The sequence below is a fragment of the Uloborus diversus genome, chromosome 10 (assembly GCF_026930045.1).
Source record: "Uloborus diversus isolate 005 chromosome 10, Udiv.v.3.1, whole genome shotgun sequence".
Classification (NCBI taxonomy): domain Eukaryota; kingdom Metazoa; phylum Arthropoda; class Arachnida; order Araneae; family Uloboridae; genus Uloborus; species Uloborus diversus.
The window spans coordinates 4,712,738-5,001,095 of record NC_072740.1 but is presented as its reverse complement, the minus strand read 5'-3'; the positions used below and the strand labels follow the sequence as shown (position 1 = coordinate 5,001,095).

Here is a 288,358-nt window from a genome sequence, read left to right as displayed (position 1 = left end):
TTTTGCAAACAAATTAATAAAAATAAAAAAAAAAAACACTTATGGTTTTGAAACTGTGTTTGCATTAATAGATAAGTAGTGCATACTTTTACAAAATTTTGTTCTTTTATGCTAAAAACTGTGATTTCTGGAAGCTTGCAAACCTTAAGATCCCGGTTTTATCCGACTTTCCCTTACGTCACAGTTTATGTTAACGGGAAAGAAGTAAATTGAACTTGATTCTGGATCGCAGATTTTCGTGTGCGAGTCTAACATAGTTTCTGACAATTATTAGGAGGAATTTGGGACTTCTTTTGAGTTCGGCATTCGGAGAAAAAGCAGAGGCTAAATTAATAAAATCAGTTGTCACTCTTACTAAGGATTTTTTTTTTTAATCATCCCACGGGGGAATGCATAATTGCGACAACAGATAAACTAAACATTCAAGCGCTAATGCCACCTTCATTATATGAGTCATTATGTTCCTTGAATAAGGAATCTAAATTCTATGAGAGAAACATTCTTTCTGGGGAAACGAAAGGCCTACCAGATGCATTCCGCAGAGAAAGAAATGGGTGCAGCTCTGAGGGAAGGAGAAGAAATTAGTGATACATTTTGTGCTTAGAGGGACTCAGATGATGTTAACTTGTCCTCCGATAGAAATAAATTGAAGAATAAACAGAATAAGTGTAGTTCTCTTATAAAGATTCGCGATGAGGTAAAGCTCAATAAAGGTAATTTCGTCTTAATGGAGGACTTAATTTACCATAAAGATAAAATTCGTGGTGAAACAGTATTACAATTAGTGTTACCGCGATGTAGAGTAGATATGGTTTTGAAATTGGTATATGAGTCAGTTTTTGGGGGTCATATGGGGGTTAAGAAAACCAAAGAAAGCATAAGATACAAGTTCTATTGGACAAACATGTTTAATGAAATTGCTGGTTTTGTCCAAGCATGCAATGGGTGCCAGCTTCGGGAAACAGAAAAAATTGTAGAAAGAGCTCCGATAGCCTCGGTTGGTCGTATTGAGCTGCCTTTAGAAGAAGCGAACTTTGATATCATTGGAATGATTAGACGACAAAAGTATATTGTGAGTAGGATGGTTCAACATACTCGGTGGCCTGAAGTAGGTCCGCTCCGCACCCTTGTAGCCAAATCTGCGTGAAACGCATTATGACAAATATTCTCAAGGACTGAAATCAATCCCAAATATAATCGCCAGTATCAAGCCACGAATTTCAAATCCGCATTTACCCAAGAATTCATGAAAGGAATTGGATCTAGTCGGTCTAGTCCTAGAGTTGCAGGTCCAGGCTAGCCAGCCAGTTACGGATCAGTTGGATGGTGGAATAGAGTGCTGAAAGATATGCTTCATCATATCATCTGTGAAGATCGTAGAAATTTGGTTCAGCAGCTGCCTTATCTGTTATTTGCCTACGATAAAGTTCTAAATGCTACTACAGACGTAAAAGCTGATTATCACCAAGAAATGAGAACTAAAAGGGAGAAAGCCTTAGAAAGTGTATCATTGACTGTTGCTCAGAGGCATAAAGCCTATGCAAGTTTTTTTTTTTTTTTTTTTAAAGCAAAACGTCATCTGTGAGACATTTCAAGTTGTTAGAGAAAGTTATTTTGCTCACGCCTGGGAGTAGTAATAAGATCTACGCCCGTTGGGCCGGACCAGGGGAAATAGTTGAGCACCACCCTCCTCCTCCTTAGAAAGTTAAATTACCGGACGGAAGTGTGAGGCACGTTCATGTCAATGAAATACGGAAATCTAATCCTCGTGCTCTTGCAGTTGGAATCAGCTTTGAAGAATTCAAATTCGGAGAACTACACACAACACCTAGTTTTACGACTAAAGAAATTATAGACAAAACAGATTCGAATTATTTGAATAGTAGGAAGAAAGAACAGTTGTTAAATCTCCTCGTAAGGTATAAGTCTGGCTCCACTGGCAAAGTAAAGATAGTCAAAGCAGGTGTACATAAGATTCGTTTGAAGTCAAATACCGAAAAAAGATACCTATTTGTCTATCCCATTCCAGAAACACTGAAAGTAATAGTAGAGGAGCAAACTGAAGCAACTAAAACCTATATTTTATTTACTGAAAGCCGTTTAGAGTTAATGTTTTTGAAATTATATTGTGCGATGATATTTATGTATTGTTCATGTGAAAAATCAGATTGAGTTTCAGAACTGATACATCAATCTTAAATGTGGGGGATGTAGAGTTTTGTCTTTTCCGGAGTTACTAGTAAATGGATTGAGTAAAGCCTTTTTATGTTTCTGCATCAGATCTCTTTATTTTATGTCACGCACTCTGATGCCTGCGTGTTATTAGTTCTTAAAAATGAAAAGAAAGACAAAAATATTTGGAGTTAATAAGAAAAATGGTGCTTATTTGATGTGTGCAGTTTTCTTAGATGACATAAATTTACTGCACATTTTTCTTCTCAATTTGATCATCCATTCATCAAATTTAATCGTACCGCATGTTTTCTTTGCCGTAACGGATATTATACGGATGATGGATTAATGAAATTTAACAGATAAATAAAAATGATTTAAATTTCATTGCAAATATCAATGGTATACGTAATTCTGCTGCTGGGATTCGAAGTAATTAACTGTTTAGAATAATGCTACAAATTAGTTCATTCGGCTAAAAATGTGTATCGTTAAGTTGATACATTTTTATGTCTCTGAAAAATTGAGAGACCACATTTTGAGAAACCAGTGTTTTGTTAAAACGATATTTTTTAATGTATCCGAATAGCAATTTAAACGGGACTGAACACTTATTCAATTATAACGGATATTTCATTGTAACTGGTATTCACTGTAATGAGATTTTACTGCATTTTCAAACCAAATAGAATTTAAGGAGAATAAAAATACTTACAATGCAAATGTTGTTAAAGCATGAAAGTTTTTTATTTTAACAATAAAATGAGAAAAAAATGCGAACATTTTTACAGCATTTTAAAATATGTAGTACTGGCAATACGTATGAATACTGCATTGGGTGTATTAATGAAACTGTACTAAGCATGAGTTTAAGATATATTTGAAGATACGATTTCAAACAAACATCTAAAAAATATTGAAACTTGTAAGTAGCCACTTGTAAAAAGGAATGCTTTATGTTGAGTGGAAAACCAAGTAACATTGTTTGTATCATGAAACTGAAGAAAGGTAGACGACAAAGAATTTAAAATAAATAAATAAATGTAACTAAATAATAAAAATAAAAAAAACTATACTTTACATTTTTCGAGTGAAAAAAAAACATTTTTGGGTGAAAGTAAAATAAATCGCAATTTTCTTTCTCTATCTATCTTTCTTTTTATTTTTTGCTCTTTCACTGTTTTGTTTGCTGTTGTTTGGTTATGTGTAACTACAATTTTGACAAGTCGCTGGCACGAAAGTTTCAGAAATTTCTCATTGGATTAATTTCTGTCAGTGAGAAAAAAAAAAAAAAAAAACTTTTTTTTTCTTCTTCTTTCTTTCTTTTATTTTTCTTTTATTTATTTATTTATTTATTTATTTATTTATTTTTTTGAGTTAAAACCAAACCTCCTTAACTGCTGTCTTAAAACGGTAACATTCTATAAAAATAAATAAATTTATAAACAGAGCTGTTAGTATAACGGGTGTAAAATTTTACTTTTGAAAAGCTTTAGGCAAGCTAAACTCTAGATAGTTATTAAGAAAATGAATGAAAACATTGAGCGTGCATGTAGCTATGAAAAAGACATTCAGATCCTTTTATATATTTGCACATGATATTAAAAATACGAATAAAGTTACTAAAAAATCGTGCTTTCTGTTTTAGAGCTGTAAAGCGTAATTAAAAAATTACATTTTTGTAGCTGTTATTCGTTCCTATGAGCCATCATCGTTTCGTAAAAATCCGCTGCACAAAAATACAAAATTGAATATTATACTTCAGCACTATATTTAAATTTATTAGGTTTCCAAGCGTATGTAGGGTTTTTGATTTGATGATTTAAACATTTATCGAAACAGTTCAAAATAAGTAGAGGAATGTGGGAAATTTGAAATAGCGAGGCACTGTGAAATGGTAAAATATTTACTCTGCTTTTCGCGCCACTTATCTGGTGACATTTTAACCATGCAGTAACACATGTTGTCTATTCCAGTCAGGGAAACGTTCTCTCATGATCGAAACATGTGATAATTCAAGCAATTTTCAAAAATTAATACTCAGAATGTAATATTTTGTAGTAAGTCTAACATTATTCTTGTAGTTATATATTGATAAAGTTCTTATTACTAACTTTTCAAATAATTATTTATATCTACAAATATTCGGTACTGTAATTATTTATTTATTAAGTCGCCTGGAGCGAACAGCTGGTTCGCCTTTTTACGCCAAGGTTGCCACCTTCGCCGGCTGCTTAAATAAATTTGGCGATGGTATTAATCAATCTATATCTCTTTATATCAATATTATCATTTGCCTTTTAACGCCAATGTTGCCGACTTCGCTCAAAGTCGGTTGGGAGGGAAGGGGCTTCCCCATTGAAGTTTCTTAAATGGTAGGCCTGTCTATTTCTTACTGTTCATCTGCTACATCGACATCTGTATTTATCTATCTATCTATGTATACGATCTATGCATATCTACCCCTGATGGCAATCAACAATCTTTTTCTATACATATAAGTATTAATTCGAAAAAAATATTTTTTGTCCTCTCAATATCTATATACCTCCCTTTCTACCTAACCTAACCGCCAATCCCTAACAAAAACAAAGATCATGCAAAAACCGCGATTTTTATTTATTTAGTTGAAACTAGCCGCCTGCGGCGACCAGCTGGTTCTCCTTTTTGTGCCATTCGTCTTTCTATGCAAAAGTCACCAACGGAGCCTGTTTGGCTAACATATTATTCACATTTTTACGTCAAGTTTGCCGCCTTCGGCTGCTGTATAAATAAATTTGGCAGTGGTATTAATCAATCCATCTCAAACATTTTCAATAGAAATTTGAATAAAATATTTCCTTTTCCTATCTCCAGTTCCGTTTTGAGCCATGTACCTTTTTACGCCAAGATTGCCGCCTTCAGCGACTGTCTACCTATACAATCTATCAAAAATTTTCTTATCTATCTTTATTTATTTTAACCTCCCCGCCCATTCCCTGAAAAAAACTAAGATAACTCAAAAAACCGCTTTTTTTTAATTCAAGTAGCGCAAAAAGAAAAAAAAAGTTATCTCCTATCTTCCCCGTAATGTGCAAAAAGTAGCGTTTTCAAAAGATAAAAAAAAATTCGATGTTTTAATTGAATTAAATGCGCACAGCTATGAAACATAACGTAATATAGACACAGCAAAACGTCCAGATGGGGAGGGGGGGGGTAGGTCAAGAAAACAAATTAATAAATACAATCCCTAAATAAACCAAAAAAGGGAAAGAAAAAAGCAAACGCTGCCGGAAGAACACGTATTGATGACGTCATAAATTATAGAAAGTAAGCAATAGTAAAAGAAAAAGATAAACATTGAGCGATTAAGATTTAATCTATCAATATCGCATCGAAACCCTGGGTGTGACGTCAGCAGATAAGAGAAGAATATAAGAGAAGAAGGTTTTCTTCTACCGATTCGACCGATGCGTGAAGATATGATGATGTTGTTCTGGATTAAAAAAAATTCTGTAAAAAAAAAATATTGCATATTTTCTAAAACTATTTTCTTTTGAAGAATGCAAAATGATTTTACTTTTTCCAGCATACATTTTAGAATAGAGACTGAAACTTTTCGAGGGATGAGTTTAGAAAAAAATTAAATCCAGGAAAAAATGCAAAACGTAGGTTTTTTCAAAAATTCTTTAAAAAAATGCAAAAACCGCGCTCTCTTCAAAATTTTTTGTTCCTCATATTTAAAATTAAATTTCCTACACTGTAGTACAAAAAATATTTGTTTGGTGCGATTGGTTCGGGGTCTGTGAGGTAAAAAGTACCAAAAAGTGCTAAACGTCACATAAAACATTAAATAACTGTTTTTCTAATTAAAATGTCAAAAATCGAAGCCCGAGGTGCACATCGTCGGTAAAAGTGACACCTATATACCAAATTTCATCTTTCTAGGCCTTACTGTTTTTCCGGGATGCACACCCACACACACACACACACACACACACACACACACAAACAAACATCTTATTCTATTACGTGTATAAATAGCACGCAAAAAAAGGCTCTACGTTCCCCGCAGTGTGCAAAAAGTAGTGTGATTGACCAAAAATAAACATTAGCAAAACGTCCAGGAAAAAATAAAGTTGGAAAAATAAAGGAATGAAATCCTGAAACGTAAAAAAAAAAGTAAGCAATTTTCAGTTAGATCACGTGATGATGTAAGTTCGAAACTCAGCCGGCAAAGCGTACAGCTTGCGTCGTGTTCTTCATTAAAAGAAATTGTTAAAAAAAACTATTGCGTAATTTTTGAAAACTTTTTTTCTTCTGAAGAGGGCAAAATGTTTTTACTATAACCAACTTAAATTTTAGATCAGAAACTTTCATACTTTTCGAGGGATGAGTTAAGAAAAAATTAAGCCCAGGGAAAGATGCAAATTAAGGGTTTTTCAAAAATTCAGAAAAAATACAAAAACTGCTCTATCTTAATTTTTTTTTCATTTATCACATTTAAAATTAAATTTTCTACATTAGAGTACAAAAAAACATTTATCTGGCTCAATTGGTTCGGCGTCTGTGAGGTAAAAAGTACTAAAAATAAAAATCACATAAAACATTAAATAACATTTTAAAATTAAAATATTAAAAATCGGAGCCCGAGGTGCACATCATCGGCAACAATTGCATCTGTATGCCAAATTTCATCTTTCAAGGCCTTACCGTTTTCCCGGGATGCACGCCACACACACACAAACAAACAAACAAACATCTTATTTTATTATATGTATAGAAGGTAGATAGATTAATCTTATTTGTATTTTGAAAACTTGTAGAGTTTTATTCAAGTGCATATGGGGCACGGTCGATGGGGCAATGGGAAATAGTTCATTTCGTTTACTTATTCAATAATTTATTAAATCACTTATGTATTCCTTTATTAATTCATTTAATAATTCCCTTATGTATGGTAGACCAGGGCACGTTTATACAGTGCTTTTTTTTTTTTTCAAAAACGAATTATAACTGGACAGCCAACAGTCATAACAGATTGATGCTGCTCCCTAGCAAATATTCTTCCAAGTTTTTCAGCATAGGTCGAGCTTCGGTCTAGCACGCAGAAATAATAATCTGTTTTCTACCAAGTTGAGTAAATTTTGTGTTGAACGTTTTGAAGCTTATTGTGAATAAATAACACTTAGTTAAAAACGAACAAATACATAAAAATTAGCAGAATTTTATCTTTTTTTGAGAAATGTACTTCTATGAACTGAAATAGATTATTAAATTTTTTGAACGTTAAAAATAAATCGAAACTTGGTGACGGGGCAAGTTTATGCGTTGACGTCGAAGCACCATCAAATATGCTCTTACAGTGTCGAACTTCTAAACGCCCCTGACGCTTTTTTCGCTCCAAACCGTTTCAAACTTTTTTAGTATTTTCAGACTATTTAGTTTTGAAAATCAGCATTTAATGTTAAATTGAGTTACAAACTCGCATCTTATAGCTTACAATCATATAATGATATGCATAAAGTAAAAGCGAGTGATAAAGTAAAAGCTTCATGCCCGTTCAGTTTTTACTTTATACACTACTCAGTATGTAATAAACTTGCTTCATTTTAACGATGGTAAGACATTATGTTCAAAGCACTAACAGAACCACTTCAGATGTAAAAATTAATATGCGTAAACGTACTCCGGTCTATCATATTTATTCATATATTTTCTGGTCACTGAATTATTTTCTCTCTCATATATATATATATATATATATATATATATATATATATATATATATTTGTTTATTTATTTATTTATTTATTTATTTGCTCGTTTATTGTGTCATTTTCTTGATTTATGCAGTTATTATTTTAACGCAAATTAATCAAAAACATTTTTGATAATCGAATTTAAAATATTTTATTATAAAAATCCGTTATTTTCACTTTGCTCTATGAAAAATAAAATGAAAAATTTGCCCTTTTTTTAAGGTACAAATTTTTACTGCTCAAAATTAAAAATAATGTTTCAACGAAAATTTTATTATAAATAATTTACTCTTTTCTTATGTGATGTAATTTTCAAAACAGATTTCCCATTTGTTCATTTTAAAAAAGTTTAGTTAACTGTGCAACAAGAACTTCTTTAAAAGAAAATCAAAATAAGCATTGCTATGTGAACTACCAAGACTCAACTTACAATAATTTAAAACTGTTTAGTGCCATAATTTTTTTTTTATTACACCAAAACTTTCTATAATTGACATTTTAGTGGATCATTGGGAGAAAATTTGCTTTTTTTATCCACAATTCGGCATGCACACAAATATATGTAGTGCCCCCCCATACAGTTAATCTTGAGTTTTTTCTCTCATCTAAATAAATTTTAATAGGTTACAATCGATATTTGTAATCTTGTAAAATAACTGAAGCAAATGTCTAACACTATTCCCCGAATGTCGAGTACAAATCAATACGTACTAGAGTTTCCAATATAGTTTATTTTATGAGGAAATATTGATAATTAGAATACGTAAAAAGGAGTTTGATTAACCTACAAAATGTAACTTCTTGTTTTTTTTTTTTTTTTCAAATCGAAAAGGGAACTTGATAAAAGCATTATATATACTGATAAAAGTAATTAAGTAAGAAAAACGTGTTAGTTAATGCTTTAGTATTAATGTAACGAAATATCGTTTTATATTAAAATGGATACATCCAATGCTGTTTTGGTTATGACTGGATGTGAGTTCAACCGTGGAAAAAACTAGGACCAAAATTGACTCGGACAAGGATTCATTCTATAATATTAATTTCTAGGGGGAACTAGGGTAATGACGCTGAGCTGACAATCCCAGTCACCTAAATATCTCTACATAGAAGAGAATTAAAAATTTGCAAATGGGGTACTGCCATATAGCTAACATCATTGTGAATTCGGAGTGAGGACACTGCCTATCTCGGAAGAAAGGGGTTTTTATGTCCTCACGTAATTAGTTTGTAGTTACAAAAGGGAAACATGATAAAAATATTATAATCACTGATAAAGTACTTTAAAAAAAAGTAAATAGGTATATAAGTTTTTAAGTATTTCTGCCTTAGCCCTGGCTTTAGGGCGGTAACTTACTACAAAACACTGATAAAGTAACTAAGAAAAATGTATAAGTTTAATTCTTTGATATTAAGATAACGAAATATTGGTTTTTATTAAATCCAATGCTGTTTTGGTTTTGGCTGGATGTGGTTTCAATCTTCCCAATTGGTACTGCCATATAGCTGACATCATTGTGAATTCATAGTAAGGATGTAGTCGATCTCGAAAGGAAGGGGTTTTTATGAGCTCGCGTAATTAGTTTGGAGTTGTTTTGTTATAAAACTCAACAACATCTAACTTGCAGGTAAGTGCAATTTCTTAATTTCAAATGTTGATTTATTCATTGTGGATATTAAATACATAAGTTTAGCTCTGCGTTCATGCTTCTATTTATTTTTGAAGTGCTTTGTTTTGACAATTTTTATGCATTTATGTTCAACATGGCGATGAAGGATAATTACATGCATCTTTCAAAACATCGTACTGAAGCAAACTGAAATGATCGCAAATTTAGTATGCGATACCTCATGGAAAGAGAAAAAAAAATAACTTCATTCACAGATGCAAATTTAGTGTAGCATACTCGATTTGAATGATACAACCTCTGCCTTTACTGAAGATGACCTTGAAAATAATATGTTACACGTAGAACCTCATTGTTGTGCTTTTTTTGTTTTCAATTTTATGATTTTACGAACTTTTGCCGCTGTGTTCGTAAAATCAGCTGGAACTAGCTATCCCCGATTCATTAGTAGCAGTCCTTTTGTGCTCGGATCAGAGGGCAGTTTTGGATGGTGACCTTTTTGCACAAAGTTCTTCTTCCCTTCGGCCCTTTCCATTTCCTAATAACATGTCAATCCCGCGTCTCTAATTAGCGTTTGTTAGGAGTTTCTTCTGGATTGTGTCCCGTACCGTTCCAGTGGCCCTTTCCTCATCCTAGCTTTTATAAGCTTGTTAAATAACTTTATCATTAAGCTGTCTCTTAAGAATTCGGCTTTTATGAGCAATAAAAAAAGGTTAATAGAGAAAAAAACACACCAGTGCGGTTTCATCTTCGACTCCTGAGAAAAATAGCCAAGGTATCATTGTCGGCGAGTAATGCAGCAGGGATTAAGATCAATATTTAGGTGTTCTTTTTAGAGCTTCTTATTTGGACGCATAAGTTTTCTTAAATCAGGCCCTCAAATGTTACATTTTGATCGGAATGTTACTTAATCAGCAGCTTAATCATATGAATGCAACATTTTACGAAATGCTTCTAATGCCGTTCCCAGTATTTCCTTTTCAAATTTGCTTTAGTGTTGTTTTAAATTAGCTATCGTTTTTAGACAAAAAGTGCTTTTTTCGATGAACACTTATATGGTGAGGTGGGGTGAACGTAACCCCAGCATCATTCTTCTTATGCACTTTACAAAATTTAGCAAATTATAGCAGGAAAATATCCATTGACTTTTCTGTTTTTAGGTATATAATAAATGCAACTGAAATAATACCTGCATATGAAAACATTACAAAACTTTTGAATGCACCAGTCCAATTCTGGGTCTACCACTTTTCTGGGGTGTATTTGGCTCTAAAAAGTTAAACTACGACGTTAGCAATGTTTACTTCTTTTTGGGGAGTTCATTGAAAAAGGGATGGGTTATTGGCGTGATTTTGAGCTGGAATACTTTTGGAAAACTACTACTAAAGTAACCGAAATTAACTTGACGGGAATCACCCTTCCTTCTTGCTCCAAAAAGAAATAAACGTTGTTATGATCATGGCTACACTTATCAGAGTTTAATACAACCCACTTCATAAATTAAAGGTAAAAATAGACTGAAAAACACTTAATGTTAGCTATTGATACAGATTTTGGGTGAAATTTTGAATTGAAAATACAGTATAACGAAGTTTACAAAATGAAGTAGGGTTTGAAAAAAAATAATGATAACATTTTTTTTTTTTTTTTTTTGAAAAAGAGCAGTCTACTTGGGTTTTTGTCAATTTTTCAAGTTTTTGATGAAAAATTCGGGTTTTTTCGGGTCTTTTCAAGAAGCATTTTAATCTCAATATTTACTCAAACATTTTACCATGTTAAAATAAATGTTTCATTATCAGATTTTAGTGCAACGACGAAAATGTGATTCAAAATCGTGCAAAGAGTTTACTTACGAAAATTTGAATCAGAACTCTACTGTAGAATTAAAGTTATTCAAATGCGACATTTTTCTCTCTTTACTTTTTTTGTTCGTTTTTCAATATGTTGCTAGTTATCCTATTTTGGATTGAACCTAAGAGGGGGAATAATATCAAAAAGTGATGCAGGGTTCCCGTTTGAGTGCGGGTATAAGATATCCCCAATTGTTCGGGCTTTCTCCCCCGGAGGAAATTTTGAAAAATAGATATGACAATTTGTTTTGAAGCCTCATGAAGTGTAATTGGAACTGCAAATATGTAAGGAAAAAATTAGATAAACAAAACTTTTTAAAAATGTACTCTTTTGCAAATTAAGATAATATACAATAAAAATTGTTTTGGGGTCGAAAACAAATGACATCAATCGACAGAGAGAAAGAGCGAGGAAGGAGAAAAGATCATTAGTTTTTGATCAACCCTAGAACCCACCGACAAATACAGCAATGAAGTTTAAATATTAAAAAAATAGCAATATAAAATAGCAAAAAAATGCTTTCAAAGAAACATTGTACAGATTTAGAAAATAGATAACAATAGAGTAACATTCTGCTAATTTGGACAACTCATAATTTATGCACTTCATTAAAAATAAAACTGAAGAACGCTTTTCTTTGGAGAGCTAGAATTTTATATAAGTATTTTCAAGGACTCTAGAACAATTAAAATTAATTAAGGCACTTCATTTGCACTTTCCAGTCTCTGAAATTTTCGTACTTGGTTGTATAGTTTTATAGTATTCTGTCGTGCTAAGCACAAAAGTCGTATTTGCACTTTTTATCAAAATTGAGTTATTTATTATCACGAGGTGCTTCTTTGTAGCGTATTTTACCAGGGGCGTGCGCAGAGCTTCAGTAATGAGGGTATCACTTCAGGGGTGCCCACCTAGGAGGGGTCATGGCGCAGACTGCGCCATTGAAATTTTTAGGGGGGTGTTTTGAGGGGTATTTTTTTTCCTTTGTGGGGAGGGGGTCTTCTTGATATTTAGGGGGATGCGCCCTTGCTCTAAGAGGAGCACCCTTGACTATACCAGGGAGCCTGGGGATTCAGATAATTACCGAAAAAGGGGTGCAGGGTCGTGGCGAGGTCAAAAAACTAGGTGAGTGTATGAAATTGGTGGCATCTTAATTTTTTCAAAAATCATCTTAAATATAGAATGAAGTTTTAGCTTCTGGTTTTAAACGGAGACAGGGAATTAAAACTAGATCTAAATATTAGAAATATGAACCTAATTGTAAGAATAAAATTCCCTCAAAATGGGGGGGGGGGGGGTTCTCCCTCGAGAAATTTTCGAAATTGAAGTCTTAAAAATGTATTTTAGAGCTTGAAATTTTAGCTGAAACAGTGCAATTTCAGATAAACTTTGTTGTGGTGAAGAGAAATTCGGTGGCCCTCCTTCGAAAACTTTTCAAAATTGATCGAAGAACTTAAAACTATGTTTTTGGCGATATTCAACGATGTTAAAGAGAGAGGGACGCTCTTGTGAAAATTTTCCGAAGTTAGCTTTTAAAATCAGTTTTAAGAGAATCTTTGGTAATGTTAGTGGTGGAAGCGTTCGGTGTTTTCCGAAATTTAAATTCCACAAATGGAATTGTAAATGATCTTATCCAGTGATGTTAACCAAGGAGTTTGGGGGCGCTCCCTCGGAGAATTTTTCGAAACTGAAGCTCTAAAACAGAAATTTTAGTCTTTTTTGATAAAGTTAAGTTGAGGAATAGTTTTGAGATCTCCGGAAAATTTTACAAATTGAGGTCCTAAAAAACGAAGTTTTAGACAGTCATTAATGATGAAGAGGGTGCTTATATCGGGAAATATAGTGGGGGAGCAAATTTGAAGCTTTTAGGAATTGACGTTTCCTAAATATGTAATTGTAAGCTATTTCTGATGAAGACGGTGGAAAGGATGGGGCTTGGGAACTCTCTCACAGTTTTCTTTCAGGATCAAAGCATCAAAACAGCTTTCTAGAGTGCCTTTGGTAACGTAAAATATATGGATAAGTTTCGAGAACTTCCCTCACTTCCTTTTTTTTGTTATGTCCTTATCTTAATTTTTTTTCGTTTTTTAATTATTGATAAAAATTATTGTGTAGACCTCTTTCCGAGTTTTTCTTTTCTAAAATTATTTTTGTGCTTTGGATTTAAATAGTTACAGTTTCAATTTCCAGCTCCATATATTATACGTTTGAAATTCGAGCGTTTATGGTCTCAGTAAAAAGACTTTTTACATTTTAGATTGATGTGACACCGTGATACATGAGTGGCTCTCGCCATGAGTGCAACAGGAAGAGGGGCAGTAATTTACCAAGATCATTTCAAAAAAAATTATGAGTTTAAAGTTGATTATTTCAATGATTTTTTCGAAGATTAGCAACAATAGAGCTGAAGGAAAAGAAGTCAATCCGTAATGCTCTCCCCCCTCGTCAAAAACATATTTAAAAATGTATACGGGGTTTATCAGTACAGCGTTTACAGACTTTCAGGACACCTAGACGATGGGAAACCACATGGCAATGCATGGTCAGAAACGCTTTTCTGACGCAGGAGGGACGACACAAATCACCAAAAAGAAAAGGCACGAATGAAAGAAGAAAACATGTTTATTATCCTTAGTACAGCAAAAAAAAAGAAGAAGAAAAAAGAACATGAGGGGCCGTGATAGCCTGATCGGTAAGGCATTGGACTCGGGACCGGAGGGTCTCGGGTTCGATCCTCACTGGTCGAAGACCCACCGTCGTCATTAATGGTGACTGGGCGACGTTAAATATGCTTGTGGTCACAATGTTCTCCAAATGAAACGATACCTCTGGGGGTGCCAGACTAGGAAGTTATTCAGCTCCTGGCCTGGTTCTAAATTGTCTCTCGAACTGTCCATAGATGGCACCACCATCTATTGTGTTGTATTTGTACTGTCCTGGGAAAACAAAATCCTGGAAACATTGTGGATTAATAGAGGTATAAGCTTCCTTAGTGGAATAGCAGAAACCTCAACCTGTGTGTGTGAACGAAAGAAAGAACATGAAGGAGCCAGCGATCGTCATCAAAGTAGGCGCATTGAAGATCGAACGTCAAAGCGAGCACGGCAACAAAACTGCGTGTGGGCATGCATCGTCATCTGATGCTTCAGTTTACGTAACGACATCTATCGTGCACACCATACAAAAACTTACCTGTATTAAAAATAATAAACATGTTTTCTCCTCTTATTCGTGTCTTGTCTTTCTTGTGCTTTGTGTCGCCACTATCGCGTCAGGAAAGCGTTTCCGACCATGCATTGCTGTGTGATTTCCCACCGTCTAGACGTACTCTATCTGCTCTGAAAGCCTGTAAACGCTGTACTGATACACCCTTCATAAGGTGCATTTTCTGGGTTGCCTCAATGCTTCTGCACTGCAGTGGCGCAGCTGGGACGGGTTAGGGACTGTTTGGCATTTTAACTCTCAAATGGAAAAATAATATTTTGAAACATTTTTTTAAAAGGATGCAATATATGTTACAAATTAAAAGGGGAGCAAATTCCTCCCAAAAATTTTACAGAAGGTTGACTAAACCTGCGTTCTTGAAGCGACAACATGAAAAATTTTCCTGGTAACGTCTCTCCTCTCTTGCCAAAACCATTCCAGGTCGTCTTAAACTTTGGTTTCAATTTCGTAAATGTTAATAAGTAGTTAATTTATGACACACCACGCATCTAAAAATGATCACATGTGAGAAAATTATAGAATTATGGCAGAGAAATACGGCGAAAACAAAATTTTTACTATTTTAGAATTTTTATTGAAAACGTTAAAAAAACTGTGAAAATTGACAAAATTTCTACTCATTTGTAGCAAAGGAAAGAGATATACCACACACCCTAAAATTTTTATGGGAGTTTAGTGCCTCCAATTGTACCTTTTCCGCATGACTCATCATCGAAAATAAAAACATACTATTTTTACCAATTTTGGCTAAAAACATGAAAAAACAGCATTTTTTCGAAACCTTAACCCAGTTGCTGCAGATCAAGGAATTGTCAAAAAAAATTCAATTTTTTTATGTGCACTTAGCTCCACCAATGGCACCTTTTCCGCACTACCCATCAGCGAAATAAAAAAAAAAAGTTGTTTTTCGGCCTACCCTAATATGGAGTTATAACCCTATAGGAACAACCCTGATTGGATGATATAAAAATGTTTTTCAATGCAATGAGAATGAGCTTATGGATAAAAAGACATCCGACAAAGCTTTTGTCGGATATATTTTCATCCATAAGCTCATTCTTTTTGCATCGAAAAAGGCATTCCTTGTAACGGCAAAACACGTGTCTGCATTAATCTGCAATTTGTGCTTTTCGGCGTTGTTATTTCTTACTTTACTATTGAGTATTGCTTTAAGTTAAAAAAACTATGTCGTGGTTTCAGTGGGCGTGGAATGACACATTATTGAAAAAGTCATGGCGTTTCCAAACACACACACACACACACACACACACACACAGTTGAGAAAAAATATATACGATAATTTCGTTCTTTAAATAATGTAACATTTATTCATTGTTCAAAAAATGGTTTCTTTTTTTATTTGTTTCGATTGTTTTTCTGTTGTTTCTTTGATTTTATGACTGCAATTTTGATTCATAATACTGAAATTTTTAATAATCCTTTAACAATTTTTAAATAGTTACAATATTTCTTCAGTTACAAAAGTATAAATTCTCACAAACGTGACTAAGCATAGCAAACCCAAGAGAAATACACCACAGTAAAGAAAATGGAAATATTTTAATGTTCCCTGAGCGGCTAGGTACCATTTGATCCAAAGATCGGTATCGGTGTGTACCCGGGTACTCCGGGGATTGGGGACCACTGCCGTATTTAGTTGAAGTTTATTCTGAAAATAATAATGAAAATATCCTAGAGGCTCAGCAGCTGCATCAGGGATCACAATTAATCTAATAAATGTGTGTTCGGCAGATTTTAGAAAAAACGTTTTTTTACTTCCGCTACAACAGAATGCTGCGTAGTATAACTGTACATTTTCATGAAATTGTTAAATACTTCCATAGTATTTTGCAACCCTATTTTTTTATTAAAATGGAATTCCTCAAGCTATACCAGAGTAAATATCATCATATGCTGTGTCCCCATTTGGGAACGTCTCAAAAACATACATACTCATTTATTTATTTCTTGTCAAAATGTTTCTGTTAAGTTATTATAAGAGATCTAAATAATATGCATTAGCTTTATAATTCGGGTTTTAAACTGAAACGTCATATTTTTCCTCCAGGTATAGTTAGATAAGGTAAGTTATCTAACTATAGGTAAGTTATTATAAGAGATCTAAGTAATATACATTAGCTTTATAATTCGGGTTTTAAACTGAAACGTCATATTTTTCCTCCAGGTGTAGTTTTATGTTCTATTCTACAGCTTCGAGTTTTTTCGAGACTTTCATACTACTAGGAAGTACCGTTACAACGGGCATCAAGGGACGAGAAGTTTTGATCGTTGTAATGGACATTTCGTTGTAATGAAAGTCGAGCTATGTAATGGCATTGAAACGGGACTGATAATTTATTTCTTTTAAATTTATTTCTTTCGTATGTTTCGTTTTATTATATACGCTATAATGAGGTTTTACAGTCGGACCTCCATATATCGAAGTAGCAAATTGCTGGGGAAAAATTCGATATATAGAAATTTCGATATATAGAAACAATCTAATTTTCTCATAAAAATCTCCTAAAACATTAAAATTAAAGCTAATTTTCGTGCTTGAAACCCAATTTCTAATTTATACGAGCATTGGATTAAACGAAAGTTAATAATTGAAAAATTAACAGAAATTACATTTTTGTGCCTTCATACATCTTCATTCTTGGCAGTTTAACTTGATCCGCAACATTAGGGGGATTTTCGTTTTGACAATGTAATCCGAGAGAAAAGTAAAAAATCAATCTACTTAACTTGAATTATTTTTACTGAAGCTAAAAAGACTAGGAATGATAATCAACAGACAAAAAGGATAACTTGAAACTAATTTTACAGTGTTAGTGGTTACAACTAAAATTTGAAATAAACTCGAGTGAATTTAAGAACTCCAGAACGGAACAACGACTTATCTACACCCCTCAAACCCAAATTTCTTATGAGTTTGTTAGCAACCGTTGGTAAACATGATTTTCTCCCGTAACCTTCATTTTTCATGAGACTAACAGTCTAAAGTAGGGGGAAAAAAAAACTACGAATGTCTCGAAAAAAATTTCAATATATAGAGATTTTTTCGATATATAGAAACAATTTTTCTATGTAATGAACATTGAAATTTGCTGGGATTTCGATATATAGAAAATTTCGATATGTGGAAGTTCGATATATGGAGGCTCGACTATTTGCTTAGACATTTCGACCTCAGGCCCACGTTTAATCCCATCCAGGAAGAAAGTGAGTGACAATTTCGGCTCCGGAGTCTAAGAATTGATACGATTCTTCTGAAGTAGGTAGCCCTTTATTGTAGTTCTGGGCGTGAGAGCGAACATTTTAAAACCTGGTCACGCTACCTTCTCGGGCTTCACACTTGCTTTAACCGATTAATTGTGCTTGGACAATTCTGTTTTCCGCCCACTAAGCGCGCATTGTTTCTTAATTTTACAGATCAATGCTTTGACAATACCAATTGCTACTTTTTAACCGACTTCAAAAAGGAGGCGGTTATCAATTCATACCGTATGTATGTTTTTTTTTTTGTTTGTCCACTCATAGCGTCTCACCTAGTGAACCGATTTTGATTATTCTTTTTTTAATGGATAGGGGATGGCTCAACTTAGGTCCCATTATTTCGTTTGACCATATTTGTTCTTTAGAAAAAAAGTTATGGGCAAAAAACAGTAAATTTTATGCAATTTCCCTATTAAATGATTTTGTAGCGAAGTTCGCACTTTTCATCCGTGGACAACGGTGGCTCAGTGGTAGAATTCTCGCCTCCCACACGAGCAAACCGGGTTCAAATCCCGACTAGGACAAAGTGTATTTTACTAAAATTTCGTTTCTACTGTTTCCCGTATTTTCTCGAATCTTCTATTAATTTCTGTATCTTTCCAAGTCTGGAAAGTTCCAGCACTTTCTCAAGTTGTATATAAGGAGATGTAACGTTCATTCGTGGTTCTGAATAAAGATCTCGAGTTGAGACTAACGAGTATTCGCTTCATTTGGCTTTCACATTGTCTTCGCTTTCTTCATCTACGCGACAATAGGAAACTCATTGTTATAAAACTTTGGTGCCCTATAACATTAATAGTAATTGTAATGATAATTTTGAATGAAGGCTTCTCTGGAGCAAGCATCAAATTTCTTCAAGGGATATTTCGATAATGGGGAATCTGACGCTGTCGTCTCATTTTTGGCGTAAATAATTTTATTTTAGTAACCCTGCTGATTTATAGTACCCTATGTGAATTATCAAAATCTTCCTTTCTTCAGTGCTATTGCTCCATAGTAGGGGTAAACCTAACCTGGAAGCGAGGTGATGCAGTAATTAGGATCTGCTTAGCCTTCACAATGCAAGCATTAGGTTTGACTCAACTACTCTGTAGTATTTTTATCGTTATCATCTAGGCCGATAACAGATGATCGGGGCTAAGTAAGAAAATACAGAATTGCATCATGAGCAACTTAGATGCTGTGGAATGTAAATTAGTTAGGAAAAACGTAATTCCTTAATGGTTATAATTAAATTAACTACGCATGATTTCCAGAGAGGAGCAAAGATAAGTTTTTAGTGCCAATCGCTTAAAGTTTAACGCGTGTCAATAGTTTTTTTTTTTTTTTTTAGTATGGAGCATTTTTAAGAAAAAATGTGAATTATCGTGATGGTAACTTCTTATTATTTCTAAAATACCTACATTTACACTAAAAAGAATGAAATAAAAAAATTTTGAAAAAAAAAATAGAACCGACTTCAAAATTGCTCTAAAAAGTGAAAAATAATTTTATTCTTTAAACACCATCGATAATGCTTTTAAACATAATTTTTGAAGTTGGCGCAAAAACGATAGATAAAATCATTCACAGCCATAACTCAAATACAACTATAAATTTAACCAGGACTAGTTTCTTCACTATCACATACATTATGCATTGATGACAGCATATTTGAATAGCGATATAAATGTTTCGTTCGTAACTTTCGATGCTTTTCTAAAAAAAAAATATGAACGAAGCATGGTTACACTGGATTTTACGTTTTGTTTTTGCGCCAACTTCAAAAATTATGTTTAAAAGCATTATCGATGGTGTTTAAAGAATAAAATTATTTTTCACTTTTTAGAGCAATTTTGAAGTCGGTTCTATTTTTTTTTTTTTCAAAATTTTTTTTGGCAACTTACTATTTTGCAAACTTTTTTTTTTTTTCTCTCTCATTCATCTGGTTGAAGGAATTGTCAACACGTCAGCGCTGCATTGACGGGATTGCATCTCACCTAGACCTTTCGATGCTTATTAGTAAAAAGTTAAACCCTAGGAATGTATTCAATATTGTAAAAACAAAAGTAAAATGTTTTTAAAAATTTGCTTTTTTCAAGTAGTAACTGATTCTCTTGGCTTCTTTAGAAAAAGACATAAACTAAGAAGTAGTTCTTTTTCTTAAAAAAAAAGCAAATAAAACTTTTGAAAAGTGTTAATTTCATTTTTTTATTTTACCGTAATAACTATGTTTTGTTTATATTATTATTATTATTATTACTTGCTTATATTATTTTTAGTATTATTTGTCTATGTTGTGTTATTATTATTATTTATTTATTTTGGATAATAACACTACTGTACAAGCATCGTCCTTTACTCTACAACAATAAAATGAAGAGTATGGCGGCAAAATTTTGTGTATCCAAAAGAAACAAATTCAAGAAAATTCATGTATCTGTCGCGGCAAAAAATGATGTCAGTTACAATACCGTTTTCTGTTGTGTTTGAGACAATTAAGGGACCTTTTTGAAACTCTTTGAATATCTTAGATTTTTCATCTAACTAATTATTGAAATATCTGTGGGGAAAAAAACATACATAGGAAGAATTGAAGAAAACAAACTTCTGCAGCTCTTCGCTTAAAATGCAAACATTTTCAAACTAAGAAGTGACCGTAGGAAGCACAAACATAGTATAGTTCAAGTCGTGATTGGTTGCATGCGACTTCGGATGAATTTACTTCAAATACCAGGGTTGCTAAATTCAAGCATTGTCGAAACGAATATTATTTGTGAAGCAACGTTGTCCATTTGCAATTTTGGTAGGCGCATGTTGGGTAGACGGACTAGTAAATGACGAATCAAACAGTAAACACTTTATCAAATTTTCACTTTCAAAAACTTTTAGCATCGTTAAAAGTATTTTCCACATGACAGTAAAACTGCATTAAATGATGTATATGTTAGTTATTTTTGAAAAAAAATGTGAGCATTTTTATGATTTTGCATCAAGGTTTTTTGGGGGGTTGAAATGAAAAAAAAAATGCTCCGACCCAGTGAATGAACATCCCAACCAGTGTACAAACACAGCATTGTCTAGTTGTTTTCTTTCTGAAGATGGGTAGAAAGGAATTACTACTGCCAATTCATCTAATAAAAGTTTTAAATCTTATTTTTTCACAAAAACATGCGAGGTGGTCATTCATTGGGTGGTGTTCACTCACTGGTTGATCCTATTAGTAGTTTTCCGTGTGCCAACATTTGGCACTTGAACTCTTGATACTTTAATAGAAAAAAAAACAATCTTTACTTTATCCAGGGTACTTAGAGTATTACATGCAATAATATCACGTAACTTTTCTACATTTAGAGACTATGTTTTTTTTAATTTGCCTATGAAACAACGGCTGAATCAAAATAACCAAATTTGGTTTGTGAAGGTAACTTTAGATGCTAATTACAAATCATCTGTGAAAAAAAAATAGGGGAGGGAAGGATAGTCATTGAAAATGTTGAAGTTCATGCACGTCTTAAAAAGATTTAATAATGTAAGTTTATATAATACATTGTTCCCGAAATGATGTATAGACTTCATGTGTCTGTAGTGTAATTAGTGTTCAAATGCTTAAGAGTTTTTTTTTTTTTTAATGACTGTAAAATTATTCTATATTATTTCGAAAAAGTATCACATATACTCAAATAGATATGGGTAATTCTTCAAAAAGTGTAACTTTTCTATCCCAAGGATTTTACTGTAAAAACTTTAAGGAATAATTCATTTAGCAATGCTTTTTAATTTCATAAAAAATATATCTATTTAAACCTGCCAAAAATTTTTAAATTATAATTTTTATTTTTTTTTAAATATATTTTTGGTTCACAACATGCGAATTCTCACCTCCGTGGAATGTCACACACCTGGTGACTGTCTATGTTGCTTGATAATTTGTTTAGTTAAAAGTATATACTTATTTATTTATTATTCCTTTCGCAAGTGTCTCAAATATTGTCCGTTTTTCAGCAGTTGGCATCTGACTCCTCCCCCAACACGTGGTATCGGACGATTCTATATCCGTGTTTTGGGGATGAGGATTCAACCAACACTGAGAAAGGTTGCCAGTTGGCCATCGTTATCGCGCTGGAGGAAGACGAGTGTTCTATAATTTTCTAAGAAATCCTCTCCAACCTTCCTTCTCGAAAAAAAGTGTGATACAAAGACATTTGTTCGACTTAAAAGTATTTTAAGATTTGCAGTGTATTTCTATACGTTTAAGGTTAATTTATCACTGATTTTGCGAAGGAAATCCTAAACTTTTTGTTTTTTACACTAAATAAACATTTTCTGAAAATAAGGTGAAAAATTACAGGTAAAATTGAAAGGAAAATTTTTCATTCTATTCTGCTGAAACTTTCACTGCACTCAAACGTGGGGGCTTTAACAGATTTTCTAATTATAAATCTCTAATCGCATTTTGTTAACTTTGATGATCAACCATTTTTCACTTTATTTTCGATCCAATTTTCTTCTTTAAAGCGTTTTTTAAATATTACACAGTGCTAGGGCATAAATGAACTACTTTTGCAATACTTCGAACTGATTTACTTTGAATATAATGAAGAATTAATACATTTTCGAATTGTGTTTATTGTTACTTTGCGAATACGAGTGATTTCTAAAATAATGCGTAGAATTTGTGAAGTAAACAAGCAAAAATTAATGCCAAACGATTTTTCAACTATCACCGCATTGAAAAAATAATAAAAAAAAGAAGACGACAGACGATAACTTTAATTTCGAATTTTTCTGACAATTCTTTCTTTTTGACACATTTCAAACAACAGTGAATATTTTGTAAAAAATGTTTTGTTAATGTACTTAGAAACACGTAGAGGCATTTCGAAAAAGTATTGAACTAGTTCAAGTCCAAAGTACTTAATTTTTACCTCACACATTTAAAGCGCATACGAACAATTTTGGGAGCCACGGTAAGTAAGTTGCTCTCTGTGTGACACATTTCCGCCCCCCCCCCCCATACTTTAATACTATTTTTTTTAAATACGGCTTTTATTCTTTAGAAATGCAATAAGGAACAACACAAAAGTTAAAGCTTTTTACACGCCAATATGGTTATCTTCAGAATAATTGAATAAGTGACTGACACAACGTTGTATAATACTGTTTTGACCTATTAATTTTTGTGAATACGAAAAAATATATGTACTTTTTTTAATAATTTTTTTTCTATTGCTTCAAAAGTAATTCTTTCCGAAAAGTACCTTTTCGGAACAGCGTTACATGTGGGGATCATGAAAATGGCAAAAGTTTGTTGCCCGCATTTAAATACAACTCTGAATGTAAAATACGTAATTTGTAACAAGAAACGTTGCTCCAGTCACCTATTCAGTTTTTCAACATACCGCACATAGGCAAGGAAAATGACACAACTCAAAAAAATAGCAATGGAGGAAATTAAGATTTAACGCAATAGTAATTTCAAGCGATTTAGTCTCAATTATTACAATATGCGCAATCAACTTTATTATGTGATATTTGCTAATTAGTTTTTGTTGTATGGATACTCAATGCATACTTAAATCTCGAAAAATGTTCTTCTAAATTATAAATATTTAATGATGTGTCACTATTGATGATATCGTTTCTACGCCTCCACAAGCCATTTAGTTTAACCTTGTGCGATTTTTGTGTCGAGAAAGAGCATTAAATTTAGATTTCAAATCAATAGCCTGTACGTTTTCCCCAAATTTTGAATCGTGTCACTTTCCTTGCCGGCGTGCGATATGATTTTTTTTATGATCATGTATGTTTTTAACAAAGCATGAAAACTGCTATCCAGGAGGGGGGGGGGGGGGCTTTTCCCTTACAACAATTGTATGCGCGATTTTGGTAACTTAGAGCAGCCCTAAGAAGCCTTTCACAAATGATGTCACGCTTGAAATGGGTAGGGAGGGGTAGGGATTCATGAATGTGTGACAGTTTATCTCAAGGGGAAAGGATGGGATTACAAGAAATGTGACTTCACACATTTTGGTCGAAATAAGAGCGTTCGTATGTTCATCTAAAACTGAGGGTTAGGTGAAGTGTGACACCTTTATGGACAACCGCGGTGAATGTTAAGCTACTGTGTATTGAAGTGTTATAACCAACTTCGTTTCTGCCCCCTCCCCCCAGAAACGAAGTTAGTGAGCACAAAAGGGGGGAAGGATAATAATAATAATAAGGATGTGATATAGCACATTTTGGTTAGATTCGAAAAACATTTATATCAGCAGGTGAAATTTTATCATATGACTCATTTCAATATTCTACTTCATTTTTTTTTTTTTTATCTCTTACGTTTAATTTTAGAAGATAAAAACGCCGTTTTCATCTGATGATCGTATTCTCGTTAGAATTTAACCTCACTGATTTTGTTTTGCGTCAAAAATCACCGATTCCGATAGAGGTTTAAACATACCTGACATTTAAGGGCTCAGTAGATTGCCTTCCTCCTCCTGACTTTGAGAACTTACTTACATACCCTTTGTCCCCCCCCCCCCCCCACCGCTGGAAAAATTTAAAAGAACGAGGCAGGGTTTAAATTTAGACCAATATAAAAATTTCAATTCAGCAGGATATCTTCTTGGGAATTTTCATTAAGATATTGGAAAGCGGGACATTTTCTTGAAAATCAAGCTATCATAAAAGAAATGAAAATAACTGCCAAGGAAAATTATACGACAACAACACTAAAATTACAAATGACAAAATAAGAAAAAAAAATTACAATAGTAAATATGATCTCATTTTCGACTTCCTCTCAACCTTATTTTGATCATATCAAACTGACGAAAACATGCTCAGAGAATGTAGTTATTATTGTTCTGCTAATTGATGTCACTACAAAACACAAATCAATATCCTAAAACATTAACGAGAATAATTTAAGTACAAAAATAAAATTTAGAATATGATCTAAAAGGAGTGTTTTGTCATTGAGCTGTAAGTATGTGCTCATGTTATTTTTGCAGACTTGTGACAAGGGGAGAGGGGGTATGATGTACATGGGTAATATATGGCATATCAAATATCCTAAAACTTTAACTAGAATAACTAGAAGAATTTAAAAACAAAAATTAAATTTTTAATATTATCAACAACTGTTTCTTTCAAGCACTTCTCGTGGAGGAGGGGGGGGGCATTGCCGGCCAGCTGCCCCCCCCCCCCGGAGAAAAATTCGTTTTTTACTACCATGAGAAGTTTACTTTTTTTTAATAAAAAAGTTATGGAAATAATTAATGTTAGATGGCTTAGCAAGCAAGAAGGGATTGTTTCCTCCCCCCCTCCTCTTTTTTATGTTGACTGTTTATTGCTGCTGTGATAGAGTTATGGTGGTTGGAACTATGGTATCTATCTAGTTGTAAACTCAGATTTTGGTGTGGTCCGGTTCTTGATCTTTGGATATGAACTCTGTGTGCAGTCATGCTACAATCTGCTTGGAAATCAAAAGTATCCTGTATAACAATCATTGTATTCAGGGGGAGGGAATAGTGAACTATGATGAGTCATCTTTGGCGGGCTGCAATAGAAATGCCTATAGCCCAATGTTAATTTATCTTTTGTTTGAAGGTATAAAATTAATCAGAGTCTTTTTTAGAGGGGGTGTACGATGTACGTGTCCCACTCCTTAAATACTCCCTTGTCCCCTCCGAGCTCTTAAAGTGACCTGCCCCTTTAAGTATGCGCTTGCCCCTCCCCCCCCCCCCTTGAACTTTTAAAGACCCCCCCCCCCCCCGATCAAAAGTTCTGAAAGAAACACTGATCTGTAAAACAGCGTTTTGTCTCGTAACTGAAAGTATGTGCTTATGATATTTTTGCATGACATGTGACAAGGGTATGGTGAAGTGTGAGAAAAGGCGTGGTGGGGAGGGGGAGGGAGAGGGTTGAAAGAAGTGTGACATGATTTATCGACGGCGCCGAAGTTTTTTTTTTTTTTTTTTTTTTTGAGCAATCACGATTGCTTATTGCTTTCATTTGACTGTTTTTGGCGTGCTATCATTTTTCCCACCGGCACGGCGCCACCCTCTGCCAGCACCACCCGTCGCGTCGGCCGGCCTCACGATGCTGCTCCTCTAGCGAAAACCGTCTCCAGGTTGCGTCCATATCCTACACACACACGCATACATACACGCTCCAACACACACGCTCCAACACACACGCACACACAAACACATACACACACATACACAAACACCACCATACACACACATACCCCTACACATATACACACACGCATGCATACAGACACCTACACATACGCACAAATACACACAACTGCCCACACATTCATGCCTGCACACAGACACAAACACATATGCTTACACACACATACACATACCCCGCCCCCACGCACACAAACACTCATACAAACAACTACCCACACACTCATGACTGCACACAGACACAAACACACATGCCTCCACACATACACGTACCCCCCCCCCCCCACACACACACATACAAACACAAACTCGTGATTGCGAAAAACATAATTTGAATTCAAGATGACAAAATTCAAATTTTTTTTTTTTTTTTTTAAATTTTTTCTAGTACTTTCAAATTGTAAAACTAATGTCCAAATAGCTTGACAGATTTGGATGAGTGAAAAAACAGAGGTTTAAATATATGATTTCTAATCACAGCAGAGGGGTACAAAGCAACAAGGATGTGCTTCCGTAACCTTTACCGGAAGAGGAAACGGGTGGAGAGTAGAGCGTGTTGCTCGGCTTACGTACATCGCAATCTTTATTGCAAAATCAAGTGTTTTGTAAAACACGGTTGGTGAGAAGAGGCCACAAAATTTAAGCATAAAAATTTAAAAAGTAAGCAAATATGAAATTCCGAGAGATTTCTTCAGAGGGAAAGAAATGACATGAAAACAGTAATATTCCATCTGAAAATATTTTGAAAATAAGGAAAAACTATTTAAAAATAAAATACGGAATGCACAAATGATACTCATATTTGTAATTAAAGCAAAATTCATAATCATAATACGAGTTATATATTGGCTGTACGAAAATATGCTATTGTCTTTTTCATTTTACTTTACATTTGTACTTTAGTTATGGACACTTAAGCATGAACCCAGTTTTTTGAGAAATAGTCTTTAGTGAAGATAAAAAAAAATAATAATGGGATAGTTAATACGAAGAAGAAACTAACTATTTTCACTTTAAAACCAAATTTGTAGTCAGGGAAGCCCCGATGGAAGGTCATGGGAGGTAACTGTTACTTCTCAAAAATATCCGTATTGTCAGACGATTCGGCGAAATTATCATCATTCGACAAAGTTATCATCATTTGACAAATTTTGTCTGACGATTCGGCAAAATTATTATCTTTTTAAAAAACTTGGAGTTTCATTCGGCAAATTGAGGCCCCTCCAAAAAATTTAACTTTGGAGCAGTTTACACTAGATTATAACAGGAATGCCGGCTTATTTCAGAAAGCAGGGAATTCCGATGTTAAATCGTTTTCATTACAGCTTGCCGATGACCAATAGTGTTGGAACTGAAAATAGAGAATTTGAATTTTAGAATATTCTCAATGTTTTGTGTCCGTGTTTAATTACCAGTGTTGTTTATTTAATGTTTATGCAAACTAACCTTGTTCTATTTTTCTTATGGCTTTACTTTTGGTGTGGCAACAGTATTGTCTAATGTATAAAACTGCCAGTGTTGTGGTAGTCAGGATTTGTTTTTTTTTCATTTTTCTTCACGCGTGTGTAAACTAACCATGATTTTAATTTGTTTTCAATAAATAATTTTGTTGAATTCTAGTGCTGTCTCTCGACTTTAAATTCAGTAAAATAATGATGAAGTAAGAATCTAGGACATTGAATCAAATGTCCCGTACCTGCAACAAGTTAAATATGTTTAGATTTAACAAACAGTCTGACAAATATTTAGATCTAACCCCCAAATAGTCAATAACTGCCTTAGTGAGAAGTTGGTCAAATATTCTCTCTGCAATGATCGATCCGTTTTTTTCCCTACGTAGATAGTTGTCTTATTGCTGTTTAAAAATATCTTCAATATAGCACATTTTCGGCAATGTAAACGGGCTCTCATTGTTACAAATGATTAGTCTCTTTATACGTGACATACACCGCCAGCTCAGTCATTTCCAGCCGAGGACTGCAGTTTCGTGCTTATTAGCACTCATCAGCCCGGCATAGGAAAGTGACTGAGCTGGAGATGGAAAACCTCTTAAGGAAGCCAAGAGTGCGAAACAAACTGGTAGCTAATATAGAATTAGCAGACCAGACGAGTGACCGAAGCATACTTGACGAGTTATCCTGAAGCCTAAGACGTGAAGAACGTGCATTTCAATCAGAATTTTGTCTCGAAGGTAAGTTAGAAACAGCGAAAAATACACAAGAAAATTAAATGTTTGTATAAAATGTAATGCTTGAGTCGCATTTTTGCTGCAGCCTATGGATCAATAATTTTTTAGAATATCGTCGAAAATAAAATCTGTACCTTATTCACTATCAAGCATCCCACCACAGCAAATCACAGTGTTTATATAAAGTCTTTATTATTAAAAATAATATGCTTTATTTTTGAAACACTTTTTAAGAATTATTAATTATTATTTTTTATACTTTGATCCTTATCTCATCGAAATGTAGTTGTATATTTGTCAAAAAAATATAGTTGTTTTACATTACATGAATCAAAAACACGTTGCACTAAATTTTACGATGGAAATAATGATTTAAATATTTTAAAGATATTTCTTTTTTTTTTTTCTTATTTGTAACCTGGGATATAGGGTAAAGTAGTCATTGTTAAGAAAATAGAAAATAAATGTAAAACAGTCATAAATAACAATTTTTTAAATGCTCAATACGCCTGGTTATTTTAAATAAATTGCTTTGTAATGGTCAACTATGGTCAAAAGTTGATTAATCATATTCGACTCCTTTATTTCACCAGTATCATCAGGGAAAGTGTAATAATTTCCATTTCACTTCCTTAGAAAGATATTATATATAGCACACATGAGTAGTGTATACATAAAATTATGTAATAAGGTAATACAGTCGGACCCCGATTATACGAATTCCCAGGACCGAAACTTTTATACGTTAAATCGGGGCTATTCGTAATATCGGGGTGAGAAAAAAATGCATTCGCCTTAGATAAATGCCCTAATAAGCAACAGCACAAAAATATTCAAGATTAAAATGTGTTCACTTTTTATTCAGCATTTCGCGACTTATTACATACTAGTTAATTTGAAATTTTGAAGTACAGTCGAGCCCGCTTATTAGAATATCGGTTATAAGAATATCCCGCTTAATATAATACATTTTCAATGTACCAATCCAATGTAATGTGTTATTTTGATTCCCGTTAATGGAATATTCCGCTTATTAGAATAGTTTTTTGTGGCAAAATGGCTATTCCATTAAGCGGGTTCGACTGTACTGAGTATTAGATGTTTGACACTTTCCTTGATACTTGACTCGAAATAATTCTCTTTCCACTTTATGGGGAGAGGAAAATACGGTATCATTTGCAGACTGCTACATGAGATGATATGTTTTTACAGTTTCCAGACCAAATAAAGCATTATTAAAAACTGTTTTAATGGGAGTTTCATTATCGCCTTCTGCATCAGAATCACTATTCATTGGTTGCCCTCTCGCCCGTAAAAAATGGTTGATTCCAAGAAAAGTCTTTTTTTGCTTCGGACAAAATGGATGTATCATTTAGAAAACAATCCAATATTTTCTTACCCAAATTCAGAAAAAAAAATTATTTTCGGCTGTTGAATTAATTCGTTAAATCGGGGTTTATTATTCGGTAAATAGGGGGTTTTGCCTTCATTTTATTCGGGGAAAAAGAAAAATTCGCTAAATCGCGAAATTCGTTAAATAGATGTTCGTTAAACCGGGATCCGACTGTATTGCAATAACACAAAAATCTCGAAAAACGTTACTTAAGTCAAAAAAAAAAAAAAAAGGCATAATGATCAAGCATTTTCTAATTATTCAATGTACACGGAATTTTTCTTACTTAAAGCATCTATTACTTCCTTTTACAAAAAAGGAAGTATTGTATTCGCGAAAAAAAATTTCACTCAAAAATCGACCTTAATTTCCATTTTACTCACCCCCGAATGAATATTGAGTTTTTTTTTTTGGGCTCGACCACACGTGGTTAAGTGCCTAAAACATATAGAGACGCGAAATATCCAAAATGACGATTCCCGAGTTAATTACAACAAATTTTCCCGTGACGTCTGTATGTACGTATATATGTATGTGCGTAGTGCGGATGTGCGTATGTGCATATGTATGTCGCATAACTCAAGAACGGTAAGTCCTAGAAAGTTGAAATTTGGTTCGTAGATTCCTACTGGGGTCTAGTTGTGCACCTCCCCTTTTGGTTGCATTCAAGTGTTTCTAAAGGGGCCTTTTGCCCATTTTGAGGGGTAAATCATTGTTAATTTCGATGTAAACAAACGATGGTAATGTTTGTTTAGAACAAACAATTTTGTTTCGATGTAAACAAACTTGGCGGACACTTGGCGATATAACACCAGTCTTTTGGTTGCCAAGTTTTGTCGCCACTTGGCGACAAATTTGGCGATTTTTTTTTTTTAGTCTGTTTCAATTTGGCCACTGTTAGTGATATTTAGAAAGTAAACTATTGAATCACATTAAAATTGCCAGTAATGGGGAAGTGACATTAAATTGAAGTAAAAGGAAGTCATGTGATGCATCAGCTCGTTTTTTATTAAATATTCAACAGAAGTTTGAATAGAAAACAGAAGTTTGAATAGAAAACAGAAGTTTGAATAGAAAACAGAAGTTTGAATAGAAAACAGAAGTTTGATATTGAAAGCTGTGGGTGCAGAATAAGTTCTAAAAACTGTCCAATATTATAGGAGTATAATCTCCTATAATATAGGAGTATATATTACTTTTAAGCTCAGTTTATTATGCATGCTTAGTAAAATTAACATTTAACTGATATCTGCCCGATAAGTTGATTTTAAAATGATTGATTTAAGATGAGGGATATATGTTAAGCCTAACCTGTTTCCACTTCACTCCATTTCACTTAAGATGTTCTAAAATACTATATAAAATAATGCCAGCTTAGCTTTGAATGAGGACGTGTTGTGAGACACTTGGGAAGCTTTCAGCACTTTCAATCTGATTAAAATTCTAATTGACAAAATTTCAAAGAAAATGAAACAGATGTTCAGATTAAAAAAAAAATTTGAATTCTGAAATTTTGAATTCAAATTATGTTTTTCGGAATCACGAACTGAGACAGGACCCTACTCATTGGAGTTATTGTTTCTAGAAACAGCTCCTGTCCCCCCCCCCCCCCCAAGCCTGCCTCTCCTCCTGGGCGGTTACGTGTGCATAGTTGTGTGTGTAAGTGTGTAGGCTTGTGTGTGTGCGTAGAACTGTGTGTACGCACGTAGGCGTGTGAGTGTGTGAGCGTGCGTGTGTGTAGGACATGGACGCCTCCGACCAGGAGAAGCGGATAGCTCAGGACCGGAGCAGCCGCGCCGCCTGCAGAGGACGGTGGGCGGTGGTGCTGCAGAGGCTTCTGGTCCAAGCTGAAAAAGGCACGGAACATCAAAAACGGTCAAATAAGAACAATAAGCAATCGTGATTGCTCAAGAAAAATCGTAAGCAAGTAAACTACTTTTTTCATTAGATAAATTGTTGCCAGAATTAAAACTGGAATGCAAAACTTTATTCACACGTGTTAAAATCTAAAATGAAAATTTGACCCTCATTTCTCCCTTTATTTCGTTGGTCTAGCCTTTTATTTGATTCATGACCACTGTAATCAATTTGTCGCACCAGACCCTACTTATTTTGAAAAAATAAAAAAACTATTCGGTTTATTTTTTTTTCTCAATTTTATATCGCAGACATAAACATTTGTAAAAATTTAAAAGCAATAGTTTGAAAAAAATGTTTGTTTGGGATTATACATTCTCGTTAAGAGAAACCTCTTTTACCGAGCATTTTGAGGACATTTTACGTTCTGTGCAGAGTTTCCACGTTTAGTTTGCGTAACCTCTATTTTCGCAACCGTTAGTCTCAGATTTTAGATGAAAACAGTCGAAAATAATCCGGAACATTTAGGAAAAAAAAACGTAAAAAAATCGTTTTTTCCGAAGAGGTTTATTTGTACTCCGGAAAAGTTGAAAAATTGAATTTTTTTTATTTTTTCAGGAAGTTTTAAATGAAATTTTCAGCAAAACTTACATTTCTTACATAAACTCTGATGCTGTATCCTCCCTCCCCCACACCCCCTCCATGTATGTTAAAATACTGTCTAACTTTGGTAATGCAAGTTGCTGTATGATACTATAATTTTCAAATAGATAAAAAAAACATTTAACAATTTTTGCACAAAAAATGGAACCAATATCCTTAGTGAAGAATTTGTTTTTCTTCTTCATGAAACAAAGAAGCATAACTTTAATCACAAAACTATGTTTCTGCTGACTGTGCGAATCAAATGTACAGGGTGCAACAAACAAACCCGAACAAGTAATTTTCTATGTAACTTCATTAAAAAAAAAAGGTAATAAATCAAACTGGCAGCTTTTTGTAGTAATACAGAGGTGCAACTACGTATGGAAATTTTGGTCCAAGACCGCAAGTCTATTACTTTTAATCAACCCTATTCCCTATGAAACAATTGGTTTAGAGAGTCCAAACTTTGGTTTAGTTTTGGGTAGAACTTTGATTCTAAAATAGGCCATATAGTGTAATAAATGGGATTGAGATCTAGCTAGTAGACGTCCACTCTAAAGATGATATCATGTGAAAAACAATGCACCTTGCACCACTTGTCTTTTTGACCATATGAACTGGTGTGGAGTCAAATCAAAATGTCCAGTTTACATTGATGTGCTGAATTGCTCGTAGGTCCACAGAAGTACAACAGCTTCTAAAATGTCCTTCTGATACACTTTTTAAATCATTTTACGGCCTTCATCCACAAAAAAAAAAAAAAGTTTTTTTTTGTCGCTTGTGCTGATTCCATCACAGACCAAGCCTAACTTCGGATTTTGCGATGTTTAACATTTTCTAAGGTTCTTGGAGTGTTTATAGACCAAATCCTACCTTTCTGGGGGTTGCGTCCTGTCTCAAACGTTTTTGGCATCTTTGGAGTCAAACAAATTTGTTTTCTTCAGCAAAAGCCTGAACTTGTTGCAACTCCTAAAATCTCTGTTAGAGCTCTGTTTTTGCTCTTCGTCGCACTGATCGGTCACAAATGCGCCCTTCCCCCCGTCTTACAAACGATTTCTCTCGTGGAACCAAAGCATTTAATTGAACTCACTTTTGGATGACCTGACGATTAACGGAAATGTTCACAGTTCGTTTTTGTAGGCTTCCTGGACATCGACTATCATTTCCAAGCCATTTCAAGCGATTTACTAATTCAAATACTGTTTACCGAGGCACAACGAGCATACGAACTGTCGTTCTACTTGGTTAAACTACTTTAAAGTATCTTATATTGTAAATTTGGGAGATGTATTTTAAATTATTTTCTAATCAAGTGAGGGACAAAAATAAATAAAGACACTCGTAAAAAGAAATTAGTTTACTTCCATTCGATGATGCAAACTTTGTCCGAGCTTTTTCGCCGCACCTTGTACTGCCGTGCTAAGTACTAAAGTGGAATCTGCAATTGAGCTCAAACTGAGATATTGTGTTTTAAAGTTTGGCTCATCCATATATTTGATTCAGATGTCTTTTTTTTTTCAGAATTGTTTTTTTAAATAGTACTTGATAAAATTACCCTAAAATATTTCATTTATTAAGTAAAATACGAAACAGAGAACAACTTGGTTACACTAACTCAATTTTGTTCTAAAGTTCAGGTATGACTACTTTTACTACCGTGCTTAGTACACAGCCGTATAGTTAACTGAAACTCCAGTTTAAATTTTGGTTCAGCTTTAGAAATCATTACGTGGTTTTTGTCTGCGGTTTCTGTTGGGAAAAATAAAGAAAAACCAATTTAGTTTTTGAACTTAGACTGGATTGGAAAAAATCAAAACTCAATAGCTTTCATTTTCAGACAGTAAAGCTACATTGCAAGGAAGGTAAATCATACTTATTTTTCTTTCAAACAATATCAATCTTGTTTGAAAGTCAATAATTACTATTATTATTTCAAGTTTCAAAAGCAATCTGAAATAGAAAATGTAGTTGTTATGATTATATGTGTTTGACACATCTTACCCATTGGTTGAACAACGGTTGGGTCAACTGAACTGACCCAACGGTCATTACAGCTTACTGGTGGGTCACTGAACTTACTCAACGGTCAGTTCAGCTTACTGGTGGGTCTGCTGAATTTACCCAACGGTCAGTTCAGCTTACTGGTCTGTCAGCTGAACTGACCCAACGGTCAGTACAGCAAGAAAGCTCTCAGTAATAAAACAAAAAGGTTATTTTTTTCTAATTAAATGTACCTTTATATGTATTTCTGTCAAGCAGATAAAGAAGATGAGAGGAATGCATACATTTCGTAATGCTTAACCGTTTATATGTTCAAAAAAAAAAAGACCTAATAAGAAACCCTATTTTTATTTATAAAAAAAAAATCAATTTTTCCATTTTTTCCCGAAAAAAACCCGGGAAAAAACTTTTTTTTTCCGACCACTTTAAAATTTCCAGAAATTTTACATCTTTATCCCAGATATACATACTTTTAATTACACAACTAGTCAAAACAAGATGCAAAATTGAGACATTTAATGTCGAAAGAGAAAACAAAACGTGAAAAAGTACTAACAAAAAAGTCTAACTGCTTATATGACCCCAAATCCTCACAACAAACTTAGAGAAATCAAAAGCGTCAAAAAAAAAAAAAAAACTAATAATTAATAAAATAAATAAATAAATAAGTAAAATAAACCCAAAAGTTTTGACATTAGTACAAACAATATTCACCGAAATTTAAAGTGGGACATTTTGTGACCTATACCATTTTACACTTATGATCTTTTGCATATTGACAGGGTCATACTTAGTATCGATAAACTTCATTTTTTTCTCTTAGTGTACAAACTGCTGCAGTGTTTCTTTTGATAGGCAGACCCAGATTACCCAATAGGCCAACCTAGGCCCTGGCCTCGGGGCTCAAGTCGAAAAGGGCAAAGGGCGCACGTCGCAGAGGGGGAAACAAATAAACAGCTTGCTGGGGGGGGGGGAAGCGACGTGTTAGTGCATGGAGAAGCAAAATTTATCTTTAAAAATTGCAACCATCGCGATAGGCATAAAAGCAGCAATTGGAGGGGGGGGGGGGTTAGTCGACGTCCTTCTCCGGTAAAAGCATGTAATTTTCAATATCTTTAATTTGAAAAATAATTTCTCAAAAATATAGCTTTGACCAGAGACGGATGGAGTCCTCCAAGAAGGCTCCAACCTTGACTCCCAAAAAGCGCACAGATTCAAGGGTGCAAAGAAAGAAAAAAGGAAAAAAAAATAATTTGAATTTTGTCATCTTGAATTCAAATTATGTTTTTCGCAATCACGAGTGTGTGTTTGTATGTGTGTGTGGGGGGGTATGTGTATGTGTGAAGGCATGTGTGTTTGTGTCTGTGTGCAGTCATGAGTGTGTGGGTAGTTGTGTGTATGAGTGTTTGTGTGCGTGGGGGCGGGGTATGTGTGTGTGTGTGTAAGCATATGTGTTTGTGTCTGTGTGCAGGCATGAATGTGTGGGCAGTTGTGTGTATTTGTGTGTATGTGTAGGTGTCTGTATGCATGCGTGTGTGTATGTGTTTGTGTATGGTGGTGTTTGTGTATGTGCGTGTGTGTAGGTGCGTGTATGTATGCGTGTGTGTGTAGGATATGGACGCAACCTGGAGACGGTTTTCGCTAGAGGAGCAGCATCGTGAGGCCAGCCGACGCGACGGGTGGTGCTGGCAGAGGGTGGCGCCGCGCCGGTGGGAAAAATGATAGCACGCCAAAAACAGTCAAATAAAAGCAATAAGCAATCGTGATTGCTCAAAAAAAAAAAAAAAAAAGTTGCACATGTTTGAGGCCAAAAAAAAAAAAAAACTGAAGGCGTACAGATTCGAGGTCGCATCGGCCTTCGGGGGCTAGTTCGCCTCTGGCTTTGCCAAAGTAAAAAACTTATTAGAAGTAAGTCACACACAAGAAAATTAGTAAAAATCACGACCTAGAAAATGTTCTATTATAAAACTTGTTACTGAAACTATTTTCTTCTTTAAATTGCGTCAGTAAGTATGTGTTTTTCAATTAATATTTTATTAATTCATATTTATTTATGGCTGTCAATCATAAGGGGCACCGGAAGATTTTTTTAGTGTGTGTCGGGGGGGGGGGGGGGGGGAGATTTTCAATTTACCGAATGAAACTTCAAATCTTACCGAATGACAAAATACGAGAGTGAACATCACGTACCAACATCTCAAACGAAAAGAGAAATCAGAAATTAAACATCCCTTACAAATAAAAATATTATTATATTGTCTCCGAATTTTCCGAACTGTCGGATATTTTTTGTCAAATAAGGAAAGTTTAGATGTAACAGCGACCTCCTGTGACCCCCTCCCCCTCCCATCGGGGTGCCTCTGACAATCATATCACCTATTTTGCACAAAAATTTCACCATAGACTGCTTTAATTCTCTACACGCACATGCATTGCATGCAAGCTCCTAATAAATATTGTTTTATACACAATTATTTTATTTTTATTTATAATTATATCGGTTATCTAGGTTTGCTTCCAACATATTATTTTTTTGAATATTTGTATTTAAAATATCATTACGAAGATCCCAAAAAAGTGGATAAAAATTCAAGGGATGCCCCGGAATACGTTTTAAATAGAGGAAAAATTAAAGTAGAGAAACAGACACCAGCAGTTCTAAATCTCTTTAAGGTAAAAATGAATGAAACACACATAAGTGTATCAAGTAATTCAAGAGCCATGATGCTTAAATTTAAATAAAACGAAAAAAATTACATAAGATATCACTGCTAAAGATAACCTCAGTCCAAAGCGTCAAAAGTCTTTTTCTGCGGCCAAAAACGTTTGTTTTTCAAACAGACAAGAATTTGAGGGAGAAATTTGAAAATTACATTATGGAAAAACTAAAACAGTTAAATATGTTTGGAAAAGAAAAAGGGGGGACAGGATGTTTTACAACATATTTAAAAAAAAAAAAAAAAAAGATTGCGAAAGATGGGTGGGGGATAAAGGGAGGGAGGCGTTTTCTGAGCAAAACCCCATCTTTTTACTTCCCCCAAAGGTAGCCTCTAAAATTGCGTTTTTATAACTTTAATTTCATAAAAACTAGAGAACAGAGGAAATTCCATGAACCAGCTTCCACCATTATTTTCAAAAATTATCTAAACGTTTTTATTTATTTATTTATTTATTTGGAGTTTAGAGTGTTCTTGCCGATCCCCGCTTCTTCCCAACAGTCTGAAGATCATCTAAAATTTCAAAAAAATTTCGCTGGAAAGTCCCCAAACCCATCCCGTCACCCAGCATTATCAGATGCATTAAAGATAGTACAAAGGCACATTTACAATTTATTTCGAATTTTTTCCAGGAGAAAGATCTCTAACGTCCCACTTTCACATCGTAACAAATCGTCTATAATTTTGCTTTTAGGAACTTCAGTTTGAAAACTGAGGCGTGACCCTGATTTTAGCCCTGCTCCTACCTTTTGAAAATCTCCTTAGATTGTTTTTTAAGGTTAATTGCAACAGGGGGAGGGGGAGGATAGAATCCCCGAACTCATTCCTTTCAGTAATATCAAAGATAAGATACCATTACGCACAGGTATGTTACGTATTTCAGTTTCGAAAACTTTCCCGAGGTAAGTTCCAAATGCCATTACTTCCCGTTAAATCGCCATAGATGGCCTAAAATTGCATTACCAAAGCTGCAATTTCTAAATATTCCCGGGGACCCCCAAATTTGAACATCATGGAACGAAAGCAAAGAAAAAAATCCATCCCTCATTTTGCCAACACACAGGGAAGCGCGAAATCTTCACTTGGCACTGGCCGCTGGTAAGCCTCTGGGAATGGCTGCGGCAGGGGGGGGGGGATACGGTTTCAATAGAGCTCGGATATGTAAGGTGGGGCGTGATCTCTAAGTTTGGCCTAGGGGCGTAAATATATGTTAATCCGGCCCTGTTGATAGGACGATATTGTCCGATGTCAATTTCAGCGCGGTCCCTTAGAATATTGAACTCAATATCTCTTTAAATTTTAGTTGTAAAGGCTTCGGATGTTTTGTGTTCGTATTGTTTTGTATGTAGATTATTCTTCTAAGCTAACTTTAAAGTCCTGACAACACGATAAAAAATTAAATTTCGCATTTTTTCACTATTTTTTTCACTTTAAATTTTTTAATACTTTAACTCTGCATCCTTTTTGAATATTTTTACAATTGGGAATCGGCATCTAGGACTAACGGTTACGATAATTGATATGCAGGTTAAACGCGGAAGCGCTGCATATGTGTTTGAAAATCAATGTGATAATCCATTATGAGTTCATTTGCATGTTTCAATAGTGTCGAACGTAGAAACATGAAGAAGGTCTAGTCGCTTAGCGAGTGTGATTTTTCATTCCTGTTTTTACTTTTTAGAAGGTGTTACGAGGTCACTGGAATTGAAAAGAATCGGTTCCTTTTAAAGGAAATTGATCAAGAAATTCATTACTTAGTAATTTAGTGTGAAGTTGCTAATGCTTTAAATGTGGGTCATGGGCAACATTTACGGCTTGGGATTACGCTAAATCACTTTGATGATCCAGTCGCTACAAGAATTATTTTCTTTATAAAAAAAAAAAAAACGTTTTTGACGACAAACGAAACATTTCAGCTCACTGTTAAAGTTTCATTTTTCACTGCATTCTTTTTCGACGGGTATCATATACAAGCACAATTATTCTGCGTCGTTTTTTAAATAGTTTCATCCGTCTCCTCATTTTTGAACATATTTTTTGAGCTAGAATTCTTTCCATTCAAGTTATTTGGCGTCCAGTTTTACCCCACCCATGATCCGGTTTTGCCGCAATTGCCATTTTGAGTTGAAATAAGTAAAATAAATAAAAAATAAAAATAGTGAAATAATTATGCACGTCAATACTACCAGAATATTGCCTATCAAATGTATAAGGAAGTATTTGGAGTCATATTCATCCTAGAAATATTTCAAATTGTCTCTTGATTTTGCTTAAAACATGATAAGTAGTTTTGTCCCACTTTCTTCTTAAAAGATGTTTAAAGTCATTTTTAGAAAACATCATCTTCATCATGATGAGAGCGGTCAAGAAACACAAAAGAGAATCCTTTTTTTTTTTTTTAATGAGGAGTATTATGAGCATTTTCGTTAAAAAAAAAGAAAAAAGTACAGAAAGCATTGCAATCATAGCCAAAAAAATGAAATGCAAGTTGTACAATCAAGAAGCACTACGAAACATAAAAATAATATCTTAAACAACAATCTGGATACATTAAAAATATACTGCACATGTATTTATACTGAGCATGCAAATAATTAGCTTGTTGCACAAATGTGATACATGATTGGATGAGTATTTGGCGTTTGCTTTTTGCCAAGGTTCCCATCCCTGATTTGAAGTCATAGAACCCGCCAACCTTCCCACCTTCTGGGGAAGCTTTCCGCAATCAAACCCTATCTTATTTCTTCAGCACTAAAAATGAAATATTTCGCATTTTCCCTCCCAATTTAGAACTAAATTTCATATTTCCAGCTTTACTTTCTTCAACTTCCATATTAGTCCAGTCAATGAGTGCTCAAAAGAGGGGTGTAGCGTGCATGGAATATGCGATTTTTTTTTTTTTTTTTTTTTTGACTTCAGAATATTGTTAGGGGTAGTTAGTAAGTAAACATACTAAAAGCCCTCGCCCTTGGGGCCTGAGCTAAAGGTGGGAGGGAGAGGAGAAGCAAATTTTGGGGTTTTTTAATACATGTCGGAAACGGTGGAAAAAAAGTGTTCAAAATAAAAATTCAAGCTAAATAAAGTGTTCCTATAAAAATATTTCTACACATATTTATCAATTTTCCAATGATTTTCCGGGTATATGTTATGAAAAATCAATTTTTGGAAAAATTCTCTCTTTTTGTCTTTTTTGAAAACAAAAAGCGTTCAAAATAAAAATTGAAGCTAAATAAATATCCTTCAGAAGTGTTACTGCATATATTTCTCAAATTCCCATTAATTTTCAGGGTATATCTTATGAAAAATCGATGATTTTCGGAGAAAATCTCTTTTTGTGCAACATTTGAGTCTAGTTCCCCCCCCCCCCCAGGTATTCATAAAAATGTCAATGAAAAAGTTGTAGAGCTTTAAATTTCCTTCAATTTAATATGCTAATTTTTTACATTTTATTCAACTAATCTAAAGTAATAGAATTTCAAACGCGCAATTTCATGACAAGAAATGGAACACTTGCCACTCACAAATACTCGTAACAAACTCGAAAGGATCGCGCACTTCCTCTACGTACATGCTGTATGAATTAGCTCCATATCCATGACATTATTTAACGAAAGTGGACTGAGGAAGTGTACAAAGTTAGCACTTCCTCAGTAAGAAATTTGTTAGAAGTAGTTAATAGGTAAACATACTGAAAGTCCCCGGCCCTGGGGGGAGGGGGAGTTAAAGGTGGAAGGGAGGGGAGCCAATTTTCGTATTTTTCGATTATATCTCGGAAACAGCAGAATAAATGTGTTCCGAATACGAGTAAAGTGAAAGTTAACTAAATTCATAGTGAAATTGTTTTTATACATATATGTCACATTTCCAATTGTTTTTTAGGTATACGTCGTTCTTGAAAGTCAAAAATTTTGGGCGGGGGGAAATTACGTCGTTCTTTCTGTCTCAGAGTGTCTGTGCCAAACAGGCAGTCAAGGGATCTGTAATGTGCTGCAATCATGTAACATGGACCCTCACGGGTTTTTGTGTCTTGAAAATCCACCTGCTGAACACTTAAACTGCAGATTCAAACCTGATACCGAAGAAATATGAAGTCAATGCCCAATCACCGCGACACCCAGCTGACAAGCAATCAGAAGCTATGAATTTCTAGCATGTACCCTCATTTTCATTATTCTTATTGAAATGAATATGTGACGCTATAGCAGGGAGGGGCAGTGTGTCGTGCGATAGAATGGTACCTTTCTCCAGGGCGCCTCCATACCCGTGCACGGTTATCATCTGACCCCAAAATAAACCGGGATTCATCACTGCGCACCACCTTTTGCCAGTCAATGACATATTACATCGTTCTGACTTCGCACCATTGTAGCCGGTCTTGCCTATGTTTTGGTGTTAAAGGGAGTACACGAAAAGGACGCTTGGACTGCAGATTCACTTCCACTAGGCGTCTAGAAATGGTTCTATGATCAACTGCTAACCCTACATCTGTTTGAATGGTGGAACGAGTCACTGTGTAATCCACGAGCGCTTGCCAGACGATTCTTCGATCCTCTCTACTCGTCGTCGTCCTGGTCGCTCCAGACCCGGTTTTTCGCACACAAGTACCATTTCGTGTTCATTGCCTCCAACGGTTTCTAACGGAACACTCCGAACGATCCACCTGGGCAGCCGTCGACCAGCCCGCAATTTTCATGCCGATGATCAAACCTCTCTCAAACTCGCTTAACTGTGAGAAACATTTTCTAAGTCGCCTACCTGGCTACCTGGCATTCTTCACTCATTAAGGTTTTCCAACAATCGGGATGCAATCGTAACATTTTCAAATCTTACATTATGCACTGGCTTATATAGCACCCTTTTCCCGATTGCACCGATACTGTGGGTAAACGGTCATGCGCATTGACACCAAACTTGGATCATTTGCATATCAGATGTTGCCCTTCTTATATGCAAAGTTTCACGATTGTACCCTTCTTCTTTCTTGGGGCGCTATTTTCACATCGTTTATGGCAAAACCGCGTGACCTGTATGACGAAGCGCTCAGCTGACGCAAGCTCGTCTATGTAGCCCCAACTTGTGAAGCTTCAAGTTTCTGAGATTTCTCCGAGACCCCTCATCAGATCAAGACAAAATTACCATGGGACCATCTGGAAAGTATACTCTTTCGAACAAAAAAAAAAAAAAAAAAAAGAATTTCTCAAATCGGTCCAGGAGGTTGGGAGCAATCCCCCCCCCCCCCGAAAACATACATAAAATGCCGCAAGACGAAATCATTACCTCCTTTTCTTTAGTCGATTAAAAGGAATTGCCACTCTGCTTCTTACGAAGACAAAAACGACATTAAAAAAATCTGATCACAAAAAATAGTCAGAATGATGGTACAAGCATACACACAATGAAATAATGATTCTAAAACTAATTCTGCTTTCAATGTCAAGAAAAAGAAATTAATCTTTAAGACGAATGTTACATAGCGGACAATCAATAACTTAAATAAATTATTAGGGAAAACAAGAATAAGACTCACCTTATTTGTTGGCTTCAGAACTCAAAGTGTTCTACTTTGAGTTCTCAATGTAATTGTTATTAGTTATTATTATAATTAATAATATTTTAGAAATAGCTGTAGCAGAACGAGCTATATAAACAATAGAAATTGTTGGTACGAAAAAAGTCTTTTTTTTTTTTTTTTTTTTTGGAGTTGTACTGCCAGTATGTTTTTATAACTAAAATATATAATTTAGCTGATATTTTACATTGCTGTTGCGTTTCAGTACAATCTTAAATCTCATTTAAACTCTCAATATTTTAAAGCTGGAACACATAATAATCCCTTTCATGCTTCAAAACAAAACATTTTTGGCCTTTCATAAAATATGTATGTACAAACCATCGATATTTGACTATGCACAATCAAATGGAGTATCACTTTAAAAAAATTGATTAATTAGAGGAAAAGTTGTAAATAAGGGCATTGGACCCCTCTTTTGTTTTTGATTCAAAGTTACTTCATATTCGAAAAATTCTAGATTTTTGTCTTTCATTGACAACTACAAGAGGTATCCTAAATACGGGAGGTCGAAACAATGATTAATATCAATGATTTCATTTAAAAAACGGCGATTAGAAAAAAACTTCAAAAACAACACCTGAAAAAAAAATGGGGTGTAAATATGGGCACACTTCAAAAATGTCACCAAAAATAGTTTTAAAACTGGATAAAACTATACAAAAAAGTAGAGAATTTCTTTATTGCATAAAAAAGTACTTAAAAGGAATCGCTAACATAACCAGCTCTTTCAGCCCCGCCACAATCTAAGTGTGCCCGCATTTGGCATACTTAGATTCTACAGGATGTGTGGCATACATTACACCCACAACTCTTCTCGACTGTCTTCAGAGAACTTTCAATCCCGAAAGATGCAAGTTGCATCGCTTGAGAAATATTTTTTGTTGCTTTTAAAAAAGAGGTGGTATACTGCCGTACTAAGGACAAAAATCGGATCTGCAGCTGAGCTCAAAATGAGAAACTACTATTTAAAGTTTTACGAATCCATATAATTGGTTCAGACTCCACTTTTATAAAATAAATAAATAAACAAATAAAATATTTCCCATTCACAAATGACCTTAAATCGTTGTGCATAGGTGAAATATGTTATAAAGAACCATCTTGTGGCAATGACTCAATTTTGATAAAAGTGCAGATACGACTTTTGTGCTTAGCACGACAGTATAGATATGGGTACTCTTTCAATGGGGGCCCATATTTACACCAACTACACCTAAGAAAAATGGCCACTCTTACATTTAACGTGAAAGCGTACGTGACTAACAGTGTGCTTCAACAACTAGCTAAAGATCTCCGTTTTCCGGATATCATCAAAATTGTTTTTAACTAAACATAAGAGCATGAAAAAAAAAACTATTTCACATTCCTCTTAAAAGTTCGTAGTCCAAAAAACACCAGTTTACACAATAACTCAAGTTCTAACCACACTACTTGAAAGAATGATTCCAACTGCACTATACTATCTTATATTAGTAAATGCACCATATTCAGTCCTCATCGTCAGTCTTCAGAGCCCTCCTTAGCCGCTAGGAAGAGGTGCCCATATTTATATTCAGTAAGTAACCGCCCTTTGGCCAGGGCTAAAGCAGAAATACACGAAATACATCGCCAACTCAGTCATTTCCAGCCGAGGACTGCAGTTTCGTGCTTATTAGCACTCATCTGCCCGGCATAGGAAAGTGACTGAGCTGGAGATGGAAAATCCTCTGAGGGAGCCAAGAGTGCCAAACAAACTGGTAGCTTATATAAAATTAGCTCAGACCAGACGAGTGACCGAAACAAGTTGGCGATGTATTTCCTGTATTTCTGCCTTAGCCCTGGCCAAAGGGCGGTAACTTACTGAATATAGCATGCATTGCCTTCAATGTTCGAGTCCAACCGAACCATTTTTTCGGTCACTCGTCTGGTCTGAGCTAATTTTATATTAGCTACCAGCTTGTTTGGCACTCTTGGCTTCCTTAAGAGGATTTTCCATCTCCAGCTCAGTCACTTTCCTATGCCGGGCTGATGAGTGCTAATAAGCACGAAACTGCACTCCTCGGCTGGAAATGACTGAGTTGGCGGTGTATTTCACCCATATTTATACCTGTGCCCATTTTTACACCTTTACCTCTAAAATTTATTTAATGAATTCATAGCTGATTTGCACTATTTTCGTGTGAATGACCCTGATAAAATTCAATTCATCACCTATATAAGCTCTTTTACAACTTTGACCGCTCAGCAATGTGCCACTGTTATCGTCTTGCCAGGTGCTTCACTCTTCATATCCAGCACGTCTAACCATTAAAACACGTGTATCGTTCCCATGCCAATTCTTAACTCTCCTCTACATTAATTTTCGTATTAGGCAATTGAGTCTAAGAGTTCCAACTATATCTCTGAGCTTCATCCGTGCTGGTGAGCCAGGTTGATGAAGAATTGCCTAAATATATAAAAGACGTTACATTCTGCGAACGAAAATATACAGTAAAACCTTAACCAAAGTGAGTGGGACCACATCTTATTCGGTAAATTGAAAATATACTAAATATTAACCCACCAATGATGTTAGGTAAATGAAATAAATGTTAAATATCACCACACGTGTTGTAATCGCTTGTTTCTATTTACCCTACATAAAAAGCTTCCGAAAAATTAGACTCACCGGCACTGGAAATCCTGCGAATAATCTAGGTTTTGGAGAATTTAGATTTGTAACCTGTATCCTAACAATGTTTAGCTATTGACGACTTTTTAAATTTATTAAAATGAAAGATGTTACGCGGCTGAAGTTTAGCACTGAAAACAAGGACAAGGGGTCATTGTTTTAAGCTATTTAAATCTCAGGCTAACATGGATATTAGGAAAAAATATTATTTTAGCAGGGTAGTGGAACCTTGGAACAGCTTACCGGAAGAGGTGGGGAGTAGATAGTTTTAAGAGGGCCATTGATCTTCACTGGGAATTGTAAATTGACTAGGACCAGTCTAGCTGGGCCCAGAGCCTGTTGCTGATCGTCACTTTTGTATTTTGTATTTGTATTTGTATTTAGTCTTTCTCTTTTCTCTTTTCTTCACAAAATGTTCATATTATTTTAGCCTAAATTTTAAAGGCTGCCTTGTTTGCCTAAAATCGTCGATATTACATTCGTAATTGATGTTATAATTACCATAAAGATCAAATAAGGTAAAACACCAGTAGTGGCCAGTGCTTCAGTAGTGGCCACTTCAAGGTTTATATTTGAAAAAAATTGTATTCCAGGTCTCCCAATGGATTTAAAAGTGCATCAAACGTGCCGAAGGTATTTACTCCCTTCACGGTAAAATCCATTGGGAAACCTGGAATCCTATTTTTTCAAAAACAAACCTTGAAGTGGCCACTACTGAAGCACTGGCCACTACTGGTGTGTTTACCTTAGTTTTAAAGGATTTTAAAGTTTTCAAAAATGTATTTCGCTAAGTGGGTTGAAAATAAACTTAAATCAAATTTACTGAAGTACACGAGCACTTTGTAGGGACACCTTTGATATAATGGTAATACAACGAAATTATGAGAAATACTAGATTGAGTGTAGGTTGTGTTGTGATTGATTAATTTACGGAAGGAAGCGTAAATTATTTGAAAAATAGTTGTTTATAGAGATATCATTTAACATTATAGTACCTGGATTTTCTACTCTCTTTATTCATTTATTTTTATTTCATTTAGTTATTTATTTAGTTTTTGAGACAAGCCACGGTGATCGAAATATTTTTTTTAATAGACCATTGCATAGTTTTAGTCCAAAAAGTGGAGATGAACTTAATAAAAATGTTTGCTGTGTAATTTTATACTTTTTGTGCGTTTTATTTTTGCTGTAGAAAGTCTTCACTTATTATTTCTTTAAATTTCGAAGATTAAGCAACAACTAAAATTGTTACAGCTTAAAATACCGAAAAAGGCAGCGTGACCTCGAACGTTACTTAAATATTTGCTCCCATAAGTTGGAGTTCTGTAGTGAGTTTTAAATTGCTTAAATAGGAAAAGTAATTGTTGCAGTATTAAGAATAAGTTAGCATTTCTGTTGGAGTAGAAGCATCATTTCTCCATTGCCAATTCGTCTATGTACTGGAGAAATACTTAGAAAGATGTCTTTAAGCTGCAACAGGAATGCAACCAAATGATACGCAACTCTCACCATACTTTAAATCTCATTAACGGGAAATTAATTAAATCTATTGGAAGTTAATGAAGTTGAGCATTCAACTCGATCATCAAAAGGACGTTTTCATTAATCATGGTGCTGCAGAGACATCAACGTATTTTCCAATCGAAATAATGGAGCATTCTAAGAATTCCAAGAGAATCGAAACCTTTAATCACAGAACTATTATCATCTCGATCGACTTCCCAGTGCGAGTTACCCTTAGTAATAAGTAGTATTTTTGCATTGCTTTAGGGAAGCGTTACTCGTACAGTGAACACAAATGCGAATACAGAACACAAAGTATCATTAAATGCGATTATTGTCTTACTTATTTAAATAAATAATATTTCAACGTAATAAGCGATAATTAAGATTAAATACATGAACCGAAAATCGATTAAATAGATCAATGTGTTTTTTTCTGTTTTCGAGATAGGAGGTCTTTCATCTTTTAACGCTAATGAGAGTAAATGTCTTCCTTTGATCAAGACTTGACGAATACGTTTTCGCTACTGTTGTCTTGAATCGCTTTTTTTTTCTATACTTGATAACCAGCAAAAGTGGTTATATATGCAATAAATTACCCAAAAGGCTCCATTTATGGTTTGATAGTCTCTACCGTGAGCAGGTAAAGGACAGTAACAGCAAATTTTTCCTTTTTCTCTCTTTCTTTCTTTTTTATTTTATTTATCTATTAATTTCTATTTATTTATTAATTTTTATTTATTTATTTATTTTTCTATCCTATTTATTCTATCTATTTATTTATTTATTTATTTATTTTTATTTTTTTTATTTTTTTGCATTCTTGTCATCTTTTGTACGTTAGCTTTTCTGTACAAGCTTGTTTATTTGGTTTCTGATGAAAAAAAAGTCTCGCTTCAACCTTTTCCTATTGTTAGTATTGAATTCAAAACGCTCGAAAACTATTTTCTGTAGATACTGCCAATTACCTACCAACGTCAGCATTGTTTTCGGTTTAATTGAAGAGCGAATTTGCAGAAAAGACTAATTGTAGCCCTGAAATTTCGCATTTGTAGAAGTCACTATTTTTTCATCGATTTGGGAAATTTAACTCGTACAGCGAACACAACTACGAATACAGAATATTAAATATCAATAAATGCGGTTATTGTCTTATTTATTTATTATCTAAATATTACTTCAATGTAATAAATGATAATTAAAATTAAATACATGGGCTGAAAGTCAGTCATATGGATCAGCGGTTCCCAAACGGTGGTTCGCGAACCTCTGGGGGCTCGTGAGAGGTTTTCGGGGGGTTCGCGAAAAAAATATTGTAATGGCGGAGTTTTGACATGTATGTTTCTAATGAAGTCTCATATTCATGCGGTTTCAAGCAAATGTTGCTCCTTTTTTATTCATTTGTCTGTCGCACATGCGAAAACACTTGCATACTTCCTGACATATTTTACAATTAAATAATTTAGTCTCTCACTGCAAAGTGCCGGTTTTAGCGCTTTCATTGAGAATGGTAGCCCTGAAGCCATGCTGAAAAAGTTCTTGTTATGACTTCAATGTCCTCGGATGAAAGAATTTGAAAGCGTTCGTTTCCTCAGAAGCTTTTGATCGGAAAAAATGATTAAACTTAATGAAAAAAATTACATTAAGCGTCTAAAATATTTTGATGTTTAGTTTGTTTATCATTAGTTTGAGTCCGACGAAGAGCTATGGCTCTTTTGTGTTGAGTCAAAAATGCATAGAAGTGAGATCACGCTGTTTTTGTTGCTATAATTTTCACACTATCTAGACTATAATTTACTTCGAGCTTTATTGTTGAAAAAGGGACAGAATCGCTCTCAATCCAAAAATACCACAGGAAATATGAAAAATTAATTACTATAGAAAATTTTCGTTGATGAAAGTTTTGCAGTGTGAAGTTTATGCAGTAAAAAAACAAAATCTATACGGAATTTAACCATGCAACTTAATTTGCGCTACATGCAAATAAGGAATTTATGAAATTTGTGTAGAAAATTTCTTTTGATGAGTGAAAAGTGAGCTTAAAATTTGTTTTTTGCTAAAAATTTTCTTTTGTGTAAAAATTGGAGTAATTGCGTATATTATTGAAAATAGACACTTCTATTATTTTTTTAATATACGCATTTTACTCCGCACTTATAGCATAATTACAAGAAAATTCTTCAGCAGTCAAACGATTGATGTACGCTGTTTTCATGTTACTCTCTTTATCAAACAGCTAGGTTCGTAGTCCTGTTTAAGCAGACTTAAACCTAGAGATCTTTTTCATTTTATTGTAAGAAAAAAGTTCATTTAGTTAATCTGAGACAGTTCCCTGAAAAATTTTTTAAAGATTATTCCTTGATTTCTGATTTAGTGATAATAGAGATAAATATACTCTTGAATCAGAAACATTTCAGCCAAACTATTTTTGAGACTCTTTGTTAAACATTGTCACATTTTCAAAATTTTTTTGCAGTTAATTGAAGCTCAACACAGAATAATCTCTGTTTATTTTTTGATGAATTTGTTTTTCATTCATTTTTTAGCGATCATTTCAGTTCGTAGCAATATTTGTAATTCTATATTTTCTATTACGTTTTCACTCTTGTTATAAACTATGGTGCAGTATCAAACTAAAAAAAAAAAAAGTCTCTCGAATTTCATTGTCCGTATGTGTGGGTACGCGTGTGTGTGTTTTATTTTTCTTTCTTCTTTCTTATTACCTATTACCCAAGGGGTTCGCCAACTTTTTTCGGAGTTTGGAAGGGGTTCGCAAGGGGGAAAAGGTTGAGACCGCTGATATAGATCAATGTGTGTTTAATTTTTTCGAGATAGGAGTTTTTTCGTCTTTGAAATTGATGATAGACAGTGTTTATAAAGACGATAAAGATTTGACGAATACGTTGTCACAACTGTAATTGACTTGAACCACTTATTGCAATTACTGTAGAACTTTGATTAACAGGGGCACTCGTGCCTCTGTGACAAATTCTTCGCTTCAGAAGCCGGGGGTCGGGGGTTCCATTCCCACCGGTGTCCTGCGTATTATTTCCTTCTCTGTGCTGTGAATCTTTCTTGTGCTGTCTTGTATATAAATAAAATAAAAAAGTCCAACCTTTCGAGGCAATGGCACCCAATCTTTCCTTAGTGTTTGCGAATGACACGTCAACAACACCAACCTGGATTAACCAAGGTGATCGGGAGCGGTCCACTAATTGGTCAGGTGAATCTTAATTTCTGGATACAAGAGGAACACTAGCATGCACACAGGTCATACACACAGGTCTACGCACTTACACACACAACTATGCACACGTAACCGCCCAGGAGGAGAGGCAGGCTTGGGGGGTCAGGAGCGGTTTCTAGAAACAATAACTCCAATGAGTAGGGTCCTGTCGCAGTTCGTGATTGCGAAAAACATAATTTGAATTCAAAATTTCAGAATTCAAATTACTTTTCTTTCTTTTCTTTCATTTAATCCTGTTTTTTTTTTTTTTTTTTTTTCATTTTTGCATTTTTGTCATCTATTGTACGTTATCTTTATTGTACAAGCTCGCTTATTTGGTTTCCGCTGAAAAAAAAGCGCGAAAAATACGTTTAATTCTAACATTTCCCTATTGCTAGTATTGACTCCAAAACGCGTTTCTTCAAATATCTCGAAAACTCATTTCTGCAGATACTGCCGTTTACCTGTGCACGGCAGAATACTGTTCCTCTGAGGCGAAGATGTATTAACTATAACTATTTTAAAAAAAAAAATATTCAATCACAAACAGTAAAATACATCGTAAAATTAATAAGACAGATAAAATTGTATTCTAGACAGATAAATTGATTTTATACTGTACAACCTAATGCATGGCATAAAAGTGAGCTAACACAGGAATTCAATTGAAACTTAAATGGATGATTAAAGAGTAAAAATTAAATAAATCCGACTCGCTTCAAAACCTGCTCAATCCAAATTATTTTTAGTTGTAAATAAATAGACATTTCAACTAATTTTAAAAAGTATCATTTAATGCGATTATTGTCTTTCTTATTTAAATGAATCTACTTAGTAAGTGGTAATTAAGAATATATACGTGAATCGAAAATCAAATAAATAGATAAATGCATAGGAGGTTTTTTATGTTTCACGTTGATGAAAATAAATGTCGTGCTTCGGTCAAGACTTGTAGAATACATTTTCGCAATTATTCTCTTGAACCGCTTTTCTTTTTAATTGAAGCAAAAATGAAGTTTTACGCTGAATGTTTTTCAAGCGAAAAAGAGATCTTTCGGGAAAAATTAAGTGTGCAAAGCCAGAGCCTGATCATTCTGATATTGGACATGGGGCACAATTCTATTTCAGGGCCCCCTTAGGATCCGACAAAGATTTTTGAGAACACTGGGCATGAAATTAATTTTGTGCCCCACCCCTCCTATTCCTGTTTATTCTATATAATGAAGCTATGAAATATTTCGATACTTGCGTATTAACACAGCCATGCTAAATTTGGTGGTACCTCATATCAAAATATAGTACTATATATTTAAAAAGTAGAAGTGATATAGTATACAATAATTATTGAAGATGTAGTTGCACTTTGCCCGTTGCAGTAAACATTTAAATATTGAAGTTATCTATGATATAACTTTTAATAGTAAATACAGACTAAGCTTGGAGTGGTTTTAGGATTTACACAGAGATCAAGTTTTTAAGAGGAATTTTTATCAACAAAGAAGAGATTTTTTTTCCTTGTCTTAGCATTTGCAAAAATATCAATGATATCATCGTACTCTAGATTCTGAGTGAACTTATTATTTATTTTGAATTAGCATGATAAATAAAGGGGATTTTGTTAACCCGGAAATCTAAGAGGAGGGGCCTGTGCCCCGCATGCCCGGTGATCAGGCTCTGTGCAAAGCGTGATATGAGTGTTTTCTATCCCCTTTACAAGTCTTAAAAACAGATTGAACGGGTTTTGATACTAAACGCTTCATACAGTGAAACCTCAATAAGTAGTCGACCGGTTAAGTGGTCACTCCGTTTAAGTGGTCGTTTTTCTTTGGTCCCGACAAGGTCTCATTCACAGTAATGTAAAATGACCCTCCTTTACTGGTCACCAAATTTAATTTTTCCCGCTTAACTAGTCACTCAAAAGTTGTTTTCTGAAATTCCTTTTCCTTATCGGATCTTAGAAAATAGTGTCGGACTCATTTAAAAGCCTGTTTGATATTCATTTTCCCTTAAAATCTCGGTATTTCGGTTCTGGTCATTCAAAGCATACTTCTTGCTGTGACTCTGCCAAGTGCCGAGAATATGAATCTAACTCCTTCCAGCAAGAGATACAAAATCTAATACCTGGAGAAAGTAAGTCAGTGTTTAACATCCGTTCACAACGAACAACAAACACTAAATTTAAAGCTTGATGTGTTAGAAGAGATAGTTCTTTTCCGTAAGCAACAACTTCATCAGTCAACATCGAAGGATTGTATTGATGTACCGTAACTACATAAAAATAAGTTGTTGTTATTAAGTAATGTATAAGTAAGAGAAAACAAAACAAAGTAACTATCATTAGTATTTTCCCCTTTTTAAAATTTCTACTAATTTATAGACATTTATTACATAAGCCAGGCCGAGGAGTCAGTCACCTTTCTCACCTTTTGAAAATTTGGTTACTTTTAGTCACCTTTTACAACTTTTGTCACCTTTCTCACCTTTTTTGAAATGCGTATTAGGAATTTTTTCAGGCCGAGGAGTCAGTCACCTTTCTCACCTTTAGTCACCTTTTGAAAATTTGGTTACTTTTAGTCACCTTTTACAACTTTTGTCACCTTTCTCACCTTTTTTGAAATGCGTCTTAGGATTTTTTTTTTTTTAAATAATTAAATCTTTGAAAAGTATCTGAATGGTAGCTTTAACAGTGAAATTAATTTAAAAAATACCCTTAAATATGCCCCCCCCCCCACCTTGTTGTTGTTTAAGAAAAATAGCTATGCTATCGGGAAATCGGGAAATTTTTTTATCGCTTGCAATTGCACCCTATGAGCAGAACCAGTCTTTCTATCCCTTCTACAGATGGATTTGCTCCTTATTTTCGGGAATGTATGTTAAAAGAAGCATGTTTATCCTATTATACTTTGAGCTTTGATGAAACTACCAATGTCAAAGACAAACGAGCTGATGTGTGCATCACATGACTTCCTTTTACGCCAATTTAATGCTATTTCCCTATTATTGCAATTTTAATGGGATTCTCTCTCTAACTCTTTAAATATCACTAGCAATGGCCACATTGAAAGCAGATTTAAAAAAAAAAATCGCCAAATTTTTCGCCAAGTTGGCGACAAAACTTGGCAACCAAAAGACTGGCGATATATCGCCAAGTGACCGCCAAATTATAACACCACTTGAGTTTGCATCGAAATTAACAATGATTTCCCCCCAAAAAGGTGCAAAAGACCCCTTTAGAAACACCCGAATGCAACCAAAATAGGAGGTGCACAACTAGACCCCACTACGAGTCTATGTACCAAATTTCAACTTTCTAGGACATACCATTTTTGAGTTATGCGAGATACATACGCACATACGCACATACATACAGACGTCACGAGAAAAGTCGTTGTAATTACCTCGGTGATGGTCAAAATGGATATTTCGCGTGTCTATACATTCTTAGGCACTTTTCCGCATGTGGTCGAATCGAAAAAAAAACTCAACATTTTTTTGATGGTGAGCAAAATGGAAATTAAGGGCGATTTTTGAGTGAAAATTTTTTCGCGAATACAATACTTCCTTTTTTGTAAAAGGAAGTAAAAAGAACTGCAACGAACAACAAAATATTGGTCTGAAATCCAATGTTGCATCACAACAAGACATCTCAAAACTTTCTTTTTGGGCAAGGCAGTTGCTGAAATTTCGATTGAGAAGCTATGTGAAGCACTTACCGAGAGTAATTATCCATGAATAAATGTCTCATGCTTTCCTTTGGATGGTCCTTATGTTAATAAAAAGGTTTTTAGGTTGTTTGACACTATTATCCTTGAGACACGAGAAAAAATCCTAATAAATATTGGTACGCTCAGTATTCATACAATGCATAATGCGTATGTCAAAGCATTGCAGTATTTAGGTGAAGAAGCATCTGAACTTCTTAGTACTTATAGCTATTTTGATGGTTGGCCTTCCCGTTAGGAGGACTTCGAAGAAGTGCAAGCTCAACTAAATACACCTCATCACAAGTTCCTGAAACATACAACTACCCATTGGCTTACTCTTGGACCTGCAGCAAACAGATTACTGGAACAGTAGGCTATTTTGGTAAAAGTCAGTAAAAAGAGATATTCTTTTTCTGTTTTTTGAGTTCTTAACAAATTGCTTTTGGTCACCTTTTAGTTACTTTTTTTTGTCACCTTTTAGTCACCTTTGTTTTCAAATTTGTCACCTTTCTCACTTTTTTCAAAGGCCATCAGCAGTCCTCGGCCTGCATAAGCTATTGTTTTTCTCACAGAATTCTACTGCTATTCATGAATATTTGTAAGACTTTTTTTTTCTTATTTCTCACTCCATATAAGTAGTCACTCCGCATAAGTGGTCAAAAATTTTTGGTCCCTTGAGTGACGACTTAACGAAGTTTTACTGTATTAGCAATGCTCCGAAACTGAGAAAATAACGTTCTGGGATGTTCTAGTAATGAAAACGGCTTTGCTTGTGAAAGAGCAGGCAATCTTGTCCAAAATTCTCATCCATTGTTCGTATGGCTCTCGAGTGGGGTTAATCGGTCGACACTGAGATGAGTCTGCGAACTAGGGCGGATTCCCTTCTCTGGCGGCAAAAGGCGCGGGCGGCCCCACTCAAGCAAGTCCTCCGGCGATTGTTCGGACTCCCAGATCCGAAAGACACGAGTGACCCGTCCTCACAGTTTCCCAGGATCGGAAGGGACCGTTGCTTATTTCGGAGCTATGGCTCATTGCTCTCCGAAAGGGGAGGGGGCAGACACCTTGCTCTTCCGATCGACTGGAACGGGACTCTTTCCGCGATCCTAATCACCATTGTTTGCTTCATTGAGAATGGGATCAAGTGCTCACTGCTCGAGCTCTCGGCGACTGAGTTCAGGAAAAGAGACTGAAGCAAGGACTGCTTGAGTTAGATTCTAATTTCAGTATTTGTTCAGGGCAGTGGTTCCCAACGCGGGGGTGATCGCCCCCAAGGGGCGATTTGATTTCTCAGGGAGCAATACATTTTTGAGGGGCAATGAGTTTTTACAAGAAAAATGATAACAATAAAAAGCAAGCGAAAGCGAATACCGAAATTGAAAACGTATAACAAACCGATTGTTTAAAGTTCAGACAAGGAATCACAAGTAAAACATTTTGAACAAAAATAGAACCGACTTCAAAATTGCTCTAAAAAGTGAAAAATAATTTTATTCCTTAAACACCATCGATAATACTTTTAAACATAATTTTTGAAGTTGGCGCAAAAACAAAAAGTAAAATCCAGTGTAACGATGCTTCGTTCATATTTTTTTCAGAAAATCATCCAAAGTTAGGAACGAAACATTTATATCGTTACTGAAATATGCTGTTATCAATGCATAATGTATGTGGTAGTGAAGAAACTGGGCCTGGTTAAATTTATAATTGTAGTTAAGTTATGGCTGTGAATGATCTTATCTATCGTTTTTGCGCCAACTTCAAAAATTATGTTTAAAAGTATTATCGATGGTGTTTAAAGAATAAAATTATTTTTCACTTTTTAGAGCAATTTTGAAGTCGGTTCTATTTTTGTTCAAAATTTTTTTATTTTATTCGTTTTAGTGTAAATGTAGATATTTCAGTAGAGTAAGAAGTTACCTAGTAAGAAGTTCGGCTCTATATCATTGTATTGCTTCAGAGAAACCTTTATTCAAAACTATCATTACAATAACTATTAATGTTACTGTTATATGGCACCAAACATTTAAAACAATGGGTTTCATACAATCTTAATGATTTAATAGGGAAATTGCATAAAATTTACTGTTTTTTGCCCATAACTTTTTCTAAAGAACAAATATGGTCAAACAAAGTAATGGAACCTAAGTTGAGCCATCCCCTATCCATTAAAAAAAGAATCATCAAAATCGGTTCACTAGGTTAGACGCTGTGAGTGGACAAACAAAAAAAAAAAAAAAAAAAGAAAAACACACATACGGTATGAATAGTTAACCGCCTCCTTTTTGAAGTCGGTTAAAAAAAGAAAGAAATTAAAGGTAAGGAGCTTCCTCCTCCCCCCTCCGTTCAACCTTAAGGAAGGATATTATTTTTACGGTTTGAAGAATGTATTATGCATCAATACAGTCAAGATTTTGAGGAAAGACAATTTTAACCTTATTTGTCCCTCATTTTAGCATTTTTGCGGCTCATCCGCGATTTTTATTATCCGCGGCACTTGTAGCACCCAATTCCGCGGATGATCGGGAGTTAACTGTATTCTACTTAGATGTTTTGTTTTGACTGGGATTACCCACTAAGCGACATTGATTTTCTCCCATTTAATACTGAAACCTTCAAAAGAATTTCTTTCACAAAAACCACAAAATTTGAAATTGCAATTGCTTCGTATGTTGGACGTCTATCTTGGACGTTGTGAGTGTCAGAATCATTCTTCGATATTTAGTTGTTGAGATTTTTTTATGCAATGAATTTTTATTATCATACGGGTATTTGGACCTGTTGTTATTCTCTTTCTACATGAAATGTCTCACCTGTGTTTATACATCAAAAGTATAGCATTTGAACTGTGAGGAATTTCTAAGTTTCAGATTACGCGAGAGCAGAGCTGTAGTTGGGGCAAATATTTGGGTAAACGGACCTTTTTATAGGGTAGATGTCATGGTAACTAAATTCTGTTAGGACAAAAACTTCTAGTTCAGATTACTCGCAGCTTCAAATGAATGTTTGGGCCTTTTTTTTTTCGGTGATTTGAAATCAGTTCACATGAAATTAATAGACTTTTTACAAAAATAATCCGAATGTTTCTAGGAAGACAACGTGAGTGTAGCAATGAGTTTTTGTTTTTGTTTGTTTCTTTCCTTTTTTAATAAATTATATATGCACACAAAAAAATCTTTTTACAATCGAAAAATATTTTTTAAACTACATTTTTAAATGTATGCGCAATAAGAGTAGCAAAAAGAGAGGGAGAAAAAAAACTTTCTTGCACATTGCGTCAAAATACACTCCTTTTGTTTTTTTATCCAACACCCATAGTCCTTTGCTCATACTTCGTAATATACATAAACCGGATTTACTTCTCAAGAACTCCAGAAATGTATTTTGTAGTAAGTTACCGCCCTAAGCCAGGGCTAGCACTCATCAGCCCGGAATAGGAATCACATGAGCTGGAGGCGAAAAATCTCTTAAGGGAGCTAAGAGAGCCAAAGAAACTGGTAGCTAATGTAGAATTAGCACACCTGATGAGTGACCGCAGCAATGGTGCGGTTCAACTCAAAGATTGATGGCAAAGCTAAGGTATTTTGTAGTAAGTTACCGCCCTAAAGCCAGGGCTAATGCAGAAATATTTAAAATACACCGCCAGCTTAGTTATTCCATCCGAGGACTGCAGTTTCGTGCTTTTTAGCACTCATCAGCCCGGAATAGGAATCACATGAGCTGGAGGCGAAAAATCTCTTAAGGGAGCCAAGAGAGCCAAACAAATTGCTAAAAAGCACGAAACTGCAGTCCTCGGATGGAATAACTGAGCTGGCGGTGTATTTTAAGTATTTCTGCCCTTAGCCCTGGCTTAGGGCGGTAACTTACTACAAAATACCATGCCTTGCCATCAATCTTTGAGTTGAACCGCACCATTGCTGCGGTCACTCATCTGGTGTGCTAATTCTACATTAGCTATCAGTTTGTTTGGCTCTCTTGGCTCCCTTAAGAGGATTTTCGCCACCAGCTCATGTGATTCCTATTCCGGGCTGATGAGTGCTAAAAAGCACGAAACTGCAGTCCTCGGATGGAATAACTGAGCTGGTGGTGTATTCTAAGTATTTGAGGAGTCCAGAAATGTAGTTAAAAATTCTGATGCCGAAAAGAAAGATTGTTCCGGAAACGAAAACACAATATCTACCTCTGAATCATCTGCCTTTTTAAATTATATTTCTCATATTCTTTTTTTATTAAGTACTTTTATAGTAGTTAAACTTGGAACAATGTAGAATCTTATAACTAATAGACCAAATACGCAGTTGATAAAACGAATTTTTTAAACACACTATGAATTTGAGCAAAAAAAATTAAAAAAAAAAAAAAAATCAAATCGCCGCATAGACGTGTTTTGGGGGTCACAACCCTTTTTTCAATGCAAATGAGGTGAGCTCATGAGTAAAAGAACATCTGACGAAAGCCAAATTTGTTTTTAACGAAGGCTGAATTTGAAAGAAACAATGAAGTCTCTTTGTGTGTCTGAAACACGTGTATGGCAATTCGCAATCGTTGTGCTTATAAATTTTTGTGCTTTATTAGAGTTCATTTATAAATTTATTTTCAGTGCAAGGTACATTTTATTTGTTAATTATGAAAGCCTCTTTAACAAGGTCCATTACCTTCATTTAAAGAGTTAAATATTTCGAGTAGTCGAACGGTAGCTGAATTTTGCCTTAGCTAATGCTAAATGAAAGCTTCGATTTACATTGGTGTATTTGATGACAATTTCCGAATACGTTTTGGAAAGAAACCAACTATTTACTAGGGATGTGTCGTTCATGAACGAACGGGTAAAAAAGAACGAATCCTTAAAATGAAAGGATCCGTTCGTTCATTTAAAAAATGAACGACCGTTCTTTTGAACGGTAAGCAGTTTGGAACATTGAATTGATGCACTTGTGATAAAATCGTATTTTTCTTTTTTCAATTATATTCATCTTCAAATTTTTAACTCTCGGTCAATCTCAAATTTCCTTTTTATCGGTTTGCAGTACAATATATTCATTCGAATCTTTTTACTTTCTGCTTCATTCATCATTTTTCTTTAATCGATGCAGTTCATTTGCAATTTTCCAATGTATCCATTGTAGTCTAAGATCCCTCTAGGTTTGACCTACCCTCATCGAGTTTCCTAAAATTGTAATCATATATGATGAGTAAAAGTTGTAAATAAAACGTGAAAGTAAGAATTTCTACCTCTTTCATTTGAACTAATCAGGGTTGCCAGGGGTTGAAAGGTGCCTAAAAATGAGTAATTTACCTTCATCGAGTTTCCGAAAATCGTTATCATCAAGTAGAGTAAAAGATGGGAAATAAAACGCTAAGGTTGCCTAATCAGGGTTGTCAGCGGATAAAAGATTTTCAATGAGGGAGAAAATTTACCCCCCATCGAGTTTCCGGAAATTGTTGTCATAAATAAAGAGTAAAAGCTGAAAATAAAACGCTAAAGTAAGGTTGCCTACCTTTTTCCGGTCCCTAACCGGGGGGGGGGGGCTAAAAAGTGGCTCAAAATGAGTAATTTACTCCAAAGTTTCCAAAAATTTGTTGTCATAAATTAAGAGTAAAAGCTGTAAAGAAAACGTTAAAGTAAGACTACTACTTCTACCTCTTCTCTACCTCTTTCATGTGAACTAATCAGGGTTGCCAGGGGTTGAAAGGTGCCTAAAAATGAGTAATTTACCTTCATCGAGTTTCCGAAAATCGTTATCATAAAAGTAGAGTAAAAGATGGAAATAAAACGCTAAGGTTGCCCACCTTTTTTGGCTCCCTAATCCGGGTTGTCAGCGGATAAAAGATTTTCAGTAAGGGAGATAATTTACCCCCCATCGAGTTTCCGGAAATTGCTGTCATAAATAAAGAGTAAAAGCTGGAAATAAAACGCTAAAGTAAGGTTGCCTACCTTTTTCCGGTCCCTAAGCAGGGGGGGGGAGCTAAAAAGTGGCCCAAAATGAGTAATTTACTCCAAAGTTTCCAAAAATTTGTTGTCATAAATTAAGAGTAAAAGCTGTAAAGAAAACGCTAAAGTAAGGTTGCTTACCTGTTGCTGCGTGTGAACTAATTAGGGTTGCCAGAGGCTAAAAGGTGCCCGAAAAATGAGTAATTTACCCCCGTCAAGCTTCCACATAAGTTATTATACAGAAAAAATGTAGGTTAAAATATTACAAAACCGATGTTATAGGGTTGCCTGAGCAAAAGTGCTCCAATCATAGGGCTGCAACTATTCAAAGTTTCAATATCGAAACATCGAACTATTGTGTTGAAACGAAATTTTAACTTAGCTGATGCACAAAAGACAAATCAAAATTATGAGCGCTTACGTGCAGGACCGTCGTGAGGTCCAAAAAGTAAGGGGGTGTAGGAAATTGATAGTCACTATTATTTCACAATCACAAAAAAAATTGTGAGATTCTGTCTTTTTATTTAAGACAATATGAACGTAATCCGGAGTATAATATTCACTCCTTGGTAGGGGGAAGTTCCTACCCCAGAAAATTTTCAAACTTGTAGTGTTATAAAGGAATTTTAGATGAGCTTTGATTAAGATCGCGTTTGAAGGCCATCTTTAGAGACGTTTAGAGGACCAACAACTTTTCAAAATAGAAGTTCTAAAAACGCAATTAAAACAACTCTTTAGAAAGCCGACACAAAAAAATGATTAACGAATAACGTTTAACCTGTGAATCTCTATTGACAGTTTTAGAAACGTTGCTCAAATTTGCAGAAACTCTTAAATGCATTTTGGGTGTCACCCCCAAAAGTATGTCAGCTGAACACCCCCTCCTCTTAGTGAAGCTACTCTGCTTGATAGACAAAATATAATTTTAAATGTTGCAGAAAAAATTCAGAACTGTTATGTTTTTCATAAACTCTTAAATCCAATTTAACAACAGTTCCCCACCCTCCAGAGGATGTCTCCCAGCACAAGTACCCGCCGCCCCCCGCGTGTTGATGCAACTGCGTTTGATAAAGTAATTATTAAAATATTGGGGGGGGGGGGGGATTTTCTGAATTGAAACATTTGTATCTTTCAAAAACTTTGGGTGTCACCCCCCAGACGGGTGACACCCGGGGCGGACCGCCCCCTCCCGTAGCGACGCCACTGCAATTTGTATATATACAGTGCTGTAGCTGGAAAAATTTTAAAACTTAATTTTTTGACATGCTGAAATGGAATCTGCAAGTTTTGGAATGACAAACATACATTAATTTTCGGCTGTTGAGAGCTATCTTACAAAATGAACTGTAATTGCTTTATAGGTCTAAATCTGAATGAAGCTTTTTTGATTCATTTTTCGTAAGCATATTTTCTTTCTTTTAGATAATTTTAGTTATTTTTCATTCTAAATAATATTACTGGTCAAATGAAGCATTTCGAATGTACGTTTTAGTATGTCGTGCAGAGAGATTCCCTGCCACTTTTTCAAATAAACGAGTTAAATGAAGGGATCAAAAGAATGAACGGATCCTCGGATGAACGGATCATTAAAAAGAACGATATTGCCCACCTCCACTATTTACACACTCGTCATTACATTTTAATGGAGTCATTATTAAAACAAGTCAATAAAAGAAGTCCTTTCGCAGTGCTTAGCTGGCAAATTTAGTTCACTTTTCTGATTGAAAACGAAAAATGCATATCAAATAAAATTAAAAACGGAGGTTGAAAGTAAACTTTCCTACCGCAAAATTGCTTCTAGCTTCTGGTTTTAAGCAACAAATACAGCTCTGTATTCGAATGAAACCACGCAGAACGAGAGAAAAAAAAATAGACACGTATAATGATGGCAGGAGTCCCCTAGTAAAAAGCGCAGCAATAAATGAGGTTTTTTTATATTTTTTTCTTCTTCTTCTTCTTTCAATATCCATAACCTATGATTTATGGTTGCAATGTCTGGTAACACGTTTCTTCCAGCATTGCCCAATTTCCCTAAATGGTAAATAGAATTCGTGGTTGGGGACCTTCCAGTTACGACAATTATTCCTTTCACGGTGAAAACGAAGCTTGCGCCGAGTACGGTGAAAGTGAAAAAGTAAACTGACGAGATCAGTAGAGCATGTAATTTTAAGCTACCTGTTCAAATGGAGTGTTATGACGCTCTGCAATCAAGCCTCAATACTTATATTCTGCCTGTGAGATTGGAAATGGGAATATAAATGAGTGAGAGCGAAGAAAAGGACGTTTTGATGAGTCCCTACCGCTCTACTGGATTTTTTTAGAAACTCTTAAAGTGACTGCCACCACAACACATCTTTAAGTCTAGACACTGCGTTCGAAAGCCAAAATTTGCAGATGTTTGAATTGAAAGGGAGCAAAACATTATTTATTTTAATTATTAGATCTGCATCTCTCTCCTTGCATTCGACGAACCTCACCGGTCGACCGGTAAGCAACCGGTTACTAACCGCACCGTTCTATGATCAACCGGTTACCGCATCGGTTACCATTCTAAACAGTTGATTGGAGCACGTGACCATTAGCTGTCACATGATTAATTAACCGGTCGCGCTCGTCGAACGTAAGCTCTATATGCTACCGTAGCTGTTCTGGGAAAGAAGTCTGAGTGAAAAGGGGCTAGACGGGAAGATAAGAATAAGAAATCTTGAAGGAATATATAGTCGCAAATGGAATGCTGACGCGCTACCTTCGCACAAAGCCGGAAACTGACAGTTGCGAAACAAGTCACAAATAATGATAAATTACACTGTGCTGCAAAAAATACTTTCAAAGTGCTTCTGACATAATTTTTGCTGATTCTTATGTGAAATGATCCCCTGAATCAAACTATTACAACCGTTTTCTCCTTACACGTCCCACTTTCCCTGAAGATTGAGCCCCCCCCCCCCCAATTTTTTCAGTTTTCGACAGTTTCATAGCCATTATTTTATTTGGAGAAGAAGGGAGCGTTATGTTAGACATTAACACTCCTTTGGTGGACTAGAGAGGTGCAAAGTTCAAAATCGTGAACATTTGGAGCAATTTAGGAAATTCGTGGGGATATCCCCCCCCCCCCACAAAAAAAAATATTTTTTAAACCATCAAAACCCATCTTTTTTTCTAGGGGTTTGTTTTATATTTTTTTCTCTTATCTTTTGGCATAAAACTAGAGCATACAGCTCACTCTCATAAGCCCCATATCCAAAAAAAATCACTTTGTAAAAAAAAATAAATAAAAAAAATAGATTGGAAGTATCGTATTTTGCATAGTCAGAGTCGCGTTATAGATCTTCAGTAAGGAACTTTCCCGAACTGAAAGAATCCAGATTGTAAAAACTTAACCATCCCCTTAACTAGCCATTTACCTTGTATATTTTGTTGTCATGGAAAAAAAAATTAATAAAACATGATAAATAAAATGTTAAATGGAATAGTTGGGTAATTTTGAATATATGGTTTAAAACCATGGAAAAAATGTTGAACGTTCAGTTTCCTTTGTTGTTATGTAACCTTCTAGTTCTTTCTGTACACAGTATCGTTCATTCTATCCTTTAACCTTTTTCTTTTTTTGTATATGCAGAGAAGGTTGTTATCGAAGAAAATCCACTTTTTTGCTTCTATTTGGCTTCTGCATTTTTGGAGGTAGTGGTATACTTATAGTAAAAATTTTCTTATTCCTCCTTGACGTATCAGGTACGAACACCTCAATACCTTTGAAAGAACAGGGTTTGGTCGGAGATTGTAAAAAACCTGGTTTTTCATAATACAGACCCGCCATCTTGGAAAATGAACCCTTAAGCTGATAGACAAAACATTGTCCTCCCTAAAAAAAGGCCACAGTGCAGTGAACTCGCGCTACAACGCTATTTGACTTTCGAGAAACGGAAATATAACTCGAGTTTTTCACGAACACCGTATCTCAGAGCTAACGCGAGTCATTCGCCCGCAACACCGTATTTTTCAGAAGCGAAGAGTGGGCCGTTAGTATCGGCTTTTTTATTGGCTACAAAATATTTACTTTGTAAATGAACTTTCATCCATTTGAACATCACTGAAGGTGAACGTTTAAACACCGTACCAGACTGAACCTCGCTTTGTTATTGTGTACGAAGAACAATTTCGTGTTTTCCTTATTATTGTTTTTATGAGAAAGTTAATTAAATGTAATGGCACTAGCTATAGATAAAGCGGGTTGCTTTATCTATAGCTAGTGAAGATAGTGATTCAAAGTTTTTTTACTGTTGTTAAATATTTTGTGCATCGTAATAGTATTTTGTGTCGCATATTTTTTATTTTTTTTTCAAATATAGTATAAATTTATTTATACATAAATATTTATTTATTTGGAAAACGATAGTGTACAGGTAAGGAATGGTTAAGACAGTTTGAGGAGGTTTTTCAAGTGGCAAAAATAATAGAGTATGTTTATCAAAAACAAAACTTATCCATACCCTTTCTCATAACGCGTAATTTGAACTTACGCAATCGGCCTTGAAAAGAATCCATCGAATAGGTCCTGAACCCATTCTTAAAAAACAACATTTCCTTTGGTGTATATAATGATTAATATAGATACTCAAGTCCAATGTACAGGGGTACATTGAAATGCTTGATAACTTACTTTCAAAAACTCTTGAAAATCCCAAAACACGATTTATTTTCTAGTTAGTGATGCAGCAAGAGCAAGGAGTCAACTCTCACTGCACTGTGTCATGGGAGTTCTTTTGGAGTAGTTCATGATGTCCCCGCGTGATATAGGCTCCAAAGAAAGCCAAAACCTCGGTATTTCGTACTTCCAGGCCCGATTGTTTCCTAATTCCCTCTCCTCTTTTACATCTTGTTAGACTGTGCTAATTTTAATTATGTGCTATGATTTGTTATTTGGATGTCCCAAATTGCTTGATTCCCTGCAGTATGCTGGTTTTGAAAGTCATAGGGAGTGCTGAAGAAATTATTTCATGAGAAATATTGAATAATATAAACAAATAGTAACTAAGATATTTTTATCTACTATAATAAATGAGCACAAACAAAAATATATAAGTAATCATCGTAAAAGTAAGATTGTTTTAATCGCGCAAATGTAAGGCAAAATTTTGTGTTGCAAAATTATGATAGTGTGGTTTGTTTCTTGCATAGTGAAAGAAATTTTCGGCTCTGTCGACATAAATAATTTAGGTTTTTTTCATGTTTTAGTTTATGTATTTTCACGCGTGCTGTGTTTGCTGTTCATAAAAAACCTTATATCATGCTCCTCAAATTAATGAGAAATGTTTCCTGTTCTGTTATTTACAAAAATTAAGAAATTAATATGTTTCTTCTTTATTTATTTTTTTATGATCACTTTCAGCACTCGGGGCATGGCACCCCGAATAATATATTGAACCAGGGCTTGTACACTGCTGCATCCCTTTAATGGCTCCTCGTGAAAGGTTATGTTTTTATTAAGTTTTACTGCAAATAGCTTCAAAAAAAAAAGTGTTTGGCCTAGGGTTCCGCAACATTTTAATCGGGTTCTTTTTTTTTAGTTCTAAATAGTAATTGGAGCATTTTCCTCGATATTGGAACCTAAAGATCTTTTTAAGAAATTCGATACCAAGGTTCATTGAAGAGTCATAAGATTTTTACCTCAGAAAAATAATCGATGTAGTAATTGATGAGCATGAGCAGACAGCTTTTACACCCCCATGCGGCATCTGAACTAGTTTTTATTTTTAGATGTTAAATTGCGAAGCCTATAACTTGATAAAATAAAAATTGATACTTGAGATGGGTTCCTTTACTCATCATTTTGCTCTCATTGAAAGAGAATATATAGCTTTTCCCCGTTGCTAAACAATATCATCTCTACTGATCTATCGACTTCTGGTCGATCATGTTTATATTAAACGAGCTGATGTGTGCATCACATGACTTCCTTTTACTCCAATTTAATGTCATTTCCCCATTATTGGCAATTTTAATGTGATTCAATAGTTTACTTTCTAAATATCACCAACAGTGGACAAATTGAAACCAAATTTAGAATTAAAAAAAAAATCGCCAAATTTGTCGCCAAGTTGGCGAGAAAACTTGGCAACCAAAAGACGGGCGATATATCGTCAAGTGTCCGACAAATTATAACACCACTTGGGTTTAATCGAAATTAACAATGATTTCCCCCAAAAAAGGGGCAAAAGACCCCATTAGGAACATCCGAATGCAACCAAAACGGAAGGTGCACAACTAGATCACACTAGGAGTCTTCGTACCAAATTTCAACTGTCTAGGACATACCGTTTTTGAGTTATGCGAGATACATACACACATACACACATACACACATACGCACATACGCACATACACACATACACACATACGCACATACACACATACACACATACGCACATACGCACATACATACGTACATAGAGACGTCACGAGAAAATTCGTTAAAATTATCTCGGGGGTCGTCAAAATGGATATTTCGGGTGTCTGTAGGTTCCTAGGCATATATCCACGTGTGGTCGGGTCGAAAAAAAAAACTCAACATTCATTCGGGGGTGAGAAAAATAGAAATTAAGGTCGATTTTTGAGTGAAAATTTTTTTCGCGAATACAATACTTCCTTTTTTTGTAAAAGGAAGTAAAAACGGGCCAGTCTCTGGAAGTAAAAAGCTCATCTCATAAGGTGGACTTCCCATTCTTCTAAGCTCCTAGAATGTGAGGTAAATAGGCAACATTTTTATTAAAGGTGCTTCAAGAGTGTAGTCTACGCCAGCTCTGAGAGAGAAAATGCTCTGGAAGAGATTTAAAAAATGTTTTCTGCAACTTATAAATTTCTGCAATAAAGATTGATAAATTAAGCTCACATATAGGTTGAAAAGATCTTAGACTTTATTCTAAGATGTCAAAACGCTGCTCTTAATTCAGTTGTCTGAAGTCAAAGAGCTATTTAAAAGCCTCTTTTTTTATTCAGGAATTGTTTCAACTGCTGCATCTAATCACATAATTTTGTTTTGATGAACGTAATAAATGAACTCGTAAAACGTTCCGAACAAATTTTAATATATGAATGTTCTGTCCAGAATTGCTTCTAGACTTAGTGAAATGACCAGAGAGACATGAGTGACACACACACTTTAAGATTTTACTTTCATTTCTTTACTTTTATTTTAGTAAATATTGTGAACAAGGTAAATGCTTAAGTCGTCGTACACTACGCAAAGATCAAGATTTTGTAAAACATTCTGATCGACAGTGGCCAGAAGAAGCAAGTTTATTAATCGACATTGTTTTTCTTTTTTCTTTCGATTCGCCAGTTTTTTCTAAAACAAAAAAAAAAAACGAGCTGATGTGTGCATCACATGACTTCCTTTTACTCCAATTTAAAGATAATAGTGCTTCGGAGTGAGCAAAAAAAACACTTTAAATACTTTCATTCCAAGTCTGTTGCGAACCGAAGCAAAGAAAATGTTTTATTCAGATAAATTTTCCCATTATTGGCAGTTTTAATGTGATTCAATGTTTAACTCTCTAAATATGGCCATATTGAAACCGAATTAAAAAAAAAAAGAAAATCGCCAAATTTGTCGCCAAAGCGACAAAACTTGGCGACCAAAAGACTGGCGATGTATCGCCAAGTGTCCGACAAATTATAACACCACTTGAGTTTGCATCGAAATTAATAATGATTTTCCCCCAAAAAGGGGCAAAAGACCCCCTTAGAAACATCCGAATGTAACCAAAATTGAAGGTGCACAACTAGGCCCCACTAGGAGTCTACGTACTAAATTTCAACTTTCTAGGGCATACCGCTTTTGAGTTATGCGAGATACATACACACATACACACATACGCACATACAAACGTTCATACAGACGTCACGAGAAAATTCGTTGTAATTAACTCGGGGGTCGTTAAAATGGATATTTTGGATGTCTGTAGGTTTCTAGGCATATATCTACGTGTGGTTGGGACGAAAAGAAAACTCAACATTCATTCGGGGATGTGAAAAATGGAAATTAAGGCCGATTTTTGAGTGAAAATTTTTTCGCGAATATAATACTTCCTTTTTTGTAAAAGGAAGTAAAAAGTAACTTGATAGTGAATATTGCCATTAAGACAACATGCATACTCATCTTCTATCTTGCACCGTGTGTGTTAGCTTTTGGGGATTCTTCATGGTTTACCGCCCTCTATTCATGTGTGAAGAATTGTTGGTGTGAAATGTTTTTAGATAAAACAGACTAACGCTAACACAGGTGGAGTTAAGAAGCGTGGCGACAGAGCAACGAATAGTACTAATCCTTTTAGAATCCATTTTTTTCTTTATTTATTCGTCACGTGGTGAGTAGATCTTTAACACTGATATATAACACTATGCCCTCAACATTTTAGCTTGACTGGAATCAATATTGAAAAGTTGCGTTTGATTATTATTAGTTGTTCCCTTTCAAATGCATTGTACTTGGTAACCAGTAGCGACGAGAGTAGCTCATCATCCCGTGATGAGAAAACTTAACTCACTCTTTATTTCGAGTTTAGCTTTGCGTGTCATCAGACTCCGCTCTAATTAAAAAAAAAAAAAACTGTGAACATTGTAAACGTATATGCGCGGTCACCGACCTCATACTTTTCACATTCACTGTTCAGATGATGTTTTCGTCACAGATAACCAGACAAATTTCAAAGAGAAAAATTTCAGAAAACCATCCATTTCAAAAAAAAAAAAATAAATAAATAAATAAATAAATAAATAAATAATTTGAATTTTGACATCTTGAATTCAAATTATGTTTTTCGCAATCACGAGTCTGTGTATGCAGGCGTGTGTGTTTGTGTGTAGGGGGTGTAGGCATGTTTGTTTGTGTGCTGACATAAGTGTGTGGGTAGTTGTGTGTATGAATGTGTGTGCGTGGGGTATGTGTATGTACGTAGGTATATGTGCTTGTGTCTGTGTGCAGGCATGAATGTGTGGGTAAGTGTGTATATGTGTGTGTATGTTTTTGTGTGTGTGTGTATGTGTACGTATCTGTTTGTATGCGCGTATGTATGTGTTTGTGTGTGTGTGTATGTGTGTGTGTGTGTGTAGTTGTGTATGTATGCGCGTGTGTGTAGGACATGGATGCAACCTGGAGACGGCTTTCGCTAGAGGAGCAGCATCGTGAGGAGCCCGTCGACGGTGATGGTGCGGAGGGTAGCGGTGGGAAAATAAAATGATAGCACGCCAAAAACAGTCAAATAAAAGCAATAAGCAATCGTGATTGCTCAATTTTTTTTTAAATTTTCTGCGAATTTAATGCGAAGTACCGAACTCGTTTATAACGAGAGCGAAGAGACAGCAATATTTGCTCCTTGAAGTCGAGTGCTCGTAAAAAGCTGGTTAGTGAAAGCAATTATAAAAAGATTCATACATGTTTGCCTTATTTGGTTTTTATTTCTATGCAGCACTATGGAAGTTGCTGGATTTGCTTTGAACGGCTTATTGCCACTTTGTTGCATTATTGTTCTTATGACCCTTAAAATCATCGTCATTTGTTTTCCAACATTATACAGTGAAGTCCCGTTATAACGAAACCCAAGGGACCGCAAATCCAGTTCTTTGTAATGGGAGTTTCGTTGTAAGGGATTTTAAGATATGTTACAGAAATTGGATCTGGACTGAAAATTTATTTCGTTGAAACGGATATTTCGTAGTACAGGCATGCGTTGTAACGGGATTTCACTGTATGTAGATTAGGATGGTTCTAAAAAAATCGATTTTTTTATCATTTCGGAATCGCGTTACCTCTCAAACGTTGTAGTTTCATATCCTCAATTTGGGGGAAAAAAATCTGAGTTAGTTAACATCTTCAGTTCGCGCACGAGGCTGAAATTTTGCAAATGTTTGTTAAAAATTGAACTTTTCAAAATTTTTAACATATTTTTTTTTCTACTTTTTACAGTGCAACAACCATAAGTTATGAGCATACAGCGTTGTTTGAAAGCAAAAAATATTTTATAGCTTTTGCATAAGATCTTTAGTCGCGCATACGTAAATTTCAAATTTTAGGCGATTTTACCCAAATTGAAGGCGTATGCGCGAACTAAAGATCTTATGTAAAAGCTATAAAGCATTTTTTTAAGTTCAAACTACTCTAGATACGGATAATTTACGGTTGCTAGACTAAAAATTATTTAAAAAAATTTTAATTTTTGAAAAATTCAATGTTTAACATTTTTTCAAACTTTTAGTCACTTGCGCGAACTGAAGATGTCAACTCAGATTTTGTTTCCCCTCAATTGAGAATATCAAACTACAACTTTTGAGAGGTCACGCGATTCCAAAATAAAAGAATCGATTTTTTCGAACCACCTAAATATAGATTGAGTATGTACTTTCTGACTTAAATCTGGAAAATATTGAAGTGACGGACCTAGTAAGTAACACATCCCAGTATTTCCTTATTTTAAAAAAAAATCTGACTCTTAAGCCGCGACTCCACATCACCGGAAAGTCGTCGGAAACGGACAACGGAAACAGAAAAACCTTCCCACTTCCGGTTGTTTCCTTTTCCGAGCGGCAGAAACACGACGGAATCGAGAGTTGAAACATTTTTAACTTTTTCTGTTTCTGGCAACGGAATCCGCTTCGCAACAGCCAATAGGAACTCTTCACATTGTCAACAACGTTTTTCTTCAGCAATATCGACGGCAAGTGGATCCATGAAGACAGAGCCGTGTCCAAGGGGAGGGTTTTAGGGGTTAAACCCCTCTCATTGAAAAAAAAAAGTATGTCAAATGAAGAAAACGATTGATTTAAATTAACTTTAATGTGAAAGCATGGTTTAACGCCCCCCCCCCTTTCTCTCTGAAGTTTTTCTGTAATTTTAACTCAGTAATTCTGTATTTTTTCCCCTCTAATTCAACTCAGTTGGACCTAAACGCTTGCATTTCTTTCTCTTATAACTTAAAAAATTTTGCATAACATTCAAATGTTATGTAATTTACAACTGTTAAAGCTTTGCCGACTGAAATAATATTTTGGAAAAACAGTGGTGGTAGAACCGTTGAATTATCTACCGATACAAAGCATTAATATTACTTATTGTAAGGAGGTAATGATGAATTTGGCAATTGTTGCAGCTATGAAGGTGTATTAGTGATGGTGTTTAGTAATGTAATTTTGCATCTACAATAAGCTCGTTCTGAGCATTATTTCAGAACATAAAATCTGATATGCATTCTCTTACATAAAAAGAATTCGTTTAGAGTTTTAAACACTTGTTGCAATAAACCGCACAGTTAACAGATTTAATTAAAAAGAAACAAGCAAGGTTTTATAAAAGTGAACCTGTAAAATGAAGGAATACTTTGGTCACTTGAGCAATCAGAATTATTCTGCTAGGGGAAGAGGGGGGGAGTACAGCAGTACTTACAGGTGCATAAACGCCATACTGGGGTCGATAATTTGTGGTAAAACTATGAAGGTTGTGAGGGATTGAATCCCCCTCCCCCAGGTAAGATTAAAACCCCTCCCTTTATGAAAATCTGGACACGGGCCTGCATGAAGATACATTTAGAAGTATTTTTAGAAGAGGTCAGGAAATATCCTTGCCTCTTCGATAAATAAAAAAAGGAAAGATTATAAAGATGTAAAAATGAAGAAGAGTTTGTGGCCTGTCATCGGCTCCAAATTCAATTTGAGTGGGTAAGTCGAACATTTTTAGTCGCTGTATTTGAATGGTATAAACTATGCGTTTGCAATCAACAATCAACTGCAACAAATTAAATTTTTGCAGGTCCTGTAGCAGAAACAAAGTGAACAGTTCAAAGGGACCGGTTTACTAAAGAAAAAGAAAAGTCAGGGACAAGTTTGGGTATAGGAAAGGGAACCCTTGCAGTCTATGTTCCCAAATGGTTCCTGTACCAACAAATGCAATCTATTCTGAATGTGTGTTCATCAGAAAATACAAGAATAGTTATTTTATGCAGGATTTGGAAATATATCTTTCATTCCTTCATTTAGCCTAATAAATACATTGATAGCTTTTTTTTTCTGCATATAAAATTAAATTTTGTTTCACTTATCTAAATTTTTAATCAACTTTGATCTGTAATTTTCGAATTTAACGATTTAAAAATTGAAAGTTACTATTGCAGGGTGCTGGATCTAGGGGAGAGCAAGCGAGGCAGCAAACGCACCCTATTTTTTGTGTTGGAGGTTTTTATTCTAGTTAAAATTTGATATTAAATCTTGTTGGGAAATGTGTAAGTGCAGTGGTTTCAATGTTTTGACCCACCTTGTAAAAATTATGTATTGAGTACTGCCACTCCGTTTGATCCTCACTACCTAAAATGTTGCTAATTTGGAAAGGTTAATTTGTATAACGCAGGCCAATCATTTAAGGGCACTTGAGAAGATAATTGTCCCTAAATTACGGGCTTTGTGAAGTCAATGCATCTATATGAGTGGATATGGTTTTTGTTTATCCAAGAGCAGAGCTGTTATATTAAGAAAATGTAAACTCATCATTGCAAAATCTTTTTTCTTTCTTCGATCCATCTTTCCCGCTAAATACACAAAATTAAAGTGAATGTCTAGAATCCTTCACCAGATGGCGCTCCAAGATTCCGCGTAAGAATTTCCGGCCAGTTGAACGGAAATACAACGGAACGGAAAATCGTACGTTTTCCGTTTCAGTTTCCGTTTTCGTTTTTCCGGTGATGTGGAGTCGCGGCTTTACGCAAAAAAGTTATTCAACTGGTCTGTGAGACTCGTCAAATAATCAGTGTGTTAATTTTCATTGTAAATGTATCATTTTAGTCAGAGGGAAATCATCATTATATAAACATTTATGTGACAAAAAAGTTCTTAATGAGTCTTCTTGATATTGTTGTAGTTCCGTAGTTCAAGAGGTATTGTGAGAGTGACTCTATGAAGTTTCGCTCACTGCAAAGTAGACTGGCTCCTGTTAACACTACTCGACCATGTGCAGTAATCAGAAAAAATCATTTGGTTTTTCGCCCATGATCTTGGGTTTTAGAGATTTTGTTCGAAATTCTTCGGTTGTGGGCTTTATTGATGAAAAATAAAATAAATTTATTAAAGGTTTTAACCAAAAAAAAAACATGCTATTGTCACTGATGTATAATTTTTCGGGCTAGAGTGGTGTAAACTGTGACTATAAAAATATTGCATTGGGAAAAAACGAAAAAAACGAGCTGATGTGTGCATCACATGACTTCCTTTTACTCCAAATTAATGTCATTCCCCCATTATTGGCAATTTTAATATAATTCAATTGTTTACTTTCTAAATATCACCAACAGTGGCCAAACTGAAACCAAATTAAAAAAAAAAAAAAATCTCAAAATTTGTCGCCAAGTTGGCGACAAAACTTGGCGACCAAAAGACTGGCGATATATCGCCAAGTGTCCGACAAATTAAAACACAACTTAAATTTACATCGAAATTAACAATGATTTCGCGCCAAAAACGGGCAAAAGACCCCCTGAGGAACATCCGAATGCAACCAAAAAGAAAGGTGCACAACTAAACCCACTAGAAGTCCACGTACCAAATTTCAACTTTCTAGGACATACCGTTTTTGAGTTATGCGAGATACATACACACATACACACATACGCACATACTTACGTACATACGGACGTCAAGAGAAAATTCGTTGTAATTAACTCGGGGGGTCGTCAAAATGAATATTTCTGGTGTCTGTACGTTCCTAGGCATATATCCACGTGTGGTCGGGTCGAAAAAAAAAAAACTCAACATTCATTCGGGGGTGAGAAAAATGGAAATTAAGGCCGATTTTTTAGTGAAAATTTTCTCGCGAATACAATACTTCCTTTTTCGTAAAAGGAAATAAAAAAAAAGAAAAACACTGCTCCAACCCGGGATGACATTTTCTTTTACTACCGGTACAATTACATCAAAACTTTTCCCTTTTCGGGCTTAATGTCACAGCGAGGTCACTGAGACTAAAATAATTTCGTCATGGTATTGAATTGAAGGACGCGTCTACTGCCCTAAGTATTTGCTGAGGACCGATCCTAGGACTTTCGGACCTACGATTTTGAAAGCTTGTACTAGGTGGGTATTCGACGGCGTCGGACCCTCACTAAGCTATTCACGACCTTTACAAGGCAGACTGATGTATGTGAAAACCATATATCACCAAGGTGGTGACAAATTTGGCAATAAAATTGGAATGCCAAATACAGTATCAGTTTTGCGATATCGGATTTATTTAACGTGATTACCGTAGAACAAACGTTATAATTGTCAATATCTATTATACGAATATCTGAAAAACGATCTTTTCTTCATCTGTTGGCAGTAAAATAGAGTCTAACTATTTTTAATGCTATTCTGATCCCTGTAAAGCACTATTAAAATGTATTTCGTTTCTCTAGCACACGTTCCTATTAGTTTTTTTTTCTGCTATTTCATATCTCAGACGCCAGCAAAAACATAAAATTTCCTTGAATTTTTTAATGCCACTCTCTATATAGGATTCAGTACAGAAATTGTCATACGATGCCAATTAGTATATTTTGTTTTGGAAATCATAGTGACAATTATAGGGTACAGCAAAATTTTTAGGTTATACGAGTGCATTATTATATTACATAACAAATCCACTAATAAGGCATCGCAGCTGTATATTTCACAGGATTTCAATAATTTGGTTACATAATATTCTTTGGAAAACATCAAATGAAAAGAATGTTCTGTCTTCAAGTTTTTTCAATAAACAGACCTGTTTCTGTTTCGGCAAAAAAAAAAAAAATAATAATAATAAAAAATGACTAAATCACCACGTAATTTATTTCACAAGTTTTTCAGTGGTTTTTCGCTTTCCAGAAATGCTTAGAAATGGCCAAAAAAACTCAAAGAAAGGAAACTACCTTTGAAATATACATTAAAAAAACATACTTAGGAGAAGATAGCGATACTTATGTCTGTATTAACAGCAAATCGATTTTACCTTTATTTCCCTATCAGGGATTAAAACGTCAGTCATTTAGTGAGACTTCTATAGAAACAACTGTTAAAAACTTGATTTAGTTGCTCGTTATGTCAAAATAACAGCTTCTTCTCTTGAATCAACCGGACTCACGTTGGTATAGTTGATACATTTTGGAAGAAAAATAATGTTTTTTTTTTTTAATTTAAGACAAATTATGTCAACAAAGAGATGGGAAACATTAAAAGAAACTTCAAGTCATTATTTGGTACGTAAATAGTAATAGTATTTATAAAAATGTGTTTCGGTAGGTAATTTTAGTAACAAAAATTAACCACCAAAATGAAATTTGTATCAACGAAATCGAATTTAACCCACTTTTTGAAAACACGGTAAGGTAGATTTGCTTTTTTAGTATTTGCTAGAGATTTCAACTTAATGTTCATTATAAATTTTATTTTCTCTTTTTCTTAACTGCAAGAAATGTACTTTTCTATTTTAAATTTTAATGCGCTATATTTAATGTAATCCTCCTATTACACGTGAATGCCATGATAAGAGTTAATAAAACCAATTTACATAAAATACTCCTCCCGTCCAGCGTGTGTAAAAACCAAGTTAGAAAGCTATTTGTCGCTAAATAGTTTTCCTTTTTATGCATACATAGATACTTAGGCATTGTTTTCATACATTGCGGTGTTATGGCTAAAACCTTTTCGAATTTTGAAAAGCATGCGTAATTTTTCGAGGTCAAATATCTTATGACACATTGTTTATTGAATGACTATCTGAGATGAAACGAAAATAATTTTTGAAAGCTCGAGTATTTATTTGCAAAATTTATGTAATTGGAGAAATCCTAATCCAAAACCTTTGATCCCGGATCCATATGTAGCTGCAAAAATGGATGTGCAATCTACATTCACTGCTAAAAATATTGCGATTTTGAAAGTTTTCAATTACATGTAATCTAACGTCTATGGATAACACGACATAGTCGGAAAACGAAACATATTTTAGCTATTTAACACTCCACCATTGCAAATGGATTGTAACGCTTAATGAGGACTTTGTGTCGAATGAAAGGAATCTCGCCCGTGGTAAGCAGCATAATAAATTTCTTGATTATTTTTTCCCTCTTTCTTTTTATCTTTATATTTTTTTCATGGTTTCTTAGGTTTAGAACTTTTTTATTTTACTTTCTGAGGAACTTAAATACGAGTCCAAAAATGCCATAACAGTGGGACAGAGACAAGATTTCTTAAATATGGTGCGCAAATCAAGTTCTACCATTCATTTTATATCATTTTTCCTCATAAGAGTTTTCGCTTTCGCCTAAAATAGTATTTTTGACTTCAACTTTGATAACTTCTCTGGGAGGGCACTGATCTATCTCCCGGCACTCATCCCCAAACTCCATCAAAAACTGATTAAAACGGCATTTAAAAGACTTTTCTGGGGGGGGGGGAGTTTCCCGATCCCCCCTCCCTCCGTCCTTCTTTAGACGTCCCAAACACAGCTTACACTTGCATGTTTGAGACAAGTAACTGTTGGTATCTATCTTGTCTGCAAAGCAATAAACAACACTCAAAGAATTTCTCCATATTGAATATGTGTTAGGTTTATAAAGTCACTCAAGCTCTGTTTTTTTTTCTTTCATTTTCTTTTTTGGAAACCAAAATGATGGAGCTTGGTAAAGGATCCGATGAACTTGGAGGAAGATGGGTAACGTATATATGCATCTGTCTGTATACAGGGTGTATCAGTACAGCGTATACAGGCTTTCAGGACATACAGAGTACACCTAGACAATGGGAAACTTAGTGTACTTTAATGGGACAAGTTTTGCTGAAATATTTTATTTACACTCATGCTCAAAAAAAAAAAAAAATATATATATATATATATATATATATATATAAAATTCCTACAAAATGGTTTCTAAATAAAAAACAAATGGTTAAATTAAAAATGGAAAACTGTAGTGTAGGACCCTTCCCGATTCAGTAGTTTTTGAGATTTTGAAATTATTATTACTACTGTTAATATTTTAATTAATAAATTAGTTTATGTTTTTAAGCATACGAAGAGAGAAATTCTGGAAGTTCAAAGAGAAATTGAGCACATTACCGTGATTTTTCAAAGAGGTTCGATACCGCAACAACGTTTTTTTTTTTCTTTTTTAAATTGTTGCTTTTAACCGGAGTTATAGATAAAATTACTATTATATTATTATTTCATGCTTGTGCTTTTGTGTGCTTCATTAAGCCTGTCATTTTAAGCATGCAGTTTCCAACGTAGGAAAAATATAGGGCGACTCAATTTCTTAAATTTTCTTTTTAAATAATAAATTTGGTAACACATTCTCTTCTTCCATTTCTAAGGGGTAGGAGGGGGGGTGAAATTTTTATGAAGTTGATGCAAACATTTTTCCAAATCTGTGCTCACTAGTATCTGAAAAAAATCTGCAACTTCTTTACTGAAAGCAAAGGTCTGAAACTTTAAGGAAGAATAATAGATTACGCTGTAATCTACGTTCTTATTTTCTTTTCCTTTGCTGACGTGCAATTTCAAATATTAACTATCAAATAACTAACAGAATTATCAACTTTTAATAACAGAACAAAATCATTAAATGCTAGCCTTTCTTTCCCAACTCCTACTGATAAGTATATATATATTTCTTATAAAGTTTATCTTGATATGAATGCGTAGTTTTTATTAGCAGAGACTCGCTTAGTTATTACTTTTAATTCTCTCCAATAAAGATTATCAATCATGGGCACATTTAAATAGACATTTACGTAACGTCAATCCTAACACTTGTGTGATGGCGCCCTAAGGCGTTGGTTGCGATCGGAGAGCAAGGTTTAGGCTCCGATAAGATCAAAGAAGTGATGATGAATCCGAGCCAAAGTGATAGAGAATTGCCGAAATCCCTGGAGGTGATTCATTTTTTTAATGTACTCATTATACCTTGTATCAAGACGCTTTCGATGTTCGAAAGTGTGAAACGACTTCCTCATTTAGATGTGTCACTTTCGTTCTGTTTTTTTTTTTTTTTTTCATCTTCAAAGAGCTCTCTCGTATTTCAGGGATTTACACGTTGCATTCTGACATTAGCCACTCACGTTGAAGAATAAAAATGATTTTCTAACGTGATGCTTAAGTTATTAATTAGTTACTCATATGAAAACAAAGGTGTCCTAATGCCAACTAGGTTCATCGACTGACATAATCTTGGAATACTCCTCCGTTGGCGGTACTATCATCATTCGGGAAAATGGATGTGTGTGTGGGGGGGGGGGGGTCCATTGCCTGGCTCTGAAAAATATATTGAATGTTTTTTGTTCTTAAAACAATGTGTTTTGAGTACACAGCCTTACCGCAGAAATGGGAAATGGCGAGCCTGAACCAACGTACTAAGTGCGTGGTGCAGGATATTCGATTTCAACTATCGTACGTTGTTATGAAAATAAAATCCCATACCATGCGCTTAACGCTTAGAAATAACAGATGAATAAGATAAAAATGTTTTTTTTTTTTTTTTTTTTTGAAGTTCTTCGTCGATTACATTAGTAGTAGAGATCAATTATTAATTTCAGGTACTACCTCCAGATTCTCAATATTTTCTGAAGGGAAAAAAAAGCTGATTTTTACAGTTCTTGCTGAAATAGAAAAACGACGAACAATTAGGGCCACCGAGAGGGTATGTCAGCCAAGTCGAAAACTGGGGGGAGGGGGGGGGGTCCGACCTTGTCTGCCATAGCTCTCGGTGCTCCGGAGAGCAATTGAGGCGTTCAGAGCAATGACGGAGTGATCCTCAAAATTTTTTATGATTCATTGAATTTCATTTAGCTAATGACAATTTTCACACTTGAAGCACCCATTGGGGCATGACAGATGAAGTTAATACATTATTTCTGGTTATTATGGTTCATCCAATGTCGGACAGCGTTATCTTAGACTCCGGTTAAAATAACATAAAAACGACTCGAGACGTTGAGATTTAGAACATTTTTCTATCATTCATCACTGTTGGCTAGTGTAATGGAAGTAAAAATTACTCCACTGTATGCGACAGGAACTTTTAGGAGTTTAGGAGGAATTCCACTTCCCCTGTAGATGAATGGTCCAGCGCTCTTCTGCTTTTACTACTGTGTGCAAATATCTCCTTTAGCGTTTTCTAATCTTTGAAGACATTCCCTGAGTGCCGTTATTCTTTCGGCCTGACTTCTTGATCGGCGATTCTTGTCCAAATGCTGGGCTGACTTCGTGACCAAATGATGAGTTATAGCTTTTAGAATATTGTGTTCACTTTCAAAAGTTTCAATCTTTGCAAGCTATTTTCGTACACATAATTCGCTTTTTTTTTTTTTTCAAATCTGGAAGAAAGATGGATCTTAACTTAAGTAAACGATAGCATTTCATATACAAGTTAAATGTTGGCACTATGTAGTTCACGAAATAGTTGATGAAGCTTAAAGCATTTCAAGAAATATTGGTTCATGATCCTCAAAACTTTAAGTGCTCTAATGAGTCCGTAATTGGTTCTGTTTGTTTAACACATATCTAGAGCTATGTTTTTTTTTTTTTTTTTTGCAGTTCTCTATATTTTATACCTTTTTTCCACGAACATTTAAGCATATGTACTTGAGAATTAACGTTTTTATATGAACTTGGCGGAACTTAGGATTCACTACACTGTAAAAAAAAAATATGTAACCTGGCAGCTATATAGAACGGTGGCAGCTTAGCTGTCTCCATAGCAATGGAGTAACTTAACTGATAAAACTGGTGTACAGTCGAATCCCGACTTACGCGAGGGATACGTTCCAAGACCCCTCGCGTAAGTCGAAATTTCGCGTTGTGGAAAAGGGTATGCGTAAAAAATTTATAAACGGACCCATATAATTAAAGACACTTGTAAACACCACCTCAAACTGTTAAAATCCATTTCTTAACTAAACATTACTGTTTCTCACATTATAAACTGAATTTTTATTTGTATTAACGTCTTTCGTGTGGAAGAAATACTTAAAATAAACCACTACGGGTACGTATATTATGTAGTAAGTAAAACAAATGCACTATAGTTGTACTGTACAGTAGATCCAGTAATGATAATTGTAACTTAAAAAAGCGCAGATGATGATGATTTATTCTGCATGATCAACCCATTATTCTTATATAATTTTAAATGCATAATACAGTTGCTTCACTAGTTCTTTTATAACGTTTCCATCTATGGCAACACCCCTCTTCCTGGTTTCTTAAACTCACAATACAAGAGCAGCTTCTATTTTCATAATTTTTGCATTTTTCTTAAAAACTACTCGGTGAACTTTCACAGATTTCACTTTCTTGCTTTTAAATTCTAGATAGAAAATTCACTTATACCTAATTGTCGTGCTACCTTCGACGCATTTTATACTCGTAGTTGTTCAAGCACATAATCTTTAGCTTTTCTTTAATTAAGAGTGAAAAAAAAAAATAGAAAATGAGGAGTAGTTATTTGTATAAAGCGATGTTCAGACTAGTACGGTGTAGGAACTTCCACTCTCAGTGATGCCAAAGGGATGAAGGTCCATTCACGAAAAAAAATTTTAGTATCCAATAACAAATCCGATACTTACACACCGCGATTCCCTTTGAAAAATTCTCGTGTTGCGGGTGAAGAATTCGCGTTAGGTCTAAAAAATTTTACCGGGGGAAAAATCGCGTTATAGCCATTTCGCGAAAGTCGGATCGCGTTGTAGCGGGAGTCGACTGTACGCTCATAACGTTACACCAGTTTTATCAGTCAAGTTACTCCATTGCTATGGAGGAAACTAACCTCCGGAATAAGGTTACACAGAGTGGTGAATGCTATAAGTTTACACATTTTTTTTTAGTGTAGGGTACTTAACTGCATTTTGGAAGCGAACAGCATGAGGTGACGAGTTTGGTGCATATTTGGAGAAAATATGATCACATATTTTCAAATTTGGCCCCAATCCATCGAAATTCATTATTTAAGGGTTACAGACTTCAATTCATATCTCCGGCACGTAAAGATCTAACGGGACAAGATTGGTATTTTCTCACAATAATGTTGTCAAGTGATCGTTACATGAAAGAAATACTCTTGCTCCCTTTAGCACAATATGGAACGCGTGGGAAGGTAAAAGTCAGAGTATCTGGAATTTTCTCTCTCTCTCTCTCTTTTTTTGAATTTTTATTATCTATTGTACTTTAGCTTTCTTGTACAAGCTTGCTTATTTGGTGTCCGCTAAAAATTTCGAATTCTAACATTTCTTTATTTTTAGTATCGAATCGAAAACGTGTTTCTTTAAATATCTCAAAGCTTGTATCTGCAGGTACTGCCCTTTACCTACCAATGGCAGTATAGAGCTATAACCTCATAAAAACATCCAGAGAGGACAAAAAGATCTTGGCAGGGACATCTTAGAGTGCTCACTCATGAAGATGCATAGTCTTTGAACAAAAGATTCACTCTGGATTGTCTATAGTTTTGTGGAGACTGAGTCAAAAAGGAATACAAGAGCTCCTCCTTCTCAAAAAAAAAAAAAAAAAAAAAAAAATCTGAATTTGTTTCTAAAAAAATTAACTGTTTGCAATCCAGAATTGCTGTGTTTCTAAAAGTTAACTTTGACGTGAATTTCAGTACATCTTTCTAGATATTTTTTATGATAGATATCATATGAAAAGAGCACTAATGAAGCCAAATGTTTTAGAAGAAATACCATTATATATAAAGAAATTATCAAAAAAAAAAGGATCTTTGTAGTAAGAAATACGCGCAGTTGTGATGACAATTAAGGATGCTGTACAAAATTGCAAGGTGATTTTTTTAAAGCTATTTAGTGCAGACAAAAACAAAATGCAAACATATTATAAATGAAATCATTTGTTGTTGTTGTCTTGTCCATTGAAGTTGTGCGGTGGAATCAAACTGAACCAAAAGTATTCAACTTTTGGAAGTTTTAGAATCACTGTAATTCTGGAAATTATTTAATCATCTTCGGTATAAGAAATTAAAGGTCGATATATTTTTAAAAAATATCGTTCATAATGGCAGTAAGCATGTTTTAATTCGTGTACTTTTTTTCGTCGAACGTCAAACTGTATTTTGCGCTTTTATGTCAGCAGTTTTATCTGGTTAAGAAATCATATTCCAATGTCCATCCATTTCTTTGTGTGTTGACAAAAACTTGAAATTATTTGTTACATTATACTGTTCGAGCCAGCACAGTGGTGAAATGGTTAGACGTCGGCGTATTACGCTCAAAGGCGCAGGTTCAAACCTGCTCCAATCGCAGGATTTTCAAGAAGCAGAACATCGACGGCGTCCATGCTTTCTGATTGGGCAACATGTAAAAACTCCCTTGAGTAATCGTTTGGCTCACTGAGACAAAACTCTGCAAAAGTAAATTCCTAGTGTCATCTACACTGTTATAACCAGAGGTTCCAGACGAGTGAATATATTCCCCCTAAGGTGAAAGCATGGTGACCAAGGGTGCCATACTGGCCAGGAAGTAAAGCAGAGGTGCGAAAGTAGCAGACAGTCGTAGACAGGGGTGCCAAAACAGCAAGCAATTGCTAAATGACTTGCTGGCGCATGCGCTTCCGGCATACATTCACCATTCAACCACTTCAATATGGCGGACGAATGATAGGTTGCACTACGCGTGGCTTCTACGTCTTTCACATTGAATGAAGTACACTATTGGATTAAATCTCAACTTTTGTAGGATAATTCTTTAAAATAACAAGTAAGTACAGCTTTTGATCACTTTGTAGCTTTTAGGGCTTTCAAACATAGTTAAAAGTACGTTTAATGGTTTTTAGTTACCGTTAGTCCGTTACGATACCGTAGTACCGTTAGTTGTTTATTTTCAGGTTACCGTTACTGTCGTGAAAATTCCATCATTCAAAACGCTACTAAATGTATCTATCATTATTTTCTTGAGTACTCGATAAGCAACATTTAATCACCGAAATAGTAACCGCAATGATATTTGCAATAATCAACAAGTGAGAGCCTAAATAAAAATGATTCTTGTGCTTCGTGTAGCGAGTGCAAAAAATAAAAAAGAAATCTCTCTCCGTCTATCTTTTTCTTTTGCTTTTTCGTTCAAGTGTTTGAATCATTTCCTGTTAGCGGTTATTCGATAGTGTTAGGAATTTCTTTAAATTTTTAACTGTCGAAAAATTTTATGCGCATTTTATTTTATTGTTATTTTGATTGAAATTTTGAACGTTTGAGAAACGATTTTGTTTTTCCGTAACTTTAATATCCCAGAATATTTTTGGCTGTTCATGTAAATAATTCATAAGTACATCTACACTTTACTTTCGGTGCGGTTATTTCTCACAAATGATCATTAACTTAACTATGATTATTCAAATAATTACTCGTCTTTAACTTTAAATATATTTGTGACAACTCTTTGATACCAAATAAAGTCTGTAGATATTTATTGTTTTATTCATTTTTGATATTACTTTGTAAAACAAAAAAAAAAAAAAAAAAACTCATCAGTACGCAGAATTTTTTCACAAGTTTTTTACCGCCCCGAGAGTTATTATAATTATTATTATTTATTTTATTTATTTTTAAGAAAAGGATAAAAATTTCACAGGTCCGCAATGTTTTTCATTTGTTTTTACCGACCCGTGGGTCAAAAGAGGTTGAGAAACACTGATGTAGAGAACGATCAGATGAATTAAAGCCGTGAGCACTTCTTAACTATGTTGAAAACTCTGAAATATGGTCAAATGCTGTAATTACAAGTTTTAATCATTTCCAGTACTGAATTCATGCAATGTGAAAAGTGTGCAAAACGTAGACTATCATGAATCAAAACAAAACTATTAAAAAAAGAAAAATACACAACTGTATTCAAAAACGCACACAATACGGGGGAGGGGGGGTGATCTACAGTAAGGGTGCCATTTCTCTCTCCGAAGGTTCATTCTTTTCACCCCTGCTGCCTATTTTTTAAAAGGTGCCTGTTTTTCACCCTATTTAGAGGTGCGATTTCGGCTCCGTATTGGGTGCCGCTGGTGAACAAGCGTTTCACCCCTGAAAGGTGCCGAATGCATCCTGTAGTTTTAACAGTGTAGTGTGTAGTCTCCGCGATATTGAGGGTGGTGCACCCTTGCCCTTGGGAGGGGGGGCATCCTACGGTACTTGAACGACGCCACACAGACTAGAATAGAAAGATTTTATTCAAGGCCATGCGAGTAGAGGGATTCTTTAAGTGACTGGCTGTCTTTTGAAAGTAAGCAATATCTGGGAAATGTTTGGTCTTAGAGAAAAAATCATAAGGACCAATATTATAGAGAATTTTGAGATCTACAACTTTGGTCAGAGGTATTTTTTCGATAAACCTTAGCGTTTTTGAGAAAAATCCAAAAAAAAAAAAACCCCTAAAATTTTGACCTTTGACCCCAAATAAGTTTTTTTAGCACATATGGGATCGATGGGGACTTCTGGCACTTTATTTGTCATGGTAAACTCGTGGTCTCCACAAAAATTGGGCTCTGTCGGAACTTTTGTTATTTCCATTGTCCAAATTGACCGGACTATTCTCGATCCTCGACGTTGAAAAATTAGCTGTTTGAAAACATTTTATTTTCATCAGGGTCATATAAATAACATCATAGATAAAATATTTCAAAAGGTTGCTCTGAAACAAAAATTGCAGAACGTACGGGGAAACAAACGTGTAATTTCAACAACATTATTACAAGAAATTGTTAAATCATCTCACATTTTTGGTTGTACAGGATAGAACATGTCATAAAAGTGAAAAACCATATGAATTTAGTTGGAATTTGTGTGGGAAATTAAAAAAATGAAAATAAAATAAGGTCGATGTTCTTCAAAACCAGCTCAATCCAAATCAGTTTTATCTGTAAATCATTAGACAATGCTGCTCATTTAAAACATAAATTAATAATGAAGTCATAAGCCGAGTGATTTTCAAACTTTTCTTCCTTTTTCTTTAAAGGAAGTAGACAGAGCGGTCAAATGCTTTTTGTCTCTCCTATTAAATTTTTGAATTGGGTTGAGCTTATTTTGATATGAAACGTTTCAAGTGTTTTACATTGTGAGCAAATCTCAAACTTGAAGGAAGTTAACGCAAGTGTACGTACGAAATTTATTCTGCTTTTAAATTCAAATAGCGACACATCATCAATTTCAATCAAAATATCAAAAAATAAAAAGTAAATTTGAATTTTGACATCTTGAATTCAAATTATGTTTTTCGCAATCACGAGGGTGTGTATGTAGGCGTGTGTGTTTGTGTGTGGGGGGTATGTGTGTTTGTGTGTAGGGGATATGTGTATGTGTGTGTAGGCATGTGTGTTTGTGTCTGTGTGCTGGCATAAGTGTGTGGGTAGTTGTGTGTATGAATGTGTGTGTGTGGGGTATGTGTATGTGTGTGTAGGCATATGTGTTTGTGTCTGTGTGCAGGCATGAATGTGTGGGTAGTTGTGCGTATGTGTGTGTATGTTTTTGTGTGTGTATGTGTGGGTGTCTGTATGTATGCGTGTGTGTATGTGTTTGTATGTGTGTATATGTGTTTGTGTGTGTGCATGTGTGTGCGTGCGTGTATGTGTTTGTGTGCGTGTGTGTGTGTGTGCGTGCGTGTATGTGTGCGCGTGCGTGTATGTGTTTGTGTGCGTGTGTGTGTGTAGTTGTGTATGTATGTGCGTTTGTGTAGGACGTAGATGCAACGTGGAGACGGCTTCCACTATAGGAGCAGCATCGTGAGGAGCCCGTCGACGGTGATGGTGCGGAGGGTGGCGGTGGGAAAAATCAAAGGACCTCAAAAACAGTCAAATGAGAACAATAAGCAATCGTGATTGCTCAAAAAAAAAAAAATCCATTTATTTTTTTGTCATTAGAGCCCCAAGACGGCACTATAGAAGAAAGAAATAATTTTGCTGTCCGAAGAGGCTGCAAAGCGAGAAAAGTGGATGTGTAAGGGAGGATGAGGAGAGAACCGCTCCGATTGGAGGCGGAATCCGGAAAAAGCTGCCACCCCAGCTGCTGCCTGCCGGTAAGGTTTACCTGCTCAGTGTTCGCTGTGCGTCCGCCGACGAGACACGTTTCCCACTGCTTGCTTCCCTCGCTGTCATGTGGTGCGGCACCTTTGCTCCACCTCGGAGCCGATGATTCCACTCTCTGGACTATTCCACCCTCACGCTCAACATCAACGCATCGTATGGTGCTGGTAAGTACCTTCTTTTTAGTTAATACCCGATTTATGCATAAATGAACGTACAGTGATCTCTCGCTTATACGCGACCTCTGTTATACGCGTTTTTCACTTATGCGCGTTTTTCTCACGAGCCCGGCCAGCGATATAGGAAAACAATGTTAACTGAATAAAATATGACAACGTATATAAAGTACAAATTGAGAATGGAAAAAGGTTAAAAAACTAGCAAACAGCTGTTTCGGCACTCTAAAATACAAGTGCCATCATCAGTGGCACTTGTATTTTAGAGTGCCGAAACAGCTGTTTGCTGGTTTTTTAACCTTTTTCCATTCTCAATTTGTACTTTATATACGTTGTCATATTTTATTCACTATGCAGTACAAAGTTTTCGACTACTTTTTATGTAACAATGTTAACTCTTGTTCCTTTATACGCGAAACCTAAAATGCGCCTTTCACTTATGCGCGATAAAAATTTTTCAAGTTTTAGTTAAATCGCCTGTTCACGATTTGCTTATCGGAAGATTTGTACTCTTCTTGATGTCTCTTAGAATGCTTTCACACACCTTTATTCCAATGTTCAAAATGTTTCCAAGAACGCGTTTTTTTCGCGCAAGTGTGCGATTGGGGGTGCAGTTAGTGTTGTGATTGACATCGAGAGGGGAGAACGGGTTACATGCAAAAAGGTTGACCTTCCTAAAAGTCGTGATGAAGCGGAAAACATTGACATAGCTTATCGAGGATCTTTTGTATCCCCACAGACTATGACACTGATCACGCGACAGTTTTTAGGTTTTGTGGAATTCGCTTACATACTTTACAGTGTATAAAAATTGACAAAACGTGCAACTTCAAATTTTACATTTTTATTAAATTACAATGCAAAAATGGAAATTATGTGCATATTTATTCGTTAGTATCAGTATTGTACTATTAGTATTACTATAAGTGTTGATAACTTACTGTATTTAAGTTTATTTTTGGGGGTTTTCACTTATGCGCGAATCTCACTTGTGCGCGAAAATTTCGTTGTCCCCTTTGGTCGCGTATAAGTGAGAGGTCACTGTATTTTGAACTTAAAAATTTTATTCCATCTTTTTAGCATTTGGATACTAGACTTAGGTACAAATAAACGCATTTTGCACTTAAACATATGATTCCATCTTTTTAGCTGTTTGATACCAGACTTATGTACGAATGAGCGTATTTTGCAGTGAAACGTTTCATTCCTCATTAACTATTTGATACTTGACTTATGCATAAATGAACTTATTTTGTAGTTAATATCTTAATTCCTTCTTGACAGTTATTCGAAACCCGACTTATGAACTAATCAGCGTATTTTGCAGTTAAAAATTTTATTTTGACGACGGTTTTTTACATCCAGTTCTCATTTTAGACGCTTCACTTTCTTAAAAATATAATTAGCAGACTACTATCGTTTTAATATTGTTTTGTGTTAGACTTTTATGTCTATTTCGCGCCCATTGTTTCGTATTAGACTTACTACAATCTGAATACTTTTTTGGAAAATGATTAGAAAAAGACTGCATTATAGTGTCATCAGCCTTATCCTATTTTTTATTTTGTAGAGCGCTAATGAAAATACAATCAATACACATGCATGCATCTAATTGACATAGTCCACTTCGCAAAAGTGTTTAACAGAAATTGGTTTTCAGGCTCTGTTTGCTTATTTATCCATGTCAATAAAGCTGTAATTTTTTGAGATATTATTTGTAACAAACACATAACTATCATAAGATTTAGCAGAAAGTGGCTCCGCTTAAGCAATATGATTCATTTTTACGCAACGCCTAAGCAGAGAACGCTTTAGTAACTAAAACAAAAAAATATAGGTGCCGATGACGCCTCACCTTCGTGTCCTAACTTCGAACCCTGCTTATGGATAAAAAAAGAGTTTTAAGACGGATGAAGTGTTTGAAAAGTACATTTAGGAATGTTTTTTATGATCCATTAGGCCAAACTGAAAACACTTCCGAATAGTCGAGCAGGAGAAATTGGCCGCTTTCCCCGTATTGCACAAACTGTTTCTTTCGAAATGCTTGACAATGAAGCATAGTAAGGCATTTTGTACCTTTTTTCTCAACTCGGTGAGTGTATTAGGTTAACATTCAACACATAGGAAGACTACATATTTTACGTTAAAATACGTGCGTTTCATTTATAAAATGTAAAACTTGACCAGTTGTCTAAAATGGTCAAACAAGAAACCGTATGATAACATTCCAAAGTACTTTGTATAGTTCAGAATGATGGACTTTGTTTAGTAAAAACGTCAAGTCATCGCTTGAAAATAGTTTTAAAAAAATGTATAGCATGTAATTTTCGTTTTGCAATTCGACAATGATAAATGTACCTGTGCAGTTTTTTTTTTCTGTCTTTTCCAGTGCAACGTATTCCAACCGATGTATAAACTATTTGTTTAGTTCCCTACCTATTTGTATCCGTTGTTACACTTAAACGTCAAAAAGTAAGCACATTATTTACTTCCGTACATTGTTAGATGGGTTCTTTACATGAGTATTATGTTGCTTTAAACTATTGTCATACTATCAAAAGAACTGAACTGGTACATTATGCGATACGTAGGAAATCAAATATAAGGAAAAATGCATGCAGCTATTTCGAAAACTATCTCACTGAGAAAACGAAATCTATTTTTTCTATTAAACTCTTGTTTGAAAATGCAGTTGACGCTTGATTTTAAAAACTTCTAACTAACGAACAATCGCGATTTTACGAACTATGTATTCCGAAAAGTCCTCCAATGACACAGTGTATTTCATTCTTTCTCACGAACTGGAAATGTCAAAACTTTCTTTTTTATGAACTTGACACAAAGATAAAGTAGCTCTTTTCTAAGAACTAAAGCACCAGAAATAGGAAATTTTAGGAAATCAGATAATCCCTTTCATTTATATCGTAAATTCATCCTCCTCCGTCTTTGCTTTAATTTCTATGAAAAAAAAAATGTTTAAAATTTGAACCTTGATCTTATATATACGATATGAATTTTTGGATGTCTGTGTTTAGACGTTTTACTTATTTATTTATTTATTTATTTATTTTTTAATTTGACACAAAACAAATATAAAATATCAATTAGTATTGCAAAAATTCATGTAGGACATATACGTACTTGCACCATAGTTTTCAATGCGTTTCAATTTTTCGAACCAAATTTTTTGTGAACTTTTTTCGTTGTCCCTCCGAATGAGCTCGGAAAATCAAGCATAAACTGAATCACCAAGTTTTGTTAGTGCTGAATGGATAGCAAACAGATCAGTTTAGAATTCTTATTGTCATTCTAGATGTTGCCAGCATTTTTTCTCAATTCTTTGCTTCATTTGTTTGGTATGCCATTTAATGTATAATGGGGGTGGAAAGAACTATGTTTGCTTATTTTGGTGCGTATTTGAGCGATAATCATTATTTGGGGTTAGCAATTTCATTAATTAAAAATATTCCATTTTAAACTGCCGCATTCTGTCCGTGCTTCTTTAACGATACCAATCTACAGCACCGTTACTGTATTTAGTCTCAAAAATCTGAGTGTTGTATGTCCGATGATCCGTTTATTTCGAAGAGTTCAAAAGTTGTGACACTTGCCCTCGATAGTCAAAATAGCTTTCAATTGCTTTTATGAGTAATTTTAAACACGGTATTAAACCACACAGATTCTCTTCCAAAATTTTGTATTTAAAAGCGAGTGTTTTAACCATAAAATCATGTGTACCCATTAATAGCTAAACGGAAAAAAATCTGCTTTGAACAACACATTGCATCCAGACTTTAGCATTTGTTTCCCAAAAAATCTATTATGTCACTTCTTTTTATCACTTTTTCAAATAAATTTTATTGAACCGTTGATTTAGTAATCAGGAAAACGGTGCTTAATTTTTGAACAATTCCAAAACCATACCTTTGTATCGCCTCAAAATGATTGAACACTGAATCGCTTCATTGGACACGCTCTTCTAGATAAAATAGCATTTCTATTTCATAATTTATTTGCACTGAGTAGCCATTACATTTCCGTAACTATTTCTACCTCGATAAATAGTTTGCTGAGGCAGTAGCAGTGCAACCAGCCAAGTGGAAAAGGCTTTCCACTTACAGTATTTTGTCGAGACTTCGGTTCGAGGGAATGGTTTGCTTTACACAATAAAGCTTTTAAGAACTTATAAGTGAAATTCTCTATGGATCGCGATCCCTGAAACGTTTATTATTAATACGATAGAAAAAATATAGAAATAGTTTCAACCCTTAAAAAATGTTTTTAAACACTTTAAAATATGTTCTTTGGCCTTAAACATCTGTTTAAATCAGGAGAGAAATAATTTAAAAATCACAGTTAAATTTAGGGATGGTTTATGGTTAAACAACCACAATGACTACATCGGACTTTAACAGAAAAAACAGCGAATAATTTACCATCAAATACCGTAAAATAATAATAAAGATTGTATAAATGCCTTACTGTTTAAGCAGTAGTATAATTTATTCGTTATAAAATTTAAAGAAGTAAGCATTTTCAAGGGCCCTACATTGGCAAATTCCGAGAAAATAATTACATGTTTCCTTCCAATACGATTGGTACAGTTACAAGTTTAAAACTGATTTAATAACAGTTTCAGTGAGTATGTTCTTGGAATGGTTATTGGAAACTACAGAGTTTCAATTAGTTCTTATAGTATTCTAGAAGACCGTATTGCTCGTTTGGAAAAAGAATGCCACAATACGAAATTGTTAATTTTCTATTTTTTCGCTTAAAGGCCTTCAAAGGACATTATCTTCTTTGGAAAATAGTAACAGGTTTTTTATTTAAATATTAACCACTGGAGAGCACAGCAAACTTACTTTTCTTAATACAAATTGCCTGAAGAGTTCAACTTCAAACGCTTCTCCTGTAAAATTGATTTCTTCGTATTGCGGTACTTTTCTTCCAAATGAGCGATATATGCTATATTGCCAAATGACAACAGAATGCATTTAAGGGTCAAAGTAAATTGCTATTTATTTTCTACGACTGAATGAAAATTGGTTCTGTTAAAGGATGTTTGATGGTCACGTTGAGGAAAAGTTGCTGAAGTAACTATGAGCAAAGACAGAAATGCAGTTTTAAAGTAAACTCCTATTCTATTTTTCTACCTCTCAATAAAAATTGGGCAGCTGTTCTGAGAGCTGATGGTTACAGATCTGTTGAAGGATGTTTGATGGTTACTTTAAGAAAGAGTTCAAGTAACTATTAACTTATCTCTGCGCTTAATTTGTATTAAAACTCAGCTCCTGTACTTATTATTTCGCAATAGATTTTTACAAATGGGGTGCAACAACAGCGGAGCTCATTAATGTTGGGCTTCGGAGCCCACCAGTGTATCCATTACAAAACTGATTAGTAGTCATTTCCTTCAAATGTAATACTTCCCGATTTTTCCTTATTACAGAGATGTTCACAAATGAGGTATAGTAACTTAGCAGTAGCTTCTTTTTATTGAAGGAAGTTTTATGTGTATTTAATAGTTTTCTCTCTCAATTGGAAAACGCAACGACGAAGGAAGCCACTATTAACCATAACTGCCATTATTTCTCTTGCAGTACGAAAAAAAATTACATTCCGTTACTGCCTTTCTTTGAAAATATGTTCCTTTTATGCGATGTTTCGCACACTGTTTTGAATTCATTTTTGATACAATTTTTTATTTTACCATCTAACGTTCATTGTATTTTATTTCCATTACGTTCCATGCAACAAATGCAGTTCACTAATTGATATTTTTTTATATCGCCACCTTCCATCTTATTTACAGTTTTGTATAGGATAAAATCAAACGTTTCGGTGCTAAAAATTTGAGAGAACCCCGGGATGCATAGTTATGTTTTACGCGACTTGAGATCCAGTTCTTCGGTTTCTGTTTCTAGATAATTTAGACTATTTGCGCTCAAATCTATATTATGTTGCAGAACACACTGATTTCATAGAAATTAAGCCTTGAATTTCTTTCATTTGTGTCCTGTCACTGATTTTCCGTAAATTTTTCAGTACAATTTTGTCGTGTGAGAATATCCCAAGAAAAGCAAAACTTGTTCGGGCACACTAATAAACTTTTCACTTTTTGACTTGCTCTTTTTCTCATTTCGATTATCTTGGGGAGTTTATATTAGGATTCTGAAATGATACTACAATTTTGAGTACTTTTTAAAAATGCTCAGTTATAAATGACTCTGTAAATATAAATAAATAATTGCTAAAAATTTTCAAAAGAATATTTAACCGATTATATTTTTTTTTCAATGTAAATCATATTTTTGTTCTTACTTTATAATGAAACAAAAATTTTATTTCAATAACTACAGTGTTCAAACGATTGCTTTTCTGCCTAGATCCATATACTTCGTTATTATCAGAAAAACTACATGGGATTTCTTTAAAAAGTTGCACTTAAAACTCTTTAATCCTTTCTAACTTGGGGATAGATAATGATAAATCAATAATTTTAAAATATCTAGTTTAAAAATAAGCGGAAAGTAAGCAATTTTCAATCAAAAGGCATTAAAAAACATTCCCATAACGGGGGGAAAATGGAAAGAGGGGGAAGCTCACCCTTTGTTTAAATTGGAGTAAGAATTTTCTTATGGAAAAGTTGATTTCACAGCAGTGACAATCTTTAAGGACTAAGTATTTCAACCCTTGTTTTTTTTTTTTTTTTTTGAAAAGGTGAAATTTATTACAGGGTTCATACTCAAAATATTTTTTTTTCTTTGTTATTATTATAACTGCTTTTTTAATATAACTTTGAGAGATATTTTTGAAAAAGTGAAAATAAAACAAATTCAATAACCGAAGTGTGCAACTTTTGCTCTACTACATAAGAATGGTTCGTTTTTGCACTTGCGAGTTTTTTTTTTTTTTTTTTTTTTTTTTTTTTTTTTAAGTCAGTTTATTCAAATGTGCCGGAAATTTTTCAAGCTCTTAGTTTTAAGAATTCGGTATTTCTCGTATTTTCTTTTTTACATCTAGTTCTTACTGTACTAATGAATGTCTATGGACGATTGTTCAGAGGTAGAGGGACATAACTGTAGAGAGTGGAAGAGATTCAGTGCAGAAAAATGCAATACAAAGTAAAGGGTTTTATTTCTGCAGAATCGGAGGCTTTGGAAATAGCTAATTACTTCTTCGCCGGCGGTGTTATCGATATGTGTTTCTTTCTCTCTCTCTCTCTCTCTCTCTCTTTCTTTCGTTTTTTTTTTTTTTTTTTTTTTTTTTTTTTTTTTTTTTTTAAACAATTGGTGATTTTACCAAATAGGACTGACAAAATCGCAAGAATATGCACAGCATTGAGATTTTATTTGCTAGAGATTTCTTTTAGAACTGCATGATTTTCGCGGTCTCGCGTTCCATCGAGAACCCTTAAATAATCATTTCATGCAAAAGCAATGTTTTTAACACGATTTTATTAGCTTCACTTGTATGTTTGTGAGTAACTCTCCTCTGGACTAAGAGTGGCTTATTACTGTTAGTACATTCCACCACTTTATGAGCGTTCGTAGCCGAGCGGTCTAAGGTGCGGGTCTTCACTGACGTCCACCTCCGGGAATCATTGGGCGTGCGTTCTAATTCCGACTACACCGAAGTTAAATTTGTAATCTTACAACTCAATTTTCGCCCACTTTTTGTGATCGGATTTTTTTTTAAATTTGGAATGCAACCTCAGACCCGACGACAATGCAATATTCTATAATCAAATTAATTTATTAACGATAAGTTATTAGTTTATTCTAATTAACACGCTTTTATTAGCTTAAGAGCCAGTATTTTTAAGTATCAGGCGGGCTGGATAGTTGACATTTTTGATTTTGCTGAAATTTTCAGGATATGTCCCTTATTTAAAACTACTAAACACGTGTTTTTTCATTTTTCCAAAAAAAAAAATTAAAGTTTTTGGAAGTCAAAGTTAAACTTAGTTCGTTTATTCAAGAAAAACATAGCGATTTACAGAGGCCAATACTTTTTTTCTTTAAGAGTGAACCGTGGCATTGGCAATTTTTTTATGTTCTACTACATCCTCGAAATCTGTTATTACATAATTAGTTGTGGTTGACTCCTTTCGCAAAGGTCAGGGGTCACTCAAACTGTACCAAAAAAAGTTTTTTTCTGCAACTTAGACCGTCGGAATCTTCTTGCGCCAACAGTGAGCCACAGTAGTACATATTTCAGTAAATACATACCATAGAGTATTATCCAAAAAGAGAAAGATTTGTGTGGTTGACATTTGGCGAAACCGAAATATTTGACTGAAAATGCAGAAATCACAAAATTGCATGACTTTCAAGATTATTAAATGCTTGCGCCAAGAGAGAGTCAGAAGATATAAAACTACCTGGAGAAAAAGCCTTTCTTGTCATTGAAACACAATCAGTTGACAGACCTATGGCTAATGTTTCAAATTTTACATATTTTGACTATAAACTTTGCTCAAAGAGTGGTTTTCGGCACTTGTGAAAAAATACCAGTTACCTGCTTTTAAGTATTTATTACTATTATTTGTAACATATTATAATAAATTTTCATAAACTAACAAAAATGGCAACAAAAGACAACATAAACTAGGAAACAAATTGAAAATTAAGTCCATAAACTACTCAGTATGCAACAAAAACTCTATTTGTCTAAGTTAAATAAATACACTTGTGAATGAAAAGTAAAATAAGAAATAACAATGTCAAATAGCACGAATTGCGGATTACTGCAGACACGTGTTTCGGCGTAACAAGGAACGTCTTTTTCAAATCAAAAGAAATTAGCTTATGGATGAAAAGGCATCCGACAAAAGACATACGCTTTTGTCGGATGTCTGTGATTTCTTTTGTTGTGCTTTCTGGAGATGATTTTACACCAGTTTCCTCTCTTTTCATAAAGATATTACAATCGTGCGTCTTTTATTAATATCAGAAGCACGTTTTTTTGCTGTTGAAAAGGGACTAACCTGTTAGAAATCCATAAAATTCGTGGTCTTCATAAAAAAATTTTTGGTTCAGTTTGAACCTTATACACTCAAGCAGATTCATAATTCGCAAATGGAAAAGGGAAGACGAGATGTTTCAAGATAAGTCGCCTGGCCAAGTAGATAAATAGAAAATAAGAAATGACAACGTGTGTTGACACGTTTTTCGGCGTTAGAAGAAACGCCGTTTTCAACGCAAAAGAAATGAGGTTATGGATGAAAAGACATTCGAAAAAAGTAAGTTTCTGTTACCAGAAAGCATGCAAAATTTCTGATGCAAATAATGCAATAGATTACTAAGATACATTCCATTATAAAAATCGAACACACGCACAAAGATTTCATTTAAGAGTTACAAGTGTTAGCAATATTTGTATCTAAAACTTATTTGAATAAAATAAGTTTATTCAAATAAGTTTTAGTTTGAAAAACTAAAAAAACACGCTTTTGTAGCAAAATGAACTAAAAAGTAAAAAATAAAATAATAGTTTAAAAAACTAAAAAAAACACGCTTTAGTAGCAAAAATGAACTAAAAAGTTAAAAATAATCTTTGGATGGCAAGTATATAAAGTAATTGACCAAACACTTAATTTTACTCTAATAGTAAAAAACCGTGGGGGGCTTCTTATCAGTTGTCTTAAATTTCTTCCACTTGTTATCCATGCAAAAATGTAAATAAGCAGCCCCCATGCTTTTTTTATTGCAGTAAAATTAAGTGTTTGGTCAATTACTTTATATACTTGTCATCCAATGATTATTTTTAACTTTTTAGTTTATTTTGCTATTAAAGCGTGTTTTTTGGTTTTTTAAATTATTATTTTTTAGTTCAAAAAGTTGACTCGTATTAACGAGGGTTGCATGAGGTGTCAGTCTTTACATCTATTTTCTAACTAATGGTTGATAGCGTCCGGTAGTTCTTAAAGGGCTGTCAAAGGGGACCTGAAGTTGGGTTAACTTTTAAAACCACGATTAATTTTATAATTAGAACTTTAAGCTTATGTTTGGAAGTAACTAACGCTGTCATAATGCGCAATATTTTTTTTATAACTTGTATAAAGTGCATCGTAGTATACCAGCTCAAAATTTTTTATAATGCACTATAGGATGATAATAGACTCCCATTTAGTGTATTCGTTAGGACTACTGTCTTTCACCAAGGCGATCCAGGCCAAAGACTGGAAATGAACCAACCACCTCTCTCGTACAAAGGTAATCTAATGTTAAGGGTTCGCACTAAAAGATAGGGCAGAGATGTGGAACAGACATCATTCTTACATGAGCTCGCCAGATGCAAATATTAAGTATCGATTCCTTTTTGACTCGTGCAACCACAGCGTGTCATTTTAAGGAAATTACCGACTTAGTTTTAAAGGGGGTGTATTCAATAAGTGCCAACTTTTATCTCCCAGTACATCATTTGAATTAATTTTCTGATATGCATTTTTTAACTATTGCACGTTTTATCGAACTTTAAAAGTATGACGTAATTGATACAGACAAAATGATATCATTCTATAATAAATTTATAAATATTTTAGTTTCTTTTTTTTTCTTGCTAGCCTTCAATAAATATTAAAGATTTTTTTTTTTCCACTTTTGACGTTTAATACTCCCTGTGAATTTTGTTCTTTGAAAAAAAAAAAAGTTTACAGAGTTCTGTATTTTATTTATCATGCTCGCCATGCTTAACAATCGATTGCGCTGCTCATTTCTTTGCAGTCAGGGGTATTATTTTTAAAGTGACCCGTGCTCGATTCCCGTCATAGAAAGAATTATCCAGATCTATATCACAACCCTAAGGTATCAGGAAGAAAGGTAGAGTGGTCGAGGAAAATTATTTGTATACATTACTTAATGCTGTTTTGAGCTTTTGCTGAAGCAATGAAAAGATAATTTGAATTACATTACCGCATTTTCTTTTTAATTCAACAAGGCTTTAGAAATAGCAAATATAAGAAAACAGTGGTTACCACTTAATTTTTGGCAAAAATCATTTAGACTATAGGAGCATTTATGCTAGTTAGAAATACATATTATTATCTTGATTGTGCAACACGTGACAAATCCATTATACTCAAACTTTTTTTCATGATTCTTTAATGGTAGCAATTTTACGCTGCTCCCGTGTGAAACCTTCTATGTTACTGTTTGACAGCATGGCATTGTCGTGGTTCCCAGTTTCTCTTGAACTGACGTTAGAAAACGTCGTCACTGTTTTTCAAAGTAGAAGTGCAAATAAGTTCCCGATTATCCGAACTTGAGCGAAAGAAAAGTACGCTGGATACCCAGAAATCCGGATAGGCCAAGTTAGAAGCACATATCGTACGTAATCGTACCAAAACAAGAAAAGTGACGCAACTTAAAATTTGGGTAAAACGTACTAGCAACTCATTTTAAATCTAAATTTAATGCTCTTTCTTGCCACAAAACTCGCCCAAAGTTGGCTTAAATAACTCCTGCGTGATGGCGTAAAAACGATATAATCAATAGTGATACATCATTAAATTTTCAAAACTTTGAAGAGGTGTTTCGGAACTGAAAGTATGGGGGGCGTTCTTAGACACCTGAAACCAGCCAGTAAACAAAACACTGTAGTTGTTTTGCGCGTATTGTAACATTTGAGACTATATCACTTAAAACTACTATTTTGCGTAAAACCTTGATTTTTTCCAATGATGTTTTTCTGAGTTGTCTCACTTCCCTTGCTAGGGTGCGACAGGTTACACATTTAAAGATAATTAAGTATAAATAGCTCTAAAACAAGGAAGCTTTAATGTTAAACGCAAACCTAATCTGCCAAAAAATTAGTAAATCTTATTTTACTTAAATGATTCGGTATACTCGCATTTTGCATTTATGAGAATGCATATTTCATGCCAAACACTCTAGCTTTGGTGTGTGCTGCCGTGTTGAATACAAGACATGTAGCACGCAACCACTGCCAACATTCATCATTTCCTTATTACAACGGACTTCTGCCAAAGGACAAGTGCTCGAGTCAATTTAAAAGAAAAAATAAAACGAATTTTTGTCCAGTTCTCAATCGACAAAAATCAAAGTTGGGAAATTGTTTTGCTCTCCAGTGGCAAGTAGAAACGCAATTTTTAGTCGTCACTCCTTTTTTCTAGTCCCTTTATTTGTAAATGAAAAAAGTTAGTAAACCACAAATTAGCTTTTAATTTACTTTTAAAATGTGAGCAATATAACTACTAATTAATGGTATAAACGTTAATCAATAACACAGGTGGGATTGGGAAAAATGGCGACTTGGTAACGAAGGATGCTAATCTTTTTTATCGCCACTATTTTTAGTTTACGGTGAGTGGTGATTACTAATCTTGGTCAATTGGCTAATATTGGAGATCGCCAGTTTTGTGAACAAGTCAAAACCATGGGCTAAATTCCATTTCCCTCTTTAAAGACGGAGACTATTTCCTAAAAAATATCGGCATGCAACTATGCGATGGGGAAAATCCCTTCTCACCATAGAATCAGTACGAACCAGGTGCTAAGACATTCAAATGTCGTCCCCGGTCGTTTGTATTTTGATTGGGGTGGAAAGCAACAATTGAGGGGCTGACGAAGGGTGGGCCGTCTAAGTAACGGGCACACTCCCCTACTCTTACCAAGATAAGAGGGAATCCCGATGCTCCGATGCTTATGAATCTTTGTTGGACCACGATGCAGATGGCAATGTCAGATGACTCTTGCCATCTGTTGTACCGGGGGCCACACCTGCTCTACTCGGCTTTTTTTTTTCTCTGGGGTATGTTGGATTGAAGTGGAAGGTCGCAGCTACTTTCATGAGTAGCATACGGGCGGATTTTCCGGGATGCTTTCTTAGGAGAGTGGGTGTGTGAAGAAAAAAATTCATGTGGCACTGTTATTCCGATATCCATGTTTATTTTTTATATCTTCTTGAATCGGCAAGCTTTTGGATAGTAGTTTTCTGCATACTTATTTTGCTAACACCCAGACAGCACAACTTTGTCCTTTGGACGTCCTATTGACGTCATTTCAGGACTAACTCAAAACATTAGGTTATCCTCCGGACGTTTGAATTTCATCCCGTGCTCATAGAGGGACATCCCAGGGACCGTTCAATGTCCGCGAAGTGTTCCTCCCCAGTTCGTCCCTATGATGTCCAGCCTGGTCCCGAGGACTTAAGCCTTTCGTGATCCTCAGGACGTAAAAAAAAAAAACATTATCCCCAGGTTGTCCAAATGATGTCAGTCGATCATTTTTCGGCGATGTCTAGGACCATGCTTTTTGTAGTCGATCCTCTGGACGTTAATCGGACTAATTCAAATGTCCGAAATCTTCTTGAATCGGCAAGCTTTTAGATAGTAGTTTTCTGCATACTTATTTTGCTAACATGAACGGAAACCAATGGAATTAAAATTGCTAAACCAATTTGGTTCCACGAACAGGCTGCTTGACTCCAGCAATCATACGGTTACGAACATGGTACTTTATAATTAGCACAAGCTTAACTTGTTAATAAAATCGTGTTAGATTGTGTCGTAAATCTAAAAATAAAAGGGCAAATGTAAAAATCACTGCTAGAAATATTTATCAAGCATTAAATGATTAAAATTTGAAGTAAGTAAACTCTAAAATATCCTCAATAATGAAATCCGCCTATAAGTACTTGTGTTTAGAAACGTAAAACTTAACAAGGACACATTAACGTAATGAATAAAAATAAACCATCAAAGTTCAAAATGTAAACAAAACTAATGTTTTTACAAATTATCAAGGATCGCTTGGTTAAAAGAATAGTAATCAATATTTGACTACAGTTTTAAAGCAGCAGCCAAAATCCTGATGCTGCTTTTAGTCCTTAGTTATTATAAAAGTCGAATTTATGTTGAAAATGTTAAATAATTTGTTATAAATTTACCGTGTGATCTAGGGTAACAAGGAATCTCCTTTTCTATGCAAAAAATGTAAGTTTTTCAAAGGTAAGATATCCGAGAAACGCAGCAAATTAGAAATTATGTAGTGTTGTCCCGAAAGAGCAAACAATTTACAAACAATTTACGAGGTTTTAGATGAGGAATGAAATTTAGATGAGATTCCTTAAGAGCACAGAAAAGAAAATCACATACAAAATAGTTACTGTCAAAATCAGTAAAAATTAAAAACACTGGCCAAAATTGCGAAATGTTTTGGAAAAAACACATTTTGAGATTTGACAACTCAGTGCCCTATTTAAGTATATGCATTTTTTTTTTCATAAAGTTACCTATTAATTTCAGGATGATTCAAGCAAGAGTTCAGTAAGGTGTTTTTTACAATGAATATTTGACAACGGTTTTACAGACGAAATGAGGAACATTTAAAAAATCTCTCTTTTGCCAATTAATATACTAAACTACTCTTTAACTCTACCACGCTGACTCTCCAGATTGAATTATGATTTTAATTATGTTTCACTGCTCGACTCTCCAGACGACTCGACTTTCTCTTCTGTAGAAAGAATTTCTACAGCCAGATCCATAGATTTTTGATTGGTTAAGGTCTCAAGTCATTCCCAGAAAAACAATTCATCAGTACGCTTAAAGAGACCAATAAATACTGTGCGTTCATATTTGTATGTGCTTCTTACAAGACTAATACCTTATCCCGATATAAAATAAAATCTTTTTCGCATTAAAATCAGAAAAAAAGTTAAATTTATGAGTATAAATTTTAATTTTGTTACTATTTTTTTCCCCATTCGTATCTGCATAAACTGCTGAATGTTTTGACCTTAAATCCTAAGTGATTGGTAAGAAAAAAAATCAATATGATTTTAAACTTAAGTGTTTTTATGATTAAGAAAAAAAAAACATGGTTTCAAACTGCAAGCCAGATGAAAAATGATTACATAAAAACTATGGACTGCATAATTATTTTATTAGGTTCAAAACAGATGTGAGTTAGGCAGTTAGGCGCACCAGTATTGTATCTGTGGGTGAGTTAGACTTTTTGTAATAATTGCTCAAAATTATGCAAATTAATTAAATGTTAATAATTTATTAAAAAGTAACAAATAACTATTTTTTTTTTTGGATTGGAAGCATGTTAAAAAGTAATACACTTTCCAGTGAGCAAAGGTTTCATTTTTATATTGAAATTTGAGGGAAAAAAAAAGGATTCAAAGCTATACGGTATACCTTAAACTTATCACGATTGGATTGAAACAAATACTGCCGGCGTTAAGCTTTTGCAAATACTCTGTAAAAACGATTCAGGAACGTGCCTGGGAAATAATGGGCAGCTGAAGTGGCCAGTTTCTGCCAGTAACATATTTTGCAAAATCCAGGAATGTTTTTCGCTGAAATTAAGTAACATTCCTGACATTATCCTGGAAGCCTCTTGAAACATTCAGAAATATTCCCGTTAAATGTCAGTCGTGTCTCTGGAAAATTCGAGTAAGCTTTGGAAGGTATAATATAATAGCTCAACACCTTCCTGATTTATCAAGTAAGTTACAAGAGCAATATTGCAACCATGGCCGAAGGTAAGCCAGAATTGCCGGTAAGTAACGAGAATATTACTCGCTTGCAATTCTTTTAAAGCAACGTGATCCATACTTATTTTCTTTTGGGAGCTTAATTAGTATGGACGGGCCGTACGTGAACTGAAGCCGATACACTATATTAATACGCTCAGTTAATCTTTAAACTGGTAGCTAAAAATATTTTTCACAACAGTGGAAAGTCTGCATTCGTTCGACTTGTAAGCAATTCTGGAAACTTTTTGACAGTGATACTTGATTTTTCTAGGAAGTGGATAAAATCCATTAAAATCCCGAAACGTAACACGGAACTACCCAGTAACGTTTCGGAATTTTTTTACAGTGTAAGAGCATTTTAAAAGACTAGTCTCAACATCAGATAGGAGGAGCTATGAATAACTTCGCATAACTCACTGGATAAGACAGTAGCAAAATTGCCAGTCACCGAATACCACGTTCAAAGTATTCGTTGTGGAAAAAATCTTTAAAAAGCAATGTAGAAAGGATCCCAAACACAAACATACAAAAATTCAGATTGTAAGATCAGGGTCTGCTGACCATTTTTAATCTAATTTATTTCATTATAAAAAGGAAAAAATGCGGAGAATAATCGAATTGCGATTTAAATGAAGAAAATGGTCTTCTTCACTGAGATTTCCTGCCTCTGGTGCTGGAATTCTTAGTAAAGAGCTACTATGAGTTTTCGTCAAATTCGTAAAAAATATATGCTTGCCAATTCCAGTTTTTAAAAAAGGAAGAAAAATACAATGCTTAAATGGAAGATTTTTTTAAGACAAGAAAATTGTTCGTAAAATCATGACAGTTCGTAAATTGGTTAAAAAATCGAGCACGAACTGCATTTCGTTATTATAAAGGACGAAGTTACCCCCTCCTCGGTTTACTTTATACATAAACGCCATGTAAGTATATTTTTAATCAGTGGCGTAGCCATGGGGGGGATAGGGGGAGTTAGAGCCCCCCAAAAAATTTATATATATATACAGTGAAGCACCGTTTATATGTTTCTTTTTGTACGTTTTTATCAATTATATATTTTTCAAATCGATCCCTGCATAGTCTAATACTCAGTAACCTGTACCAATTGTACGTTTTTTCATACAGTCCCTTCAAAAACGTATAAACGGTGCTTCACCATATATATATATATATATATATATATATATATATATATATGTGTGTGTGTGTGTGTGTGTGTATAAACTTGAGGGCATAGCTTTACTTAAAACTTCAGAAAAAATTACCCCCCCCCCCAAGGATTTTTTCTCGCTACGCCACTGTTTATAATAGAAAAAGGGAGATTTTTGCGAAATTGAATAATATCAATATCTGGATTGGAAATGATACGTTCTGCCAGAAGCATCAGAAAAAATCATCGTAGGTTCAATCCTTTCATTCCCTTGTTGAAGGCACAGCTGAATTAACCGATACATTTCTTTCCCAAACAGTATGGGAATGTTAATTAGCACGCCTGCACGGCAGTGGTGCACGATCGATCCACTGCAACAGGTGATGGGTCCAAAGAGACAAGAACCAACCACAAATCATGATACATTTCCGAAAGAAGCTGGGGAAAGCCATTAGTATACCAAGAATGGGATGAGCAGGGACTGACATATGATGAGGTTTCGGAGAATTTCGAACTCCAAGATCGAATACGAAAAGGTCAAAAAGGAACACAACAAGCCGTTCTTCCGCTTCTCTAGCCAGATGAAGTAATTATAGAGGGAATATCTCAAAAGAATGCTATGGGCGTTTTTTTTTTTTTCTGCGGGGGAGTTTTTGTACAACTCGTTTTTATTTTAATAACTATCCTCATTTCGTGGAACGATGTCGTCACGCTTTAATGTTCTTTATTTGTTAGAAGCCATGTTCGATTTGCTGCCTAAGGCAGTTTCTCTCTAATATTTTAATCATTTCGGCGATGTCTATGTGCCGTTAACAGTCTTATTGGCTGCTCCTCAAGTCACGATTGAAAGACCAACTCGATCATTTTTTCGAAAACATTTCAACGTTTAGAATTATTCAGTAGAAGGAACTGATTGGCAAACTTTTTTTTTAAATCTATTTTGCTGTTTCAGTTCTCTAATTACAGCTAGTTGTGTGTTGAGCTTATTATGTTTGATTTTGTGTGAAGCATACACGATTAAAGTAAATTTTAACATGATGAAATGAACTTTCAAGAGATACAAGAGAATCGTTTTGTATCAGAACCTGCTCATCCGAATTTTCAAAATTTTACAGAAGTAACAGAAATACATTTGAACCTGTCCACTTTATTTTTCCAACAGACTAATTTTTCTTTGTGGTTGAAAAACACTTGGTGAACAACTTTAATGTTTTTTTTTTTAGATTAGCAGTAGGTTTTTTTTTTAATTTTCCATTCAAATTTACGTGGTTTCTCATTTTTACAATCAAAATTTTGGGATAATTAAAGCAATTTTAATGTTATTGATGTTACCCACTCGTTTACACAGTAGGGATATGGTTGTCGTAGATTCTGCTAGTTTTGAAGTAAAAACAGGTGTTCTGCAACAATTTTCGTTGAAAGGGCTATGTTCCGAATAGCTTTGTGGCGTGGTGGTATAGACAAAGAAGTATGGAATTACAGTACAACCTCAAATATCCGTACTAACTGGGACCAAAGCCGATCCGCATACACCGGATACTATGGGTAATAAGCAAAATACAATCGCAAATTAGCAAACATCTTCAAATAAGCAAAAAAATGATGCTTTGTACCAAATTAGAGAGGATTGTTCCTCGAAAATTTTATCTTTTGAGTTTTGCAGCAGTAGTGTCGGACTGATAGTTAGAAGACATCATGTTGTTTATTATATTGCAATAATTTATTGCACGACCTATGCGGGAGCTGTAAATTTAATCAAATTACACTGTAAATAAACTTCGAAATGTCACTGATAATTTCCAAGGAGTGTTTCGGGATTTATAGAGTTTCAACTATTTCCTGCGAAAATTAAGTACCTTAATCAAAAGGTTTCCAGAATTACTACAAGTTGAATGAACGCAGACTTCTCAATGTTGTGAAAATTATTTTTAGCTACCAGTTTAAAGATTAGCTGAAAGTATTTATTAAGTATACCGGCTTCGGATAAATTACGGCCCATCCAGATTGAGTAAGCTCTCAATGAGAGCGAATAGGTCTCTGGATTCCACTGCTTTGCAAGAATTGCAATCCAACACGATCCTTGGTAGTTACTTGCAATTCTGTCTTAGCGTTGGCCCTTGAACAATAACACTTTTACATTTTTTTTTTTTTGGTATATCAGGAAGATGCCAAGCTATTACTTTGAATCTACTTAAATTTTCTCTGAGGGTTGCAGAAACATGACTGATGGCTTTAACCGGGGAGATTAACGTATTATTCAATAATATTTAAGGCTAATTTCAGAAAGGTTACCGACTTATAACAGAAAACATTCCTGTTTTCGAAGTTAGGTTCAGATATTTTAAATACCATTAAAATTCTGTCATAAAAATAAAATATCGTGGGCAGCATTTAAAATCTAGACAGATGGTTCAAAAGTTGACCCTTAACCAATGAATTAGTGGAAAATTGCGTAATCTTTTAATTGCTTATTTATTTTTTGTTTTTGTTTTTAGATATTATTTCGTTTATGTACTAATATCTTTTTTAACAAATTTGCTTCTTGATTATCATTTGCAATTAAAAATTATTTTAGTATTTGCATAGTTTAAGCGTCTTCATCAGCTCAGGGGACATCCTCCATTATTTATTCTTCGTCTTTATTACTATCACTGGAGGCAGATATTAAATCCAACTTTGAAGGTATTTGCTGAGCGTCTTCGAATTCTAGAAGTGAAAAACAAGACAGAGAAAAAAAATGCGAGAGTGTCTTCAAACAGCTATACGAAAAAAAAAAAAAAAAATTGAAGAAGAAAAAAGGAAAAAAAAAGTTCGTGTTAAGTCTTGGAGATAAAGAAACATTTTGGTCTGTTGGTCGAAAAACGTATTAAGTGGCTTCTCTGATAAAGGGTAACGTAAAATCCGGAATTATTAAACACTAGCTGTACCCGACGCGCGTTGCTACGCCAACAAAAAAATACATCATTATACTGATTTTCATGACAATCGGTTGAACGGGGCAGAAGTTGCTACTCTGCAGTGCCACCTGGTGGCGAGTGGCTTCAATGAGCATATTATGCACCTTCTCCGTGGAAAAATACATATATATATAGCAATTTTCATAATAATCGGCCCAGGTATCAAGTGAAGCCGTGACTATACTCAAATTTTGTACTGACGCAGTTTGCAAAATCAATCAATCGCTAAAAATATCAAATGGAAAAAGTTTTAAATCCCCCTGTTGCATGAAAAGCCATAAAACAATAAAGAAAGAATTTATTTGTTCAAACTCAAGAAAAATGGCAACAGCTAACTTCTTATCAGATCTTTCACGCGAATTAATTTCTGCAGCAGATAATTTTATTCGTATTTATCCAATGGATTGTGACTTAAATTGGAATAAAAAAGGAACTATCGATCGGATTTTTTTCGAACTGGTCTATAAACATTCCCAGTACCAAAAATAACAAACTGTGAAAGTTTCAGCCAAATCTGCCGGGTAGTTTTTGAGTTCATTTATGACATACAGACAAACATTCATTTATATATATATAGATTATCAATATAGCCTTTTCCAGGGGACAACAGAAAACGCCATCGGAAGAGGGATAGATAACGTACGAAACAGAAAACGTAAAATTGATATTATTCGTTAGATAAGGAAATACCTTTTTTTCCTGACGTGTTCTTTAAATAGCGTGTCACGTTAATAAACTCATATTCAAATATTCTTTTCATGAAATATCCCTCGTAAGTCACCGTCGTTTCATCGTCGTTTCATTACCTAGTTCAATTTATCAACTATCATTCATAACATTGAAAGCAAAGTCAGATAAAATGATATTTTTTTATTAAAATATAATATAATCCTTTTATAGGTGATTAAAATGCGTTATAAAATTAATCCTTATATTTATGTGGTAGAAGTAAACAGGCGAAGAGAGATTCAACACATTAATCCATTTAGTGTTTCGCATTGATTCAAAAAGTTATAAAACGTAATTTATGTTGCCGTTATTTATACCCAAATGACTCTTAGCCAGAAATGCGCTTACTCCTTGGTTTGCACTGTCTCAGGTCCTGATACAAAAAGGAATGGGACACTGGCTTGGCTGCCATCAAGTGGGATGAAAAATCGATGTGTTCCTTATTAAACTTCAAAAATGAAATCATTATATGATCGTTCACTCTCAATCTTGATAAGTTTTCTCGTGTAAAACGTATCACGGAGAACTAACATTTTTCTTACTTCAAACACCTTAATGATAAGCGGGATCCAAAAAATGCCGAACACCACTCCTAATGGGTGTCAAAATTGAAGGAAAATAAAATAGCTTGGCAACTGCTATTTCAGAACCAGAATCTTAGTGTTCCATACTACACTGCAATTTCTTTTTAACTGAGAGAAATTATTGGTTTGTCGCCAAAAATTTCTCCTGCCACCTAAGATGTTGCAATTTGTTTCGGTCTCTAATGATAGGCAATGCTTAACTATTCCTCATTTAATCTATATATATATAAATGAATGTTTGTCTGTATGTCATCCATGAACTCAAAAACTACCCGGCAGATTTGGCTGAAACTTTCACCGTTTGTTATTTTTGGTACTGGGAATCTTTATAGACCAGTTCGAAAAAAATCCGATCGATAGTTCCTTTTTTATTCCAATTTAAGTCACAATCCATTGGATAAATACGAATAAAATGATCGGCTGCAGAAATTAATTCGCGTGAAAGATCTCATTGATAAGAAGTTAGCTGTTGCCATTTTTCTTGAGTTTGAACAAATAAATTCTTTCTTTATTGTTTTATGGCTTTTCATGCAACGGGGGGATTAAAAACTTTTTCTATTTGATATTTTTAGCGATTGGTTGATCTTGCAAACTGCGTGAGTACAAAATTTGAGTATAGTCACGGCTTCACTTGATACCTGGACCGATTATTATGAAAATTGCTATATCTATGTATTTTTCCACGGAGAAGGTGCATAATATGCTCATTGAAACCACTCGCCACCAGGTGGCACTGCAGAGTAGCTACTTCTGCCCCGTTCAACCGATTGTCATGAAAATCAGTATAATGATGTATTTTTTTGTTGGCGTAGCAACGCGCATCGGGTACAGCTAGTAAATACATAAAATCCTGGAGCTGCGATGTTCAACAAACCATCTTAAATTCATGGTGCAGCTAAAAATTGATTTTTTCTCCCTCACGCGGTAAAATATTTTCTTCTGGGCTACGGAGTCAGAGGGAAAACGACCTACTCAGGATCCATTCGACTCCAACTTTGACTCTTTTACCGCAAAAACAGTCCAACTCCAACCACTAGACTGCGACTCTGACCTGGCAGACTTGCGGAATCGGGGGGGGGGGGGGGGAATGACACTCCAATTCCTGCAATTTTAAAGCCTTTTACTTCCAACTTTGACTTCTTTACCCCAAAATCATTCCGGCTCTAACTCCACACTCCTAATGTTTTAACAGTAAAAATATTTTCATACGCTACATTTCTAAAATAAACCATACGCAATCAGTGACTAAGCCATTACGAAAATAGTCATCGATGGTTGTTATTATTAATGCTAGACTTATAGAGTAGATTTCGTTTCCCATTCATGACTTCTGAAAAATATATTTTGCGTCCTTAAGTGAAAAAGATATAAGAAATGAATGAGAAAGGGCTAAGTTAAAAAAAAAGGTCTTAAGACGAAAATACGATCCATCCAAATTCATAAAAATACCTAGCTTTTGCTACTAGATTCCTGAGGGGTCTTTGTCTTGCTTCATTAGGAAAAGAAGATATATATCAATACGAAAGAAGAATAGGATCCTCATTCACGAAAAACTAGATTCACAACAATAATTCTTCAGGTGCTGATAAAATCGTTCGACTGATACACTTTGTGCAGATTAGATTAATCTTTAAAAAATCAACTTGAGATATCTTTTACATTCTTCCTGAGTTCTTGAGCATGCCGTACCAAACATTGTTTCTATTCATCCTCAAACGTTATTAAACTGTGAAAGTCCAGCATTATTTCTACTGCTCTTGTATGGTCTACTTCAGGAATCTCCAACCCATGGCCCGCTGGTTACACCCTGCTCATTAACAGATTTTGGCCGGTCCGCGGGAAGTTTGCAAACTAAAGAAAATTACTTATTTTATATTTGATAATATGTTTCCTTTTAAGCATTTTTTAAAAGTGAACTGGGCTCAGAAAATCTCAAACCACCACAGAGTGTTTCTATTAAAAAAATAATAATTAATAAACTTCATCTGGGTATGGAATGGATAGCGCAAACTAAATCAACCGAAATAGTCTTGAAAGCAACGACTTGCTTTTGACTGATATGCAATTTTCAGTGTTTTTTTCCCTGAAAAATAATAAAGAACGGCTCAACAATTGCGTTACATAAATGAATCAATAAGCAACTACAAAATTATATGTACTAAACTCACTACACGAGGAGCCAAGATGCTCTATCTTCAATGGAATTCGTTTTCTCGTGGATAGAAAAAATTTCGCTTTGTAAGTTTGCAACCATTTTCAATTTTATGTCTTCGTTCACACCATCATCAAAAAGAGTTGCTAATGTAGTCCCTGAAACGCTTTAAATGTTAACATGAAGTTTTGTAGCGCAGCTTTCGAGATGCTTTTAGTTGATTTTAAAGATTACAAAAAGCACATGCTTCGTAACGTGCTTTAACTTCCAAAAAGCACTCTCGTAACGGTTTAGCATAAGTTATCATATCAAGTCATCTTCTGAATCTACATTTTCATTTTAAGTCGAAAAAAAATTTCAAAAATAGGTGATACGATTTTTTTTTTCAATTCTTAATTCGAATGAAATGGGATGCAGGTGAAATTCGAGAATGTACCGCATACTGGTGACAAAAGTGGCACCCATCAAAAGATTGGGGGGTAAAAAAATATATTGATCTTATCTTAATGAATGCTCTTCATTTCCACAAAGTTTGCGTAAAGATAGTTAACATAGCTAGGGCATGGTGTCTTATGAACGACCTGATAAAGAGTGACACACCATTAAAGTTTTATAATTTAGATTTTTTTTTTCAACCTTCAACAACAGGGTTGACCGGGGCACATTTACGTATTGCCCTTTTTTCAAAACGAATTATAACTGGAGAGCCAACAGTCATAACAAAATGATGCTACTCCCTAGCAAATATTCTCACAAGTTTGTGAGCATTAGTTGAGCTCCGGTCCAGCATGTAGAAAGAATAATCAGTTTTCTACCAAGTTGAGTAAATTTTGTGTTGAACGTTTTGAAGCTTATTGTGAATAAATAATACTGAGTTACGAAATGAATATTAGCAGAATTTTATCCTATTTTGAGAATTGTATTAGTATGAACTGAAATGTTTTGAACATTTTTTGCACGCTAAAAATAAATCCATACTTGGCGACGGGGTAAGTTTACGCGTAGAACGTCGGAGCACCTTTACGATCGTTCTTACTGTGTTTTACTTAAATTTGCCCCTGACACCTTTTTCGTTCCAAACTGTCTCAAACATTTTTAGTATTTTCTGGCTATTTAGTTTTGAAAATTACCATTTGATTTTTAATTACGTTACACATTCATATCTTATAGCTTACAATCATATGGTGCTGTTTTCATACTCTTTCAGCTAAAACTGTTTACGCTATTCAGTCTGTAAGAAATTTGCTTTATTTTAGCGATGGTAAGACATTATGTTCAAAACACTAACAGAACCTCGTTAGGTGTCAAAATAAGTGTGCGTAAACGTGCCCCATGTCCATGGCAAGTTTACGCAACCAACTCGGACTCAAAAATAATTTTTTTGACGGTTAAAAACACAAGCTGAACAACAACTGAATGTACCAATGTTGACTCTATTAACTGCTTCATGAAACCGCAATGTCTAAGATTTCCTAAGTTAAAACATAACGAGCTGATGTGTGCATCACATGACTTCCTTTTACTCCAATTTAATGTCATTTTCTCATTATTGGTAGTTTTAATATGATTCAATAGTTTACTCTCTAAATACCACCAACAGTGGCTAAATTGAAACCAAATTTTAAAAAAAAAATCGCCAAATTTGTCGCCAAGTAGGCAACAAAATTTGGCGACCAAAAGACTGGCGATATATCGCCAAGTGTCCGCCAAATTATAACACCACTTGAGTTTACATCGAAATTAACAATGATTTCCCCCTAAAAAGGGACAAAAGACCCCCTTAGAAACACTCGAATGCAACCAAAAGAGGAGGTGCACAACTAGACCACACAAGGAGTCTACGTACCAAATTTCAACTTTCTAGCACATTCCGTTCTTGAGTTATGCGACATACATACGCACATACATACGTACATACAGACATCACGAGAAAACTCGTTGTAATTAACTCGGGGATCGTCAAAATGGATTTTTCGGGTGTCTGTACGTTCCTAGGCACATGTCCACGTGTGGTCGAGTTGAAAAAAAAAAAACTCAACATTCATTTGGGGGTGAGCAAAATGGAAATTAAGGCCGATTTTTGGGTGAAATTTTTTTCGCGAATACAATACTTCCTTTTTTGAAAAAGGAAGTAAAAATTCGAAAATTCATTGAAAAATATCCGCGTAAACTTGCCCCGGTCTACCTTACATTACATTTTTTTTAGACTACAAAAATAAACCAGTAAACATTACATTGTAAATGGTTTGCTTGTATTTGAGAATGAATCAGCTAAAAGCAGTGATGACCTTGATTTTTTTTTTTAATATTTAATTTCCTTTTTATTTAGATGTGCCTCTATTACCGCCGGTGAGAGATGGTTTATATGTATTATATTGGGTATACGCATCCGTGAAAAAGGAGTAAAGCATTTTTTGGAATAAATGATAACTCGGTTGTTGTGCGTCAAGTATTGAGGACATTGTTCTGCGACTGAACCGGGCTGAAGGAGTGGACCGCCTTGAACTAAAAGGAAAATCGCCAGAGATGCTAGTAGGACTCTTCTAATCAGAGGCAAATTGCCACATTCGCCGAGTAACAGAGCGTCTTTAAATAATGGCCGGAGCTTCCTCTTAATTGCATAAGCACCATTTCGTGACTGAAGGTCGGGACTTTTGGGTGGGATGAAACGAAAACAATGACGACCGAGAGAAAAAAAAAAACCTGCAAGACGACGTGTGCCCGTGTGCCCAATCAAATTTTCGGAATATGGATTGGCTAATCAAATTGACACGGTTTGACGTCAAATCACATCTTCAAAAAGAAATTCCTGGATCATATGTAATTCAATCTGCTCATTTAAAGCTATTACGAATGATTTTGTCTTTTTATATTAAATTTCTATCGAGCTGTGAAAGATTTATGTTTATCAGCAAATAATCAGCATTTTTTCGGATACGAGTTGGCATAGGTATAGTAATAGGAGCGTATAAACTTCAGGGCACTCTAGGGATATACGTATTTGGGTTTCCAATCCCGAAATCCCGATCCCGAATCCCGCGGGATATTTAGTGGGATTAATCCCGCGGGATTTTGCTCTCAGTCCCAGGGGATTCCAGATCCCGCAATTTTTTTTTCTATTCAAACGTTTTCCAGCATTTGCCGCTTATAAAACGACTGTTTTCACAAGCGTAATCTTTTTAAGTTTAAGTTCTTCCTCGTATATCTACAAAAAGAGCAAGGAAAACTGTGTGCCTCATATGACCAACGATGGATTTACCATTTAAGAACACAATAGAAATGGAGTAGATTTTTTTGAGAAGGAATTGGAATTCTCATTCGAGGTTTCAGTTTTCATACGTTCAGTAATTGAGAAAATGCGTAAAACTTTTAAGCATTTTCAAAAACCATCAATAAAGCTCAAAAATCCATTAAATTACGCTTTAGAAAAGAAATAGAGAACATGTATTACATGTTCCAAAACCCGCTGGAGAAGCCTGAATGCAATGTCGGAACACTTCTGTAAGCTTTAGTAATGCACTCAAAATTTTTAAGTTACAAAAAGTGCACTCATAAGCAGAAAGCAATGAAAAATCTGACATTATTTATATATTCGGCACGGTTTTAAAAGGGACGACAGAAACTTGTCTGAAACACAGTTTGACTCGCATGACATTGCAGTAAGTTAAGCTGCTCATGTTTTTGAATTCCTCTTTAAAGTCAGAGGTAAAATTAGCGAAGTTATCCAAACACTTTTACTGAGACTGGGACTTAGTGAAATGGTGAAATGAAAGCAGTATTCGCCCCTTGTTGCAATGAATCAAATTCCCTGATACAATGAACAGCGATAGGGAGCAACAGGGGTAATGCAAGTTAAATTGGATACAGCAAAACACATATCCAACAGACAAAGTGTTTGTCTGAAATTTGCAGTTCTTGAGCTCAGCACAAAAAAAGAAAAATGTACTTCAGTAGGTGATGAAGTCGATGCGGATCTTTTTCTAAATGTCCACAACTATATAATTTCCGTAAAATCAACTGCAGTGGAGCCACAGCACATGTTTTCATCAAGCGTATTATTTTAAAGCAAAAATCCTTTCCCTTCCCATACGAGCGACACACTTTTATTTACCAAACGATAATTGCTAATTAAGATCTGACTTTGTAGTGCTTTACAATTGCTGCACGGAATTCAAGGCAAGACCATTAATTCAAGTAATAAAAGCAGTCCTTCTTAAAAAGCACAACTTTTTCTAATTGACATATTTTTTTTTTTTTTAGAATAATAACGTCAATCCCGCGGGATCATGCGGGATTGGCTCCTTACAATCCCGAAATCCCGCGGGAATGAATTCGTCGCGGGATCGGAAACCCTAATACGTATTCTTTCAAAAACTCATTACTTAGTTCAAAATATTTCTGTGTTCGGTATCGATAAAAAGTACTTTTTCAATAATCTTCTAAAGAGCGGCCTCTTCTTTTAAACTATGACACAATCTGAAGTTCAACACGTCTTATTGAAAATGAAATCTATTACTTAATTATCGTAATCTCTTGCGATCAAACTTTTTTAAGTCTGAAATCATAATCAGTTTACATCGCTTTGGATACACAATAGAAGAAGAAGAAGATACACACAATAGAAGTTCAGAAATAGGAAAGTTTTTTTTTTTTTCTTTGTGTGTGTCTTAAGAACCATAACTTAGTTGTACAAGACAATCACTCATATTCAGCACTAGTACTTGTATTTTCTTTATTTGTTGTGAATATAAATTTTCTGGTATTTTTTTAAGAGCTCAGAAAATGCTCAACATTGAAGTGAATGGCGCGATGACTTGTGGTACGTTATCAAAGTGCTCCAGAACATGTTTCCTCTTACAGTTTTGTCTTGTTACAGTTTTAATACACTGTTTAAAATGAAGTGTGATGTTTCACAAGGAAATTAGCGAAATCCAGCAAAAAAAAAAAAATTCTCTTTTCCTTTCTTTCCTTATTATATATATATATATATATATATATATATATATATATATATATATATATATATATATATATATATATATATATATATATATAAATAATTTTTTTTTTTGTTAAAATTAAATGTTTGTGGAAATAGTTAAGTTTTCTCCCTGCAGCTTAAACTTTGAAAATGCATTCGAGCTTAACGGAAAATACATCAACTAGTTGTGAAATAGTTGATGATCTGTGTTGTGGCCAGGAACAGTGGATTGAGCTGCAGCTGTGTAGATAGGAGGTGTTTGCTTGTTTTACAGTTCCGAAATGTTTTCATAGTGCTACAGTAATCTGATTGCACTCCTCATACGTTGAAAATTATACTTTTATCAGTTATAAATTATTCTATGTTAACGTTACGTAAGTGTTTATTTTCCCCCCATTTTTCCGGTTTTGAGCGTAACCATGTATGTGATTTAAGATGAAAATCGGATGGAAGAAGCACCTAATACAATATCGAGCAAAATACGCAATATGGGAGCGGAGCAAGTTTATTTTCTTCAGAAAAGGAGGAATGGGGAAGTGAAAGTGAAGATGAAAATGGTGCTGTGTGTGATCATTGCTCAAGGTCATCTTCAAACGATCAGGATGTCAACAGTAGGTTTGGTGCTAAAAATACATCAAATCGGCTAATGTCGACTCGCTGGTAATTGAAAAAAAAAGAAGAGTTTTTCGTTTCTAATGCACAGTTGATTTATAAAATGCAAACTCTTGTTTTTTAATGTTAATTTTGTTTTACCCCGTGATAGGAAGCATCCCTCATAAATAAAATGTTTTTGGATATTTTTTTAAAACTAAAATTCATTTGCTAAAAGTTTTATTTTAAGCTCTTAAATTGATATTGATCCTAATCGAGGAGTTATTTTTCTATTCTATTTTACTTCGCTATTTTTTTTTTCTTAAGTATGGGGGTTGAAGGCGGCAAAAACAAATGGTGCTCCGTATTAGGTGCTTTTACCCTACAGTATTTTAACTAGGATCCTTTCTAATTTTCTAGATAGTTTTACTTGAAGAAATAGGCTGTTCGTAGTTTAAACTGTGTAAACAAGTTTTTTCTCGTTTTCCCCGCTTTCTTTTAGTCGAATTTCATTAGTTGAAGAGTTACATTAAACTCAATCGCTTTAAACTACAATAAATTATACCATGTTAATGGTCTTGTTTTTATAATGATGTAGGGGAATGTGGTGTAAAGTGAAATAGTCAAAGTAACTTACTTTTTTCAAAATGAACAAATGGGAAATTTGTTCTGAAAATTACGGTACATAAAGAAATAACAATATATTTTATGATTAAACTAGCATTGAAACATCATTTTTTTAAATATTTTTGGCAGTACATTTGCACCTTCAAGAAAGAGAGAGATTTTTTTTACCCTTTTTTTGAACGAATGATTACATAAATAAAAAAGTTATTAAGTGAATAAAGTAAATGGAGTGAATAAAAGAGTGGATTAATAAGAAATGAATGAATTAATAAGAGATATTAAATGAAGGGATGTAAATGAAATAATTAATAAATGAATATACAAGTGGTTTGATAAAGGATTGAATGAGTAAAGGAAATGAAATATTTCACTTTGGCCCATCAACTTTGCCTGCAAGCACCTGACTTACTGTATAATAGAGTGGGCCGAAAAAATGAAATTTTTAAATTGCAACTTCTAATAGCAAAAAAAATTGCGTATTGCCATCCTAAACATGGGAAAAATCATTAAAAAATTAATACTTGTATTTTCAGAGCGCGAATTAGCAGTAAAATTTGAAAAAAAAAGATAAAAAATGGTCATTTTCAAATATTTTTATAAAAATCCAAATGTGTGAACGTTCTTTATTTCAATTCTTCCTAAATTTGAAACACTGTACCAAAATTTGTTTGGAAATGATGGGAAAAATGAACCAGTTTTTAATGTCCTGTAAACAATACTATGAACTCGTTTATAAAGCATGATTTTTTACCTTAATAGACGTCAAGTCTTCTTATTTAAGGATTATTTTCTACTCATTACCTATATCACGTATAATATCCGAAATTTCGTTTCTCCTGATAGTTTTGGTAACAGTTAATCCAAACAAGTGAAGTCAGATTTATAATGTTTTTTTACGGAAAGAAACAAAAAGTTTGAATTTCCACCGATGTCGAAAACTTTTGTTGCACGGTAACTAGAATAGACTTTTCATTTGAATAACTACCGTTTATGGTTGCTCACTTCCAAAAATAATACACCACATTTAAAAAATCGTCACAATAGACTAACTAATAATATAAGTTTGTTAAACATTTCCTCAGCGAAATAGAATTAATTCTCCAAGTTATGATGAGAGCTATTTTGATTTGTGTGCAGCAGTCTTTTCTCGGAAAGGCGTGACTCGATACACCGCAACATGGCACCTTTCGACCTCAATGATATCATCACTGAAATACAGCACCGCCTTGTTACACCTCTGTAACATCATCCATTAAATGCATTATTAAGCTTCGCTCTTTTCAATATCTCATAGATGACACTTAATAAGGGCTATTTAGTTTCTCTCGGGGCTACAAAATAAAAGATCTGCCATTCGTCCATTGTTGATTACTTACTTTAGGGAAGGACTCGCGATCAATGGGCATGACGCTCTAAAAATTGTGGCTGCACACAAGGGAGACCGGAATAAATTTCGAAACCCTCAAAACTTGTGACACCCGCGTTTTAAATCCAAAGGAATGCAAATAACCTGCGGGCAGTAACTTAGAGTAGACCGCGGCACGTTTACGCAGTGTTCTTTTTCCAAAACGAATTATGACTGGAGAGCCAACTGTCATAACCATAGACTAATAATAAGAGTAGACCGAGCTTTCCCAGACTTGCTGATGAAAAAATTGGTTCATGGATACATCATGTGACTGGTGGAAGGCTTGGCGAAAACTTTGGCAGCATGGTTGCTAGATGGAAACATTATCTATAGTTTGGCACTCGACATGTATTTTAAGACGTAATGTGTTTTCATTATAATTTTTTTCCAGGTGCAGAGATTGAACTGTTTTTCTTTCAGTTATGAATTATTTTGACATTAGCAATTAGTTTTTGATCACAGTTTTCTGTAACTTTTATTTCATTTGGAACTGCTACGTCAGCGTTGGCGTGAACGTAATGGAGTAAACGTTTTGCGTTAACGCAAAAATGTACTAATCGGAATCTTAAATTGAAATTGTAGGTAAAAATCTAACCGTTTGCCGATTCTATTTGGGCGCTTGCATCTTTAATTGCTAAGAGTTATTGAAATTGACTAAAGAAAATGCACAATACTATCTAAACGAAAAACTCACTATATTAACAAAATATTTACAACTTAGAATAACAAATTTACAAATCGGACTCCATAAATATTCCGCGTTCCATCAATTCTATTTATTTTATTTCTCACGGGCGTTGATCGTCTGCTACGATGAACGCCCGCTGTTGCTAGGATATCCACTAGTCACATGGTTTGGTTCATGAGCAGCAAACGGTTGCCATAGCTCGATCTATTCTTATTATTAGTCTATGGTCATAACAGATTGATGCTGCTCCCTAGCAAATCTAGCAAGCGGAAAGGATAATCTGTTTTTTACCAAGTATTTTGTGTTGAACGTTATGAAGCTTATAGTGAACAAATAATACAAAGTTGAAAATAAACGAATATATAAAAATTAGCAGAATTTTATCCTTTTCTGAGATTTCTTGTTGTATGAACAATTAAATTTTGCTTCACATTAAAAATACATCCAAACTTGGCGACGGGGAAAGTTTACGCATTGACATCGGGGCACATTTATGCACGTTCTCACTGGGTCAATCTACTCTGTTTAAATTCTAAACGTGCCCCTGGCGCTTTTTTAGTTCCGTACTATCTCAAACTTTAATATTTTCAGGTTATTAATTTTGAGATTTAGTTATTTAGTTTTGAGAGACATACACACACACACTATAAATTTTTCATGAGTAACAGATTAGTATCTTATAACTTACAATCATATAGTGTTGTCTTCATGTTTGTTCAGCTTTAACTTTATACACTACTAGCAAAAATACCCGGCGTTGCCTGGGTTAGCAATAATTATGAGAGACAATCGTTACTTGCATTTGTTTTCTGATTTAAGTGAAATAACTTAAAACACACCTTTTTGACGTGATTTAAAATCTAGCTTCTTCCTTACTCAAAAAACTAAAGTAGCAGTAAGTAAAAAGAGCAAAATAGTATTCATTTAGAAACGAAAACACGAAATTTAAGCGTATACAAATTTGAAGAATTTCCGAAATATGAAATTAAACTTCACATGTTTAAAAAGATTTATCAGTTTTTTTTTTTTTTACTTGGAGTCTTACCTTCTCTGTATGTCTATTGAAGAACGAACTGTTTAAAAAAATGTAGCCGCGCGCCAGTGATCCCCTTAAACTTGCTTTAGTTATTTTGGAAAATTTCAATTATTGTGGGTTCTTGGTGCGATTTAAAATGTTACCGAATTTGCGGGAATCGTTTTGGGATACCTTGGATAATGTTCCCCCTCCTTACTTTGTAAAACGGTATGTTACTAATTTTTGTTAAAGAGATATTGCTAAGATCTCTTATCCATATGCTAAGATACTTTTGGTCACCATAAAATGGCGCTAAACAATTTCATCCGTAATGTTTCCAAAGTAAGTAGTAAAATTTGGCGATGGTTTGAATTTGTGCTCAAAGTCACATTAATGGAAGTTTTTGTGCTGTTTATGGATTTGCCTAATTTAGATGCTGGATTATTTTACAGTAAAAAAAGTTTTTAAAGATTCTTTGATTAACGATATTTTGTTTACATGGTGAAAGATGACAAACATTATTACGTAGTCTTTGACTTCAAAAACCGTGACAGTTGAAAAAACTGCCAAATGCATCCGCTACTGAAATCTTTCTGCATAAATTTTGGCGAGGTTTCTGCTGTTAGATTGGATAATGATTAAAAAATCAAATCAGCACATATAATAAAAAAAACCCATTAATTACACTAAAGTTCCGTTTAAATGGAAAATAATCAACCAAATCTATAGTTATTGTTAGTCAATCTTAGGGGGAAAACGTTACTTTAAGATTTGACTTGAGAAAAGCCTCAAACAGTCAGACGAAATACAAAAACATTCAACAATTCTAACTATGAACTGGGAGTTGAGATGATACACTAAATAATGAGTTGGGTTGAGGAAAGCCTTCGAACATGGAACAAGAAAAGCCCATAACTCGTTTTTCATACAACTTAGAACTTTCTAACAGATGCCATTTTCAGCAGAAAAATAAGCGCTTTCGATGGACACATAATTTTAATATGTGCACGTATTTTTTCACCGTCATATTGGGGCATTTATACGAAAATTTGGACAAATTAGAATAAAAAAGGAACTATCAATCGGATTTTTTTCGAACTGGTCTACAAACCTCCCCAGTATCAAAAAGAACAAACGGTGAAAGTTTCAGCCAAATCTGCCGGGTAGTTTCTGAGATCTTAGGGAACAAATTTACCAAAGTCCATTTATATATATATAGATTCAGCCTATAATACATTTTCTTTATTTTAGAGATGGTAAAACATTACGTCCAAAACATTAACAGAACCACGTCAGATGTAAAAAAATGAAATGGCTTCACGATAATCCAAGTATGTCTGCAGTAGACCTTCCACTTCGTCACATATGGGCTACTCCAACTGAGACCATTTGAAAAAGTAAGACCAAAGCTTAGAAACTGGAAACAAAAAAAAAGAGGATGCTCGCAATCCTAACTGATACTCCGATTAGAGAAAGCCTCAGACAAGAAAAGTTAGAAGCTACAAAGAAAAAAAAACATAATGGGCAGAATAAATCAAAAAGGAGAAATTACTTTAAAATTTACAAGTTTCTATTGAATCAGAACTAGAAGACAGAAAAGAAAAAAAGTATGAAAACAAAACCTGAGACAGGGAAAAATTTAGTACATTCTGTAAAAAGGAAATTAGTGAACGATTCTGATGACGAAGTAGAAAATTCTGCTTGCATCTGCTGTTTGAAAGCACGCAAAAATTCAAAAAAGGACTAGACAGGGTTCAATGTCTTAGATATCAAAACATAGTACCATGACAAGTATACGAAAAGAAATACTTTATTTTTGTTAGCATATTCGAACAGTGATAGAAGATGACCAAATAGTTTCTGTTTTTAATTAGCAGTAAGCCCTATGATTTTACTTTAGCCTAAAAAATGTTGTTTATTTAACTATTTGTAATTTTCTTCTTATTAAAGTGTTTTAAGATAAATAAAACATTTTAAATTTGGTGAAATATCTATCTCATTTACTCCTTGGTATCATTTTTCATATGAGTAAACGTGTCCCGCTAGATGCGAAAACTTGCCCCGTGTCCAGGGCAATTTACGCAACCGACTTGGACTCAAAAAAAATATTTTTTTTTTTTTTTATTTTTTTTTCACGGTTAAAAACACAAACTGAGCAACAACTGAACATACGAATTTAAACTTCATTAACTGCTTTATAAAACCACAATGTCTAAAATTTCCTAGGTTGAAACATAAATATTAGAAAATGCAATGACAAAAATTTCCGTAAACCTGCCCCGGTCTACCCTACTATATACAAACATTCCTATTTCATGGTAACAGACGTATCATTGTTGAAAAAACACTTTGTAAATATTGCGAACATCTTATTTCTAGCTTTGTAGCCTGAAATTTATGATTAACGTGGACTCGAATTCTATGCTCGATGCAGTTAAACTTGAAATATTTCCGTAAACAATATCTAAATATCTTTTGCTCAGTAACGGATGAACAAAAGAAATTATTTAAATATTGCTTATGGAAGTATTTAAGACGCGGAATTTTATGTTGCATTTGATCAAATTTGGAATCGTTCTATAAAAAATATTCAAAGAATTTCTTAACTTTAGTAGCGGGCGTATCTCATAAAATACTTCCGTTACTGAGCCAAAAATTATTAATTAATGTTTCTGGAGATCTTCAAAATTTATTACATGGAAGTGAAGTGAATGGCCTTCATAAAGTTCATAAAATGAAGCATGAATCTAACATTTTCGAAATCCTTTCTGGATGTTTTTGCAACAAATGAAAAACATTATTAAAATGGATGCGTCCTAAAGCTCTCTTTTATCGTTTTAAAGATACAGTGAAACCTGTGTAAGTTGACCACTTGCGGTGCACTACTTTAGTGGTCAACTTAAACAGGTGGTCAACTTATAGAGGTTGAATTATTTGATATAGATCTAATTCTGTGCCTGCAAATAGCGATCAACTTATACAGGTGGTCAAGTAAGTTGACCACTTGCGGTGCACTACTTTAGTGGTCAACTTAAACAGGTGGTCAACTTATAGAGGTCGAATTATATGATATAGATATAATTCTGTGCCTGCAAATAGCGATCAACTTATACAGGTGGTCAACTTACAAAGGTGGTCAACTTTAAAGGTTTTTACTGTAATTGCCTTCTTCTGTTCACAAAAAAAGACTAAGAGTCTAAGAGAGTTTTCTTCTAGTATATTATTTCTTATATATTCCGAGTAGAAGTCTTACATTTATCCAAGTTAGCTGGTTCATGTCTTTATTGTATATCTCCTGTTCCCGTTTCAAAAGCCTCAGACTAAGTCGGGATTAACTAATGTAGTTTTTTTTTTCTCTTCCGACTTAGGAGTTTTTGGATGCGCAACCATTCAGTTAAATAAATAGTTAGTCAACTATTCAAATAAATATCGTAAAAATTCTGAACAAACTTGAATCTGAAATTTCGTTTATCGAAAAATGGATACTATTTACAATTATGTTTCAGTTTCATACGCATCATTCATCTACCTTTTTACCTCTTATTGTCACTTCTTAACATGACTTCCTGAAACAAATCTTTGAGCACACGTAGTGATTAACTGTCCTTGTGCAAATTTTCACTTTTTAACGACGTACTCTAAAGTTTCTGTCAAAAATCTCTCTCTGCCTTGCAACTTTGAAACATTTTGACGCTGTTTCCAAACTTTAAATGTTAGAAATGAATTCATTTTGTGCCAAAACCAAAGAATGTATAACAAGAAAAATGTGGAAAGAGAGGAAAAAATGGAGGGAAAAGTTCCTAATTCGGGCAATCGATCCCGAAAACTCCCATAACAAGAATTACAAGTTTCACAAATATAAAGAATATAGGAGGAAATATTTACAAATCACAGTGGATAATTTTTAAGATGCAGAATAATTGAATCCTCGAAACGAAACTCTAAAGTTAAAGAAAATGTATGCTGCTACATGTGAAATAGGAGTAGTTTTAATTGCTTTTTCTTAAAATATCCGCTTTTAAGAAAAAGATAAAATATTTAACAGCAGCAACGAATGTAATCTACTACGAGCTATTTAACTACAAAACGTTCCCAAAAAGGACTTTTTCAAACCATTCATCATTTTGTGAGTAGGAAAAAACGAAATTAATGAAACTACACACATAATTACTTCGAAATTTATGCATGTCCACTTTCTGCAAGATGTCTATTACTAGTACCATTATATCTTACCACACACGTAAAATGTAATGATATCATATTGCCTCATATTCATCATGTATATCATGACAATTTTCAAAAACTGCAATATATCAATGTTAAGATTAAATTACAGTAATTCAAATAGCTTTTCTGGAAAATATTAAAATGAAGCTATTTTATTTATTTATTTATTTGACATATTTAAGAAAAAGTTCATTCAAAATTTTTTTTATTTGTTTGAATTAATTGGCAACCCAAATTGAATGTTTTATAAATATGATTTTCACAATCTGTTGTGGGTATTCTACAAATCCGTTAAGAATCAACAAAAGAGCAAACTTTCACTAACTATTACTACAAAAGATATCACAGTGTACTCTCTAATTAATTTCATATTTAAAAAACATATTTGATTCAGCGGTATCTTTAGAACCAAGTTGAAAAAATTCCCCTCTCGTTCTGCTAAAATGTTTTTTGATATTTTTTGCGTGTGGACTAACTATGCTAAAGTAAAGCTAAGTAAAGTAGTATGCTAAGTAAAGGCATTTGATCATATTGTAGCTCTTAGAGCTTTCGAACATATTTAATGTGTTTAAAGTATGTTGACAACTGCTTATTGTTCCGTTTACCTTATTAAACATTTAATGTCTTGTTATTTATATCCTGCAAAACTGTTACCTAAAACTATCTATCAGTACTATCTTGAACAACAACAACGTTAAAAATAAAAACGTTTAAATCAGCTGATAATTGAACAGCTAATTCCGGAATAAAAATGCATCGACGTGAGCAGCCTATGTATATTTCTTCTCAATGAAATAACTACGTAGTGGAAACGAACAGAGCAGCGAAGGCGGAGAAGAAAAAAAAAACGCGTGAAAAGAAATCTCTCTCACTCAGTGTTTGACTCATGAGTTTCACATCGTGTTTTGGTTAACGTATCTTTCTTAGGCATTATTGCATGAAGCGAATGTAGTTATCTACTCCTTTTTATTTTTAATTTGACGGAAAACTTGACATTGGAAAGAAGGACTTTTAAATTAGTATTATCTTGTACGCATAAGGATACTCAAATATCGAATCTTATAAGTATTGATATGTTACGCTCGATTAAAATTTTAAACGTTAATGAAACGCTTTTATTTTCCCATGATTCTAATCTAATGTTACCTAATATTTCTGGTTGTTCCGGCAAATGATTGATAAATACCTTCCCTGTTCATTTTCAGTACGGATCATGCAATAAAAGTTGTCAACAACATATTGATTACTGAGCAGTCCAAGTGTGAATGTAAGAAAGTTAGTGCACGAACAGACAAATTAAAGTCATGAACACGTCTAAACTATGTTCGAAAGTTGAAATGTGATCAAATGCCTTCGTATGTATAAATCAAAATAAATAAAACACAATTGTATTCAAATACTCTCACAACACGGGGTGGGGAAATCTCTATAGGAAGCAATAAAGGTGCCATTTTTCTCACCTAGGGTACCATCTTTCACCTGCGGTGCACGTTGGGTGAAGGGAGCCAGTTTTTCACCCTTGCTAAGGGTGCAATTTCGGCTCTCTATCGGGTGCCGCTGGTGAACAAGCGTTTCACCCCTGAAAGGTGCCAAACGAAACTTGTAGTTTTAACAGTGTGCCATGTTTCGTTCACTATGGAAGAACTATACTGCGCTCACTGACCGGAGTGCATTTGTACTGACCCGTTTAACGTTTTGCACATTGCCACGGATAAGCCTCCAACATCTGTTTTTCTGTTTTGATTTGTTTTCTGTGCACCATTTACAACTGTTTTAAGCTTCGCAATGTATCTCGTCGCCTGCGTTCGCTTATTTAGGAATACACGTGCTGTTTACTCGTTTAGGCGCAAGTCGGCACGGATTACCGTGCTTCCAATTGCATGAAACATTTCTTGCAACGGTTCTGATATAAAAGGAAAAAAAATAAGAGGGTATGCGTTAAAAAAAAAAAAAAAAAAAAAAAAAAAAAAAAAACGACTTTCATTTTTTGGGACACCCTACAGTTGCACTTTTAGTTTTAAATCTGTAGCCGAAAAATATATTTTTCTAATAGATGAAAACCAAAAACATTTACAAAATCCTGGATTTACAAATTAATTGCTAAAATGTAACGTATTTTAACCCAGGCCCAATTAAGTTATCGGGAGGCTCCCCTAAAAAGCAGTGGCTCTAGGCCACAGTCTAGTTGGCCTATTCAGTAATCAGGCCCTGATTATAACGAGTAGCTTTAGTAATATCCTTGAAAAACACCTTTCTGTTTCGGAAAAATCTTTTCCGTTGTTCTATAAACTTCGACCTGGAAAGTAACATTTTATGTGTAGTTACGGTCCTTGCCTTTTCCAAAATATAGACCGTAATCCCTCGCCCTTTTTCGTTATTCATTACTAACAAGCTAATTTTCCCTTAGTAACTTCATTTTGTCGAGACGCCCAACATTAGCCAGTACAAAAATTTTGTAAGTGGTAGCTAACGGCGGTTATCAAATATTTATAACTGTTTCTTTTTTATAATTCTCATAATAATTATCTAAATTATCCGAAAAAAAATTGTCCTACAAAATGCACGATTTGGTCAAAGATGTCCCACTTTTGCAACATGTACTATTTACGAAGACATGAAATATAATTACTAATCAGCTAAGTTTTTTTTTTTTTGGTTAATTAGTTAATATTTATAAAATTTAAGACGAACATTGTCCTATAAATTGCGTGGTATGCTTTTCTGGTCCGACACTCCAAAGTTGTAGTACAAATCCCAAATATAAAAGTAATTACTATCAAGTTGAATCTTCGTGAGTAGATTCGTTTCAATGAGACGCCCAACAGTTTTCTTTGCAAAAATACTCGATTGTGGTAACTAAGAAGAGGAGCAGGTATATAATATGTTGATTTGATGATAATAAAAAATTTATTACTAACTGGGTTTTTTTTTTTTTTAATTCTCAAAATAATGATTGATATTAGGCGGAAAAATATTTGTGCTACAAATTTTAAGATTTTATCAACAAGGTCCCCCCTTTCTGACATGTATCATTAACGAGGTCATGAAATATAATTACTAACCAGCTGAATTTTATTTGATCAGTTGGTTATTATTTATATGATTTAACACCCACATTGTCCTACAAATTGCGTGGTACGTTTTGCTGATCCTCCAATGTAATTTGAAATTCATACAACTGAAAATAGATTCATTCATTACATTGGGAGTTCAGTTATATTAGTACGCATGCGCACATAATTGTTTACCGTGTATTGGGTATTTCACGTTGGAGCCGACCATTACCGTGCTAAGTTATTTTATGTTGACCACGTGTTTATCGCTCTGTGTAAAAGTAAATTTTTTTTTGTTTATATAAGATAATAAAGTTGATTTATTTCAATAAATATATTTTCACTTTACGTTATGTTTCACACAGGAAAACGAAAATAACAATTATTGTAGGACTAGGGATTTATATCTGTTTTCTCGTAGGACATTGTTTTATTTGGGCACAAAACACACTAATCTATCACCTGATATTAGTGTCCTACGGTTACTAAAAAAATGGTCCTGTGGTATTGACAACTTTGGAGTGTCGGACCAGAAAAGCATACTACGCAGTTTGTAAGACAATGTGTGTCTTAAATTATATAAATATTAACTAACTGACTAAAAAAAATTCAGCTGGTTAGTAATTATATTTCATGTCTTCGTAAATAGTACATGTTGCTAAAGTGGGACATTTTTGATCAAATTGTGCATTTTGTAGGATTTTTATTTTTCGGCTAATTTAGATAATTATTATGAGAATTATATAAAAAAACAGCTAGTTATAAATAGTTGATAACCGTCAAATCAACAAACTATGTCCTTATTATCCCTGCTAGCTACCACTTACAAAATTTTTGTACTTGCTAATGTTGGGCGTCTGGACAAAATGAAGCTACTAACGGAAAATTAGCTGGTTAGTAATGAATAACGAAAAACGGCGAGGGATCTCGGTCTAATAGTTTTTATCTTATCTTTTGTTCTACTGGTCGAATTGTAATCAAACTCGGTACTCAAAATGATTTTAGCCAAGAATCATTGATGAAGTAAAAATTAGGGGTTTCCCTTTGCAAACTTAGACTTTTTGTTAATTTTATTTTGCATATAATGAGTTATTAGCATTTTACTTACACAGTGGCAAAGAAGATGCTAATCCATGTCAAAGGAAAACTTTTTTCTTTCTTAGTACGTACAATAATTGAATAGTTAGGAGGTCAGAATTGGCACTTACCTAAGAAAAGTTTACCGGCATTTGACACAAGTACCTACGTCTTTTGGAAAACGTCCCAGGTTGCGCAATGACTTGCCAGATAATCCCTGGTTAGACGCAACCCTTTTACAGTAGCTCGAAAGAAAAGTCTCATATAAAAGACAACTGAAGACAACTTCTCCCCCGAATGGTAACAAGACCTTCTCGGTTTTGGTGGGAGAAGTGGAGTGACTTTCCAACGCCACCCATTTAAGAAACCCGGTACAACACCTACTTGATTGAAATTTTAACAAAATACAGTTACACCATCAAAATCAACATTTTGTGTACATAATTAAGGTTGATTGCAATTTGAAGAAAAACATATAAATGAATTTTTTTAAGTACAATTTTAAAGAGAAAATGATGTTACTTTCAAAAACATAAATGATAAGGAGAATTAATTACAAAATGATTAAAAGTTATTTAACATTTTAGAAACAATAGTTTTTTCAAAAACAGTCTTAATTAAAGATAAGAATGATTAAAAATATACTGGTTCAGTAACAAAGTCATGATCAGTAGAATGTCACAATTGGTAATATGGTCATAATCAGTAAGTTGTTGGCTTTAGTAAATTAGTGGAAAACATAACTCAGTTTTTTTTTTTTTTTTTTGAATTTCATTAAAGTAAGAGTTTAAAAGGAAAACAAAAATAACTATCTGTTCACAAAAAAAAAATTTAAAATTCTCAGCCCCTAAATATTTATTTTTCTTTATTTCAATGAGGGGGAAAATAAAGATTTGTGCTTGTAAATAAAATTGAGAAGGTTTTCGCAAGGTGGAACCAGAGCGATTCCTTTTCATCATGCTCGGCTGTCTTTTACCTCATATAAAAGGGGACAATCGTATTGTGCCCTCTGAATAATGAGTTTATAAGTCGTTCTTGTGTTTTCTAATTTGCAGGCGTGAGCTTTCTGTGTACCGCGATTGTTTATCGTCTTTCAGATCTGAGGGAAGCGGAAAGAGTTTCATTGTGAAATTATCTTTTGAGATGGATGTGGAAAGTTTTTTTTTTTGTAGAGACATGCTTCCCTGACTCTTACAAAATCGAAAAAATGAAGTTCATCTTTTGGACTATGAGACTGAAAGGTTCATTTTCATGTTGCTCCTCAATCTTTTCGACACTATTTTGTGTTATATAATTTAATTCCTTTGTTTTTATGGTTATGTAAAAAAAAAACAAAAACAAAAACATAGCTTTTTGGTATACGCTTTTTTAAGCCTTTGACATGGGCATCATCCTTATGTATTATTTCTGTAGCCTCTTTTTTGTTCCTACGCGAGATCTTCCTCAATTCTAGATCGATTTCTTCGATTTACATCTCATTTAAAGCTTATCGTGCAAGCTAATTTCAAAAAATAGATCCACGGTCTGAAAATTGTTTTTTCTGTCAAAAAAACCTGTTTTAAAGCACCGGACTGAGGTTTTCGGTTAAATTTATAAGTTTAACTTGCGCTGTGTCCGACAGAGCTGAATAGCTCGTATTTTTCGTTCAAAAGGTGACTTGATCGAAAGTGTTCTTAGCTTGGCCTCGTTTTTGCAGAACTTGAATTACCGGAAATATTAATAAAAACCGACTTAACGTATTTCAGAATTATTGTAATAAAAACTTACCCGTACGTTAAAAATATTCGCCCCAAATTGAAAGAACTAAGTTTTCTGCGTTTGACATTAGTTTGGAACTTCCAAGTTACATACAGTAAAAGCTATAATCGTATTAAGGAAATTTTAAATGCAATTCAAAGCCTTTATACGCGTGATCGGTAGCTATTTCATAGTCGGATATGGAGAAAAGCTCAATGATTTAAAATTTCTATCCGCTGTCAGTTCATATTTGTTAACAATGTGTGTTCTGAACCGCGAAATCCATCTCAATATCAGGTCGGCCCTCTGGGCCATGTTTTTTTTTTTTTTTTTTAATTTCTAGTTTAATATTGGTTTCTGTTATTGATTTGCGGTTTCTGTTATTCTTCATTTTGGTTTTTCTCGGCATTCTTCAAAAAAAGTGAGACTAAATTCTCTATTTACTGTTTGTAAAGGTGTTCCAGGCTCTGTTATTCTGTCGGTCGGAGTAAGTTGGGTGGAATGGGTCAGCGCTGTATTTATGCTGAAATAAAAGGCGAAAAATATTTCCAGCCTGTCCAGTAACAGCTTTGCACCCTTGTTCCTGTATCATGCATCTACCGAGCAAGCTAGAAATAATTTATCACATTCTATTTAAGCATTGCAGCTATTTTTGCATAATGCAGCATTGACCCGTTCCTTCCAACTCTCCCTCAATTTTAACAGAGATTTCTTTAAAAAGTAAATCATAGTCTTGATTATATTTTCGCCGTAGATGACATTTTTTGAAGAAGCAGTGTTATTATTCTGACGGAAATAGCTTCCGTAACAAATTAAACACTTGGATAGTTGAATTGGGTAAAAAAAAAATTTGAGATTCGTATCCATATCCGCGGATCTTGACTCTAATGATCCGGATCCGTATCCGTATCCGCGGATCTACTTTTTTGACGATCCGGCACATCACTACCTCCCACCGCTCCGAGAGCTCGTAGAAAACTGAAACTGGTGTTTCTGGAAAGCGCGTCCCCCCTAAAACTTCCAACCGCTCGTACAGGTGTGGGCAATATAGTCTCGCGGCAAAAAAAATCAGTCTTATTACTTTTGAGACAAACCGTATATAAAATCCGCACCACAACTGTTTTTTTTTTTTTTTATAAATATGCGGATAATAACTGGCAAAAATATTTTCCAATCAGAAGTTCAAGCTTTTATAATTTTTAAATGCAACAATTACGGTTTTAGTTGATTGAAATAGACCTAGTTATATCTTTGAAATCATCTTCTTTTTAAAAAGTAGCGTTTTTATGTTACTGATACAGAAGTTAAAGCACATCCCTTTTCAACAATTTTTACTAAATGTTGCGTGTAAAACCTACTAGAATATTCATGATTTATAGAAAATAATATGCTACTTAAAACGTTGGCGTTGAAAAATTTTACAGTCTGTGCAAAGGTAATCATACTTTTTTCAGATTAAATTAAAAATGAATGATTTTTGCAAATTAGTTAAGTATAATTAGGTGTGCGTATTCGGCAAACACTAAATAAAGATGCATGAGGCGTCTTTTTTCTAATTTTCTTAAAAAATCCTATATTTCAGTTGTTAAGTAATGTCAGACAGGAATTAGAAGTTCGTTTATAGAAGAGCTTCGGCTTCTGGCCCATAAAATACATTCTGTCATCTACTTTCCTCTGATACTGAACCTCTTAGGACAAAACTAATAAGAATAAGTAATAATAATTTCTAACTTTCATGTTTTAAAAGTCATAAAATTTTTAAGTAAACATTATACTTTATCGTATTTAGAGTTATGTTCTAAGGACCATCAAGACAGTAGAATGACGGGGGAAATGACAATGTAGTGAAGCAAAGTCTATAGAGTGACAATAATTTAGCTATGTGGAAAAAAATCCTTGATAACTTTCGAACAGTGAGCGATATTCAGTTAAAACTTGTTGATTGAATTTAGGGCAGGATAGGATTTGTTTTGAACATGAGCATCTTTGTTCCTTTTTTTTTTTTTTTTTTGATGAAATAGTTGAAATACAAAGTTTCTGAAGTTCATCGATTCTGAAAGCCTACGATTCGAATAATAATACCCCGTTTGCGACTCAAAGAAAGTTTGTGACCGAAAACCAGGGAATGCCAACTTGTCCAAGTGCTATAGCAATGACATTTTTTTCAAATGATGGTTTGTCGAAGTAAATTAAAAAAAAAAAAAAAGAAAAAAAACGTATGTATATTACGGTAAATGTGATAAATCCGGTGCTTTTATACAATCCCCGGTGAATATTCACAATCCCCACTAAAATTGGTAAATGTGATAAATCATTGAATATTTAGCCATATTTATCACATTTACTGGTTAATTTATAAAATCCCCGACTCGTAATGGGGAATGTAATAAATGTCAATACTTAGCCAAAATTTGTTCAGTTTGCTCAGCTACTTAGCTTTTTCTATGACGTATAATATCTCTACGCGACGAAGGCTTTATGCTTTATTATCTTATATTCAAAACACAATTGTTACTGCGTACAGTAGTTATTTTATGTACCTTGGCTCAATTTTTCGGTTGCTTTGTGTAAATTGTACTTTTATTAATTCGTACAGCCTGGATCCCATACTTGTTCAACTGTATTTGTGATGTCGTGCTGGCAAGGCTTTTTTTTTTTCGGGATGTTTTGCTTTCTCTCTATTATAGAGTTTTTAATAATGGCCGATATGCTTTAGCGTTTCAATTTCAAGTTTTAGTAACTGTTATGAATTCAAAAAACAAGTACACAGGTCTTTGTTGATAAAAGAAAAGTATGACGATTCGTTAAAAAAGCTGAATTATAGTAAAATCAAAATTAGTGGGGGAAAAAATAATGAAAGAAAATTCCGAAGGGTATATCGTTTACTAAAAAGATATGACGTAATGACAGTTTTGTCAATGTTGAAAAACTAATCTAGCCCGTAAATAAGACAGCTACTATGTTAGATTTGACTTTTATTTTGAAGAATACCGTAATTCATGAAGCACTTTTATCAGTAGGCCTTGGTGGCAGAAACATAATATTAAATGACATCTTAAGAGAAGGTAAATAAGTAATATTAGCAAAGCAGTTTATATTTTTCAATTTTATTTGCAATATACACTGCTTAACAATTGCTAAGGAACAAGTGATTAATACAAATTTGTGCCTCAACCAGCTGGGCAATGGAAATAAATTCAAGTTCAGGTGAAGTGGTAGATCAAGACTCGTTATCTGTATAAAAGACAGTGCATACACGCTCAAGATTCGTACGAAAATTTACCCTGTTTGGTTTTTAACAAAAATAGTGCTGGATGCTAAAAAAGGTTTTTCTCTGAAATTCTGTTTGGTTCTTGAAATATTTAAGAGTAAAATGTCAGCAAGACATCATTTTAGTACATACGATCGTGGACGAGTGGTTAGACGACTGGAAGCAGGTCAAAGTGTCACCACTGTGGCTGCTGCAATGCGAGTATCAAAACGTGCCATCTCCCGATTAAAGACGGCCGTTCAAGGTGGAAATGTTTTGCAAAAGCTTGTCAGGGGTCGTGGTAGGAACGCCACACCTTCAGAGGATCGCTATGTAGCCCTCGTGGCAAAAAGGAACAGAAATTTCACTCCTGGACAGATAGCTGCAAATCTTACAACCGCTACCGGTACGCATGTTTCTGCAAGAACCATCTCACGACGAGTATGTAATGTTGGTTTGTATGCACGGAAGCCCGTACGTTGCCTCCAAGTTCAACACGCCATCGTCGAGAGAGATTACGCTGGTATAAGTAACATGTTGGTTGGGATCGTCAAAATTGGTCTAGAGTGATGTTCCCTGACGAATCGCGTTTCTGTGTGACAAAGTGATTCTGGTCACCAACTACTGTGGAGAGAGAGTGGAACACGTTATGCACAAAAATTTGTTTGTGAACGTGATCGGTACGGCCCAGGCGTGATGGTGTGCTCAGGCATTATGAACAATGGCAGAACACTGCTTCACATTTCTGAACAAGAAAGCATTACGTCGCAAATGTATTGCAGAGAAGTTATGCTGGACCATGTTCGTCTTTTTAGGGGGGCTGTAGGTCCAGACTTTCTTTTTACGGACGACGATACACAGCCACACAGGAGCGTTGAAGTGTCAGACACATATTGCAAAGTGAAAACATTCTCCGTATGCAGTGGTCTGCTTATTTTCCCGACTTAAATCCAATTGAACTTGCATGGGAGGCTCTTGGCAGACGTGTTGCGCGTAGAACCATCCTTCCCAGAAAATTACAAAAACTCAAATCCGCCTGAGGAGTGGGAAAACAGCCCCCAAGCAGGGAGTATGGAAAACAGATGTAAAATGTGCATTAGTATCCCTGGTAATTATACATCATATTAAGGTACTCATGTCTCTATCATTCTGACCTAGATCATTTTTTGTAGTCGTTTGAAAATCATCCAAATAGGATTATTTTTTTATCTTTAAGTTTTTACTTCATTAATGCAGTAATATTTGTATCATTTTGTACTTATAATAAAGGCACATCCCCCCTACTAACTATATACTTCGTTCTGTTTCTTATCTATCTTAACTACAGTCGAGCCCGCTTAATGGAATATCGGATAATAGCCTGCTTAATGTAATAAAATTCCAATGTATTACACCGTTGATGAGTGTTATTTTTATCCCGGATAATGGAATATCCCGCTTATTAGAATAATTTTTCCTGGCAAATTGCCTATTCCATTAAGCGGGCTCGACTATTCCAAAAAACATAATTGTTCCTTAGCAATTGTCAAGCAGTGTATATTGTACGCATTTAAAGTGTGTTCTATAAAATATCTAATGGGGGGGGGGAAATAAAGTTAAAGAGCCTTACTTTTACTCATTTATTTAGTTTGAAATATTACTGTATTTTTTAGCAACCTTCACGACTTTTTTCTAGTTCTTAACTACGCATTTTTAGAGAAGTTTTTAAAAATTTCCCTTCTTTGGAATGTTGTTTCACCTTGTTCAGAAAAATTATCCCAATTTATTACATTCTCCTTTACGAGTCGGCGATTGTAAAGAAAAAATCCCAGTAAATCGGAACACTTGTTACTTGGTTTAGTGGTGATTATGTTATCCGGGGCGGCAGTTTGTAGTACACCCCCAACCCCTGCCTGAACGCTCAAAAAAAAAAAAAAAAAAAAAATGTTTATGCAAACATGAAGTTTACATAATTGTCAGAAATTAATTTCAATTTCTGTGGTAAATCGAAAATTTACATTAAGAGACAAGTAAAATTATGAACGCATTTTATAAAATTGCCCCCATAATATTGCAATCAATTTTCTTTAAAGTTCCATAAATTTAGCAATTTAAGATTTATTTGGAGAAATTTATCAGGAGTAATCTGGAGTAGACCGCTCTATCCTTCCCCTCCCATAGTGAAGCTTTCGATTACATTATTTATTACATTATTATCCTAATTTGTTCGTTCTAAGATATTTAATTAATGTAGTAAAGCAAAGCAAAACCAATTTTATTACTTTTTTTGGTTGAAATGTTTTTGTAAGCTTTGATAGATATCAAACCTTGTTTTAATTGTAAAAATAATTTTTAGGGTTTGAAAATATTATTTTTTTTGGAATTAAACCCTTGTTACTCTAGAGAATTATTAAAATTAATTACATTCCACATAATGAATCGGGGATTGTATAAATAAACCGGTAAATGTGATAAATATTGAATAATTGATCACATTTACCAAGTTTATTGATGATTGTGTAAAATCACCAGTAATTATATACAATCACCAATTTATCACATTTACCGTAATATATATACTGTCCAAAGAGATCCTGACTTGGGAAAGATGTGATTCATGCAGGATATATCACGATCTCAGCATATTGCTAGCATATTTTAAGGAATAAAAACGCACTTTTGAGTGCCCACTCTCGCTAATCTGCTCTAATCTCCTGGTTTTCAACTCTTGTTGCTCATTTTTCCAAAGCATATCAGAGAAAAGTTTACGAAATGGACCCGAAACCGTCGCTGAGCTTAAAACTACCATTTCGAAGGTCGTCGGAAGTATTGATGCCAGGGCACTTTAGCAAGTTTTGTAGAGTTCTGCTATTCGTGGGTGCCACTAACCTATCAAAAATGTTATCAACTAAATCTAAGTATCTCGAGTTACTTTTAACAGTTCCAATAAACTTGTAAACTCATTTTTTAAATTAAGTTTTTTTTATTTCACACGGCTCCGTAATTGTCTGCCTGCATTATTGGGTGAGAGGTTGTAAATATCGCTTTTTGTTTTGCAGCTTGACGTAACCGCTGAAAGTCGGCCCTTTTTTGTACCCACGCTGGCTACTCTCGTGCCTCCGTACCATCCATTGCAGTTCCATCAGGCTATGACCTCCAAAGAGGTAAGTACAAAGTAAAATGTCTCAACATAGGTAACTAGAACTTGGTCGACACATCGGCCGTTTCAAAAAGAATATTTCCATCATCTTTAAGTCCTCGAAAATATTTTTGGCTCCTATTTCGAATTTTCCCCCAAGCTCTATATCAAACGGTTATCCATTTCTGAAAAATTAATGAAAAAGTTTCCAGCGCTGTGTGAAACTTGCATGGATCACGCCACAGAAGTGTTGTTGTATTGATAGCATTAGAAGAAACATTACTTTTATGAATGGGATCTTTCTTTCTTGCGGCCTTAAACATTTTATTGCTGCTCTCCTGAGTTCCTTTCTTTCAAAGATATGGCTGAATGACACTGCTTTATGCAGGGGTGGATCCAGAAATTTTTGTAAGGGGGGTCAGGTTTTAATGGTCAGCGTTACACCTCCTACTTAAAATGGTATCAATTAAGCAGGGATGCCCATCCCTCCCCCAAATGAGATCGAAACCCTGTCAATCCTTTCCCCCTACATTTTTCAATGCCGCAAGTTGCGCCATAGATTGTATTCCCTCAAATTTTCATCAAAACTCATAGTTCTTTAGGTGGACAGGCTAGTCACGTTCCCCTAAGCTCTGAATACAGGAGATTACAGCTATTAAATAGTTGAAAAATGCTCAGACAACGCACACAGGACATGTGATTTGAGTTGGAAGAGTGCTTTGAAAAAACTTTAAGCTCATTAGAAAGGATTATTCTTTTGAAAATTAGCAAAAAAATAAAAATAGCAATGGGCCAGTAAACAAACCCAGTCAATCCTTTGAATTATGATGCGCTGAGAAGGATACCGAACAGAACCAAGCCAAAAAAAAGATTCACATTGATTCCAGGTACTATATTTTTGGATATAAAAAATTGAAGTTCAATAATAATCATAATATAAATATTGTCACAGGGGGGTCAGCTGACCCTTTGACCCTCCCCTGAATCCGCCCTTGGCTTTATGTGAGGGTGCCCATCCTCGATGTGCGATTTCGCAAATCAATCTCAAATGCTGCAGAGCGCTGCTAAAAATGAAACTCCTGAAAGTTTTCAGAGGCGCATGACCCCTTGTAGGCTTTGCTAGTTGTGCGACTAACTGAGCTATCAGTACTTCATTGTGCCTATAATTCTGAGGCAGATTATGCTGCCCTACGGAGTCGGCAGTCTTAAACAGAACGCGAGATAATGTCAGCAAATTAAAGGTTCTCGACTGAGTCTGTCTTTTACCGAGACTAATAAAAAAAGCTTTAGATAGAGAGTTTCTTGGTACGGAGTTATAAAATGTCTCTTTAATGGTTCTTCCGAAACCCTTCTCTTACCGGAAGCTTAATTTTTATAGCAGATTAATGTTTATATACCTTGTGAATCAAGCACAGTTTCAATTTATTAGTTGCGAATATTTTTCTTCACATTTTTTGCTCAACATTGATTTCCAAGCTTGTATTCGTCATTAATATCACATAAATGAACTCCTTTTATGATGTGCCGCTTCTGTTTTCTAGCATCGTTTGAACTTCCATTATATATATTGAGTTTTCCTTCTGCCATATTAAACTACTAAGTAATACTATGAAGACTCGTTTGAGTAAAAGTATCCTAAAAACGTGTAAAATACAACGACGAGGAGTCTTTCCTTTAAAATACCACCGAAATGCGTTTATTGAAAGACATTTAAATCTGACAATGGGCTATAATTGGTGATCCAATTTGTTTAGTAAATCCACGGTAGGATAAAAATAAAAATTACTGAATCGAAAATGTTATATTATTTACTAATAACTGTTCCTCTTAGATTCATGTTTTTACCTTCAAAGTATTTTACTAATATTTTAAACTGTATTCACGCATTTGCAAGAAATGCTAGTACTGTTAAGTGCGCAAAAAAAAAAAAAATAAATAAATAAATAAATAAATAAAAAAAAAATTTGAATTTTAGCATCTTGAATTCAAATTATGTTTTTCGCAATCACGAGTGTGTGTATGTAGGCGTATGTGTTTGTGTGTGGGGGGTATGTGTGTTTTTGTGTAGGGGGTATGTGTGTTTTTGTGTAGGGGGTATGTGTGTTTTTGTGTAGGGGGTATGTGTATGTGTGTGTAGGCATATGTGTTTGTGTCTGTGTGCTGGCATAATTGTGTGGGTAGTTGTGTGTATGAATGTGTGTGTTGGGTGGGGGGGTATGTGTATGTGTGTGCAGGCATATGTGTTTGTGTCTGTGTGCAGGCATGAATGTGTGGGTAGTTGTGTGTATGTTTTTGTGTGTGTGTATGTGTAGGTGTCTGCATGTGTTTGTGTGTGTATGTGTGTTGGTGTATGTGTGTGTAGGTGTATGTTTGTAGGTGTATGTGTGTGTATGCGTTTGTGTGTGTGTGTGTGCGTTTGTGTGTGTAGTTGTGTATGTATGCGCGTGTGTGTAGGACATGGATGCAACCTGGAGGCGGCTTGCTCTATAGGAGCAGCATCGTGAGGAGCCGGTCGACGGTGTTTCTGTGGAGGGTGGCGGTGGGAAAATAAAACGATAAGACGCCAAAAACAGTCAAATGAAAGCAATAAGCAATCGTGATTGCTCAAAAAAAAAACAATTTTGATTAAAGGTGAAACTAGGCTTCAAAATTCTCGTGTTTTATAGAACGACAGTGGTATCACATGAAAGGATGGATTATGGATTACATATAGCACTATATCTGCCAAAGGTCAAGACTGTAACGCAGCCCCATTATAAAGAAGAAGTTTTTGATAGTGATGTTGAAATTATAAAGATATATATGCAAGGGGTGATTCTGAATCGTTTTTACAAGTTTAGATATGTGATAGTATCCATTCAGCCTACCAATGATTAAATAGAAACATGAGGTTGCACTCCATTTTGAGAGGCGTGAGAGAGAAGAGTTGAATCCTGCACGATGAACCAAGTCTCATATGGATAATTTCGAGACGGGTTGCTAGCTCCCCCCCTCCCCCGTCATTTATATATGAGGCCCCTAGTTTCAAAACCGGATACTTGTAGGAGCCGACAAACGCTCAACTTGTAAAAAGTCCGGTTTTGAAACTGAGGCAGACTTTCCCGCCCCATTTCAAGGGGGAAAGAAGCGGTTTTTGAACCTAATATTGAGCAGGCAAATAGGCCTTATGATTCTCTACAAGACTAACAAAAAAAAAAAAAAAGAAAATCGAATTTTTTGCAAGTATCCGGTTTTGAAACTAGGGGCCTCATATGCCTGTGATGTGTATATTATATTATATTTGACACTAAACGTGGTAAGGTAGTATTCCAAAATTTATTGAAAACGTAATTAGTATGCTCGACTCAAAAAAGTTAAAATAATCTAAATTAGAAAACTGGTAACTTGACTTTTGTATTGATGCGACATTCAATTACATAATTTTCTAAGTCACGTTATGGTTCATTTCATTGTAAGAATAAACATTTCAAAATAGATTTTAATCCGAGGAAATTTTATTTACTTTGACATTTACGTTACGTCGTGCGTGCATTCCTTTAACTGACCCACTAGCAGCTACCGCTGTCATTTGTAATTACTAAAAGAAGACTGCATCTTCTCTTGTAAAATGATTTCCCATTTATTTGAAAGACCTTGACATTGGAACGACGAATCAATTGTTCTCGTTGCTTCTGGGGAAGAAATGAAGGAAGGAATGAGGAAAAGGCGTCATTTTTCCTCCCACGTATTTTACGAAAGTTAATTACACTGGACAAACAAGCAAGTTTACAGCTGTAGGTGGAGATAATGTGTCGAGTACAGACTGCTGGAGTAGAAACTGCGATGATCATTATTTTAGTAAATCTTGTTGGGAGTCCAGAGAGGGCGAGTGTAATGATATAATTTTCAATCATGACACAACTGGGTGTGACGAGATTTGCCCATGCTTTAGAGCGTAGAATTAACCCTTTCAGGGGCGCATCTTTAATTTTTGAGAAATATGAAGAAAAAACACCACAAGTAGCTTTATTTGATCATCTGGACATAGATTTTTCAGTTTAAAAAAAATTTTTCGCAACTTTTTTTTTGCTGGGGGTGGTGTCCCCATTTGTTCACACCCCCCACCTGGGGAAGGACAAAAACGTGTTTACACATGTAAAAATGAATTTGAATCATTTAGAGCAATATGATTGAGTACCTCAGGTAAAATCAGGAAAAATGATTCACTCTTTCAGCGCTAATTAAAAATTTTAAAATCTGAAACAAAATTCCAATTTTGGGGTAAACGAAAAATTGAAAATTTGATGATTTGGACAAGAAATTGAGCCTACGAAAAAAATATTTTTTTGTTATTCTGCCATCTTATTTTGTTCATTGAACTCAAAAGAAGAGGACTCAAGCGATCGTGATTCAAAACATTCAGAAAAAAAGAGAAAAAATCTTATAAATTGGTGGTTTCACAGCGCGACCACCGCCCCTGAAGGGTTAAGGAAAACGTGGTGGATTCGGAGCTAATTTCCCTGCTGCGGTGGAAACTTGGTAGCTAAAAAGATTGACGAAACATTTTTGTACAAAGCGCTTATTTAATTGATCTTCAGAGCATTCTCAATAATTTTGTTTTTAGCAAGTATGAAAAGTTTAACTTTTAGGGTTCTAACGGTTCTTAAAAAGTGCTTTAAAAATGCTTAATTTTGGATTTGTTTTTAAAAGATCCTCAAAAAGGCTTAGTTTTAGGACTTATCCAGGACTTGTCATGGTCAGAAAAACCGATGCAATGTGAATAACAATTTGAATGTTCTAACCAATTTTATAGAATAAAAAGAATATCTGCCAAATATTTAAAATCAGAAATGAATCCCTGAATAGCCAACACTATTTTCGTGGACAGTCCGGCATTTCTGTCGAATCTCCCACTTGGGAGCTGTATTACTCTAATTCTTTTTAAGTGCTTAATAAACTTCTCGTTTTTATTTTATTTTCTTTCTTTCTTTCTTTATTTTTTTTAAACTTTAGCTTAATGTTGGTTCAATCCTTAGCGACTCAATGGGATGACTGTGCTTGACCATTGTTATTATCCCAAAAAGCCACGTATGAAAGATGTTTAAAACATTTTTTTTATCTCTCTAATTTTGAACTTTGATTATATAGAGATTATATAAAGTTATTTCCGCAGTCAAAAATGGGATTTTTAGAACTTTACATTTTAGTCAAAATTTATTTCAGTTACTTTTATGGCTGCTAACTTTACATTTTGGTATTAAAGTACATAAGATTATGAGCTCACGTGCTCAGTTATATTGCTGTGTCGTAATAATGAACTTGATGGCATCTGGCCAAAGTTGCAGATTAAATGCATAGTGTTAATCAATGGTAATGTTTACTAACTCTCTTTAAGGGTACAAAAACCCAAAATGAAATATCGACAAAACTAATCACTGGAATCACACTAAAGAAAAAATGCAACTGTAATTGTGTGTGTGTAGTTTTTTTTAAACCCTTTATTGCTTACAGCTTCTCGAAAATCAGAAAAGTGGCAAAATTTACTTTTTTAGACCCCAGTAAACCAAAAAGGGTTGTAACTCAAAATAACATTTCTTGCCAATTTACTTTGTTATTCAAGTACGTCTTTGTTATTCAATGTCATAATGGTGGCAAATGGGCACAAGATCGATGTGCTAAGTTTGATAAATTATATGCTTGTAAAAATTGTAATTCGCGGACAATGATTACGACGATGATAATTTATCAGAACAAGTTTAATGAAGTAAATCTGTAAAGCCAAAAAGTTTTTGATTTTTAACGTGGTTAAGAAGTCTTAAAATTATTACAAAATAAACCTCAAAATGTGTAAAATTAATTTTACTACTAAAATATATCTCATTTAACAACTAACCCCATATAGTGTAAAAACATGCCCCGTGGTGGGGTAAGTTGTTACAATCTACATCTATTCAAAAAACTTGAAATATTTTGGAGTAGTGGCTTCTAATCATTTTTTTAAAAATATTTTATGAATGTTAAAGAAACTAGAAGCATTTTAAAGTTTCCCACGTGTAAATACTTGAAATAGTTTAGCGTAAAAAAATTGTAACAATTAACCACGGTCTCCCCTACTACTGAATAACTACACCGTTGAAATAGTTTTATAACCGTACACAGATAAGACAAATCATAAATTGAAAAGCAAAATAGAAGGATCAACAGTCGGGGCTCATTCAAATTTTACGGGATTCCTTAAGTCAAAAAAGAATGGGCATCGACTGTTGATCCTTCTATTCTGCTTTTGAATTTATGATTTGTCTTATTTGTGTACGGTTATAAAATATTTCAACGGTGTAGTTATTCAGTAGTACTTAATACATTCTAAACTACTGGGCTTATACATTTTCCTTTTTGGTTTTGTGTTTTTACGCAGTCGGGTTTTTTGTTTTTATTTAATAATTTTTTTTTTTGGTTTACAGAGGTCTAAAAAATAAATTTTTCATTTGCTCTTATTTTCGAGGTGCTGTAAACTATAAATGGTTATGAAAAAAAAAACGCAATTACAGTTAGTATTTCTCGTTAGTTATTCCAGTGAAAAGTTTTCGCGATGCTGCCTTTTTTTGTTCTTGCTCCACGAAGGGGGCTATGTAAACCATTGAACATCGTAAAAATTTTCAATTTGACCTTGAACTTTGGTGTGCTGTCATTTTAATTATCAAGCATGTAAAATCTTTATCTTATGTACTAATACAAAAAGTTAAAATTAAATGACATAGATGTAAAATCGATTTGGGTCAATCTGAAAATGTTTGAAAATTTGCATTTTTTACTACGAAAATGACTTTCGATAACCTCTACAAAATCAAAGGTCAAGAGTAGAGAAAAAAAATGGCTTGAAATATATTTCATACTTCTCTTTCAGGTACATTAGTATCTGAAGAAATAAAAATGATCGAGCAGCACTTTTCTAAAGTACCCCATAAAGTTATATGAATTGACCCCTTGGGGGGGGGGGGGAATTCTTAAGAATTTTTGGCGACCATTCTTCATGTTTGTTTGTTGCTGTATTTTAATACGTGATCTAAGGGATTTTAGACTTACCTCTCTTACCAACCACTGCATTTCTCAAAATTTGTATCTCGCAAGATTTTCCTTCAATTTTCCCTTTGAAATTGGCGGCAAATTTAGCGAATGGAATGGATTGACAATTATTTTTAAAGCCTCAACTCTTCTTAATATTTTATTCCTCATTTTGTTTCAGACCTTCCAAGGTTCTAGAATAAATGACTTATTAATATAATGACGAGAGACTTCTATTATATCTTACACGTGTTTCGATAGAAATTCTCAGTACAATTTTTTGGGCCAGAAAAAGTTTGATCTATTTTGAAGATTTAAATAAAAAAAGATCATGAATTCTAAAAGAATGTCCCGGCTGTTTGAATAAAATTGAATTAAATTCTACTTCGTAAAAATAAAAACCTATGTTGTAGACATATGCCAACATCGAACACGTGCTCGCCGAAAATCGCATGTCATTCGGATTGCAAGTTTCAATCCTTTTGCATTCTGTAAATTATCTTACTTCAAATGTTTAAGCAAAAGGTTTGACAAATGACACCTCATTACCCGAGAATAGCCATTCGTGAGTTATATCTAATATGCAGACAAAAAACATCATCGAACACGTGCTCGCCGAAAATCGCTTGTCATGCGGATTGCAAGTTTCAATCCTTTTGCATTCTGTAAATTATCCTACTTCAAATGTTTAAGCAAAAGGTTTGACAAATGACACCTCATTACCCGAGAATAGCCATTCGTGAGTTATATCCAGTATGCAGACAAAAAACATCATCGAACACGTGCTCGCCGAAAATCGCTTGTCATGCGGATTGCAAGTTTCAATCCTTTTGCATTCTGTAAATTATCCTACTTCAAATGTTTAAGCAAAAGGTTTGACAAATGACACCTCATTACCCGAGAATAGCCATTCGTGAGTTATATCTAATATGCAGACAAAAAACATCATCGAACACGTGCTCGCCGAAAATCGCTTGTCATGCGGATTGCAAGTTTCAATCCTTTTGCATTCTGTAAATTATCCTACTTCAAATGTTTAAGCAAAAGGTTTGACAAATGACACCTCATTACCCGAGAATAGCCATTCGTGAGTTATATCCAGTATGCAGACAAAAAACATCATCGAACACGTGCTCGCCGAAAATCGCTTGTCATGCGGATTGCAAGTTTCAATCCTTTTGCATTCTGTAAATTATCCTACTTCAAATGTTTAAGCAAAAGGTTTGACAAATGACACCTCATTACCCGAGAATAGCCATTCGTGAGTTATATCTAATATGCAGACAAAAAACATCATCGAACACGTGCTCGCCGAAAATCGCTTGTCATGCGGATTGCAAGTTTCAATCCTTTTGCATTCTGTAAATTATCCTACTTCAAATGTTTAAGCAAAAGGTTTGACAAATGACACCTCATTACCCGAGAATAGCCATTCGTGAGTTATATCCAGTATGCAGGCAAAAAACATCATCGAACACATGCTCGCCGAAAATCGCATGTCATGCGGATTGCAAGTTTCAATCCTTTTGCATTCTGCAAATTATCCTACTTCAAATGTTTAAGCAAAAGGTTTGACAAATGACACCTCATTACCCGAGAATAGCCATTCATGAGTTATATCTAATATGCAGACAAAAAACTTTATAGAGGCTCGTTTGCTATCCAAATCTGCGACAGGTCAAGCGTATCGAGAGCTAGTGGAAATTCCCACGTTTCCAAGGCGGAGAAAGGAACGTTTCATTTGTGTGTCAAGCGACATGTTTACTTAGGAAGCTCACTGACAGCCGATGACAGTTCCATTCTTTTTGATCGCGAGACTCTAGTCAAAGTGCTACTTTCTGCATTCATTAGTATCGCTTTTCGCTGCACATTCCTGTTTCTTCTGGATTTTTAAACATTTTGCTGGAACCTCGTTCAGTAGGACCTCGATTATCCGGCATTGTTTTAACCGGAACCTCGTTTAACCGAAGTATGTGTTCTTGAATTTTGTTTATATTTCTTAGTGCATATTTGGAACACGATCGATAATACTATTTTTTGAGCAATCACGATTGCTTATGGTTCTCACTTGACTGTTTTGATGTCCTATCATTTTATTTTCCCACCGCCACCCTCCGCACCATCACCGTCGACCGGCTCCTCACGATGCTGCACCTCTAGCGAAAACCGTCTCCAGGTTGTATCCATGTCCTACACACACGCGCATACATACACAACTACACGCACACTTACACACACACACAAACACACACACACACATACACAAACACATACACACACAATTACATACAGACACCTGCACACGCTTACAAACACATACACACACACATACAAACTACCCACACATTCATGCCTGCACACAGACACAAACACATATGCCCACATACACATACCCCCCCCCACATACCCACACATTCATACATACATCTACTCACACACGTATGCCTGCACAGTGCACACACACAAAAACACATGCGTACACACACATACACATACCCCTACACACAACACACATACCCAACACACACAAACACACACGCCTACATACACACACTCGTGATTGCAAAAAACATAATTTGAATTCAAGATGTCAAAATTCAAATGATTATTTTTTTTTTTAATTTTAATGCTATTGACACTGATTGCAATCAAATCAGAAAAGTAAATTATTATGTTTTACAACATATTTAAGATGCAATATAAAGAACAAAATATAAAGTTACCTACTTCATTAATATCAAAACACACATTAAAATTTGCTATATAATGTCTTATTTAATTTTCATTGCATTTCCGACTTAAATGGGCGAATTCATTGTTTACAATAATAGTATCATCACTCAAAACATCATATTTAGTAGTTGTTTTGTTAATGTTCAAATGTTTAGTCCCACGATAGGAAGCCATTTTAAGTACCTTTCATATGGAATTTTCGATTTACCGAAGGTTCGGATAATTGAGGTTCTACTGTACTTTTACTGTGCTCAATCGGTTGCGTATAGAGGTTGATTAATGAGTGCAACTGGATTTAACTCGGCGAAATTATGTTGTGAATTGAATTTTTGTTACAACGAACTTCAAGGAACAGCAAATTTTGTTCGTTGTAACGAGAATTTCGTTGTAATTGAATTTCAGTAATATAATGGAATTTAAATCGAGGCTGAAAATGAACTTCCGTTTTATTGGTATTCGTTGTAGCTTGATTTCACTGTGTCAGGGCATATCGTGTAATCACCGAAACTCGCTAAATTTAGCGACTTTTCTTAAAATTTCGCCAGCCTTTGTAACCTCATATTTCAATAACAGGGACACGAGGGCAAATAATTTACGCGACCAAAAATATGTTTTACTATGCTTTTTCGATTACTACTTATTTAGATTTTAATCACTACACTATCGTATAATTTCCTGGTTAGAGAAATTGGCACTAGTTACTTCCTTACATACATTTCTGAAGAAAAAAAGTTGCCGATTTGTTAAGGGGGTTGATTCTTTGTAGAAGTGCACTTTTTTCATTTCAAATCCGTCTAACAACCCTGACGTAGTACAGTGAAAGTTCCCCCGGTTAAAAAAATAATAATACAGTATATGAGTTAAAATAATTTTATTTTTATGCACTAAATGCTTTAATGGCTTTATTGTAATGATTTAACAATGTTCTGAATTTTTGAAAATGAAATTGCACGTAAGTGTTTCAACCACAACTCGGTCTACTCTACCATACGAAAATTTCAATCACTCTCATCCCTACATTTTATGGTAGATATTTTCCAAACCTCCGTGCAGGGAATTGCACAAGCATTTTCTTTTTTTTAATTCAAAAAAAGAAAAGCACGTTCCGAGACCTGCCATTTAAATTATAAAAAAAGATTTTAGGCAGGAATGGTCGTCGAATTAAATCTACTGTATCATAGTGAATTTTGTTTATTAGTCCATGACAGCGTTCATCCACAGTAGCAATCAAAGCACGAATACAAGTGCAGTTTTTTGTTTTTTTTATTGAGCGTAATCTTCATGGTAACATCACTCACTGGTCTAGCCTTCGTGCAGAGCAGTGTTTAATTTACAATATAATGCCAATAAGTGACTTCGCTCGATTGCGTTATCAAACAGCTTTTCTGTCTAGTTACCTCAATTGCTTATCTCCGATCGTTTTTAGTTCTTCCCTAAAAATGTTCAGCTTATGAATGATCCATTACAAATATTAGATCAAATAATTAACAAAGACCGGCTACGGTAATGGTTATATATACGCACTCATGTTTGTAAAACTTGCAACACCAAGAAGGAATTATGCAATTGAACTGAAGTTCACAAGAAATGTATAGCAGGATAAGATATGCAAATGATTAGAATTACAGAGACGTCGCGGCATAGACTCTGTATATAAAGGGCTTCTGTAAAGGTTTTTTGGAATCATAAGATGATCATCTGCCGAAGGTACATGTTTCTCTAGTACTCAATATGCCTGGTCCAAAACGCAGAGCGTCATTCGAACGAATAACGGAGTTCGAAGAGGGCTGCATAATCTGCATGCGTGAGGGTAAACTTACGTATAGAGAAATCAGTGCCCGCTCGTGGCGTAATATCTCAACGGTGATGTGCTTTAGTAAAAGATGGACAGAGAACATTGAAATTAGCCGAAGGGCTTGCTTCAGCCTCCGCAACAGAACGACGCCACAGGATTCTCGACACCTCACCCGCCTAGCTGTGATGGATCGTATAGAGTCCTCTTGAACGCTAGCACAACGTTGGAGTATGGCTCCAGGTGTCACACTTGCTGCATCCACAGTTCGTCGACGTCTGCTGCTCCAGGGCCTGCATGCAAGGATTCCCCTATACAGGATTCCCTTTACCCTCAACCATTGTCACTTCCGGCTTCAATGGGCCAACCAACACACCCAATGGCGTGCGAACTAGCAACAGGTCGTCTTCTCGGATGAGTCTAGATTTAATCTGCCCTGTAACAATGGACGTGTACGCGTCAGACGTTACACATGGGAACGTCATCTCCCAGAGTGTGTAATCCGACGTCATACCTACGTAACGCCAGGCGCCAGGTTACGCTACTTCCTTGGCCTGCCCGTTCTCTGGATATGACACCCGTGAAGCAGGTCTCGGATTGCATTGGTCGGAGACTCGCCCATGTGTCTCGTCCGGCAGTTGGTACGGATGAGCTTTGGGTTCGGGTTGAAGTCATATGGGATGCTATTCCTAATCATGACATTCAGCAGCTCCAAGATTCGATGCCACAACGTGTACAGACTCGCATAGCTGAGCGAGGTACCTACATTCGGTATTAATTTACGTCAGTTATTTCCACTTCATTGATCTGTAATTTTTATGGTTTATTTGTAGCAGTATGAGTAATATGTGCAGTAAATTTTATTCCTTTCCAATGAATCTTTCATCTTGTTCTCACAAACATGAATGAGTATATATATATATATATATATATATATATATATATATATATATATATATATATATATATATATATATATATATATATATATATATATATATATATATATATATATATATATATATATATATATAGTGCTGGATGAAGAAAAAAATTAGAATACGTGATTTAGATTTGCACTGTGATATTAAAAAATATATACGATTTAAGTCTTTCAGTTTATGAAAAAATTCTTACATTATTAGCAAATTTTCTTCCAGTTTTCTGACACACTCCCATTCATACTTTTGCTGCACAGATCAATGATTTTGTCGATAGTTACTTCTGTCCTTTGTTACATTTGCAAATGCTAGCTCATTCAAATTTGCCTCTCTCATTGAACTTCGGAAGTATATCCTTTTTAAGAGTTGATAAATTGCTGTCCAATGTTCAATCGCAACAGAAGTTGTTCTTAAAACTTGAAGGGCAGCAATAGATTGGGAAAAATAATTATCTTAACTGTTTTAGTATAGCGGCAGCTGTTGCTAATGGCTGAGTTGCCCTAGAGTTGCAATTTAATTGGAGCACGCGCTACTGTTGCATTTTCGCTGTTCTCATGGACGCGGTTTTAATCACTACTGCTTGGTGGGCGCAACGGTCTAAAACGCGCAAATTTAGTTTCAAACGTAATTTAACTTCCCCTTGTTGTGGCAAGAAATGTGCCAAAACTCTCCCAATCATTTGACCAAAGCTTTCTCTTCACGTTGACAGCCAGTTTGTGCCGTGCGGATAAAAAAGAATGCACCCTAGTATATTAGCTGTAAGACTAAAGCAGATGACAAGCTTTGTGTTGAGGTTCAAGCATGCCAAGAAACTCGTTAACATAAGCCACATTTATTTGCGTTATTAGTGTTAAATCTTCCAAACTGACGACCACTAAAAATCAAATTAATTCTCAACTCACCTTAGACACACAAGACCCTTGCTAATGTTACGCTAGCTATGTGTTGTAGACATTTAATTTAATTTGATTGTTTTCATTTGTTTTTTTCTAATTTATTCTTATTAAATTGCGGTTGTGTGTTCATATTGTTCTTTCTAAAATACGAATTTTCGTTTGCTTAAATAGTACAATGACGACTGCATTCGGCATTCTGTATTTGTTATTTTACCCTGTAACTTTTCATTTAATATTTTTTTGTCGGTTTCTAGCCATTTATTAAGGAACAAGGTTTTATTTATTGAGACATGTTTTGAATTATCTTCCGCGATTAATCTGTTAAAATATTTGATTTATATTCAACCTTACATTATACGATGCAACTTTTTTTTTTTTTTTTTTTTTTGTTTTCCTTTCTTGAAACAAAATGTTTTTGAAACTGCTTTTTCAAAAACGTCAATCGGAGATACTACTTATTTTTTTTATAAAGTTTAAGATAATTATTTTGTGTTAAATCTTAAATCACACTTTCCATTGAGATTCTATAGGTTCTATGCTAAACCAGAGAGTAATATTTATTGTTACAAAATCTATGTTATATTTAAAAACAATGTCGTTTAGTTCAAACATCTAGTTTCGAAAGTAACATATCTGTATTAATGAATATTCTTTAATATGTTATATTTATTTAGTTTTTTTTTTTTTTTTTTTTTTTCTATTTTATAAATATTCATTCTCATATAAAACGTGTGAGGTGATGGGTACTTGAACTATTTTTTAAGAGAATATTCGAAGGAACATCCTCTAAGAACAAAACATTATTACTTACCTAAAATACTATATCTCTGGATACAATAAACCACAATTATTTGCAATTACACTAGTGCTTAATTTCAAAACGATAATGGAATTAAAGCTATAAAATTAGAGTCAAAAAATGAAATAAAAACTATTTTTAAATTAACACATTTTCTGTTTCATTTAAGTCGCATTTAATTGTTGTTAATAAAATTGCATTGATTTGTACCTTGTCATCGAAAAAAAAAAAAAACGGAAAAATAAATCTGGATATAATATTAAATTTCAGGCTTCGGTTCATGATTTCCACTTCAAAACTGTCGGTATGCTAAAGTCCATGTTGAAGTGAGACATTTTAGTCAGTATCCAAAGGAATTTCTGAAATAAATGAAATACATTTCTAATGATAAGCGAATATTTTATGTCCGATTTAATTTCTTTTCTTCTGTTTCAACATTGTCTTTGATTTTTTTCAAAAATGCAAGCAATTTTTAGTCTAGTGTGTGGGCATGTATGCTAGCTAATGTAAAAATCCAGTTTGCTGTCTTATAGGTACATTAGATTACCAATGTTTTTCTTCCGCTCGATTTCGTTGTATCTCTAAAAACTAATGCCCCAGACTATCTTGTCGGAAACAAAACTTCAAATTGCTTGAGTATTCCTTCCAGAATTGATTTGAATAGCCTGCAATCTGGACAACTCGACAATAAACTTTCTTATATAGCTGACATGCTGACGTACATCTTTGGCTTGAAGGATCTCCCTGGAGCTAGAATTGCTAGGAGTCATTGTGTTCTTACGTCTATGCTTTTCCTTCTCCGGTCACCAAAAATAACTATAACTCGAGCTACAAAAAACCATTTCAAAAAAAAAAAAAAAAATTAACTGGTGCTCAAAAATGCAGTTTTTCCACCTTTTATTCGGATCGAGTTCTGTGACATTTGCTCGTAATTCAATTAATGCTTCAGGAAATGAGTCTACAAACAAGAGTTTTAAATTAATCTGCTGCTTAACGCATGTTCTCAGTTTTCAAATCATTTTCCCGCTTTTGTTGAGTTTTAATGAGCTTTTTCGTCGTCGGCACTAAATGTCCTGCTAAAATAACATCCATGCTTTTAAAATACATGATAACGAAGAGGGGGAATAAAAACTACCGACCAATGTACTTCCCGGAATTTCGCTTTTAATACTTTACGAAGACGATTCAAGTTCTTAAAAAGCAGGTCTTTAAACGAGGTAAATATGTACTTTTTTTTTTAAAGTTCGAAAACAGCCGGAATTTCGTTTTGCACCGAATGTGGTTCATATATTACGATTTGTCATATTTTCTTGCTATTTTTTTAAAATTTTATTAAAGTCAATTCTCGTTAATGCGCCGGCGCAAGGCATCAGTGGAAAAAAAAAAAGTGAGAGAGAAGTATTAGTGAAATGGGGGGGGCTATTCAAATCTCTAAAATCCTCGCCTTGAGATCATGAATAAAAATATTTCTGAAGAAAAATATATGTTAATATTTGTAATGGTTTGGTAACTAGTGTAACTATACTAAGAAAGCAGATATTATTACATAGGAATAGTCCTTCCCGTATCTAATGAGAAGAGATGTGAATGATTAGGCATCACTTGAAAAAGAATGCAATATTTCCCTTCTGTCCCCTTATTTGCCGAAATATCAAGACAAAATGCGATGAATAAAGAATCTTTGAGAGGTCACTGACCTCCCATTGGGGGTCATAATTTCCCTAAAAGCTGTAGCGTTCAGTAGATGCTAAAAAGAATTTTTATTGATTTACATAATTATTTTTAAAACGAGAAAGATTTCAGGCACTTTTGGGGCATAAATGAAAGTGGTGTCTGCGGACAGACAGAATATTTTCTAGTCTTTGGGAACTGTTCTTGAATGCATTCACTCTGAATGCATTAAAATCTGAATGCATTCAGAACAACTCCAAAAAGGTTATTAATTTTGAATTCATTCACTTTCACCAGTTTATCCAAGAAAAAATAATCGCTCGGTGTGTCCATTCACTGGTCAGACTTCCCTAACTATTATACATTTATTTTACTTATAAACAATGTAATAATTCTTAAAAGAACTTATTAATTAAATTTTTTTATCTCTATTTTATGAAAAAAAAATGCGTTTTTTTTTTTTTTTTTAGCAATCACGATTGCTTATTGTTCTCATTTGACCGTTTTTGATGTCCGTGCCTTTTTCAGCTTGGACCAGGGGCCTCTGCAGCACCACCGCCCACCGTCCTCTGCATGCGCGGCTCCGAGCACTGCCTACTGGAATCAGTTTCTCCTGGTCGGTGGCGCCCATGTCCTCCACACACGCACGCTCATACACACACACACATGCTCATACACAAGCCTTTACACACATACACACACGCACGCTCATACACACACACATGCTCATACACAAGCCTTTATACACATACACACACACGCACGCTCATATACACACACACACACATGCTCACACACAAGCCTTTACACATATACACACACGCCTACGTGCATACACACAGGTCTACGCACACACACAAGCCTACACATGCACGCACGCGCGCCTACACACACACACACACACACCACTATACACACGTAACTGCCCAGAAGGAGGGGCAGGCTTGGGGGGACAGGAGCTGTTTCTAGAAATAATAGCCCCCAATGAGCAGGGTCCTGTCGCAACTCGTGATTGCGAAAAAACATAATTTGAATTCAAAATTTTAGAATTCAAGTTAATTTTGAATTTTGTTTTGTTTTTTTTTTCGTTTGTAAAACAAAATTCAGAGATGTTGTAAAAGTGAGAGTTAACTGTATCAGTCATTCAACGATATAAATTGATGGTTTTACTTGCTCCCAAAAATTTTTGACTTTTAAAATCTTGAAATGTTTCTTTAAAATTTAGTACAATGAATATGGATGGTGTAAAAAGAAACTTTACATGCACTTTTATGAGGTTTTCATTAAGTAAATTTCGTTGCTCTGAATTATTCATATTTTGCATCTGCCGATAAAGCTATGGAGACTTTACGCTATTGTGTTGAATTCAAATTCCTTGCAAGAATTTGATTTGCCTTCAACAATCACTCTTAGTTTTGTAAGATTTTACATCTTATTTAACCAATAGGGTTAGCTACGTTATTCACTTTTAAATAATAGTTACCGACTTATACACTTAAGTGTTTCAACCATTTGTCCTATAAAAAGCGTTAAACAAGTGAGTTGTCAAACGTAAAACCGATCACATATCGATATATTTAAAAGTTAAACTGAAAAAAAAAATTTACTTAACTTTTTGGTTTCTTTTTTGCATCAAGTTCCTTTTGATGGAATTTGAGAAGAAATATAAATGTGACTTTGTTTAGTTCTGAGATGCAAATAATAAATAAGGTCAAATGACTTCGTGATCTTCAATCGCCGAATTCTCAGCTGTGCAAAATTTGTTTAGTAAAAGAAAGATCAAATATAGGGATCCGAAACCAAATGCATCAAAACCATTCCACGGAAAAGCCGTCGTTTTTCCCGCATATAAGAGCCAATATAATTCGCTAAAAATAAATTTGAAAAGGTAATAAATAGAACTTTTTGCTTAAGAAATCACACATATGCTTGTGGTTTTCTTTAACAATATTTTCTCTTTTTTTTTTTTTCATTTCCTTAGAAAATATTTATTTTTAATTATATGCTTTAGTTGTCACGTACGGGTTTAGATCATAGCCGTGTCCAAGGGGAAGGTTTTAGGGGTTAAACCCCTCCCATTGGGAAAAAAATAATAAACCAAAAGAAAATTTATAGCTGACTTTTATAGCTTTAATGTGAAAGTTTGTGTGCAACGCTTCAAAAAACCCTTTCTCTCCGTAGTTTTTCTGTAATTTAAGAATGTTAGAGCTTTACCAGCTGAAATAACATTTTGGAAAAACTATTATGGTTGAACCACTGAATGATTTGTCAACACAAAGCATTAACAGCGTTAATATTGCTTTAAAAGGCTATGATGAATGCGGTAATATGTTGCAGCTATAAAGATGCATTGATTGTATTTAGTAATGTAATTTGCATCTACCATAAGCTCTTTCTTGTTTAGTTTATTAAGCATTGTTCCAGAATATGAAACCTAATGTACATGCTACATTATAAAAAAATCTGTGGACAGTTTTTAATACTAATTGCAATATACTGCATAATAAACATAAATAGATTTGATTTAAAAAGAAACAAACAAGGTTAGATTGAAAAGATGTAAAATGAAGGAATACTGCTGCTATTTGCGCAGCCAAAATTATTCTTCTGGGGCGGGGGTGGGGGATGGTACAGTAGTCTACAGGTCTATAAATGCCATGTTGGGATTAGTAATTTAACATAAAACCAAAGTTGGTCGTGAATTGAACTCTTTATCCCCCCACCCCGCTTTAAAACCCCTCCCTTTATGAGAACCTGGACACGGGCCTGGTTTAGATGGCCGTCTTTCTGTGGAATGGCACATCGTGAACATCAATAATGATAAAAATACTTGACCTTTCGTTTCAGCAACTTCTTTTCTATTACAATATACAAGTGCCTAAATGGAGATGATTTAGTTTTGAACTGTTTCATTTTCTTCTCATTGCTAAGAGATACCAACTTGACCGTGGGGGTTGCCTTTGAAAGCTCTCGACTAATACCGAGTATTTACTTTGCTCGCTCTTTCAAGTATTTGCATTACCATTTATCCTACTCAGTCAACCTCTCCCCTCAACGTGTATAGCCAACATTCAAAGTCTTTATTTGCTTTCTGACTCTCTTCTAACCCAATTCAAAGACCAACGTTTTCGGTGCTGCTACGTTTTTTAAGCTTACTCGCATTTAAGTAGCAATGAATAATTTATTAGTTTCGAATTAATGAAAGGGTATATTTTTCGTTCTTTCACACATTATGCCTCAAAAGTTAAGCAGTGCACAGAAAATGGTTAAAAAATGAAACTGTTAGTATCAGACTACAACAATTCATTTTTTACAAATTTGTGAGAGAGACAGAAAACATGAGCTCTGTTCATTAAATTTTTTCCAATAGATTTTTTTTTTTTTTTGCTTGAAAGATATTTGGTATACGACTTCATACCGTCGTCTCAGAACAACAGTAGGATATCTTACTGCTGTTTCTGGGATTAGATATCTTATGGATGCTCTGAGGCGAAGATGTGTTGTCTTTTTATTTCCTTTTACAAAAAAAGGAAGTATTGTATTCGCGAAAAAAATTTCACCCAAAAATCGGCCTTAACTTCCATTTTGCTCACCCCCAAATGAATGTTGAGTTTTTTTTTTAACCTGACCACACGTGGATATGTGCCTAGGAACGTACAGACACCCGAAATATCCATTTTGACGTTCCCCGCGTTAATTACAACTAGTTTTCTCGTGACGTCTGTATGTACGTATGTATGTGCGTATGTGTGTATGTATGTCGCATAACTCAAGAACAGAATGTCCTAGAAAGTTGAAATTTGGTACATAGACTCCTAGTGGCGCCTAGTTGGGCACCTTCCTTTTCGGTTGCATTCGTATGCTTCAAAGGGGGTCTTTTGCCCCTTTTGGGGGGGGGGGAATCATTGGTAATTTCGATGTAAACTCACGTGGTGTTATAATTTGGCGGACACTTGGCGATATATCGCCAGTTTTTTGGCCGCCAAGTTCTGTCGCCAACTTGATGACAAATTTGGCGATTTAAATTTTTTTTTTTTTTTTTTATAAATCTGGTTTTAATTTGGCTACTGTTGGTAATATTCAGAGAGTAAACTATTGAATCATATTAAAACTGCCAATAATGAGAAAATGACATTAAATTGGAGTAAAAGGAAGTCATGTGATGCACACATCAGCTCGTTTGAATAAGCAGTATCGTCTAATTACTTACTTATAAAAATTATTTGGGTTCAGCTGACTTTGATGAAAATCTGCCTTATTTTCTTTTTCTTCTTTACTTTTTGTTCAAATTCCGATTTATTTCATGTCATTTTGCCCTTTTATAGCACGCACTAGCCTGAAAATGTGAGTAAAATAAGCAATTTATTATAATAGTGTCACTGATGGTTACAGTATGTTTTTGCAATGGCGATATGGTAAATTCATGAATAGAGCTCGTTTTGAAGTGAAATCGACTTTTGACAGCCGTTTTCGACCTGATAGAGGGAGACCGTTCTAAATTCATCTGTGGTGGCGTGACAGAATAGACAGGAGGTCACCAACCCTTTTCACTCGAGTACCACATTACAAATTTTTTGAGGTGAGGTAGACGAACAATCCCGCACTATTTTAGTTCAGACTATCCAGTTAGCCCTCCCATATACTCACCAATCACAGATCTAGCTCAGTGCATGAAATTCTAAAATATTTTCTCAATTCTAGAATTCTGCTGGTTTAGATAAAATACAAAAGCGCTGCGTTGTTGAAAATTCTGCAACTAAAGATAATCTGTCAAAATGCAAAAGGAATAACCATTTTTTTTTTAAATTTCTCTTTCGCGAGATTAAGTGTAAATGTTTGTATCTAATTGCATGAAACAGTTTGTAAACAGACAAACTGTCCAAGGACTGGGAAGTGTTACGCATGCCCAGTAAACGTGCATGGCAAGTCAAAACAGAGAAAATAAAAAGAGGAAATGAGAAGAATCTCAAACTAAATGACAACCCTTTAAGATGAAAACAAAGAGCTTTCGAATGGCAATCTCGGAGGGAGATTTGTAAGCTTTCATAAAAATGGCCCTTGTCAATTCCGAATCATTTTGAAGACAATGCGTTTGGACCTTCTAAAAGGTAACCCGGAAGGTCGAGTAAATAGGGAAAAGAATCATCACTGCGTTTGACAGTAGTTCCCCTGTGCTAAAGCCTTGTTCAACTGACACACCCGTTAAGAACATTGCGTCATCAATTACAAATGGCAGCATATTAGGCGATGTATGCGGTACATTTCAAATAATACGGTTATAGTTATTTTCACTGCAGACTCGTTTCACATACAATTAACACATTTTCTGAAACTTTCGTGCCTCACCAGTCTTGTTTTTGGTCAACTTTCTTGTGTGACAGATACCTATCTTCTGTACTTCGGATCCCAACCTTTTTTTTAATTTTTAATTCTTGAAAAAGTTTGTTCCTGAGATACGACTAATTTTTGCTCCGCAAATGAGCAAAATTTTCAATTTTTTCTAAGAACTTCAGTAATGTTTTCTAAATAAGTAGGAAGATAAAATATTACTTAATGTAAAGAGAAAAGAATGAAAGTATAGTAGTATAGCAAAAAATGTTTTAAGACTATATAGGAATATTCTAGGATATATTCCAGCTTAAAAACTGCTGTGTTTGTCATTTTATGCATAAATAAGTCGACGAAGGACTTATATTGGCTTTTTTTCAACCTTTTAGTATTCTCGAACCCAGTTCTCAATCGTAACTTTCATCGCTCCTCTTTGGCCTCCTTGCAAAATATTAGTATAAATAATAATACATTTTGAATATGTTGATGCTACAGTTTCTCTAACTAAAAATGTGCTCTAAAACTATGAGCATTTGGTTTTTAAAACTAAATAGATTACCTTAGCTTTCATTAAATAATAATATTTAAAGGCAATGTTTTTTATCTCGATTCTTTATCCAAATAATTATTAAAATATCCAGAAGTTCGTTAGCAAAACCCATTCTGTTTCAAATCTGTTTCTTGGATATAAAGGACACTACGCCTCCAAAACAAAGTCAGCGAGGATATGAGTTTAAAATATTGCTTTTGTGATGATTTATATTACTGGATAGTCATTTATTGGTTTATGAAATGAAAATGTCTTTTCAAAATTTTGGTGTTTTATACCTCTGAATATAGTCCGAAAAATTGAGCAAAATTGTGTTTGACTCCCAATAAAAAAAAAAACTTTTGAAACAAAAATTGATACAATTAATAAATATCTGTTGAAAATATTAATATGATGAAAGGACATGATTGTATCTCAATTTAAAAGTCTCGCCTTAAAAGTTGAGAAACGCTGACATTATTCATTATGCAATAATTGTTTAAGCTTAAAGAAATGAAAAAAAAAAAAAAAAGAATTTCCACCTCCTCCCCTCCACCAAAAAAATATTCCTGTGTGGAACATGTGGTAAAAATCTGAAAATGATAAGATATAGCCTATTATTGTTTTTAAGGAAAAAAAATCTATAGTTTTATTCCAAAACGTAAAAGATGCACCTCTTTTAAGAGTGTACGGAAGAAGGGAGAAATGTGTCTTCTTGCTGTTCGAGTTGAGTCTAATATGGCATCACTGAGTGTTTGAGCTGGAGTTGCTCTGTTATTCTGCTATCTAATTTGTTGCTCTATTTAAAGAGGGAACAAATGATCAGGTTCTAGGCAAAAAAAAATAATCCCTCAAATGTTTACTATACTAAAATAAGGAAAGGCTGGGGTTTTGAACATTTAAACGTGATTTTTCTAATACACTGATTTAAAAAAAGACGTTTCGCCATTCTTCCCCGCGTTCCGCCTTTGAAAACTGAAAATATGGATAACATTTTTTTCGCAAAAGTTGCAATTATGAGCATTAAGTAAAGCCCCTTCATGAAAGAGCTATAAAAATATTTATTTCAAATATGTGGTCAAATGTACTGCAAAGTGGTTTGATTTCAATAATGATATTGAAATATGTTAAAAATCATTTATATATAAATACAAATTGTTACTCTTAATATTTGTTACTTTAATTTGAGGCTTTTTTTTTTTCGTTTACTATTACCGGCTCTTCAAATTTGTAATGGATTGTACAACTTGACATCATAAATATTCTAGTAAAATGAATTCAGTACTTCATTATCGATTTCACTGTGATTGATAATCATGGCATGATTATCAATCACAGATCATAAATCATTGCATGACTCGGAGGATGAGAAATCTCATTGTTACTGTTTTCAGCCGTGTTGCAAAAACCTTTTAAATACAGACACTTGATGATATATATTGCTTACAGCCTCATGCTTAGCTTCCGAGTGGCATCTCGAAAATCAATAATCCATTATACTCATTCTTTTTCACTAAAAGATGGTTACGAATGGGTTTTGAAAGGGGCCAGCCATTGCTTTTCAGGTTTCTCTTTTCTTTCCACCGACATGTATGAGTTTTTTTTTTTTTTTTTTTTTTTTCCGCTTGCGGTACATAATTACTTCTGCACTCAGTATATTTTTTCGAAACATTTCATCTTAAATAAAATGTAACATATCAGTATTAGCTGTCACAATCAAATACACATTTAATTTTTAACTGTACTGTGAAAGAACTAAAATTTCCCAGTTGAAAAGTCACGGAACAAGATCCTTCTCTAACATTTGAACTGTATTTTTAAATTTAAACTTTTTCACAGTATTTGGTATACAAAAAATGTCTGAAGTTTTTATTTTCAGGATAGATCAGTTTTGAAACTGTCAAACATCGCTTTTCGTTATCGGTTATGCGTATTCATTTTTCCTTAACGTCCACGTCATTTGCTGCGAGAGGATTTTCAACAATATACTTCTAACTACTGCTGTCAATTAGCAAGCATCGCTTTTATTTAATTTGTCCCGGTCTCGTAAATTGAGTCGATTAATAAGTTCAGTATGAGAATTGAAGCTCCCGACGATTGAAGATGGTTACGAATCGACGATCGTTCTGCTTAAAATGAAAATCGTACTTTATCATCTTATTAAAATTTCCAAAAGTATTAGTACTTTTCATTGCAGTCCGATGTTGAGGCGCAGGGTCCGTAACGAACACATCTAGAAGCAGAGTTTTCGGAAAACATAATATTAAAAACAGAAAACACCCGTTTCTCTTTGCTAAGGATAAGACCAAAAAGCTCCATGCATGTCGTATTTTCGTTATCAGACCTGTAATGAGGCGCTTTTTGGACAATGTAAACGTCCTCTATGAGAGTTTACGGACTCTGCGCCAATGTTGATCCTTACACATGCGCTTTGAGTTCTACTTCAGTTTTTAAAGTAATGACAAGTAGGACTTTTGACACAAGTCATGGAAAAAATTTACTTGGACAATTTCAGTTTTCTGAAAATTGCACGACTTACTCTCGTATGCGTGTTCCGTTACACCCACTAATCATGGTAACCTTACGTATATTTTGTACAGTGAGGAGCTAAATATTTTAAATTAATGAAAAAAAAACTGTTATGGAGTACAAATAATTGGTACATTTTTCGTACCAGCTTTCATGAACATTTAAAAGGGTATTTTGTAGTAAGTAACTTACTACAAAATACCTTAGCTTTGCCATCAATCTTTGAGTTGAACCGCACCATTGTTGCGGTCGCTCATCTGGTTTGCTAATTCTGCATTAGCTACCAGTTTGTTTGGCTCTCTTGGCTCCCTTAAGAGATTTTTCACCTCCAGCTCATGTGATTCCTGTTCCGGGCTGATGAGTGCTAAAAAGCACGAAACTGCAGTCCTCGGATGGAATAACTGAGCTGGCGGTGTATTTTAAGTATTTAAAAGGGTGTTCCACAAAAGCTTCACATATTTTTTTTTTCTAAAAAGAGTCTAACGAGTTTGTATCTTCCAGGCCGAATGCCCCCCGATTCAAATGGAACCTGTGGACTTGTCGGTGAACAAAAAGACGAGTTCTCCGTCTGTCTCTCCGAGATTAAGCAGTTTGTCGTTCCCTTCTCCGGCCAGCTCACCACCCTCTTCCTCTTGTATCGATCTCAGGCTTCACAGTACCAGGCCATCCGGACCAGGAGACGGTAAGTTCACTATTTTTGGTACATGAGACTCAACTTCTTTAAGAAAAGTCTTTCAAAGACATATAGTAGATGTATGGTACGCATAAATACCAAGTAACAAATGTCGTTTTGTGAAAATGGTTTTAGAGGATTTTGTATTAATAGATGGGACATATGTGTCTGAATGTTTCGTAAAAGATAAAAAGCTGTAACTACTTGTATTTTATAAAACAAGACTCCTCTATATTAGGATAACTAGTTGCATTACCTACATTTAATCTTTAATTAAAAAGTAATCTTGAACAAATGTAGAGCATGGGAGAATGAATGCGCCTGTATTTTAATTACTTTATTTTTAAAAAAAAGGCAGAATGGTTTATTTTTAAAATGCACATATTTATTTTTTAAGTAAATATGACGATGAGCACTATTGGTTTACGGTGGATGTATATAATTCAAATTGACGAATATTTAAAATTTTTATTTTTCTTTCTTGAAATTGCTCCGTCTACTTTTAAAAATGATATACCTTGAAATGATATTAAGGTGCTATTAGCACTCAGAATATTTCCTAGTTTCAATGATTTTTTATGGTACTAAGTGTTTGTTCCAAACGCTTTTAAATCACATGCTGAAGAATCAGGTTTTATCAATGAATCTGTCTGTTTAAACAAGACTGACAAATGAACATGCTGGAGCTAATTGTAAATAAACACAATACTTTGTGCGGAAACAGCTTTGTCCTAAATAATTTGCACCCTAGGTAATTCTTTCCGTCGTAAAAAATAACCGCAATAGAAATTGAAAAAAATTAAGGTGCCGTAAATTGCAATAGATAATTAGAAATCATTAAAAGAATTTTTTTAATGCAAGAATTACAAAATAATTATTTGTTTTCTATTGGTTTCACAGGAGCGTTTATTCTCAGTTTGTGAAGAAGTCCTCATTCCGCAAATAGTTATGCCTTAAATCTAACAGAACAATCTTTTAAAGTTTTAGTACAAGCTTTTACCCACTTCTTCAGAATGTTATTTTAGCTTTCAAATGAATTACAACTTAGTGTTAATTTAAACTATTTTTTAAAGTATCGCTTGTCAAAGTAAAAAAAAAAGGCATAGTTTTGGAATTTTTTAAAATTTTTATGTAACATTTCTTTCTGTTTTCACTTGGCTGAGGGCTCTAAAAATCGTAATTATGATTTCTCATAGAACTTTGAGATCTCCACGGAGTTTAATTGACCCGTTGAGAACAAAAGTGTTGTAAGTCAACTTTTGTATAATAGGGAAGTTGCAACCTATTAAATGTTCATATTTTGACTACTGGATATTGTTAATTGACCCTCAAAACTAAAAAATTCACCATCGCCGAATTTTAAAACACCGTGATTGATTTTTAATTAATTTTTAAAAATCCACGCGCAAAAGTGCGCTTTTCTGAAACGTCACGAGCTTACGTCACAGGGCACTAATGGGCAGCCTTCCGCCGAAGATCCCTTGTTTTCGTACGGACATTTTGAGCGCGCTGATATTTTTATTTTTTAGAAATTCAATAATCCTTTTGAACACACTATGGAGGATGGATTCGTTAAAGCACAATCTAAATAATCTTCCTCGAGTAACATCGATGATGATATTCGAATATTTCCTAGAGGATGAGAGATTTAATGTTAAAGAAACGCGAGGAGTTAAATGCGAGGAGATAAGCCTTTTACGTTTCGTCTTCGAAGCCAACTGCATGTCCTTCGGCCTCTCCCGTATCGGAAGAGCGCATGATGTCACTTCCTATGCCATTTGACGTCACAAGCGCTTGAACTTTAAAAATTAATTAAAAAAACTACTTATCGTATCGCAAAATTTTTTTCACCTATGATGTTCATACATGTTACTCTATCATGTAAAAATAAAATTAAAAAATCGAAAACTTCTCTATTAGTGTTTATGCCGCCAGAAATGAGTTTTAACCTCATTTTACTTTTTGTACTTTATGCGAAAGTGGTCCAGGTTCGAAGTCTTGCTGATAGACAGACATCGTATAAAGGAACAGCTGTAGTGCTTTGTGCAAAAGTGGGTTCTTGACCATTCAATTATTCAAAATCTTGTTTAATTGATTTACACCACTTTTGTTTTCAACGGCTCAATTAATTTGTAGATTCGTTTCAGAGATTCTCGTTTCTCGTCGGCAGAGTTTTTTGACGCGAATGTGCATCCCACGCTTCTCTTAATGAATGGTGGTACCTTTCAGTTACTTCGCAGGTTTGATCGACAAGTCTTTTCGTCCATCCACAGATCTCCGTCAGATCAAAACGTCGCTTTTATCTCTGAAATATATCATCAGTCATCTGTCATTAGGCGGGCGGTTAAGTTTAACAGAATTACTTCTGATTTTATTCCGTTTATTCTGAAAAGGTTGAAAGCAATGCTCTTCTCCGCAATAAAATAATTGCTATTATTATTTTATTTCCACTAGGTGACCCGTCAGAAGCATTCGCGCTCGACAAAAGGAATTCAAAAACCCAGTTTTTAAAGTTTTTTTTTTTTTTTTTTGAATAGCGAAAATGTGATGCTTGTTTATTTTCTTTGATAGCAATGAAAAAAATCTTTCAACTTAATTTTGAGGTTTGATGAAGTATTAAGCAACTATGGCGTGCCCACAAAATACACCTTTGAGAAATAATTTTTATGATACTGCGATTTACCATGTCGTCGCCTCAGAGCAAGAGTAGGATATCTTACTTTTATTTCTGGGATTAGATGCCTTGCGTTTGCTTTTTATAAAGATATTTTTTCTGGTTTCAATGCAACACAACTGTGGTTTAGAATCTTATCCCCAACTAGAAGATTATTTATTTATGGATATCTGGATCAGAATTCTGATGAAAAATATAAGTCATTAAAACGGGTACTCGTATATCCTTTACAATCTTCAATTTCATCCTTACAACGTGTTCTTTCGTTCATGGACTTAATAACTATTAAGATCTTCATTATTTTCATACATTTCACTCTTCCGCAATGTTTCTCACTCCTGTAAAACATGTGAAATATGTCAAGAAGCATTTTCACGTCTTGAAAAAAAAAAAAAAAAACCCTATTTATGTCTCTGCTTACCGCTAACATATCTGTTGTGGGAAGGTAAAGGGCCTTTTTTTTCTTTTTTGCAATGTTGTCTTTTCTCTATTGGTATTACGAAATCCAAAACTCGTTTTTCAAGTATCTAAAAAATTCATTTCTGCAGATTCTACGCTTAAAGGCAGAGATATACTATTAAAGCTAAAACATAACTCTCTAATTTAAGCTTTTTAAAATTTTTATTTTTGATTTCTGTACGGGTTTTACCGACCGTCGAATGGAGATTTACTTCGTAGGTATATTCGCTGTGACATAATTTACTATTAGCAACATAGTATCAGATGATTAGTTATGAACGAATCCTAATGATGATTATTAAATTCAAAAAATAAAGCATGTGGTACTAAATCATAGCTAAGAAAATTCTGGACTGAGTCGCTTTTTAAACAAAAAAGCAAAAAAAATCAATCGGTTGTTATAACCTATCGACGGACACAGTTACACATGATAAACTTATAACCCCCTCTTTTTATGCCGGGAGTTGAGAACCATTAACTCTTAATTTCCTTAAATGGAAATAAACATTACAGCTATAACAAAAACAACTAGTTATGCTTTGTGCTTTTATATGCCTTTGAAAAGCGCGGGTCACGTTATTGCATTTTTTGACATTTGAAACAGATTTATTATGTATTGCTGGGTATAATTTGTTTAGACAAGATAGAGTGGGTAAAAGAGGTGGTGGGGTTGTATTTTATGTTAGAGGCACTTTCATTTGCAATGAATTTGTCATAAATGATAAACCTACTGATATTCATATGGTTTGGCTGGAGTTGATTAGCAATAAGGACAAAAAATTGCGCTTTGGAAACATTTATAGGTCTCCTAATTTGAGCCAGGGACAAGATGAACAGATGCATGGTATTATTAGTGGCAAGTACAGTAAGGGATCGGTAATCATAATAGGGGATTTCAATTTTCCGGGTATTGACAGGAGTAATTTTACCCCGGAAATGGCAGGGAAGAGGAATTTTTAACAGTATTTGGTGACTGTTTCTTAGATCAAGTTGTAACTCAGGAAAATCGAGAGGATACGATTTTCGATCTAGTTTTCTGTGATATAGGAAATTCTGCTCAGGGGTTGTGTGTAGGGGAACTTATTGGAGATAGTGATCATAACAATATTAGGTTCTGGATTAAATTTGAAGCGTGCAAAGATGAAAGTTTTTGGTTTGTGCTCAATTTCAGAAACACTGATTTAGTTGCACTTAGGCAGAGCTTAAAAGAGGTATTTTCGTCAGGGTTGGAAAATAGCAACGTAGATCTGCAGTGGGCGGAGATTAAGGAAAAACTAGCAAAAACGGTTGGGGATTATGTTCCGTTTAGAAGAAAAGGAGTTAGTACTAAATATTTTCCCATGTGGTTCTCCGGGGAGTTAAACGAAGCTCTAAATTATAAACAAGCAACTTTTAGTCAGTTTGAAGAAACTGGTCAGAGTGCTGACAGGCTCCAGTTTTGTAAGGCAAAACGCAGTTTTAAGTAATTGGTACGGATTTTTCAGAAAAGGAAATTGGAGCAAAGGCTAGCAGATAGCAGTGACAGAAATCCTGAAAGGTATTTTGCTTACGCAAATTCTGGGAAAGCTCGAAGTAGTCTAATTGGGCCATAGGTTGATGAGCATGGAAATTTAATTCAAAAGGATACGGATATTGCAAATATTCTTAATAACTTTTTTTCAAGTGTGTTTAACGATAACTGTATTTCAACAGTTGACACTAACAAGACACAAGCCATTTTACAGCTAGAAGATTTTGTATTTTCCAGGGAGGAGGTTCTATTTCATTTGAAAAAAGAAATCAAAGCAACTAAAGTTCCGGGACCAGATATTATTTATCCAAAGATTTTAGTTGAATGTGCAGAGGAATTAGTGGATTTTTTTTTGTTTGTTTGTTTGTTTCTAATGTGGCTGTATCAGAGACCCACCTCAAGAGGCATTATTGGATGTTACTTTAAATATTTTTAATTCTTCTTAAAACTCGAGGACAGTGACAGAGGACTAGAAGCTGGCTAATATTACGCCGCACTTCAAGAAAGGGTCTAAAGGTTAAGCAGGGAATTATAGACGTGTAAGTCTGACTTCAGTGGTTTGTAAGATTTTTGGAACTTTAATCAAAATTAAGATTATGAATTTCTTAGAGACTAATAGTGAAAAGACTAGTTTGCAGTTTGGTTTCAGGAAAGGTAAATCATGTGCTACTAATTTATTGCATTTATATGAGAAGGGTACCTTGGCTTTAGATAACAAAAGCCAAGATGACAAACAAACAAAAAAAAAAATAAATAAATAACAAAAAAAAAAAAAAAAAGATAACAAACAAAAAAAGTGTGGATGTTGTTTATATTGTATTTCAAAAAGCTTTTGATAAGGTACCACATGTTGCTCTTCTCGGCAAACTAGCTAATACATAAATAGGAATAAAAACCTTACTTTGGGTTAGAAATTGGCTGACTGGAAGGAAACAAAGAATAGTTGTGAGAGGTAATCATTTTGAATGGAATGTTGTTTTAAGCGAGGTTCCTGAGGGATTAGTTTTAGAGCCTCTTCTGTTTATTATTTTTATGAATGACATTGATGAAAGTATTTCTGGAAACATAAATTGTTTTGCTGATGATGTAAAAATTATAGGGATTGTAGGAAATAAGGAACAAGTAAAACAGCTTCAAGATGATTTAGAGAATATTACTAAGTGGGCGGATAAGTGGGGTATGGCAGTTAATGTAGGGAAATGTCAAGTGCTGCACTTTAGTCATGGAAATAAGCATACAAGTTATTATTTACAGGGTTCGGTCATTAGTCAGGCAGAAAACGTTATTAATCTGGGTATCTTAATAAATCAGGATTTCAAGTTTAGTCAACAGTGCAGCATTGCAAGTAACAAATGCAACAGAATGCTTGGGTTTATCAACAGATGTATTTCAAACAAATCTAAGAAGGTTCTACCGTTATATAGGAGTTTAGTAAGACCTCCTTTGGAGTACACTGTTCAGTCTTGGTCTTCTTATCTCATGAAAGATATTTCTGTAGTGGAAAGGGTTCAAATAAGGGTTACTAGACTAGTGAGAAGAATTTCAGATGTATACTATATCAGACTTAATAGGCTTAATATGTGTAGCCTGGGAGCAAAGGAGAGCCAGAGGGGACATGATTCAGTTGTTTAAATTTATAACAATGAAAAATCTTAACGGATTAAATTTTATCACGGAAAGCAAGATAAGGGGTCATTGTTTTAAGCTTTTCAAATCTCAAGCTAATCTAGAAATTAGGAAAAATTACTTCTTTAGAAGAGTCTTGGGTACTTGGAACAGCTTACGGGATCAGTTGGTAATGAGCAAGGGGGTGGATAGCTTTAAGAGGGCCATTGATCATCATTGGGGACTTATAAACTGACTAGGACCAGCCTAGCTGGGCCCAGAGCCGGTTGCTGGTCGTCATATTTGTATTTGAATTGAGGGCTGCTGCATACAAGTTGTGAAATGGCCAGCTCATAACTATAGCTACTGACATAATTGTTTTTTTTTTGTTCTCCATAAAGAGCATCTATGAGGAGAAAATCCAAATTGCACACACAAGAATTTTAATTTAAATTTCCTATTTTATCATTTGTCATTAATTTTGAAAAGTAATGCAACTAACGACAAGCAATGGCAACATAACTTCATTTTTGGGCTTTAAAAGAGCTGTTTCGACCAAAATTTTACCGTAATGATGATTTTTTATTCTTTGAGGTTATTCTTTTGTCCAGGTTTGTCGCAAAGATTACATATCAAAGTCGCACATTTTTTTAATTAAGTAAATTATTTCATTTAATTGAGTTATACATAGTAGTTTTTTTAAAATTAATCATCTGTATTTTGATAAAGAAATTATTTAAATGAAGAAAAATAAATTACGTTGCAATTAAATTTGAAAAGTTTTAAGCTTATAATTTTGTCTAGCAGTGTAGATATTCATTTCTTCTTTAATTAATACCTATTGATTTTAAAACAGGTGTTTTGTCTCTTATTATCAGTTCCAGGAAGTAAAGGGAAGCGTCGTTAATCGACCAATAACAAGTTATATGAGTGATTTATTTCGTTTCAATCTAGTTGAAGTGATCGATGGAAACATTCAAAGAATAGGATATGTACCTAACAATGTTAACTGTTCTGTGCAAGATATATAATGAAAGCCGGAGCATGATTGAAATAATTTTTATTTTTCAGTTTTTAATTTACTTATTTAATTGACACTCGAAATGTTTTTTACTAAGGCTATCGTGACCTATCAACTTGCTTGTACCACACAGGTGCTAATTAGTTTGGGGGAGGGCGGGTAATGTGCATCATACTTATCGTGTTCTCTTCTAACTTATACTTGTTTTCGAACATTAATGTAAAGTCCCGACAACTTTTGGGCTCCAGGTTGCCCGGGCGACTAAAAATCCTTTTCGACTAGTTCTTTGAAAACAAGAATTTATCAAAAACAATATTTCAATGAACTTTCCTATAAACTCTGAGGAATATTGTTCCTGCCGCCTAAGAATTTTTCCTGGTTCCTAAGATTTTACATTTTTTGTCACTCTCAGCTAATGCAGCTATGCGTTGACCCCTTCCTTTGAACAATCCGCAATCTCTTTATTTAGATGCAATGAAGAAATCTAGTCTCAATCAAACTCTGCCATTTTAATCCATAAATCGTACACTTTATATATTTAGTCTGATAGTTTAATGAGAAAAAGAGCAAATACATCAACTTGTTGACTTGGAAGAAGTCCTTTATGCATGGAAAGCGCTGAAAAAACTAAGAGCTCAGCGCAGAAGACGTCTCTATCCAGAGCACGTCGAGATCGGCGTGAAAATAAAGCTGTCATTTAAAACTTCACTGAGATGAACTCACGGACGTACACAGTTCTCCACCTCCAGCAATCAATTTCACACCTCCAATGAATGGACTCCAGAAAAAGAGAGAGAGAAAAAAAAAGTTAAAATCCTTGTATTACATCATAACCTTAATAATACTGTTACTATACATAGTCAAAAAAAAAAAAAAGACAGAGTACAAAACCACCCTCGAACAAGTGTTTTGATATTTTGTTCTGAGAGAAGAATTAATTCATTTGACGTTGTTCTACTTGCAATGATTAACCCCTCGAGGCACTGCTACTTCTTATCACCCTAAGTCTTTGTCGGACCATTTGTAATGGCTGTTTGAATGAACAGCACTCAGATGGAGGTTTGGCTCTTTGATTTGCTTGTTTTTCGTCTACCTGTTTGACAAGCGCCTTGCTTTTGTAGCTCATTTAGCTCAGAAGATTTTCACCAGCTACTCTGATGCTGCTTAATATGACAAATAGCTACTTCGCTGCAGAAAAAAAGAAAGAAAAACGGGGAATTTAAATCTCAAAAGAGGAAGAAGTGGCTCTCTGTAGATAATTTTACTTAATTTACTAAACTGAGAACTCTTTCTAGAGCAAACAATAATGTTTTGTATAAGTCTTCTTCGACTTTATGAAATTCGTAATTAAAGAAAAAGATAAGTGACTAAACAAAAAAAAATGGTGCCTATAAATCCTAGTTTCATTAACCACCTGGTCGCCAATCTCTCTAAAAGACTCTTGGTTCAACTGGTGCTCCGAGGTAGTGGTGGTCCAACACTGTCTGAAACAGATGGCCAAGGTATAAAATATTCATATTTTATTTATTTATTTATCTACTTTTGAGGTAGTTATTTTTACAAGACCTTCTGTTCTTAGTTAAGAAGCTAATTAGCGAAATTATGAAAAATGTCAACAATAATTTAAACATTCTTCTTCAAAATAATTCAGTTACATTAGTTATCTTCATTTTATATTCCAAGTTTTCTGCTTTAGTGCCAGTTAAAAAGCTTTTTTTTCCTTTTCTTTTTTGATTTGCAAGAAAACAAAATGGCGAACAGTAAATTTATGACTGCTCGCCACTGGTGACCAGATAATTTTGCCGATCTTGATTCGTAATCAAATCTTTTGCAACATTTGAACTTCTAATGTGCAGCGTAAGTTTACTATATCTATCTTTCTCTCTCTCTCTCTCTCAATCAAAAACAAATTCATTTACGGATGGGCTTCTAAAAGATGCTTATGTTTTTTATAACGAGTTTGATGAACACTAGATTTTCATGTAAATTCTGTGTCTTTCAAATGATGATAGAAGCATTTCGAAATTAAGAAAAGCATTAAGTTATCAACGAAATGATTGAATTCTCGCAAACTCGCAGCAAATTAGTTTAATAGATCATTTTTAATTGAACTAATTAAAAATGCTAGTTTAGTGAGTTTTTCTCTCGTGAGCAGGACGTGGACAGTAACTGCAACTTTTTCATTTTGCATATTTTTTAAATTTATTATATTTTTTTTACTTTTAGTTTTATTACTATAATTATTTATTTATTTATTTTATTTATTTATTTATTTATTTATTTTTTGTCATCTATTGCACGTTAGCTTCATTGTACAAGCTTGCTCATTTGGTTTTCGCCGAAGAAAAAATCCTTATTGTTAGTATTGAATCCAAAACGCGTTTCCTCAAATATCTTGAAAACTCATTTTTGCATATACTGCCGTTTACCTGCCCCCGACAGATATCTCCATTATAGTTATGTGTTTTATTCCCTTTTCACCTCACAATTATTCATTATTTTCTAAATCCTATGCAATTCTGAAGTTGTTTTAATATAGTTCTTTTATACTATAATACACAACATACTAAGATATATTTTCTTATTCTTCCCCTGCTAATACCCTTTGTTTAATTTAAGAAACATCTTCCTTTAATATTAATTACATTCATGCATTTTTTTTTCTAGTTTTTTAGTTTTAATGATTTATTCATCTTTTGCTTGTTATGATTTTGAGTTGAAAGTTACTGATAAAAAACTTGAAGCTTCTCATAACATGACCTTAAAAACACAGATATATATATATATATATATATATATATATATATATATATATATATATATATATATATATATATATATATATATATATATATATATTAGCCATAATCTCCCCTTCCACTGTTTTCTTAACATTTGCTGTTTTCGGATCAATTGTTTTAGGCTAAAATTTGGTTTCTTTATGGAGGAGGATTAGCGTTACTTCCAGAATATTGAGATGCATTAAAATATATGCGATAAAAGAAATGGCTTTCTTTATACAATTTTGAACGTATTGCTGTCTTTTGCAACGTATTGCTTGCAGGATTCATTAAATAAGTTAGAAAACGTCTTGTCATATTTTATGTAAGATGCACGGTTTTGCGCATTTTGAACAGCACATGCTGAGACTCTTCCCTTGGAATACAGTAATTGCCGGAAGTTAAATTAGTGACTTTACTGCCAATGTGACGCATACGTGGGACGTTTTTGTAATCGCACTGATTTTAGGCTAACTCTTTTAACTAATCAATAATGAAATGAGTTCTGACACATTCTGATGCTATTATAAATTTCGATAAATTCGGAAATCAGCTAACTCCCTATTTGTACTAATGAAAAAAAAAAGACATGTCACACACAATGTAACCATTTACGGTAATGACTCGATTGTTTGAAAGACTTATTTCTTCAGTACGCTAAAAAGGGGATTCAATTTGAAACTTTTAATGCGAGTCTTCGATTTTTAACTACTAGATTGAGTACTTTGAATCGCTTATGCATTACAAGTGTTTCCAAATAATATGTGCATTATGTGGATGAAAAAAAAAGTGTTACATTTTTAAGACGTTATCGTGTTACAACAATTCTATTATTTCCTAGTAATCGGTATCATAAATTTATTAAAATATACCGTTCATGGTTTTCTCTGAACGGATGAATATTACTTGTTCATTTCATTTTAAGTTAATCATGTTACTTGCGTTATAGCTTTGATAAATTCAAATGCAAACTTCAAGTTATATATATTCAAGGGCGTGCACAAAGGGAGGGGGGAGAAGGGACACCTGTTGGCCCGGGCCCAAGCGTGACGGGGGCCTAAAATTTTTTAAATAAGGGGTGAAATATAGGAGTAAACAATATGGAAGGGGTCCGGAAAAGTAATTTGTGACGGGCCCCAAACTTTCTGTACACGCTCCTGTATATATATTTTTTTTAATGTTGCATTTCTTTTTATTTAGCTTCTCGATCTCTTTTGGAAACTGAAAACATAGAACTAAAAAGTTTGCACTATTATCGTAACTCTAAATCTGAAGTGACGAGGCAGATTGGTCACGCTAAATGACTCCTGCCTACAGTTTCTGTTGACTCGCACAATAGCATTCTCGAACTGGCGCGTGATGCGAAAAAATAAAATGTCCAAATAAAACAAAGCAAAAAAGTAAAAACATCACGACACGTTCTTTCTGGTTCGAAAAAAAGCAAGAGCTAAATAAAATGTTCGAAATCTTCCAACAAAACGGAGCTGATGTCAAAAATGTGTTAAAACCGCAAAGAGGTAAAAGCAATTGTTTTGTCATCCATTATTATTATCAGCTTTTTTGGAAAGAAAAATGAGAAGCATGTCAAAAACTCTTACATTGCAGAAACAAAGTTTGCTTGATGGAATTATTTTGAAAAGAAAAATATTTGTTTAAATAATTTTAAAAATAATTACACAAACAATAGAAGCTGCTTTTATTGTGATTAATTTGCTATACATTTTCAAGTATGGTACTATACAGTAAGTACTATATACATGTTTACGTCTATTTTCCAAATATTTTTCTTTCTTTTTTTGTGTGGTGTGATTTTCTGACTTACAGCTTAGCATGTGATTGTGCTTTCATTTCTACCTCAGAAAACTTCAGCAATGTCAATCGATACATGAGTGATTCTACAAAGGGAGGGGAAGTTTGTATTCCTCACTGATACTTAAATTTTGTTTTATTATTTTAAAAATTTTCTTCATACTTTAACACTTCTCTATCACGGTAATTCCAATATTTAACTTCGCCAAAATTAACTTTCTTCACATTAAAAATAAAATTTCAGTGAAATATTATTAGACATCTCAGAAAGCAAAAGTTAATGTTGTTCAAAGGACTGTCATCCAGATGGCTGAAAATTAACCGTCTTAGAAGCTTTGTCTTAAAACGTTGCAACACTACTGGAAAAGAAGTATTTAGTGTGTTCATTTAGATTCAAGTTGAGTTTTGATAATTTGCACTCATTGTTTTGTTTGGAGACAATTTTAACTTAGTTTTCAAGCTAAGTGTTTTTATTTTATGGCTTTGAAATGGCTTACTTACAAACACCAGAAAAATATAATTATAATCAAATTTTGATACTATGCATTGGTTAACCATGCAATTCTAATTCCTTGACAAAAGTTGAGATTAAAAAGCTTCCAAAATGACTTGCTAAAACATTTTAATACTAGGTTATTATTGGCATATCCTTTATGTTAAAACGTGTGAATGACCCAAAGAACTTAAAAGATATAAGTGTAGGATTCTTTACAGATTTTTCTATTTGAAAAGATCTAGCGTAGATTTTTTTTTTTTTTTTTTTTGCTTCATTAACAGATTAAAATAAGTTTCTATGTGATTACTTATGTCCATAAAGTCTAGTCCAAGATAAAAAAGAAACGTTCTGTAAACGGTTTACATTTTAAACAATTTATTTCATGTCCAAGTATTCTATAAAGAAAGGAAAAAGTGGTGAATGACTACGTAAGCCTTAGAAATAAAGACAGTTACATGCACAGGAATATTAATACTGTGTTTAGTATTTTTTTTTTTTTTTTTGATACTTTGGTTCCCTCGAAACCATTTATTTTAAATGTGTCATTAATGGTTTAGTACCTTTATTTTTTATTTTTGTGAGTAATCACGATTGCTCAGCCATATCTTTACATTTATTATTATATTTTAATTGTGATTGGTACGTATCGAGCCACGTGATCCGTTGCTTTATGTGGGAGTGAACCTTAAGTTTGGCGATGTCGTGTGTTGTCATTAGTCAACAATGAGTCACGTTATGCATTGCATTAAGCGTCTTTTATTTTGTACTTTTGTCGCCGCCGACAAATCTTCTCACATCTTCACACAATTAATCATTTTGCATTTTAGGAAACGAGCGTTTTGTTGAAGTTTGCAACTCTATGCAAGTGTTCAATTCAAAACTTAGTCATGCATTTGTTACTCGCTGCATCATATTATAAAACGTGTCGCTATAATGTCAATTAGTCACTAATCGATCTTATATATCGTTGCCTCAGAACAACATTAGGATATCTTACTGCTGTTTCTGGGATTAGATGTCTTACGGTTGGTCTGAGGCGATGATATATTTCACACACTCGTTAAGTCACACATGTCCTATGAAAAACGGAAGTAAAAAAATACAAATAGTTAGTCTGATGCCTTATTTTAATTATACAACAATTGTATGAAACAATCTTACTCCAAACTTTCCCACTTTTGTAGAAACACTCATTTATCGGTGTGTGTGATGGAAACATAGCTGCTGATTTATATTAGAACATCTCAACTGTGAAGTTTGAGCGAAGAAATTGAATTTCAATCAATTTTAAGGCCATACTTAATTTATATAAGACAGATTAATTCTATTAATAATCTCTTAGATAATTTCTCTTAAGAATCCTTATAAGAAACGGAAACTCTTTATCACACAGCCCTTTTGTAAATTAACCAAGTGACATAGGCTCTCCATCGCAATACTTTACGTTCAAATAATGAGAAAAAAAAATCGATTGAAGCATCTTTGAAGTTTTTTAATTCTATTTTTTTCCACATCAAACCTGTTTTTTTTTTTACGAACTTAAATATTTAATCTCTTAGCATAGAAGAAATTCGGCATTGATAAATAATCCTTTAAAAACGATGGCATCTGAAAGTCGCAAATAATGGTTGCAGAGAGACGTTCTCAGAACTGAGTACAGCGTAATAAAGTAGCCAACGCCTTAAGCCTAATGTAAACGTTCATCTCCTTTTTCTGTGTAATCTCTTGGCATCCCCCCCCCCTTGCTTTTCTTGTACGTTGTTTCAAAACAGCGTTTCTTTCTTTTCCTCGCCCGTAAAGTCAAAAACTAGAGAGTGTCATTTTGTTAACCTTTTGAACTTCTAGACTAGACTTCTAACAAAAGTGAAATCATTCTTGCAAATGAATCGTGTCCTTTTTACTTTTATTTAGCAGTGTTGTTGCGTGCTGCGTTTAATCCCTTAAGATCTTAATAACGAAATGCCTACAGTCACGTTACACTTGGTTCTTTAGGAGTTGAGAATACCTTTAATGAAGAGAGCGAGCTTTTAATTTATTAACTCGTCGGGTTGGAACTCACATTTCAGACATTCAAATAGACATCTTCCATGAAAGGGTAGAAACCTTTCAAAATGTAGTTTTAGGTAAAAATGGTTTTTTTCTTTTTTTCTTTTTTTTTTTTTTTGTCATTTCTTCATTTATTCTTTCTTAATTTGTTTTTCACATAAAATTCATAGCCTTTAAGTTTTTTTGACAGGTTGATGAGCGCCGAGTCTATCAATATTCCATTTTTTGCATTTATACTTCTGTGGAAAGTTTAAATGAAAGGAGTTGGTTTTAAAGTTTTTTTTTTTTTTGGTGATTATTTAAGACGTTTATTATTACAACCCACTCGATTAATGACTTTTCCAAAGTGTTTTTTTTTTTTTTTTTCATAATTGGATACTTAGATTTGTCTGCAACCAGTGTCTATATATGAGGACCGTAACTCATATTGAAATGCATCTCGCGGAGCAAAACATTTAAAAAAATTCAAAATATTTCATTTGTTTTTAAATAACATGGGAAAATTTAGGAAAGAAAAGAGCATAGAGAAACCAAATATATATATATATATACATATATATATATATATATATATATATATATATATATATATATATATATATATATATATATATATATATATATATATATATATATAGTTGTTTATTTTATTAAATGCATATCTTTTGAAACTAATTTCTGAATATTTGAGTCCAAACATTGAACAAAACAACGAGTCACACGAATCAGTTTCTAGACTATCACGCCACAAAATGATTTCAAACGAATTAATCTCAATCCGATCGAAAACCACTGCCAAAAACCTGTTTTACTTCAAAACTCTAGTACAAGGCATAAAAATGAGAAACCATATGAATTTGATTGGAATTTGAATGAAAAAATAAAAATGAAGTAAGACCGATTTGCTTCAAGATCAGATTAATCCAAATGATTTTTAGCTGTAAATAACTAAACAATAGTTCAAATTTAAAAAAGAAAAGAAAAATGAAGTCGTACACCGAATGTTTCTTAAACGAAGGAGAAGAAAATAAAAATTAAGTGTTTTTTGTCTCTCCATTAAAAATTTAAAAATAGTTGGTTTTGATACTAAACGCTTCATTTATTTATTTACTTCCCAGAAAAATGAGCATACATGGAGTCTTCATTTCAAAGAAATTTAATAACATCTTTATACGTATGCTCCGTCAAAACATTCGTTTGGGAAATGAAACTCAGGGCGTAAAATCAATACATTTATTTCTTGTATACATTTCTTTAAAGAAAATTAAGTCTCCAATTTTGAGGAGGTTTTTCAACAAAAGTTTTTTCAGAGTTGTGGGAAGGGGGGGGGGGGAGGGCGACTTCAACTTCGGTTTCGATTTCAAATACTGTTTCTCAAAACTGGAAACTTTCCTGGAAGAGGGGGGGGGAGGGCGTGTTCAATGGGTATAGCTCAATGCATGACAAAAGTGCTTCGCAACGAAAAAGTTTTAAATATTCAATTCAATATTTTGTTTAAATCTCTCAATTTGAGCAGTCTCAATAATTTGAATGTACTATGAACTATATTTCGTATTGATGTCTTAAATAGTTTGTTTTTAGTCATTTAATAGCTTTTGCTTTAAGACTTTTTACTTTTTAGTTGAGTAAGATTAAGTAAAATACTAATAATAAATCTTTAAAGAATGCAGCTATAAATGCACTGCAATTTGATATGTAACTTAAATATTTTCGAGGGAAGAAATTAAAATTAAAAAAATTATTTATTATTTATTTATTTATTTATTTATTTTTTGAAAAAATCTGAATATCATCAAAATTAATGCAGTAAACCTCTTTTTTTGGCGTTTTTAAATAAATTATAAGACATTTTCTTATTTCAATAAAAATTTTCATAATTTTTAAAATTCACGAATTATGTATATTATTCATTTATGTTACATTAGTAAATTTAAAAAAAAAATGCTTAAAAATTGTACTTACTTTTTATCTTCATCCGACGGTCTTAGGTAAACCATCTTGGTAAACCATCCATTAAATGTCCATTGGTAATCCATCATTGGTAATCCATCCAATAAATCCACAAGCTCAGCTTTTTCAATCATACTTGGTACTTGTTACTCTTCCGAAATGGTAGAACTGAATTCCATCTTCGTTAATACGTACAACTTTTACAAACAACACCATGTCATCGCATTAATGTTAATGGGTACAACTTTCACAGAAAACACTATGTTCGCGCATTAATGTTAATGCGTAAAACTTTCACAGAAAACACTATGTTCGCGCATTAATGTTAATGCGTACAACTTTCACAAAAAACACTATTCCGCGCAATAACAGTAATGTCTGGCAAGAAGAGTTCAGTTTCAGTATTGCTGGAGATAACGCTTTAAAATTGCATTACCGTGTTATGATCGGAATAAAAAAAATCAAAGATAAAGCTACTATTTTCATTCAGTTATGATATGAGTTGCGCTCTTTTTGATACGACAGGGCTCGGATGGAAATGATTGAGCTGACGGCGTATTTTATTTAATCTCATTAGTTTTTTTTTTTTTTTCGTTTTTCATTTCTTTTTTAATACAAACCTTTCTGTTCAGTATATTTCGCAAACCTTTTATTCAGCGTAATATCAATGGTTTACGTTTAATTAGAATTATGAACCGTGTTGATACCTCCATTGGTTAATTTTTAATTGTTGCATTAAGATGCTTTTTTAACCAACACGCATTCACTTTTCAGGCCCCACGAGAGGCCATATCAGCCTTGTCAGAAACTAGGGGCGCGGTCCTTAGAATGGCCCCGCTCTTGAAAACTTTTTAGGTGGATGGGATCCGATGACCAATCTGACAATGGGTCCACTTTGACCTTCGGCGGCCCTGTTGTTAATTTTCCCTTGTACTATAATTAAAAATAAAATAACTGATTGAAGAATGCAGTTAATTTCTTGAAATTTCAAGCCCTCATCCATCATACAGAACTATAAAAAGTTATGTATTTTTGAGTCAGTATTTCAATTTCTCCGTAATTATGTCCCGTATTTCTGTTTCAACCGATATATCGGACGGATAGTAATCTAAATATCGTTACCGTGATAATAGTTATACATCGATATATGACGATATATCGGTATATCGCCCAGCCCTACTGTTCAGTAATTTATTTCGCTGAAATTCTATAAGTTAGGTAAGCGCAGTCACGCCCCATTTCGCGTAAAAACGTTTAAAAAAAAAAAAAAAAAAAAAAACGAAAACAGTTTGCATTATAACAACAGTTTTTCAGTGCACCATATAAAAGCAACTAGCTGTGTTCAACGTAAAATTCACAAAGACTCACCTTCCCTTGTTATTCACAAGAAAGAGCCTCAAGCATGTTTTTTTTTTTTTTTGAAACAGCATTAGAAAGTTTAAACGCTGTATTATTTGTATATATTTAGCGTATTGTTGACACTAAGCGGCTCTTTCGAAAATAACTTTCTTATTTGACTCGACTCGAACTTTTCATCGTTTCGCTTGTGCGAGCTTGTACATCATAAACTCTTTCTTCAGCCGTCGCTTCGTTGACTGGCATTGTTACACTTTGATGAGCACAGACTTAGCACAGACTAGTGGCATAATGGGAAGCTGCTGCTTATAACAACTGCATGTTTCCTGTTTTCTTTCAACACATGAAACAAGAACGATTAATAACGCAGCAGTAGACCACATAGAAGAAATATGTTTCATAACTTTCAAAAACAGTTCAAGTTTCGTTCTGTTTTTTCTTCTAAACCAGTTGAAATAATTTCTTGAATACGTCGAGCATTTTAACTGTACTTTAAAGTATTAATCTCAAAGCTTTGTCTGACATTTTATTGAATGTTGCTATCAATTGAATGTGTAACTGAACAATTTACAAAGTGCTTCCTTTATTCGTTTTCATTGCTGGAAAAGTGAAAATATGGTGCTGCTTCTAACGCTATGCTTTATATGCTCCGTTGTGAGCAAATTGGTGCAAGTCAGTACAACAAGATTTTGAGTAGTTGAATGGTTTAGACGAAGTACTTATCAAGTTTCTTTCCCTGTGTGCACAAAAGCACACTTAACACTACTTATACCCCTTTCGCATGAAGTAGAACAAGATTAAAACTAATTCTGATACTGTAAATACAAATTATAAAAATAAAAAAAAAGACTTAGACCAATTTAAATCTCAACGGCTCATATGTCTCTGGACATAATCGAGCAATTATGCAATAAAACAAGCAATATTCATGTATTTTTGTTTCTATACAGAGTTTTAAATTTTAAAATGAAATTAAAATGTTGGGACAATCTATAATGGTTCGACGGATGGGTGCGCTCGACCATTTTTAATTTTTTTGAAACTCATATCCTTAAAAGCTGCATATGAAAGATGTTTAAAACCACTATTATTTTTTCACTAAACTGGACAATTGATTTTTTAGAAGTCATCAAAAGTGGTTTTCGTAGTCAAAAATGGAACTTTTAGACCTTTGCATTTTGGTCAAAATCTGTTTGAATTACATTTAAGGCAATTAATTTTACGTTTTGATGTTAAAGTGCATAAGATGATATTCTTACATGCTGAGTTACGCGGCTGTAACTTAATAATTAAAGTAATGGCAACAGGTTAAAGTTCAAGGTCAAATGTAAAGATTTTATTCATTTCAAAGGGAGATAACTCGCGTAGGAGACGGAAACACAAAATGAAATATGGCGAAAACTAATCACTGGAACCACGCTAATAAGAATATGTAACTATTGATGTGTCTTTGTTTACCCTTTATGGATTACAGCCCTTCAAAAATCGAAGAAATGACAAAAATGACATTTTTAGACCCCAGTAAACCAAAAAGGGATGGAATTAAAAGTTAAATTTCTTGGGCAATTGAATATTCCATTCAAGTACTATACATGTTATATATATTGTTTTGTGTATTTGGTTTGTAAAAAAGATACAGGTCTTTGAATTTGAGTAATTTTGCTAGTTAATTCACACACTAAAACATAAATATAAAGTGAAAATTTCACACTTTTTATTTATTGTGCTTTATATAATATATTATACTGAAAAAACGTATTGTAAGAGTAAAAATAATTATTTTAACTTGATAACTTAGAAATATTTGGACATGAATGAGTAGTTCATACTTGATTGACAGTTTAAGTAGTTAATTTATTTAGACTATACTGATAATTTACACACACAAATTTTTAATGCATACAAACATAAGCTCTGCACATTAACTTATCTTAATTGCCTTAAACATAGGCAAAAACATTATACGTATGTACAAAAGTTAAATTTAAAAACGTGCGTGTTTTATTTCTTGTTTGAGAGTAGTTTTGAGAAAATAAACTCACTCAGTAGTCCTATAGTTGTAATGGTGACTCAAATATATGGCGTTTTTTAATGCTTTACGAAGGCACATTCATAATTTAATACTTTGAAACTGTACCAGGACCAAGACAATGACAGGGGTTCTAAATTTAGTGACCAACACAAGCTATGTAATAACCTTTTTGACACTAATGGGCATCTTCTTTAGATAGTCTTTTTCGAAACACATTATTCTTCGTACCTATTGCTAGTGGTCATTAAGTTTACTGTGATAATATTTAAACAGGGTGGCGTAAAGCAGTTATTAGATGTTGTATTACTTATTTGCAGAGTCAAACCTTTCTTGCAGCATTTTTTCAGCTAGTTTAATGTACTGAGTGCTCACAAGGATACAGCGTGTGATTGTATGTATTGAAAATTTGTGTGAGGAAATTATCAGTATAGTCTATAAATTAACTACTTAAGCTGTTAATCGAGTATGAACTACTCATTCATTCCCAAATATTGATAAGTTATCAGATTATTTTTTTTTTCTTTTTTTATATACTTACAATATGTTTTTTCAGTATAATGTATTATATAAAGCACAATATACGTAATTTAAGAAGGTGAAATGAAATTTTCACTTTTTATTTATATTTTAGTGTGTGAATTAACTAGCAAAATTAACAGTATAAACTACTCATTCATGTCCAAATATTTCTAAGTTATCAAATTAAAATAATTATTTTGAATATTGCAATATGTTTTTTCAGTATAATGTATTATATAGGGCACAATATATGTAACTTAAGAAGGTGCCATGAAGCTTTCACACTTTTTATTTATGTTTTAGTGTGTGAATTGACTAGCAAAATTGCTTAATTTCAAAGACCTGTATTCTTTTTACAAACCAGATACACAAAACAATATATATAACATGTATAGAACTTGAATGGAATATTCAATTGGTCAAGAAATTTTATTTTTAATTCCATCCCCTTTTGGTTTACAGGGGTCTAAAAATGTCATTTTTGTCATATTTTCGATTTTTGAGGGGCTGTAATCTATAAAGGGTAAACAAACACACAGCAAAAGTTACTTATTCTTATTAGCCTGGTTCCAGTGATGAGTTTTTGCCATATTTCATTTTGTGTTTCCATCCCCTACGCGAGTTATCCCAGTTTGAAATGAGACCTTGAACTTTAACCTGTTGCCATTATTTTAATTATTAAGTTTCAGCCGCGTAACTCAGCACGTAAGGCTATCATCTTATGCACTTTACCATAAATGTAATTCAAATAGATTTTGGCCAAAATGCAAAGGTCTAAAAGTATCATTTTTGACTACGAAAACCATTTTTGATGACCTCTAAAAAATCAAAGGTCCAACTTAGTGAAAAAATAAAAGTGGTTTTAAACATCTTTCATACGCAGCTTTTAGGGATATGAGTGTCAAAGAAATTAAAAATGGTCGAGCGCACCCATCCGTCGTACCTGTATGGAATGACTGTTAAAATAGAAAATGTTTTTTTAAAGCTTTTTTTAAATATATTTTTTTTTAATGTCATGACTCACGTGTCTCTGCTTTGGAGTGTCCATATTTGGTTCTATACTCACGTTGATGTCTTTTTACAAATATTTTATTCAGATCCTTAGGTTTAAATAAAAACAAAATTCCAAAATTAGGATCTTCGTATAGATTACGACATTGTATTACCTTTTGATTGCATCCCAGTAAGAAAAAAAAAATATATCATTTCTTATGTGTAGTATCCAACTGAATAACAAAGGAAATATTTTAAAATTGTGGAAATTATTCTTGAATTTGAAAAAAAAAAAACCCTTAAAAAACGGACTTAAAGACACGTGTTGTGTCGAAATGTGGACACCTATGTCATAATCCTCAAAACTTATCTTCCATCATAGCTTCACTTATAGTTTTAGGTTATTTGTTTGAATTTCTCTAGGTTTTTATTGTACGTTTTACCAGAAACACTACAAGACAAGAACAAATCTTTAACCATTTTTAATTGCACACTCAGATGGCTCGCTTTTTTATGGTTTCTAAAATGAAATATTGCAAATCAAAACTTTTTTATTATCTTTGTAGTAGATTTTGGCCAGATCTGGAAAGCTTCATTTGTTTTTCTGGGTAACAGTTAATGAAGTTATGTGTGATTTTTTTCAAAAGCACATCTCACTGATGAAAAGTTTCCTTCAATTTCATCAGCTTCATTTCAACTTATATATGGAGGTGAAAAAAAAAAAAAAAAAAACTCATTTAGTTATATATCGGAGCTTGTAATGCATAAAGAGAACTGTTTAAAACAACACAATTTTGAATGTTGTTGTTGAAAGTTGTAAACAACTTTTTTTCACAGAAATGACTTATGTTTGTTTGCTGAACGGCTTCCTAGAAAGTAATGCAATTACGATGGTAATGTTCGAATTTCGGAATCAGTGATTCGCGACAAGGTCTTGAAGGGCTGAGTGATTGAATGTCCCAATTCAAATCAACAGTCAGAGCAGTATTGATATACTCGCTGGAAAGCAAGTCTGATATTTCTGTCCACGGGTTCATTTATTTAATTATTTTTAGATAACATTTCCGGTTTTGCAAAATATTTTTTAAAACTGGTCTGTAAATGTTGATCCTTTCAAGCAAGATAGTTGCAAAATTATAGCCATTTATACATACATATATTTTTAAATGGTGCCGCGGATGAGTGCAGTGCAGTTAGGTGTTTTTTGCATCGTTTTCGAAATCGTGAAATGTTTGGGGAGAAAGCAATGTTCACTTCCACTTAAATGTAATGCCGCCTGCCTTGTCCTGTGGTCAAAGAAGTCTGACTGCGACAGGAAGGTCTGGGTGCGAATTCCGGCTCGGGCATGGACGTACTTTCTCTCTCCTGTCTTTGTTCATTCTTTGAATGAATGTGTTGTTGTGCTGTGAATGGTTGCCTACCCTAAAAACGGGTCCTTATGTGTGTAATGTAGAAGTCGGACTTCAAACCAAATTACGGTACAGTTAGAAAAGTGAAGCAGCGCACCCCAAATTGTCAGCCTAGCTGGCACACGACAGCAATAACAACAACTTAATTTTAATGTTTCAATTTTGAATCAGAAGAAAAACGTGTTGGTCATTCTAAATTTCCGTCAAAATGAAGCATTTTCCACTGGTAACGTATTTTACATTTCGTGTCACTATCAGATTTCATATAGATTATACACTTATTTCTAGAAATCGTGCCAAATACTAGCAAATGCAGAAGATGCTAACAGATGTTTATTACTTTACTAGCTGTACCCGACTCGCGTTGCTACGCCAACAACAAAAAAAAAAACATCATTATACTGATTCTCATGACAATCGGTTGAGCGGGGCAGAAGTTGCTACTCTGCAGTACCACCTGGTGGCGAGTGGCTTCAATGAGCATATTATGCACCTTCTCCGTGGAAAAATACATTTATATAGCAATTTTCATAATAATCGGTCCAGGTATCAAGTGAAGCCGTGACTATACTCAAATTTTGTACTCACGCAGTTTGCAAGATCAATCAATCGCTAAAAATATCAAATAGAAAAAGTTTTAAATCCCCCCGTTGCATGAAAAGCCATAAAACAATAAAGAAAGAATTTATTTGTTCAAACTCAAGAAAAATGGCAACAGCTAACTTCTTATCAATGAGATCTTTCACGCGAATTAATTTCTGCAGCCGATAATTTTATTCGTATTTATCCAATGGATTGTGACTTAAATTGGAATAAAAAAGGAACTATCGATCGGATTTTTTTCGAACTGGTCTATAAACATTCCCAGTGCCAAAAATAACAAACAATGAAAGTTTCAGCCAAATCTGCCGGGTAGTTTTTAAGTTCATGGATGACATACAGACAAACATTCATTTTTATATATATAGATTTGCTTATCTTTCTTCTGTTTTGATCATACTCGAGCATAAATTGTATTACGTTGTAACTACCTGAAGCATTTTTTCCAGTATATAACTAAGGTTACAATTTACCACATCTTCTAAGTTTTATTAGCTTAAATAAAAAAAGAGCTATTAGCAGCTATTTCTGTGTAATATGTTTATTGCTTCATTATGCAATTTTCAAAATGAGAATAAATGACAACACTGTTTCTTAAAACTGCAAGTAAAATAAGAATGATTTACGCACTGGGCAAAAAAAAAAAAAAAAAAAAAACCTGTGAATGCAATTGACAAGGGAAAAATCCCTGGTCTTCGTATTTTCACGTAGGGGGGGGGAGGGGAGCGATATTAAACTAAATAGCCCACGTAGCTTAGAGTTCAAAATTAGCGGTCGTTAGTTGGTCATTTTAAACAGCTTTTTATAAAACATTAATTTGATGATCGTAATTTTACGCCCAGTCGTCATTTTTCACAAGCTTTTTATAATATACAGCATAGATTCAACATCGCGTTTTCAAATTGAATTTTATATATATTCTTTCAAGCTTCGAACAATGGTGCCAGTCATCAACACATTTGCGAATTTCTCTTCTCTGACTCTTCCATCATCCTCCACTCTTGTCGACATGACAACTTGGGACACACTTTAAAAAAAAATTGCTTTAAACTAAAGCCATCGTAATTTTCCGATTTATAAAATGCTTTCTGTGATTTATTATTTTGAATATCAAATGTCTGTGTATATACGCACACTTTAGTAAAGTTGATGAAGTGATTCCAATAATTCTCTTGCTTAACAATATATTTTTTCGCTAAGGCTGTTATTGTTTGTGATTGCATGTGGAAATTTATTTTTTCCGTTCATTTAAAAGAAACGTTTAAACAAAAACATGATTATTGTAACCATCGGAAGCTGAAAACTTTTCTTAGGGCACTTGAATTCCGTTAAAATGTATCCTAAGTAAACCATTTTGGCAACAGAAACAAAACAGCTGGGGGGCAACGACGCCTTACTTTCACATCCTAATTTGGAACTACGAACAACGTCTTGTCCTTGAAACTGCGTTCGTATTTTATAACGCAAGTTGAAAGTGCTTTTTTCATTGAAATAAAGTTGCTGAAATGGCTCGCTTTTGAGCGTAATCAGAGAATCTGAAGCTGTGAAAGAAAATTAGAGCATAATCAAAATTTTGCAAATATCCCGAGCGACTGGAAAAACTGTGCTTTCAAGGATGTAGAAAGTTGTCGTCTGGGTGAGATTCCTTGATGAATATCTGCTGTTCCCTTGACAGGCCCTCAAAGGAAGAACCGCCTTGGGTGCAAGACAAATGTTTAACTTTTTGATCACGGAGAGAGCTTTGGGTCGCTCGTCCGATGAAAAAAAAAAAGAGGAAGACAAGCATTAAAAATATTCTCTTGTTACTGGGCGATGTCATGAGGTCAAGTCGGGGCGGATCCGGGTTCCTTCCTCAGTCTGCCCATTTGTCACTCGCCGAAGTGGTTACAAAAGGGTCCCGCTCGTGATCGATGTTCGGAAGCACTCCTAATATTCCGGGCATCAACACCTCCGTCTATCTTCTTTTCTATTATATATGATAACGGCAAAGTATGGAATCCAGTATTCTATAGAATGCATGAGCATTGTAAAAAATGTCTAAAAGTAGCCTGCATTTCTGAAGCAGTCTATAGAATGCTAAACACGAAGCCAGCAAAGTATGAAATACGTCTCCGATTAGTTTCAAATGTCATGCATACCTATGACATTGCCACAAGACGTTTACTTTTTTGTATGACATTTTTGTTCCCCTTGATAAGAAAGGCATAAATTAGGCTTTGTACAACGTTCATTTCTGTTTATGTATTTTAGATAAAAAATTTCATATGTAACACACACTCTCTCTCTTTTTTTTTTGGAGGAACAATTGTATTTTTGAGGAATATACATATCTTATATGATAGCACTATGTAGACTTTTTTTTCGGACATTGTCTAAATGGCAAGTGTCATTCTATAGATAGCCTAAGTATTGTGTACAATTAAGGGAAAATATGATATAATTCTCATTTTTCATATTTTGCCTAAAAATTTCCGTCACTAAATGCAATGTCTCAGGCATTGCATGGAATGACGTAGATTATACTTCACCGGTAGCATATATATCCCCAGGCAGCGCAAATCGTTTCATAAACGTTGCAAAACGGTTGTTAACTTCGACAACCATTTAAAAACGTTTATGAAACGCTATGGTGTGCTACCAAGGTTGGGATTCAAAATGGCACACTTGATTACGACGAAAGGCATATAAATCTTTTTTCACGTAAAATGTTGGTCGGACGAAACTTTTGTCAAGTAGGGGTTGGCGAGCGCTGCGATCAGGGGTAGAGTCACCTAGTAATATCATTGAAAACTGTAGTTTTTAGTACATGACATAAAAAAATGTATATTGATAAGTGCAACTATTAACAAAAAAAAATAATTTGAATTTTGACATCTTGAATTCAAATTATGTTTTTCACAATCACGAGTGTGTGTATGTAGACGTGTGTGTTTGTGTGTGGGGTGTATGTGTGTTTGTGTGTAGGGGGTATGTGTATGTGTGTGTAGGCATGTGTGTTTGTGTCTGTGTGCAGGCATGAATGTGTGGGTAGTTGTGTGTATGTGTTTGTGTGTGTTTGTGTCTGTGTGCAGGCATGAATGTGTGGGTAGTTGTGTGTATGTGTTTGTGTATGTGTGTGTTTGTGTCTGTGTGCAGGCATGAATGTGTGGGTAGTTGTGTGTATGTGTGTGTGTTTGTGTGTGTATGCGTGTGTGTGTAGTTGTGTATGTATGCGCGTGTGTGTAGGACATGGATGCAACCTGGAGACAGCTTTCGCTATAGGAGCAGCATCGTGAGGACCCGGTCGACGGTGATGGTGCGGAGGGTGGCGGTGAGAAAATAAAATGATAGGACATCAAAACAGTCAAGTGAGAACAATAAGCAATCGTGATTGCTCAAAAAAAACAGGACTAATGTCATTTCAGTACTTGAATAATAATGCAGTTGAAACCACTTATTCAGAACATACCCCATATAAACTTTTCAACCGTTGCATATCTGAAATAGATGAATATAAGTAACTAGTTGACCCGGCAGACCTTGTTCTGCCACATAAATTATTAAACTCTGTCGGATAATTTACAGCATCGTCAGAATCGCAAACTGTATTGATCGATTTGTATGATATCACGTCGCCAGGTCGTATCTCGAAGTTTACAAATCGCCAACCTCCACATTTTTTGCTGCCAAATATGGCTCTTTCTGCCAGCCACGCATGATGCATGTCTTGTGTGCGTACATCGCGGTCAATGAGAACATTTTCTCGAATCAACAATGGTGCTGAAATTAGTGAGCAATTTTATGCATTCAAAAATTTCAGAGACAGCAAATTTTAATTCTTCGGTATCTGACAATGGGTCCGAGAATTTGGCAGCAAATGAATTTTGAAGCATTTGGACGTACATGTTTTAGCTGCACCTTTTCAACATTACGATACAGTGGCGAGGATTTCAAGTAAACTTGAATCTCATCAGTGACTTTTGAATGTAGAATGACGGAAATGTTTGTCTGAAATCACTTGAAGAGAGTAACAGAGTGCCTCGTTACCTGTTGATGTACACTGCTTCGGGGTTATTTTGAATATTCAGTGGCAGTTTAAATGCTGAATGAGCTGTCCTGCGTCCATCCAGTAAAGTTCCTGCAATGCCAAATGATGCAACGGATAATGCGATGTCATCATTAGATCATATTTCGGCAAGAATTGGCAAAATGAGATGTTTTGCTAGTTTCACATGGTGCATACCCCTCCCCCGAAAAAAAAAAGCACCTTGACTTGCCGAAACTGCCAGAGGTATAATCGGAATGTCAGTATCCAGATTTTTTTTTTTTTTTTCAAAATTGGGAATCAAAAAATACCTATATAAGCCCAAAGTTTCACTCTTCCATTCTTTAATCGCTAATTTCCCAATTATCAAAATACCCCTGCAAAAGAATCAAAGAGCGAAATTGAAAATCATTGCAAAAGCCTTGCTTAAATTATTCAAGCATTTTATTTGTTAACAAATAGCAGATGGCAACAAATAAAAATTTTAAATCTTTGAGAGTTTTTCGATGGTTTGCCAAAGCTTCGCGTCATTTTGACACTTGGTAGCCAAAATATTCTAGATAGAGACACATTGATTACCTATCGGTACGATACATGTCAATTACGACCCATTTTCATACATGACAAATACACATAAAAAATTTCATAAAAAACGGTCAAGCGGTTTCGGAGGGGTTCAAACACAAACACCGTGACATGACAGTTTTATGTATTAGGTTTTTTTGCCCTTTTTTCGTATTTCTTTTATTTGGTGTCTAACATACCTGTATTCCCAAAATTAACCCCTCCTACCCCCCCCTTTTTTTTTCATTTTTTAATCCCTAATCTCTCAATTATCAAAATATTTCCGCAAAAGAATCAAAGAGCGAAACTGAAAACCATTGAAAAAAGCCTTGCTTAAATTAGTTTCAAACATATTATTTGGTACGAACAGAAAGTGGCAATAAATAAAATTTTAAATCATAGAGAGTTTCCGAAGCGCCATCTAGTGGGGCCATGTTCCGATATTTTGCCGGAGAGTCACGAAAAAAATTCTAAAAAGGAACTTCCTATTTACCTAGCGATATGGAATATACTTTATGTCCTATTCTCATTCCTAACAAATACACATAAAAAATTTCATGAAAATTGGTCGAGCCGTTTTGAAGGAGTTCAATAACTAAACACCGTGACAGGAGATTTTTATATATTAGATTATTTGAGGCCCCTAGTTTCAAAACCGGATACTTGTATAAAACCAAATTTTACTGGAGACGTAAAAGTCCGGTTTTGAAACTGAGGCAGACCTTCCCGCTCCTATTCAAGGGGGAAAGAAGCGGTTTTTGAACCTAATATTGAGCAGGCAAATAGGCCTTATGATTCTCTACAAGATTAACAAAAAAAAAAAAAGAAAATCGAATTTTTTGCCGGTATCCGGTTTTGAAACTAGGGGCCTCATTTCTTGACAAACTGCTGCTGCTAGAGAATCAGGAAAAGGCACGTAAATGTCGGAAAAAATTCCTTAAAATTACATAAGTGATACATAACGAATTCATTCCACCATAGACGACAGTTAACGATTTTAATTATTTAACTAATTATTTTCTGCCGTCCTAATTGACTTAAATGTTTGGAACATATTTTTATGGGTTAAAAAAAATAGGATTTTTGATTGCTGTCAAACTGTAACGCATGACTGGAGTTTTTTCTCCAATGCATGGAGTTAATGTGCAAATTGCTCTTAAAATGAAATTAAGAAACAGAAACTCGAAATTTAAAAAAAAAAATCGTCTTAAGGGGGCACACTTCTGACTTTGACTATTTTCATGCCTTGAATGATGTGAAATTGAATATGAGCCAAAATGTACAAAAACATAAAACATTAAGTAAAATTGGTGCCAGGGATAATTTCTTAATTTTAATTGAGGCGTTTACTTTCAAAACGGATTATATCCACTTTTGTGGAAAAAAAAAAAGTTTTTTTTTCCTTTTCAGAATCTCTAGTATAAGCCCTATTGACCCCATGAATTTCTTTCTTCTCGAATTGGTTTTTATCTACTGTTAAAAAATGCGTTAACATTGGTTTTACCACCTAAACGGTGTGTATCCGTTAGGGTGGAGTGAAAAAAATCAAAATCTGATAAACGTTAAGTAATAGTGTGGAAAAGATGCCTTTTGTAGAGACATTTAGTTATGCAAAAGGATTTTGACAGCAAAAAATAAATTGAGGATTCGCCCGCACATTGTAGTTGACCATTATTGCATAAAAACTGGAAAAAGTTACAATAATTTCAGCAAAAATGAAAAATTGGTAAATTTGATGGAATATCACTTAAGAGTAGGCGTTTTGTGTAGATTACACACTGCATTAAGATCATTTTGATATTAAACTATACTTTAAAGTTCCATACATGCTTTGAATTTGACGAATATAGCGGCAAAATTGAATAGCATCATGATGCTCCGTATATTGAGGAAAAAGTATTAGATGTTATTATTGGTAAAAAGTTGCTTCCATGGTGAATTTTCTTGCATAGATGCGGAAAAAATAAGTAATACAAGCATTTCTTATCCATTAAAAAAAGATAATTCTCCACTTTGTCAATAACTTATCTCAAAAAGTAAAATTTGCCTACGATAGGGAACAATGGTTAAGTGTAAAAATTTGAAAATATAAATGTAGCTTGAAACAGCCGACATAATCCACACCTCGAAACAAAAGAAGTAGCTAGATAAATTTTAACATTTTCGAGCCCTCAAACTGTAATCACATTCATTACTGTAAAATAGAGTTAGGCGTGCGAGTTAAACTATTTGACTCCTGCCAATTTTCAGTCTTCGTGTTATATTGTGGCGTATTTATAGATTCTAATTTGACTCAAAGTCATCTCTCTTGGTTATAAAACAAACTATAACTAGCGCTTTTTTATCTAATTTTACCTATCGTCTCACTGCTATGCTATCACATGTGAGGTTTTGAAAACCATAAAATTCAGTAGGTACGCCATCAAGTACCATTTCTTTCAAAATTTTATCCGAAATTCCTATTTTGTAAAGGTGGAGTTAAGTTTTCCCATTTCTGCTTATCGATGAGCTCATAGTAGTCTCTAAGTTTCGAAATCTAAATCTGAAGTTGTAAATTTTCAATGTCCAGTCGAATTCTTTGAATTTGTCTTCGTAATCCGCCGCAAACCAAGTTCTCTGATGACGATCATCTGCATTCTCCAGTGTTATATTTTTTAGATTCTCAAATTAAAGTAACCAGTGTTCAGAACTACAGTATTGTTGATGATTGAAACGTTATCTGAGAATATGGTTTCAGTCGAAGGAAGAGAGTCGGTGGCAAAGCTAAAGAATTCGATTGAACAACAAAATATTCCAAAATATTCCAATATAACTCCAGATTTCAACTTCGATGTTGAGAGGCTACCTTCAGCTCATTGATAGGTGGGAGTGAAAAAACTCGGATCCTCCACCTAAAACAGGAATTTCAGATAAAACTTTGACAGAAATGGTACTTGATGGCGTACCTACTGAATTTTATGGTTTTCAAAACCTCACGTTATACTAAAACTATGAGACTATGCGTAAAATTAGACGAAGAAGCGTCAATCCTAGTTTGTTGTCTAATCAAGAGAGATGGATTTCGTCGAGTCGGATTAGAATCCAGAAATATTGCCCCACAATACATCACTAAGGCCAAACATTGTTTTAGGAGTCAAGATAATAAGCCCGACTCGCCAGCCAAACTTTGCTTTATTGTGTGAAATGTGGTTACAGTTTGAGAGCTCAAAAATCATTAAAGTTTATTTAGCAACTTCTTTTGCTTCAAGGTGCGACTTATGTGGGATGTTGCAAGCTATTTAATTTCAAACTTTCATACTTAGCCTACGTTCTTTATCACACGTAATATTTTTATTTTGCACCAAAGTTATGCTCTTACGTTCTTTATCACACGTAAGTTTTCCATTTTGTTATGCGGTAAGCGGAAAATAAACTTTTTCTTTCTCTACGTAAGAAGTGCTTTTATTACTTTTTTTTCGATATCTATGTAAGGATTAATTAATACGAGAGCTCTTTTTTACAAATAATGACTTCTGATAGTGTTTCTCAAAGTACGGAGCCTTACGATGTTGGTCAGTTTTGAGGCTATATTGGTAAAATTCAAAGCATGTGTGGAACTTTAAAATATAGTTCATTATTTCAATGATCACATGCGGTGAGTAATAAACACAAAAGCACACACTTCAGTGATATTACATAATGTTTATCAATTTTTTTTTATTTTTGATGGAATTATTGTAACTTTTCCCAGTTTCTATGCAATAATGGTCAACTTCAAGGCGCGGGCGAACTTTCAACATATTTTTTTCTGTAGAAATCCTTTTCATGACTAAATATCTCGACAAAAGGCAACTTTTCTGCACTTTTACTTAGCGTTTATCAGATTTGATTTTTTTTTCACTCCACCCATCCCCTTATTTCTTGTCAGGTCTTTTACAGCAAAGTGGAACTTATCTCTTATTTGCCAGTATCCACTCATTCACTTTCATATCAAAAGGGCACATATCCAAATTTGAATTTGCCCTTTCTAATTCAAAAGTAGTTCACAAATAAAATAGCGGAGCGAGGCACTGGCTGATCATTTCCAATCAATTCATGATACCCATCCGTATTAAGAGATCGCAGCACCTTGCGCCTTATACAAGTCTGTTATCAGTTAGGCATGTGCGACCTCAAATTGTGATTACTAAATTAATATTCAATAATTGATATTACTATTAAATTGTGATTAATTAATGATTTAATTGTGATAAAAATTGCGATCTATTAATACCTATACAACGTTGTTATTTGAATCGGCTTGGGTGGTTTCATTGTTCGTTCTTAATTGGATCGAAGGTCTTTTTTTTTTTTTTTGAGTGTTTTTTTTTTTTGCAAAAGGGATGATATCTACTGTTTTACACTAAAAAGGAATACATCCAAAATAAAATTGACAGTTTAGGTACCTTAAAATTTTGGAAAAATTCCTAGACTTATGCAAATAGTCACTTGTCATTCTACCAAAACATTGTGAAAAACTCGAAATTCTAACAGTTAGTGTTTGTGCGTCAGACGTTTCTTTCGTTTTGCCAAAGAAATATAAAACTGGATGTAATCCGTTTTGAAAGCAAACTAAAAAATGCGTGTTTTTTTGCAAAAGAGCTGATATCCACTGTTTTACACCAAAAGGGTATATCCAAAATAAAATTGGCAATTTAGGTCTGATAAAATTGAGGAAAAATTCCTTGACTTATGCCAATAGTCACTTGTTATTCTTCCAAAACATTGGGAGAAATTCGAAATTCTAACCGTTAGTGTTTGTGCGTAAAACGTTTTTTTTTTTTTTTTTTTTTTTTTTTCGTTTTGCCAAAGACATGTAAAACTTTCTATCCGTTTTAAAAGTAAACTCCTCAATTTAATTCAGTTAAATTTTTTATTTATCTATGTGTTTTTGACATTTGTCGTTTATCCCTGTATGATTTTATTTGTGTCGTTTATAATCAAAATGTTCCAAAAGCAATTTGGAACATTTTGGTACAGCTCCGCCGCCAAAACCCCGTCTTACTCCAAAACTAGTTCAACCCATGCTTTTACCATATCGCCACTGTGAAAATGTACAGATAACATCAACAACATCATAATAAATTGCTTAATTAATTCACATTTTTAGTTGTACTTTCTAGTACATGACATACACAGTGAAAAACCACATGAACTTGAACGGACAATCAAACAATAAAAATAAGGCTATTTCCTGCAAAGCCAGTTAAATAAAAAGTATTTTATCGGTAAATAATTAGAAAATACTGCAAATTTAGAAGAACAAACAAAAATGAAGTCGCAGACTAAATATTTTCAAACGAAAAAAAAGAACATCGTTTAGTAAAATGGAGTGGCTAGAGCATGAGAAGTTTGTCTCTTCTGCATTTTTTTATAAAAATGGATTGAACTGGTTTTAGTACTAATTAGAAACGAGTTGAACTGGTTTTAGCACCTCATTTATTAATAAACGAGTACGAACTGGTTTTAGCACCTCATTTATTAATCATTGTTGTAGTTACTTTGCTTCCTGAAAGAAATATTTTTTTAAATTCATTCATTTAACCGAGAATTTTGTGTTTGGTTTTTTAAAAATGGATTGAACTGATTTCGGCACTAAGCGCCTCATTTATTTATTATTGTTTCGGTTACTTTGCTTCCTGAAAGAATTACGCTTTAAAAATCTATTCATTTAAAACTGAATACTGTGTTTAGTTTTTTTTAAATATATATAGCTGGTTTTGGTACTAAGCACCCCATTTGTTTATTATTATTCCAGTTACTTTGCTTCCTGAAAGAAGTACGCTTTTAAAATCCATAAATTTAAACCTGAATACTGTGTTTAGTTTTTTAAAATATATATAGCTGGTTTTGGTGCTAAGCGCCCCATTTGTTTATTATTATTCCAGTTACTTTGCTTCCTGAAAGAAGCATGCTTTTGAAATTCATTCATTTAAATGAGAATGTCGGGTTTGGTTTTTAGTTTAAAACAGACTGATCATGTTTCTGAGATTAAATTTCAAAATTACTTTTAATGGGTTAAGTGATTTAATACAAGAATCTCACAACATTAATTAGTCAGCATGATTTCTTAATGTGTTTATGGATGACACTTAATTGAAATGTTACTTGTCATAAAAATAAATTTACTGGCTAATACTTTCATTTTCTATTTACCTCTTACATGAACTCCATCATTTCAAGAACATAACGAATGTTTCAGAGATTGTAACCCACATAGCAACATAATTACCGAAGAGCAACAAATCTTGATTTGCTCAACTATCCTCAAGTCAACGAAACACGAATCTAAAATTAATTTTCCCCTTAATAACATAATGGTTGTCCTTTTTCATGCTGGTTCAGTCACCGCAACACTCTTGCAGTGAACTTTTCCCATCTCAACTAATTTGTTCAAAATCTGGCCATCATTGATGTATTTCAATGCAAAGGCCTTAATCAAATGCAGTTCAAATGTCTTTTTTTGAGCTTTGACGTGATAATTATGATGCAGCATTAAATTAGCCACCGACATGTCCGATAATGAGAAATGGCTCATTATTATTGGGGCGGCCTAGAATAAAAATTGTTTGTGCATTTAACAAGCTTGTTATAGAATGGAATGACACATTTGATTCAGAGAGTGTCAAAGGAGTTTTAGATTGATGTTTTGCGTGATCACAGCGGACAAAATCTTGTTATGTCCTCGGGTTAAAAAAAAAACAGAATGTTTTTTCTTTGGAAAAGACGATGTCAATTTTTGATCACGAAAGTACAGTATTAGCTTGTCAGCCAATTTTAGTTGAAATATTAATTTTTCTTTTACAAATGATTAGTTAAAAGAATGTTTTTTCCTTAGCGGGGGGGGGGGGGCAAATGTTTGTTAAAATGAAAATTTGCACCTTTTACTCTGTTTTCTGAAATAATTATATTTTTTACATTTAATTCTTAATTTTCGTTTCCCCATAAATATGTCACAGTAGTTATTCTTGTATATCACGAAGTCAAAAAAAAAAAAAAAAAAAACTATAAGCGTATTTTGTTCTTGTGTCCAACAATTTTTTCGTGACTGTTTAAAGATAAGATTTTCATTTACAAATATATACTACGATACGGTTTTTTTTTCCTTGCAAAAATTTAAACTAATTCAAGAACACAAATCTTAAACACTCATTTAGAGAACCAATTAAAGGGTTGCATTGCGAAGTTTCATCCAAATATTTTTCAAGCGAGAGACAAAATCACAAATATCGCATTATTTTTTCCTTCAAGATTTCAAAATTATTTTGTTTAGCATAATTACAGCATGTTGTTTTTTAAGCTTATGACTAAGGTCTTTTTTTTATTGAATTTCTTTATAATGTAACTATAGGTACTTAAAACGAAATAGGTATAAATATTTCTACTTAATTATTTTCGTTTGAAGTAATATTCAAATACGTAGTTGTTTATGTAAAAATAATTTAAAAATAGAGTTGTTAGAGGTTGTTACAAGTTTAATCGTTTTTTACGCGTGAGAACAAAATTGTTTTTTTTATGCAGTTTCTTCAGAGACCCCACATCAATGTTCAAAAAAACATTTGGAACTTCATTTTTTTTTTTTAATTTTTCTTTCATGTTTAATTACACTCAATTTAGTTTTGCAAGATATTTAGGTAAAAAGTACTTAAGCATAGTTAATGTTAATACACATATTTATTTGCTGCATGTTATTTTAACTACTGGAAAACTCAAAATAGTATTTTCGTACATCATCGCCTCACAGCAACAGTAAGATAACTACCTCAGAAATAACACTAAAATATCGTACTGTTGCTCTGAAGCGACGACATGTGTAATTCTGCTATCGTAGTTAAAGTCCTAACTCCTAAGTAATGATTAAAATAATGTAAGCATATTTGATACCTTTAATCACTTTTTACAACCTCCCGCTCTTCTTCATGGAGAATTTTTCTATCATGTAGCTGAAGTCAATGTTCCATGCGAGGAGATGTTCAATAGCCAACACAGCCAATTAGTTCCATCGTTCTTGGTTCATGGATGAACGTTGCCACGACTTTAATCGGTTTCCTATCATGCTGATGGCCCTCTTTGCTGCTTCAACTGTTATTTGAATCGTAAAAAAGGATCTGAGAGCAGTACAAACATTTATAAAAATGGATTCTAATTTTTTCTCATACGTAGTGTTGAGTAATTCTAAGGAATTTAACCAATTTGACTGAACCTCCAATAGTATTGTTGAAGTATGCTTTAAATGCATGATTTCCTCTTTGAAATTTACTGTTAAAACATATTTGTATGAGTGAACTTGGTTTTAAGACATTCTTTTGAAATCGAACTCTTTCATGACCCTGAATTTAAGAATTGCGCTAAAAAGTTCAACAACGTTCGTTGAATCTTTCAAATTTCATTTTCAATTCACATTAAATTAAGCGTAGAAATCTGTAAGCTATGTTACTATTGAAATGTTCTTTTGCATTACTTGGGATTTCCTACGGACGTGGGCAACTACTTCTTGTTTTCGGAAACGAAGACTATACTTTCATTTCTTCTGCTACTAAGCGCAACTCGTTGAGGATTTGTACCCATGAATCTCTTAGTCGCTGTATTTCCTCAGATAAGCCATTTATCAGTTTAACTTGAATATTTAAAGACGTATTTTCAAATTGATTTAATATTCTTCTTTATTTAATGCAGCCCAACACCTTAAACGAAAACATTGATACATAGACCTTGAAATCAAGAGAAATATTTCTGTAAAACTAGAACTTTGCTACATGCTTTTGGCTCAAGATTTAGCTCGCTTGAAACCCTCTCCAAGGTTTTCCTGTATAATGTTTTGCAATGGAAGTTACCATTTTAAATCGTTCATAACATCTTGCGTCAGATTACTTTTTTAATGCAATGAGGCATTTCAAGAGTTCAAATTAGGGTTTTCAATCCCGAAATCTCGAATCCCGCGGGATCCCGCAGGGTATTTATCGGGATTGATCCCGCGAGATTTTGCTCTCAATTCCGGCGAATTCCCAATCGAAACAAATAGCCCTTCGTAGATTGCTTGCAATGGAACGTCATCTCAGTTCTGATCCAGACAAATATAACCAATACAGACAATTTATGAAGGAATATTTAATTTTAAATCATATGGTAGTAGTGCCAATATTAGAATATAACAAAGAGAGTTCATATTATTTGCTCATCATGCTGTTCTAAGAGAGTCGAGTACTACGATTAAACTTAGAGTTGTTTTTGATGCATCAAGCAAAACATCATCAGGCATATTGCTAAACGACCTTCTCTTGGTTGTTCCTAGAGTACAACAAGAACTGTTTTCAATACTTATTCAATTTAGAAACTTTCAAATTGTTGCTTTGTGCTGATCTCGAAAAAATATTTCGTCAAATACGAGTTTATCCAGATCACACTGATTGGCAAAGAGTCTTATGGAGAAATTCGCCCGAAGATTCTATTACAGAATATCGTCTTGTCACTACGGAACCTCCCGTGCGCAATTCCTTGCAGCAAGAACTTTACACCAACTTGCACTAGATGAACAGAAATCCTATCCATTAGCTTATGGCGCAACGATTCGGAATTTTTACGCCGACGATCTTTTGAGTGCAGCTTCTACGAGAGAGGAAGTAGTACAACTTGTAATCAAATTACAAGAGATGACGCGGAAAGGAGGATTCAATCTTCGAAATTGACATTCCAACAATCTTTCTATTTTTCGTGATGCTTCAGTTTACGCACAAGAAAACGATGCAGTTCAGTTTGAAGACGACGATGATTGCAAGATTCTTGGAATTAAGTGGTCACCAAATTTAGATGCGTTTAAGTTCTCAATAGCACCAGTAGATATAAAACTTACGTACACCAAATGAGAAATACTCTCAGAAATAGCCCGAGTATTTGATCCATTGAAGCTCTTGTCACCATGTGTAACTTTCATGAAAATTCTTTCGCAAAAGCTTTAGCAAAGGAAATTCTCTTGGGATCAACTTCTTACTGTTGAACTTTGTAGACATTGGCGATCGTTTCTGGAGGAACTATATCTTCTTGAGCAAGTTACCTTCCCCAGATATGTGCTACAGTATCAGAGTGAATTTGAGTCACATGAATTCTGAGATAGTTCTGAGAAAGCTTACTGTGCGGTCATTTGCATGCGCTGTGTTTCTAATTCTTCTGTTCGAGTTCTCCATTTGACATCAAAAACCAGAGTGGCTCCTCTATAAGTGCAATTTCTTCCAAGACTTGAGCTCTGTGCAGCTCTTCTGCTAACTAAATTATTACATTCTATTCTTCCACATCTGAACTTTCCTATCAAACTGAAATGTGCCTGATCCGATTCAAACATTGCTGTAGCGTGTATTTACTCAGAACCAAGAAGATGGCAACTTTTCGTTGCTACCAAAATAGCCCAAATACAAGAATTGGTTCCAGATATTCAGTGCAATTTCGTGAGCGGACTTAAGAATCCAGCAGATTGCGGAACACGAGGCCTATTTCCGTCCATATTTGTAAACTGTGACTTGAGGTACAATGGCTCGAAATGGTTAAGAGATCCTTCTATATCCTATACAAAGGTATAATGAAGATCAACCAACGCCATAAGAAATTCTTAAGGGAGAGAAGAAAACCTTCAAAATTGCCATTTCACAAATGATCAACGATACATTTATTACTGAAGTATTTCAGAAATATTCCTCTTGGAACAAATTGAAACGAGTTATTGCATGATGTCGAAGATTTTTCAATAGTTGTTCTTTACCGGCTGAAAAAAGTGTGGAGTCTTTTTTGGCACTTGAAGAGTTAGTCCCATTTTGTTTCCCAAAAATGACTACTTAATAGACTTGATTATTACCCACTACCATTTAATTTTATTTCATGCCGGCCCGGAACTCCTTCAAGCATCAATGCGAGAAAAATTCTTTGTTCTTTCAGCTAGAATTGCTGTGAGAAAGGACATACATAGATAAGTCCAATGTTTCCGAAATCGTCCAAAAGTAGCACAACAGCTCATGGGAGATCTTCCGGAATCCAGAGTTTGTCCTTTTACAGTATTTCTAAACACAGGTACTGATTTTTCTGAACCATTTTCGGTTAGAAGCTAAAGAGAAAAGGAAGTCGCAATACTAAGTGCTATATTTGCATGTTCGTCTGCCTTGCAGCAAAAGCGGTCCACCTAGAAACTGTGAACGACTTCACTAGCAAGACAGTCATAGCTTGTTTGAAACGATTTGTAGCCCGTATAGGTACAGAGGCATCTACTACAGGCCTCTGGTAGGCCTACAGAACTCTGTTGTGACCGAGGTACATATTTTTATGGCGCTAGTAGAAAACTTAAGAAAAATTTCAAAAATTGTTAAGAGATGACAACCTCCATCACTTCCTTGCAACAGATAATATCAGATGGCGTTTCAATCCTCCCTCGGCTCCACACTTTGGAAGCCTTTAGGAATCCGTGGGGAAGTCCTTTAAGTTGCAGCTTAAAAGAGTAATAGGTAACACAAGTCTAACGTTTGAGGAATTGACAACGATTGCAATTCAGATAGAGGCATGTCTGAATTCAAGATTTTTTTGTGGACTTCGAAGCGATCCTAATAACTTTAACGCTATCACACCAGGACAGTTTTTGATCGAGAGACCCTTAACTGCAGTGCCGCAACCACAGATTTGTGACAAGATCAGCCATTGCGATAAATGGCGTTTTCTTCAGCGTATGATTCAACATTTCTGGAATCGGTGGTCGGTAGAATACTTGACATAGGTGACTTGGTGCTGATAAAAAAAACGAGAACTTGCCACCGCTTCAATGGAAGTTGGGCTGAGTTCAGAAAATATTTCCAGGGAAAGATAACAAAGTTCGCGTTGCGAAGGTACAAACGCAGACCGGTCAACAGGTGAGACCAATTTTTAAGTTGTGTCCATTACCTGTTACATAGTTGAACATTCCAACAGACATTTTTGCTCTCTGTATTTACTCATGTTTTCAGTTTTTCTTCTCAGCGCTGTAGAGAGTCATCTTTTCGCTGTACTAATTTGTTCAATGCGTTTATTTTTAATATTCTGCAATTTCTTTAAAGTTCATTTATTCTGTTAGATGAATTAATCTAATATTACATTTATTTATGTTATTGAAACCCCCTCCGAAGTTTCAAGGGGGCGATATGATTAGAATTGTATTCCATACAGTCTACTGCTCTAGAGGGCGCTTCAGCTCATGCAGGGACGTTGGGTTTCACATGATTCTTTCAGTTCAAGTTTGTGCGTGTAACGAGATGTTTCGATTGATCTATGGTCTCAGTGTAAACTAAGCAATGTTAATAGTACTCGTGTGAACCTTTCAATAAGCGAGAAGTAAATGATTTTTTCTGAGAGTACGTTGACTTTCTCTCACGTGGAACAGAAATTCGAAACATAAATACCAGCAGCAAGCGATGCTGTTGTGTTGATTTTAACAAAAAAAGCACATCAATTTTCCTTTCTTATTCCTTATTTTTTTCTGTCTTTTTCGAATTTTCCTTTTTCCATTCTTTTTTCTGAGGGTGTCACTTCCGACCTCAGGCGCATACACGCCTCAGGCCCTTGATCCCTGTAGCCTTGGCCATGCCTTGAGCTTTTTATCGAATAAATATTTTAGTGTTTTTTTCTTATAATTTCTACAATAATGTAATAACTTAATGAAACCATACAAAAAATAGAAATAATCATATGAAAGTTGCAAATAAGGATTTTATCAAATTAAGTGCCATCCGTCATCACGGACTAATTTAAATATATACTTCAGAAATAAACTTATCTGCCCTATATGGTCTTTGAATGCTGAAAGTACATCTGGTATCAGCATAGTCAAAATAAAAATAAATATTTCAAACGAATAAAGTGAAGTACCGAAACTGTATCAGCTTTGATAGAAGAAATCGCTTTGTCCTGAAAAGTGCTTAAACATTCAGAAGCGAAGGGATAGTCGATGGCCTTAGTTATGAATCGAGAAACAGCGCCTGTTTAGATTTGCATGAATAAGCCATTTCAAACATAATGCTACCTTTTGCATTCTGTCCCACGTTTCTGGAAGTATCGATTGCGACTGCCAACTACCGTATCAACAAGAGCCCTTTAGTTCCAAACTAGAGAAATCGTAAATCGTTTGGGATGTCTCAACGATAATCGCGAGTGCTCTATGGGTGCGACTTTTTACTGCAGTGGTTAATAGCTTGACAAGAGAGTCTTCCTTTTACGAATTTTATAGCGTGTGCTCTCATTTTCACAGGGTTTGGTAGGGTTGAAAAAGATTCCTGATTTTTGACGCCTCCAATGGAAATGAGTGTGAGCATGACGCTGTCCTCTTTAAAGGGACACCTGTAACATCATAACATTAGCATTTTCCTTCCAGTGCTTCCTTTCTCGGCGTCTATAATGCGTGATCGAAACTTTCATTTGGATGAAATAACTTTTCTTCTCGCTGTAGTACAAGATAAAACAGCTATTTCTTGTCATTTTTACTAAGTTTATTAAGCGTTGTGGTTTTAAATTATGATTCTTATTTTATTTTCTGATCCCTTTATTTTCTTATCGTGTTCGATCATTTCTGCATGGTTTCGATTTCGCTAAACTTTTACTGCTGAAAACAGGCCAAACGCGCAAACATTTAGGTTAGTTTTATATTCACATAATTTTTGGACCCTTGTCAGGGGTTTCAAGCAAGATTTTATCTCGGAGGCTAGAAATAGGGAATCAACAAACATTGGTTTTGAAAAATTAATCGGGATTACTCTACACTGTATTGTTTGAAATCAGATTGAACTAGCATGAGATTGTGGTGCTTCTTTTCATTTTAAGTGTTCTATTCTGTTAGAATAGCACTTAAATTCATTGAAACATTAAGTTTTCCTTAAGAAATATTGCATATTTTTAATTTGCTGCTATCACACACACGTTAGAAGCAAACCAATGCAATGCCAGGTTCAGGAAACTTGAAAAACTACAGTATAAACAGCATGATTGCACCGCAATAAGGAAATAGTAAATATTTATTGAAATACTAGCTTTTTCACTCAAGCACTGGGGCTTACGAGAGATTGTTTATGGTACAGACTGCGCAATTTGGGAGGGATTAGTTACAGAGTTTTTGTCTCATTTTGGGGTGTCTCGATCTAAAGAGGAGTTTTCAGTAATATTTGTGGGCGGTACAAAATAGTATTTTGGAGTTAATGGGTGCCCCTGACTAAAGGGATTAACTGTGTATGCGCAGGCTCCAACGAAATGTCTCTTGCATCATTGTTCAGCGAAATGAATAGGACTACTTGTATAAAACGCACGTACAAGAATAGTGAACATTCAGGAAAAGGAGATCACCGAATGAATGTTGAATTTCACTTGCTTTCAAAAAGACGCGAAAACTTGAAAATACTTATCCATTAACGTACACTATATTGTCATAAATATATCGCCGCTTTTTTTGTGTGTGAAAGCTCTATTTGTCGTTCAGAGAGAAGTAATTCATTCATGTCATGTCAATAAAAATTTTTCGGATCTTCGTTAACAAAATGTTACTTCTCAAAAGAAGTTCTAAAAGGTCAACCACAGAAAGCCACAAACGTAAGAAATGTATCAGCGACATACTTTTAATGTCTAAATAATTTAAATTGTTTCCTAATAGACCACATGCCGACAAAGTAAAAATGATGTAATTTTGGTTCATCGTCTCTTTTAAGACACATTGGACAAGCGAGATTTGAAGGACCGCCAAGGAAGAGTAAAGATGAGCGCAATATCTAAGTGTAACCTTCAGAATTTGTTTTAAAAAAGAGAGAGAGACACATAGAAAAGATATCTGTCCCAATATCTTCTCCTTTGCGAAATATTTTGTTCTCATCTTTACTATCAAAGATTTTGATTCTTCTAGACACATGTTGGTGATGTATTCCCACCAACAGGTGAAAACACTAACTCGATTAGAGGAAAGTCGAGGAATGCCGCTTATTTAAGGAAACACAAAATTAAGGGAACTCTCTCTCGCTTAACTCAGCGATGCAAAATCAAAACTACCCGTGCTAAAATTTGAGAATTAATTGTCAAACAAAATGAGCTACAAAACTGCATTTCCATAAATCGATAACTTATTAACTACATCGCTATTATCCGAAACTTCATGACTAGTACAGTTTTTAAAAAGTTCTTTGAAAATTTCTGCATTATGTTTGCTGTACTTTTTATTTACATGTTCTGCAGAAGAATTCTGTGCAAAACCGTGCTTGGGTAAAAGTTCTTTGAAAATTTCTGCATTATGTTTGCTGTACTTTTTATTTACATGTTCTGCAGAAGAATTCTGTGCAAAACCGTGCTTGGGTAAAACTGCATAGTCAGTTATTTCTGTATCCACTTCAAGTTAAATCTCTTGCGATGCAAACGAGTTGCAAACAGTAAAGACAAAAAGCTGGCGCAGATGTGTGAATCTGAAAAAAAAATTAGTTTTATACTGCTTTTGTAGGTTCTTGTTTAGGAGTATATTACAGTTAATTTGTCAATGTTGAAATTTTTAATATAAGTGTAAGTAAAACATGTTTTTTTGTTAAATATTTACCTAAATAACATCAGTTAAGATAATTTGTGGTATGAGCATAAATTCATTATCATGTATTTTTCGTCAAGGTGTAAACACGTACGGGATTAAACGGCCAGGGTTCAATATTGCCCCAAATTAATCTACGTAATAATCTTTCTGCTTTCCAATACAGTTGAAGACTATTTACTATTGCTGCATTGAAAATAAAAGAAATAAAATTCAATTAGCAACTTTCCGTAGATGCACTCGGATCCCTCTTTCCGCCTTTTCAGGGAGTTAGACAACTCAATTAAGACCTCTAGGATGTCGAGGTTTTGGTTCCATTAGAAGACCATGTCCGCCCTGAACTATATCAATAATAAAGGGAATGTACACAGTTTTTTTCCTCCGGAGTTCTATGAGCAATCTAATTATAATGTATGACATACGCAGCTGCAGTTATGTCGCTGTGCTCTCCGTTGACATCGTAAACTGATATGCAGCGATGTTCCGCAGCCATTGCCGACAAAGTGAGATTAGATTGATTTCGCTACATCACAACATCATAGCAATCGAATGGCAATATTAAACCATCTTTTCTTGCCGATGTGAACTGTTCAAAAGGTCATTGCAACGTCATAGTCACAAAGTGACCAAATCCGTACACATTGTAAGTGTCTCGTTGTGAAGTATTTGAGTTTAGCATGACTTCTTAGCAACTTAACTGAAGCCGTTCATTCCCATCAGCATTACTATTTGATACAAAAGTTTTTAATTTAATTAATGAATATGCCTTGTTCTGCATACCCGGAGGTCCCAAAGTGCGCTCATACTCTTGAAAAAGGGCCTACAATTGAACAGAATTTTAGAAACTACCTTTTAAATAAATGTACTTTTCAAACTGAAAATATTTAATTGAGAAAAAATTCGATATTGCTTAAAACTTGACAGGAAGCCTTTATTGATTTCTGACATGTAACCCGAAATTTAAGAAATAGGTCCTACTAATGGAAAATAAAATTCCTGATAGCACGGAGAGAAAAATTGGATGCATATGTGTCCATCACGTGAAATTAGCGATGCGTCGCTACATGGTCACCAACAGATGGTACAACGACTTTTATACGACACCGCTGTAAAGCCCCATTGTGATTTACAGAGTAGTCACATCAACTGACATGCGACCAACTTACGGGTCCGTTACATTATGGTCAGCAGGTCGTCATTTTTTAACAACTATCGTCTGATTTAGTGGTTATGATTTCAGACGACGCGTGTTCGATTCCTGATGTGGTAAGATTGGTTACAAAAGGTAATGGTTAACAGTCTAACTAGCGATACGAGTTCAAATCTCAGTGGGAGCCTTTTTTTTTTAATTGAAAAAAAAAAGAAATTTTTTTTAGAAATGAAATAAATGTTGCTATGTGACAACCCACGAAGATAACAATTGAAGCAGTGAGAAGCAAAAGGATACAAGTGGCAAAATTAAAAATTTGGAGATAACCAGTACAAATGGTAGGTGAACTTCTCCGCTGTCTTGGGATAAGAGATGGTACTAGTAGCCCTGGTAGGTTCCGTTATACAGCATGATTTAGAAAAAATTTCAATGAAAGCCTACCTAGGACCTTATCTTTAAATGCATTTTACTAAAACTTGAAAATGACCACTTACATCCCTTTGCTTCTCACTGCATCAAATGTGTCACAACTATCGCTGCGACGTCATAAAACCATCTTAATAGTCATAAAAATGCAACTGTGTTGCATCTGTGCTACATCACTGCAACAAAATTCTTTGTGAAGACAAATGTCTTAGCACCGCAGAAGTTGATGTATTGCTCCGGAGACGATTAGCACTTCTCCCTTCCAGTGTCCTACATTTTCACTTACGTATATAAAAAGACCAATGACAACACTGATTACTGATATTTCTTATTAAAATCATTTATATATATATATATATATATATATATATATATATATATATATATTACGAATATAATTTATTTTTCAATTTACATTCCCCCCCCCCCCCCTTTTGTCTCTGTCTTTATATATCATATTGATAATATCTATAAATGATTTCGATAAGAAAGGTGAGTAACGTCACTTTGACGTCACCGAAAACAAACATTTGATTGCCACTCCCACTTTTTATGATGTTGCAGTGACGAAATGTGACTCGCACGGAGGACGGTCACATAAGCGTCTCATCAAGGTCACTGCGGTATTAGTAACTGCACCCCCCCCCCCCCCCACTATGTTAAAAAAATGTCTCTGTCATTGCCATTTTAGTCTACGATATGTTCTTTCACAATCGAAGAGATTCGAATTTCTTCCACTAATTAGAAAACAGTTCTTTCCATTTGAGTTCAATGCCCGGAATTTGGAAATTTTATTCTAGTCAGTTATTCAAGTTAATTGTCAAGCTTTTTCATCAGTTCAGCCTGAAATCTATGTCAGAGCTTTTACTGAATGCATTTCCTGTAACAGTTCGTTCATGATGTTTATGCCAGAGCGTGTGTTTTCCCGATACAAAAATATTTAGGAATAATCTGATACCCCCCCCCCCCCACTACCGCCTCCACCGACACAGAGCCTCACCCCATCGCTGCGCCGGATTCCGATGATAAGCAGAGGTAACAAATGTCCCGTACGTGCCATTCTGTCCAGGTCTGTAAATCTCTTGGGCCTATCTCGGTTTCACAATTCTTCGTCTCTAGCCATAAATCACAATTTATGCTTGGGGTACGCGAAAGCTCGCCTCGACTTCGAAACCGGTTGAGGTGTCCTTAAACTTCTCTCTCTATAAAAGTGGTATGGTACTCGGCATTGTTATCGGGATTTCTTGTTTGTTCTGCTTTGGATATCTGAGAAATTTCCATCACTTTGATTTTCCCTCTCAGGAGTCTGAGAATGGTTATCTCCGTGAACAAAATTCTTCATGAAGAAGCATATCCTAGCACCGCAGGAGTTGATATATTGGTCAGAAGATGATTAGCACCTCTCCTTTCCAGTGTCCTAAATTTCTACTTTTTCTTAGTGAATTATTAGGTTTCTTGTTTTTGTCCCTACGTATAACGAAAATTAAATAAGTATATAAAAAGGGGAAATGAAAACATCGATAAAACTTCCAATTGTTAAAAGTTACTAATCTTTCTTACCAAATTATTTATATATATTATATATTATCAATATCATTTATTTTTTAATTTATATTTCCCCCTCCTCTCTCCCTCCCTTAATATATATATAATTTTTGCTGAACTTTTGCAAAATAACTTTCAAAATATATTTTCCGAAAATCAGCAGAATTTTCGTACATATTGCCACCATCAAAATTATGCATTTTTTCATGCCCCCCCCCCCCCCAAAAAAAAAACTGCCACCCTTATTTTTTTTTTTAAGTTATTGGTGAAGAAACCTTTGCTTTTTATGTGCATCTTGGAATTATTTTCAGCGGCAAAAATGTTTTCTTCATTTTTTTAAGAATAGTTCTTTGTTTCTGTAGATTCAGAAGTTAAGTATATTTCTGACAAAATGTATGCAGATTGCGAAAAAAATAAGTAGTGGATGGGGTATAATGAACTTGCACAGGTAAATGTGGGTCTTACTTTCTTTTTTTTTTTTTTTTTTAGGTTTCTCTTCACTGTGACATCCGCGCGCGCGCGAAACAAGAACTATAAATAAATTTAAAAAAATCATCTTTTGTTTATTTCAATTTCTTCAGGTACCCATCTTTTTAAATGTTATCTATCCATTTGGAGAGAGAATGGGGGGGGGGGAGAATTAGAATTTTAACAAGAAATTTCTAAAATAATATTTTATACTAAGGCATTTTAACATATTTTAAAAATACCAAGTGATAGTAATTTTTCAATATCAGTATCGAAAAGCATTAAAATGTCCCATCCCTCCCTTGCTGGAGAGGGATGAGACGCGCATTTGAAAGTTGAAATACACGCATCATTTTCAAAAATATGATTTAAAAAGAATACAGAAAATGTACCACTTATGTAATGATATTTATAGAAAAATTGATAAATGTATTTTATTTGACATTTTACTAAAATATGGCCCCATCAAATGAGAAATATTCCTCTGCTTCCAACCATTTTTAATGGACAACTTTCCCATGTTTCTTTTATCAAAAAATAATGTCAAGCATAATTATTCATTCTTAGTTAATCAAGGGAGAGGTGGGACCATTCTAACCGTACTGCCATCCTTACCTTTACCCAACATTTCAATAAAATGGCTTTTTACTAAAGGGTGTCCCAAAATTAACGCAAGATTTGAATTTGCCTCCATTTTTTCCATAAATTGTTGGCAGCCATGAAAAAAGAACAATTTGACAGTTGAGAGTTTAGGGTTACTAAAAATGGGGTGTTATTGTACCATACAGCTAGAGAGAGAGTGAAACATTTCAATTACTGCTTCAGGCATTTCCTGGTCGCGTACTCTCTCATTTCGGTGATCAGAATTGGCACCCTAGATGGTGTGATTTAACAGCATTAGATTTCTTCTTATGGGGTTATTTGAAGCCAAAGGTCTATGTCAACAAACCCACAACCACCCGTGCATTACCGTGTTGCGATTTCGAACACCAATAACAGTTAAGTGCTTGACAAGCCTTAATTTTCAGAATTTTTGAAATGCTATTTCAATAATGAAAACGCGTTATTGTATCGTATAACGCTCCATTTTTAATAGCCCTAAACTTTCAGCTGTCAAATTGTTCATATTTCAGGGTTGTCAACAAAGTACTGCAAAAACGGCGGTAAATTCAAATCTTGCGTTAATTTTGGGACACCCTTTAGAAGTATGCAATATTTTAGACTTAACTGGTACTTCATGAAAGTTATTTTATAAGATGTATAAAACATTAAAATGAATTGTTTTCCCACAAATGGATGAGATTGGAAAAGATGCACCCTACTAGTTACTTTTAGTGCTGTGAAATAGTTTTTTCTGAAACTAATTTTACAGTACTCTACAGCTAAACAACACACAGCATAAAGTATGGAGCTATGATTGCCCAAAAGTGAAAGAGTAAGCAATTACAAACATTATTTGTTTTAATCTTTATTTTTGGTGGAAGTTTACTATCCTTCATAGGTCTCTCCTACAATTTTTGAAATGGAACTCTCGTGATGGAGTGGGATATATATATATATATATATATATATATATGATTTTGAGTTGAAAGTTACTGATAAAAAACTTGAAGCTTCTCATAACATGACCTTAAAAACACAGATATATATATATATATATATATATATATATATATATATATATATATATATATATATATATATATATATATATATATATATATATATATATATATATATATACTTAACCCTTTTCTTCCATATCAAAGGATGGTCGAAAAGCGGATGCTTCGGAAAGCAGAGGTGTTGGCTGCAAAGCAAGTGACGTATTTATGAGCACAGGGCAGGAAATATTTTATGCACACGGGACATATTTATTTTTCCCTGTGTCAACGTTGCTAACCCTCAATCTATTTAATAGGGAAATGACTTTCTCACTTCCCTTTATAAATAACGCCAATCGATGTCTCGAGGCTGCGGCGAGAAACCGCCAAGTGCTGGAAAGGTCACTATCGCATTCCATCACGAACGCTCTTGGGGGTCCGGGGGCCGCCCAGGCACCACCAGAGGTCGCACGACGAAAGTTGCCGTCAGGGGGTGCCGAGTGACGTCACGAGGAACCAATGTTTCACCCTACAGGGTGGTGCACTTTGTTTTCCGATTTTTGAGAGATGATTTACCTGCCTGTGGACACACGGATGGACTTTTTGAAGCATCGGGGAGTAAAATCAATCTTCCGGATTGCCGTCGACTGATGCTTTTACGAGCAACATGTAGAGTCAAAACGTGCACTCATTCAAAAACAGAATCAAATCGCTCACTAACGACAATAGTTGCTGGTCCACAAAATAATTTGTAAAAAAATAATAATGCTTTTTCTTGCCACAAAACTCATACAAAGTCCGTTTACATAATTGATGCGCGGTTGTGCATAAACAGTTGAGTCATTCTCCAGAAAACGTAACTTTTGAAAACAAATATTTTTCAATTTCGAAACCTTTTGACTTATTTTTTTTTCGTTCTCATATGAAAGTGTTAGCTACTAGAAGTAACCATAAACAATGGCCCAGCTAAGTTCCAATTATTTTACTCATAAATAAAAAAAAGTAAAAAAATACCTTGTTCATAGAAATTAAAAAAAAATAATAAAACTTTTATTATTTAAAAATCGAGGCCAATTAATTATCAAAGTAGTAATTTTGTTAATTGTGCAAACTATAAGCTATTTTAATAATTAGTAGGAATATAATATTATGCTCTCTTAATTAAAGTACGGCTTAATTTGTAGTTTCAAATGTATGTTAAAAAATAGTAATTATAAATTTGAAGATATAATGGCAATTTATAATTTTGGTAGAATGCCTTTTATTAATGTATTCCTCCTCCATCATTTATTTTCACCTCAGAAATAATGACATTGATAAGGTCTGTCACGGAGGTGAGGAATTTTCCATTAATATAAGCCTAATAGATACATTTTCCAGGGATTTTCTTTTTTCTTTGTTGCTGCAATCTGCATATGTTAAGCATATGAAAACATGTTCACTTCTTTTTCACATTAATTTACATCCCTGAAATTCAAGTTCACGGAGGTGATTAGTCAGAATAACCACACTAAGTTTTTGAAGCAAAATCTATCTTTTAGTTTTTCGCAAAAAATCTCACAACTTCAACTATGGCTGAAAATAAACAAGGGGGCTCCCTTGTATCATGGAAAATAAAATTTGATGTCATTACTGCACGTGTTGATGAGGAATGGCATTTTGTGTTTAGGTAACGGAGGTGAGAATTTATTGTGTGACATGACTTCTTGTCCTACTAAAACGAACTAAAACACAATATTAAAAAATTAAATATACTTGAATAATTATTATTTGAGACACTTGTAAAAGGAATAATCAATAAATTAGTATATACTTTTAATTAAACAAGTTATTAAGAAACATAAACAGTCACACAAGGTGTGTGACATGCCACGGAGGTGGGAATTCACATGTTGTGAACCAAAAATATACTAAAATCAAAATTATTTTTAAATTGTTGGCAGGTTTAAATCGCCATATTTTTGATGAAATTAAAAATCATTGTTAAATCAATTGTTCCTTAAAGTTTTTACTGTAAAAGGCATGTGAGAGAAAAGTTACACTTTTTGAAGAATGACCCGTAGTCAATATAGTGGCGCATCGTGGAATTTCCCCATTAAAAAAAAAAAAAAAAAAAAAAGATGCGAACCAACATGCGACTATGGAAACCAACTTGCAATCATAACGTCTCCTAAATTCTTGTTCATTGCAGTTATTTGTATGAATCAATTAAATTAGTTTCACTTATAACCTTCATTTTTCAATAGTTTTTTAAATTTTTGACGGTAAGCAAAATATTGATATTGCATTTTGTTATAACTTCCTTAATATTTCGCACTCTGAAATTTTTAGGATTCTTCAACACATTATACACTCCTGTTTCTGAAAATTCCAACAGCACGAAGGATTTAAGCGAGTGAGCCGAAAATTGCAGGAAATGTAAAGTACGGCATGATATGCAAATGATTAGAATTGCAGACCGGTAGCGCATGCGCATGCTGAGCAGCGCTCTCTGAACGGCGGATCGAACCTAATATAAATAGACGGCTGTAGCGAGGCGTATAATCGGTGGTTATATGCTAGAGTAAACGTTAACTGAATCTTTAATATGCCTCTTCGACGAAAGAAAGCAAAATTCGAGCAAATTTCGGAGTTTGAACGGGGCAGAATCGTCGGCCTTCGTGAAGCTGGATTGTCTTATCGTGCAGTAGCCGCTCGTGTGAAGCGTAACGGCAGCACAATCATGCGTGTTTGGAAGCAGTGGACGGACGAGGGTCGGACAGCTCGGAAATCCGGGAGTGGACCCTGAAATGTGACGTCAGCTCGCGATGAAAGCTACCTTGTACGTATGGCGCTGACGGACCGCACAGCTTCTTCTAGACAATTGGCAGCACAATGGTCAACAGCTACAAGTGTTTCATTGTGTGCTTCATCAATTCGGAGACGTCTACTGCTACGTGGGCTGCGCGCAAGGATTCCTTTATACAGGATTCCTCTCATGCAAAACCATCTCCACCTGCGGCTACAATGGGCCAATGTGCATAGGAGCTGGCGTGCTGATTGGCAGCAAGTTGTCTTTTTTGATAAATCCCGCTTCAATTTGTGGCACCATGATTTCCGAATTCGAGTCAGGCGCTATGCCGATGAACGGCACATTCCGGAGTGTATTATCGAACGCCACAGTGAACGAACACCCGGAGTTATCGTCTGGGGTGCCATAGCATATCATGGATGATCACAATTGCTACGAATTGTGGGCAATTTGAATAGTATCCGATACATAAATGAAGTTTTACAGCCCCAAGGTATTCCTTTCCTGCAAGGATTGCCAGGGGCTGTATTCCAGCAAGATAATGCCCGTCCACGTATCGCCAGGACTGTCAAATTCTACCTTGATTTGCAGCAGGTACAGCTTATTCCTGGGCCTGCATATTCCCCGGATATGTCACCGATTGAACATGTGTGGGATTTCGTTGAACGACATCTCGCTCGTGATCCTCGTCCTGTTGCTTCGACAGACGAACTTTGGTTCCGCATACAAACAATATGTAATACTCTTCCGAAAGCAGATATTCAAACTTACTTCATGTCGACTCGTGTAGCAGCTCTTATTGCACCTCGTGGTGGCCACACAAAACACTAATTTCTATCTCTTTTTATTGTTTGTTTGATTTGAAAATATAATCATTTATTTGTACCATTACCACTCAACTGTGTATCAAATTTCATTCAACTATGATGCTTCCTTCATGGTGTTGCAATTTTCACAAACAGGAGTGTATTAGCTTCAAAAGCGAACAGAAATATTGAAGTACAAGCACACACACATAGTCGTATGCTTTGACGTTCAAACGTTATGAAAGTAAATAGAAGTCGCGGTGGAAGTAAACTATAGCTCTTCTATTAAATGGAAAATTAAGTTGGTAGAATAGTGTTTCTACTTTTTATACAAGTACGAATTTAAGGCATTATGTGCCCCAGTGCTGTAATTTATTTTTCACCCTCCCGCTGCCCTATGCTCTAACCCACAGTTTCCCAAACTGGGGTCCGTGGATCCCCCGAGGATCTACGAGTGGGGGTCCGCGATGCTATCCAGCTAAAACGTTAAATATAATTGAGATTGAAGGACGAGTAACGATATTTCGATTCAAAAAGAAAGTACGTTTATGAGGAATAAAAACAGTTCTTGCTTAAGTACATGTAGGACACAGCAGTCCCCCCCCCCCCTGTCGGAAGTAAACACAATATACATAAAATAAATTTTGTATATATGACAAAGTTCATATTGTTACAAAACCATATTAAATAAAATGCAAACATTGAGGCACATTTTACAGCTGGAATATTATATGTCAAATAAAACTTTTGCTCCATAATTTTCAAGGTTCATCCATTACACAGCATTACGACGCTGCTATGGTTTGGTTCGCCCGAACCATAGTTAATAAATAAAATTCCTAATACGCCATAAAAATACAACTCATATTTAAAATTATCACACTTAAACTTGGCTAAAAGTAACGAATAAATAATACCTTTGTGATTGTAAATTAAATCAAGGAATAACCAGCGTTTTAACGTTGTTTATTCATTTAATAGGCTAACAGTGTTTTGTTCACTGACTTTGAATAATCCTTATTGAATTTAAAATAGAATTTTACTTCCATAACTCAAAATAATAATGTAAGAAATGAAAACCGCTTCGAAAAATATACAGAACAATGAATAAATAAATTTGAAGGAAAAAAAAGCGTAGAAATATATTAGAAAGAAAATAGATTTAACTGTGTTAAATCATTTTTATTATTTTTACCCGTTTTTTACGAGCTGTTGATTATTCCGAGGAAAGACCGCGGATCCTTTGTGTTCGTTATTAGCGAGCTCAACTGTATCAGCAGTCAGAAAAAAATTATTTTGTCATAGTTAGTTAAAAATTATTAGGGGAGGATGGCCCAAAGCAGGTAAATTTTCGAAGAATGCTCGAAAATTTTAGTTTTTTGGATTTTTATCGCAACAATTTCGGTTTTATTTCCTAGCAGGGTTTTTGATTTTCAAAATAAAAAGTGACTTTTGTATTATTTCAAACCTAATATTTATTCATTATCTATTTTTACAAACATTTGAAAACCCGCTTTGCCCTACCAGGGAGCTCAGCGTGTGTAAGCTTAATTTATTGTGGTTTGGTTCATTTGCCAATCAAATATGAAGTTATAAATGATTAAAATAGTTGACTAGCTACCTGCCATTATATAAAAAAAAGTAAAGCAGTTGTACTTATCCAATGTAAAGTCAGCCCATTTGTTAATAAAACATAAAGAAATAGCTGACTAAATTAATATACTAATTGCCATCTAAAAAACAACTTTTTAAAGTTATACTTATCCAATTGAAATAGAAAATCTAAGTCAGCACACGAGTCAAGAAATTATAAATAAATATATAATTCAATGATGTTCCCCGCTTTGCCAAAAGGCACGTTTTTTATTTCAATAATTAAAGGGCGTCCCAAAATTAACGCAAGATTTGAATTTGCCACCATTTTTGCAATAAATGGTTGGCAACCCTGAAAAAAGAACAATTTGACAGCTGAGAGTTTAGGGTAATCAAAAATGGAGCGTTATACGATACAATAACGCGCTTTCATTATTGAACAATTGTTTCAAAAATAATGAAAGTTGAGGCTGATCAAGCAGTTACTGTTATTGGTGCTCGGTATCGCAACACGGTAATGCACGGGTGGTTGTGGGCTTGTTGACATAGACCTTTCAATTCAAATAACCCCATAAGAAGAAGTTTAAAAATGTTAAATCACACGATCTAGGGTGCCAATTCTGATCACCGAAATGAGAGAGTACGCGACTAGGAAATGCCTTATGCAGTAATTGAAATGTTTCACTCTCTCTCTCTAGCTGTATGGTACAATAACACCCCATTTTTACTAACCCTAAACTCTCAACTATCAAATTGTTCTTTTTTCATGGCTGCCAACAATTTATGGAAAAAATGGTGGCAAATTCAAATCTTGCGTTAATTTTGGGACACCCTTTATAACCTTAAATTTAAAAAAGAAACAAACGAAATGACTCTAGTACAAGGAAGAGAGAGCAGTGCTTGTGTCGAATGAGGGAATATCCTTGGTTTTTGGGGTAGGGAGCCGAGAGCATGGGACGACCGAATCTTCTCCACACAATGCTTTTAAAGGGCAGACACACTCTACATGCTGCACTTTTTATGACAGCACTATGCGCCTCCTGTTTAGGAAGCCGAATGCGAAAGAAATGAGTCTTGGAAAAGATTTTACTCAAATCACTCACTTTTTCTCACCAAATTATCATTTTCTCTAACTTCAAAAAACTAAAGAAGTCGATTCATTTCTGTAAAGAAACTTAGTCTCCCGCTAAGTAGGCAGAAAGCAACAACTAAAAAATATACGTTGATGCAAAAAAAAAAAGAATAACGATTGAGAATACAAATTTTAAGCACAAATTAACGCCTGAGTATTTTGATAACTTTCTTTTTGATACGGTTCTCCCTCGTTACCCAAAGGGTGGCTTTTTTAAATGAAACATGAACATTTCTTTCTTAATGCATTTTTACTTTCAACAATTAACAAAAGAATTCTTGTAGACGAGTTGAAACATATAAGCGATATTATCTATTACTTCCCAAAACCTCTAGTAAGGGGTTATAAATTTCTCATTTTTGAATACAGTTCTCAAACATTTGTCAGGTAACAGATTAAGCTAGAATTCCTCTGCTTTAAATAAATGTAGTTTAAACCGCATCTTAAGAAGCATGTGTTTTCATAGTGCTTCATGTAATTGTATAACATAAAATCATTTAACACATTCGTATTTTCACCAGGAAATGCTCCTTTTAAATCCTCTTCTCTTCCTATTCCAGCATAATTTATAGATTTTTGGGATGCTTTATCTAAAAGTATGTTTGAAGAAAGTACCAACTTCGAATGTAACAGTTATATCAGCTCTGTTTTGGGATTTCGTAATTGTTATTTTTTTTTTAATTTCTGAAAATAAGAGCCGTCACGTAAATTATTTTAAACGAGCTGATGTGTGCATCACATGACATCCTTTTACTCCAATTTATTGTCATTTCCCCATTATTGGCAATTTTAATGTGATTCCATTGTTTACTCTCTAAATATCACCAACAGTGGCTAAACTAAAACCAAATTTAAAAAAAAAAAAAATACTCCAAATTTGTCACCAAGTTGGCGACAAAACTTGGCGACCAAAAGACTGGCGATATATTGCCAAGTGTCCGATAAATTATAACACAACTTGAGTTTACATCGAAATTAACAATGATTTCCCCCCAAAAAGGGGCAAAATACCCCCTTAGGAACATCCGAATGCAACCAAAATTAAAGGTGCACAACTAGACCCCACTAGGAGTCCACGTACTATATTTCAACTTTCTAGGGCACACCGTTTTTGAGTAATGCGAGATAAATACGCACATACATACGTACATACGGACGTCACGAGAAAATTCGTTCTAATTAACTCGGGGGTCGTCAAAATGGATATTTCTGGTGTCTCTACGTTCCTAGGCATATATCCACGTGTGGTCGGGTCGAAAAAAAAAACTCAACATTCATTCGGGGGTGAGAAAAATTAAAATTAAGGACGATTTTTGAGTGAAATTTTTGCGCGAATACAATAGTTCCTTTTTTGTAAAAGGAAGTAAAAAAAATAATAAAAAACCCTTTCCAAGCCGTATAATACACTTGACTATTGCTAGCATCCGTGAGCATCAAAAGCCGATTATTTCATTTGCTCGGCGTTTGCAAAGTTGTTACAACGATGCTTCACGAAAAAAAAAAATGATCCAACAATGCTTGATTTTAACAACCCTCATTCCTCATATTGGCAATCGATTTTGAAGTTACTTCGTCCGAAGAAGAATGCCAACAGTTGTAAGGAGGACCACCTCTAAATGATTGGCATGTTCACAACAATATTTTATGCCTTTTCCCAATTTCTCTGGCTATATTGGCTGTCTGACCTGGAGAATTTTACCTTTCTCGACGACCTTGATTTTTATTTTTAATGCTCAAATAGGAAGTTTCAGCTGCTTAAGTCAACGCGCAGCTATTACATTAAATGCTATCTTGCCATTTTAACTATCTTTCATATGCTATGCACAAAAAAAAAAGAACAAAGTCACAAATAGTTACGAGTATTGCATACTCGTCACGTTACTAAATACCTTTTTTACTTCCTTTTACAAAAAAGGAAGTATTGTATTCGCGAAAAAATTTTCACTCAAAAATCGCCCTTAATTTCCATTTTGCTCACCCCCAAATGAATGTTGAGTTTTTTTTTTCGATTCGACCACATGCGGAAAAGTGCCTAAGAATGTATAGACACGCGAAATATCCATTTTGACCATCACCGAGGTAATTACAACGACTTTTCTCGTGACGTCTGTATGTATGTGCGTATGTGTGTATGTGCGTATGTGCGTATGTGCGTATGTATCTCGCATAACTCAAAAATGGTATGTCCTAGAAAGTTGAAATTTGGTACATAGACTCGCAGTGGGGTCTAGTTGTGCACCTCCTATTTTGGTTGCATTCGGGTGTTTCTAAAGAGGTCTTTTGCACCTTTTTGGGGGGAAATCATTGTTAATTTCGATGCAAACTCAAGTGGTGTTATAATTTGGCGGTCACTTGGCGATATATCGCCAGTATTTTGGTTGCCAAGTTTTGTCGCCAACTTGGCGAAAAATTTGGCGATTTTTTTTTTTTTTTTTTTAAATCTGCTTTCAATGTGGCCATTGCTAGTGATGTTTAAAGAGTTAGAGAGAGAATCCCATTAAAATTGCAATAATAGGGAAATAGCATTAAATTGGTGTAAAAGGAAGTCATGTGATGCACACATCAGCTCGTTATTGGAAAAGAAAAGATCTTATGGACAGAAGATAACTGACCGGATGAGTTTTCTAAAAACAGAGTTTCTTTTATCGAATGCCTCTTTTCTGAATGTTTCTTTTATGAAATTAAAATCCAAATTAATCTCAATAAATCTTTACATGATTAAAAAAATCATCCACATTTACAAAGTCCAAATATTTTTCCCCCATGTTCAATTTTAGGGCAAACATTGAAATCCGTACATTGTGTTGAGATGACACCAAAAATCAAAATATCTCAACTATCTCTTCTAAATGTGGAAAAATTGTTTTTTTTTTTTCCTTTCCTGAAATAGTATTGATATGAATGTCAAATGTATGAATGTCAAAAGTAGAAAGCCTCTTTTAAAAGCTGTTTGTCATTATCAAATTGAAAACATTGATTCTCGCTCAGATCATCATTTGTGTAATTTAAACGCGCAACTAGTATTCTTTTAACGTTTTGGGCGGACCATCGTTTTCAAGACCTTTATTTTTCAATCCTTTTGCGGAGGCTGCTTTCTTGTCGAATATTTTCAATTCAAGTAGTAAAGCACCAGGCTGAATGTTTTCATTCTAGCCTTGGGAGGATGTCGATTTCAGTGTTTTTCACACCCCTCCTTTCGGCTACAAAAAGCTGCTTCTTAATGAATGCCCTGTTCTTCCTTTTCATTTTCTATTTTACCCAACTTGAAAACAATGAGAAGAGAAAGAATGAGGTTAAGTGTTGTTTATGGGAACTCGGCGAGTTAATAAAAGGAGGCAAAAGGAAGTGAAACCAAATCTAGCCTAGAAAGTGGTGGTAAATCGTAAGTTTTGTAACGCTGCTGTATTGTTTGCGCATTGAAGGCCACTCATCGGATAGGATTGGGAGATCTTCACCAGATCGTGCCGTTTAAAACCCTCACTCGCGTTCTTCTTTGGATTCGATTACAGCTGAACACATGGGAAGTCAAAGAAGGTTTCGACCTTTTAAATTCACTTTTTAGTCTGGCCGATCTTGGAGATGATTTGTGTTTTCGAGAGGTTTTTATTGGCCAGCATTGTGAAGTTGTCACGCGCATGAGGCTCATAATGGGCGTTGTTTACGGGCGTATTAGTGGGCTCTTCACGATCTTTGTGTTTCAACTTTATTACTTGCATGACAGAACCATCAAATGAATCTTTTCTCTCCAAAGCTTCTCCGGAACTATAAACAACGGATGCTATTCGTTTCCAGAAAAGGGTATCGCTGCGACAAATGGGTTTTTATAGTTAAGTTTCCACTTCCTGACTTAGTTTCACAATCATTTTCAGTATCTAGCATTTCCTTAATATACATTGACGTCTAAGGCTCTGCAATGGCATATGAAAGGATTCATGTCTAGGAGACGTCAGTCTGCTATGGCACTCAAAATGAATGACATCTCAAAAATATCAGAGTCTGCAATGGCACATGAAATGAATGACATCTCCCAGACGTCGCTGTGCTTCAAGGGCTCTCGAAAGCGCGGTTGTTTTCGAGGTGTCATTCATTTCAAGTAAGTGCCACAGTAAACTGACATCTTCTAGACTTAAATTATTTTATGTGGATTCAGGGCATGATTACTGGTGTTAAAACAAAAATGAATACTGATTTTTAAAAAATGAATATCTATGAGTGTTTTTTGTAGACGCATATTGATTTTATTACTATCAGTAGTAAGGACAGTATCTAGTGAAGAACATCAATTACTATCAGTACTTTACTATAGTTACTAAATACCCTCCATTGGCAGATTAATCTGCAAGTGGAGTGTAGTCAGTAACTAAAGAGAGGGATTTAAAACAAATAATTTATTTCAATGTTTGCTATTGAAACTTGCCAGATCACTTCAGCTATATGGCAGGCTAAACAAAATTTTGATTAAAAAAAAAGGTAATTCTTATTCAGATATTCAGATTACTCTCTAAAAGCATTTTATAACGATTAATTTCAACCACATAAAAGCTCTGGACCTCGATATCGGCAGATCAGTATCTGCTCGTATTTAAGTTTGGAATTCCGCTTGAATTGTAGCCTGTGCATTCGTTTCTTAGGGCGTTGGGACAGAAAAAAAAGACTAAAAGCTAATATTCAAATACTTTTTGTGTTAATATTTGTCATTTGCATGTAGATACTGTGAAAAATAGTATTTCAATTCTAATTGAATTCCTGTGGTATCTCCCTTTTGTGCCATGTACTACCCGCACAATCAAAAAAATGAGTCGATTAAGCATTTTATATTAATAAAGTTGATGGTGTTAATCATGCGTTTTTATTGTGGCAATATGGCAAATGCGTGCATTAAGTTGGTTTTGAAGTGAAACTGGTTTTGGATAACAGTTTTCGATCTGATTGAGAGGTTTTTGTTCTGGATCGCTTTGTGGTGTGATAGCTGACACAGAAGTATCAAATTTTAAATAGAAAAAACGCTTTTTTCAAAACTCATGGATGAAGCTGGTTTTGGTTCTAAACACCTCGAATATTTTTCGAAAATGAAGTGAAGAAAAAAAAACCCTATAGTTACTTCTTTTATGCTGCCGAGGGGAATAACTGCAAATTTTTCCTTTTTAATTTTTTTATGCATTTTTTTTCTTCTATTTTATAGCTTTATTGTACAAGTTTGTTTATTTGGTTTCCGTTGGAGAAAAAAAAAACGCGAAAATAACGTCTAATTCCAACATTTTCCTATTGTTAGTTATGAAATTCAAAACTTGTTTCTTCAAATATCTCCAAAACTCATTTCTGTAGATGCTGCCGATTACCTGCCCAAGGCTACATAAATGTGTAAAAATGTTGTGAATGCACATGTTATTCTAATGTACAGCATTTTTCATTTCAGACACCAGCAGTAGTGCTGATGAGCATTCTCCGCTTTCTCTAGACAGAATTCCAAGAACCAGTTCGTCAGCATATCTTTCCCTGCAAAGGATAAAGCAAGCGTCATTGTAAGTAAAATTTTTAATCTGTTTCATATTCGTTCATTCTACTTGCATTCTTTCCCAAATCAGTGCATATACCGTTGTTCTTTTTCTTGCTTTTTATACCCTTTTGTATAACTTCTGCAGAGAAAAAATATAGTTACAGTTAAAAATTAGTTTCAGTATAGTGGTTTAATAATTTGAAACTAATTTTCATAATTCACAGCAGACACTAATTTAAATAAAAATTTGCGGATAATTAAAGCAATAGCAATATTGAAGAATAAAAAAGAAGCACACATTTTATTTTTTATAAATAATAAAATAACTAGGAGTAACCAAAAAAAACGGCTTGCAAGTTTCGAACTCGCGCCACGGGAGTAACGAGACTTGGGCGTTTATTCCAAGCTCGTCAGCTTGCGAGATCGAGATTCTCGCTCACGTAATCGGTTGAGACGTAGAAATGTCGCAAAGTAGCATTCTAATCTACTCGAACTTATCTTGCGGCTAGATTCGATTAGATTAGAATGCTACTTTGCGACTTTTCCACGTCACACCCGATCACGTGAGCGAGAATCTCGATCTCGCAAGCTGACGAGCTTGGAATGACCGCCCTGAGCGCTTCTGCATTTGTGATTTAACACGTGAGACAGTGAGAAGCAAAAGGATATAGGTAGACTTTTTAAAGGTTCGAGTAAAGCGCGTGTAAAACTCATATCCTAGGTAGGCTTTCATTGAATTTTTTTTCTAAAGCATATTGTATAGCCGCACCCACCAGAGCTGCTAATAACATCACTTGCCCTAAAACAGAGGAGATGTTCTTCTATCATTTGTAATAATTATCTCCAAATTTTTAATTTTGGCACTTACATCCTTTTTCAAATGGATTTAAGTGGACGATTTATCGTTATGAGAAAAATGCGTTTGAAGTCATAGTTAACGCTTTCGTTAATTTTTGTTTCTAAATCATGCTCTATACCATGCAGTACTTTTCAGGGCTACCAGTACAGCCCTAAAACGGAGATGTCCACCTATTGCTTGTACTGATTATCTTCAGAATTTCAGTTTCATCACTTACATTTCTTTTTTTCTCACTGCCTTATATATAAAAGTACTACGTGGTGAGTTTAGAGTACGTATATCTCCGCTATTCTTTGGCATTGAACGAAAATATTTCTTAGGGGATATTTCGGGGAATCTACACACATGGAATACTATCACTTCACTCAGTTTTATCCGAACCTAAGGTCGTGCGAGGAAGCCCTTTAAAGTTAAAAATTTTAACTTGAGGAATTTTAATGTGAATCATTTGCTTAAAGAAAATAGGTAGACGTATTAAAAATAAATATATAAATACTTCGTACATTGATGGCGTCTGGACCCTTATAAACAAAGAAGAAAAATGAAAAGTTAAGAATGTAATTTCGTTTAACGGTAATACACAATTTATGGTCTTCAGAAGAGTAACAATCATTCGATCAAAAAAAGAAAAAAAAAAAGGATGATCGTGCTGTCAATTTGGAGAAGCACAATGATTTATGTTTCATTACTCCTTTATAAAGTTTTGTACCTTGTTTCTCTTTGCTTGGGGTGAAAAGGAACAACTTATAATCATCTTTATCTGTCTTGAAATACAAGGGAATTATTAGGAAATAAATTAGAAACGTATTCAAAAACTTCTGAAGAATTTCAGTGTATAAAAATAATAGTGAAAAATGATGCAAAATTTTAATATATATTTTTTCAACTGAATTTCCTTCCTTTCGGAAGTTTTGCGCTGACGTTTTGGTACAATCCTTTTTCTTAGTATTGTAATTTTGTTCATTTAATGACGTTTATATAATGATATGGAAAACGCGGGCGATATGCGCTAAATGATTACAAAATAATAATTAAAAAATGCGACTGAGAAGATTCGGAAGGACTCAAAATAAAAAGGTGCCGCTACTCAAACCCGATTCCGTTTCCATTTGAAAACTTTAATCAAAATCTTAAACATTTGTTACATGAGCCGTCGAGAACAGAAACAGTGTAAGTCAACTGTTTTATAATTTGTATTTTTATCATCAGAAATTCATTATAACCTCATTCAACTTTATGCAGAATTAATGCAAGTCTAGGTTCAACCATTTGCTGATATAGACAATAATAATAAAATGGAACAGCGGTAGTGTTTTGAGCAAAAATAAAGTGCTGCTAGACTGTTAAAAAATACTGCTAAACCATTTAATGGCTCAAATCTTGTTCTTTTCATTTCACACCACTTCTGCTCTCAACGGCTGATATATCACATTCATTTGAGGTTTACTATAATTTCAGATTACGTGGTCTTAAGTGGCTAGTATTCATAAAATATTTTGTTCCAGTTTATACTGGAATGACCTCAAATAACTAAAAAAGAAAGGAAAATGAAGACTTACTATTTATGCACAAAGAGCAGATTTTATCGCTACTCACTTATTTTTGTTTAATTCTTTATTTTATTGAGGGTGTTATGCTTAAAGTTTGGGATTCAATTGATAGTATCGAAGGGTAAAACATATATGTGAGGAATGCATTTCCAATTCAAATGAGCAGACAGGCACCCGGAAATAAATGATTTGGAATAGTCAGGCACAAAAGGTTTTTCGTCATTCATTTGATTGGCATTTTCGATAAGGTAAGGTCATATTTCTCTGGAAAAAAGCTTCAAGCAATCCCACTGAGGCCACAGTTGGGGTCCCAGGTCAATGGATAATTGCCCTCGTTGATTTTCCTAGTTACGTCTGTGTCCCGCAGCGAACTAAATGATGCCCCACTGAGACACATTGATGGGAAAAAGGGTGGACATCATTCAACTCGTCACACTCAAACTCAGACATGGACGCTTTGTCAATATTGGGAAGATAAAAATGTAGATAGCAAAATCCTTTCTTTTTCGTTAATGTTTCAACAAGATATACGTAAATGTTTGTCATTATCGGGGAGATAAAAATGTAGGTCGCAGAAACATTCATGTTTTTAATTTTTCGTTAACGTTTCAGTACAGTACTCATTGATAATTGTCAATATTTGAAGGATAAAATTGTTGATCACAGCAAATGTTTTAACAAAATGTGATCTCCAAACTAAAAATGTTGAAGACAAAATGAAGTATATGCTGACGACTTAGCACAGATTGCACTTTATATTATAGACTCTATATGAAATGGTTAGTTTTATCCGGTGGTTGGAAGTTGGAAGTAGCGCGTTACAAGTAGCTACATTTTTTAGTATTTTGTAGTGTAGCGCACTATGTTTTTTTTAAGGAGCGTAGTGAGTAGTTCGATATAAAAAAAAAAAATAGTAATTTTGTAGCGATTTCTGGAAACTACTTATAAAAAAAAAGAATCAGGTTCAAACCAATTTGATTATCTCATATTTTACACAAGTACATCAACGGATGCAATGAGAAACAAGACTCATAACAATACGAGTTGACCTCAGGCATATAATTTTGACGTCATACGTTCTATCAGTTTGACGCCATTAGTTTGTTTGCCATCGTAATTTTCATATTTTGTAAGTATTTATATTGAATAGTGCCGAGCTTTACTTAAAAAGAAAAGTATATGAATAAGTTATAACTGCCAATTTAGTAACTCTCTTGTTTTTTTCTGGCTGCCGAGAATGTCCCGTAGATGAGCGTTTTATACACTGGTGTGCAAAAATTAAGGACGAAGTCGAAAAATTAGCATATCAGCTGAACGAAGAGGCAGAGCGGACAGAAAGACCAGTCAGGAGATTAAGTAAGGTGATGTACGGTAGCACATGCGCAGATATGCAGGCAGACGTAATGGGGGAGTGTCTGAGTAGTATGAAGCATGTTGTCGGTGTAAGATCAGTATTTCTGGCAAAGAGATTGCACGCCGTATAGCAGTTAAAATCACACCGAGTTGCTGCCTCAGCGAGAAATGGCGAATACTCAATCTGTTAGACGACACCCTCATTCTCAGCATGGGCAGACGCTGTGAAACCTGCCTAGCAGTCGGGGGAGATCATATCCCCTACTAAAGACTGGATGTTTCTTGCTGGACACCCATCACAGGGATGTTTCGGCCTTTAGTCGCATTGCGCTCTATGCTACTTTTTCAATAAAGCTTCTTTTTATCCCTCTGATTTCTCTTTTAGTAAGTGTTGCTTACATTACCCATGTCCTTACGTATTGGGGATCTTACGGTATTAAATGTATTGATTTGGAAAGCTTTTGTACAAAGTTATATTGAAAAAACCGTCTCGTCCTTAATTTTTGCACACCAGTGTATTTCAAAGAGATTACTGTTCCAATACGGTAAAAGCACTAATTTTTCGCGAAAATGGAGATATCGGTGATTTCACGAGTTAGAAATTTTGTGAATTTAATATGAACAGACGAAAGTTGAAAAACAGAAATATTTCGCGAGGCCTAAATTTTCGTAATTACGGCGGACACACGAAACTAACGAAAATTAAAGTCTCGCTAAAATAAGTGCTTTTACAATATTCACCAAATAAAGAAAGTTACTGTAAATGATATAGAAGAGGATGGTATTGAACGGTTTGGGGTCAAAATGTCGCCGGGACAGAATGTCGCCTGTCTAAAATGTCACCGGTCTAAAATGTCACCGGTCTAAAACGTCACTGGTCCAAAATGTCGCCGGTCCAAAATGTCGCCTGTCTAAAATGTCACCGGTCTAAAACGTCACTGGTCCAAAATGTCGTCGGTTCAAAATGTCGCCGGTTCAAAAGGATGTACCCGGTTCAAAATTGGCTCATTCAATTGCTACGAAAATTGTAAATGTACAAAAATGCTGTTTATTATGAATGGTAGCTGCTTTTAATGAATGTCTCCGTTAGTGGACTAAATGAGTTTCTTGATAAATTCTAAAAAAGTCTCCCGTTTTGATTCGTAACTATCGCCTGTTTTTTAGCAAATAAATAGTATGCAAAAAAATTCACGTTTCCTTTTTTACGTTCCCTTATTTCTTGTGACTCGCTATCTACCAGTTGTAAAACGTTCTGGAAGCGTTCAATTCTGACGTGCGCTGAATTCTTTTGAACCTTCCTTGAAGGATAATGTGTGTGTGGTGTGTGTGTGACGAATTTTTTGCAGCCGCTCTACCTCAAATCCTGTTGTAAGAATTCGAACGAAATTTGGTACCACATATAATTTAAGGCTAAGTGGTTTTTTGCGTTAAGTCTTTCAAGATAGTGGAGAAACTGAACGTTTTCATCGACATGCGTGATTGACATTTCTCAAGAAATAATGAACGGGATCAAATAAAATGTTTGAAAGCTGCAGAGTGGCAAATGCCGGGGCCAAAAACACCAGGGAGTGGAGCAATCGAAAGTTTTTTTGTTTTTCATTTCTGTTTCATTATTTTTCACTATTATGTCTCAAGAAGTAGTACAAAGATTCAGACAAAATTTGGTCTACAGGTATATCTTAAAGAGCAAGCTGCTTATTTATTTTTGCCTTTAATCACCCCAAAAGCAAGGCGCACAGAATACTTTTTCTCGTTTTATAGGACTGCTATATCTCAAGAAGTAATGCAAGAATTCATACAAAAATTTGGTATGAAAGTGAAACTAAACGTAAACATCATTTATTATTTCTTGAGATATGGTAGTCATTTATACTAAGAAATGTTCAACTGTTCCATCCTCTAGATGGAATTTGGGACGAAAACCAATAAGCCCTAAATTACAGACGGATTTCAAATTTCGTTCAAATTTATGCAACAGGTTTTGAGGTAGAGTAGAAACAAAAAAAAAAAAAAAAATGGTCATGCATACACCCGCACATACATTTTCCTTTAAAAAAAAAGTCGAATTATCCAGCGCACGTCAGAAGTATAATTCCTCTAATTTAAAAAAAAAATCACGGGTCCAAAACTTTATGTATATAAGAATTTGGAAAAAGTAAAAATACATCTATTTTTTAAATTATACTTTCCATTACATCAGGAAGCTTCATAAAAAGCAAATTTCAAAACTAGCTAAAAAAAAAGGCTCTTTTATTTAATTCTTCTTCTCCTTCCTTTTTGTTTTGACCACTCCAAAATTGCTGTTTGATATCAATTAGCCGCGTCGTTTGCCACAGATCTATTCGTTTTACAATTGGTAGGTAGTGAGTCACGTGAAATAAGGTAATGTAAATAAGGAAACGCTTGTTTTTCTGTATACCATTTATTTTATGGAATATGGTTAACGCCTACGAATTAAGACATCAGTAGACAATGTTTGTAATTTTTCAAGCAACTCGTTTTGAAAGGCAATTAACATTCTTTCGCAACTTTTATGCCAAAAAGCATCATCGTACATTTAAATTTTTCTTCACGGTTGAATGAGCTAATTTTAGACCGCCGATATTTTGGGCCGGAGACGCTTTTGGCCCGGCGACATTTTGGGCCAGTGACATTCTGGCCCGGTGACATTTTGGACTAACGACATTTTGGACCGGCCACGACGCTTTTGGATCGGTGCCATTTTAGATCGGCGACATTTTGGGCCGACGACATTTTGGGCCGACGACATTTTGGACCGGCGATATTTTGGGTCGGCGACATTTTGGGCCGGCAACATTTTGTCCCGGCAACATTTTGTCCCGCGCCATTTTGGCCGCGACATTTTGGGCGCATACCGTATTGAACTGCCCAGTCAGGCATACAATAAATACAAGTATTACAGTATTATATAAGGGGATTATTACGGACATTTTTGAAATAAGAAACAAATAGATCATTCTTAGTAATGTTCCATGTTTAGATGAGCTAATTTATCAAACTAAACTTTTTTTTTAATCTCAATCTTACGGTCTTTGTGTATTAGGGTGTCCCCAAAAAATCAAAAGTTGGTTCTTCAAGTCCAAAAGTAGACTTAAAAAACCAAAAGTAGTTTTTCAAGGCAACCCTCTTATATTTCTTCCTTTTAAGTCAAAACAATTGTAAAAAAAAAAAAAAAAAAAAAAAAAACATATAATTTGAACAACGGCAACCAGTGCCGACTTCCGTTTGAAAGTGCGAACCAGCACTTGTAATGTTAGGCCAAATGAAAAAAAAAACTTTTTTTAGAAACTCAAAATTTCTGTTGATAAAACGTTACCCCTACACCCCACATGCAACACAAGAAACATTTAATAAAATTTTAAAAACATTTAGGTATTCCACACTTGGCCTAAAATTTATAACTTTCTTCAAAAAAATTGATTTTTTATACATATTTTTAAAAATTATTGGAAAATTTTGCGAAATTATCAAGTTGAAAAATATAAACAGTGAAGTAGGTAATTAGTGTTAAATAGAAATTTTTGCTATCCTGCAAAATTTAAGTCTCCCACATAGTGCTCAAAGATATGGATTTTTTTCAAGATAAGTTTTTATTTTAATTTTAAATATATTATTTTTTAATATTCAAATGTTGATCTGAAAATGTGTTCGCCAATCATTTTTGAACTCGATAGTTTATTTAAGTTTATACCTAATTTTTTAAAAGATAAATTGAAAAACAAAATCAATTTTTGGAAGAAATTTATAAATTTTAGGTCAAGTGTGGAATTAACGAAAATTTCAAGTTTCTAAAAAAAGCTGCTTTTTCGATTTGGCCTAGCATACAAGCTCTGGTTTACACTTTCAAACTCAAGTTGGCGCGGATTGCTTTTGTTCAAATTATATGAACCTTTTTTTCACAATTGTTTTGACATAAGAGGAAAAATATAAGAGGGTATGCGTCTTGAAAAATCGACTTTCATTTTTTGTGGGAGATCCTCTAGTATGTATGCTCTTTATTTACTCATTTTTTGAAACGTAGCGAAGTAGCGACTACATTTCAACAGTCGTTTGTAGTTGCTACATTTAAAAAAAGTAGCTGTAGTTGTAGGTAACTACATTTGTAACAAAGCAGTTATAGTAGTAGTTCACTACAAAAAAAAATAGTTTTTCCAACCACTGGTTTCAGCTCAAAGTTTTGCTGTGTAGCATGATATTTACACAGAATGCCCTATCTTAAGATTTTCTTGTATTTTCAAATCGATCAATTAAGAAACAATGTGAGTTCGTTCCAGAAAATGTGTCGTAAATTCTTTTATGAAACGTTTCCGAACATTATGTTTTAGTACAACACTTTGTTTATTAGTGCCCGAAGGGTCGTGGGTTCAATCCCAGCTGGATTGAAGATCCTGCGTGTTCGGTAATGGTGACTGGGGCACCTTTAAATATGTCGTGGTCAGTAAGTCCTCCAAGTGAGTCACTACCTCTGGGGGTGCCGGACCTGTTATTGCTCGGTTTCTGGCCTGGGTCAAAAAATCAGAGCTGTTTTCAGGCCCCATCCAACCGGTTAAACCATAAATAGTGTAGTGTGAAATGTGTTTACAAGGGGTATTCTGAAAAAGAGAAGCTTCTTTCCTAGAATTTTTAAACGAAAGTGATATAATGATAGTTTGGGAAAAAAACTCCAAAAGTACCGCAGTGTAGTAAGTTACCGCCCTAAAGCCAGGACTAAGGCAGAAATACTTAAAATACACCGCCAGCTCAGTTATTTCATCCGAGGACTGCAGTTTCGTGCTTTTTAGCACTCATCAGCCCGGAATAGGAATCACATGAGCTGGAGGCGATAAATCTCTTAAGGGAGCCAAGAGAGCCAAAGAAACTGGTAGCTAATGCAGAATTAGCAAACTAGATGAGCGACCGCAACAATGGCGCGGTTCAACTCAAAGATTGATGGCAAAGCTAAGGTATTTTGTAGTAAGTTACCGCCCTAAAGCCAGGGCTAAGGGCAGAAATACTTAAAATACACCGCCAGCTCAATTATTCCATCCGAGGACTGCAGTTTCGTGCTTTTTAGCAGTTTGTTTGACTCTCTTGGCTCCCTTCAGAGATTTTTCGCCTCCAGCTCATGTGATTTCTATTCCGGGCTGATGAGTGCTAAAAAGCACGAAACTGCAGTCCTAGGATGGAATAACTGAGCTGGCGGTGTATTTTCAGAATTCCAAAAGTGTTTTTACTTTTATTTGTTACATTTTCATGAGTTTTGATGGAAGATCAAAACTTTAAATGAGCGCTTCCTTTCATGAACAAGGTAGTAAAGAGTGAAAACAATAATAGCTTAGGAAAAGAAAGCATTTCAGTGAAAGGAAATTGCGTAGTCATAACTCAACGGTAGCAGCAACAAAAATTTTGTAAGTAGCGAATGCAAACAAGTTGTACACGTGCCCTTTCAAGACAATTCAAGCGTGGAAATTTCATCGCTTTCTGTAACTAAAAGTAAAGAGGTTCACTTTTTCAACTCTATTAACGAAGAACTTTTTTCTCCTGTCATGTTTTTTTGCAAGAGCCTAAATTTCACCGAGAAAATTTTTGTTCAGTTTCACTGCTTTAACAAGTGTAATTATTTGTGTATTTGGAAAATTGTGAACTGGAAGACTACCTTTTTTTCTCCTATTACAATAATTCGATTTTATTACTTAAAAAAGTGTAACGTATCGAAAATAAAAACACTGGCCTAATACTTAATACACTAATACTTAATGTTTTAATCTTGCTGTCGTTGCAGTTTCAATGAATTGCTTCTGTTCTGTTTCTAATCAACTCTAATGCCCTTATTTTCAAATCGCCAACAAACGTTTTATTCATTGAACTTTTTTTTCCAATACTGGGTTTCAGTTAATATTGTAATCTTAATATAGCAAAACTATTTTTTTTCCTGTCGAAGATTAATATTAATTTACCCTACCGAGAATCGTCAAAATAATAAATGTTATTTAATAGGAAAAAGACTTTATTTAAATAATTTATGTTATTTAAATATCTGTATTTGATTCACAAGTTAAAATTTTGAAGGATCGATGTGTTTCCAAGTATCTTCTAAAATATAAGTTTCATCTTTTTCTAAGGAAGTACTGTATTATCAGCCCGAGTTCAACTTCGCGTATTCTCAGGTCGCTAATAAAATATTTCTACGTGATGGAAACTTAGCACTAGTAACTTGAATCTTATTTGAAACAAGAACGATGACTAACTTCCGTGGCATAATTTCAAAATAAAATAACATTCAAATAAACTACACTTCTGCAGCACCAAAGTGATGACTTAATTTCTATTATTTGCTCGCTAAGTGTCTATCCAAACCCACTGGAGTGCATTCACGGAATAAAATGAAGAGAGTTATTGATCAGGAAGCGATAGTGAAAAGTATTGAAGTTTGAAAGTTACTTTGAAATGCAAAGAAAAAAAAAAAAAACAGGTTTATCATAAAATAAAAAGGCTAATAAATTTATTACATTTTTTTCATTTTCATTTATTCATGAGAGCCCGTGGAAATCGCAAGATACGCAGCAAGAGGGTGAAGGTATCGGTTTTACGAATTGCAACATATTTTCGAGAGTGACCCGTACAGGGAGGTCCGGTGGGAGGTCTTTGTTGACCTCCCAAAAATTTTCCTTACTCTGCAACTTTAGTCTGTCGATTCGGCAACTGTTTTGTACATGATTACAAATCTTGATTGCCTGAATTCCCTTTTCATTAGACGTACTTTTTTATGCATATCCTTATTTTTTTCTTTCGGCAAATTGAGAATTTCCGCTCTCCCAAAAATTTATGTTCGGGGTGCACATGAACCCATACGCACATTTTTGATCATGTTCATTTGAGAGTCTACTGAAGACATTTTTCAATTTGTTGATTGTGAACTTGTCATTCGAGTTGAGACTAAAATTATATTACTCTCTTAATTCCGAAGAAGTTTCGATTCAGTCGAGAAAAGATTTCTGGCAAATTGAGCAGTGTTTACTAAACTTCAAACATATGAGTGGTGATTTGGGCCGGGTTAGGCGGGGCGAGACATGCTGGATACTCGTGACGTCGGCTGACCCAGCGACATCCTGGATGAAGGGCCAAAGGTCAGGGTGCCCCCAAGTCCTCAAGGCGTTGGTCTCATAGTGTTCCTTCTACACGATTTTTCTGCTTACGGTGGCGCAGGTGGCAGCACTACGAATACTGGCGTACCATGACGTCACGTAGCGTTACTTAAAATTTCCTGTCTGTGTCGTGAACAAGGAATTTCTAACTAATGGAGATGTCATGAAAATTGAGTGTCATGGTCCGTTAGCCGCTCATGCGAGTTTTTCAGCAAACTGTCCACTTCTTGAAGTCACTAATTGTGTCTTAAAACCCTGGCCGCAAAATATGCTTGTTTGTTTTTTCTTGCTGTTAAGAGATGATGCTTTTTTTTTTCTGGAGTTGCAGTCAAGTGCAAATTTTTTATTTTTTACTTTGACTTAAGTTAATGCAAATTTTTCGCCATTGCATAGTTTCGACTAGAACAATTGATTACCTCGACAGAATGAAGATTTTCAATTTGTTTTCAACTCAAAATTGCTTAGTTAAGTTCAATACTAAATGTATAAGTTGTTGTTTGATTTAAGATGAATGGGAAATTCATAATTTATGAACACTTTTTATCATGTTACCTAAATGTAATTTTTGCTTTAAATAAGCTGAACATTTTGTGGAAATCGGTATTTTAATTTGTCGCAATTCACCTTTTCAGTAGCTTTGTCAATAGTTTTGTGAGAATGTCAAAACACTTGTTTGTGCGTGTGTGTGTTTGTGTTTATGAATATCTAATACTCTAAATATTTCATTCAGCATGTCAAGTTTAAAATAAAGATTAACTTAAAATTTCAGCTGAATCAAAAAAGATTTAGGAAGAATCCTATTTTGATGAAGACGTTTTCAATTTACAATTGGTGGATAACAGCATTATTAATGTCTTTCCTGGACATTACGAAAGAATCGTGAATTCCGGATACGTTCAACATGAACAGTTAATCGTCTAATTCGGATGTGGTTGTCATTTGACTGCAATTTAAAGCATGATTGATTTGGAAAGGAATAGATACCTCCCATGTAACCGTAGAAAAAGACATCAAACTACCTTCGGAATGGCTAAATTATTTGCCCCCTACGAGCCATAATGCTCTAATGAGAAACCTCCCTTTTTATGCGGAATTATAATGCATCTCTCTTCAAGTTCTGTAGCACGTTCGTATGATCAGTGCTTCAGGTTCAAACGGAAAACGATAGATTCCGAATCCTTTACCCCAAAATCGGTCCAACTCCGAAGCTTTGCCTTTTCAAATCCATTGGGTAAGCGATGAGGATATTTTAATCTGTACCGTTATTTATCCGCTCGACTTAATAGACATGATGTTTACAAAGTAATGCACTGATTAATAAAATTCATTAAAAAAAACTTTATGTTTAAACATAATTCTTTTCCGCCGAGGAAGTATACTGTTTCAAACAAAAGAAGAATTTTCCTTATAGGTACAGGCAGGGGCGTGCACAGAAATTTTGGAGCCTATCACAAATCCCCCCCTCTCCATATTGTTTACCCCTATATTTCACCCTTAGTTATAAAAATATTGGGCCCCCTTTAGGCTCGGGCCTGGGCCAACAGGTGTCCCTCCCCCTTTAGGCTCGGGCCTGGGCCAACAGGTGTCCCTCCCCCTTCCCTGTGCACGCCCCTGGGTACAGGTGTCTTCGTATTTATGGAATATTGTACAAAGGAAAAACCAATCCGACGAGTTCAAAACCTCCTCCTTTTTTTTGAAGCTTGCTAATTAATAGAACTCTAATTTCAAATTGAACTGGCGGCATCGTGAAATAGTAAATCTAGAATATTGGTCAAACTTAAGCAAGTATTAGATTCGTGAAAATTTTCGAGTTCTGAACTTGTGTGCGACTCATCTTTTTTTGGATATGCGACTTAAACTTCCAGGAGAGCCCCTCTATTGTAACGCCCGAAAAACCCCTCTTTGTCATTAAGAGTCATCTTAAACTGAATTTCCAGAACTGTAATTTCGAAAAATTTATGAGGAGAGCTCCTGAACCTTCCCTCTTCTTAACACAGTCAAAGACAATCTGCTATTTCCTTTTTGGAGTTTCAATTTCGAAAAATTGCCGGGAGAATGCCACCGAACTTCTCCTTCCACTAATATTACCGAAGAGCAATCAAAATTGCGTTTCTAAAGCAACAGGTTCGAACATTTAAGTGGAGTGTCCCTCTTCCTTCCCCTACTTTCGTCAAATTCATTAAAGATCGTCTTAAATTTGGTTTTCAGGGCTTCAATCTCGAAAAAAATTTCTGGGGAGTGCTTCCGAAAACTTCTTTCCCTAATGTCACGAAGGGCGGCTACAATTGCGATTTTAGAGCTTCAATTTCAGAAAACTGCCGGTCCCCTAACCCTAGATAGCCTGAAATCGCAATTTTAAGACTTCAATCTCGAAAATTTTCCTAAGCTCTCCCAAATCTCTTCTCTATCTAACATTATCACAGATAATGATAGTTTAAAGCTATGTTTTTAGAACTACTATTTTGAAAGTATTTCGGGTGGGAGTCCTCCAATGAAAAGTGTTACCTTTAACCTCAGTTGAAAGCGAGAAAATTTTGGAGGGGAATTTGCGCAATTGAGCTTGAGAGGGGGGGGGGAATGGGTACCCCTGACTTGTATTAGCGTCTTATTTTTTAGCATTTTATCTTACGATTAAAATTTGAACGTTAAAAAAATAACAATAAGGCTGATTTACTCAAAACCGACGCAATCCAAATTATTAAAAAAAAAGTTATTAAATAAAAACAAAAAACCCGACTGCGTAAATACCAAAAAAAGAAAAAGAAAAATGTATAAGCCCAGTAATTTAGAATGTTATTAAGTACTACTGAATAACTACACCGTTGAAATAGTTTTATAACCGTACACAGCTAAGACAAATCATAAATTCAAAAGCAGAATAGAAGGATCAACAATCGGGGCTCATTCAAATTTTACGGGGTTCCTTGAATCAGAAAGGAATAAGCCCCGACTGTTGATTCTTCTATTCTGCTTTTGAATTTATGAATTGTCTTATCTGTGTACGGTTATAAAACTATTTCAACGGTGTAGTTATTCAGTAGTACTTAATACATTCTAAACTACTGGACTTATACATTTTCCTTTTTGTTTTTTACGCAGTCGGGTTTTTTGTTTTTATTTAATTTTTTTTCTCTGCTGTAACATTTTAAAAAATGGATTGATCTGGTTTTGATACTAAACACTTCAAATATTTTATTTCGAATATCATTGTTGTAACTACATTTTCGGTTGGTGCAATATTAGGCTGGAGATCATAATTATACAGTAAATTATTGCTTGGAAGGCATTACAATTTGAGAATTAAATTATTTTCTGCTCGCTTAAGAAATAAAATAAGAAACATAAAAATCAACAGGGTGCTGTGTGCTACAAGAGATTCATTTAAACCTGGCGTATTCCGCTTATCTCCAGTTTTTACTCTCAGCGTGACCTTATCTTCACTTTTCAAATCAACTAAAAAAGCACCAACCCATGCTTATTCAATTTTTCAGCACAAAAGTGTACTGCGCTTATCGGTTGGTCGTGCCAAACTGATTTTCAAGCTGAATGGGTTACTACTAGCATTACACTGTTCTTCGAGCCTTTCGGCTACTGCTTTCATTCCTTGATAAATTGTTTAAAACTTTAGATTCCCAATTCGCATTTTTAGCCAGTAGCGGAGATCGTGTCCTAGAAATTGTTTTGGAGAAATTGATTTCGAAAATCATTACTCTTCCCGAAGCATTTATTAAAATGACGTATCTGCGATTGTGCATCAGTAAGCGAAAGCTTGAATTTCGTGACGTTTGATTGCGTTATCCTGATTGGGTGTCGATACCGGGGACCGTATAACCGCTTAGAAACGAAGGAAAACATTTAAGACGTAATTTAAAATTTAAGTTTAAAAAAATCTATATTTCAGTTTGAGTTTTTCCAAAAATTTCAATTTCTCTAGCAGCCATTTCAACGTTTACTTCTTTCATGCTGTATTAAAGTAAAATTACGTTTTAACACTTAAGTTGTTCGTACTTCTCACTTAGCAAATCAGATTAATGAATCCATTAATGACTGCACTCAAACTATTTTTTTTTTACGGTATAGGAAAATTTGAGTCACGTTGGGATAGAATTGATCTACAAAACAAGTTAGTTATCTACAAAACAAGTGCGAGGTAGTATCTTCAAGTGACAAAAGTAATTTGAACTATTAGTTTAATACAAGAAAGTTTGCGTTGTTGACAGACTAGGAAGGATAATGATTATACGTTTTGAATAATTTTGTGTGCGTAAAATAAGAACATATGTAAATAAATCTTTCAAAGTGCTCGCATGTGTATTTGAAAATCAGATTACAAAAGGTTTGAAGCGATTCAAAGTAGCTGCCGTGTCTTGAATTCGTTTGAAGAAGCAATTCCTAGTTACATCGTAAGGTTTGCAATTATTTTCTACGTGAGATTTTTAAACACAGTCCCTATCCTCCGCATTAAATAAAAAAAATTGTTGTTTAATTTTGTATTGAAAACCTTTTTTATAGCTACTCGTGAAGTTTTGGGCAACTTTTTTTATGCGGTCCCTATCCAACGTACAAAAACATGTATTAGTGTACTTTTTAAATGAGTATGAAATACATTTTGCCAATATTTGATATGACTTCATTTAAAACTTTCAAGTGAAACTAAACACAGAGTAAGATGCGTTTTTACTTTTTTTTTTCAAATCTAACAATGCTTTTTCTTAAAAGAGTTGCATGTTTCACTATAATGAATTCTAAAAACCGAAAATATGAGCGGTTCAAAGTGTTTTTCTGAGTAAACTGCAGTGCACGACTAATAATATTAAACATTTTGTTTCTGCGCGGTACGTAATTTGTCGCGCTGCACAACAAATCGATATTTTTATATTATAAGATTTAAACTCCAACGGTTTCAAAACATAAACTATTTTAGAACATTTCCATATTAAATAATGCTATACATTAAAAAATAACCAATGTAGTTATTACTAATTAATGAGTAAATTAATTGTAAAATATAATTACTTAACCCATATAACTGTTATTCCAGGAATGCCAAATTAGTAACATTAAAAAGAAATGTTTTGTCGCGGATGAGGGATAAGTAATACTGTATTACGAGTATAAAACTTTAAAAAAATTGTATAACCTTACTCCATAAAATTGGTAGCAGCTTAGTTACCCCCACTGCTCTGGAGTAACTTATCTGATATAGGTGGTGTAACATTACACATCGCTTGTGGAAGGTTACACCATGGTAGTGTAACTATAGCGTAACGTCTCACTCATTTATGCGTCATGTTACACTAGAATTGCATGCATGCTTACAGAGTAATTGCATGAAAGTTTACACACTAGCAAAAATGAAGCTTTCATCTGACTTTATTGAACGATTTATCAAGTTCATGCTTTTTAAAGACCAATATACACCCATTATTTATTTACTTTCATATACAAACAAGACATTTCTATTGCACTAAGAGATGAAATGATGTAAGTGGTGCCCGAACCCTTAACGCGAAACTCAGACAAGTTGTAGAGCAAGAGCTTTTACCGCTCGGCTACCGAGGACTGGTTTCGTTTCGCTAATAAGAAGCTACCTTCTCTGTGCCGATTCTGATTTTTATGCATGCACTGATATTATACTGAACTCATGGTGCAAGGTTTCTACAACAATGAGTTTTTAAAACACTGATGCTACATACTTCAGAATTCGTGTTCTATTACACCCATTAGTAGTGGTAACCTTACACATTTTTTTACATTGTAGCGGTAAATGCTAATGGGTTAAGTATTAACTGCTACAGAAGTAAAATAATGTGAATACTCTCCAAAAGGACTCCTAAATGTTTTTTTTTCTTTTATTCTTGTTCATTGTATGTTTATCACGCTTTTCATCATACGTGTTTTTTATATGCATAACGATGAATAATTGTCACTTAAATTGAATGTTGATTTTTTATGTTTAAAGTGATATTTCTACCTTCAAATATTTCCCATTTTACTGTCGTTCAGGTTAACTGATTTTGAAAATGGCTAAACTCATTAATTTTATTCTAGATACCTTTTAATATTTTTAATGCCCATGTAAATATAGCAATATAACATAATTTCAAAAATATTCAAGACAAGAAAAATGACAGTAAGTTCAAAAATGCTTATGTGATCTGTTTGAGTGTTTTTTTTTTTTTTTTTTCATAAGTCTCTCTTCTTTTATGTTATAAAAGGTAAGTACAAGTCACTTATGTTTTGCAACACGGCCTTATCAACTTACAAAACGACAAAGCCTAATCCTACTGAATATCGTTCTAGTTCATTTGCTTTTGAACCGCAGATGACAATATTAACCTTCAGCTCTTGAAAATTTGCTGCTGGTGAAACATGCAAACTGTTATACTAAATACTACTTACAAATATGGAGCTACAATTATGCTTTAAAATGTCATCCCACTGTTACATGTAACTATTAATATACGTTAGACTTTTGAATTAAATTTGAGGTCCCGAGTAATTAATTTTTTTTTTTACTTCGGGACTTTAAGAATTTTTGCGTTGTATATGAGTACAAATCACCGAAGCAATTATTTTTTTAAAGCATTATTTTAAAAAATATCAGCGTATAGCATGGAATTTCGGTTACTAAACTCATCCACGAATCATGCATACATTTATGAGCACATTCAGAATCATGTGTCTTTTTAAAGGGAGGTGAAATGGATAAGAAAGTGAAAATTTCACTGTAGGATTAGGCGTTTACCAAAAGCTTTTACTCCAAATAAATATTCGAGGCCTCTGATAAAAAAAAATAAGTGATTTGTACTCATCTTTTATGTTTTAAAACTTTAAAATGTATCAGGTCCATGACAGCACTACTCAAAATTAAGATTAATATGAACTTTAAAAAAATTGCTGCTAAAGGATGAAATAGTTTACTTTTAACCCCTATAATTCCGATTTTTTGGTTTCGCTTCTGGAATACATCCTCATTTGATGGTTCTTCTCTTTAACGAATATGTATTTTCATTTATATTACAGAAACTGCTAAAAGAAATTGTTCGACAGTTGAGAAGAATTTCGCTTAAAACAAGATTTTTTTTTTCAAATCAAGAAAACAAGAGATAACCATAAATGATAATTGCGACAACTGATCCCATAATAATGCGACTGCAAACATCATCATTCGCCCGTTAATTTTCCCTGCTCTTCAGAAAAACTATTCGCTTCGGTATTGCATTGTACTTTCAGTAATTGAAAGTTCCAATGGCTATGAAAGTAGTGATAGTTATCTAGCACAACGATTCTCAACCTTTTTAGTTGTGCGACCCACCAGTTTCATAAAAAAACACCATTGAGGACCACTAACTGCTATATATTTCTTGAAAATCCAGAATTTACTTTTTTTTTGGGGGGGGGGAGGAAGTATCTCATCATAACTGTCCTGAAGTGAAAAATAAAGCTGCATGGGATTTTTGACAGTTTTTCCTCTACGAGAGAATTATCTGGATTGAAATTGGATAGTTTTAGTTTCAAATAACTCGCAACATTCAATGCATTTCCACATTATTTAAAAAAAAAAAACTGCAATGAAAAGTCTCATTCAAATAGGTAGGTTGTCGAAAAGCCCCTCAAGTGTCTCAATAGTAGAGCTGAGATACTCAGATCTCAATCAACTCCATGATCTCAATTCACTGTTTAGTCATGCCAGTTCAACAAAGTAGGAGCATTTTTAACTTGAAGCTTGAAGCTAATACAAGTTTCTTTGGCAATTTTCTTTCAAAGAGTTTCTGACTCTTTAGGTTTCATCTCTTCAATAATAGGAGAGAGTTCCTAAGAAATACGAGAAATCTTAACATTAAAGTTCCTTATTGGCTATGAGCCAGGGAGATATCTTGAGTGACAGTGCATCAAATAAGTGAATTTTCGCAAAAAATGGAAATTAAGATCATAAGATTTATTTTGATGGTCCAGATCCTCGACCAGTGCCTACGGCTCAGTAACACGCTGTTCGCGTCCGACCCATGGGTTGGGTACCGCTGATCTAGCATGATTTTTTTCTTTTTCAATATATTGAGAAAATAGACATGGCATAAGTAGAAGTACTTAAAATGAAGTTATCATCTGAACTTTGAACGCAAAGGTGCGTGCAATTTTCAAAATCATTATTATTTTGCTATAGGTTTCATTCATTAGTTACTCTCATTTTGATGATAAACTGAACTGTTTGGTTGTTTGGAAATAACATTTGAAAATTTCAGTGCTTGTTTTTCGAAGTTGTTTGGACTTTAATATATATATATACATATATACTTCAAATCTGAAATTTCGAAACTTAACATTTATTGTTCTAAACTTTTTTCCCGATGTAGTAATATAAACTTGCTGGATCATCTTCTTCCCAATTTAATACTAAAAACTGATGGGAAATAATGTAATTAAATCTTGAAAGAGAATAATTAATCAATATATCAGTGTTCATTTTGTTTTCAACTGCTTTATTTATTCAAATATGTCTGAATTAACCTCAGTAACTCAGGTTGTCTTGTCTTTACTATTTTCCATCTAGTGCACTTATATATATGCAAGTAACATCGCATATTAAGAGTTCATCTTGATAAAGGAAATGATACTGCACGTTGGACGTTCCGTGCTAAGAATGCAAATGTTTGGACCGCGGATTAAATGAGACAGCGATGACTTTACTAGAGGTGTCAAACTAATAGAATCATTTTTATGCAAGACCGTTTTCGGGCTGGCATTGGATTTCACTATTAATTAAATAAGCGCGTCTAAATCAGCGTTTTGGAAACACGATTTGCGAGTCGACTTTACAAAAGTCTTCAAGATTAGCCAAGAAGTTTCGCTCTTGTTCGCGAACCCGTCCAAGCCTCTATTAAAGTCAGCAAAAGATAATTATCAAGATGGGACAAGGGGCGGGTCTCGGTCGACCGCAATTGAAAAGTTAAAGAGATCCGATTGGCCGTTTCTAACTGTCGATCAAATTTCAAGAATGACGCTATCCTAAAGTTTGCAAAAATAACGCCTAGAGATTTCTACTACTTAATAACTGGTTCTGGTACAGCGTTCCAATTTCATTCGCATTCATTTAATTTTAATGCACTAATTACTTGAGCATTTTGACAGAATTGGACTTCCGTGCTCATCAACTGGTATGAAATATGGATGTGCCTAAACAGTCTAAATTTATTTCTCTGAAACAACTCTGAAACATATAAACCCAGACTATTTCTTAGCTTTAAGTGCACAGATACACATATTCAAATGCGTAGATACGTAGTACAATTTTTTATTTTGTTTTTATTTTTAAACTTTTCTATCAATTATAGAAACTCTAGTTATATGTTTGAAAATATGCTTGCTTAAAACGCATATGGTGCAACAATTTCAAAGAAATATTGTGTTCTAAGTAACTTTATTTTTCATCCATTTATACTAATAAGGTAAAAAAGGCAAAAACAGAAAATATTTCTTCTAAAAAATATATATGTTTCAAAAGAATGAAATAATACTTTCGATATTCGAAGTCTTTTTTTTTTTTCTTTTTTTAAAATAATTATTATTTATATGCCATAGATACTAGACAAATGAAAAATACGATAGTAAAATTTATTGCAATGGCATTAACATTAACAGCAGTGTGCTTTTACGTATGTTATCTTATGTTACTGTTACAGATAATAGGTAAGTGGCAGCTCAAGTTTTTTTGTTCTTTTTTTTTTCTAATTCATTGCTCAAAGTGATGAATTGTTCGTCATTGGCACGCTATCGGATCTGAAAGACGGGAATACCGCAAGCTTCCTCTTCCCAGAAAGGTATGTTTATGTTTTGTTTCCATGCATGTATTTTTAGTCATATGTGAATGTTTAGATTTTAAAATATTGCATGGTTGTAGTATGATTATTTTTGTGTGGTATTTAGGTAAAACAAGACATTATTTTTCCTTCAAAAACCGACGTTACTTCAGGATAGATAAATTCAGACTTTCAAACATTTTAATGCATTTTTTCCGGAAATTCATTTAGACAAAAGAAGATAAAAAAGCAAGGAACAACAAATGTATTTACAAATAAATAAATATTAATATTTAATCGGAAAATAATTCTTAACCTGTCCATATATTAAACGGTTAAAAATGTTTTACGCATAGATTTGTGAATGCTAGGCACATATAACAAGAGAAAAATTAACAGACTCTCTTCTCTCTCTCTTAAATAATAATTATTTTAATAATATGTTAGTTTTGGAATAGTTTAACATACAATTCTTTCACATGAAGTTTTTACTTCTAATAATGCCCTTGCAGCGGATGAGGTAAATGACATCGTCATTAACTAAAATGATTCCATTCGAATCTTGATGATATATTTAAATAGGAAAAATAATTGAAATAAACTTAGCTGTTGAGTAGAAAAATTTCGTATTTTAAAAGTAGTTTAAAACAAACATTTTAGTTTGACACAAACGTCTGCAGGTTTGCATAAGTCTCTTTTGTTTTTAAGGAAAGGAATAAAAAAATTTATATGCAACGTATTGGTGACAAAATTATTTGTGTTGTTATAGAAAAATTATTTATTGGCACTTTCTACTCTGACATAGAATTCTAAATTAATATCAGTTAAAGGGGTGCACACCCCCCCCCAAGGGTGATGACCCCCGTCCCCGAATGCTACAGAGCATCATTCCCCGAACGAGTGCCCCAAAATTAGATAAAATACGCTCTCAAATTAACCCCTCCCCACCAAAAAATTTGAATGACACAGTCTGCGCATTTGATGCTCCCTCCTTATCTTGGACGACACCGCTGAGTTAAAAAAAAGAGTCAAAATGATATGGTCGTTTTGAATCGAACAAAACTGAGGGCAAAACGTAGAAATGTGAAGAGGAAAAGGTTAATGAGCAAATTATCGTCTTCCACCCATTATTGCTTTGGGTGGTCAGTGTAATTGGGTCAGTTTCAAAATTCTTTGATAATTAAAAATTACAATGTAAATGTGAAATCAACGTTCAATATATGTGGCCTTTTTTTCACATCAGGAAAGAGAAAATATTTTTGTAATTTTTGTACGTTATATGTTTTCAATTGATTTTTCTGGTCAGACCTGAGAAAAAGTGACATACTGCTACCGGATGGTTTCTTGGAAATTTATGTACTTAAGTACACCGTAGCATGTAGTTCAAAGTGATATATAATATAGGTTGAGTTATTTTATCAATCTCGCAAAGTCTTTCAAATTTTAAATTACCTAAGACCTGTTTTTTTTTTTTTTTTTTTTTTTTTTTTGAGCAATCACGATTGCTTATTGTTCTCATTTAACTGTTTTGATGTCCTTTGATTTTATTTTCCCACCGCCACCCTCCGCTGCATCACCGTCGACCGGGTCCTCACGATGCTGCTCCTATAGCGAAAGCCGTCACCAGGTTGCATCCATGTCCTACACAGACGCGCATACATACACAACTACACACGCACGCACACATACACACAAACACATACACACACATACACTTACACACACACATACACACAACTACCCATACATTCATGCCTACACACACACACATTCATATACACAACTACCCCCACACTTATGTCAGCACACAGACACAAACACACATGCCTACACACACACACGCCTAATACACACACTCGTGATTGCGAAAAACATAATTTGAATTCAAAAGATGTCAGAATTCAAATTATTACTATTATTATTTTTTTTTTTTTTTTTTTTTTTGTAATTTCGTCTACTATATTTGTTTCTAAATATATAGTACATTATGACATGGAATAAACTGTTTCCCTTCAAAGGTTCTTGAAGTTCGACTTCTTCAACCAAACACAAAAGTTCTAGACAGGAACTGTTTCATTGCCTTGCTTCGATGATAAAGAAGTGTTATCACTCACAAATTTCCGTTAGTCGTCAAAAAAGTTACATGTACATACAAAAGCATACATGTTTATGATAACAGACGTAACACTGATGTTAGGGTCATCGTAATTAATTGGAAAAAATCTTGTACTGGTCTTAACAGGATATTAAAACATTTTTAGAGTGTAATCCAGACTAGATTTAAAAAAAAAAAAAAAAAGGGAAGAGATTTTGATCTCTGGAGGGATAAAGTTCTGCATGACATACATTAGGTTTTATAAACGAACAGGTGCATATGTATACAGCGTTTTAACCTGCAAAAGACCTCTATTTTCGCAACCGTTAATCTTAGATGCATACTTCCAACTGCGAAAATGTTCAAAATCAGATGCAGAGTTAAGATATTGAAGGTTTGAAGCGAAGATAAAAATGAGTCAAAAAATACAAAATTTAACTTTTTATACGAGCCCTAGTAGGGTGGTTTAAAAATACATGTAAAAAAAGTATCTCCTACATACCGGAACCCCCCTCAATATTTTTAGACTTGTGGATAGCAATATACTGGAAGAATTTTAGCTCCCTATTTCAACTGAAAGAGGATGCTCAACCCCCTCCCCCAAACTTCAATAGTATGGGGAGGGGGTTAAAAAATACTTCGAACTGAAAAGAACAATGCTACACATTATAATATGCACTAGAAATATGCATATACATTGCAATAAAACAATTATTTACAAAAAAGAAAAAAAAAACAGCTGGGGAAATTAAAAATTTCTTAATTTGTGGCATTTTCTATGATACGGCTAATGTTAAATTAAGCGGTCATGGAGCTCCGCCTTAAAATTTGAGTAAGAAACTACATCATAATACTATTAATAGGTGTTAAAAAAGGGGGGGGGGGGGTCCTGAACTCTAGCTGAAAGATGTTTTTTTTTCAACCACCCTAGGCCCTAGGTCCCCTAAATTATATTCAGAGAAATACTCTACATTGAAAAATATTACTAACAAAAACTCGAAATTTGAGCTACAAAACTCAAGGAGATATTCGAGTTCAAAGTTTTTAGGGACCATACAGAAGATGAGTCTGGAACTTATCGCCCTTTTAGAAGAATGACAGGTTGTCGAAGTAAAAAAGCAAAGTATTTATATTTTTCATTGCTATTCAAAAATTTTTGCCAATGCTGTGCCGTGATACGCAATAACACACGACAAAACCTCAAACGGTTTGAAAAAAACCACACTCTATGCACACATATAAATTTAAACCCTTGTTAACTGCTATATTTTCCCCCAAAAGGTGTTATTGACGGCGAGAATTAAGTGATGTAAGTCACAAAACGCTGCGTTTCATATCTCGGTGAATATTGGTCGTACTAATGTCAAACTTTTTGTGTTGGAATTGTTTTTCAATGAATATTATTTTCCTAAATATTAGTTAGGGGACCTCGAGTTCGTGTAAAAAGTTAAATTTTGTGTTTTTTGACTTATTTTTACTTTCGCTTCAAAATTTCAATATCTGAACTCTGCATCTGATTTTGAACATTTTTGCAACTGGAAGTATGCATCTAAGACTAACTGTTGCGAAAATAGAGGTCTTGCAGGTTAAAACTTAACACCCTGTATATATTATATGTTTAATCCGTCCGTCAAATAGTTTAGAGAGGGGATGAAGACCTATTTTCTCGAGCATACTTTCGAGCATACGAAGTCTTGCAGTTCAGTACAAGGAACATATCGCTGTTCCGGTGGCACATTGACGGAACTGCAAAATTAATTGAATATGAGGTTATTGTTGTTACTGGGTGCCCATGCAGAGGAGCACTGACAGATTTGTTTTTCAACTTTTAGTCACCAGGGCAGTAACTCAACTGTGTTTCATTACATGAGGTTGTATGAGGTTCTTGCATGTATATTTGGTTTTACTGTAAAGTTACACTTAATGCAGTTGCGTCAGTGTTCCACCGGAACACCGATATATATAGCTTCCTCATATATTTTCCTAAAAATAAATTATTCAAAGCACTATTTTAAAATTTGTTGTTCATCTACTAGAAACACTACAAAGTAAAAAAAAAAAAAAGAATTTAAGATTGTTATGACTCGCAGGAAAAAAAATTACAAACAGCTAGAATTTTGAAATTTTGCAATTCCGTACTATAGCAATGCAGTGGAAGCAGATTCAATGCACTCAGCTACTTGTATGGCATTTTGAAATATCCACATTTATTTGCCTTCCAGACCTTATGTAACAAAATTACAACAGGGCAACGCCTGATTAAGTGTAACTCTTTTTTTTTTTACTTCGTAGTCGGTCACTGATTTACCTTAGCACGCCTTTTCTCCTCCAAGTTCTCATCTGGTTGATAATTGATAGGCTAGTGAAACGAAAACCACTACATTACCAACCGAAGCTTAAATAGTTGAGCTTTGCCTACGCGCAAATAATGGAATGACACACATGAAAGTGTATGACTCATAATGACATCAATGTCTTAATGATATTTCTTATTGGTTTTGTCCTCTGTAACTTTCATAAAGGCTCATTTCTTTTTAAAAATCTCTCAAATAGATAAACTTTCCATCTCTCTGTCACTGTACTGAATGTTACTTTTGCATTCATGGTAGCTTTGAAACTTATCGCTTTCGGAGATGCATTTCGTCAGCTAAATAGTAACACTATCCAAGCAAGTTGAAACATTTCATTGAATATAAAAATGTTAATCTTGTTTTAATGACCGACAATTTGAGTTCCCTAATGAAATACCGTGTCGAAAGTAGATATTTTTTTCTAAAATCAATTCTCGGGGATAGATTATCCTTTTATATTTCCGCCGTAGCAACATATTTTCGTCATTTTTTTAAATTCACTAACATTAATTACAAGGGATCAAAGTTTTCATGTTCTTACATTTAAAAATGCTTATATATTATCTCTAGCACATACACACATTATATACAGGATCTAACCAATCCCAAGTGACTAAAAAATCTCTTAACTGCTGGTTCTTGCAGTACGAGACAAGGAAAATACAATAGGAATATAATTTTTAATCTAGCTTATTTTGTCTTCAAAATTAAAAGTAAAGAGATATTTTACATACTTAGTAACTTAAAATGTAAACATTTTCTTCAACTCGTTTAAACTTGTAAGAAGTTTGATTTTTCGATCATCACCACTTTCTAATTACATTCTGAACAACATTTTAGTGTCGGACGTAAGTGAAAACTTTTTAAAAGGGTTGGATAAATAAAAAATTTAAATTTAATTTAGAGTTGAAGATTTTAGTCATTTAGACCCCAATAAAGCGTTTAGGATGTTGTCAATTTACAAAAAAAAAAAAAAAAACTACTTGTATTCTGCCGTAGTATATCCATTGTCTTTCAAAGCATGCAAAATTGAGTAAGAAAACTTGATACCTATCAAATATTTCAAGATCATTTTCTGAAATATTATTTATTTATTTTGAATTTTATCACTCTTTTTTTTTAATTGTTTTTTTTTTTTTTGGCGTTGTCCATTGCAAAGTGACGCGCGGAGCAAGCATGCCATATCGAATTTCTCTTCGAAAGCAAATGATGTCTGAATATAATTTGTGGTGTTTATATATATATATATATATATATATATATATATATATATATATATATATATATATATATATATATATATATATATATATATATATATATATATATACTGCTCGACATTGAAAATGCAACACCAAAAAGGAGTGGTCAGAAAGTGATGAAATTTGGAAGAAAAGACAAAGAGAACAAGGAATAATAAATGATCTTAGTTTCAAAATGATAGGCAGAATACAGAGCGAGAACGGCGTCGGCTCAGTAGGATGTTGGACCAGCAGGGACAGCGATACACGAAGAAACACGTCTGGGCACAGAGTCAATATGGGTGCGGATGGTGTCCAGAGGGATGGCTCTCCATTCCCTTTCAACCATTTGCCACAGTTCGTCTTCTGAACGAGGCAGGGATAGAGTCTGCAAACGGCGTCCAATCACATCCCACAAGTGTTCGATTGGTGACAGGTCAGGAGAGTATGGTGGCCAGGGAAGCATCTGTGTGCCTTGGAGAGCATGTTGGCAGTGCGAGCACTATGTGGTCGGGCGTTATCCTGCTGAAAAATTGCATTATGTAGCCCTTGAAGGTAAGAGATTGCCAATGGCAGCAGCACATTATCTAAGAAACGTTGGGCCGTCATGGTACCCTGACTACGAACTAGAGGTGATATGGAATTGTACGCAATTTCGCCCCAAACCATTATGCCACGTTGTCGTGCGGTGGGACGTTCCACAGTTACTGCCGAATTAGATCTGTCTCTAGGTCGACGCCACACACGTATGCGGCGACTATCACTGGATAAACAAAAGCGGGATTCATCTGAGAACACGACATTTCGCCATTCTGTCATCCACGTCGCTCTAGTCCGGCACCATACTAAACGTTGCTGTCTATGTTGTGGGGTTAATGGCAGTCTTCTTAGCGGACGCCGTGATTGCAGACCACGTGCGACCAAACGACGGGAAATGGTTCTGGTTGACACGGGAACATTCAGGGTATCTTATTATCTGCTGCAGAATCGAGAAACAAGTGACTTGTGGATCTGCTACAGCTTGTCGGTGGATGCGTCGATCCACGCGTTCTGACGTCATTCGGGCTGCCCCTGCACCCCCTCAATCTTACCACATTTCGTTGTTCCAACCATCTTCGGCACAGCCAATGCACCGTGCTCGCATCCATGTAGGTATCAGCTGCGATTTGACGTACGGGACCATCCTCCCCTTCTCAGTCCGATCACCATACCCCTCGTAAAATCGTCTATCTGCTGGAAGTGCCTTCGTTGACGTCGGCCTGGCATTCTCTCGTGTTACACGTATCCTCCAAGACAAAAACAAAATTTCTTCGATAATTCTCCAGTCAGAAATAACGACACGAATATTGCCTATTCTGCAAGTTCCTTCCCTTATATCTTACTTTACGTGAGTCGGAGAGCTGCGCATTTCACATCATTTACATAACTCAGTGATGTACGTCTACTCTAAAATTTGCATAAATCTCTGAACGCTCCTTCTTGGTGTTGCATTTTCAATGTCCAGCAGTGTATATATATTATTGCCTTTGTCTCTTTAGTGAAATTTAGGGATACAGTCACTAAATTTCTGAAACAATATTTCTTCATTTAAACTATCGTGTAAAGATTATATGATTGGTTGAGAGCAAAAGTGGTTGTCATTTTTTTAAGATTTGTATTTACACCGTCAGAAAATATTTTTAACCTCATTCTATTTCATGCGAAAGTGGTTTAGGTCAAGATTTAATTATTTACCAGTAGACAATAATTGTAAAACGGAACAGCAGTAGTGTTTGGAGTAAAAGGGACTACTAAACCTTTGAATTTCTCAAAATCTTGCTTTATTGACCTACACCACTTCTGTTCTCAACTTCCCATAGCGTGAATAAAACTCTAAAATCACTGAGAATTATATCATTCTTTGTTAACTGCACTCATCCTTGCATTTTCAGTGTCAACTCATCCCTTTTTTGGACAGGGAACAATTAACGGTGGAATCTTTTACATTCTTTGTAGTTTTTGTCACTTGTATTTTAGGCCATCTAGAATGTTGTGTAAAAATTTCATTTTACAACTGAAATGAAGTTGGAAATATTTTTACTTAGATGTTTTCAACACTGTTTCTTACGTTAACATTAGCAGTTAATCACATGAGAAAATAAAAACATTCTTAACTCGTAAAAATATTTAATTGACATTTTTGTTGCTAATTTCCAATCAGAATATCTTAACACTGTCTAACTCAAACCACGTACTGAAATGGTTTACCTTGAGTACATTTATCATGCAATAAACGCATCTTATTGTGAACATATTTGAAAGTCTTTATCCGTTTAACAGAATCGACAATTTTTGTAATAAACCAAGCTCAGCAAGTTTTTTTTTTTTTTTTTTTTGCTTTTGTTTACCTTTGATAAACACGTTAGTTGTAAGAACAGCAAAAAAAAAAGGACTGAAAATCCGCGACATTATGAGACACTCCGCTGCTAGTAAGAGCGATAGTCGTTTGCACTGACATAAACCGCGACAGCGCATCGTTTGATTATTTTTCTTAAAGGAAATAAATCAAATATATATTTTTTTATTTCACCGGATCCCATGTTCAAATCTTATTTTTTCTAAGGTTTCTTAAATTGCAATGGTATTTTGGAAATTCTACCGTTTTTATTGAAGACAGGTTTTTCTAAAAGCCAATCTTTTTTTTGTAGCAAAATATTTTTCACTATTAGTAAAATTGACTTTCATAAAAATTAAACGTGGCAATGCTGCATATTATACGAATCTACATCGTGAGATTTAAACGAAGATAATAGTTTATAGAATTTCAGATTTTCAGAAGTTCTCAATGTAGAAGGAATATTCATGGTGATTAGCCTGATATTCATCTGAAAATTCAAATTTTCATTTAGTTGCCTATGTTCAAAGGAAACTTTAGGTATACTTTTTGAATATCATGTCTATTTTTATTAATTGGTGAAATGTAAATCAGACATTTTTTTTTTTATGAGTTGTTGAAGTGGAAAATACGTGTTAGATTCAAATTTCTTATAGACTGAAAACGTACTGAATACAAAGATAGAATCAACTTTGTTTACTAAATTTATTAAAAATCAAGCAAAAATGACGCTTATCCGGTATATGGCAATTGTTTTATCGGCGAAGTAGTTTAGTAAACATATGCACTGTTGCTAGTACGTGTTTTTTAGGTTTTAATGCAGTCTTGAAAGAAGCTCATACGTGTGTTCCAAAAAATAAAAGTAATAGTAGTAGAGAAATGCATCACAACTGCTTGAACTGAGTACACGACGAGCTTTGTCTAACATTCCGAATTTTCAAAGAGACTTTCATTCGCCAGTTTTTTGATCAGATTTTTGTTTTCTAAGTTTTCCGCATTCTAACATCTTATCAAGTCGCCCCAATACTCTGATAAGCGAGAAATCTTAGATATACGAGGAAAACACTAAAATGCAAAAATTTTAATCACAGACGACAGAAGAACTATGAGAGTTTTAAATAGTATTTTAGCAAAAGTGATGGAAAATCCTTGGAAAAAGAGCCGTTGATTTTGAAGACAGAACGTTTAAAAGCTGTTGTCCGCATCTGGAACTGGTATGTGAAATAAATTTCTTATATGAAAACGAAGAGACTTAAGTTTGGTTTTTGCTGGGGAACCCCTAAATACCCACAAATGCCCCCTCCCGCCTTCTGCTCAGATAGGTTATCCTTTCTTTCCAATGAAGAGGATGACACGAAAGAGCTAACGGATGAGTTGGCACAGGATGAGCCTGGAGCTTTGACAGTTCATGAAGGAGATCACGTTCTTCAAAAAATATTTTGTAGCGAACGATTGCTACCCAACGTGTTTTTACTAATATAAAGATGCCGCCACGTTTTACCTAATTAAAACAATTATTTATATGGTGCTATGAGTATATAACATTTTAAATAGAAAGACGTGACACCTCGTTCATGACCGTCAGATGCTTAACTAATAAGAAGGTGCAAGTCTAAAATTATTTGAAATCCTTAATGCTTCCATGTGATTTTGCCTAACAAAGTTTTCTTTCTCTAGGGTATGTTGGGAATTATGGACTCTTCCTCGACTGCGGAGCTTCAAAAAAGGATAGAACTACATAAGGAAATTTATTTCAAGACATGGATATTTATCTTATTTCTCGAAAGATATTTTGTCCTCAAAATACCAATTCTGGAACTGAAAAAAAGGGGAAGTTGCATTTGAAGTCGATTTTATGGAAGTAAATCAGCAGAAAGCTGAGTGGCTCTATAGAGGTTATATCAATGTCTCATTGTTCATAGACTTTTAGTCACCGATCTCATCTCGAATTTGAAGTTCAGTCGCTTATGGTTTAAGTTTAAGATCATGGAAAGCTTCTCTAAAATTCCCTTTAGGATCTTGCATCAAAAGCTGCACACACAATGAGCGTTGTTCACTAGATGCATCAGTGTCTTCTCAAAATCTCAAGCTACAACTCATGGACTTTGGATGTGCAATTAAAATTTAGTGCATTGTGCAATAAAATTTTAGCTTTTGTCCTCTTTATTTTACTAATAGTTCAAGTATTTTTTTGTCATCGATAATGATCCATGTTGATCACATGGATCACTTGTGCTCTGGTGCTCCATCGTGTTTCATATTCACGTTAAAGCTCCATTATTGTTTCAGAATCACTAGATATTTGATTTCACATCACGTTAGCTTTATTATAACATTTTGATCTACATATTAATAAAACTTATTTGTGTTTTTTTTTAAATGTGTTTTTGATTGAGTTTGGATCTATCGCATGAATTTCAGAAAATCCCTAAAATGAGTGATTGATGAAGTTTTATCTCTTCTCTTTGAAGCTTCATAGTCGCTTCCTTTCAATCCACCTTACTAGAGTACTTTTTTTCATCCGACTGTTACACTGACTTCAACAGAAGCCATCTGCAATTAGCCTGTTTCAACTCAGTAATTTTATATTACATGAACCGAAGGGGTAATCAAATCAATATGTTCCAGACCTAAGGACTTGCGATATTTGTCCTCGATGAAGTCAGTCGAAATGAGTCATAATATCCGACTGAGATATATATATATATATATATATATATATATATATATATATATATATATATATATATATATATATATATATATGTTACAGTAATAAATGTGATAATTTATTGAATATTTAGCCATATTTATCGCATTTACTGGTTAGTTTATACAATCCCCGACTCGTAATGGGGAATGTAATAAAAGTCGATACTTTGCCAAAAATTGTTCAGTTTGTTTAGTTTTTGGCATTTTATATGACGTATAGTATCTCTACGCGACGAGGACTTTATGTTGGATGCACATGTTTGCGTCGCGCAATTATTGACCATGTTAATAGGATTTTAATTTCAATTCAATACATTCTGCCCTCACTAATCCAAACCCTATTAAACTGGATTTTGATTCATCCGGATAGCCTTTTAAATCTGCACTATATAAATTAAATGCAATTTAGCGTAATTTTAATGAATCTTTGTGGGCCATATTTTGTTATGCATTTTCTCTTCAGTTTTATGTTTTATTCTTTTGAATTCAATACACAATTTTTACTGCGTACAGTAGTTTGTTTATGTACCATGGTTCAGTTTTTCAGTTATTTTTTTTTAAACCGTACTTTCTTCAGTTCTTACAACTTGTATCCCCTTTTAGTACAGATTAATGAGTTTCTACTGTATTTCTTTTTCTCTTTTAGAGTTTCCAGTTATGGCCGATATGCTTCAGCGTTTCAATTTCAAGTTTTAGTAACTATTATGAATTCAAAAAAAAAAAAAAAAAAAAAAACAAGGACACAGGTCTTTGTTGACGAAATAAAACTATGACGATTCGTTAATAAAGGTGAATTTTAGTAAAAACAAAATTAGTTGGAAAAAGAAATAGTGCAAAAAATTCCAAAGGGTATCGTAGAATAAAGATATGACGTAATGAGTTTTGTCAATGTTGAAAAACTAATCTGTCCCGTAAATAAGGCAGCTAAAATGTTAGATTTTACGTGTATTTTGAAGAAATTTTTACCGTAACAAATGAAGCACATATACACGCAGGAACATTGAAAATAGCGCCTCAAGAAAGAAAAAAAAAAGTACAATCGCGAAATTTTACATATAAGATGAGTGACATCTAATATGCAAATGATCCAAGTTTGGTGTCAATGCGCATGACCATTTACCTTACAGTATCGGTGCCACCGGGAAAAAGGTGCTATATAAACCAGTGCATAATTAGGGATTTATAAATGTTACGATTACAAAACGATTGTTGGAGAGCCTTAATGAGTGAAGGATGCCAGGTCGATTAGTTAGAAAGCGTTTCTTACAGTTAAGCCAGGACGGTCATTCCAAGCCCGTCAGCTTGCGAGATCGAGATTCTCGCTCACGTGATCGGTTGTGATGTAGAAATGTCGCAAAGTAGTATTCTAATCTACTCGAACTTAGCTTGCGGCTAGGTTCGAATAGATTAGAATATGATATTGTGATATTTCTACGTCACAACCGATCACGTGAGCGAAAATCTCGATCTCGCAAGCTGACGAGCTTGGAATGAGAGCCCAGTTTGAGAAAGGTCTGATCATCGGCACGAAAATTGCAGGCTGGTCGACGACGAGCCGTTTTGCTGCTCAGTTGGATCGTTACGAGTGTTCCATTAGAAACTGTTGTTTGCAGTGGACACGAGATGGTGGTACCCACGTGCAAAAAACCGGGTGTGGAGCGACCAGGAAGTCGACGAGGAGAGATAATCGAAGGATAGAGTGGCAAGCACTCGTGGATCCCGCAGTGACTCGTTCCACCATATAAGCAGACGCAGGGTAGCAGTTGTTCCTCGAACCATTTTTAAACGTCTTGCGGCACTGAATCTGCAGTTCAAGCGCCCTTTTCGCGTACTCAATTTTCCACCAAAGCATAGGCAACTCCGTCTACAATGGTGCGGAGCCAGAGCGATGTAGGATGTCACTGACTGGCAAAAGGTGGTGTTCAGTGATGAATCCCGGTTCGTTTTGGGGTCAGATGATAACCGCGAACGGATGTGGAGGTGCCCTGGAGAAAGGTACAATTCAACCCATTTTATCGCACTACACACTGCGCAAACAGCGAGCATAATGGTCTGGAGGGCCATAGCCTATGATAGTCGATCCACTCTAGCTGTGGTACGTAGAACCTTAACGGGCCAGCGTTATTTAAATGACATTCTGCAACCTCATGTAGGACCGTTCCTAAATGGTCTCCCAGGGGCAATTTTCGAGCAAGATAATGCTCGCCTGCATACAGCTAGAGTTGCTTAAGACTTCTTACGTCCTTTTGAGACTCTTCTATGGCCAGCCCACTCCCCCGACTTGTCCCCTATAGATCATGTATGGGATCAGCTGAAACGCCAGAAGCCGCCGTGCGTCTCTGTACAAGATTTAGAAGTGGCTGTTTAAAATTTGGGGGTAAATCTGACTCAGGACAACATCAGCCGTCTAATTAGCTCAATGCCGGTTCGTGTTATGGCATGTACTGCAGCAAAAGGGGGTCCAACGCCCTATTGAAGTAGCATTGTATTTATCTCATTTCTTAGCCTGTATTTGTTTAATTGCCTGGATTTTCGGATCAAGTGTCTCTCTCATCTGCGTTTTTATGTATATTAAATTTCACTTCAATCCAATATTTCCTTCTTGGGGCGCTATTTTCAATGTTCCTGAGTATATCAGTAGGCCATGGTGGCAGAAAAAGAATATTAAACGAAACCTTAAAAAAGGTACATAAGTAATACTACTGTCGCGAGGTCCAATTGGCCGCGAACATGAGAACATATGAAGAATACTTGAATATAAAATAAAATACTTTTATTTACAAGTTCAAAACGTAGACGTCGTACATCCTGCATCCAGCAGGCATGCAAGTGGGAGACAGAATCTAGCAAATAAGCGACTCGCTTATAAATAAATGTTTTTGCTGTTGCCACACACTCGGTGGCTAAACTTTTCAGGATAAAGTAAAATTACATGTAAATTCGACTGAATATGCAAAAATAATAAGTCCTCCACACTACCAAAGCAGTTTATATTACGCATTTAAAGTGTGCTTTATAAAATATCTAATGAAAATAAAGTAAAAGAGTGCGACTTTTACTCATTTATTTAGTTTGAAATATTACTGTGCGTTTTAACAGCCATTACGAGCGATTGTAAGAGAGGAAAAAAAAAACAGTAAATTTGAACACTTTTACTTGTTTTAATAGTGATTATGTCATCAGAGGCGGCAATTTGTAGTACCCCCCCCCCCCCCGTCTGAACGCTCCAAAAAAAAAATGTTTGTACAAACATGAAAAAATTCATACCATTGTCAGAAATAAATTACAATTTATGTGGTAAATCGAAAATTTACATTAAAAGACAAGTAAAATTATGAACGCATTTTATAAAATTGCCCACGCAATGGTGTAATCAATTTTCTTTTAAAATTCAATAAATTAAGCAATTTAAGATATATTTGGGAAAATTTATCAGAACTGCAATTTTTTTTTTTTTTTATAAACACTGACTATTTTGAGTTTCACCCCCCCCCCCTCCTCAGAAATGTGTAATCTAGACAGCCCCCTCCCATAGTGACGTTTCGATAGTGATTTATGATATATCATCTAATTTGCTTGTTCTAAGATATTTATGTAAAGTAAAGCAAAGCAAAACCAATTTTATTACTTTTTTTTTTGGATCGAAATATTTTTGTATGCTTTGATAGATATCAAACCTTGTTTCGATTGTAAATGTAATTTTTAGTGTTGAAAATATTATTGGGTCAATCCATTTGAAATCACCCAAAAATAATAAAATTTGTTGCTCGACATTTTTGATTTTTCTAATTTCTTTACTAGTTACTTCTCACTACTAAGTGAGTCGAAAAGTGTTGAAAGAAAATTTTTTAGGCTCATACTTTTTTTAACGTGCCATTTTGATTTGCTTTGTTGCCCTTTTTGGACCAAAAACAAGTTTTACGTAAATGCATCTAACTCTGTTAATTTTACAGCTATCAAGACAAAACAAAATCTTACATCATCAGAATAATTCCCTAAATACGATTTGCTTGCAAAACATTATTTAAATGGTGAGAAAGATCAAGAAAAAATTTACAATTACGGACTTCAAGGATAGTGGGACATGACAGTCAACAAACCAGTGAAAATTAGCATAAAATACGAGTTTTAGTGCTGCAAAATTAGTAAAAGGAGGAGAGTCTCAGTTTTATTTTTTTTCTTGTGTAGATATATTATAGGACTACTTTTTGTGGAAATTTTAAGCTTGAAAACTTTGTCCTTTTTTTGGCAAAATTTTTCAAAAATGGCAAAAATCGCATTTTGGCAAAGTTTAAAGTTTAATATCTCGAAAGGGACTGAGTGGAAAATTATGAAATTGATACGGGTAACAACTTTTTATGACATGAAAATATGATAACAATTTGATGACTGAGACTCAACCGATAATAGAGTAATAAGGCATTAAAGTTGCCCAAATATTTCATTTTCGCACAGTTTAGAGTGAAATATTTCAAGAGGGACTGAGCGAAAAAAATTAAATTAATACGGGTAGCACTTTTTTACAATATGAACCTGTGATTATAGTTTGTTGACTGAGATTCAACTGGTATCAGAGTTACAGTGCATCAAAGTTGGCCAAATATTGCATTACACATACACAAAGAAAAATTAGTTCACAGAAAAGCTCCACTTTCCAAACATTTATTAGCAACAAGAGTTCCTCTTCTTTAATAAATTAAATTTATGCAATAGAAATATGCACAAAAAATAAGCAAATGAAGAAATGAAATAAGATGAACAAGCACTGTAAAGAATATATCTCTACATACGAGGGTTGATCCGAACGTAAGATTTCCATCAATTTTACAAATATACAGCATTGTCTATTCTCATTGAAATTTACATCGTTGGAAAGAAAAAACGTTTCTCTGTGCATTATTGTCGACGGTGCCCTAACTTCTCTATCTAGTGTCAAAGAATTCCACCACCAACCCGTTGAGAAAGCATCACTGCAATCGACTGGTTTGTTGACTGTCATGTCCCACTATCCTTGAAGTCCGGAGCTCGAGTCTAGTGATTACCACTTGTTTCCTACTTGCAAGTTTAAGGAACACTTTGATTGCCAATGTTTCCGGAGCGACGAAAAAGGGTGAAACGCTTCCTCAGCGAGTTGGCGGTGGAGTTCTGTGATTCTGGAGTTCTTTACAATGCTTGTCCATCTTTTCATTTATTCATTTTTTGTGCATATTTCTATTGCATGAATTTAATTTATAAAAGAAGAGGAACTCTTGTTGCTGTTAAATGTTTGGAAAGTGGAGCTTTTCTATGGATTAATTGTTAACTTTGTGTATGTGTAACACAATATTTGGCCAACTTTGATGCCCTGTAACCCTGATACCATTTGAATCTCAGTCACCAAATTATAATCATAGGTTCATATCATAAAAAGGTGCTACTTGCATTAATTTCATTATTTTTCACTCGGTCCCTTTCGAAATATTTCACGTTAAACTTTGCGAAAATGCAATATTTGGCCAACTTTAATGTACTATAACTCTCGTACCAGTTGAGTCTCACTCATCAAATTGTTATCAAATTTTCATGTCATGAAAAGGTGTTACCTGTATCAGCACTAGAACTCGTATTTTATGCTAATTTTCAGTTTGTAGTTGTTAATTTTTTTTTCACCTTTCTCACCATTTAAATAATATTTTGCAAGCACATCGTATCTGGGGCATCATTCTGATGATGTAAGATTTTGTTTTGACTTGATAGCTGTAAAATTAACCGAGTTCGATGCATTTACGTAAAACTTGTTTTTGGTTCAAAAACGGCTACTAACAAACTTAAAATGGCGCGTTAAAAAAAAGTACGAGCCTAAAAAATTATCATTCTACACTTTTGAACCCAACTTAGTAGTGAGAAATAACTTGTAAAAAAAATTAGGAAAATCAAAAATGTCGAGCAACACGGCCTGGGTGATTTCTACTGGATTGACCCTATTTTTTTGGAATTAAACCCTCGTTACTCTACAGAATTATTTAAATTTATTACATTCCCCATCACGAGTCGGGAATTCTATAAATAAATCCGGTAAATGTGATAAATATTGAATAATTGATCACATTTACCAAGTTTATTGGTAGACCTTAAGAAGGCTATTAATCTTCATTGGAAACTAATAAATTGAGTAGGACCAGCCTAGCTGGGCCAAGAGTCTGTTGCTGGTCGTCATATTAGTATTAGTATTTGTATTTCACTATAAAGCAATTAAAGTGCTTTAAATTATTTATTTTTAGTTTAAAAGAAAACTTTGTCGACTTCGATATGTCACGTTTTCGGAAAAATTGCCTTATCCTCCCGTCACGTGCAATGCATGGAGGGTTTACTTTATTTCGGAAGAGCGTTTAAAAAAAAAAAGCAAGTGTTTCTATTAAAAGGGCCCCAAAATCATGTAATTGGTTGTAAAAAAAAAAAAAGAGCGTCGATGATTTGATTTGAAAGAGCTCGTGTAATAACGAGCTGGAGGTGCGAAGGAGCCCCGTGCTTTACCTGCATTGTGCGAGAGGAGGCGTTGACCGTCCCTCAGAGAGCGAGAGTGAAGAAGACCTCGATTCACGACCTCAATTCGGAGGTCAGAAGGTCTCGGAGGAAGCTGGCAACCTCTCCCATGCCCGAAGCGCATCACTCCCACCTGCGGGGACCACTCACTTATTACACTTTTGTCAACTTCGGGATCTCTAAATTCGCTCATCACACTCGAAGAGGGTGCCGGATCGTTAAAAAAGTTGATCCGCGGATACGGATACGGATCATTAGTGTCAAGATCCGCAAATACGGGTCTCAATTTTTTTTTTGCCCAATTCAATTATCCAAGTGTAAAATTTATTACGGAAATTATTCCCGCGTCATGATAATAACAGTTTCTTCAAAAAATGTCATCTACGGCGAAAATATAATAAAGACTGATTTACTCTAAAGAAATCTGCGTTAAAATTGAGGGAGAGTTTGAAGGAACGGGTCAGCGCTGCATTAATGCTTAAACAGAATGTGAAAAAATATTTCTAGCTTGCTCGGTAGATGTAGGATGCAGGATACAAGAGTAAAGCTGCTACTGGATAGGCTAGAAATAATTTTTCGGATTTTATTTCCGAATAAATGCAGCGCTGACCCATTCCACCCAAATTACTCTGACCGACGGAATAACAAAGCCGGGAACACTTTTACAAACAATAAATAGAGAATTTTGTCTCACTTTTTTTGAAGGATACCGAGAAAAATCAAAATGAAGAATAACAGAATCCTCAAAGCAATAGCAAAAACTAATATTAAACTAAAAATTAAAAAAAAAAAGTCTCAGTGTGCCGTTGGCTTCTGAAATGACGCCTTATAATTTAAATAGGAAAGATCCTTTTAAGATCCGTCAAAAAAGTAATGGATACGGATGCGGATACATATCTTTATTTTTCCTCGGATATCCGCGGATACGGATACGGATATCCGGAACATCACTAGACGTTACCTCGCGCCTCGTTATTATCGCTTATTTGGATATATCGCACCGTTTTGTTATCTCTCGAAAAATGCAATTCAAATAAAACATTACTTTGAAATTGATATCACTGAAGTTAAAATGTTAGCAAAAGGAGGAAGAGTCTTTTCTTCTTTTTTAAATAAATGAACAAAACTGGCGTTTTCTATTTCTCTAAACCCACTGCTGTAAGCCACATCTTTGGATTTTTATTTCGTCAAAATATATAGATCTATTTTAAATCCATTCTTCTATCTTAGAAGAGAAATTGTGAAACAATTTTTTCAGTAGTTTGCTTTAGGAAAGTTGCCCTGATATGGAAAACGAAATTCTTTGTAGATTATACACACATAACTTACTTCTACGTTAAATGAATAGTTACTTTTCATAACCTCGGTTACATCGAGGTTTCGGATACATCGCGCTTTTCTGCTGTCTCTCGACTAGCACGATATAGCGAAAGTTTTCTGTATTTTCCTCAGTGTTGCTATTTTTTAGGTTCGTGCCCAGGGTTTTAAAAAGGAAGGGCTTTAAGCTTGTTCTTTTCCTCCCTAAGTTACGCATTGCTTAAAAAAGTGAATCCAGAGTTAAATAATTCACTTCAATTTAATAACGATTTTTTCTTTCTGTAGAATAATCTATGTTAATTCAACAAGGGGTGTAACTTGGTGGTCTCGGATTTTTTTTTTTTTTTAATCTAACAAATGTTAAAATTCATAAAAAATTAAGAAATACTTTTTTTTTCTTTTGTTTTGCCCCCAAAAAATTCCTGGTCTGAGATACAGGCCGCCAAAGATGGTGGTCCTGCCATGGTTTCTCATTTGAGATTTTCGTCAAAATCTTTAAAGTACATTATCTCAGGAACGGTAGAACATATTTTGTTGCGGTTTGTTTGAGTTAAAAGGGTATTTTTTCTTGTTTAAAAAAAAAATGTGCAACATTTTGAAACATGTGCTTTAGTTTTTTTTTTCCACAGTCTTTTGAAAAAAAAAAGTTTAAAATATTTTTTTGATTTTCCTCAAAAATGTCAATTTCAAAAATTTTCATTTTCTTAGTTTATTAGTACCAATAAGCACTACGCTCCCTGAAAAAGAGAGCTTCCACTTTAAGAGATTTTACAGACATTTGAAGAAATGAGGATATTTAATGAACTTTTACCAAAAGGTAGGCCTAAAAATTTATCAGCAAGTGGCCAGAAAACACTTTTAATTCAGTCATTTAGCGAAATTTTCATTTTGAGTCGCCATTTCGTTCAGAATATTGAATTTAGTGAGAAGATGGCATTGTGCCTAACGATTCTTTTGGCGCTACGCTGAAAGGTTGCGTGGGGAAATGCTGCGAATCGGCTGGAGACTGCGTTCTTGTTTTCATCTTATATCTTTAAACGTCCAATTCTTGTGGGTATGTATATATAAGGTGATCTCTCGTTTATACGCGACCTCTGTTATACGCGTTTTTCTCACGGGCCCGGCCAGCGATATTGGAAAACAATGTTAACTCTTGTTCATTTATACGCAAAACCTAAAATGCACCTTTCACTTATGCGCGATAAAAAATTTTCAAGTTTTAGTTAAATCGCCTATTTACGCTTTGCTTATCGGAAGATTTGTACCCTTCTTGATGTCTCTTGGAATGCTTTCACACATCTTTATTACAATGTTCAAAATGTTTCCAAGAACGCGTTTTTTTCGCGCAAGTGTGCGATTGGGGGTGCAGTTAGTCTTGTGATTGACATCGAGAGGGGAGAACGGGTTACATGCGAAAAGGTTGACCTTTCTAAAAGTCGTGGTGAAGCGAAAAGCATTGACATAGCCTATCGAGGATCTTTTGTATCCTCACAGACTATAACACTGATCACGCGACAGTTTTTAGGTTTTGTGGAATTCGCTTACATACTGTACAGTGTATAAAAATTGACAAAACGTGCCTTCAAATTTTACATTTTTATTAAATTACAATGCATAAATGGAAATTATGTGCGTATTTATTCGTTAGTATCAGTAGTGTACTAGTACTTAGTATTACTATAACTGTTGATAACTTACTGTATTTAAGCTTATTTTAGGGGGTTTTCACTTATGTGCGAATCTCACTTGTGCGCGAAAATTTCGTTGTCCCCTTTGGTCGCGTATAAGTGAGAGGTCACTGTATTTATATTTCGTATCTCGAAAACGGCTCTAACGATTTGGATGAAATTTTGGATTTAATTGTAGTTTCGCATTCTAAGTTCATCTACATCAGTGTTTCTTCTGTAAAAACGCGACTTTTTACAAAAAACAGTTTTATAAAGTCTAATTAAGTTAAGCCTTGAAACAAACTGTGAATTGACGCATCAGGCAGACGATTTGCAACCATAACAATGAAAATGTCTCTTCTTGCTTTAAAATTTTAAACTTGCTTAGGGTTACCAGGCTTGGCTGATATTGGCCACTTTGGCTAATTTCAAACACACTTGGCTGAAAACAAATTCAAGAGCATTATGTAAGTCGATGTAAGGCTTTTTTCTTTTTTAAGCGAAACTATTGCTTGACCGTCCTATTTTATTTTATTTATTTGTTTTCTTTTTACACTTCAAATAGTTTAACATGTTTTTTAAATCACGTATCTAAATTTTATTTCGAAGAAACGTATGTCTTGAGACTTTATGTTTCGTTAAGACAGTTGTTATCGTTTGCTGGAATGGTTTGTGGATCATCAGTTTTGATGGATATCATGCTGTATATAGCATTTTCTGGCGTAAAGTGACCAACTACACTAAAACTACTTATTCAAAAAGAAAATCTCGATTGAGATAAAATCGTGAAACGCATCATAGTATGAAGGGAAGTATTCGGTTAAAAACCAATTTCACCATAGCAAAACTGGCTTCATCAAGATCAAAATATTTTAATTACTGACAAGAAAATTGTATAGTGGAAACAAATGTAACAGATAATTTAAAGCAAAATGTTGATTAAATTACATTCAGAATCTTCTTTGTTTGGTACTTTAGTGTTATAAGAAGGCCGAGTGCTTAATATTTCGTCAACGTGAAGCTTTTCAATACTTTTCCAAATAGATTGGAAAAGTATTGAACCTTAAAAAAACACGAGTTGACAAAAAATAATTCTTTTAAAGCCGAGCGAGGCTCGGACGTCCAGGTACTAAAAAATAAAGCTCCTGAGTAAAGTGGAGACGCAAAATGAAAATTTCACAACAAAACTTAATTAAAAGTTTTTTCTGGCCACTTGTTGCGTTTTTTTTTTTTTTTTTTTGCCTCTAAAATCTCTAAACGAAAAAGTGGAAGCTCTCCTTTTCAGGGAACGTAGTGCGCTATGGTACTAATAAACTGTAAAAGAATGAAAAATTTTGAAATTAACATTTTTGAGAAAAATAAAAAAAAAAAAAATCCAAAAAACAATGGGAAAAAAAACTAAAACACATATTTCAAAATGCTGCTTTTTTTAACACGAAAATATATCCTTTTAAATAAAACAAACTACAACAAAATATGTTCTACCGTTCTTGAGATAATGTACTTGAAAGATTTTGATGAAAATCCCAAGTGAGAAATCATGACATTACCGCCATCTTTGGCGGCCTGTTTCTCGGTTAAGGATTTTTTTTTTTTTTTTTTTTTGGGGGGGGGGTAAAAAAACGTATTTCTTAATTTTTTATGAATTTTAACATATGTTAAATTAAAAAAATCTGAGACCATCAAGTTACACCCCTTGTTGAATTGACATAGGTTCTACCAATATTCTGATTTTTTTTATAAAATTTTGCACCTCAAGTTCAGCATTTGAAAAAAAGAAGGGGGGAGGACGGAAAAAATGCATTCTTTTAACGCATGTTTTAATGCTTTTTTATTCTATCGGATAATACTAGACAGAAATTTAATGAAATTAAAAATTTTGCACCAAGCAATTTATACTTTTTTTTTTTTTTTGCTGTTTCGTATAGGAATATTCTGCTATGTAAAGCAACGACTTTGTCTAACATTCCCTTACACCAAATAGTAATATTTGCATCTGAATGCTTACCTTTGCCGGACTATTCGCGGCCAGTATTTTCTCTTTGATATTTTCAAACAAAACTTCATTTAGCTGCAAAAGGCCGTAAGACGCGACAGTTCAGGAAAATATTCAGTAAGGGAAAAAATAAAGAGGGTGAACACTGTGTATTACTACGCAATTAAAAATGTAATCATTCATTTTTTTCAATGGGAAGGATAGGATTTAATCCCCAAAACCCTCACCATTTGGCACAACCATGCTATTTTTATGCTCATCTAGACAGTTAAAACCTGTATGCCTCCACCCTATCTCCTCCGCAATGCAATTTCTACCAGGTCGATACAGGGCGGTCATTCCAAGCTCGTTAGCTTGCGAGATCGAGATTCTCGCTCACGTGATTGGTTGCGACATTTCTATGTCACAACCAATCACGTGAGCGAAAATCTCGATCTCGCAATTTAACGAGCTTGGAATGACCGCCCTGGTACCGTTGAATGCAGGACATCCAGGGATAGTGATTCCTTGCCGTCACACTGCTCTTAACCTTCAGAAGCCGGAATTCTAGTTCTGAGGATGTCCTGACGAGGCCCGGATCTGCATACCTATAGACCCCGCGATACAGGCACTGAAAGTCTGGGGGGAGGACGCCACTAAGAGGTCCGCGGCCCTTAGTGACATGGCAATCCAGTTGACAATTATACGGGACCTTGCTGATGTTTTTCTGGGATTCCCAAAAATTTATAGATCCTGGCCTGGTGAAGACAAACTGAAAAGCGTTAAAATTATCAATTATTATCCACCGCAGGAGGCTAAGAGGGTTGGCGAGTGAAACAAGCAGGGGGCGGAGCCTCCTAGTTGAAAAGAAAACGTGATTATAAACTTCTTTATCGTAAGAAATTGTGTATGAACCTAGTCATTGGTTCAATAGCACCGCAATAAAAGCAGAATAGGATTTTTTTTTTCTCTTTTTTTCCCGAAGAGAAATAAGTTCGATAATATGATTAGTATTATTACAGTATTGTTAGTAGACTATATGACCAAAAGTATTAGGACTCTATCAAAAATGCACATTTTTACGGATTTCACAAGAAATAATTGACCAGTTTCTCTGTATTTTTTTTTCACATAAAAGGTATACTCCAGCTTTGATTTTCCAATAAAAATGAAGTCTAAAAAGTGTTTGATCATTCTTCGTTGTATATAGCTGCAAATAAGCAGAAAAATTTCAGAAATAAGTCAACGAAATATCTAGAATTTTTAAATTTTCGTGACGGTATCTCTTATACCCAAGGAGATATAAGCATTCCTTTCAAAATACAAATTTTATTTGAATGTTTTCGACTCATAACACACGGAGTTTTTCATCAAACGTTACTAAACTTTCATAATATTTGACAGCATACAAGAGAAACTTAATAATAAAATTTGAAGTTAAAATATTGAAAACTTGATGAAATATAAACGTTTAACGCAATTGAATTTTCACTGCACATCCGCGAAAGATAGCAATTTGTAACCTTCATAATCCAAAACCCAGATAGATCCTGCAACGTATGATAAAATTCCAGTTATCAGCGATCTAATGTGCCGAATTTCAATAATTCTTAGATAGGCGACGAGTCGTGAGAGATCATTCGCAAATATCCCGTTTTTTTTTCATGAATCACTCTGCACCATAACAGGGAAGTGTTGCCAGTTTGCAAACGATCCCTTACGATTCGTCGCCTAAACAAGAATTAATGAAATTCGACTCATTAGATCGCTGATAACTTTTTAAATGTTTAAAATACCAAGCTGGAATTTTACCACAAGTTGCAGAATCTATCTGGGCTTTGGTTTATGAAGGTTATAAATTGATAGCTTTCGCGCATGCTGAGTGAAAAGTCAATTTCTTTAACCGTTCATATTTCATCTCAATTTTCAATATTTTAACTTCAAGTTTTATTATTATGTTTCTCTTGTATGATGTCAAATATTCTGAAAGTTTAGTAACGTTTGACGGAAAACTCTGCGTGTTATGAGCCGAAAACCTTCACATAAAATTCTTATTTTTGAAATAAATGCTTATATCTGCATAGGTATAAGAGTAGGATTTCACAAAAACATAAAAATAAATCCTACATAGTTCGTTAACTTATTTCTGAAATTTATATGTTTTCCCCAACTATTTACAATGAAGGATGATCAAAAACCTTTTTTTATTTTCTCAATTTGTTGTCTATCCCCTAAATGAACAGTAGGCTTAATTCTTATTGGAAAAGTTTAGCTGGAGTATACCTTTTACGTGAAAAAAATTACAAAGCAATTGGTCTCTTATTTCTCGAGAAATCCGTATAAATGTGAACTTTTAAAAGTGTCCCAATACTTTTGGTCATATAGTGTATAATGATTTATATACTCCAAATAAAACAATTAATTGAATGAAAAATGACTACATGCTAGCACTATTATACTCTTTACGCGTATCTTTGCTTAACTGTCGCGTTTTTAGAAATTTACATTTCCCTTAAGGATTATAATTTTCAATGGTAGAAAGCCGGAAATTGCAATATAAAGTTTGCCTAAGGATGTCCATGCAGAAAATTGTACTGTTGGGCTTTTAACAAGTAAATTGATCGCAATTTACTTCAAAACATAAAATCCCTAATGAACTGTCCACCTTGACGGTTGGAATAAATTATTCATAGCACAAATACATTCGTAATTAAACTTAAATTACCTTTTACAAAAAGGAAAGTGAATGATCAAGGATATTTAAAAAATGAAGACGATGCAGATTCATGCACGAAACTGTCACTTTCGTCTACTTCGTCTAGTGATGAAAATATCGTTTTGTAATCTTTTAGCTACGTTTCTGTACCTCAGAGCCAAACTGACTAAAGTCCAAAAACTGCGATTTCCGTTTATTAGTGCATTGTATGTAGAATTCTATTCCACATCGAGCTATGAGAAATAATTCTAAAAAAAAAACTTTGGTTTTTTTCTACTTGCGTTAAACGGGCTCGCGTCCTATCTTTTGCATGCTCCAGACAACCTTTTTTTGTCTCTTCTGTAAAATCGCGATTATGTGACTTACTTTGGCTTTGAGGTAGATTTATTCATTGATATTCTATTAATTCGTGCTTTTGTGGAGCAAAATTTTTACATCAATAAATTGATTTTGATACTGCCATTATGGGGGGGGGGGGGATGTACATCTAAAATAACATTAGATATCTAATAGGTTCAATATAAAATTCTTTAATTAAAAGAAATTTATTGTTTTCATCTTATCCCGAAAATAACAGTACGTTGCATTGGGTACGTTTACGCAGTGCCCTTTTTTCAAAACGATTTATAAATGGAGAGCCAACAGTCATACCAAATTGATGCTACTCTCTAGAACATATTCTCACGAGTTTTTGAGCATCAGTTGAGCTTCAGTTTAGCAAGCAGATAGGAAAATCTGTTTTCTACCGAGCCCAGAAAATTTTGTGTTGAACGTTTTGAAGCTTATTGTGAATAAATAATTATTAAAATCCAATAAATATATAAAAAATAGCAGAATTTTATCCTTTTTTTTTTTGAGAATTGTATTTATATGGACAGAGAAGTTATTAAATTTTGGTGCACGTTACAAATAAATCCAAACTTGCCGATGGCGCACGTTTACGCATTTTCATTGGTTCACATTTACGCACGTTCTTACTGTGTCTTACCACTCTATCTTACTTCTAAACGGGCCCCGGACGCTTTCTTCGCTCTGCACTGAAGGAATACTTTATTTTTGTTAGTTAAATCTAACAGTGAAGAAGAAGACTAAATAGTTTCTGTTTTTAATTAGCAATAAGCCCTATGATTTTAGTTTAGCCTATAAAATGTTCTTTAATTAATTATTTGTGATTTTCTTATTTTCAAAGAGTTTTAAGAGAAATAAAACATTTAAATTTGGTTAAATGCCTATATCACTTGGTATCATTTTCATTATACGCAAAGTGCCCCACTCGATGCGTAAACTTGCCCCGTGTTCGGGGCAAGTTTACGCAACCGACTCGGAATTACAAAACATTTTTTTTAAGGTTAGAAACACAAGCTGAGCAACAACTGGATATACAAATTTTGACTTCATTAACTGCTTTATAAAACCACAATGTCTAAAATTTCCCAAGTTCAAACAAAAAAATTAGAAAATTCATTGAAAAAAATCCTTGTAAATGTGCCCCGGTCTACCCTACTAAGCTCGGCTTTCCTTGAGGGCGCCAGAGGAAGGAGAAAGTTAACAAGCTATTTTCTGTAGACTTTTAAAACTGAAGTCCTAAAAGTGCAATCTTAGTTGATCTTTGATGGTGTTCGTCGAAAAGGGATCGGGGGAGGGAGATATGTATAGGGTTCTCTCGGATCAAAATTGCAATTATGCGCGATTTTTAATAAAGTTAGGTGAAAATGTAGGATGCAGGTTGTGATTCTTCCTCAGAATTATTTTTATAGGGAGGTCCATTTTAGGTGATCTTTGCTGACGTTAATGGAATAGGGAAGGTTTTGGTGCTCTCTCCGAAAATTTACGAAAGTCTGAAACAGGCTCATATTTGATGGCGTTATGGAAGATAGGAGATTGGGTAATCTTCTTCGGTATATTTTAAAAATTCAAGCTTAAAATTCAGTTATATGGCTATCTATGTTGACGTTTGGGGATCCAGTGACTTTCTTCCGGAAATTTTTTGCATTGAAGGGCAGGCATTAGGCTGTTAGCAGAAGAAAAAGGAAGGAGTTTTCCTCCAAATAATTTTTTTGAACGGAATTTAAAGTTAATCTATTTTTAAAAAGAAAGATTTTAAGTCTATCTTCTCTGAAAGCATATACACATTTACTACATAAGTACATTATCGTCAAGCAATCATAGAAGTTTAGGGGGTGAACGCTTCTCCTGCATCATTAAAATGATAGACTTGTGAGCCCGCGAAAAAAGCTTAATCACTCTACGCTTATTAACGACAACTCGATCCGTACACTGTCTCAGATATTTTAAGAAGATAATTGCGATAACGTTTTGGCTGCGATGCTCCCAATACCTTGCGAACAAGCAGAAACAGCTTAACCAAAGATTTTCTTTTCATTTTCCATAACCTCTTCCGAAAAGAATTCAGGACGTCCACTATATAACAAATTTTTTCGTTAGACATGAACAAGGTGTCATTGTTATCTCTGGTGCTAACATAAGATGCTTCTAACCCTTTTCACAATGCAGTTTATTTGTGGTTTACTATTAAACGATGAACAGTCTTCAGGTATAATTCATACTGAAAGAATTCTTGCGTATCATATGAACCAGCTTGAGCTATTTGTATGATGCAGTGAGATTAACTGTTGGACTTCTTTTTAGTAGTTTTCCCAGTAGCATCTAAGTTTTGTGCTTTAATGCGATGAAATGATGAATATGAATGGTACTTGAGATTTTTACTGATGTTGTGCTTTGAGCAGTGTACGATGCACGTCTTCACCGGCCTTAAATAAGTTTAATACTTAGTTGGTAGATTGTGTAATGGATTAGGAAACATATCAAATGGGTTACCGTTTTATAGCATAAATCAAAACCCTGATGAAACCTCTGCATCTAATATGTGAGTTTGCTTCTTAAGGTTAGAAAAATCGTGGCGGATGTTTAAACCTTCGACATAAGAAACAGAATCTGTTAGCTCTCGAAATGCATTTTATCAGACGATATGTACACTCTTAATTCAAAAGAGCGAAAAAATAACTCTTAAAAAGAGTGAAATCTATTGCGGGTGCATTCATTCTTTCTGAGTGCTAGCTTTATCGAAAAAAGACGCTTTACGAAAAAACCAAGACTAAAACTTTTCTTTATTCGCGTGAAATTCGGAAACACTCCGTTTGATGAGCGAAATATAAAAACATTCTTTAAAAGAAGGACTCAAAAACATTTTCATTGGTTCGATTCTGTCACGTGATTTTGTTTAGGGAGAATCTTCTATACCTCCACGTTAGGCTTACCCAACGTTGGTCGCGAGTACCAAGTGGATGTCGCTATCTAAATGTCTTCATTTAATGAATTTAAACAATATTTGTTGCCGAATGAGGTTTCTGAAGGAAGTGCACAAAAACTGCATGGTAAGTGCGAAGAATTTTCTTTTTTATTAAAACTTGTAACTGTTAATATTTCTTGAACTGCTCGTATATCATTACAAATCATCCACGTGCAATGTTACGGCGAACTTTTTGTAACTTTTTCTTCCAAATGAATGAAACTTTCATCAACAATTTTGTTTCGGTCATCGAATCAAAAATAGGACATTTGAAACAGTCGTTACCATCTTTGGTGTGTGTGTGTGTACTGTATATATATTTTAGGCAGGTGTTACAGACCCGACCATGCGCAAATCTATAGGTCGGATACCGAATCCGCTCCCGATGGTCGGAGCTCCAACCACTGCGTATATTTTAAATTAATCAAATATTGTTTGTGTGTATAATAAACTTTAAAGAGTATCATAAACTTCGTACATTACACTCATTCATATGTGTAACATCCAATTCATTAATTAAGTAAGTGTCCTGATGGGGAGGGGGTGGAAAATTCTCTACATACCCTTACTTGGAGGGGGGTGGTTAGATCCATTCTTACTAATATTTTCCAAGCCGATATTTTATATTAGAAATCCGCGGTCAAGTGGTTTGGCAAATATTATATTTCATTTGCTTCAGGAAGGTAAAAGTATGTATTATAGGATGAGCTGTTTTGTGTTTCAAAGAATGAAACGTGTAAAATATAATAAAAGAATCGCTCTGTGTTTTGCATGTCTTATTTTTAATTAGTATCGCATCATATACAAAAATTATTTGTCGAAAAAACATTCGGTCTAGATTCCTTACAGTAAACATTTCTTTACTCAAAAAGGTTTTAAAAAATAATAATGATAGTTAATTTAAGAACGATCCCAGTGATGTAATATTTGTTATTTTATTATTGTGAAGAAAAAAAATTATCTTATGTAAGATGGGGGGGGGGAGGGAATCTTACATGCCCTTACATAGGGGGAAGGGAAGGTCAAAAATATTGCCAAAATTGTCCTTACGTAATTAATGAATGGCCCCGAAGAAACAAAATTGAATTCAAACGTATCTTGTCATAATTTATGAGTGACTTTTTAAATTAATTTGAACTGAGGTAACTTTTAAAACATTATTAATGTTAAAAGGCACACCGAGAATATCAATATAGAGTTTCAAAATTTTAAATATATTTATTTGGAACTGTGTGGGTTTGTTTAATGTATTTCAATCTTTAAATTCGGAAATGTACGTAATATTGCACGTGGGTGATTTGTAACGATATACGAGTAGTTCAAGAAATATTACCAGTTAAAGTTTTAATAAATTAGAAAAGTCTTCGTACTTACCATACAGTTTTTGTGCAACCTCTTCGGAAACACTAAAAACAGTTTTTTTTTCACACTTTTTTAACCTATTTTTTTTTCAAATGAAATAACAATTTTAAAAACAGTTTTAAATTCAAATACACAGCATAAGCACATGAAAACACATTTAAAAAACAATTTCACCAAATGAGAGTGAAATGATTTTATCTATTTTATTCTAAAAAAGAGTGAAATAGCGGCTTTCCAAAACGGAAAGCAGTCACTCATTTAGGATATTAATTTAGTCTTAAAAAAGAGTGGAAAACACTTATCAAAAGGGAGTGAAATTAGCTTATCCAAATGGAGTGAAAATAACCGCTCCGCAAAAGGAATGAAATTCACTCCTATGAGGAAAGTGCGTTTTCGAAACTGTAAGGGAGTGAAAATTTACTCAGTCTGAGTTAAAATCGCTGGAATTTTTTAAGAGAGTAGTTTTTTATCTCCCATTCTGCTACAAACTCTTTTTGCTTAGTATGCTCTCACATGCTAATATTTTTATCTTTCTCAAAATCCACCTTCTGTAGCATTCTCTACACATCATATAACTACACTTGGATGAACAACAATACGCTCTATTGCTGTTGTGGGTTGTTTACGTCGCCGAAAAGGGGGCGAATAACAAATGTTCTGGTTGATTAGTTAGTCCCACTAGGTGAAAACGATAAATAAATATTTTTCACACAAACTACTTGAATACCATTTTTGAGCAGTATCCAGCAGCAGTTGATGGTTGAACAATGATGTCATTTATTTTTAGGGGACATTTCTAATCTATTAACTTAAAAAAAAAAAAAAACTAGCACCAGACAAAATAGTGTAAAAATTTGCAAGTTTCATGCGAGTCGGTCAAGTATTAACATAGATATGAGCGTTTATGAGAGCGCGCGGCCACCATCTTTGATGACGTCATAGCAGGAAAAGGCAGCAGGTGGCGGATGTTCGCTCAAGCCCAAAATACTTTCTAGGACACATACTAAAACATTTTGGATAAAAAATTCTGCCTACGTGAACTTTCTACAGAAATGTTGAACATTTATGAGAGCGAGCGGCCGCCATATTTGACGACGTCATAGCAGGAGAATGGAGGGTTGATGTCCACCCAAGTCCAAAATATATTCTAGGACACCTACTAAACATTTTTGAGAAAAAAAATCTCCCTAATCAAACTTTCCTACAGATGTGCTGTCTGATCCAGAACTATATGATCATTTCGATGTTGAAATGCGCGTGAGCAGAATACTTGAACTTGGAATCTCCGGAACTTGGAAAAGTTATTAGATCGACCACGGTTTCGGAAGTCTGTCGATGCTCAGGGAAAGTTGACTATAAACAAGAAATCTGCGGCTAAGTGTGGCTCAAAATTTTGGCGCTCTGTGGAAATGTCAAAACCCTGGATTTAGCAGGAAATGAGGAGGTCAGCTACCACGATAAGCAAATCTAGACTTCTACGATCCACGCCTAATGGAAGAGTTTGGTGCCAGTTTTCAATTTACATTTATTTATTTTTGTGAACGAGCACTTATACTGTTTACAACCCGTATGGAGGGGGAATCGTCCGAGACCGAACGCCATTAATCTTGAGCTGGACTATAACTCCCGGTTTCGCTGCCAGTAAATAGCGGCTAGACCGTTAACTTAAAGTTTAGAGAGCAAATATTGCATCTCGCAATTACATTTTTTTCGTGTGTTATATTATCACGTTATTTTGTGAAATTTGAGCAGCATGCTTTCTTGAATGCTTTGGTGACTGGTAGCTTTCGAAAATGAATCAAAATTGATGACCTAGAAGACTATTTAGAGTCATAACTGCTTATGTGCGTGTCTATTCATTTGGCTTAAATCATGATCTGATATTCGATAATGGAAAGTGATAATTGTGCTCTGTGGTTTCGAATCCGTCTCAAACCAGCAAGCATGGCAGAGTAAGAGACCTGAAACAGGAGAGAAATGTTTTGTGAAAGTAAAAATGTGACTCCAATATGAAATGAATGAATGAGTCTTGAAACATGCGGTGAACTATATTCATTTTTGATTTTATAATTGTTTATTGCAAAATGTTTAGAAGATGCATTACCTAGAAGACTATTTAGAGTCATAACTGCTTATGTGCGTGTCTATTCATTTGGCTTAAATCATGATCTGATATTCTATAATGGAAAGTGATAATTGTGCTCTGTGGTTTCGAATCCGTCTCAAACCAGCAAGCGTGGCAGAGTAAGAGACCTGAAACAGGAGAGAAATGTTTTGTGAAAGTAAAAATGTGACTCCAATATGAAATGAATGAATGAGTCTTGAAACATGCGGTGAACTATATTCATTTGTGATTTTATAATTGTTTATTGCAAAATGTTTAGAAGATGCATTACCTAGAAGACTATTTAGAGTCATAACTGCTTATGTGCGTGTCTATTCATTTGGCTTAAATCATGATCTGATATTCGATAATGGAAAGTGATAATTGTGCTCTGTGGTTTCGAATCCGTCTCAAACCAGCAAGCATAGCAGAGTAAGAGACCTGAAACAGGAGAGAAATGTTTTGTGAAAGTAAAAATGTGACTCCAATATGAAATGAATGAATGAGTCTTGAAACATGCGGTGAACTATATTCATTTTTGATTTTATAATTGTTTATTGCAAAATGTTTAGAAGATGCATTACCTAGAAGACTATTTAGAGTCATAACTGCTTATGTGCGTGTCTATTCATTTGGCTTAAATCATGATCTGATATTCGATAATGGAAAGTGATAATTGTGCTCTGTGGTTTCGAATCCGTCTCAAACCAGCAAGCATGGCAGAGTAAGAGACCTGAAACAGGAGAGAAATGTTTTGTGAAAGTAAAAATGTGACTCCAATATGAAATGAATGAATGAGTCTTGAAACATGCGGTGAACTATATTCATTTTTGATTTTATAATTGTTTATTGCAAAATGTTTAGAAGATGCATTACCTAGAAGACTATTTAGAGTCATAACTGCTTATGTGCGTGTCTATTCATTTGGCTTAAATCATGATCTGATATTCGATAATGGAAAGTGATAATTGTGCTCTGTGGTTTCGAATCCGTCTCAAACCAGCAAGCATAGCAGAGTAAGAGACCTGAAACAGGAGAGAAATGTTTTGTGAAAGTAAAAATGTGACTCCAATATGAAATGAATGAATGAGTCTTGAAACATGCGGTGAACTATATTCATTTTTGATTTTATAATTGTTTATTGCAAAATGTTTAGAAGATGCATTAAGAAACAAAAAGAAAATATTTTTGAAAAGTCAATCAGTGAACTGTATTCTCAAAACTAACTCGCATCTGGTTCTTTTCTATCTCTCATTTTGAATATCCTTGTATTTCTAAGACCTTAAAATGATGAAAAAATACATTAAGTCTGAACTGCTCGATGAAATATCTGGATTGTGCACAGATTCAAGATTTAATTCTTAATTGAGGTACTAAAAGTAACAAAAGATTTATTTCACAAGTCACGTTTTTTAAAACTGAGCAAAATGAATGGAGTCCTTCAGCTTTCACAAAAATTTGAAAACATGATAGTTTAGGTTTATGATGAGAAAAAAAGTTTTTTTTTCTTTTCTTAAATCTGACAAGTTTACCCTAGGATAGATATCCAACTTTAAGATGGTGAATGGATGGTGTTATATGATCGTTTTTTCTCTAAAGGCAATGACTGATCCATGTGCATAATTAATTTGGTGGGTCAGTCATGGTTTTGAGGGCTAAGGTCATTCAAAAATGTTTGTTTTGAGTCTAAATATCTGCAAAAGCCTTGAGTCAGATACAGGAAAAACTATTGGATTAACTACAAAACCTAGTACATTTACGCAGAAAATATAAAATCGCATGGGTTACTCTTGGCTTCAGTAGTTAAACGCTCTCAAAACTGATAATTAAACAAAAAAGAAAGGACACATTTTAAGAAAAGTCAATTATTCCATCAATTATGAATCAATAGCTTTAAGACACAATTGTAGTTGCCCTCCAATGTAGTTTTTGATTGAGGTAAGGAACCAAAGAGACCTAACCATTATGTTAAGTTAAACGGTGTAAAATTGAAAGTATTAAAAAAAAAAAAAAGAAAAAAAGTGAGCATTAAAGGTCAGTTTCTGTAAAAACCATGAGTCAGTAACTTTGAGACACAGATGTAACTGAATCGATCATTTGAAAAGAGGTCAATTCCATATTTTTTCGAAACTCACTTTATGTCAGTTTTCCACCCCTTTAACTTCAAAACATCGGTTCCACGTGAAAACGGCTCAATTGTTTTTCTAAGGTAGTTCAGTGTAAGACCCCCAATAGCGTTCATTTTGAAAAGGAGTCATCTTTGGGAGTTGACCCTTTTTCATAATGAACTCTTTTGCGTTTTCGCCGCGAGGACGGGATTTATACACCTCAACAGTACGAAGATTTTATCGTATCCTCCTCAAGTTCTGAAAAGTTCAGTGTAAAGTAAGTGACACATCAGGATGTAGAAGATTTTAAAAATTGGTGACCAGATTATTTTAGTAAAAAATAAAAATTAAATAAAAACAAACAACCCGACTGCGTAAAAATAAAAAAATAAAAAAATAAAAAGAATAAAATAATCCCAGTAGTTTAAAATGTAATTAAGTACTACTGAATAACTACACCATTGAAATAGTTTTTAATCGATACACACATTAGACAAATCATAAATTCAAAAGCAGGATAGAAGGATTATCAGTCGGGGCCCATTTCTTTTTGACCAATCAAGGATCCCCGTAAAGTTTGAATGGGCCCCGACTGTTTATCCTTCTATTCTGCTTTTGAATTTATGATTTGTCTTATGGTGTGTATCGATTATAAAACTATTTCAATGGTGTAGTTATTCAGTAGTACCAAATAACATTCTAAACTACTGAGATTATATTTTTTTTTCTGTTTAGTTGTTTTGGTTTTTACGCAGTCGGATTTTTTGTTTTCATTTAATATTTTTTTTATTTTACACTTTTAATTTTATTTCCATTGACCTAGCTATTATGATTATAAGACGGTAAATTTCGCAATCTTATCATTTCATTGAGAGAGTTTATATCGTGAGGATTGTTAAGGGACTTGCGGTGGTATAAACTACTGATTATTAGTCCCTCTAGAGACCTAACTCGGCGTAAAGCTACATCTGCTTGACCTTAAGCAAAAATGCGCGAATTTAAGTCAACCACAGCTATATAAACAGCCTGTATAACTCATGATGATGCGAGCTCCGAAACGTCGTAAGCCTAATCTTTCTCGCAAATCTAAAAAAGCCCGTCAAGAAAGTACGACCCTCGAAACTCAACAAAAAATTCAGTCAGCGAAAACGCTACCTGCATTTGTAGCACGCAGGTAACATGCGACACGATCCCGAACTAACAATATAGCGACTGGTTGCTGACATGGTGAATTTTAATTACTGTCTTGCGTTTAGTGACACGTATTTCTTAACTAAGTATTATTTATTCACAATAAGTTTCAAAACGTTCATCTCAAAATTTATTCGACTTGGTGGAAAAGAGATTATTCTTTGTCCATGCTAGACCGGAGCTCGACTGATGCTCAAAAACTTGTGAGGACATTTGCTAGGGAGCATCATTCATATGCTATGACTGTTGCTCTCCAGTTATAATTCGTTTTGAAAAAAGAGCACTGCTTAAACGTGCCCCGGTCTCCGCTATTCTGGGCGGAGGGAAAAAACATTTTTTCACGCAATGCTAAAAAAATGTAATTAAAAATGTTTTAACCAGCTTCAAGTTTTCAAATAAAATATATACTTGATGCTTCATTTTCGGTTCAGTCATGGGTCAAGGGGTAAAATTTGTCACCTAATATATAACTCAGTGTAATTAAAACTGAAAGTGACATTTTTAGAGATGTATTTTAAATATTATTTTTAAATATAGTAACAACATTTTTGAGTTTCAAAAAAGCTACTATTGCTGTATTGCCACATTCATGAAACTATTTTACAAGCTGCAAATGGTAATGTAACAGACATAAATTTTACCAGCTGCTGAAAATCTCGAAATTTGTTAAATGTCCAACCATAAAGTTTTTTCGCATTAGTAGCATTGAGGAAAATCTCATACCAATCATGAAAGAAAAATATTGAATGATTTTTTTTTTCTTTTAAGTTTCAATCTTTCGTGGGTAGGGCAAAAAAAGGCTTAACTGATTCAGTTCCTTTCATGTATTTCTTTTCTCTACGTAAAAATACGGGTATTTTTACGGTTTATAATACGGTTTTATACGGTTTTATAAATACGGTTCCTTAACTTAAACAATGTGTTAGTTCTACATTTTATCTTGAAATATGGTTTTCAATTGTTTCATAAAAACTGATAATTCTAAACATTTTTTTCTAATTTTCTTGAAATTAACTGTTTAATAGTTACACTAAAATTAAGTTTGTTCAGATTTTGTAACATATTGTTTTAACAATGTTAATTTATACATTAAGGTATGAAAGGAAATTTAAATTAGACAAAATGGAAATTTATTTTTAAAATGAAAAAAGAAGTTGGGAGAACTAAGTATTTTATAGCAATTCTTATATGTAAACGTTGTTTTTCATTTTGGCACTAAATTTGTACCTTCAAATAAAACTAGAAAATGATTACTTTGCCCTGTATAGCAAAAGATATTAAAGGGGGGGGGGGGTACGGTTTTCAGAGTCAAAAAACGTTTTTACGAATTTGATTTAGTAAATGGTTTGATTAAATTTATTATAACCTTTTGTGCATTATTATGTCTGTTTTAAGAATATTCTATAATTTTTTTATTAAAAAATATCCACCGACAAGCTGGTGACAGAGCTTTTCACAGAGCACCTTTGGAGAAAGATGACTTGCGGTGTTTACTGTATCTTAGCTGACATTTATCTGAAACCGAATTCTATTTGAATTTAGTCAAAGTTATTAATTAATCCTTCCGCCTTCGTTCTCAGTTTTTTTTTTTTTGACAGTTGATTTTTGGCGGCCGTTTGACGCTAAAAGTTTTTTTTCACAAAGAATTCTGCTGTTTTGTTACTAAAAAACGCATTAAAAAAAAACAACGTAAGAGGGAGGTTTTTTTTAATATGCAGAATGTGTGTAAAAAACTTTAAATGGATCGGTCAATGTGTTTTAAAATGGGAGTGAACACAGACTTTGAAAAAGTGGTTTTGAAAAAAACACGTTTAAAGTTTTAGATGCTAAAAGGCAAGGACAGTCCCTATAGCAGCTTCGATTTCCTCAGCTTTTTCTTTTTTCATTATTTATTTATATTATATTTATCTAACCCCAAGCAAGCAGCACTGACATTCTGAGCGTCCGCATCTGTCAGAACAGCTGCATTCTTCAGCAGCTGTCGAAGCTACAGTTAGAAAAAGCAGAGATACTTGATAACTTTGAGAATTTTGCTCGAAATGGCTTGAAATTGTGGGAATATATTTTTGAAATATTTAAGTACAAGACGAAACAAAAAAGAAAAAAAAAATCACTTTTTTGAAACTGCAACCCCCTAAATATTTTTAATGATACATTTTCCAGTGAATTAAACATATTTCCCGTTGTCTGAATAAATAACTGCATGAATGAAAGTATAAGTAATGCTTAAATTAGTAAGCAAAGAATTATAAATGAATAAATGAATTACATAAGGAATCAATAACCATTCTGTAGTCATGAAAATCAAGATTAACTTATTACTTTTAGCTAGACAATGGGTGATAATTAAATGATAAGGGAAAAATCAATAAAAAGATTTGTTGATAAAATCACAGTTGTTGTTGATGATGAGATGACATACAAGTGAAATATTTAACTAAATCAAGAATAGGGAACTTTTATGTGTCTCCAAAAAAAAACAAAAAAAAAAAAAACAGAGCGTTGTTATCCTAGAAAATAATTTTGCTCTAGATGTTTTAAAAATGCCAGTTTGCAATAACTGTGACTAATATAACTATAAAATTTGTATGTTTTGTTCTTCTGAATGTGTATTAGGCTATCTTTTTTACTGTAATTAACTTAAAATAATAAATGAGCTGTTTCGGCATCATTTTTCAACATGACCTATTTTAACCCATGGTGACGCGTTTTAACCTCACATTGTGGTTAAAGGAGTCTTTAAATTTCAAGCTCATTCAAATTAATTCATAGTTTTAAAATGTTAAAATTGCTTAAACATATTCTGAAGGAATGTGATTTCGAGATGCAATGGAAAAAAAAAGAAAGAAAGAAAGAAAGAGAAATATTTCTAATTTCCTGGTTACTTAAATTTGAACGAGAAAATAGCTAAAAAGTGACCCATTTTACCTTACCTTACCCTGGTTAAAGTTTGATTTTTTTTTTTTTTTCTTTAATGAGGCGCCACTATGTATTTGGCTCCAGTTAAGTCAACTAGCTTTATCCCAGGACTTTGGCAAGCAAAAACATTAAATAAAGGTTTAAAATCGATCGTTATTAGTTGTGGCTTTTCATAAATGGACATTGAGTCATTTCACGTCAAAACGCCTAATGCCATGTGTCTTCATGTCTCCGATTTTGTCCATTATTTTTTTACAAATAAACGTCTACAAGATGAGCCCAAATTAATTTTTTTAGATTTTTTGAATGAAAATTATGCTTTGGAGAATTTTTCAAAAATTCAATTTTTGATCATTTTTTGGAGTCACCGTATTGGCATGAATTTAGAAAAATCTCTAATTTTTTTATTTTTCACCAATTAAGCTGAATTTGGTATCCATTTCAAGCTAATACTTTTCTTTTTCACTGTAAATAACAGAAATTATTCTGTGAATGGTTGGGTGCTGCCACTCCTTATCTAAAATCAGTTTTTATGCTTTTTCCTTTGAAAGAGTAAATAAGTCATATCTCCGCAGTACCTACTATGATCGCATCAATTTTTTTTGTAGCCTATTTAAATCATTCTCTTGCTACGTAGAAAAAAGTAGAAGGGTGTTTTTTGTTGTTTATAAATAAAAAACTAAAGTTTGTTTTGCAGAAAATACAAGTTTTCTATTACTTTAAAGCCCTTTTAAGCATAAAAAATTCTAAAAACCTTTCTGAACAATTAATATTGGATTGTTAAAGGATAAAAATTGATTTGTATCAATAGTTAATTGCTAAAAAGTTGCTAACTTTAGAAAAGAATTGTGCAAAAACTTCCGTTTCAGACTTCACAAAAAAACACTTTTGATTGAAAGTATACTAAATATTATGAGTAATAATTCACAGAATAGTGTAAAAAATATTTTTAATGAAATTATTTTAAATTTTTTTCGACATTAAAAAATTTAAAAAAAAATCAATTACTATTGAAAAGTTTTTATAGCATGAACTTCTTTGGATTACGTAACACCTGAATGATCTTCCACACTTGCAGTACTCATGCAGCACAACTCTAGATTTCCCTGAAGAAGTTTATTTTAAAACCTCTTTGAAACTTATTAAAAATTTGATAAAAACTCTGATTTTTCTCATCTTTTGATACATAGGAAATGTGTTTTATCTGCCATCTTTTTTAAGAGTTGAAACAGAAGATATTGAAGTTTTAAAGAGATTTTAAAATCTACTTCAATCAGTAAAAATAAAATTCTTCAGAGAAATCTAGAGTTGTGCTGCATGAGTACTGTTAGTGTAGAGGATCATTGTCATGTGTTACGTAATCCAAAGAAGTTCATGCTATAAAAACTTTTCAACAGTAATTGATTTTTTTGTAATCTTTTAATGTCGAAAGAAATTTAAAATAATGCCATTAGAAAATTTTTTTACACTATTCTGCAAATTATTATTATCATTATTCTTAATATTTAGTATACTTTCAATCAAAAGTTTTTTTTTTTTTTTTTTTTTTTTTAAAAGTCTGAAACGGAGGTTTTTGCACAATTCTGTTCCAAAGTTAGAAACTTTTTAGCGCGATTAACTAATGATACAAATCAATTTTTATCCTTTGACAGTCCAATATTAATTGCTCTGAAAAGCTTTTGGGCTTTTTTATGCTTAAAAGGGCTTTAAAGTAACAGAAAACTTGTATTTTCAGCAAAACAAACTTCATTTCATTATTTTAAAACAACAATAAACACCCTTCTACTTTTTTCTACATAGCAAGAGATTGATTTAAATAGGCTTCAAAACAAATTTGATGCAGATCATAGAGGTACTCCGGAGATATGACCTATTTAATCTCCCAATTGAAAAAGTATAAAAACTGACTTTAGATAAGGAGTGGCAGCACCCAACTATTCACAGAATAGGGTCTGGTGGGGGAAAGTGGTCAATGGGGTAAAGTGGTCATAATTCAAATAAATGCCTATAGCTTGGAAATTAATGTTCGAATGAATGTGAAAATTTTATTTTAGAGTAGTGCATTTAGAAACTACATTTTGAATACAAAATTTTACAACTGGCAAAATTTTAATTGGTAAAAAAAATATTTTGCGTAAATATGAAAATTCTTAAAATCTAAACACCTTTTTTAACTTCCTTGGGAAATTTTGTTTGTTGGAATTATGAACAGATTGACTGCACAGGAAGCTTCCTACATGTCTCAAGAACCCTTACTCATTAGCAGTTAGCTGTATCTATTTTGAAAAAATTTTTAGAACAATTTAAGTAAGATGGGGTAAAGTGGTCATAACATTAGGCTTAAACGAATATTGTTCTTCTAAAGTCACTTAATCTTAAAGTATAAGGCAGATATAAATTAAATATTATTTCACTTAATATGTAATGGTATTACAATAAACAGAGTTAAATATACGAGTATGCACGTATATATACGTATTCACATAAATGCACCAATAAACACGTATTTGGGTATCTGCAATTATTTTTTATCTATACAGATATACATTCGACTATACACGTATATTTCCGCTTATGCTCGTATATATACGACAATTATATACTCAGGGAGACACGTATATACGCGTACGTACTCGAGTAGACACTTGCATACAAGCATATGATATACATGTATACAGGGTGAGTCTAAACACTTGCGCAAATTATTAAAAGGTGTTAGACGGGAGGATAAGAAGCAAGAATCATAAGAAACATATGGAATCAAACTCAAGGCTGACGCGCTACATGCACATAAAACCAGAAACTAATTGATGCAAAACAGGTCACAAATTTATTACACAAAGACAATTTTACACAACATTTTAGGATTTAAGAAAGTTTTCAAGTTATTGATAAAATTTGCGGCCGGCAGCTGTAATACATGCATCGCAATCACTCTGTTGCAATTACGAGGCTTTTGAAAAACTTTCATCAGTCGTTGCGCCTTTGTTGCGATGCATGTATTAGATCTACTACAGGCCGTAACTTTTAACAACTGCTCTAAATATTTCTTAAAAACTAAAATGTCGGGTAAAATCATCTTTGTGTAAACAATTTGTGACCTGTTTTGCTAACATTAGTTTCTGACCTTTTGTGCATGTAGCGCGTCAGCGACCATAAGTTCCGAATGGTTTTTTGCTTCTTATCCTCCCCTTTTACACCCTTAAAATTTTGCAAGAGATCTTGGATTCATTCTGTAAGCATACATGTATATTAGCGGGTATACTCGTGGATATACGTGGATACATGTACTGGTGTAGACACGTAAATGCACGTATATACGTTTAACAGGTATATAATCGTGTTTACACGTAAACATACGTATATACTCGTGATTCCATATATATTTATGTGAGTAGATAGGAACATTCACGTACTGGATACATCCACTCGTGTATACCCGTATAAGTATGTATGTACACTTATATATGCGTATGTACGTCGACTATACACGTATATACTCAGGTATGCACGCGTATACTCGAGATACAAGTGCAAAACACGCATATGATATTTGTTTATACGTGTATATACTCGCATATACATTTGACACGTTTATACTCGTGTATACACGTATATACTTGAGTAGGCACGTGGATGCATGTATCTGATGTATACATGTATCTATTCATATATGAACATGTTTACTCATGTCTACACGATACGTATAGTATACTCGTGTATACCCGTATATACTAGTAACGTATACTTGTACCTATAAAAATAACCGAAATATACAAAAATTAGGGTTATTTGTAACGGTTTTGCAGTTTTTTTTAACTATGACCACTTTACCCCATGCTATGACCACTTTCCCCCATCCCATGGGGTAAAGTGGTCATAAAAACAAAGGGAAATGAAAGTGTTATAAAACTACCTCAATCAGTATCTTTTTTCCTGAAATTCAATGCACCGTGTTCTTTAATAATGCAATGTAAAATAACAACAAAAAAATTGAAATGTTTAAAGATTTTTTTGTGTTTATTATCCACCTAAGTTGAAAACCTACGATTTTATGACCACTTTACCCCACCAGACCCTACTTTTCATTACTTACACTGAAAAAGAAAACTATTAGCTTGAAATTGATACCAAATTCAGCTTAATTGGTTGAAAAATAAAGAAATTAGAGATATTTTTCTAAATTCATGCCAATAATGGTCTCCGAAAAATGGTCAAAAATCGAATTTTTGAGAAAAATATCCAAAGCGTAATTTTCATTCAAAAAATCTAAAAAAAAAAAAAAAATTGGGGGCTCATCTCATAGATATCTATGCGTAAAAAAATACCGGAAAAAATCGGGGACATGACGGCACGGCCGACTGTTTAATTTTGGCGATTCGACGTGGAATGGTCCTATTAGAGAAGTTGAGTATTCGCTACGAAAATGGCAATGATTTCATAACCTTTATTTTCAACCCGTCTTTTAAGATCGGTTCAGACTCTGCTAGCAAGGGTTCCACTCTATTCTGTTTCACTGTCACTCATAATACGTAATTTATGAAGTGGCAAAATGATAGATCCTGGAAATTGCTATTTTTTACCTTTAACCGATTTCACTGTCCACCTTTCTCCAAATGTTACCTATCTTTTGCCAATCAAGCATTACCGTGTAGCTCCTCAGTAGCTAGTCCAGGAATCTTTTTGTTGGAGCACGAAGTGGAAATCCGTTTTACAAGAGCCTCCTAAACTTGAATCCTATTGTCTAGATGAAGAAACGCAAGATTAATCTAAAACCGATCAGTAATGAAGCAAAATCTCATTTACTGGTTCTTCATCAGGTTCCAAGTTCCATTACGGAACAATGGAACTTTATGGTCCATAAACAAAAGAATAATCATCCATCTTAGGAAAATACACGATCCACCCAATATGGAGAGATGGTGATAAAAAAATGTTACTATTAATTTTTATCGAGAGCCGCTTTTTTGTTTGGGAGAAGCAGTTAGATTATTAGAGTGTTTGCTTGGAGAAGTCTAGTCTCTCATTTATTCTGCGTTGTCTTTTCGGAAATGCAATCAAATAGGGTGTATCCTTTTCAGATCGCTAATCTCGAGCACATATTTGATGGCAGAGAAATAATCACTTTCTTGTTTGCATTTCTCAGAACTGAATGGTCATTAATTACTCAAGTATTCAACTTTAATGCATTCATAATTATATCAAAGCCAATCTCTAACAACTGGTTTCTCGAAAACAATCAACAGCCTTTATCAACGTTTTTAGCAATTTTTTAGTCTTCAGTTATTGTATGGGCACATTTTCTTTATAAGATAAGTATGAATTTAACACAAATTAGTTTTGTAGTGTACAGTCGACTCCCGCTACAACGCGATCCGACTTACGCGAAATGGTTATAACGCGTGTTTTTCAGGAGCAACGAATTTTAGAGCTAAAGCGAATTGCTCGGTCTCAACAAGAAAATATTTGGAAGGAATCGTTTTGCTAAATTTTGGTTTTGTTATTGACTACTAAGCATTAATTGGTGAATGTACTTTCATCCTTTCAGCATCAATGACTGCACAAGTTCCCACATACCGCACTATAAACATAGCATTGTTAGTGTGTATGTAAAGGGTGTCCCAAAATTAACGCAAGATTTGAAGTTGCCACCATTTTTTCCATAAATTGTTGGCAGCCATGAAAAAAGAACAATTTGACAGTTGAGAGTTTAGGGTTAGTAAACATGGGGTGTTATTGTACCATACAGCTAGAGAGAGAGTGAAACATTTCAATTACTGCATGAGGCATTTCCTGGTCGCGTACTTTCTCATTTCGGTGATCAGAATTGGCACCCTAGATCGTGTGATTTAACATTTTTTAATTTCTTCTTATGGGGTTATTTGAATTCAAAGATCTATGTCAACAAGCCCACAACCACCCGTGCATTACCGTGTTGCGATACCGAGCGCCAATAACAGTAACTGCTTGACCAGCCTCAACTTTCATTATTTTTGAAATGTTATTTCAATAATGAAAACGCGTTATTGTATCGTATAACGCTCCTTTTTTAATAACCCTAAACTTTCAACTGTCAAATTGTTCATATTTCAGGGTTGCCAACCAATTACTGCAAAAACGGCGGAAAATTCAAATCTTGCGTTCATTTTGGGACACCCTTTATCACCACTCCTCATTTTTTATTTATTCATTCTAAATATCAAAGGTGATGAAATATTGTGGCACACAGGCACACTGTTTCATCTAAAGTTTGAAGATGGAAACAAAAAGCGAAAGCTTGCGACAATTTAAGAAAAGGTAAAGATTCTTGATATCCTTGAACAACTGGGAAGTGGGCCGAAGGTAGTACGACAATTAGGTATGGGTGAATCTTTCATACGCATAATTAAAAGTCAAGAGAAGGCAATCCATATTAGTCCAGGGGGTCCCAGGACCATAGATGTAAATGTTATAAAAGTGAATGCGAAGCTATTGTATTTAAACATATATTAGAATGACGATCAGATTGCGCAGGATAGATCATCATCTTCAATTTTTAAGTTATAAATGTAACTTATTGTATCTACTGTATACGTACTATTACAATGCAGTGCTTTATTATTACTACATACTGTACGTACCGTACTGTTAATTTTTATAGATATCTCTCCCATTGATCATTGATTTTGTGCATCGTAACAGTTTTTTATATTGAATAATACAACTTTTTTTTAAATACGGTAAAAATTCAGCTATTTATGTAGGAAACGGTAATATATAGTTAACAAATGGTCAAAAACAGTTTAAAAGGTCTTGAATGTATAAAATGATTGGGTATGTTAATAAAAAAGTCATATACGCAACACTTTTTCACAACGCGAAATTTCGACTTACGCAAGGAGTCTTTGAACATGGATGTAGGAGTACTCCTACCTCCATGTCTTGGAACGCATCCCTCGCGTAAGTCTGGATCCGACTGTACAAAAGTCATAAGTAATGCCATCCATTTCCTTACTTTTAATTGTTTTAAAAGAAGTAGTCTAGTTTTCTTTTTTATACAAAAAAAAAATCATTTGTGAAATGTAACTTGTTATCTCATCACCTTCGGAGTGCTCATTTTTTACTAATATCTATTTCACATGATAATGTCCACTATTGACGAGTCCCTAGGTGGCATCTATTTTCAACCCATTGAAATTTTGAGAAGTTATGTTTCAATTTTAACACCTTCCACTTGATTTTGAAATAAAAAGTGTTAGTTAAGAAATTCAAGTGTGGTTGAGCGTATGTCTTCCGGTACTTTATTTCTATTAGTTATATAACTGTTTTTGTCGATATTTTTAAAGGTTTCTCAACATTTCAAAACATATTCAGTAGCATAAAACCAGAAGCAGGAGATAATGCCACAAAAAATGCAAAATTTGTCTTAAGAACGAATTCAAACATTTCATGCTTAATAATCCCTTGAAATTGTCCAAATAATCTAATATTTTACAAACATTGTTTTTTTTTTTTTAATTGAGAGAAAAATAAGTGGGAGCTAACTGTTAACAGAGTTCTAGAACAAAGGCTGCCCGAGGTAGTATCAATAGCAGCCATTCAAAGCTGTTTAGAGATATTTGAGGGAGCGGGATTGCCCCTTGAGCGTTATTACCTGATTTTCTCTTTTGCGTAAAACTTTGATTTTCTTTAATTGTTATTATTATTTTTGAGTTTTTATTTATTTATTTATTTGTTTATTTATTTATTTATTAATGTATTTTATTTTATTTATTTATTTTTATTTATTTATTTTATTTTATTTTATTTTATTTTATTTATTTATTTATTTATTTTTTTTGAGCGGGGTGCGATACCTTTAAAGTGTTTTGGAGTTGTGATATTATAGCTTTTTATTTTATTTTCTTTGAATCGTTTTTGATTGCAATCAGACTCTTTAAGGAGTCTAATACAATCCAAAGCGGTCATAGTAATTACATAAATTACGAAAAGTTAAGTATAGTATACCTGTGTTAAGCTAACACCCTGAAGTCCGCTGCAATGGCATAAAATCCTTTAAAAATACGAGTTTTTTTTTTTTTTTTTCTAGTTACGATCGGTAGTGAGATAAGAACTAACATGAAAGTCTGATAGCGCAGTATTGTGAAGGTCTTCAAGTACACCTATCCACCACGTCTCGTCGCAGTCCTCAATTTTGAGCACGCAGTTAGCGCGTACTTCGTACAATTCAATCTCCCGCGAAGTGTGAATTTGATGTTGTATTGTGTCAATCGATTTCTGTTCCAACTAAAAGCTGCAATGCAGCAAAAATTGTTCTACAATAAATAATGTGTGCGGCGCAGTGCCGTATCAAAAGAGGGGGATAAGGAGTATAGCACCTCCCCGCTTGAGGTCCAAACTTACACTACATAAAATCGAAATTTCAGGGACTTCTAATACTGAAATACATTTTCGAATTTAAATATGAATTATATTTAAATAAACTACTATATATAGTGGCATATTAATGGAAGGAGAGGGGGGGGGAGGCTAGGGAGACTGTGACCCTATCTCCCATTCGGTCAAAACTAAAAACAGATTAAATTGTGATTTGAAATGGAATGGAAAGGCTTGGGAGATATGGTTTCGTTCTGCAATCGTGTTTTTTTTTTTCATCTGAAAGTTATTACTTTCAAATTAAACCAGCCATATATATCTTACTTCGTTCCCAGGCTAAGGGTGCTGTAGCCCCCCCCACCCCCACCCATGAGGTCAAAAATAACCCTTGACAAAACCTACTTTTGCAAATTAAAATATGCATTATATTTAAATTAATTTTTACACTATATCACTATATTATGGGAGCGAATTAATGTTAGGTTAGGGAGGGCTATAGGAACAGTAGCCACTTCTCCCATTTGGTCAAAACTTACACCCAGTCACAATGTGATTTTGAATGGCATGGAAAGACTTAGAGGAAAAAACTTCGTCCTACTGTTGAAGCTTGTTAAACTGAAGTTAATAGTTTCAAATTAAGTCATATATTTTACTCCATTTGCTGGCTAAAGGGGCTGTAGCTCCCCCCCCCTTCCCCCAAGGTCAGAAGTTACGCTGGATAAAACCGAATTTTTGGAGATTTTAAATACTGCGGTACTTTTACAAAGAGAGCCTAAAACTTTTTAAGCATCTATTTTCACGGGTGAACCCACGCTTTCCCCTAATGTCATCAAAGATTGCCTTAAATTGCATTTTTAACGCGCTATTATTAGTTATTTCCCGAGGACATTTTTTAGCTTTTATCCCCAATTTACTCCAATCTTCACCCCTAAATTTGACAAACATAGAATAAAATTTTATTTTGGTTTTTCAATTTCAAACTACTTCTAGTGTGAAATTTCTCTTCCCTATCTATTTTTATCGTCGCCTAAGTAAGATTTAAAATATGTTTTTAAGACGGAGAAGAGCTCCCGAATCTCCTTCCCCTAACGTTACCATTAAAAAAGCTTAATATTGCTTTTCTAGCTTTAATATCGAAAAATTGTAGGGAAAGTCCTTAAACACTCTCCGTTCCCTTAACATGACTAAGAAAAACAGGCCTTTTAGGCCTTCAAGCTTTTAACATTTCCATGGGAGACAACCCATTCCATCAAAATATAACCTAAAATTGTATTTTCAAAACCTTAATATAAAAAAATTTCAGAAGACAGCCCCCGAACACCAACTCGTCTTCTAGCATTGCACAAGAGAGCCGGAAATGCGTTTTAAAGTTCTGAAGAAGAGTTCCGAACACTCTTTCTAATATTACTAC

At 34.3% G+C, this 288,358-nt stretch overlaps 1 protein-coding gene across 2 annotated transcripts; it reads left to right on the top strand.

Moving 5' to 3' along the window:
• The first annotated feature begins 85,396 nt into the window (after positions 1 to 85,396).
• On the top strand, positions 85,397 to 250,995 carry LOC129231239 (uncharacterized). 2 transcript variants are annotated; one of them, XM_054865511.1, is made up of 6 exons: positions 85,397 to 85,696; positions 134,480 to 134,584; positions 159,320 to 159,500; positions 219,841 to 219,946; positions 240,575 to 240,649; positions 250,367 to 250,995. In XM_054865511.1, exons 1-6 carry the CDS (start codon positions 85,454 to 85,456, stop codon positions 250,419 to 250,421), a joined length of 765 nt encoding a protein of 254 aa, XP_054721486.1. In that variant the 5' UTR covers positions 85,397 to 85,453; the 3' UTR covers positions 250,422 to 250,995. The 2 variants fall into 2 exon arrangements, with proteins under 2 accessions (XP_054721486.1, XP_054721487.1); XM_054865512.1 differs by lacking the exon at positions 240,575 to 240,649 and having other exon boundaries at positions 85,404 to 85,696.
• Positions 250,996 to 288,358: the final 37,363 nt, after the last annotated feature.

What these genes read in the sequence shown, in the direction of transcription:
- LOC129231239 (XM_054865511.1), top strand. Translation starts at nt 85,454, where the DNA reads ATGAGGAGAGAACCGCTCCGATTGGAGGCGGAATCCGGAAAAAGCTGC. An exon ending in GCCATCCGGACCAGGAGACG is followed by an intron (nt 159,501 to 219,840) that starts GTAAGTTCACTA and finishes TTTTCATTTCAG; the next exon opens with ACACCAGCAGTAGTGCTGAT. An exon ending in AGGATAAAGCAAGCGTCATT is followed by an intron (nt 219,947 to 240,574) that starts GTAAGTAAAATT and finishes CATTGCTCAAAG; the next exon opens with TGATGAATTGTTCGTCATTG.